Consider the following 281,578-nt stretch of genomic DNA (forward strand, 5'->3'; position numbering starts at 1 on the left):
TGCCCACACACACACACCGTAATGTGATAGGGATGTGTTGATTTTTAGGTGTATATGGATCTGAAAGGAAAAGTAATTCTATTAATTCAAAGTGAATAACAAAGAGTACCAGGCCTTTCCCCATGTTGTTCCATTCATTCAACCTGCTAGTGTTTTGTTCTTCCTTCATAATTATTTCCCAGTCAGATCCACACTGATTTCCTGGAGGACTTGTGTACCTCATACTAACTTATAGAACAACGGAGCTAGGATAATTCACAATATTCCTCTGGGGGTGGTGTTCTCTGTTTTGTCAAGGACATTTTTATTACAAAGCTGATGGAATTTGCATATTAATTCATTTCTTTCCATTTTTAAGATGTAATGTTGTCAACAGGTATCAGTGCAAGGCTTTGACAGAGCTGATGAAATGGGTCAGTGAAGCTTGAACATTTTGGAGTGAAGCAGCCATCTGCAACCTCCGAGCCCCCAGTGCAGAGCGCTCTCTGTCTCTCCTGCAGCTTGATTAAAGACAAGGACTTTGACCGGGGAGGGGCAGCGGGCAGAAAGAAAGAGGGGAAGGCTAAAATAATATGCCAATATCTATCAACTTGCTTTGAGGGCTTTCTTCCAAATTAGAATGCCATTAGGGGCCGTCGATTCATAAAGTGCATTTCCATGTTTGGTTCCCGACATTGACCTTTATAATTCGGTGGCTGAGCCTCTTTCTATTACATGTTGTATGAGTCTTTTAGGTGCATTAATTAGTTTATTAATTAACATACATTTTTTTTCTGTTTTAAGATCAAGACAAATGCGATTTTCCTTTTAATACCTCACTTGTACTTTTTGATATCTAGTATTATCACACCAGTAGACCAACCATCTGCAGCTCAAGCTTTGACCTAGTTATTCTCCTTCTGACTCAGTCATGAGGGGAGTCCAGTCCACTCTCCCGCGTGATTATACATGTTTCCTCAGCAGCAGAACATTGATCAACTTAAATGGCAGGAAATGTGCACACCAGTTTTCAGAACAGTTTTCACAGTCATAAATAAATACAAATCCCTAGCTATCTCTATATTTTTCATCTGCTATAGCCAGTACTGTACTAGACACTACACAGTAAGTAGCATGGCAGCCCTGTCTCTGTTTATCGTCCCCTGTTCATTAGTTGTGACTGGGGTCTCTGTCTTGACAAGTGTTATTGCTGTTCCGTCTTGTACGCCTACTCTGTCTGAGCCAGTACAATCTCCCTCCACCTCCCTGTGATCTAGCCCGGCATCCAAACTGATTTCACGATGTTTCACTGTTGAACCGGCGTTCAGTCTGGTTAAACCAGGCTACCTGTGATTAGCAGCGGGCCAGCAACCTCGTAACATGCAGCCATGACAGGACACGCTCAACCATCACCATCTCCACCACCTCCCCCTGCACTGTGATGTCACACTCAGGGTGGGCTGTTATGATGAAGGAATCTTATCCAGGAATAAGAGATAACCGAGATAACAGAGATTAGAAGAAAAAACACACACACACCTGCATTTACTCTGTCTAGCTTTGTACCTGACACCCCCCACCTCAACCTCATCTCAGCGTCTCTCTTTCATTTCAAATCACGTAAGCAGAAAAGTCAGAAGAGAATAACAGAACAGAACTGTCAACTCTGCTCCTCTCCTGGGTGGGTGAGATCACCTCTGTGTCCCAAATGACAACATATTCTGATAGGGCTCTGGTAAAAAGTAGGGAATAGTGTGCCCTTTGGGACTCAAACTACCTCTCAGCGTGGACATGGGGCCACAGTGACCTGCAGCTGATAACAACTGGCCTGCCGTGTCACCGCGTCACCCCCATTACCATATTAATAATGGATGGGCCCGGGCTGGGGATGTCTAGGGGAACATGGGCTTAGCTGACCACTGGGTATGGCAGTGTGTAAACACTGGGACAGGAAGGAGCTCTCTTGGAGAACACTGTCTGAGTCATCATTTGCAGGCCTTGTCTTGAATGTCCAAAAAAAATGAATCTTATCTTAACTTGTCTAGATGAACATCTTTAGGTTTGGGATAACTCGAATCAATGTATGGAGGGTCTTCATAATATCACAAGTCAAGTCTGATATTTTCAACAGCCAGCAGGTGTGGTCTGGGTATCTAAAAACTTTCATCTTCAGTTTTTTGAATGACCAAACTCTTCCAGCAAGCTTCTTATTTAGCTTTTTTACATTTGAATAGACTCTTGTAAAAAAGCGTAGTTAGTAAGTCAACAACAAGACCCCTGGTCTTTTTTCATTCACGTTGACTATATGGCAGCCACCATAGCTCCCTGATTAGAATAATACATTCATTTGAAAAGACATAATTGATCTGCTGCATTCATTGTTATTACATTATTTGCCTGTAAGCACGCCTCACGTTGCCTTCATCTAGAGCTTCTGCTGGATGCAGCTTGACATGCTGACTGCTGACGTGCTGACTGCTGACATGTTGACTGCTGACTGCTGACATGTTGACTGCTGACATGTTGACTGCTGACATGCTGACTGCTGACATGCTGACTGCTGACTGCTGACATGCTGACTGCTGACTGCTGACTGCTGACATGCTGACTGCTGACGTGCTGACTGCTGACTGCTGACGTGCTGACTGCTGACATGCTGACTGCTGACATGTTGACTGCTAACATGCTGACTGCTGACATGTTGACTGCTGACATGTTGACTGCTGACTGCTGACTGCTGACTGCTGACATGTTGACTGCTGACATGTTGACTGCTGACTGTTGACTGCTGACGTGCTGACTGCTGACTGCTGACTGCTGACGTGCTGACTGCTGACTGCTGACTGCTGACTGTTGACATGCTGACTGCTGACGTGCTGACTGCTAACATGCTGACTGCTGACATGTTGACTGCTAACATGCTGACTGCTGACATGTTGACTGCTGACATGTTGACTGCTGACTGCTGACATGTTGACTGCTGACATGCTGACTGTTGGCATGCTGACGTGCTGACTGTTGACATGCTGACAGCTGACATGCTGACTGCTAACTTCTGGTATGTTGAGCAGTCAGCAAACTTTTAAAAATGTTATTCCACCTTTATTTAACCAGGTAGGCTAGTTGAGAACAAGTTCTCATTTGCAACTGGGACCTGGTCAAGATAAAGCAAAGCAATTCGACACATTCAACAACACAGAATTACACATGGAATAAACAAAACATAGTCAATAATACAGTAGAACAAAAGAAAACAAAAAGTCTATATACAGTGAGTGCAAATGAGGTAAGATAAGGGAGTTAAGGCAATAAATAGGCCATGGTGGCAAAGTAATTACAATATAGCAATTAAACACTGGAATGGTAGATGTGCAGAAGATGAATGTGCAAGTAGAGATACTGGGGTGCAAAGGAGCAAGATAAATAAATAAATACAGTATGGGGATGAGGTAGGTAGATAGATGGGCTGTTTACAAATGGGCTATGTACAAGTGCAGTGATCGGTGAGCTGCTCTGACAGCTGGTGCTTAAAGCTAGTGAGGGAGAAATTAGTCTCCAGCTTCAGAGATTTTTGCAGTTCGTTCCAGTCGTTGGCAGCAGAGAACTGGAAGGAAAGACAACCAAAGGAGGAATTGGCTTTGGGGATGACCAGTGAGATATTCCTGCTGGAGCGCCTGCTACGAGTGGGTGCTGCTATGGTGACCAGTGAGCTGAGATAAGGTGGGGCTTTACCTAGCAGAGGCTTGTAGATAACCTGTAGCCAGTGGGTTTGGCGACGAGTATGAAGTGAGGGCCAACCAACGAGAGCGTACAGGTCGCAATGGTGGGCAGTGTATGGGGCTTTGGTGACAAAACGGATGGCACTGTGATAGACTGCATCCAGTTTGTTGAGTAGAGTGTTGGAGGCAATTTTATAGATGACATCACCGAAGTCCCATATCGGTAGGATGGTCAGACTGCTGACATACTGACTGCTGACATACTGACTGCTGACATACTGTCTGCTGACATGCTGACATACTGACTGCTGACATACTGACTGCTGACATACTGACTGCTGACATACTGACTGCTGACATACTGACTGCTGACATACTGTCTGCTGACATACTGACTGCTGACATACTGACTGCTGACATACTGACTGCTGACATACTGACTGCTGACATACTGTCTGCTGACATACTGACTGCTGACATACTGACTGCTGACATACTGACTGCTGACATGCTGACTGCTGACATACTGACTGCTGACATACTGTCTGCTGACATACTGACTGCTGACATACTGACTGCTGACATGCTGACTGCTGACATACTGACTGCTGACATGCTGACTGCTGACATACTGACTGCTGACATGCTGACTGCTGACATACTGACATGCTGACATACTGACTGCTGACATGCTGACATACTGACTGCTGACATACTGACTGCTGACATACTGACTGCTGACATACTGACTGCTGACATACTGTCTGCTGACATACTGACTGCTGACATACTGACTGCTGACATGCTGACTGCTGACATGCTGACTGCTGACATACTGACTGCTGACATGCTGACTGCTGACATGCTGACTGCTGACATGCTGACATGCTGACTGCTGACATGCTGACTGCTGACATGCTGACTGCTGACATGCTGACTCAGGTGTGTCTCCAGATTAGATACATATGTCATCTCTTAAACAGAGAGTAGGGTTAGAGAATGTTTTAGGGAAAACCATTAGAAGTTTAGTTTTCTAAGAAAATATAAACAGGCCAGTATATAAAGGATATATTTACGAATATACCCTGAATTTATTCTCATGTTTTGTCATGCTGTTGGTGTCACATTGGCACTACAGAGAGGAGGGTTTGGAGAATGTTTTAGGGAAAACCGGTGGAAGTTTAGTTTTCAAACAGACCACTATATTAAAGGATTTTTCCTTGTTCCTGATTTAGTCATGTTGTGTTACTTCAGCGTATAGTATTCAGGGTATATCATATAGAAATCACTCTGGTACAAAAGTATTGTTCTGGTACAAAGTTATTGTTTTGTATGCTCTCCTATTTCTAGATAAAAAATAATGTTGTGTTTTCAACCAAGGTATATGACCACACAATTTAACTATATTAGAGGTGGTCCATATTGAGATTTTTTTTTAAATCATAAATTAACTTAATCTATTGGTTTAGAATAAAAATATTTGAACATATTTGCTTCTATTTATCTTAATTTATCTTTACAGATGTATTGTGAAATCAGCAAAGTGGCCTGCCACACACAATGATGGAGAGAGAAATTGATTTTCATGGAAACGCAGATAATATATTATTGTAATATTGTATTAGATGCTAAGAGGTGCCAATTGAAATGTCTCAGGGGGGTCCTGTAGGGAGAGCACAGCTCTACAACATGTATGATACATATATATATATTTTTTTTTACATTATTACATTGTTCCTCATTTAGCAGACGCTCTTATCCAGAGCGACTTACAGTAATGAGTGCATTCTATACTTTTCTTTTCTTCATGCATGTTACATTCCACTATCTGTCTCTGTAGCATTAAATTATGATGAATGGCATCTATTGGCCACCGTTTAAAGGGATAGTGCAAGATTTTGGCAAGTAAGCCCATGCTAGCTGTAGCTGTAAACCTCTAGTCATTGCATTAACATTAGTTAGCAGTGGTTTGTGAGACTACCTACAACTTCCTTCAAACTGCACACACATTATCCATGAGTTCATCTGACTCACACTATTCTTTTAAGCATGATTTTGACCATGATACAACAACAAAACATGAAATTCTCCACTGTCACCCTCCCCCCAATTATTAGTTGATATCTTGTTGAATTTGCCATACAGGAACATTTAGAAATGATTACATTATTATTTATTTATTATTTATTTTATTTTCACTCTGCCTGAAATTATGTATGTTTTTAAGTCATTTATAGTATCTCCTGGGAGTGTGGGCTACAGAGAGACTGGTGAGGGGAGAGAGGGGAGGGGAGACAGGCACACGTGACAGTGCCTGATGGCATTTTTCCTGTCACCCTGTAATGATTAAAGCTGCCAATGCAATACAATCCCTCTCTGTATGTTTCACATCCCACTCACACTTATATATACACACACACACACGCGCTCTCACAAACACACTCTCTCTCTCACACACACACACTATCTCTCCCACACAGACGGGCAAGCTGTATTGAAAAATCACCCTCTACCTCTCAATATGGAGACAGCCAGCAGTGCCTTCCAATTAGTACAGGGCCTGGTGCATTATCTGTCATTACTAATGTACAGAGACGCACTCATTCATCAGAGCAGGGCCAGACAAGGACCTCCCAGTGTCTGGAGATGGAGAACAGAACCGCTGAGCCATGGGTCATACACTTTATCTTGATTTATCTGTACGTTAAACGCTTGACTTTTTGAATTGGTACTAATATTTATATAAATGTATTAGGAATATTAGCGGGCGGAGTAGGGGAGCCTCACTTAGGCCTATAAGTCATATAAGCATGTAGCTTGTAGCAGTGTCTTGCTTTGTAGGAGCTTCCTCCTTTGAGTTGTCCCTGGTGTGTAGAAATGGTATGGTGATGGTGACGGGGGTTGTCAGGGGGAGGAGTGGGGCGATGGGGGGCTAAATGATGATGGTCAACACTCACCATCATAGCACAGAAAGTAATACTTTTAAAATCTCATCACTTACACACAGAGATGGCTCATTAATCGAGCCCGGAGACCCCTGCCAAACCATAAATAATACTCACAAATGTTTATTAATTTTCCTTTTAAATAATTATTCTAAAAGGTGTCATTTTTCTATGAGATCCAGGGCTAGTTTCACATTTTACTACAAAGTACCCTGGCACTTGATGTTTGGTTTGACTGGTACTCTACATTTAAATGAGGTTGGCTACATTCACTTCCTCTCACGCTGTAGGCCTTTCCCTCTTTGTACTATCAACATAAACATGCATAGATCGCAATACTGTGGGCGTCCTAACCACACTGTTAGGTGGTAATCGCTCTATATTTTTTACATGTTAACACGGTGTTCCATGTATTATAACCCTATAACAGATACATGCTGTATATTAATATTCTCCTATGTGGTGTCAAAAGCATTCATTGGTCTCTGTGTCCCAAATGGCACCCTATCCCCTATAAAGAACACAGAGTATCCATGATAATTCTCCCACTCTGCACTCTAATACCCAGAGTAATGCTCCAACAGAGCTCATATTAGTATTAGTTTGATGAAGAAAGTATTGCAATGGCGTCCGACGTGTCTGACTCGTAAATTGTCCAGTCTGTAATTCACATTCACATCATAACTGCTAACTAACAGAAGCCCACTAGTGGTGAAACACACCACCATCCCCCAACCCCTCACAAATTAACCTGATTGGCTGCTTTAGTTAGACGTCAGTAGGGTGAAAATAGATTCCTGTGCTTTTAAGGCCAGGCGGTTGGTTGGCTCGTGCCTTCCCTTATGAAAATGCTCAGTTCTCAGAGGGTCTGATCTTGTGTTTTAGTAAAATAAAACTATACAGCTGACTGGCAGCTCTGATCTATAGCATTTAAGTGTAAGTTTTGATCTCTCTGCCTTTGATTAAAACTAATGAGCTCATTTAATTCAAAATGGGAATCTGTGATAAGAGAAATAAGGTTGATGTGATTGGATTAGAGAGGCAAATTAAACTCTTAGAGCTGCTACTGCTTCTGCTACTTATGCAGTGTATTAAAACACTGTTGGTGTATTCTGCTGTGTTAGATGATGAGAAAAATGTCATAGTAATTCATATTTAATCAGAAGAAATGAAATGACTAAATATAACACGGCTCTGGCTTCTCCCCAGTGATAAAGGACTGGTTATATTTTAAATGACATTTAATTCCTCAGTAAAGAAGAATAAAAGATCATGTCAGCAGCCGCCACCACCACGCCCTCCCACCAGCCTCCTCGCTGTCACCCTACCCTCCTCCCTCATACTGATCATGTTGTTTCCAGTTCTAGAACGCCTTACTGCAGCCTTGTTGTCAGCGATTGGGTGCAGAGATGTAGCGGAGTCAGGCGCAGGACACAGGTTTGAGCAACACCACTGAGTTTACTCACAAAAATTCAAGCAATATTCCAAACAGGAAAATGCATACAAACTAACACCTACAACAACCACTAAGACACCAACAATCACGGACAGAACAGAAATGTATGCCAGAGGGTTAAATAAGGAAGATGATATGGGAATTGAAACCAGGTGTGTGTAATACTGACAAAACAAAACGAAAATAAAACATGGATCGGTGGTGACTAGAGAGCCGGTGATGTCGACCTCCGAACACCACCCGAACAAGGAGAGGGGCCGACTTTTGCGGAAGTCGTGACAGTACGCCCCCTTTGACGCGCGGCTCTAGCAGCGCGCCGACACCGGCCTCGGGGACGGCCCAGAGGACGGGACGCAGGGCGATCCGGGTGGAGACGGTGGAACTCCTGTAACAATGAAGGCTCTAGGATGTCCTCCAGCGGTACCCAGCATCTCTCCTCCGGACCTTACCCCTCCCACTCCACGAGGTACTGAAGGCCCCTCGCCCGACGCCTTGAGTCCATGATGGCTTGCACAGTATACGCCGGGACCCCCTCGATGTCCAGAGGGGGCGGAGGAACCTCCCGCACCTCAGACTCCTGGAGCGGACCAGCCACCATCGGCCTGAGGAGAGACACATGGAACGAGGGGTTAATACGATAATCAGGGGGGAGTTGTAACCTACAGCGGGGCAAAAAAGTATTTAGTCAGCCACCAATTGTGCAAGTTCTCCCACTTAAAAAGATGAGAGAGGCCTGTAATTTTCATCATAGGTACACTTCAACTATGACAGACAAAATTAGAAAAAAAATCCAGAAAATCACATTGTAGGATTTTTAATGAATTTATTTGCAAATGATGGTGGAAACTAAGTAGCAGGAGCCTCGATCTGGCTCTGATGCCATGGTTCCAGGACCGGCTGATAACCCAGCACACACTGAAACTGTGATAGGTTGCTAAAGGAGTGGCGGAGGGAGTTTTGGGCCATCTTCGCCCAGGGGATGTAAACCGCCCACTCCCCCGGCCGGTCCTGGCAATAGGACCGCAGAAACCTACCCACATCCTGGTTGACTCTTTCCACTTGCCCGTTACTCTCGGGGTGGAAACCTGAGGTAAGGCTGACCGAGACCCCCAGGCTCTAGACGTGAATTGAGGACCCCGATCAGAAACTATATCCTCAGGCACCCCGTAGTGCCGGAATACGTGGGTGAACAGGGCCTCCGCAGTTTGTAGAGCCATAGGGAAACCGGGCAAAGGAAGGAGGCGGCAGGACTTAGGAAACCAATCCACAACGACCAGGATTGTGGTGTTACCCCGCGATGGGGGAGGATCCGTCACGAAATCCACCGATAGGTGTGACCACGGTTGTTGTGGAACGGGAAGGGGTTGTAATTTCCCTCTGGGCAGATGTCTAGGTGCCTTGCACTGTGCGCATACCGAACAGGAGGAAACATAAACCCCCACATCCTTAGCTAAAGTGGGCCACCAGTACTTCCCAGCAAGGCAGCGCACCGTCCGACCGATACCAGGATGACCAGAGGAGGGTGACGTGTGAGCCCAACAGATCAAATGATCGTGGACATCAAACGGAACGTACAGACGCCCAGCTGGACACTCAGGGGGAGTGGGCTCTGTACGTGACGCCCGCTCGATGTCCGCGTCCACCGGTGCCACCAGGAGAGAGGCTGGAATTATGGGAGTGGGATCCGTGGACCGCTCCTCTGTTTCATAAAGCCGGGACAGTGCGTCTGCCTTAACGTTCTGGGAACCTGGTCTGTAGGAGAGGGTGAAAACAAAGCGCGTGAAAAACATGGCCCACCTTGCCTGGCGAGGGTTCATTCTCCTCGCCGCCCGGATGTACTCCAGATTGCGGTGGTCAGTCCAAATGAGGAAAGGGTGTTTAGCCCCCTCAAGCCAATGCATCCACTCCTTCAGAGCCTTGACAACAGCCAACAGCTCCCGGTCCCCCACATCATAGTTTCGCTCCGCCGGGCTGAGCTTCTTTGAAAAGAAAGCACAGGGGCGGAGCTTCTGTGGCGTACTCGAGCGCTGAGACAGCACAGCTCCTATCCCAGCCTCGGACGCGTCCACCTCTACTATGAACGCTAAGGAGGGATCTGTTTACCTCGGCTCCAGTACGGGAGCCGAGGTAAACAGAGCCTTCAGGTGACCAAAAGCTCTGTCCGCCCCAGCTGACCACTGCAGTCTCACCGGTCCCCCCTTCAGCAAGGAGGTAATGGGAGCCGCTACCTGACCAAAACCCTGGATAAACCTCCGGTAGTAGTTGGCAAACCCTAAGAACCGCTGCACCTCCTTTACCGTGGTTGGAGTCGGCCAATTACGGACGGCTGAAATGCGGTCACTCTCCATCTCCACCCCTGACGTGGAAAAGCGGTACCCTAGGAAGGAGACGGACTGTTGGAAGGACAGGCATTTCTCCGCCTTGACGTGTAAGTCATGTTCCAACAGTCGACCTAGCACCCTGCGCACAAGGGACACATGCAGTGGAGTATATTAGAATGTCATCTATATACACCACTACACCCTGTCCGTGCAAGTCCCTGAAAATCTCATCCACAAAGGATTGGAAGACTGATGGAGTATTCATTAACCCATATGTCATGACGAGGTACTCATAGTGCCCAGAAGTGGTTCTAAATGCCGTCTTCATTTATCGCACAATGCCCCTGTCGATGGGGTGGTAATTGAGTCGCCTTCTTTTTACAGAAGGCAAGTGCCAAATCGGCATATTCGTGGGGAATGTGCATGGTGGAAACCTGGTTTGGACTTTCCACCATAGTGGCACCTAAGGAAACACCTACACACCTCCCTGAACACTGACAGGACCATCCCTTGAGAGCCCTCTGTTGCCGCAAAATAATAGGATCATGAGAGGCCAACCAGGGAAGGCCCAACACAACAGGAAACGCAGGGGAGTCGATCAGGAAGATACTAATTCTCTCCTCATGACCCCCTGTGTTCTCATAGCAATGGGAGCTGTGACCTCCCTAATTAGCCCCGACCCCAAAGGACGACTAAGGCATGTACGGGAAGGGAACATCAACAGGAACAATAGGGATCCCTAATCTATGTGCTAAGGAACGGTCAATAAAGTTCCCAGCTGCGCCTGAATCTACTGGCGCCTTATGCTGGGAATGTGGGGAGAACTCAGGAAATTCTATAGGTAACCACATGTGTGCAACAGGGGGCTCTGGGTGAGTTGTGTGCATACTCACCTGGGATGACTCACCAGTGCTCCGCCTGCTACCTCGACTTCCTGGAGAACCACCCCAGCACCGACCAGCAGTGTGCCCTCTGCGGCCACAGCTGGTGCAGGGAATGGTCCCCCCTCCGGCCCCCCTCATAGCAGCCCCTCCCAACTCCATCGGTGTTGGAGCCAAGGTACTGGGAAATGGAACAGACGGACCCCGATCCGGACGTCCGCGTCAGGCCAACAGGTTATCCAGCCGGATAGACAAGTCCACCAGCTGGTCCAGGTTGAGAGTGGTGTCCCTGCAGGCTAGCTCCCTACGAACGTCCTCTCGTAAACTACACCTGTAGTGGTCGATCAGGGCCCGCTCATTCCATCCCACACCAGCTGCCAGAGTTCTGAAGTCCAGTGCGAACTCTTGAGCGCTCCTCATCCCCTGTCTCAGATGGAACAATCGCTCTCCCGCCGCTCTCCCTTCAGGTGGGAGAAGTCCTCGTAGTCATCCATAGTCGGGCCTTTCCTTCCCCAGATGGTGTTGGCCCACTCCAGGGCTTTTCCAGTCAGGCAGGAGATGAGGGCGCTCACTCTCTCGCATCCCGAAGGGGCCGGCTAAACAGCTGCCAGGTAGAGCTCCAGCTGGAGTAGGAACCCCTGGCACCCGGCAGCTGTTCCGTCATACACTCCCGGGAGCGAGAGCCGAATCCCACTGGGTCCTGACAACGGAGGGGTGGACATCGGTGTAGGTTGAGGTGTGGGCGGAGGTGATGATGTTGTATTTACAGGAAAGCCTCCTCTCTCCCATCTGTCCATTGTTTGCATCACGCGATCCATGGCTGTCCCTAGACTTTGTAACATGTTCGCATGCTGCTGGACGCACTCCTCTACTGGGAGAGAAGGGCTGGCTGCACCTGCTGACTCCACCTGCTGACTCCATTTGAACAGGTCCGTGATTCTGTCAGCGATTGGGTGCAGAGATGTAGCGGAGTCGGTGGAAGTCATGACATTTGTTATAAGGAGAGTAGCAGAAAAATTGATTTTCCAGGTGTGCTGTTTTAGTAATCCCATTTCAATGTGATCTCCTAGCCTGGTCCATGGCTGAGATGCCTGTGAGCTGGGTGTTGTCATATCACTGTCTGTCTGTCTGTCTGTCTGTCTGTCTGTCTGTCTGTCTGTCTGTGTCTGTCTCTGTCTGTCTATATCTAATGTCCTATATCTAATGTCCTGTCTAACCCAGGGGACAGAGAGAGTCTGGGAGACACACACCACACACACACACACACACACACACACACACACACATACACTTTAAATACTAAAATGTACAAAAATAGGATCCAAACATTTCAAAGGTCCCTGTATGCGTGGCACTCAAGGGTACAGAAAGCACCTCTTCTCCAAACTACTAGGTTGCCCACGACAGCTGAAACAGCCGTACTAGCCAAATGCTTTGCCCTCGTTTTTGTCAGGCCCCACAATCTGGATGTGGGCCTGTGAACGTGGCCGAGACGGCCTCCACCCGAGGCTGTCCCAGCGACACCAGGGGCTGGTACTGAAGCAGATTCTCAGCAAACGCCTGCTCCATGTAGCCGTCCAATGAGCAGCCCACTTCCAAAATGAGCACCTCTCCCCTGGCCTCCCCCCACAACAACATCTGGTGTATTTGGCACACAGGAAAACACATCATCATCAACATCAAACCAGCTTCCTACTACACAACAATGTTTATACATGTGTGCTGTTGGTGAGACTACTTGTCGAAGCTCACTGGCGATCAGGTCAAAAAGGCGGTCATGTCTAGCAATGTACAAATCATTGTATGCAATTCACAACATGGGCAATGGACTTGTTGGTAGAACTTGCAGCATCACCTTAACAGTTAAGGTGAGAATGTCCTCACCAACAGCAGCATTCTGGTGCATGGAATGGGAGACAGAGTAGTGAGTTTCCCCCTGCAGCCTCAGGCCAGTCCAGTGTTGCAGTAGCTGCATCCGTCTGATACCAAGGAGTGTTGTCCTGGATGTAGGATGAGATGTTCCATCATGGGTGACAGAAGCCTCCACAACAACACCGTGATCTGCCACAACTGTATTAGTTTCCATATCAGTCCGTGTCCACCTGAGCTCCACTCCAGTCCAGTTGCACAGGTTGTTGATGTCCAGACAGTCCCCCCCCCCCCTTTTTACTCCCCAATTTTGTGGTATCCAACTGTTGTTAGTAATTACTATCTTGTCTCATCGCTACAACTCCCGTACGGGCTCGGGAGAGACGAAGGTCGAAAGCCATGCGTCCTCCAAAACACAACCCAACCAAGCCGCACTGCTTCTTAACACAGCACGCATCCAACCCGGAAGCCAGCTGCACCAATGTGTCGGAGGAAACACTGTGCACCTGGCTACCTTGGTTAGCGTGCACTGCGCCCGGCTCGCCACAGGAGTCGCTGGTGCGCGATAAGACAAGGATATCCCTACCGGCCAAGCCCTCCCTAACCCGGATGACGCTAGGCCAATTGTGCGTCGCCCCTCGGACCTCCCGGTCACGGCCAGCTGCGACAGAGCCTGGGCACGAACCCAGGGTTTCTGGTGGCACAGCTAGCGCTGCAATGCAGTGCTATAGACCACTGCGCCACCCGGGAGGCCATGTCCGGACAGTTTGACCAGACTTCAAAACCCGCAGCACGAGTGTTCAATTTTCCATTGGCCTTCCTCCTGAAGCCCAGGAAGTTGTCCTCAGTGTCCCTGGCCAGTGTAACCTTCCACCTTCGTAGGTCCAGAAGGAGGGAGGCTCTGGCTAACTCCTTAACTGTCACATCGTCCCTGTTGAGCATGTTCAACAGGTGAATCAGTCTTGTAGCAGTGTAAAGCCACTCAATATTGGGGACACCTAAACCCCCTTCTCTTTGGCTCAGGAAGACAACGTCACGTGTGGTGTGTGTGTTTAAGCAGAGACACTTTGTCACCACCTGAACAGCTTTGTTATTCACTCTCCTTAGATCCTTCTGTGGGACATGCACATTTGCAAGCAGATGTTGAATCTTTGCTAGGGCCACCCCTCTCACAGCTTCTAGCTTCATGACCACAGGCAAAGGGGAAATGTCAATCATCACACACACAGCCAGGGAGACCAGCATGTCTACATCTACAGTACATTATCTCCTCTGATGGATTGAATATTTTGAATATGCATTTGATTATTAAGCCTTGATCAGGAGCAGTGACAAATGGACCGTTTCACCTTTACCTAATAGGTACCCTTGTTGTGTTCTGTTGAAGAGACTGACTGACCTCATTAGTTATGGGGTTTTAATGTGATGATCTATGTTTTGTTGAACTTTGTTGAAGCAAGGATGAATATCTTTGTTTACAATTAGATTAACTCTACATACAGTATAAAATAAAATACGCTTGAGTTAACTCTAATAGGTATTCCATTACATGAAATTGCAATATTGTACTTGGAAAATGAATACTACACTACAATGAAGTGAAACGTGCGGTTGACTTTTAAACTGCCGCTGAGCTTCCAATAAAATGTTTTCACCGATTATGGTGTTAGACCTAACAGAGGTTGTACGCTATTACAGAACATACTGTAATTAAAACATGGTTTACTGCTAATGTGTTGTTTTTATTTAGGCGTGCTTTTTCCATTACGGTTACCTGGGAGATGATAGAAACTCAATGGAAAGTTATTACAGCTAGCCTGTCTTACCAGCTGGGGTTTTTAATATCACCCCACCTCTCTTGGGCTTTACTACAAAACACACATATTTATTGGCCAAGTAATGTTAAGTAATTGTGTGTGTGTGTGTGTGTGTTTGTGTGTGTGTGTGTGTGTGTGTGTGTGTGTGTGTGTGTGTGTGTGTGTGTGTGTGTGTGTGAGTGCGTGCGTGCGTGCGTGCGTGCGTGTGCGTGCGTGTTTGCCTCCACAGTCGAGTCGACCAGCCCCACCCTGCTTCCCCCAGACAACATTCTAGAACGCTCCTTCTTCGTCCGTATGAAGTCCACACTGACCAAGAGAGGTGTCCACATCAAGTCTTCAGGCTATAAGGTAAGACCCAGAGGCACGGTAGCCGAGCCACAGAGATCCTAGAATTCACAACCCCACAGCCGTATGTTGTTATATATGTAGTTCTACGGCCCTGTAGTAAGAGCAGGGTTATAGACTCTCATAAGGAACTAGTCTGGAATCCTAACTGAATATGGCTCTGTTTTACTATTGTTTTAGAGTGATATTCAGTTTGCATTCCAGGCTTTTTCTAGTATGTAAATATTGTTTTGTATTTCAGTTTGAGTTGTGAAAAAGAGAGAATCGCCATAACTACCATGACTACCATGACTATCATATTCAGCATGAGATAAAAATGTTAGCTGTCGGTGTTAACATACTGTATGTATAGAAAAAGAGTCACGCAGGCTCAATATTAAGTTGATACGATGTATGGCTTGTGGGGGCTTTGGGACAGAGAGATGTGATTAAGGCTGATTCTTTGAGCAGTGAGGACACACAGGGACGAGCCCAGCCTCATCTTGATGCCCCTCTCTCTCTCCAAGCATCTCCATATCATCTCTGTCTCTCTGTCAGTGTCTCCGGCCTCATTCTGGCTTCGTCACACCCTAATGCACTTTGTGTTCTCAAGGGTGGATCCAACAGCAGTGGTGTGGGTTTGGATATATCTCTTCAATCTCTTTATTATATTGTGTTTCATTGGTCTTGGACTGTGAGGGAAAAAAACATTTTAATATTTATTTATTATAAGAAATGGAAGGTAATGGCTGCCTATGGTTTCAACTAAGGCTGTGAGAGAGAGAGTTTCAGTCCAAAAGCAGTAATAGAGAACCTTAAACACAAAATAGCGAGGGTGGAGGTGAGGACAAATGTTTTGAAGGTCCTAATTATGGCTAGAGATAAATGTTGTTTGGCATGTCGGTGATCTGCTCCTCCACCCGGGACCGCGAGGCACGGTGGCGTTGGCGGCACGTATCACGGCTGCTTTTATCCCCACTCCACTCTGGAGGTCAAATCAAAGCTCCAGCATTAAACCCATGTTTTTTTAACACATCTCAGCCCCCCATCTCATTTAATGCACTCATGTAAAGGTCCTCCTTTATTATTGGTGCTGTATCACATTTCAAAAGCACTCCAGAGAATCCCCAGGAACAGATGAATCTTATTTCTTATGTATACCTCTTCTATATTCACCGGTGGAGAGAGAGAGTGTATACATTGTGTGCTGAACCATGAATTATAAAAATGGATCCCTTTATTTTGTTGGCTTGTATTAAGTTGAGAAATGCTATTCGAATTGCCTCTCACTGCCGCTGTTGTGAACACTCTACGTGTCAGTTTGCATTTAACTGCCTGAGCATATTTAATGTTCTGGTCAATAGCACTCCTGTAGCAGTCTAGCTGCCCACCATTCACTTCAAAAGTTGTCTTATTCAAACTAACTTTTTTGATGCTTCTGGGTTTGGGCTTCCGAAGAAATCATTTAAATTCTATATGTTTTTTAAACATTTGTATTCATTAGAGTGGAGCAGAGAGGTGTGTATTTTATGATTTTATGTGATGTCTTCCTCTGCACTGGTCTCATTGTGTTGATGTGATGTCTTCCTCTGCCCTGGTCTCATTGTGTTGATGTGATGTCTTCCTCTGCCCTGGTCTCATTGTGCTGATGTGATGTCTTCCTCTGCACTGGTCTCATTGTGTTGATGTGATGTCTTCCTCTGCACTGGTCTCATTGTGCTGATGTGATGTCTTCCTCTGCCCTGGTCTCATTGTGTTGATGTGATGTCTTCCTCTGCACTGGTCTCATTGTGCTGATGTGATGTCTTCCTCTGCCCTGGTCTCATTGTGTTGATGTGATGTCTTCCTCTGCACTGGTCTCATTGTGCTGATGTGATGTCTTCCTCTGCCCTGGTCTCATTGTGCTGATGTGATGTCTTCCTCTGCACTGGTCTCATTGTGCTGATGTGATGTCTTCCTCTGCCCTGGTCTCATTGTGTTGATGTGATGTCTTCCTCTGCCCTGGTCTCATTGTGCTGATGTGATGTCTTCCTCTGCCCTGGTCTCATTGTGCTGATGTGATGTCTTCCTCTGCCCTGGTCTCATTGTGTTGATGTGATGTCTTCCTCTGCCCTGGTCTCATTGTGCTGATGTGATGTCTTCCTCTGCCCTGGTCTCATTGTGTTGATGTGATGTCTTCCTCTGCCCTGGTCTCATTGTGTTGATGTGATGTCTTCCTCTGCACTGGTCTCATTGTGCTGATGTGATGTCTTCCTCTGCCCTGGTCTCATTGTGTTGATGTGATGTCTTCCTCTGCCCTGGTCTCATTGTGCTGATGTGATGTCTTCCTCTGCCCTGGTCTCATTGTGTTGATGTGATGTCTTCCTCTGCACTGGTCTCATTGTGCTGATGTGATGTCTTCCTCTGCCCTGGTCTCATTGTGTTGATGTGATGTCTTCCTCTGCCCTGGTCTCATTGTGCTGATGTGATGTCTTCCTCTGCCCTGGTCTCATTGTGCTGATGTGATGTCTTCCTCTGCCCTGGTCTCATTGTGCTTATGTGATGTCTTTTTGAAGCCTGACAACCAACAACCAACAGTCAAGTGTGTGTCAGAACCTACCTTGCTGTCAATCTGTGGTCTGATCAAGATAAACAGCATATTGTCTGTCTAATGTGTGAAGCTGATCAGTTTACTGTCTGTCTGATGTGTGAAGCTGATCAGCATACTGTACCATACCTGGGTTCAAGTACTATTTAAAATAATTTTAAATACTACATCTGGGCTTGATTTAGCTTCCCTGGCACACTGGAATGAATAGAATAATTGAAGAAGAGCAAAACCCTGCCCATCCGGCATTGCAGGCAGGCTTAAGCAAACGCTAAAAATATTTGGAAGATTTCAAATAGTGTTTGAACCCAGGTGTGAGTGTGAGGAGGCGGATTTGCTGTAGGGAACTCTCATATGCATTCAACAAAGTAATTCTGGGTGGATCAACCAGACTTTGTTTACATGATTCAATAATACATACATGATGTAAAATCTTACAGAAATGAGTGTAATTACAGAATATCAGGGACATATATATCACATATGTAACATATATAATATATCTAAAACAGGAAATATATCTAACACATATTCTGCACAGTAGATGTTACAGAAATGACTGTAACTGCAAAATCCTGGGAATATATCTAACAGAATATAATCTGGATGGAAAGCCGATGGAGAGTACCTTTAGCTGTTCCTATTCTTCACGGTCTTTCCCCTGGTGACCTGGTGAACAAGGTCTCACTGCACTCTTCAACTTTAAAAAGACAGCAAAGTATTCTCCCTCCTCTTCTCTCTCTTAGAGCAGCATGACTTCAAGCACTAGACTGGCTACACTCCTCGGACCCAAAATGCCTCTCCTAGCATTCTGTTTGATGTGTTTTAGCCGGACTTCTCTCATACTCACTTTAAAATAAACACTGTTCAATCTTGCCATTGGATGTGCTATACAGCGTTGTAGTTTAGTTGTATTCAAAATGGGTTTGAAACTATCCTGAACAGTTCTTCTTTGTCTTTAGAAACTCCAGGGAAAAGGAGTCAGTATCATTTAACTGTGGAGACTGTTGACGGTTTCTAGGATGTCACAAGCACTGATGGTTTCCCTTTGAAAAGGAGACATCATACACCATCAGAACCATTTTCCTCCTGGGCCGACTGTCTGACAGGGCTGTTGTAACATGTCACTGTTCTGTTAGCTTTCTAATGCAATGCCTGGAATAGGGCTGTTCTTTTTTTGTTGTTGTGTCTCTCTGTGTCTCTCTTCTGAATTGGAATTTAATGTCTGGTTCCCATTGTTGAGGGTTGCTTATCCCTGGTGGAGCAGGAGATGGTTTAAGGCTTTGAATGAGTTTAGGGAGCAGGAACTGTCTGTGTGAATGATAATAATCACGTCTCACCAATCTCAGAGGTGTGCCACTGAGAGGCCAGTGTCAGTAGTTTAAAGACTACAAAACAATTCCCCCTGGGTTTAACCTGGCAATGATTAAAATGGATGGATCTGAAAGTGTAGTTTGCATATCTAGTCAGTTCCTCCTCTAGGGCAGAATAGAGCTACAAAGACTTTAAAGCTAGCGATAATTAGGACCTTCAAAACGTTTGTCCTCACCTCCACCCTCGCTATTTTGTGTTTGGAATTCTCCATTACTGCTTTTGAACTGAAACTCTCTCTCTCTCTCTCTCTCTCTCTCTCTCTCTCTCTCTCGCTCTTGCTCTCTTTCTCGCTCTTGCTCTCCCTCTCTCCTCTCGCTCTCTCTCACGCGCTCTCTCTCGCTCTCTCTTTTTCTCTCTCTCTCTCGCTCTCTCTTCCTCTCTCTCTCTTGCTCTCTCTCCTCGCTCTCTCTCTCTCTCGCTCGCTCGCTCTACTCTCTCTCTTGCTCTCTTTCTCACTCACTCGCTCTATTTCTTTCTCTCTCTCTCTTTCTCTCTCGATCTCTCTCTTTATCTCTATCTCTCTGTGTCTCTATCTCTCTCTTTCTCTGTGTTTCCCCCTCTCTCCCTCCTCCTATAGGTGATCCATGTTACAGGCAGGCTGAGGATCCGTATGGCATTGACCCACAGTCGGTTGGTACCCATTCAGATCATGGGCATGGTGGTGGTAGCCCACGCCCTCCCCCCCCCCACCATCAACGAGGTGCGCATAGACTGCCAGATGTTTGTCACCAGGGTCCACATGGACCTCAACATTGTCTACTGTGAGAATAGGTAAGGCTTGGCTGTATTTTACTGCAGCCACATGGCAGTGATACACATAACTGAAATGCAAGGGGTAAGGTTTGAAAACGTCTGAAACCCTACCTCTTCAAAGAGTATCTTAAATAATCCCACAGCACCGCTTGGCATTACGTTGCTCTTATAGTTGTGTAGGTAGTTCCACTCTAATCGCTAGGGTTTGTAATTTCATCACATTAGGCCTATATACTGTACAACTCATCATGAACATTCTATTTATTTGCTACCTGTCCTCATCTCTGTGGGATTGAGATCACTGAGATAGTTTTGTTTTTACCTCTGTCTGCCAGACAGTCAGTTATTTATGGGGAAATCACATCTGGACAGTCAGTTTTACAGTGAGATAGCCTCAGCCTTTCTGGGAAATGAAATGGGAAACTGATCAGAACTACTTTCATCTGTTTCATAGGGTGTTTGGGGAGACTAGAAATATCAGAAATAACCACACAATATGTAAGACAGATAGTAGACAGGTTGCTTTTGGGTGAACAAAAAAAGAATGGATAGATTATATTCAATACTAAGCGATAGGCATTTTATCATGTGAAATGGGAAGACTGAATGTTCCATTCTATCCATTTGTCCCTGAATGTGTGTGTAATACTTACTGTATCTTTGTCAAAGGCATTAGTCTGACATATCAGGATGAATATGGTCTATCTGGTTAAGCTGGAATGACATTGTGTTTTTCCGTTTCTGTTGGTGCTTCTTCTCTTGCCGTCATCACGCGCTGAATCCTTTTCAAATCCCTGTTGTAGAATTAGCGACTACATGGACCTGATGCCAGTGGACATCGTAGGGAAGAGGTGCTACCAGTTTATTCACGCAGAGGATGTGGAGGGCATCCGGCACAGCCATTTAGACTGTGAGTATTATACCTATACTTTAAGGGTTACCACATCATTTCAGTATGTTACCACATCATTTCAGTATGTTACCACATCATTTCAGTATGTTACCACATCATTTTCATATGTTACCACATCATTTCAGTATGTTACCACATCATTTCAGTATGTTACCACATCATTTCAGTATGTTACCACATCATTTCAGTATGTTACCACATCATTTCAGTATGTTACCACATCATTTCAGTATGTTACCACATTATTTCAGTATGTTACCACATCATTTACGTATGTTACCACATCATTTTAGTATGTTACCACATCATTTCAGTATGTTACCACATCATTTCAGTATGTTACCACATAATTTCAGTATGTTACCACATCATTTCAGTATGTTACCACATCATTTATGTATGTTACCACATCATTTCAGTATGTTACCACATCATTTACGTATGTTACCACATCATTTACGTATGTTACCACATCATTTCAGTATGTTACCACATCATTTACGTATGTTACCACATCATTTCAGTATGTTACCACATCATTTCAGTATGTTACCACATCATTTCAGTATGTTACCACATCATTTACGTATGTTACCACATCATTTACGTATGTTACCACATCATTTACGTATGTTACCACATCATTTACGTATGTTACCACATCATTTCAGTATGTTACCACATCATTTCAGTATGTTACCACATAATTTACGTATGTTACCACATCATTTACGTATGTTACCACATCATTTACGTATGTTACCACATCATTTCAGTATGTTACCACATCATTTCAGTATGTTACCACATCATTTCAGTATGTTACCACATCATTTCAGTATGTTACCACATCATTTACGTATGTTACCACATCATTTCAGTATGTTACCACATCATTTCAGTATGTTACCACATCATTTCAGTATGTTACCACATCATTTACGTATGTTACCACATCATTTACGTATGTTACCACATCATTTACGTATGTTACCACATCATTTCAGTATGTTACCACATCATTTACGTATGTTACCACATCATTTCAGTATGTTACCACATCATTTCAGTATGTTACCACATCATTTCAGTATGTTACCACATCATTTACGTATGTTACCACATCATTTCAGTATGTTACCACATCATTTACGTATGTTACCACATAATTTCAGTACACAACTTATTATGAACACATTATTGCAGAACAAATTTTGTTATGGGAAATGATCCATCACAACTATCTCCTCTCCACCCAAACACCAAAGTCATCGGTCATTGTTGTTCTGATTTTATCAGCGTACAGAATAGGTGTCAACGACTTGTAGAGAGACAACATCTAGATGATGATCCACGTTATCTGCCTCTGTGACCTTCTAGGGTTTGAACACGGGTCTCCTACATGCCACAAGACCTGGTTAGCCCACATTGAGCTTAACCCTGAGTCAGGGTAATAGGCCTGTAGAGAGACCACATCTAGATGATCCACGTGATCTGCCTCTGTAACTTACTTACCTTGGATGGGGGAAATATTTTTGTGTTGCAATGTCATGACTCAGGGGTAGAAATATATGCCATTGGTCTTCAGACCCCAGGGAGGGAGAATGGAAACCAAGACCCCCACGCAAGTTCACTCCCAATGTTTCAAATGAAATGGCTGCATGCCTTCTTTGTTTGTTTGCATTCAACATTGAGCTCAGTTTACTTTTAGAGTAACGGTCATCTTTGCAAAGGTGTCTTTGCATCTCTACTCCACCAGAGCAGTTTTTATAGCCCGTGGCAGGAAGTACTCTCCGCTTGCTTTACTTCTTAATTCCAAAACGTGCCATGATTTGATATGTTTCGCCAATGAAAGCTTTACTGTGGCTGGTTAAACACTGAGGAGGCATTGTGGGGGCAGTGCACCATTTGATTGGGCTTTGCAACATGGATAGGCAGACTGCCATTATTGGAGATCTGTGGGCTGAGCTGCTCCCTGAACCCTTTCTTCGTGCTGGGTGCTGGATTGTAACTGTAAAGGGTGTACATTCCCTTGCTTTATTAGATGGGAGGACGAGTGTCCTTGGGGTTGCCTCCTCGGCCGGGGAACTTGGAGCCGTCTGATTAGATATTGTGAGTTCAACTGAATTAGAGCGCAATTACTGCTGCATTGCACTGTCCCTGTGCCTTAAAAATGCACCAGATTGGGTTCATTAGCGGCTGATTTGAAACCCAGCAGAGGGAAAGTAGAGAGCGAGGGCTGCCCATGGATCACATTGATAAGAGAGGCTAATGCAGGCAAATTGAGGCAGAAGGCAGATTGAGGCGGTAGGCAGATTGAGGCGGCAGGCAGATTGAGGGGGCATGCAGATTGAGGGTAAAGCAGGCCGTTTGATACTAAGGCAGGCAGATTGAGGGGGCATGCAGATTGAGGGTAAAGCAGACCGTTTGATGCTAAGGCAGGCAGGTTGAGGGGGCATGCAGATTGAGGGTAAAGCAGGCCGTTTGATACTAAGGCAGGCAGATTGAGGGGGCATGCAGATTGAGGGTAAAGCAGGCCGTTTGATACTAAGGCAGGCAGATTGAGGGGGCATGCAGATTGAGGGTAAAGCAGGCCGTTTGATACTAAGGCAGGCAGATTGAGGGGGCATGCAGATTGAGGGTAAAGCAGGCAGTTTGATACTAAGGCAGGCAGGTTGAGGGGGCATGCAGATTGAGAGTAAAGCAGGCCGTTTGATACTAAGGCAGGCAGGTTGAGGGGGCATGCAGATTGAGGGTAAAGCAGGCCGTTTGATACTAAGGCAGGCAGATTGAGGGGGCATGCAGATTGAGGGTAAAGCAGACCGTTTGATGCTAAGGCAGGCAGGTTGAGGGGGCATGCAGATTGAGGGTAAAGCAGGCCGTTTGATACTAAGGCAGGCAGATTGAGGGGGCATGCAGATTGAGGGTAAAGCAGGCCGTTTGATACTAAGGCAGGCAGATTGAGGGGGCATGCAGATTGAGGGTAAAGCAGGCCGTTTGATGCTAAGGCAGGCAGGTTGAGGGGGCATGCAAATTGAGGGTAAAGCAGGCCGTTTGATACTAAGGCAGGCAGATTGAGGGGGCATGCAGATTGAGGGTAAAGCAGGCCGTTTGATACTAAGGCAGGCAGATTGAGGGGGCATGCAGATTGAGGGTAAAGCAGGCCGTTTGATGCTAAGGCAGGCAGGTTGAGGGGGCATGCAGATTGAGGGTAAAGCAGGCCGTTTGATGCTAAGGCAGGCAGGTTGAGGGGGCATGCAGATTGAGGGTAAAGCAGGCCGTTTGATGCTAAGGCAGGCAGGTTGAGGGGGCAGGCAGATTGAGGTGGCAGACCGTTTGATGCTAAGGCAGGCAGGTTGAGGGGGCATGCAGATTGAGGTGGCAGGCTAGGCAGTAGCAGCAAACAGTGGCACTGTTGCATACCTCCAGTTACCCCTGGCTGTCTCCTATCTAATACGCTCCACCCAGGCTTTAGTCAACTTACAGTCAGTGCATGAGCCGGGAAATTGGTTGAGTGTTCAGTGCTGCTAAATAGTTAGTTCATGTATTTATTTGTTAATTTAATCATTTTTTGAGTTACGGAAAGATACAATTAAAACATTGACACCCTGAATGAACAAGATTGAACAAGATTCAGATGTATTGCAGCATTGTGTCTCTTCGTGGATTTGATGTTGATTTCATCTGGGTATACTAAACAGTTAGCCTGTGTACCTGTCTCTCTAGCTGTCATACCACTCCTTTCCACTCTCTGTCATGCTAAACAAATGACACAGATTACAAGGTCTGGAATGTAGTAGTTGAACAGAGACTGGCAACCAGGCTACTATACAGTATTTACAGTTAGAGAACAAAGCCATGGGAATTATTCGATGAGCAATTCAGATTGGGATAACTAAGGTCTGTTAATTCCCCTTCACTAAATAAAGACTTTGCTATATTCCTAGCTAGTTCAGTTGATAGTTTCATCTCCACATTTACACTTGTGGGAATTGGCCTATATGGATAGGACTACATTGAAATATTTCTTACAGAAGAAATATGAAATGCATAAGAATGGTAGCAACTGAAAGAGCAGTTGAAAGGGAACAGTTTGGAGATTATGGGAAAATTATTAGACCAAAGTTGAGGACATAACATTTCACCTGACACAAGACTGAATCCAAACATTAGACTGTTGATTGTATGTACATTTTACATTTCCTGTACTTTTCGCCACATTTGTTGATAACGAAATCTGAAAATACTGTGGATACATTCAGTAACATGATAAGAATATTCCTGGAAAATGTGGGGGAGGTGCAACATCAGACAAAAAATGACAAGGGTTTTTTGAGAGCAGAATAACTGGTGTCTCCAAGTGGTCACACATCTCTCTAAAGTTATTTCAATGCACTTTTATGACTTAAAGAAGAGTCTTCAACTGAAAGATGCTTTTTTTGAGCTCTCCTAGCTGTGCTGTTGAGGAACTAGAGCAAGCACACTTGTAGTTGTTTTGTTTGGAACACAACTGTGCATCCCCGCCATCACACAATTACTGCTGTTGTTTACGCAATTCAAAAAACTGCCGTTTTAAATTGCAATCTGGGTCAGGTGGGCTTCACTTGAAGCTTGTTCTATTGCTAACATGACTTGCTAAGTTATAAAATAGGATCTTACAGTGTAAGGCTTTTCACAAGGCAACTCAGGGAAACAGATCATCATTTTGGTGTGCATAGAAAGGAATGATGAGAGTGTGAGCTTTAAAATAGACAAACAAACATTCTGTTCAGATCAACCCAGGGTAGGACGTCATGTCATCTTGGAACTGTACATCACACATAGTGATCATAAACGTTGACACTGTATATGACATGAGTTTGATGATATGGAAATGTGAAGTGCACATTTGGACTCACGGGTGTTTGGCTTGTATGACATCAAATCAGTATTTATTATAATCCTCAACGTCTCATCTTTCAAAATACATTGAGTCCTCTCAATTTACAGCATTTCCCTCACTCAGACAATAAAACATTTGCAAAAGTTGCCCAATTAGTGGGAGGGATGGGAGCAACTTGTTGTCCCACGCTGTGCTCAAGTTCAGAACGGCTGTCAGTCAGAACCCATACAGCGCTGTGAAGCGCAGAGTCAGAGCTCTGACGTCATGTATAGCATGCTACTGTACAACCACTACGTTCCAATTTAGATGCTTACCAGTGCCCAAATCTGTCATTTTCAACCTGTCTACGGGTACAAGTGTAAAGGGTTAATGCCCATGACATATACCCATCATTATCATCATCGGTCACATTATCACCACATATGTGATGATCATTTGGCCTTTGTGATGATAAATAACTGATCAAATGTAGTTATAGATGGATATGAGCAGTTATTTACAGCTAGCTAAGTCATGTATTGGGCATAGCTCATAAGGCATCATATGTGTGCTGATAATGCATTATGAAGAGGGTATTCAGAGGAAGCGTTACCAAAAATGTTCTGACATACTGTGGAGGTTTGGTGTGAATAGCAGCAATCAGCTGGTGAGGCAGGGTGACAAGGTCACTGGATCTGAAGGAAATGTATTATTCCACTTAGCCAACTCTCTAGACGCGAGGTCAGAAGTGAACCATCAGACTTGAGAAGGTGTTTAAATGAATTGGCTTTTGTCCAAGCTTTATAATATGGCCATTTAGTTGCTCAACTTTTTATTCATAGCGTATCCTAGGACTGTGAAAAGATCACATAGACTCCATTTCATATAGACCAAATCTATATAGACCAAATCAATACTGTGTGTTTGTACATCACTACGGTTCATACTTCACTCATCAACGCATGTGCTATGACTGGAAAGGTTATTTTTAATTCATTCCAGAAGGATACATGTTAAGCCAAGACATGCGTTAGTCTGACGATCTGATAACTGAACTGTAGCATACACAGTAGGGACAAATGGTTTTGAGTGACTGTTATATCAGACTGGCGAAAAGAGATGGTTTTCATGAGATGGAGAGAGATACTGTAGCTCACTGAAAGAACTTACATCTCTGAGGACTTAAGCCATCTGCCTCCAGGCATACTACCAGAACCTGTCTCCTGAGACTAGTTCAGACTGACTCTAATAAAAACCAACTCAGCTCACTTGTTAGGACACTACAGATACTGGAAAATACAGCTGAAATGTTGAATGTTGACGACACAGGCAAAGTTGCTGTAAATTCAAAGCTTTGAAAAACAGTAACTTTGGGCTTCAACAATAGAGTGTACCTCAGAAAAACATGAAGAAAACCACTCGCCACAATACAGGCAGAATGTTCTTGTGAAGCCAGACAAAAATGTCAAACCCGGTAGAGAAGAGAACATTCCTTTCTGTCTCCTCCCTCATTCATAAAATGTTTGCCTTTACAATAATACCCTGATGGACTGCAAAGACTTTTCATAAAGCAATTTCACGGTGTAAATGACTTACTTTTATATGACGGTGACACCACAGGTGTTGGTAGCACCTTAATTGGGGAGGACGGGCTCACAGTAATGGCTGGAACGGAATCAATGGAATGCTTTCAAACACATCAAACAAGTGGTTTCCATGTGTTTGATACCATTCCACTGTCCTCCCTTCAGCAGCCTCCTGTGGGTGACACCCCTTGTCGCAAGCCAGGGCCACTTGAGGTAAAGGGTATCTGAAAGGTAGTCACCGTTATGGAAAGGATCCAAGTGATTAAAACAAACTGAAGGACAGGAGGAGAAGAGAGGAGAGGAGCGAGAGAGAAGAGGCTCACAGCGAGAGAGAGAGAGTAGGAGAGAGTGGAGCCATCCTACAGGCATGCCTGGGGCTGCAGGAGAAAGAGACAGATTAAAGGCCCGTATTCCTTTTAATGCCTTCAATAGCTAGTGGACGACTCTGGCACCGTAAAACGGCACTGTAAGTGGACAAGGTAAATAAAAAAAATAAGACTCACCTGCAAAGACATTGTGCCAGTTAAGCCAGGGGTGGAGTGTATTGGGTATGCAGGTAGTCTAGCGGTTGCGTGTGTTGGGCCAGTAAACAAAAGGTCTCTGGTTTGACTCACAGAGCCGACTAGGTGAAAAATCTGTCGATTTGCATTTAACAATAATTGCTCTGGATAAGAACATCTACTAAAATGTAAATGTAATGACGCTAATACTGATGAGAGAGCTCTGACGTTCAAAGGCAGAGAGATATGGAGGTCCAGGTTTGGTGCCTTCATAGATATACAGTACACTTGCTATACTGTAGAATGTGTAACCTTTATTTAACTAGGCAAGTCAGTTAAGAACAAATTCTTATTTGCAAGGACGGTCTGAGATTAGAATATGGCTGTGGAATTTTGAGTTTGTTGTGTATACTTGATTTGTCAAGTTATTTACCAAGATTAGAGTTAGGATTTGGAAATGTTTATTTTTTACCTGAAATAATTATGGTAATAAATACATCCTAAAACAACAAATGAGTCATGACTACCAATATTATGACTCAATATCCTCACAGCAGATACAGTATAATGATTGAGTATATGAATTCTTAATTATTTCCCAAAATATTAGAACCATCACATTTACAGTTCCCAAATATTGTAGATGCAGTTTGAATCCAATATATGGATATTTGGATAATCATGAATGACTATTCAACTGAAAATAATCAAAATAATGTTTATATCTTTCCCTTTTCAAATTGGATATATTGTGTATATCCTATCATTGTTAACTCCTAGTATAACAAATCGAGGTTTATACTAGGAGTTAATAATTGACTTTTTAGCAGTGGGGTGGCAGGTAGCCTAGAGGTTAGAGCGCTGGGCCAGTAACTGAAAGTTTGGTGGATCGAATCCCCGAGCTGACAAGGTAAAAATCTGTTGTTCGGAACAAGGCAGTTAACCCACTGTTCCTAGGCTGTCATTGTAAATATGAATTTGTTCTTAACTGACTTGCCTAGTTAAAAAAAACATTAATTACATTTTAGAGTTAATTTCCTGCAATTCTATACATTTTGCCATGTGGCTTCTAAAGCATTTTGCAGTTTTAAAGCAAGTTTGCTGTAAATCTACACATGAGAAATCATTTAGCAATTTTATAACTAATTTCATGTAATTCTACCCATTTTGCCATGGGGCGGAGAGAATATTTTGCAGTTTTACAGCACATTTTCTGAAATTCTACACATTTTGCCATGGGGCGGAGAGAACATTTTGCAGTTTTTCAGCACATCTTCTGCAATTCTACACATTTTGCCATAGGGTGCCATAGAGAGAAATGTTTGCAGTGGTAATTCAACCATGATTACTACAAGTTTAGATAGTTGGCCATTTTACTAATTTACAATAAGTTATTTTTAATGCTGACATGGGCTAATTGAGTGACTGTCAGTGACAGTTCACAACCACATTTTTGGAAATTGCAACTTGTGTATTCTATTATTCTAACTCTCAACAGTAAGTTGAGACCCCCAAATTAGTTTAAAAAAATACATACATATTTTTGTCTTTGGAAATGTACCCACGGGCCACCAGTTGCCCATCCCTGCACTACAGTATACTACACCTCCTCAGTAGTAAACAAGTCATTTCTTTCAATTTTCTCTTTCTTTTCTTTTCTTTTCATTCTATATGTATAGGACAAGAAAGCAGTCAGTGATCTAAAGTCAATTAGTAGAACCCTTGGTGTCACGCCCTGACCATAGTTTACTTTGTATTTTCTATGTTTTGATTGGTCAGGGTGTGATCTGAGTGGGCATTCTATGTTTCATGTCTTGTTTGTCTATTTCTATGTTCAGCCTGATATGGTTCTCAGTCAGAGGCAGGTGTTCGTCATTGTCTCTGATTGGGAACCATATTTAGGTAGCCTGGGTTTCACTGTGTGTTTGTGGGTGATTGTTCCTGTCTATGTGTTTTTCACCAGATAGGCTGTTTTAGGTTTTCGTTACGTTCATCACGTTCTTTATTTTGTAGTGTTTGCTTTGATTCGTGTTTTACGTTTGTTCATTAAAACATGGATCGCAATCTACACGCTGCATTTTGGTCCGACTCTCCTTCTCAAACGGAAAACCGTTACACTTGGGAAGGTTTATAAACAATGCGATTAGTTCCTAATACTTTTTCATTACTGGCATTCTTTTTATATACAGTTGAAGTCGGAAATTTACATACACCTTAGTCAAATACATTTTAACTTAGTAATTCACAATTCCTGACATTTAATCCTAGTAAGAATTCCATGTCTTAAGTCAGTTAGGATAACCACTTTATTTTAAGAATGTGAAATGTCAGAATAATAGTAGAGAGAATTATTTATTTCAGCTTTTATTTCTTTCATCACATTCCCAGTGGGTCAGAAGTTGACATACACTCAATTAGTATTTGGTAGCATTGCCTTTAAATTGTTTCTCTTGGGTCAAACGTTTCGGATAGCCTTCCACAAGCTTCCCACAATAAGTTGGGTGCATTTTGGCCCATTCCTCCTGACAGAGCTGGAGTAACTGAGTCAGGTTTGTAGGCCTCCTTGCTCGCACACGCTTTTTCAGTTCTGCCCACAAATGTTCTATAGGATTGCGGTCAGGGATTTGTGATGGCCTCTCCAATACCTTGACTTTGTTGTCCTTAAGCCATTTTGCCACAACTTTGGAAGTATGCTTGGGGTCATTGTCCATTTGGAAGACCCATTTGCGACCAAGCTTTAACTTCCTGACTGAGATGTTGAGATGTTACTTCAATATATCCACATAATTTTCCTGCCTGATGATGCCATCTATTTTGCGAAGTGCACCAGTCCCTCCTGCAGCAAAGCACCCCCACAACATGATGCTGCCACCCCGTGCTTCACGGTTGGGATGGTGTTCTTTGGCTTGCAAGCCTCACCCTTTTTCCTTCAAACATAACGATGGTCATTATGGCCAAACAGTTAGATTTTTGTTTCATCAGACCAGAGGACAGACCAAAAAGTACGATCTTTGTCCCCATGTGCAGTTGAAAACCGTTGTCTGCATTTTTTATGACAGTTTTGGAGCAGTGGTTTCTTCCTTGCTGATCGTCCTTTCAAGTTATGTCGATATAGGACTCGTTTTACTGTGGATATAGATACTTTTGTACCTGTTTCCTCCAGCATCTTCACAAGGTCTTATGCTGTTGTTCTGGGATTGATTTGCACTTTTCGCACCAAAGTACGTTCATCTCTCGGAGACAGAATGTGACTCCTTCCTGAGTAGTATGACGGCTGCGTGGTCCCATGGTGTTCATACTTGTGTACTATTGTTTGTACAGATGAATGTGGTACCTTCAAGCGTTTGGAAATTGCTCCCAAGGATGAACCAGACTCGTGGAGGTCTACAAAAGAAAATCTGAGGTCTGGCTGAAATCTGGCTGATTTCTTTTGATTTTCCCATGATGTCAAGCAAAGAGGCACTGAGTTTGAAGTTAGTCCTTGAAATTCATCCGTGGGCACACCTCCAATTGACTCAAATTATGTAAATCGACCTATCAGAAGCTTCTAAAGCCATGACATAATTTTCTGGAATTTTCCAAGCTGTTTAAAAGCACAGTCAACTTAGTGTATGTAAACTTCTGACCCACTGGAATTGCGATACAGTGAATTATAAGGGAAAGAATCTGTCTGTAATAACTATTGGGGAAAAAACAAAGTAGATGTCCTAACCGACTTGCCAAAACTATAGTTTGTTAACAAGAAATGTGTGGAGTGCTTTAAAAACTAGTTTTAATGACTCCAACCTAAGTGTGTGTAAACTTCCGACTTCAACTGTAAATCCTCCCCCCTCGTGGAAGTATTTTTATGGTAGAGGCTATTTGTAGCTGCAATTAAAATAACAATATGCATTTACTACCTTGCTCAGATTCTGACTGTTTCTGTTTTAGAGCGCCATGATTAATGCAAATACATATTGATTGAGATCATTGAGCGGTTAATTTAGCCTGATGTATTGCGACTGCCAGAGCATCTTCACTTATGCAAAGGCAGACAAGACAAGGACACAACCAGCAGAGTGTAGTTTAGTGTAGTGTGATGTAATGTAATGTAGTGTGGTGTAGTTAGTAGCTGATACAGACTCACAGTGCCACCAGGTGGTGGGAGAGGCTCATTGCAGCCAGCCTCAAAGCAGACAGACATAGTGATGCTCTATTTTTTTAATCAGAAAACAATCTGATTTTAAGCATCTACCCTATAATTACACCCCTTGCCTATCCCTAACCAGGAAATCAAGACCCATAAATTCAAATTCAATCTCTCTATCTAACTAACAAACTAGTCATACACTGTACAACGTTTGTGTGTTCTGTTTGTGTGTTCTGTTTCTATCCTGAAATCACACACCTACAGAGTTATATCTTTACCATTGTTACAACTGGTGTATACTGGTCCCGATTGACTCTCATTCATTCCATATTATGTATGTATTGTTCCCTCGTCGTTGGTTTCCAGATCAGCACACACACTGTCCTCTGAGGTATTTAATAGTGTACCCTGTGCAGCATCCCCATTCCTGTTTTAGCCAGTCAGAGAACTTGATTAATGAAGGTAGCTAGAGCAGAGAGCAGCACAGCCCCTCACACAGCTGTTGGATGCCACCTGATGGTCTTTCTCCTTTCTTTCTTTCTTTCCTCCCCTGTATCCCTCTTACTGTATCTATTGTCCTCTTCTCCTCTCTTCTCTTTGCTCACTCACCTCCTCTTTCCTCTCTCCTCTGTCCTCCCCCCTCCCTCCTCTCCCCTTCTCTCTACTCTCTTCTCTCTCCACCCCAGTGATAAACAAGGGCCAGTGTGTGACCAAGTACTACCGCTGGATCCAGAAGAACGGTGGGTACATCTGGATCCAGTCCAGTGCCACCATCGCCATCAATGCCAAGAATGGCAATGAAAAGAACATAATCTGGGTCAACTACGTACTCAGGTAAGGCTGGGCCCCATCTGTGAACCACCCAACACATGACAGCCAGCCAGTGCCCAAAAACAGTCTGCTTCCAAAATGGCACCCTTTTCCCTGTGTAGTACACTTATTTTGACCAGGGCCCATAGGGTTCTGGTCAAAAGTAATGCACTATACTGTATAGGAAATGGGATGCCGTTTGGTAAAGTACACACAGAGTCAGCTACACCAGGAAGCAAACACAAGCGAACACAAGATTGGTCATTCATTTTCATTAAATATGCTATTTTTATTTTTACCATTTCAGTATTTTAACAAGGTGTACATTCTTCTTGTCAATACAATTTTCATCAAATGGTTTACGCATAGTTGTAGTACCTATTCTATAGCAACTTCTTTGTCAGAATAGGATAATGGCATACAGTACCAGTCAAGAGTTTGGACACCCTTACTCATTCCAGGGTTTTTATTTTACTACTTCATTGCAGAATAATAGTGAAGACATCAAAACTATGAAATAACTAATGGAATCATGTAGTAACCAAAAAGGTGTTAAACAAATCTAGTAGCCACCCTTTACCTTGATGACAGCTTTGCACACTCTTGGCATTCTCTCAACCAGCTTCATGAGGTAGTCACCTGGAATATATTTCAATGAACAGGTGTGCCTTGTTAAAAGTTAATTTGTGGAATTTCTTTCCTTTTTAATGTGTTTGGGCCAATCAGTTGTGTTGTGAGGGGTGTAGGGGTGGTCTACAGACGATAGCCCTATTTGGTAAAATACCAAGTTCATATTATGGCAAGAACAGCTCAAATAAGCAAAGAGAAATTACAGTTTAAGACATGATTTCAAAAAACACCAGGCGCTATGATGAAACTGGCTCTCATGATGACCACCACAGGAAAGGAAGACCCAGAGTTACCTCTGCTGCAGAGGATAAGTTCAGTAGAGTTACCAGCCTCAGAAATTGCAGCCCAAATAAATGCTTCACGGAGTTCAAGTAACAGACACATCTCAACATCTCAACATCAACTGTTCAGTGGAGACTGTGTGAAACTGCCATCATGGTCGAATTGCTGCGAAGAAACCACTATTAAAGGGCACCTGACTTCTGTGAAGTCTCCAGAAGATGAGACTTGCTTGGGCCATGAAACACAAGAAATGGACATTATAGACAGGTGGAAATCTGTCCTTTGGTCTGATGAGTCCAAATTTTAGATTTTTGCTTCTAACCGCCGTGTCTTTGTGAGACGCAGAGTAGGCGCACAGATGATCTCCGCATGTGTGGTTTTCCACTGTGAAGCATGGAGGAGGAGGTGTGATGGTGTGGGTGTTCTTTGCTGGTGACACTATCAATGATTTATTTAGAGTTGATTTATTTAGAGGCACACTTGCGCTTAGTAGGGCTATTGTTTGTTTTTCAACAGGACAATGACCTAAAACACACCTCCAGGCGGTTTAAGGGCTATTTGACCGAGTAATGGAGTGCTGCATCAGATGACCTGGCCTCCACAATCACCCGACCTCAACCCAATTGAGATGGTTTGGGATGAGTTGGACCGCAGAGTGAAGGAAAAGCAGCCAACAAGTCCTCAGCATTTGTGGGAAGTCCTTTAAGACTGTTGTAAAATCATTCCTCATGAAGCTGGTTGTGAGAATGCCACGAGTGTGCAAAGCTGTAATCAAGGCAAAGGGTGGCTACTTTGAAGAATCTCAAATCTAAAATATATTTTTATTTGTTTAACACTTTTGTGGTTACTACATGATTCCATATGTGTTATTTCATAGTTTTGATGTTTTCACTATTATTCTACAATGTATAAAATAGAACAAATAAAGAAAAATCCTTGAATGAGTTGGTGTGTTGAAACTTTTAACTGGTACTGTATACAGTTAAAGTCAGAAGTTTACAAACTCGTTTTTCAACCACTCCACAAATGTCTTGTTAACAAACTATAGTTTTGGCAAGTCAGTTAGCATGTCTACTTTGTGCATGACACAAGTAATTTTTCCAACAATTGTGTACAGACAGATTATTTCACTTATAATTCACTATATCACAATTCCAGTGGGTCAGAAGTTTGCATACACTAAGTTGACTGTGCCTTTAAACAGCGTGGAAAATTCCAGAAAATGATGGCTTTAGAAGATTCTGATAGGCTAATTGACATAATTTGAGTCATTTGGAGGTGTACCTGGGGATGTATTTCAAGGCCTACCTTCAAACTCAGTGCCTCTGTGCTTGACATCATGGGAAAATCAAAAGAAATCAGCCAAGACCTCAGAAAAAAAATGTAGACCTCCACAAGTCTTGTTCATCCTTGGGAGCAATTTCCAAATGCCTGAAGGTACCACATTCATCTGTACACCATGGGACCACGCAGTCGTCATACCACTCAGGAAGGAGACGCGTTCTGTCTCCGAGAGATGAACGCACTTTGGTGCGAAAAGTGCAAATCAATCCCAGAACAACAGCAAAGGACCTTGTGAAGATGCTGGAGGAAACAGGTACAAAAGTATCTATATCCACAGTAAAACGAGTCCTATATCGACATAACCTGAAAGGCCCCTCAGCAAGGAAGAAGCCACTGCTCCAAAACCGCCATAACAAAGCCAGACTAAAGTTTGCAACTGTCCTCTGGTCTGATGAAACAAAAATAGACCTCTTGGCCATAATGACCATTGTTATGTTTGGAGGAAAAAGGGGGAGGCTTGCAAGCCGAAGAACACCATCCCAACCGTGAAGCACAGGGGTGGCAGCATCATGTTTTGGGGGTGCTTTGCTGCAGGGGGGACTGGTGCACTTCCCAAAATAGATGGCTTCATGAAGAAGGACAATTATGTGGATATATTGAAGAAACATCTCAAGACATCAGTCAGGAAGTTAAAGCTTGGTCGCAAATGGGTCTTCCAAATGGACAATGACCCCAAGCATACTTCCAAAGTTGTGGCAAAATGGCTTAAGGACAACAAAGTCAAGGTATTGGAGTGGCCATCACAAAGCCCTGACCTCAATCCTGTAGAAAATTTGTGGGCAGAACTGAAAAAGCGTGTGTGAGCAAGGAGGCCTATAAACCTGACTCAGTTACACCAGCTCTGTCAGGAGGAATGGGACAAAATTCACCCAACTTATTGTGGGAAGCTTGTGGAAGGCGACCCGAAATGTTTGACCCAAGTGAAGCAATTTAAAGGCAATGCTACCAAATACTAATTGAGTGTATGTAAACTTCTGACCCACAGGGAATGTGATGAAAGAAATAATAGCTGAAATATATAATTCTCTCTACTATTATTCTGACAATTCACATTCTTAAAATAAAGTGGTGATCCTAACTGACCTACGACATGGAATTGTTACTAGGATTAAATGTCAGGAATGGTGAAAAACTGAGTTTAAATGTATTTGGCTAAGGTGTATGTAAACTTCTGACTTTGACGGTATCTGACAGTATTAGTTTACTCTAAGGCACTGTTAATGAAATGTGTTTTTGCCATTGGCACCATGGAATTGAATTATCTCTGCATCCTAAAGTGATTGAGATGTTATTGTAATTGCCAGCACAAGACGGAACCCTTCTCTCCTCAACTGTAATAGATATATCTTCTCAATATCCTTCCAAATTTCTTCTCACCTCTGAGGGCCCATAGAGCAGCTGTGAGAGCCAAAGAGTTAGGAGCTTTGCTTTAGGGACAGCTGGATCAATCAGAACACTAGGACAATGTCAAATGCTGTGTTCTCTGCAATCCCTGGCAGCGAAATGCTCTAAATGATTATCTTTTGGCAAAGAAAGTGATAAATGCAGAAAATTGCCAAGCAAAATAAACATTCTACCACAGTGAACATGTTGTTTTTAGGAAGCATATTTGTTTCTGAGTTCAGACATATAAAGTTTGTATGTTTGTATTTGTTTCTGAGTTCAGACATATAAAGTTTGTATGTTTGTATTTGTTTCTGAGTTCAGACATATAAAGTTTGTATGTTTGTATTTGTTTCTGAGTTCAGACATATAAAGTTTGTATGTTTGTATTTGTTTCTGAGTTCAGACATATAAAGTTTGTATGTTTGTATTTGTTTCTGAGTTCAGACATATAAAGTTTATATGTGAAAACGACTTGTAAGACGCACACATTGTTGTTCCGAACTTCACTCGCGCTAAAGAGGGAGGCTCACTCGGCTGTTGCTAGCACATATACAGATCAAATACACCGCTGGAATGACAATTAAGGTGTTTACATGTCTTAATAATTCAACACATTGCTCTGAAAAGCAGGTGTTTTAATCGGCGTATGCTTAATTCAATTTTGACCTTGCACCGATTAAGATTTTACCTTTATTTAACTAGGCAAGTCAGTTACGAACAAATTCTTATTTACAATGACAGCCTTGGAACAGTGGGTTAACTGCCTTGTTCAGGCTCAGAACGACAGAATTTATACCTTGTCAGCTCGGGGATTTGATCTTGCAACCTTGACAGTTTTGAGTTCAACGCTCTAACCACTAGGCTACCTGCCGCTGAGTTAAATTAAGTGTTTACATGACTATTGCATAATCTGCCAAATGCCATAATCCATTTAATATCTAATTATTAGTGTGTATTTCAACACACTCACTGACTTTCTCTTCCTCTGGTTGTCTCTTTTGTCTTTTCCTGCATTTTTCCAGATTATAAAGACCTCTGGTTGTCTGTTCCTGCAGTAATCCAGATTATAAAGACCTCTGGTTGTCTGTTCCTGCAGTAATCCAGATTATAAAGACCTCTGGTTGTCTCTATTGTCTGTTCCTGCAGTAATCCAGATTATAAAGACCTCTGGTTGTCTCTATTGTCTTTTCCTGCAGTTTTCCAGATTATAAATACCTCTGTGTTGTCTGTTCCTGCAGTAATCCAGATTATAAAGACCTCTGGTTGTCTCTATTGTCTTTCCCTGCAGTTTTCCAGATTATAAATATCTCTGTGTTGTCTGTTCCTGCAGTAATCCAGATTATAAAGACCTCTGGTTGTCTCTATTGTCTTTTCCTGCAGTTTTCCAGATTATAAAGACCTATGTGTTGTCTGTTCCTGCAGTAATCCAGATTATAAAGACCTATGTGTTGTCTGTTCCTGCATTAATCCAGATTATAAAGACCTATGTGTTGTCTGTTCCTGCATTAATCCAGATTATAAAGACCTATGTGTTGTCTGTTCCTGCATTAATCCAGATTATAAAGACCTATGTGTTGTCTGTTCCTGCATTAATCCAGATTATAAAGACCTATGTGTTGTCTGTTCCTGCATTAATCCAGATTATAAATACCTCTGGTTGTCTCTATTGTCTGTTCCTGCATTAATCAAGATTATAAAGACCTCTGGTTGTCTCTATTGTCTTTTCCTGCCGTATTCCAGATTATAAATACCTCTGTGTTGCCTGTTCCTGCATTAATCCAGATTATAAAGACCTCTGGTTGTCTCTATTGTCTGTTCCTTCAGTAATCCAGAGTACAAGGACACGCCCATGGACATCGCCCAGCTACCCAACCTTCCAGAGAAAGCCTCAGAGTCTTCAGAGACATCCGACTCTGAGTCCGAGTCCAAGGACAACTCTGGTACGGTACCATCAATCAATCAATAAATCATTATAAGGGTATTGATAAAACCCTTTTTACATCAACAGCTGTCACAAAGCTCTTTACAGTATAACCTGGCCTAAACTCCCTAAGAGAAAGAATAGCTTGTATTATACTGTGGCCATCCATGGAGAAATAGGAGAAAAGCCCTCATCATTAGTTTGAGGAAAAATTTTAATTAAACATATTCAATGGAGTACCGCCAAGGGGCAGGAGGGGAGAGGAGAGGATGATTTTGGGTGACAGTCTGAGGAAAGAGCCAGCATATTGGCCATTGGCACCAGGCCTCCCTCAGTGCCCCCTATGCCAGCGGGCATGGTGAGGGTTGTGGCCCTGGCCAGCTGCTGCTGGGTAGAGTTGTCCTCCTCACTCTGACAGTATGGTTGGAGAGCTCCACTGCTCCAGTATCCAGGGGGTGATCGGTGCCAAGCCAACACACCAGGCACCAGACAGACAGACGTTATTATAACTGCAGTAGAACACAGTGGTGGAGTAAATAAGTCAAATATTCTAATTGAGTGGTAAAGGGAATAGTCCATATATTTCTCTATAGCAAAATACTGAACATTAATAAGATCTTAATGTTAATGAAGGGCATGAAAGATTATTTCATTTGTAGTGGTTATTTTGGACAGATATTTATACAGTATACATGGATTTTTTTGAGTGCTGTTGAAGTCTGTATACTAAATGGAACATTTCTCTCAGACGACAACGAGAACTCCAAGTGGGACAGGAAGGGGAACCAGACTGAGAACACAGAGGACCCGGAAACAGACAGTAAAAAGCAGCAGCAGGGCCAGTCGTCCTCAGAGCAGGAGATGAGGCGTCAGGAGGAGGGAGACAGCTCCTCCAACCCAGAGAGCCAGGAGAGCGAGGACGATCTGGAGCCCAGCGACTGTGAGGTGGAGACCAAGGAGGGCAGACTGGGCCGGCTGGAGGACCTGCACATCAAGGTGGAGCACTACGGAGATGGAAACGGAGGGGTGGAGCTGCACGACTCGCCTTCCTCTGAAGAAGAGGAAGATGATGATGACGATGAGGAAGATGACGACAGCTTTAAAGACTGTGACAGCGCCACCGAGACTCTCGCCACCCCCGCTGCCAGTAAGCAGCAGAAGCGTAAGAAGAGGAGGAAAAAGCAGAAATGGGACGGTAGTCGTCCTAAACGTATGTGCCTCTCCTCTGCCACCCCCAGCTCTAACACCTTTGTTGGGGCTGTCCCCCTCCTGCCGCCCCCCTCCCCTGCCAGTGCCTCTGTGCTCAAGATCAAAACGGAAATGTCCGAGCCTATCAACTTCGACAATGACAGCATCATCTGGAACTACCCACCCAACAGAGAGATCTCCAGGAACGAGTCTCCCTACAGCATGACGAAGCCCGTCCCAGCCCACGATACCTTCCCCTCCCCACAGCCTGGTAGTCTGCAGGCCTCCATCCCAGACTCAGTGCTCACTCCCCCAGGAACAGAGGGGGGCAGTGGGGGCGCAGGTACCAGGAAGGGCGTACCCCCCTCTTTCAGCGGTTATAGCAGCGCCCCCTCCTCAGCCTCCAGCGCCGCCAGCCTGGCCCCTCCCTCTGGCTCTGGGTCATCCTCCGACCCCCTGTCCCCGCCCCTCTCGGCCTCGCCGCGCGACAACCAGCAATGTCAGAGCACCCCCACCACGTCCGGCTCCTCCCTGCTGTACACCGGCGACTTGGAGTCCCTGCAGAGGCTGCAGGCCGGGAACGTGGCGCTTCCGCTGGTCCAACGTGTCACCGGCACCCTCGCCACGACCAGCACTGCTGCCTCACGGGTCTACACCACTGGCACCATCCGCTACGCCCCCGCCGACGTCACTCTGGCCATGCAGGCAGGCGCCAACCTGCTGCCCAACAATGTGGCCCACGCTATGAACTTTGTGGATGTCAACGGTAGCCCCAGCTTTGGCATCGACCCCAAGACACCCATGGAGATGCTGTATCATCATGTCCACCGGCTCAACATGGCTGGCCCTTTTGGGGGTACCATGTCCGGCGCCAGTCTCACCCAGATGCCAGCAGCCAATGTATTCACCACGGCAGAGGGACTGTTCTCTACTCTTCCATTCCCTGTCTACAGTAACGGGATACACACCACACAAACTCTGGAGCGCAAAGAAGATTAGAGCAAAACGCCAAGACCATATTACTGTGTTCAACTGTCAAAGACTCTTTGAGGTATAAGACTGTGTTTCAAGTGGAAAATAAATATATTCTAGCATTTTGAATTTGAGCAATTGAGCTTGAGTACTAGAAATTAATGGCTCCTTGTCTTTCTATCCTTTTCTCTCTCTCTATTGACTCCCATTCTATCAATCTCTCGTCCTCTTCCTACTCCTCTTACAGTACTATCAATTATATTTTCTCTGATCAAACTAAACTGACTATTGTTAATTGTAAAGAATTCATTTTTGCCTACAGAGAATTCATATTACCGTTGGTCTCCTACTGGAGTCTGGGGTAAACTACTTTTTATTTGAGTTGATTATGTTGCATCTTTATGAAGATGTCTAGTGTATTTAAAGAGTGATGGTGGAAGATATATTTCTATGGAAAGAAACCCTTGGATGGTTTTGCTTCATATCTTGATGTGATCAAGGTTGACTATGACAAAGGGATGTTACTCTGTTTGACATTGTCATAGAAATAACCTTAAGAAATACGTTTTAAGGTTGGATCATAATAAGGGTATAGTAGTTTATTTTATCATTCATTTTGTTTATTTTTTATAGAACAGATTTAACTTTCAAATCAAGCATTAAAAAGCAATTTTAGCAGGGTATTATCCTGTGAATAGAATGTTATAAATCCCAGGACTTTGGAACAAGTACAGGTCGGTGTGAGAAACAAGTATTCCCCCGGTTCCATTTCCTTGGTTATGTCTCAAATGGCACCCTGTTCCCTATTTATTGCATTACTTTTGACCAGGGCCCATAGGGCTCTGGTCAAAAGTAGTGCACTATTTAGGGAATAGGATGCCATTTGGAATGCACTCATCATCTGCAGATCCATGGTGCTACTGTTCCATCAAGTTACTACCCTCCTTCAGGCTGATGTAGGTTCTTCTGTTCCACAGCTCTCTCACAGAGATGAGTGATTGAGTGACAGCTGGGGAGTCAAACCTCTAATCAACATAGTTTCGTGTTCATTACTACTCCCCTCAGTCAAGTTCAAGGGCTCAATCAGATTGGGCCTGAAGCAGGTTATGGAGCAGGTTGATTTTGTTTGTATTTTTTGAAAACTAGATCACTTTCTAGTCTCAGTGTAACAGAGGCTAATTTGCATCATTAACTTGAAAAATGAATGTTTAACTTTGACTGGCTTCTGTCAGTTGTTTTTTCTACTCTACCCTTCCTCTTTCTTTTACATCCTAAACCTCACTACTATCAACGTCAGTCTCCCAAATCCGTTCTTCCATCAGCCATTGTCCGATTCCTGAAATCACATATCAAGGAGATTGTAATAAAGACATGTGTTTCAATCAAAATGGAATATGTTTTTGGAAAAATCACATTCCCTAATTTTTCTCTGTTGCCAAAAAAGTTATCTCACAGTTTGGTGTTAAGAACACTGTGATTGCTGTTTAAAAAAATGTAATAAAATGGAAAAACTGTCACTTCATCTTTTGACAGCCGTCCATCAAGTAATCTATTACTAAGCGTGATAACCGTAAACGTGTACAATGTGTAAGTGTCACTGGCTGTCAGTCTCCATAGCGATTTCAGTGTGTGTTACTATATGCAGTGTTACTGAGCTGATGTAACTGTTTTGTCCTTTGTCTTCTCTGTGCTTTATCTGTAGTCTGGGGTTGGACAGGGAACGTGTGTAACCCTCTCCTTCTCCTCTGCAGTCTTAGTGGACCCGTGGAGGTTAGTGGATTTCGTGTGGTGGCCTTCCAATGTAGCGTCACCTTTTGCTGCTTCCTTCTGTCTGTATTTCTTTCTGTTTCTGCTGTTGCTTTGCTGTTGTGTAGTCTACAGACCTCTCTTTCTCTCAGAGATAAAAGACTCTTAACTAGCTCAAAGGTTTAAGGAGCCATTTTTTGCCATTGAGGAATTCTGGGTTTACAGTTTCCAGCTTGCATTTACCTACCCTATGAAAAATTACGACAAAAAGCTAAAGTAGCATTTAGATGTATCTTCTAGACTGGAACCATAAAAGCCTCAGTTGTGAAACATTCCCAGAGTCCCTTGTGCTTCTTGTATGCATTGGGTGTATTTCATTGGTTTCCACCAAACCTGTTGACTTCAAGGACCATGCAACTCACAGGACAAAAAGATGATGGTAGTATTTCAGGACAATAAACAATTTTAAAGATTTCTAAAGAAATGAAAATAAAAAATATTTCGCACTATAAATCTATTTTTATAGATGTTTTGGAAATGCATGTTTACTAAGTTGATTGTTAGTTTACTTGATTTCATTCGGTCCAGCAGCTTTGTCTCAACGTTCAGTGTTTTTTAGTCTGTCCAACAAAGGGAGGGGGAGCCTTTGTCTTTTGAACTGAATCAGGCTACTCCCCTACATCAGGAAACAGTGTCTGTAGTTTCTGTGTAGATGTGTTGTTAATCAAATCCAGGTCATGAAATAAATGTAAGAAAAATAATAAACAATGAACGTTTGGGGTTGGTTGATTGGAATGCTGGAATGGTTGCAGGGGACCTTGGTGTCACCACTTGAGATTGATTCTATCCTAGATGTTAGTGTTTTCTAAGATGAAGCGAAGCGGGATGAGACTGTCGGGTCGGGGGCACAGCTCACTTAAAACAGACACTGTGGACGGACCAGGAAATACACCCATATGTTACAACAGAACAGCAGGATGAGCTGTTTTAATGTCTCTGTGTTGTGTCTAAATGAATTGCTGGTGATTTCAACTTAAACTAATCTCAGCTACTGTCGGATACATAGTGTTTAAAGTTTAAATATGAAAAATGACTTCATTACCTGTGAAGACTGTGTCTGTGTTTTTAACAATTTCTTGTACAATTATACAGATTATTTTAAGAGAAACCAAGTAGATGAATACTACAGGAGAAGGGGATTCTCTTAGTATCAATGTTAACAGTGTTATAAATTCTAAATACAAACAAATTAAAATATTAAAAAGAGAACTATGGTACATTTATTATTTAATTAGTTTTATTTTTTATTTTTGAAGAAAAACAACAACTAACTGAAGCTAACTTTGAGTGCCTGGCTTATTTTGTATATATTTTTTTTTTAAACATTTTTATTTCCATTTTTTAATAATGCTGCAATTTCAGAAATGTACATACTTCATTTTACAACAGGGTTATTTTATACTTTTGTAGGTTTCCATTTGTTCAAATAAACCTGTCATCATCATCCATGGTTGTTTTCTGTCTGTAACACTTTTTTTTACCATCTAACAGGTGCCATATTCATAATAAACTTCTCAAAGATTTGTTAATATCTGGCATACTTTATTTAATGTTCAGCCATGTCAATGAAGGCTCCACACCTCAGTAAGCTGCCTCAGTTTTTCTTTCTTTCTGCCTTTCTTTTCTGATCTTGCTTGAAAAAAGTGATACTGGTCTAATGCTTTTCCTAGTTGGAATCTGTGTACATTGCTGGGACATCCATTCAGGTACTGTATGTTCACACTTAACAATCCTGCCATAATGGTAGCTATGTCAGACCACAGTCTGGGTTCATTCCCCTCCAATCAGAATACTTTGGTCATTATTTAATGTAGTCTGATTGGTCACATCATTAATCAGAGGGCAGCTAGTACTGGTTGTTAGAGTACAGTGATTTAACTCACATTGTCACTTAGATAAAAGCACACACAGTATTATGTTAGCTCACCCATGGATAAAATAACATTACTGTGATCATGTGTGAAATACTTTAACAGGATAAATTAACCGACTATCATCACATGGAACAACACTCACACACGCATCATCTTGGACGGACAATCTTACGATCTTGTCAATATCATTGTGGTATAATACCAGTTTAAAGCGGAAACTGTCTTTCAAACTATGCCCTCTACAATGTTTTGTCTCTCATTTTGTTTGCCCAGTATCATGCATAGAGAGACGTCTAGTGTAAATGCATCGAAAACAATGAGGTCTTAAGAAATGACATAGTTATCTGCAGATACGTTTGATTTGAGTAATGAGTCAACCATTAGACTAAGGCACCAAGCAGAAGAAAATGTGTAAAAAAAAAATGTGAACACTTTCCCCAGATATTGCAGACAAGGCCTGTCTAGAAAAAGGATGCCCAAGCCATCAAATGTCTCTCTATTGGTGTTTTTTTAATGAGCATAATCTGTTAATATAATTTATCATAATGTGATAAATGACTAACTACATCTGTAATAAATGCAGTAAATGATATGATCATTTTGAGTGATTTTCTTCTTTTTTCTTTTAACTCAACTGTTGTTTAGAAAATCTGGTAACTTTCATGTTTCGGAACCTGGTAATAACTATTTTTTAGGTGTTACACCTGGTAAATGAAATGGCCCCCTATGAGAACAGCAAGTCTGACGTTGGTTCCATGATCATTTGAATGCAGGGCCGGCTCCAGGCATAAGCAACATACTTTTTGCGGGGGACTCAGTTTGGATCTCAACCGTAGAGATCCTATTACATTACTAGAGGGGCTATGTCATAAACCATGAGTTCCATAATGGGGCAAAAATGGCAGCCATCTTGGTCAGAGAGAAATCCAAAACCAGTCTAATTGGAATATATTGCAGTAGAGGCATAGGTGATACATTTCCTGCATTTACTTATGCAGGAAAATGAGAGTAAGGCATGTGATGTATCAGAAATTGTGTAATGGAATTATAGTCAATGTAAACATGTCACATAATTATAAATACAGTTTATATGTGTTTTATACGTAAAAAAAATATACAATTGCCTCTAAAATATATGTAAACAGACTATAAATGTCTCAGATTTTGTTTCCTTAGAAAGCTGTGTGTGCTATTATATGATACAATATCAGTACATTTACAACTTGTCTAAGTCATGTCATCAACTGGTTTCAACCAGTGTACGGCTGTGGATTGACTGCATTGCTTGAATGGAATGTTGACATATTGGCAGTTAATTTGAAAAAGTAATTGGCTGGGGTCTAACTCAGATATCATTAACATGGCATAAGTCACGGCAAAATGTGTAGAATTGCAGGAAATTAGCTTTAAAACTAAAAAAAATAATAATCTCCACCCCATGCCAAAATGTGTAGAACTGCAGAAAACATGCTTTAAAACTGCAAACATTTCTCTCCGCCCCATGGCAGAATTAGTAGAATTGCATGGAATTTGTTACAAAATTGCAAAAATGTCTCTGCACCCCTTGGCAGAGTGGGTAGAATTGCAGGAAATGTGCTTTAAAACTGCAAACATTTCTCTCTGCCCCATTGCAAAATGAGTAGAATTGCATGAAATTGTACACAAAAAAATCTCCGTCCATCACAAAATTGGCAGAACTGCAGAAAACTTGCTTTAAAACAACAAAAAGTTATTACTGGGCCAATTAAAACATTTGTCGAATTACATACAATTTGTTATAAAATTTTCAAAATATCTCTCTTCTTCATGACAAAATGTGTAGAACTGCAAAAATGTATCTCTGCCCCATGGCAAAATGAGTAGAATTGCATGAAATGTAACAGCTTTCTTCCTGGGAAGGAGAGGCGGACCAAAACGCAGCGTGGTTAGGGTTAAACATAAAGACAAATACCGAGAAAACACTACAAATATACAAAACAATAAATGTGAAAACCGAAAACAGTCCTGTGTGGTGAAACAAACACAGACACGGAAATAACCACCCACAAATCTCAAAACAGGCTACCTAAATATGGTTCTCAATCGGAGACAATGACTAACATCTGCCTCTGATTGAGAACCATATCAGGCCAAACATAGAAATAGACAAACCAGACACACAACATAGAATGCCCACCCAGCTCATGTCCTGACCAACACTAAAACAAGGAAAACACACAAGAACTATGGTCAGAACGTGACAAATGTGTTATAAAATTGCTAAATGTTCTCTCAAAATGTGTAGAACTACAGAAAACTTGCTTTAAATCCGCAACATTTTCTCTACGCCTATTGGCAAAATGTGTAGAATTGCAGGAAATGTCAAATTAAATCTTCTCGCGGTTGTCAAGGGGGGGCCACAAAAACATTTTGCCCGCTTGGTGGGGGCCCCCAACCAAATCTTGCTTAGGGCCGCCAAAAGGCTGGAGCTGGCTCAATTCGAATGTGAGACCCCTGACTTAAACGCTGTTTAATATTGAACCCGTTTTGATATGCATGATCAGAGAGCTATATCCATCCTGCTCTGCCTTTCTAAAGTCTTCGAAAGCCAAGTGAACAAACAGATCACTGACCATTTCGAATCCCACCGTACCTTCTCCGCTATGCAATCTGGTCACGGGTGCACCTTAGCCATGCTCAAGGCCTAAACGATATCATAACCACCATCGATAAAAGACAGTACTGTGCAACTGTCGACCTGGCCAATGCTTTCGACTCTGTCAATCCCTGTATTCTTATCGGCAGACTCAACAGCCTTGGTTTCTCTAATGACTGCCTCGCCTGATTCACTAACTACTCCTGTTGTCCAGACCTCTGGCAGTCTCTATGGGGGTGCCACAGGGTTCAATTTTCCGGCCGACTTTTCTCTGTATATATCAATGATGTCGCTCTTGCTACGGGTGATTCTTTGATCCACCTCTATGCAGACGACACCATTCTGTACACATCTGGCCCTTCTTTGGACACTGTGTTAACAAACCTCCAAACGAGCTTCAACGCCATACAACACTCCTTCCGTGGCCTCCAACTGCTCTTGAATGCTAGTAAAACAAAATGCATGCTCGCCCAACTAGCATCACTACTCTGGACGGTTCTGACAACTATAAATAACTAGGTGTCTGGCTAGACTGTAAACTCTCCTTCCAGACTCACATTAAGCATCTCCAATCCAAAGTTAAATTTAAAATCGTATTCCTTTTTCTCAACAAAGCCTCCTTCACTCATGCTGCCAAACATACCCTCGTAAAACTGACTATCCTACCGATCCTTGACTTTGGCAATACCATTTACAAAATAGCCTCCAACACTACTCAACAAATTGGTATCAGTCTATCACAGCGCCATCCATTTTGTCACCAGAGCCCCATATACTACCCACCGCTGCGACCTGTATGCTCTCGTTGGCTGGTCCTCACTACATATTAGTCGCCAAACCCACTGGCTCCAGGTCATTGATAAGTCTATGCTAGGTAAAGCTCCGCCTTATCTCAGCTCACTGGTCACCATAGCAACACCCACCCGTAGCACGCGCTCCAGCAGGTATATTTCACTGGTCACCCCCAAAGCCAACACCTCCTTTGGCCGCCTTTCCTTCCAGTTCTCTGCTGCCAATGACTGGAACGAATTGCAAAATCAATGAAGTTGGAGACTTATATCTTCCTCACAAACTTTAAGCGTCAGCTGTCAGAGCAGCCTACCAATCGCTGCAGCTGTACACAGCCCTTCTGTAAATAGCCCATCCAACCAACTACCTACCTCATCCCCATATTTGTTTTTGTTTTTCTGCTCTTTTGCACACCAGTATTTCTACTTGCACATCCTCATCTGCACATATATCACTCCAGTGTAAATTGCTAAATTGTAATCACTTCGCCACTATTGGCCTATTTATTGTCTTACCTCCTTACTTCATTTGCACACACTGTATACAGCTTTTTCTATTGTGGTATTTACTACGTTTGTTTATCCCATGTGTAACTGTGTTGTTGTTTTTGTCACACTGCTTTGCTTTATCTCGGCCAGGTCGCAGTTGTAAATGACAACTTGTTCTCAACTGGCCTACCTGGTTAAATAAAGGTGAAATAAAAAATAAAATCAATATCGGATCACTGTAAATATATTTGTTGAATCAATCAATGGACAGACAGATAACTTGATTAGCACCATGTTGCATAACTATATAGACAACACTGACTATGTCAAGCTACTCTCTAAGATGTTTGTCTTTGTGTCCAACTCCAACTGTTGACCATCTGTCAATCTTCCTGCCATGATTTCAGACAGCAGTGAGGAGAGGTCATATCATAGCAGAAGCGCGTTAAGGCTATCCAGACTAGTTTAAATATTTTACACTATTTGAAATGAGGGTTATGAAAGATCACAGGGCAGAGAGAAACTATGAATCTGAAGCTTCTCTAATGCCCTCAAGCTGTCCATCTCAGAACTCATCCAACCAGACCAACCTTCTGATTCAGATTTAGAATTTCACAGTAATCTGTTTGTACACTAGAATAATGGGTGAGCTTTCTAGTGTACATCTGATTAGACTGATATATCCACCGTTTTAATCAGCAGAGAAAAATCACTACACAAACAGGAGAGCTTAAAATGAAGTTAGTTTTCATTAGTTTCATTGCAATTTAATTGCTTTGTCCGTGGTTACATTTTTATATTTCGGTCAAAGTTATGAAGCTCTTCTTGCATTATTCACAATCATCAAGGAAAATTGTACATACACATAAAACATAAACCCTAACTATAAGGTGAAAACATGCATCAAATCATTTTAATTTGATTTATGAAAGGAATAGAAATGCTAAAACACTGTTGTATGCTTCCCGAATTTAAAATGAATTTGATTTTAAAACTTTGGTGGCACTTTAGAGTTCAAACCCCTGAGCTGACAAGGTACAAATCTGTCGTTCTGCCCTTGAACAGGCAGTTAACCCACTGTTCCTAGGCCGTCATTGAAAATAAGAATTTGTTGTTAAATAAAGGTAGAAATACAGTTTTGTCCCTAATTTATTTACATGGTAGTTACCCTAGATTTATTTTAGAATCATTTTTAGACCACTCAGTTATCTCATTTTTGTTTAAGATTAGTAAGATTAGCAAATCTTTAGAAATGTACAGGTATAAGAGGACCATCACTAGACACTATTCAATCAATATTGGTAATACATGGATAATTCATACAGGCTATTACAGTAGATTCAGGGAGAATGTTTGAATTAATACAAGCCTACTGTTGAGTTTATTTGTATTGTATTCTTTCAGTGCACCTAGTTACAGGGATTGGTTGAAAAGGGTTTCATGAATTCCCTCCCCTTCTTACTGCATGACATCTCCCCAAAGCGGTGTAACCACCTTTTATGGGAAAAGAAGCTACACAAGGTGCAAGTGGGACATCTAGTGGGCAAATACATAAGTGCATAACAGACACAGTAAATTATCAATTATAAACTGGGTGGTTCGAGCCCTGAATGCTGATTGGCTGAAAGCTGTGGTACATCAGACCGTAATACCACGGGTATGAAAAAGTATATGTTTTTAATCTTCTAATTAGTTTATTATAACAATACGTTTGTGGTATATGTGGTCTATAGCCACAAACTAATTTTGTCTTGTATTTCCTCGTCAAAATATGCACAAGATAGTCCTCTATTTCATATGGAATATGGCTAGGGATCAAATCAAATTGTATTGGTCACATAAACATATTTAGCAGATGTTATTGCAGGTGAATCAAAATGCTTGTGTTCCTAGCTCCAACCGTGCAGTAATATCTAACAATTCACAACAATACACACAAATCTAAAAATAAAATAATGGAATTAAGAAATATATAAATATTAGGATGAGCAATATCGGAGTGGCATTGATTAAAATACAGTAGAATACGGTATATACATATGAAATGAGTACAGCCTCTAAGGTGCAGGGTTGAAACATGCATAAGAGCACCAAATGTTCCGGAAGACTGTGTGAGCACGCTCTCGGCAGCCGATGTAAGACCTTTAGACAGGTCAACATTCACAAGGCCGCAGGGCCAGATGGATTACCAGGACGTGTACTGCGAGCATGCTCTGACCAACTGGCAAGTGTCTTCACTGACATTTTCAACCTCTCCCTGCCCGAGTCTGTAATACCAACATGTTTTAAATCAAATCAAATCAAATCAAATTTATTTATATAGCCCTTCGTACATCAGCTGATATCTCAAAGTGCTGTTCGGAAACTCAGCCTAAAACCCCAAACAGCAAGCAATGCAGGTGTAGAAGCACGGTGGCTAGGAAAAACTCCAGAGAAAGGCCAAAACCTAGGAAGAAACCTAGAGAGGAACCAGGCTATGAGGTGTGGCCAGTCCTCTTCTGGCTGTGCCGGGTGGAGATTATAACAGAACATGGCCAAGATGTTCAAATGTTCATAAATGACCAGCATGGTCAAATAATAATAATCACAGTAGTTGTCGAGGGTGCAGCAAGTCAGCACCTCAGGAGTAAATGTCAGTTGGCTTTTCATAGCCGATCACTAAGAGTATCTCAACCACTCCTGCTGTCTCCAGAGAGTTGAAAACAGCAGGTCTGGGACAGGTAGCACGTGCGGTAAACAGGACGTGCTACCTGTCCCAGACCTGCTGTTTTCAACTCTCTAGAGACAGCAGGAGCGGTAGAGATACTCTTAATGATCGGCTATGAAAAGCCGCAGGCAGAACAGTTGAAACTGGAGCAGCAGCAAGGCCAGGTGGACTGGGGACAGCAAGGAATCATCATGCCAGGTAGTCCTGAGGCATGGTCCTAGGGCTCAGGTCCTCCGAGAGTAGAAAGAAAGAGAGAAAGAGAGAATTAGAGAGAGCATACTTAAATTCACACAGGACACCGGATAAGACAGGAGAAGTACTCCAGATATAACAAACTGACCCTATACATAAACTACTGCAGCATAAATACTGAAGGCTGAGACAGGAGGGATCAGGAGACACTGTGGCCCCATCCGATGATACCCCCGGACAGGGCCAAACAGGAAGGATATAACCCCACCCACTTTGCCAAAGCACAGCCCCCACACCACTAGAGGGATATCTTCAACCACCAACTTACCATCCTGAGACAAGGCCGAGTATAGCCCACAAAGATCTCAGCTACGGCACAACCCAAGGGGGGGCGCCAACCCAGACAGGAAGATCACGTCAGTGACTCAGCCCACTCAAGTGACGCACCCCTCCTAGGGACGGCATGAAAGAGCACCAGTAAGCCAGTGACTCAGCCCCTGTAATAGGGTTAGAGGCAGAGAATCCCAGTGGAGAGAGGGGAACCGGCCAGGCAGAGGCAGCAAGGGTGGTTTGTTGCTCCAGAGCCTTTCCGTTCACCTTCACACTCCTGGGCCAGACTAGACTCAATCATATGACCCACTGAAGAGAAGAGTCTTCAGTAAAGACTTAAAGATTGAGACCGAGTCTGCGTCTCTCACATTGGGTAGACTATTCCATGAAAATGGAGCTCTATAGGAGAAAGCCCTATAGGAGAAAGCCCTGCCACCAGCTGTTTGCATTGACATTCTAGGGACAATTAGGAGGCCTGCGTCTTGTGAACGTAGCGTATGTGTAGGTATGTACGGTATTACCAAATCAGAAAGATAGGTAGGAGCAAGCCCATGTAATGCTTTGTAGGTTAGCAGTAAAACCTTGAAATGAGCCCTTGCCTTAACAGGAAGCCAGTGTGGAAGCCAGTCTAGCAGCCGTATTTAGCACTAACTGAAGTATATTTAGTGCTTTATCCGGGTAGCCGGAAAGTAAAGCATTGCAGTATTCTAACCTAGAAGTAACAAAAGCATGGACACATTTTTCTGCCTCATTTTTGGACAGACAGTTTCTGATTTTTGCAATGTTACGCAGATGGAAAAAAGCTGTCCTTGAAACAGTCTTCATATGTTAGTCAAAAGAGAAATTAGGGTCCAGAGTAACGCTGAGGTCCTTCACAGTTTTATTTGAACCATTAAGATTAATTGTCAGATTCAACAGAATATCTCTTTGTTTCTTGGGACCTCAAACAAGCATCTCTGTTTTGTCCGAGTTTAAAAGTAGAAAGTTTGCAGCCATCCACTTCCTTATGTCTGAAACACAGGCTTCTAGCGAGGGCAATTTTGGGGCTTCACCATGTTTCATTGAAATGTACAGCTGTGTGTCATCCGCATAGCAGTGAAAGTTAACATTATGTTTTCGAATGACATCCCCAAGAGGTAAAATATATAGTGAAAACAATAGTGGTCCTAAAACAGAACCTTGAGGAACACCGAAATGTACAGTTGATTTGTCAGAGGACAAACCATTCACAGAGACAAACTGATATCTTTCCGACAGATAAGATCTAAACCAGGCCAGAACTTGTCCATGTAGACCAATTTGGGTTTCCAATCTCACCAAAAGAATGTGGTGATCGATGGTTTTAAAAGCAGCACTAAGGTCTAGGAGCACGAGGACAGATGCAGAGCCTCGGTCTGACGCCATTAAAAGGTAATTTACCACCTTCACAAGTGCAGTCTCAGTGCTATGATGGGGTCTAAAACCAGACCGAAGCATTTCGTATACATTGTTTGTCTTCAGGAAGGCAGTGAGTTGCTGCGCAACAGCCTTTTGTAAAAATGTTGAGAGGAATGGAAGATTCGATATAGGCCGATAGTTGTTTAAGGTTAGAGGCCATGATTATTTTCATCAATGTGTCAAGAGATATAGTACTAAAACACTTAAGTGTCTCTCTTGATCCTAGGTCCTGGCAGACTCAGGACAACTGAGCTTTGGAGGAATATGCAGATTTAAAGAGGCAGACCACCATAGTCCCTGTGCCCAAGAACACAAAGGTAACCTGCCTAAATGACTATATGACTAGTGCCCTCAAAGCTCATCACTAAGCTAAGGACCCTGGGACTAAACACCTCCCTCGCAAACTGGATCCTGGACTTCCTGATGTGCCGCCCCCAGGTGGTAAGGGTAGGTAAAAACACATCCGCCACGCTGATCCTCAACACAGTGGCCCCTCAGGGGTGCGTGCTCACTCCCCTCCTGTACTCCCTGTTCACTCATGACTGCATGGCCAGGTATGACTACAACACCATCATTAAGTTTGCCGATGACACAACAGTGGAAGGCCTGATCACCGACAACGACAAAAACGACGAGACAGCCTATAAGGAGATCAGAGACATGGCAGTGTGCTTGCCAGGACAACAACCTTTCTCTCAACGTGATCAAGACAAAGGAGATGATTGTGGACTACAGGAAAAAGAGGACCGAGCACGCCCCCATTCTCATCGATGGGGCTGCAGTGGAGCAGGTTGAGAACATCAAGTTCCTTGGGGTCCACATCACCAACAAACTAACATGGACCAAGCACACCAAGACAGTCATGAAGAGAGCATGACAAAACCTATTCCCCCTGAGGAGACTGAAAATATTTGACATTGGTCCTCAGATCCTCAAAAGGTTCTACAGCTGCACCATTGAGAGCATCCTGGTTGAATCACTGCCTGGTAAAGCAACTGCTCGGCCACGAGCAAGAGGCTTCTAAACAGCTTCTACCTCCTAGCCATAAGACTCCTGAACATCTAGTCAAATGGCTACCCAGACTATTTGCAGTGCCACCTGTAATGCAGGTGTAATGCAGATAATTTGATGCACCTGTAATGACCTCGCCTTCTGGATGAAAGCGGGTTGAACAGGCCGTGGCTCGGGTGGTTGATGTCCTTGATGATCCTGTTTGTGACATCGGGTGGTGTAGTTGTGCTGAAGGGTAGGCAGTGTGCCCCCGGTGTTGCTTTGGGCAGATCGCACCACCCTCTGGAGAGCCCTGCGGTTGTGGGAGGTGCAGTTGCCGTACCAGGCGGCAATTGTACATCTGTAAAAGTTTGTTAAGTTATAGGTGACAAGTCAAATTTCTTCAGCCTCCTGAGGCTGAGGTTGAAGAGGCGCTGTTGCGCCTTCTTCACCACACTGTCTGTGTGGGTGGACTATTTCAGATTGTCATTGATGTGTACGCCGAGGACCCTGCGGTCCGTCCATGTGAATAGGGGCGTGCTCTCTCTGTTGTCTCCTTAAGTCCACGATCAACTCCTTCATTTTGTTGATGTAGAGGGAGAGGTTATTTTCCTGGCACCACTCCACCAGGGCTCTCACCTCCTCCCTGTAGGCCGTCTTGTCATTGTTGGTAATCAGGCCTGCTACTGTTGTGTCGTCTGCCAACTTCATGATTGAGTTGGAGGCATTAGTGGCCATACAGTCATGAGTGAACAGGGAGTACAGGAGGGGGCTGAGCACGAACCCTTGTGGGGCCCCTGTGTTGAGGATCAGGATAGTGGAGGTGTTGTTTCCTACCTTTACCAGCTGGGTGTGGCCAGTCAGGAGGTCCAGGAGCCAGTTGCACAGTGAGGGGCTCAGACCCAGGGCCCCGACCTTAATGATGAGCTTGGAGGGTAGTATGGTGTTGAAGGCTGAGCTATAGTCAATGAACAGCATTCTTACATAGGTATTCCTCTTGTCCAGGTGGGATGGGGCAGCGTGCAGTGCAATGGCAGTATGCGAATTGAAGTGGGTCTAGGGTGTCAGGTAAGGTGGAGGTGATATGATGCTTAACTAGCCTCTAGGTTGAACTAGGTTGAACCGGGGTATGGACATGAAGTTAGGGTTAGGGTCAGGGTTTGGTTTAGGGTTAGGCTTAGGGTTGGGTTTATGGCTAGACTAAGGGTTGAACTGGGGTGTGGACATGAAGCTAGGGTAAGCTAGGGTTAGCTTCATGTCCCTAACCCTAACCGAAACCAGACCCTAACTCTAACCCTAGCTTCATGACCACAACCCAGTTCAACCCTAACTCTAACCAAATGTTTAACCCTCAACCTAACCCTTTTTATGATACAAATGTAGTACAAACTGTGACAATATTCAGGTGGAAAATAATTGTATTTGTCTTGAATATAAGTAACAAACATTAACAAAACCACATGATTCACTATACTATAAACTGTATCCACCAGCTTGGCTGACCAGCATGCAAGCTGATTTTAAGCACAAAAATCCATTACAGATAACAACCACACATAGAGTGCTGTATATCCACAATGAACAGTTTTTCATTCACCACCTCTGTAAACAGTTGAATGTTGCATCAACAATTGATTTTTTTTCTCACAAGGCGTATATACAGAAGCTGATCTGGTGTAAAGTAGTGCACCACATAGAAAAATAGGGGCGCCATTTTGGATTGGCCCTTGAGTGCCCCAGATTGCATTACCAACTTAAAACAAGTCAGACGATTCAGAACAAGCGTTAACCGGTGATAGCTCACACCTGTTTTGGATGTTTTGGTGGTGATGGAGGGGGAACGGCGTTAGCGCTGTCAAATCAACAAGCGGCACCTGGCACATACCTAAAGTGGACATTGCCATCGGCCTCATGGAGTCGCATTAAGAGAAATCCCATGCAGCCTTGTTTACAAGTTGGAATACTGGAATGTAAGATGTAATCTACACCTCGAGTAGGCTGATAGAAATCCTCATCCGTTTGTTTAATGATTTTCAGCTTGAGCGTCATTATTTCTATATAGTCTATACTTTCTCATTCTGAACTTCTAACGGAAGTGTGACGGCTGTGGCTTCCTGACAATGATCAAGAGCAGCTGCGATTTGACATCTCCAATGCTGTTCCACCTCCAACAGCGCCAAAACATCAGCTATGCAGGTGTCAGCTATCGTCAGTTAACGCTTGATCTGATTGAATCTAGGCCTTAGTGATTTTCATCATAACATTGTCACCTCAATTCATCTTTACTGTTCAAGATTTACATGCAAACATTTTAATTATAGATGAGCCAAATTGTATAATACACACGTGAGCATGCACACACCCCACCCTCTCTCTCTCTCTCTCTCTCTCTCTCTCTCTCTCGCTCTCTCTCTCTCTCTCGCTCTCTCTCTCTCAAACAGAACTATACAAACCGGCATGCATGAACTGGTAATCAATTATTTTAGAACAGCAGTAGTTAAAGGAGAAAATTCAGTTATTTTAACCCAAATACATTCTTTAACTATATTATATAAAGACATTTCAGGAAGTAGTACAGTATTATTTGGGTTGATTCATTTAACTACAATGACGAGAATCGCTGTTATTGAAAGGAGCAGAAAATCATTTTATTTCTAAATATATGCACAAAGCCATTAACGTCTCTTCTTATCATCTACCACAACCACACATCTTTGTAGCTTTCAACATCTTTGTAGCGTTTAGAAGAGGTACCACAGCACAGTCCAAACAGTGATTAGACCAAAGCATGACAACTCTGTCAGCACAAAGGATTAGGGATCCAGTGTTGTATTGTGTCACACAGGATGGAGTCTCTTATGAGGTCAAAGTTCAGGGAGTACTGCTTCCGTCCGGGTCTTGGGTGGAGGCTGAAATAGATTAATGCCATTAAAGTTAGAATCCTTCATTTAAATAATAACAAAGTGGTCGCCCCCCTTTGCTTTGGTAAAAGGCTGGGAGATGGGCCTGGAGAAATGGAACCACTCTAAAATTCATAGACAGAGTTGTGGATGCAAGGACTTAAAACTACTGTATAAATGATAGTTTTAGGGCTCTATTCAATATGACTTGCAGAATTTCAGCTTTACAGCGTGTTTGAAATTTAAAGGCAATGTTCCCGTTGTAGCTGAGACTGCATTCACGGTAAATGCTGCATATGTCGGCTCAATCAAAAATCACCTTTACATTTGTATCGTGGAATCTGTAACACTTCAGCTTTCCAGACTGAACAGAGCCCTCGAGCCCTTAAACATGTTTTGAGGCTATACAGTGTGTGTTTACATTTAAATTGGTTACAAACATTGTAGTGAAGCAAGCTTATATTTTGGGTTCTGATGGGGTACGACAGTTGAACTAAATTAATGAGGCATTTATATGTTAAACTTTTCAAGAATCAATGGGTGTATATGATTAATCTATAAATCTGAAAATGGATGTAGCGACTAAGTAAAGGATTAGGTTACATTAGGATACATGGTGTAACCTGATGCCAGTTAACCTGACTGTAGTAACTACAATGTTACTATGCAGGAATAAGAGCTACTTCATGTAAAGTGTTAACAAATGTTTTTCTTTACACATAGAAGTAAGTAAAATAATCCAATGGAGAAATGTACCTGTTAAGTCTCTAAACCGTCTCTTTGCCTCTGCCCTTTCTTCTGAATCGAAATACCACACGGTTATAGCATATCTGGAACAAAGCAATATTCTGAATTATTAGTATTATTACATAATTACATTACATCTTCTTTAGCATTTTATGAAAATCTAACAGTGTCAAGAAAATTAACTGAGAAATGTCTTCTGTATAATAATCACAGTATGATACATTCAACCGCAGATTCAGACATTTTTGCATATGAATAATTATCAGTATAATAATAACAGTATGATGCATCAAACAGACCTTGTTGCATATGAAGGCTGCACCTCATGTGGATTCCTTCTATCTGACCAAAAGAACAGCAGTCTGTCAAACAGGGGCTCAACATCTGCAACGTAGGATTTGCCTTCGGGAAAAATGCGAAGAATTCCTCCATGCTCCTGCCAAAATAACAAAGACACATTGTTCATTTCAGCTTTACAGAATAGCAAGTTGAGCCGTAAGAGGCTTGCTCTGCAATTTACAAAGATCCTAAATCGGAGGGGGTTATCCAACAAACAGTGGACGGCAATATCTAACATTTTCATTGTCTCTAAATATAAACCATAAATATGACAAGAATCCTGATGTTATAAAGGGAACCGAACAATTAAACTGACAGTACAGTGACTGTCTTGAAAACCAAACTGTAATCTGAAAGGACTGTGGGTGTCTCCCATAGTAAAAAACATATAAAACGTCATAAGAATATGTACGAAATTAAATAAAAAATTGGACAGCAAACGCTTAGTTTTATGAGACAAGTTTAAAAGCTAGACGTTTCGGCCTTCAAATACCTTCTGCAGAAGACCATTGAAGGCCAAAACATACATTTTTTCAACTTGTCAAAATAAAACAAATATGTTTTTTTATGGTGAGCCAGTGATCCGCATTTTCCTGTCCAATGATCTCTATACATTTTTAGGTTCCACCTCTACTCGCGTTGGTTAAGCATCATCTACTTTTTTCCCGAAATTAAATATATGCAATAATATGTCATAAATATGTTATAAATCTGCAGCTCACCTGGGGGTTCCAGTTTTTGTTGAGGTAGTAGATACAGGTGATGCAGCGACCGTCAGCATTGGGATTGTCCACATGTTTCACATATCCTGTCCCTTTCCCTGGATAACACGCCACCATCGCCTGAAACAGACAAAACAAACCACAAAACATTAGTTCTCAGTCTGATACACATTATCATTTGTATAATCGCTGATCATGTGACATATGTAACATGATAACTGTAGTGTACACCATTACAGAAGCCTTTTTTGTGAGAAAATATTTGTGGAAATGCCTTGACTATATTCTAAGAATACAGAAATAGTTTCTGCAAATCAGAGATAAAAAACATAACATGAAGACATTTATGGGTTAATATCTTGGTTGCAGAACATTTCCTGTAAGCGTTGTTTGGGGAGGGAGCGTTGTGGTTTCAGCAGAACTGGCCTACGTGCATTCAGTCAGCATCCAAGGAAGCACAATTAACCAAACTGTGGTAATCTATCTTGTGATAAGAAAGCCAAGAAAAGCCCTCAAAGCAATGCAGATGAAGACGCGTGTGGTTACGACCAGGGGTGGGCACATTGGGTCAGATAGAGGGTTTACTAGAGGCCAAGTGACATTCTGTCATGTAACATTTCATTTGGGCATCAGATATGGATCACAAGTTAAGGCTAGTAGGTGTAGACACGAAGGAACGTAATCGGACAAGGATTTATTTGTTTAATAGATGTACAGTGCCTTTGAATTAGTCCATCTTTTGTTTTGTTACAGCTTGAATTTAAAATGGATTAAAAAATAATAATTCTCACCCATCTACACATAATACCCAATAATGACAAAGTGGAAAAATGTTTTTAGAAATTGGAGAAAATGTATTGTGTGTAAAATGTATAAATACAGAAATATCTCATTTACATAAGTATTAACACCCCTGAGTCAATACTTTGTAGAAGGGCGGTACACCTGTCAAACGGTAACGCAGGAGTCCTAAGCCGAGCTCAGGGAGGACAGAAACCCCCTGTGGAGCAGAATGGCAAAAGCTCTCTTGATCTTGATTTTCATGATCTTCTGAGATCTTCTGTTGAATCTGACAATTAATCTTAATGGTTGTACAGCTGTCTCAAATAAAACTGTGAAGGACCTCGGCGTTACTCTGGACCCTGATTTCTCTTTTGACGAACATATCAAGACTGTTTCAAAGACAGCTTTTTTCCATCTACATAACATTGCAAAAATCAGAAACTTTCTGTCCAAAAATGATGCAGAAAAATGTATCCATGCTTTTGTTACTTCTAGGTTAGACTACTGCAATGCTCTACTTTCCGGCTACCCGGATAAAGCACTAAATAAACTTCAGTTAGTGCTAAATACGGCTGCTAGAATCCTGACTAGAACCAAAGCATTTGATCATATTACTCCAGTGCTAGCCTGTCACTCCCTGGCCTTAGTTATCTTTGTTTTCTTTATTATTTTAGTTAGGCCAGGGTGTGATATGGGTGATTTATGTGTTCTGTCTTGTCTAGGGGTTTTTGTAGATTTATGGGGTTGTGTTCAGTTTAGGTATCTAGGTAAGTCTATGGTTGCCTAGATTGGTTCTCAATCAGAGGCAGGTGTTTATTGTTGTCTCTGATTGGGAACCATATTTAGGCAGCCACATTCTTTGGGTATTTTGTGGGTGATTGTTTCCTGTCTTTGTGTTTGCTGCACCAGATAGGGCTGTTTCGGTTTTCCGTTTATTGTTTTGTAGTTTGTTAATGTTTGAGTTTTCTTAATAAAGAACCATGAACTATAACCACGCTGCGTTTTGGTCCGCCTCTCCTTCCCAGGAAGAAAACCATGACAGAATCACCCACCACAACAGGACCAAGCGGCGTGGTGAAAAGCAGCAGCAGCAACAGCAGGAGAGGCAGCGGCAGCAGGAGAAGCAGCCAGCATCACAAGACTCATGGACATGGGAGGACGAGTTGGACGGAAAAGGACCCTGGGCAGAGCCGGGGGAATATCGCCGCCCCAAAGCAGAGCTGGAGGCAGCGAAAGCAGAGAGGCGGCATTACGAGGAGCAGGAGAGGCAGCGATGTCAGGATTTCGGGACATGGAAGCAGAATCTGGACTATACAACTTGGGAAGAGATAGACAGGTGGGCGGTCGACCCAGGGAGAGTGCCGGAGCCCGCCTGGGATTCGATGGAGCAGTGCGAGGAAGGTTACAGGAGAATGGAGTTGGAGAAACGAGCACGGCGGCGTGGTAGGAAGCCCGAGAGTCAGCTCCTAAAATTTCTTGGGGGGGGGCACACAGGAAGTATGGCGAAGCCAGGTAGGACACCTGCGCCAACTTCCTGTGCTTACCGGGGGGCTAGAGAGACCGGGCAGGCACCGTGTTATGCTGTGGAGCGCACGGTGTCTCCAGTGCGGGTGCATAGCTCGGTGCGGTAGAGTGGGCATCGAGTCAGGTAAGGTTGGGCAGGCTCGGTGCTCAAGAGCTCCAGTGCGCCTGCACTGTCCAGTGCCACCTACACGCACCAGCCCTCCGGTGGCAGCCTCCCGCACCATGCTTCCTATGTGTGTCCAGAGCCCAGTACTCCCTGTTCCTCCTCCCCGCACTCGCCCTGAGGTGCGTGTCCTCGGCCCAGTAACACCAACGCCGGCACCACGCACCAGGCCTACAGTGCGCCTTGTCTGTCCAGCGCTGCTAGAGTCTCCCGTCTGTCCAGAGCTGCTAGAGTCTCCCGTCTGTCCAGAGCTGCTAGAGTCTCCCGTCTGTCCAGAGCCGCCAGAGTCTCCCGTCTGTCCAGAGCCGCCAGAGTCTCCCGTCTGTCCAGAGCCGCCAGAGTCTCCCGTCTGTCCAGAGCCGCCAGAGTCTCCCGTCTGTCCAGAGCCGCCAGAGTCTCCCGTCTGTCCAGAGCCGCCAGAGTCTCCCGTCTGTCCAGAGCCGCCAGAGTCTCCCGTCTGTCCAGAGCCGCCAGAGTCTCCCGTCTGTCCAGAGCCGCCAGAGTCTCCCGTCTGTCCAGAGCCGCCAGAGTCTCCCGTCTGTCCAGAGCCGCCAGAGTCTCCCGTCTGTCCAGAGCCGCCAGAGTCTCCCGTCTGTCCAGAGCCGCCAGAGTCTCCAGTCTGCAGGGAGCCGCCAGAGCCGGCAGTCTGCCAGGATCCGCCAGAGCCGCCAGTCTGCCAGGACCCGCCAGAGCCGCCAGTCTGCCAGGACCCGCCAGAGCCGCCAGTCAGCCAGGATCCGCCAGAGCCGCCATTCAGCCAGGATCTGCCAGAGCCGTCAACCTGCCTGAGCTACCTCTTAGTCCTGAGCTACCCCTCGGTCCTGAGCTTCCTCAGTAATGAGGCACCCCTTAGTCCAGGTGGGCCCTTTGTTACGGTTACTAGGCCAAGGTCGGCGGCGAGGGTCGCCACTCAAAGGACGCTAAAAAAGCAGACTAAGACCATGGTGGAGTGGGGTCCACGTCCTGCGCCAGAGCCGCCACCGTGGACAGACGCCCACCCAAACCCTCCCCGATGGGTTTAGGTGTGCGGCCGGGAGTCCGCACGTTGAGGGGGGGTACTGTCACGCCCTGGCCTTAGTTATCTTTATCTGTAGCAAGATGCATATATACCATTAATAGCTATAGGCAGGACTAGTGTGGGAGAGAAGTGTGTGTGTGTTTGTGACGTTCAATTGCACCCAGATACTGGTCTGGAGGGAACCACCCCTGTGGTATTTCTGACGAAAGCCAGTGTGTAGGGGAGGTCTACTGAATGCTACGAGCTAGGGCATAAGTACCAGCCGATGCAGGCATTCTGAAGATAATACTAGTTGGGCCCAATTTAGGGTTATTTCTGTCGATCGCTTTCAGGAGCGACCTGACTCGGTCATAAGCAATTCCTAGAGCAGAGGACATATGAGCCAGCCATTGGTGTGGTACGAACTCATTGGTGAGACCCGGGTCCGTGCAGATTCACGGACTATACGACGTTCAGAACGAGATGGTAGAGGTAACTGGTAAATTAGCGACTGTTGTAAAATCGATATTCTGATATTCTTTGAGTTAATTTGGGAAATAGAAACCAAATAAAAACTAGTTTTCTCAAGTTAATGAGTTAATAATTGCTTGATCCAGTTAATCACGTAATTAGAAACTTTAATCATTCGATGAGCAACAGTAGTCACATTAACTAATACAAAGTCACGACACCTCCCTCTCGGTCTCAACCTTTAAGTCTTTACTGAAGACTCTTCTCTTCAGTGGGTCATATGATTAAGTCTAGTCTGGCCCAGGAGTGTGAAGGTCAACGGAAAGGCTCTGGAGCAACGAACCGCCCTTGCTGTCTCTGCCTGGCCGGTTCCCCTCTTTCCACTGTGATTCTCTGCTTCTAACCCTATTACAGGGGCTTAGTCACTGGCTTACTGGTGCTCTTTCATGCCGTCCCTAGGAGGGGTGCGTCACTTGAGTGGGTTGAGTCACTGTTGTGATCTTCCTGTCTGGGTTGGCGCCCACCCCTTGGGTTGTGCCATGGCAGAGATCTTTGTGGGCTATACTCGGCCTTGTCTCAGGATGGTAAGTTGGTGGTTGAAGATATCCCTCTAGTGGTGTGGGGGCTGTGCTTTGGCAAAGTGGGTGGGGTTATATCCTTCCTGTTTGGCCCTGTCCGGGGGTATCATCGGATGGGGCCACAGTGTCTCCTGACCCCTCCTGTCTCAGCCTCCAGTATTTATGCTGCAGTAGTTTATGTATCGGGGGGGCTAGGGTCAGTTTGTTATATCTGGAGTACTTATCCTGTCTTATCCGGTGTCCTGTGTGAATTTAAGTATGCTCTCTCTAACTCTCTCTTTCTCTCTTTCTTTCTCACTCTCGGAGGACCTGAGCCCTAGGACCATGCCTCAGGACTACCTGGCATTATGACTCCTTGCTGTCCCCAGTCCACCTGGCCATGCTGTTGCTCCAGTTTCAAGCAAACATTGCTTGCTGTTTGGGGGTTTAGGCTGCACTCCTGTAGGTTTTAACTCTAACCTTTTTAACTCTAAAACCTACAGGAGTGTAGCTCTCCAGGAACAGGGTTAGAGTTAAGACCTACAGGAGTGTAGCTCTCCAGGAACAGGGTTAGAGTTAAAACCTACAGGACGGTAGCTCTCCAGGAACAGGGTTAGAGTTAAAACCTATAGGACGGTAGCTCTACAGGAACAGGGTTAGAGTTAAAACCTATAGGACGGTAGCTCTACGGGAACAGGGTTAGAGTTAAAACCTATAAGACGGTAGCTCTCCAGGAACAGGGTTAGAGTTAAAACCTATAGGACGGTAGCTCTACAGGAACAGGGTTAGAGTTAAAACCTATAGGACGGTAGCTCTACGGGAACAGGGTTAGAGTTAAAACCTATAAGACGGTAGCTCTCCAGGAACAGGGTTAGAGTTAAAACCTACAGGACGGTAGCTCTACAGGAACAGGGTTAGAGTTAAAACCTATAGGATGGTAGCTCTCCAGGAACAGGGTTAGAGTTAAAACCTATAGGACGGTATCTCTCCAGGAACAGGGTTAGAGTTAAAACCTATAGGATGGTAGCTCTCCAGGAACAGGGTTAGAGTTAAAACCTATAGGACGGTATCTCTCCAGGAACAGGGTTAGAGTTAAAACCTATGGGATGGTATCTCTCCAGGAACAGGGTTAGAGTTAAAACCTATAGGACGGTAGCTCTACAGGAACAGGGTTAGAGTTAAAACCTATAGGACGGTAGCTCTCCAGGAACAGGGTTAGAGTTAAAACCTATAGGACGGTAGCTCTACAGGAACAGGGTTAGAGTTAAAACCTATAGGACGGTATCTCTCCAGGAACAGGGTTAGAGTTAAAACCTACAGGACGGTAGCTCTCCAGGAACAGGGTTAGAGTTAAAACCTATAGGACGGTAGCTCTCCAGGAACAGGGTTAGAGTTCAAATCTATAGGACGGTATCTCTCCAGGAACACGGTTAGAGTTAAAACCTACAGGACGGTAGCTCTCCAGGAACAGGGTTGGAGTTCAAATCTATAGGACGGTAGCTCTCCAGGAACACGGTTAGAGTTAAAACCTACAGGACGGTAGCTCTCCAGGAACAGGGTTGGAGAGCCCTGATATATGGTGACATTTGGGACAAAGCCTAGCTCTAATCAAACACTGTAGCGTGAGGCTATATTTATGATGGGTTGAATTTAAATGGTAGATATACAGGATATGAACATTCCATTCCAGCTAAACATTGGAAATACAATATAGCGTTTTGCAACAAAACCCATTTTAATACACATCTAAAAATCTATGAATAAAAAATCTGAGAACAGTAATATTTACACACACATAAAGGTACCCATAAGCATTCATTTCTGATGGAAAAAACACAAGTGAAAAATTGGTGGATATAGCATTTTGGAAATAAACCATCTTATCCTGCGATTTTCAGTTTCTCCAGGAAGAGTCCATATTAGGTTCCTTAAAGAAGAATATCCCCAGACACGAAAACAAAAGGATAATATAATGACCATAAAAATAGCATTGGAATCGTGTCATGCCAGCAACCTAACAATTTCACAGCAACCTTTAGACTATTCCTTCAACAATCTCTCTCCTTTGATTGTTGAACGATTACTATTATGCACACACCCATATAATAAAGCTGTAATAAAATACCTCTTCTGGAGCAACATCACAACGGTCTTATCTGATAAAGTGATCCTTTAGTTTATTTGCACCGCAGCATATTTCCTGTCGGCACATACTGAGGAAAGGAGTATTATGACGCACACAGTGTTTACTGTCTACAGTGGGGGCACGTATGCACGTACACACAGTGTTGTCAAAGAAGAGCGAAAACATATGAAGCAAGAGAAAGGAGGAGTGGGAAGAGGGGGAAGTCCACACAGAGCAGAGCTGGCAGGCTGCCAGGATGTTGAAGGTTTAATGACAGTGCTACGTGTCCAGCATGAGCCAGCAGACGCAACATAGCACAGCTAGGTCTACAGGCCTCTCTCCCGCTCTTCCATCTCTCTCCCTCTTCCTCCCTCTCTCCTTTTCCCTATCTCTCTCCATGTCCCTCTATATCCCGCTCTTGTTCTCTCTCTCCCCCTCCAACAGTCAATGACTCCTCAATCAGTCCAGACAACAGACAAATGAACAGGCTGGGTGTCAACCAGCTAAAATACTATTTTGACATGGTTTCAGGTTTGTCACCTTTTCTTTGTAATGATATCTTATGAGGAAAGTTGTGTCTTTAGAATCCACTGACATTTGTTATGTTTGATCAAAACTGCTTCCAAATGTCAACAAATAAAACATCTCCACAGAGCAGTCAAATCAATTAAAATGAGTGTTATCAAATAAACAAGTGACAAAGATACTGCAGCACTCAACCGTCTATAAATCCTTCTTTAACATGAATAAATGACACATGATCATTTGCTGCTGTTTTTGACACATTATCATCTGATAAATGGTTTGTCCACATAAGGCTGGGAGCAGGGTCCAGTGATGTGAGAAAGGGAGAAGGGTGTTGGTCTGTGGGTGGTGGTGGGATGTGCAGTACTGGCTGACACTATGGCCAAGTCTGGTGTGTTGCAATGTAGTATCATGTTCACACGCTATTTCCTGCTTGAAACTCTGATTTTCTGAGAGTACAAACAGCTATAGGCAGTGTGAGGAGTCACGTACCACCCATAACTTCCACTGCAATCAACACAACATACGTGTGTTCGCATTCCCTGTTGACTGCATATAAGATCAAAGTTACTGTGAATAGATTGTGGGATTGCCATGGCTCTATGCAACAATGCTTTACAAAGCCCTGCAAAATATTTAATGAAGTATGTTTACAGTATGGAAGCAATTGGTCCAACTGTAAGCCTACACTTTGAGGCTCACAATTATTACAAATATATGATGGTAAAAAGGGGAGTATTAAATACACAAAATGGTGGCAATCCAAAGTTCACTAACAACATTTTAAAAAGTTGACTGATATGCATTAAAAAAGTATATAATTCAGAATGCATAGGCTAACCCTTAAATGAATAGAATAGAATCAAATATTAGGACATAAAAATCCATATAGCCCAATAGTTGTGTTTTACATTGACAGGGGTGCAGTGGAGCGGGTCGAGAGGTTCCTCGGTGTCCAAATCACCAAGGACTTAAAATGGTCCACACACGCACACTGTCATGGAGACCTCGTGGGACATCAAATCCTCAAAAAGTTATACAGCTGTACCATTGAGAGCATCTTGACAGGCTGAAGACATCCCAGGACATCACCGGGGCCGAGCTCCCTGCCATCCAGGACCTCTATATCAGGCGGGTTGAAAGGAAGGCCCAAAAATCGTTGAAGACTCCAGCCACCCTAGCCAAGTGTCGGCTGGAGTGGTGTAAAGCTCGTCGCCATTGGACTCTGGAGCAGTGGAAACACGTTCTCTGGAGTGATGAATCACGCTTCACTATCTGGCAGTACGACAGACAAATCTGGGTTTGGCAGATGCCAGAAGAGATGCTACCAGCCCCAATGCATAGTGCCAACTGTAAAGTTTGGTGGAGGAGGAATAATGTCTGGGCTGTTTTTCATGGTTCGGGCTAGGCCACTTAGTTCCAGTGAAGGAAAATCTTAACGCTACAGCATACAATGACATTCTAGATTATTCTGTGCTTCCAACTTTGTGGCAATAGTTTGGGGAAGGCCCTTTCCTGTTTCAGCATGACAATGCCCCCGTGCGTGCACAAATGAGGTCAATCCAGAAATGGTTTGTCATGATCGGTGTGGAATAACTTGACTGGCATGCACAGAGCCCTGATCTCAACCCCATCGAACACCTCTAGGATGAATTGGAACGCCGACTGTGAGCCAGGCCTAATAGCCCAACATCAGTACTCGACTTCACTAATGCTCTTCTGGCTGAACGGAAATAAGTCCCCACAGCAATGTTCCAACATCTAGTGGAAAGCCTTCCCAGAAGAGTGGAGGCTGTTATAGCAGCAAACGGTGGACCAACTCCATATTAATGCCCATGATTTTGGAATGAGATGTTTAACGAGCAGGTGTCCACATACTTTTGGACATGTAGTGTTTGTACCTCTTTCACTCCAGTATCCCTGCACATTGTGAATATAGTATTGGAACTGACCCTGTATACAGTATAGCTTACTTACTTCTCATGTTCTTCTTATTTTTATTTATTGTGTGTTTTTGTTCTACCTTATGTTATTTTTACTACTACATTGATAATGATTACTGATTATTGTTGGGTTTAGTGCTTGCAAGAAAGGCATTTCACTGTATTTGTGCACATGACATTAAAAGTTTACATTTTACTTGTTTTAACCCCTTATATATAAACAGTGCATTTGTAAGAACATCATATAGACATAGGCCAGACTATAACATGTTATATAAAGTTTAGGTCATATAATAACAATATACATATTTCTTCCATCAATAATACGTTTAGAGGTGTGTCCACAACTGTAGCGTTTATAGTAATGTAGTACTGTACAGGCCTACTAAATTAGCTCTGTCGTCAAAACAGTGACCCCCTTCAAACACCATCGACACGCTCAAAACTGTCGCACAACTTACCTTCGATCTTTCTCGAATTATACTTTTCCCAAGTCGACCGATGCAAAGAGAAACCAACTTATCGATTAATGTCAGAAGGAGGTGAATAGCCTCGCACCTCTTTTCACCTCCATTGACCCAGGCTATCTTATCTCCTCTAATGTTCCTTTTGGAGACCCCAAAAGGGCCAGGACCAGCCAGCTGTCCATCCTGCAGAACTCCAGAGTAGTGCATCTCTTTCACTTGGTTCAAAACAAAGTGCCCAACCAATTCTCCTAGAAAGTTGTCTACGTAAAAGAATCCTTGGTCCAGTAGAGATGGGACAATATGGTCCATGGCTAACCGCTCCAACTCTGTGTCCATTACATGTTGCAGAAGAGGCATTTTGACGATTTATGAGGAATTTAATGCAGCTTAAATCAGCTCCTAAAGTTGTTACTGCAACTGCATGGTAATGTCAGTGCATCAGGGTATGGTTCACTGATAAATATTTATCAACAATGCTCTCAGAAACGACTAGATTAAATTCTTAAGAAATGAAATGTCACAGAAGAGTTATGTTCTGCAGCAACTCTAAACTTCAAACTATAAACAAGCAGCGAATAAGGCACCTGGATATAACTACAGAACGTGCAAGATGTGTTGTAGCACTAGAGGGGCGGAGGGAAGCAAGGACCTTCATTCATTCTATTGAACTGACTCAGAACGCCTACGCACGATCACATACAATTAGAACTACATTTACGCTTATAAATGCATATTATTCTAAATGCACAATTACAAATAAGTACGGATAAACGATGAATATCCCTAATTTTAAATTTGGGCGTAAAATTAAAGTGATCGTTTAAAATTGCGTTTTTCATTGGGCTAATGATAAAATACAGACGTTTATAAGTAGATACAACTTTGTGTAATTGACCTTTGCACAAACATCTCCAATGCAATTTATATATAAAAAAATAATATATATATATATATATATATATATATATATTATATATATATGTGTGTGTTTATTTCTGTGCGCGTGCGTTAGGAGTGTCCCCCGCCATTGAGGATTCCACCAGGCGCATGTAGCCCTCTTGAAGCCGCTCGCTGCACGTCCTCTCCACTAAGGTAAACATGACAATGGCAAAGTGCCACAAACCCCGACTTTTGCATCCCCATGAAAAGTGTCTGGGTATAATAATAATAACAATAATAAATACAAAATATAAATAATTTATTGAAGTATTTACTATTACTCAGTAATTGTGTATAATTATAGAATGGTGTCAATGTCTAGGCTAAGAACTATCAATATGAGCACAAAGACAGAACAGGTCAATTGAATCAAATATGAATAGACAGTTTTTTCCACATGTTGCCCTAAGGAATAGGCTAAACATCATAAACTAACACATGCAGATTGTGCATTAGTGATTGTGCATTAATACCAGTCAGTCCTGATTGAGTAAAATACTACTAACCTTATGCCTCCCTTTAATTTTGTAGCTTCCCAGTTTACCGTCGGCATAGGTGATGAGTTTATCCATCCTTGTCAATAGAAAGCCAAGGTTTTCACAACCTGTTTCAGTCCCTTCCACCCACGCAATTTTATCACCTCGAATGGAGTTATTTTTGCCAAAGTTTCCACCTGCAAGTTCCCCGTCTTGCATCTTTCCACCTTGGTGAATGTGTCGGACTTCTTGTAGAACGCGCTCTCCAATTTTGTTTCCGAGAAAATTGTCCACAATGCACAGACCATATGAATTCATACATGGCACAATATATTGCAAAACTAATTTGTGAGGGTTAAGCCTTTTATGATCTTTAGATTTTGGCCTGTAACTGCGGGGTTTTCTGAGGCCACTCGGCAAGACCCCCTCCCTCGACTTGTCTTCAACATTATTAACAGTGATTTTACCCTTTGAGGACACTTCCAAACTGTGGTCATCCCCCTCCACTGCAATATTGTTCATTTTGAGGGCTTTTCTTTGAAGACAAGTCCCCGCTAATTGTTTTTCTCCTAAAGTAGTCCAATATCTTCCGACTGAGCCGTTTGAAAGGCCTACTTGTCGCGTCAGTATACTCAATTGATAGTGGGCTCGTTTGAGTGGTAAGGCTGAAGTAACCGACTGCAGTCGAAAGTCGAGGAGTGAAGTCAGGGGAGGTGCATCTGCGACACCCGAAAGTCTGGCGCTAATGTGGTTTTCCAACAGCAAGACTCAGATCAACATGACAGTGTTGTCATTGTTAATACACGTGCATCTTTATAATGTTGAAATAAACATCCCTCCTACAGCCATATCACACACAAACTGAACACAAATGTGTGAGAGAGTCTCAAATATCACATTCATTTGTAGACACTAGTCTACATGAACAGCCTGTTCTCATAGACTAGAAGTAACATAGTAAACGAAAATCCGGGACTCTCAAATTAATATGCTGTGTTATGTTTGGTAATGTTACATAAAACAGGTTACTTAAGGCAAAAACGGAAGGAGGGTGGTTGGTCGAGGTGAATGGGTGGGCATATAACACAAACATCTTAGCAACCCAAAGAGTGTGTGTTTGAATCTCACCACGGACAACTTTAGGATTTTACCTAAATAGCAACTTTGCAACTACTTACTACTTTTTAGGGACTTTTTTGCAACTACTTAACATGTTACCTAACCTTTCCCCTAACCCTAACCTTAACCCTTTAACCTAACTCCTAACCTTAACCCTGAACCCCTAGCTAATGTTAGCCACCAAGATAACGTTAGTGTTAACCACCTAGCTAACATTAGCCACAACAAATTTGAATTTTTACATATAACACATATTGCAAATTTGTAACATTGTATGAATTGCAATTCATAACCAGTGGTGTGTATTTATGGATGCCAAGGGAAGCCAGGTTTCCCCCAAAACGTACCAAATTTACAAGAGGCTGAATGTATCTTACCGGAGAAAGCATCCGAGCGTATGTGTAGCCCATCTATCTGATGCTGTCTGGTCAAAAAGAGTATTACATTGTTGCCGCCCGTAGCATTGAATGCAACGGAAGCCAGCGAGCATTTGGACTCCCTTGGTAAAAATAAATAAATAATAATAATAGCCAATCAGTGTTAAACTAATCTGAGTGAGCTCAACTGTGAATGGTCCTGGTGGACAACAAAAAAAGTGTCAAGGGAAGCCAGTTTGGATTTGTCTTCACACCAATCACATCAAAAGCAAAACGTCATTGACAGAATAAACTTGAATTGTTGCATCTCGTTTTGTTGTTGTCCTTGGTGGCTAGCTAGCTAAAATGGTCCCTTTCCTAAATTAGCCATGGATGGAGGTAGGGATTTGTACTTGTGGTTTTACTTAATTCTCTGTACTGGCCAATGATTATAACGGTGATTCTTATTCAACCATAAAGACATACATTTGGCTACCAAATATGCGCAGGGAGAGAGACAATAGCCTATGTGAACTTTGATTTTATAATCTTAATTGTAAAGCAGATTTAATTTCACCTCCCTAATCATAAGAGCCATTTAAAGAACAATGCACATGATCATGGATTAATAACATAACTCTTATCAGAAGTGATTTTGGACCTGAACTGCCTTGGTTCTAAAAATGTGTTTAATTTCTTATATTCAGATGTGATAAATGTACTCCTCATTAAAGCTCACAATATAGAATTATGTATAAATTGTAAGAGGCCTTATAAATGCAATATTATATTTGGAGGCTATTTATACAATAAAACAACTAAATAGAAAACTTGAAAAAGACTGAGGATGATTTGACAAACTCTCATAACATATTTTCATTCCTGAACATTTGTTTTAAACTGCAGTGCTATGGATGAAATCTCTGTTTCTTAAGTTTTGCATTCAATCACTATATAAATTAAAAATGTACAACCATCCGAAACCTGATGTAGATAATAAACATATATACGTTTGACAGACAGGCCAACAGATCCCCTACATTTTTCTGAGCAGACAGAAAGAATACTGTCTGTGATTTCTGAGAAATGCATGCCTAGCCTACGTGAGACTACCCACTGCAGAGAGTTACAAGAGTCCTGCTTTATAAACTTGATTTGGCAAGCTGGTACTTCTTGCTGGGTGTTGTGTCACCGAGTATTAAACAGTGAAATATTTTCAAAAGATATATTAACTTCATTTGTCGTCATTGTAGACCTATGGAAGGAATATAGATTTAGGTCTTAGTTTGTCTCTCAGATTTCATATGATAAACAGTCAACAAGCAAAATAAAGTGGAGGAAACATCCAACAGATAATTGATAACAGAATGAATGGAGCATAGGTCATTTGGGCACTTAGAATAGAATAATATTTTGTACATATCCATAGCCTACTGTAGCCTACATGACTAAGACAGTCTGAGCACAACCTTATAGGATACATACACACTTTAAGGCTCTGGCCAATAATTGAAAGTTGAAAGAAAGTCAGGATGGATTCTTCTGAGAAGGAACTGAACAGGGTTGTGCCCAGTAGGGCACACCATAGCAAAACGTTTCACAACAGAACACAAAAAGCTGTGTTCTTATTGTACAAGTTCAGGCAGTACCTCTCGGTTTCGAAATCGTTTTCTCCCTATACTGAACACGACCCAAGAGAGTGATGTGAAGGGTGAACAGGTTTTGTTTTCCACAAGTCTCCCTCCCTCACCAACAGCTGAACTGTTGCTTCAGCTCACAGGGAGCTTAATTCTAGTTGCAACGCTGGCGGGCTGAGCACTTTATTTACACTAGACCTGAGAGGAGCAGTACAAACTCCAGGCAACGTGCAGAGTGTGTACGTGAGAACATCATCACCCCCAAGCTTAAAAAGTAACCAGCTGCTATTTTAATTTCGAGCCTGTGCCAGTCAGTGTGTTGAATTTGGCCATTGGTTATTCCTTATTACAGCCACTCCCACCGACCTTTTGATTGACAACTGAGTGGCAAGCTAGGCATGAGGAAATATTTTAAATAGTTATGTCATTGCCTTCACATCATTCATGATGTTATCTTTCACACAAACCAGATAAGATTTTTATGTGACACAACACTAAATCTTTATTTAAACAATATATTGACTTTTAAGATGAAGATCACTTTAATGGTCAAATCCACACATGGACTAACTGAAATTTGACTTCCCCTTTTAACCCCTCCAAAAGACACACATACATGTTTTGGAGAGGTCCGGGGGGGCTGCCACACTGGGAGCTGTTGTTGTTGTGGGGGGGTTAAGTGCCTTACTCAAGGGCACAACAGCAGGCAATGGCATCTAGGATTATATATCAGCAACCCTCTGGTTGCTAGCTCACTTCCCTTCCAATGTTTCCCGTCCGGTTGCTGGCTCGCCTCTCTAACCGCAAAGCTACCTTCTGCCCTTACCACCTGCTTCTTCCAAAGCAGAGTAACAGAGTAACAAGTACTGTATTCCATTTCTTAGGATGTTAATTAACTATACTCATTTCTTACTCAAGACCTTTCTAGATGTACAGGAAATGACAAAACAAGTTGGAGCCTCAAAATTCTCCACACGAAAGAGATTTATTTTAGAGCATGTGTCAACAGCAATGACACTTCAGAAACATTAACGTTTAAAATAAAAAAAAATGTTTGAGATTTAGAATACAGACATTTGGTCATTTTTGTTACATATATTAAAGAAAAGATAATGTCACAGTTAGCTTCAGCAATGCCCCCAAAACGTGGCTTTCCATCCTGAGACTGCTCAGTTAGTTTCATAACAAATATAACATTTTTGCTAACCAACATATCAAATCGAAAGTTTTACAGATATGTATACAATCGTATATACGAATATGTGATAAAATATGCCACCCCGGGAAAAAAAATTCTAATAACAATTGCAGGAGGGATTTAGAATGTCATAAAAAGCGATTTCTAAAAAGGTACAGTGAATAATAACTGTGTATATCTGTGCAATAGGAAACAACAAAACCGTTACATTTGCTGTGCAAACTGCAAAGCAACTCAGTAAGACAACAATGGTTTAATGTCCTAGAACATCAGACGTGCCAGTGGACTCCTCTCTGTACTCCCCCCCCACCCTGTCCAAGAACACTGTTCATGTTTCCATGATGACAAGCACAGAAAAAAATAGTTCCAGGAAATGGAATGAGATCCTCGTTCTCTCTCTCCCCGTCTGTCCTCCAGGTCCAGGTGACAGCCATAAAATTAAAATGAGAATTCATTCTAATTCCATGGTGACAGCAGTCACAGGCACACCCAGGCTTGGGTACAACTCGTGTCATTGAACCATCTCAAAGTACTGTAGTATGGCCATGATGTGCTGAGGCATGAACACGTAGCCAGTGTACACAGCCATCCCTGCTACAGATATCAGGATGGAGTCTGAGAGAGAGGTTAAGGAAATGTACCAATACTTATAACTATTATTGACTAGGGCATTCCAAACAGCCCTCAAATTAAGTGGACCTGACTGTTTTTTCAGTCATGGAACCACCGGTAGCTGTTGTGTGTGCTTTATATGTGCTACAGTCAATTATGATTGCATTTCATATCTTGGCTAGAAGACAACGCATCCGAAGACATCGAATACTAGCCATCCGACTATATCAGGTATATTGGAAATAACAATGTATAAGTGTGATGTCAGGGAAAGTTCTATGGGCAAGCTAACGTTTCCAAAAGCCAACCAAACAAAAAAAAAATGACTTTTATGATACGTGTTTGAGCCGTCATGTGCATTAGTAGCACAATTTTTAACTTATTTACATTTGTTTTTACTTATGTTGACTTCTCCATATTAATGTTGGTTTTAAGCTTTGGCTGACTTTTCTTAGCAGATGTACAATCATCCCAAATTGAATTATGGGGTATTTCAGGTCCCGGAGTGAACATAATTGTACACTCGCAAACTCAATCAAAAATGAGGGCTGAGGGGCTTATGTTGCCAACTTCCCTTGCTTGGCCAATCATTTGGACCGGCGACAAAGATGGCCACGGGGTTCTCCCAAGGGCGTAAGGTGAGGGAGGGTAAGTGGAGGAGGGTGTCTTTTATGTGTTTGAAACGCAGCCTAGACCTTTAGTAAAAGACAGCAAGCCACAGGTAAGCTAAATATGGTACACCTTCCTAATATTGAGTTGCACCTCCTTCTGCCCTCAGAACAGCCTCAATTCGTTCGGGCATGGACTATACAAGGTGTTGAAAGTGTTCCACAGGGATGCTGGTCCATGTTGACTCCAATGCGTCCTACAGTTGTGCCAAGTTGGCTGGATGTCCTTTGGGTGGTGGATCATTCTTGTTACAAACGGGAAACTGTTGAGAGTGAAAAACCCAGCAGTGTTGCAGTTCTTGACACACTCAAGCTGGTGCAACATACCCTGTTCAAAGGCACGCTTGTCTTGCCCATTCACCCTCTGAATGGCACCCATACACAATCCATGTCTCAAATGTCTCAGGGCTTGAAAATCCTTATTTAACCTGTCTCCTCCCCTTCATCTACACTGAGTGAAGTGGATTTTCAGCATCTCCATGTGAAATGATCAGATTTATATTTATTATTTAACTAGGCAAGCCAGTTAAGAACAAATTCTTAATTACAATGACGGCCTAACCCGGAAGACGCTGGGCCAATTGTGCACTGCCCTATGGGACTCCCAATCACGGCCGGTTGTGATACAGCCTGGAATCGAATCAGGGTCTGTAGTGACACCTCTAGCACTGAGATGCAGTGCCTTAGACCGCTGCGCCACTCGGGAGCCCCAAATATGCCTGGCAAATATTCTTATACTTGCCGGTGTAACCTAAACATTATCTCAGTTTGATATGGTGCTCGTGTATTAATGCTCATTTTTTCATTCCTATATCTGCTACAAATATGTCATGTTTTGGTAATGGAGAAAAAAGCACATGGCTAGCTTCAGTCGCCTGTAATCACTAGTTATTACTTCTAACCCAAAAACATTTTGGTGGAGATTTTAATAAGACTACAATGTTGTTTGGTTTATTGTTTGAACAGTCACTTAGATTATATTTGCTTATCGATGCAAAATAGGGTACTTTGACGCATAGCCTATAGATCAAGCTTCATTGCCTACACAACACTGCCCCCACGGCTATGGATGGGACGATACAGTGAGTTCCAATTTTCATGTGGCACGGAAGTACTCGACTGTCGGAGCGCATTACAAGGAGCCGCCCCTTTTGTGAGGAAAAATACATTGCGACACTGTGCTATGCTCCGTCGGCTCCGTTTGTGTTTTCTGTTTAGACCCCTATAGGCGGATGCTGTGCATTGAGACACAGCCTATGCAACAAAAAAACATATCTCTAGTTTAAACTGACGGATTTTGATGGGGATTTTTTGATTACATTTCTTAGATTGGGTGCATCAATGGATTTAAGGATTAACAAGCGACATCAATAAGGGATCATAGCTTTCATCTGGATTCACCTGGTTAGTCTTTCATGGAAAGAGCAGGTGTTCCTAATGTTTTGTACACTCAGTGTACATTTCATTTCAGTCTTACAACTAGGACCAATACAAATGGGTAGGCACTGGCAGGCTAATGTATAATTCTTCAGTCATCAGATAATTTACTAGTGTGATGTCTTCACAAATTTTTGGATAGTCATATCTTGCCTTTAAAAAAAAATGTATACCAGTTTCCAACTTACTTGATATAACTATCAGTCTACACACAGATAGAACAATGACACTGATATTTCACGGGATGTATAAGTGTGAAGAATCTGGTTGACGTTTCCACTCACTACCAAATATGCAGAGAGGAAGCCCAATGGCCGGTGTTGTGCCAAAAAGCTCCCCCCTGACAGAATTCCACCCCCCTTCACGTAAACTCGTACCCACTCATTGCTGCAACTTGCTTGCTAGTTGAGATTTCTGTTCAAGCTGCGTTTGATTTGATTTATTATGTCAGTTTGATCACGGGGAGGCACTAGTAATGTCTGCAGTTTTCAGTTTGGCTATTTGTTTCAAGTGTATTAGTATATAAATAAATCTCTTTGCCAAAATGCATCATCTCTCCCATGTTTTATTCGACTAGTAGTTGTTCTGAAATGTTTATTGCTTGCCTACATTTTACTCCCTCCTCTTGTGTTTAATATAACACACAAATTAATTATTAATTTCAGTTGCCTATCCTGATGTGAAGTTTGTTCTATTGTTCTATAGAAAGTATTTGACTCTGATGTGTGCCACAGAAAGTACTTGACTCTAGCTACAAAATTAAGGAAATTAGGGGGGGTTCGGCAAGGCTATCTTGCCTGCCAAAATCTTTTTTTATCTTGGGACAGCAAGGCCTGGCACACTTTTGGGTCATTTTGGTAGCTCATGTTGACCAGTAGTGTGTGCCACAGAAAGTATTTGACTCTAGCCACAAAATTAAGGGGGTGGGGGGATTTCGGCAAGGCTATTTTCTGGCCTGATGAAACCCCCCCCCCCTTCTTAATTTTGTGGCTAAAGGAAATTAGGAAATTTGAGGGGTGGATTTCCCTTAATTTTGTGGCTTGAGTCAAATACTTTCTGTGGCACACACACTACTGGTTATTGCACACGCGCACTTCAGCCGTTCCATAAAGAAAATATGTAAATACATGCAAATAACTCATTGGTTGTTTTGCCTACTATGATTAATTTGTTGATATTGGAAACGACAAGCTGCGGTCTATCGTGGGTTAGTTATAAAAAATATTTGGTCAACACATTCACGTCTTATGCCAGATAAAGCAAATGGAATTAATATTTGAAATACAGATGGAGACCAGAGTTCCACATTTCGCGAGAGTTGCGCAAACACGCTTTTTACAGGTGCGACAAGGCCCTACTACCTGGCTGTAAAAATTCGACAAATTTCACCACACTACACTGTCCTAGGGCGGACTAGTACGGTTGTCCATCAGCAGTAATTGTTTATTACTTTGTAACGACTCGAAATTATAGCGCAAGGTGTAGCCGACTAAACGCTAAGATTTACCATACTAGTTAGTCCCCGCTCAACTACATTGCAAAACGTTGAGTTCAGTCGACTACATAAGGTAATGAACTACAACACCGTGCCTATCTCAAGCTAAGATACCCAGGTAGACGAGTTATTTTCGAACCATTCTCGACCCAAAAAGGATACTGAAGATTGCTCTCTCCCAAGGTTCCAACATGTATAAAGCCGTGACGAGAATATACTGGTAATACAACCAGGAGATTTTCTTCCAGACATCTTCAAACGCCATAACTTTACGTCGTATTCTCTCTTCTTTTTAATGATCGCCGATTAGTTCCTGGTGACAATGACGTTTAATCACACGTTTTTCTTTGTCAACCAATCACGAATTCCATGAAAAACGACACGTAAAGGGGAGTTCCCACTTCCTTTCCTGTACTGACACCTCGGATTTCAAAAGAAAAGCTTATTCTATAAAATACACTGCTACCAAAGAAATGGAGATGGAAAGTACAATCTTTGGTGCTAATTTAAACCCACTGGGGACCAGTAATGTCCCCATGCGGTGGCCCCTTCATATTTGGTCCCTCCTTGCTTTTGGATAAAACTTTTAGGATAAATCTGAACCAAATCTCTTTCTGCCAAATCATATGCTACAACTAAGATCTAGTTTACATGATTCAATGACATTGGGTTGAAATATTCCCTTTACATTTTTGCTCATTGCAATAAACTCAAATGTATGTTTTGTTTTCTTATTATTTCTAGTAATACAATCAGAGGAAAGTTAAGTAAGAGAGTTTAACTACAAAATATTAAAAACATTTTATTTTGATATGTACTAATGACCAAATATCTATGGTAGCCAGGTCCAACTTCAGAAAAACAAAATAAGTAGATTTGTTGCACACACACACAAAAAAATATCAAGAAAAATACAATAAATACCATAGGGGTAAACTTAATATAACGTTGGAAGACCGTGGCTGTACAGCATACCTTTACAAAATACACACCGGTCTTATAACAGAAAAATATGTTGGCATGTGCCTTCAGGCAATTATAACACAAAAATATGTTGCCATGTACATTCAGGTAACAAATGTTTTAACAGAGATATCAAAGGTCACAGCAACAGTCATTTTAGCAGTGGCTGGCGAGGATGTTAAAAAAGTGGTAGACCTCGTCCTTATCGAGCACTGCCACCTCAGTGGAGCACTCTGTGCACTGGACAGGATGGTAGATCTCTCCACCCACCACCACTCCTGAATCTGTGGCTTCAATTGCCGTTGTTGGCTCTGGTTGACGCCCTTTCCTCTTTCTGTTCCTCAGATTGTTCTCGTTGAGTGTTTTGTACCGTAAAATCTCCTCTTTGTTTACTGTGCAGTTCATGACAAACATGGCTCTGTATTGGGTCCTGTATTTGTGATGCCTGTGGACAAAAAAAAAACTCAGACAAATTAAATGTTTCTTCTATTTCGACAATATTCACGGCCAAATTAATCTACAAGTCTTAATTTCTTACCTTTGGCAGTCGAGGCACAGCATGGTCATGCATGCTGGGCAGTTAAGGACAGCATCGCTGCTTGGAAGCCCCTGGGACTGCCCTCTTCTGTTCTGTGAAGATGGCAATCTTCTCTTTTCATTGTACCTGATCAAACAGGGGAACATAATTGACATCTGTGACCAAAACAAACCCTACTCATGAACTGAAAAGCACGTTCAAAGGAGATTCTCCAAGCATGCTTTCCTAATCTGGGTTCGGGAAACCGACCCTAAATATTTAGATTTTCTTTAAACCTTCACCTGGTTATTTTTTATTTTTATGTCACATGCACAAGTACAGTGAAATGACTCTCTTACAAACTCAAAGCCCAATAATTCAATAAACCAAAAATGTTTTACTAGAAAAAAATAAAAGAAACACAAGAAATACACAATAAAGTAAGCAAGTATACTATATAGGGTTGCAAAGGGTTGGAATTTTTCCAGAAATGTTCCATGCTTAAATTCATCAAAAACAGTTAGCTTATAACAGTGAACCCTCTGCATGAACAGTGCATTCTTCCATCACGTGTGCAGTGCACTCTTCCATCACATGTACAGCTGATTCTCAAGATATTGCACACTAATGAGACGCTATTGAGCCCACACTACTACAATGTCTGAGCCAAGGACCACATCCTTTCTGGTAAATTTTGATTACAATACTGGACGGGGTAAATATATTTTATATGACATACATGATTTTTTGTTAACTAGTAAATAGTAGCCTACAGCAAAGTGTGTGTAAATCATTTCTAACTCGTTAACAATTTATGCTAGTTTGTTTTTGCTACCATGTGGGTTTTAGCTTGCTTGAGCCTGCTAACTGAGTATTATTAATTCACCCGTTTCCATACATGATTCATTTTAAAACATTTATCCAAAGGAGTTGTTTAATCTAACTGCTTAACTATTTATCTGTACATGGAACTGTATTTGTTTTTAAAAAACTAATTTATTTCTAATCTTTACTAATGTAGAAGGAAAAGCTGTGTACATTTGCAACTACTGTGCCAAATCATATGTGAAGAATGCAACAAAGATGCAGAATCATCTGGCCAAGTGCAAAAAGTTCACTCAGCGCTCACAACAAGCAACCTCTGACAAAAGTCCCTCTACTTCTATTCGAGGTGAAAATGATTAATCAGACACCTTATCAATAGCAACAGCTCATGGTCCTCCTGGAATCAGAAGATTTTATTACTCAATGGAGGAACATAGAGAAATGCTGATGAATGTCTTGCATACAAAGCTCGGGCAACTGCTTCACCTCCGATGCTCACAGGCAATTTGTATTGGAAAAGATTTCTGAATGTTCTTCGCCCAGCATACACCCCTCCAACCAGACATGCTTTATCTACTCATTTGCTGGACGCAGACTTCAACAGAGTTCAAGTGAAGGTCAAGCACATCATAGAGAAAACAGACATCTCTGATGGGTGGTCGAATGTTCGTGGGCAAGGAATAATTAACTATATCATCTCCACCCCTCAACCAGTATTCTACAAGAGCACAGACACAAGGGACAACAGACACACGGGCCCTACATTGCAGATGAGCTGAAGGCAGTCATCAATGGCCTTGGACCACAGAAGGTACTGGTGACAGACAATGCTGTGAACATGTAGGCTGCTTGGTCTAAAGAGGAGGAGTCCTACCCTCACATCACCCCCATTGGCTGTGCTGCTCATGCTTTGAATCTGCTCCTCAAGGACATCATGGATACACTCTACAAGTGAGCCAAGGAAATGGTTGGGTATGTGAAGGGTCATCAAGTTATAGCAGCAATCTACCTCACCAAGCAAAGTGAGAAGAATAAGAGCACCACATTGAAGCTGCCCAGCAACACCTGTTAAGGTGGTGTTGTCATCATGTTTGACAGTCTCCTGGAGGGGAAGGAGTCTCTCCAAGAAATGGCCATATCAGTCTGCCGATATGACCAGCCCCATAAAGAGGATCCTCCTGGATGATGTATTTTGGGAGAGAGTGGTAAGCAGCCTGAAACCTATAGCAGTAGCCATTGCACGGATTGAGGGTGACAATGCCATTGTCTGACTGATGAAGAAATCTGTACTGCCCTTCCCACTTCACTGTTGCTCCAAGCAGAGGAAACTGCAGTTCTGAAATGCATGAAAAAGCGAGAAGACTTCTGCCTGAAGCCCATACACGCCACAGCATCCTGTCTGGTACAGAGATCAACAAGGCCTATAGTGTCATCACTACCGTGTCTTGCCACCTTGGCCTGGATAAAGGCAAGGTTCTTGGCAGTCTGGCTAAGTACACTTCCAAGCAAGGGCTTTGGGATGGAGATGCAATATGGCAGTCGTGCCAACATATCTCATCAGCCACCTGGTGGAAGGGACTTTGTGGATTCGAGGCTCTTTCCCCTGTTGCCTCCATCATCCTCCAAATCCCACAAACATCGGCCGCCTCAGAGCGCAACTGGTCCTTGTTTGGGAAGACACACACCAAAGCACGCAACAGGCTGACCAATACAAGGGTTGAAAAGTTGGTGACCACCCGGGCAAATTTGAGGCTTTTTAAGCCTGACAACGAGCCATCCTCAACAAGGTTGGAAGGTGACAGTGAAGATGAGGCCTCATGTGCAACCCTAACCCTAATACAGGAAATATATAGTATGCTCAGTTCCAATACCATATTTACATGTGCAGGGATACTGGAGTGATGGAGGTAAATATGTATAGGGGTAAGGTGACTAGGCAACAGGATATAAGATAAACAGAGTAGCAGCAGCTTGCATGTGCAGAGTCAGTATAAATGTGTGTTTTTTTTTTATTGTTTCTCTCCCACACCTTTATTTAACCAGGTAGGCTAGTTGAGAACAAGTTGTCATTTACAACTGCGACCTGGCCAAGATAAAGCAAAGCAGTGTGACAAACAACAACACAGAGTTAAACATGGAATAAAAAATATACAGTCAATAACACAATAGAAAAAGTCTGTATACAGTGTGTGCAAATGAGGTAAGGCAATAAATGGGCCATAATGGTGAAATAATTACAATTTAGCAATTAAACACTGGAGTGAAAGATGTGCAGAAGATGAATATGCAAGTACAGATACTGGGGTGCAAAGGAGCAAGATAAATAAAATAACAGTATGGGGGGATGAGGTAGTTGGATGGGCTTTTTACAGATGAGCTATGCACAGGTGCAATGATCTGTGAGCTGCTCTGACAGCTGGTGCCTAAAGTTAGTGAGGGAGATATGAGTCTCCAGCTTCACTGATTTTTGCAATTCGTTCCAGTCATTGGCTGCAGAGAACTTGAAGGAAAGACAGCCAAAGGAGGAATTGGCTTTGGGGGTGACGAATGAAATATACCTGCTGGAGCGCGTGCTACAGGTGGGTGCTGCTATGGTGACCAGTGAGCTGAGATAAGGCGGGGCTTTACCTAGCAAAGACTTAGATGACCTGTGGGTTTGTCAACGAATATGAAGCGAGGGCCAGCCAACTAGAGCATACGCAGTGGTGGGTAGTATATGGAGCTTTTGTGACAAAAAGGATGGAACTGTGACAGACTGCATCCAATTTGCTGAGTAGAGGCTATTTTGTAAATGACATCGCCAAAGTCGAGGATCGGCAGGATAGTCAGTTTACGATGGTATGTTTGGCAGCATGAGTGAAGGATGCTTTGTTGCGAAATAGGAAGCCAATACTAGATTTAATTTTGGATTGGAGATGCTTAATGTGAGTCTGGAAGGAGAGTTTACAGTCTAACCAAACACTTAGGTATTTGTAGTTGTCCACATATTCCTAGTCAGAACCGTCCAGAGTAGTGATGCTGAACGGGTGGGCAGCGATCGGTTAAAGAGCATGCATTTAGTTTTAACAGAATTTAAGAGCAGTTGGAGGCCACGGAAGGAGAGTTGTATGGCATTGAAGCTCATCTAGGGGTTAGTTAACAGTGTCCAAAGAAGGGCCAGAAGTATACAGAATGGTGTTGTCTGCGTAGAGGTAGATCAGAGAATCACCAGCAACAAGATACATCATTGATGTATACCAAGAAAAGAGTCGGCCCGAGAATTGAACCCCGTGGCACCCCCATAGAGACTGCCAGAGATCCGGACAACAGGCCCTCCGATTTGACACACTGAACTCTGTCTGAGAAGTAGTTGGTGAACCAGGCGAAGCAGTCATTTGAGAAACCAAGGCTGTTGAGTCTGCCGATAAGAATGTGGTGATTGACAGAGTCAAAAGCCTTTGCCAGGTCGATGAATACAGCTGCACAGTATTGTCTCTTATCGATGGCGGTTATGATTAGAGGTCGACCGATTATGATTTTTCAACGCCGATACCGATTATTGGAGGACAAAAAAACAAACAAAAAAAACGATACCGATTAATCGGCCGATTTTAAAAAAATGTATTTATAATAATGACAATTACAACAATACTGAATGAACACTTATTTGAACTTAATATAATACATCAATCAAAACAATTTAGCCTCAAATAGATAATGAAACATGTTCAATTTGGTTTAAATAATGCAAAAACAAAGTGTTGGAGAAGAAAGTAAAAGTACAATATGTGCCATGTAAGAAAGCTAACATTTAAGTTCCTTGCTCAGAACATGAGAACATATGAAAGCTGGTGGCTCCTTTAAACATGAGTCTTCAATATTCCCAGGTAAGAAGTTTTAGGTTGTAGTTAATATAGGAATTATAGGACTATTTCTCTCTATACCATTTGTATTTCATTAACCTTTGACAATTGGATGTTCTTATAGGCACTTTAGTATTGCCAGTGTAACAGTATAGCTTCCGTCCCACTCCTCACTCCTACCTGGGCTCGAACCAGGAACACAACGACAACAGCCACCCTCGAAGCAGCGTTACCCATCGCTCCACAAAAGCCGCGGCCCTTGCAGAGCAAGGGGAACAACCACTCCAAGTCTCAGAGCGAGTGACATTTGAAACGCTATTAGCGCGCACCCCGCTAACTAGCTAGCCATTTCATATCGGTTACACGAGCCTAATCTCGGGAGTTGATAGGCTTGAAGTTATAAACAGCTGCTGGCAAACGCACAAAAGTGCTGTTTGAATTAATGCTCACGAGCCTGCTGCTGCCTACCACCGCTCAGTCAGACTGCTCTATCAAATCATAGACTTAATTATAACATGATAACACACAGATATTATGTCATTAATATCTAAAAAACAAGACGTTTATTCTTTCAGTGAAATATGGAACCGTTCCGTACTTTATCTAACGGGTGGCATCCATAAGTCTAAATATTCCTGTTACATTGCACAACCTCTAGTTATGATATTGCTTAGGACCTTGAGCGTTGCTGAGGTGCACCCATGATCAGCTCGGAAACCAGATTGCATAGCGGACAAGGTACGGTGGGATTCTAAATGGTCGGTGATCTGTTGGTTAACTTGGCTTTCAAAGACTTTAGAAAGGCAGGGTAGGATAGATATAGGTCTGTAGCAGTTTGGGTCTAGAGTGTCTCCCCCTTAGAAGAGTGGAATGACCGCGGCAGCTTTCCAATCTTTGGGGAGCTCAGACGATACGAAAGAGGTTGAACAACAATTTCGGCTGATCATTTTTGAACGAGAGGGTCCAGATTGTCTAGCCCGGCTGATTTGTACGGGTCCAGATTTTGCAGCTCTTTCAGAATATCAGCTATCTGGATTTGGGTGAAGGAGAAATGGGGGAGGCTTGGGCAAGTTGCTGTGAGGGGTGCATGGCTGTTGACCGGGGTAGGGGTAGCCAGGTGGAAAGCATAGCCAGCCGTAGAAAAAGACATTGAAATTCTCAATTATCGTGGATTTATCTTTGGTGACAGTGTTTCCTAGCCTCAGTGCAGTGGGCAGTTGGGAGGAGGTGCTCTTATTCTCCATGGACTTTACAGTGTCCCAGAACTTTTTGGAGTTTGTGCTACAGGATGCACATTTCTGTTTGAAAAAGCTAGCCTTTTCTTTCTTAACTGCCTGTGTATATTGTTTCCTAACTTCCCTGAAAAGTTGCATATCGCGGGTGCTATTCAATGCTAATGCAGTACGCCACAGGATGTTTTTGTGCTGGTCAAGGGCAGTCAGTTCTGGAGTGAACCAAGGGCTATATCTGTTCCTGGTTAAAAAAAACTGGAATGGGGCATGCTTATTTAAGATGGTAAGGAAAGAACATTTAAAGAATAACCAGGCATCCTCTACTGACAGAATGAGGTCAATATCCTTCCAGGATACCCGGGTCGATTAGAAAGAACTGCTCGCTGAAGTGTTTTAGGGAGCGTTTGACAGTGATGAGGGGTGGTCATTTGACCGCAGACCCATTACGGACGCAGGCAATGAGGCAGTGATCGCTGAGATCCTGGTTGAAGACAGAAGAAGTGTATTTGGAGGGCAGGTTGGTTAGGATGATATCTATGAGGGTGCCCGTGTTAACAGATTTGGGGTTGTACCTGGTAGGTCCATTGATAATTTGTGTGAGATTGAGGGCATCAAGCTTAGACTGTAGGATGGCCGGGGTGTTAAGCATGTCCCAGTTTAGGTCACCTAACAGCACAACCTCTGAAGATAGATGGGGGGAAATCAATTCACATATGGTGTCCAGGGCACAGCTGTGGGCAGAAGGTGGTCTATAGCAAGCGGCAATGGTGAGAGACTTGTTTCTGGAAAGGTGGATTTTTAAAAGTAGAAGCTTGAATTGTTTGGGCACAGACCAGGATAGTAAGACAGAACTCTGCAGGCTAACTCCGCCCCCTTTGGCAGTTTTATATTGTCGGAAAATGTTATAGTTAGGGATGGAAATTTCAGGGTTTTTGGTGGCCTTCCTAAGCCAGGATTCAGACATGGCTAGGACATCCAGGTTGGCTGAGTGTGCCAAAGCAGTGAATGTTAACGTGCATAAAACCAAGGTTTTGACGGTTACAGAAGTAAAAAAATGAGAGCGCCTCGGGAATGGGAGTGGAGCTAGGCACTGCAGGGCCTGAATTAACCTCTACATCACCAGAGGAACAAAGGAGGAGTAGGATAAGGGTACGGCTAACGGCTATAAGAACTGGTCGTCTAGTACGTTCGGAACAGAGAGTAAAAGGAGCAGGTTTCAGGGTACGGTAGAATAGATTCAAGGCATAATGTACAGACAAAGGTGTGAGTGAGGATATGATGGAGTGAGTGTTTGTTGGACTGTGTGTGTGTGTAGGGCCCTGTGAGTGTGCAGAGACAGTGCCAATACTGAAATATAGATACAAGGTAAACTCGGTCCGTGTAGATATTTTGTTAGCTATTTATCAGTCGTATTGCTTGGGGATAGAAGCTGGTCAAGAGCCTGTTGGTGTCAGACTTGATGCACTGGTACCTCTTACATAGCAAAACACTTTTGTAACAGTTTGTTTTATGTGGATACAGTGCCTTGCGAAAGTATTCGGCCCCCTTGAACTTTGCAACCTTTTGCCACATTTCAGGCTTCAAACATAAAGATATAAAACTGTATTTTTTTGTGAAGAATCAACAACAAGTGGGATACAATCATGAAGTGGAACGACATTTATTGGATATTTCAAACTTTTTTAACAAATCAAAAACTGAAAAATTGGGCGTGCAAAATTATTCAGCCCCCTTAAGTTAATACTTTGTAGCGCCACCTTTTGCTGCGATTACAGCTGTAAGTCGCTTGGGGTATGTCTCTATCAGTTTTGCACATCGAGAGACTGACATTTTTTCCCATTCCTCCTTGCAAAACAGCTCGAGCTCAGTGAGGTTGAATGGAGAGCATTTGTGAACAGCAGTTTTCAGTTCTTTCCACAGATTCTCGATTTGATTCAGGTCTGGACTTTGACTTGGCCATTCTAACAACTGGATATGTTTATTTTTGAACCATTCCATTGTAGATTTTGCTTTATGTTTTGGATCATTGTCTTGTTGGAAGACAAATCTCCGTCCCAGTCTCAGGTCTTTTGCAGACTCCATCAGGTTTTCTTCCAGAATGGTCCTGTATTTGGCTCCATCCATCTTCCCATCAATTTTAACCATCTTCCCTGTCCCTGCTGAAGAAAAGCAGGCCCAAACCATGATGCTGCCACCACCATGTTTGACAGTGGGGATGGTGTGTTCAGCTATGTTGCTTTTACGCCAAACATAACATTTTGCATTGTTGCCAAAAAGTTCAATTTTGGTTTCATCTGACCAGAGCACCTTCTTCCACATGTTTGGTGTGTCTCCCAGGTGGCTTGTGGCAAACTTTAAACAACACTTTTTATGGATATCTTTAAGAAATGGCTTTCTTCTTGCCACTCTTCCATGAAGGCCAGATTTGTGCAATATATGACTGATTGTTGTCCTATGGACAGAGTCTCCCACCTCAGCTGTAGATCTCTGCAGTTCATCCAGAGTGATCATGGGTCTCTTGGCTGCATCTCTGATCAGTCTTCTCCTTGTATGAGCTGAAAGTTTAGAGGGACGGCCAGGTCTTGGTAGATTTGCAGTGGTCTGATACTCCTTCCATTTCAATATTATCGCTTGCACAGTGCTCCTTGGGATGTTTAAAGCTTGGGAAATATTTTTGTATCCAAATCCGGCTTTAAACTTCTTCACAACAGTATCTCGGACCTGCCTGGTGTGTTCCTTGTTCTTCATGATGCTCTCTGCGCTTTTAACGGACCTCTGAGACTATCACAGTGCAGGTGCATTTATACGGAGACTTGATTACACACAGGTGGATTGTATTTATCATCATTAGTCATTTAGGTCAACATTGGATCATTCAGAGATCCTCACTGAACTTCTGGAGAGAGTTTGCTGCACTGAAAGTAAAGGGGCTGAATAATTTTGCACGCCCAATTTTTCAGTTTTTGATTTGTTAAAAAAGTTTGAAATATCCAATAAATGTCATTCCACTTCATGATTGTGTCCCACTTGTTGTTGATTCTTCACAAAAAAATACAGTTTTATATCTTTATGTTTGAAGCCTGAAATGTGGCAAAAGGTCACAAAGTGCAAGGGGGCCGAATACTTTCGCAAGGCACTGTACATTGCTTACCTCTTCCTCTTGGTGTCCACCCATGCCTGATCCCGGTCATCCTCATCAGGGTCGTACAGTAGTTCATCGTTGGTGGGGATGGATCGCTGTTTCCTGCATCTCTTACCCAACGAACTACCTGCAGAAGAGGATCAAATTATTGTTTTTTATTGCAGTATCTGTACAACACAATAAGACTGTCGTGAACTTAAAAACATGCTGGATGGAGAATCTCCATTGAAATTGCTTTTTAGTCCAGGGCTAAGCTTAATCTGCGTCCAGGAAACCGTCCCTCTGTGTCACAGAGCTTGGTTTACCAATGAATCCGAGCTACACACTTACTTGGAGCCGTTTCCTCCTCTTCTGAATCGGAGTCAAAATAAACATTGTCATAAAGCTCTGGCAACCCAGGTGTTGAAGCATTATCACTGGTACCCGAAGTCTCCCCTGGGATGGACAGATGGACACTCATCAATGAGTACAGCGGTACAATGTTATTGAGATAAAATGGCCAACAAATTCAGTAAATGCAGCTGAAGTGTTATTACTATTCATAACAGAACGCTGTGCATAGGTAGGCATACTAATTGGACAAGTATCCCCCACAAAAATAACAAATAATGCTAGAAGGAAATTCCACCTGCTGATGCTGTAAGGGGCAACCATTTGCACTCCATAGTTTTAATGGTGGTGCAGAGCTCTGCCTCCATCTCTTTCTCAAACTCATCCCCACTGGAGGACTCACTCTCCCCAGTGAGGTATTCTCGGATGAGTTTCTTCTTCTGATCCGGGGTCCCGTTCAAGAGCACTTCCAGCTCATCCTCAGAGCTGGAAATACAGCAATAACATAGGGATGTCTTGATGATGTACAGTTTTAAATTGGTCATATCCTGTTTGAACAACACTCACAACTTTTGCGCCCCAACAATAAAGTACTTATGGAGGACTGAGATCATTGATTTCAATTGGCACTTTTTGAAATGGAATTGACCCCAACCCTGCATCACAGATTTGTCCAAGTAGTCTTAGATTTTAAGGGCCTAAAAGCAAATCAAGGTAACATAATGTTAACACAATACCCAAACCATTAACATTGACACGTTAGCCTACTAGTAGCATCACTAGCGACCATGCTTGCATTGAACCACCCACCAGCTTACGTTAAGTCTCCTAGCCATCTAGCCAAATGCTTACGCCAAAACATGTAACCTGTCTTCAGCTCTTTCTTCATCACTTGGCTCCTCTATCTCATATGAATCATCCTCTACGTGTCTGTTCATTTGGTATTTTGAGAATTCTAACAATCTAACCAACGAAAACGGTTAAAGAGGTAGCTAAAGATAAACAGAGGAAACTTTTTGAGACGCACGCCAGAATCTTGTAGCTAACTTCTTGATTACTTCCGGTTTGCGCTTTTCAAAGTTAAAGTTTGGTGTGTGAGATAGTGAGATTCATCAGTAGAAACGAAATTGTTGAAGTAGCGGACAGTTTTCAATTAATTCGTGTAATGTCTGTTTCTTCCTTGTAATGACTGGAGTAAAAGGGAATTGCTCAAACACCCCCTTCTATTTATGAAATGCCCCCCTAATACACTACACACTTCCAGGGTGAAAGAAGCCTATTACAAGCGGTTTGAAAAGTGGCCATCTTTTTTTTATTCAACCTTAATATGAACAGTTGATACCGAGTTTAATATGATATTGAAGGACATTTTCCATTGGCTTCCCCTGGCTTTTCTTCCATGTTTCTCAGGGTCATAAACGCTACAGAACTGAAAGGATTACAACTAGACAGATAAACAGAGTCTACTCAAAACATTGGATGGAATTATGTTCACAAGGGTTCTAAGGTAAATAGTATCATTTATTACTATTTTCATTTTTTTTAATCATAATTATCAGTATTACTGTTTGTTTCAGCATTTCTCCATCTACATAAATGGAAGCTTTGGTCACAGAGTGAAAAAAACATTCATATACAGAGCACTTTAAAGAAATCTGGGGAAAAACAAAAACAACCTTATCCATTAATGGTCTTTTTTTCTTTCTTTTTTTTTCTTTCTTTTTTACAATACTTGATAGGATTAATCTACATTAAGGCAAACATATTGAAGCATTACTTGTCTGGAATGAAAAATAACAGGATTTGTATAAAATAACAAAACAAAAGTATTAGTAAAGATCGTTTTGATCATTAGCAGTACAGTAAGAACTAATACAACATTTACAAGGCTTTTAGTGACAATACATTTTAATAATAGTAACAATCAGCTCATCTTGAACAAAGTAACTGAGCAGCATCACAGAAAAGTTTTACTGAAACTATTGCCCTCAACGATTACTCTAAGTAAAATAATAACAAATAATAAATCTGGACAGACATGATATAGATTGGGAGAAGATTCCCATCGAGAACGATGATTGTTAACAATTAAAAAGTTTACGTGATTAAACAAAGTTATAGATTCATGTGCTGTGTGGATTTTGCAGGTATTCCACACTGGCTTCCTCACGCTTTTAGTGTGGGTTGTGGAGGGAGTTTGGTGTCTCTGGTAGTAGTGATGACTACGAACAGGCATCCTGAAAACAAACTGACCCCAGATATACTCTTTCTTCCATCTTCACAGTGAAGATCAGGCCAAAGCGGGGAAAGCCCTGTACAGTGAACCTTCAGCAAAGACCTAAGTGTCTCCTTTGAGGACTCCGAGACAGCTTTGCAATAATTGTAAATTACCCTGTGGAGAAAGAGAGAAAGAGGTTCAGCCTTTTACTAAGCACAGGCACCAGTTTAGGCTGTCTTAATAGACAACCATGTGTAATGCAAAATGACCTTAGCATGTTTGAGTTCCAGTTCAGCAAGTTCCACCAAGTTCTTTCTGAAGGCTGCTACTCGTCTTGTCTTGAAGTCTATGAGCTCTGTACTCCGGAATAAAGAGAACGTTATCAGATTAACTTCTCTACATCCATGAATCTGGTTTAGCTTCTCTTATATGCAAAACCTGGGACTCTGATTTAATTTTCAACAGGGAGGAATAATTTTTGGAAAAGTATTAAATGTATTGTTAATACTCTTAAACAAGTATAAAAATATATAAATGCGAGTGGATAAAGTACCTTGCTTTGCAGACTCTGAGATTTTCTCAAACTTCTGACAGCACACTTGCTGGCTGGTCTCTGCCTGAAGCACATCTTTGTTCTTTGCCCTGGCTCTGTCCAGAGCTTTGTTTGCGTTCTCGTAATCAACCAGGGCCCTCCCTCGTCTGTACAACAGATCCTTAAGAAAGAAACAGCAGATTCCATTTTGCACATTAATAATAATAAACACCACACTGTCTGATGGAAAATCCATCAATACCAACAAATGCAAACATATGGAGATTGAGGAGACGTTTCTTCAGGAAATGCGCAGATACTACCTCTGATAACAGACCAGCGTATCTGATCATAATTGTTTGATGATTAAAAAAAGCAGGGTCAAGTTAGATATTGTACCTTAGCAGCTTGCGACTCCCTGAGGTAATACTTCAGTAAGTCTGCAAGTTTCAGGTCCTCATCCGCAGCCACTCGAGCCTCTATTTTCTGTAGAGGAAGGACACCAACAGAAATGTGAGACTTCAGACAAAACTAATTTTGTCATTGATGCGAATCTGCATTGCAGCTGATAGATGAAGCTACTTGACATGTAGTGAATATAGGCCTAGTTATTAACTTCAGTGAACATTGCTAGTACACAACAATTGTGTGATACATAGAATCAAAAGACCAGGCAAAAAAAACATACCCGTGTTTTCTCAAACAGTTCAGAGACTTTCAAGAAAAATCTGGAAAACAGTGGGTTGCATTTGAGTTACAGTTGGATCAAAGCTTTTTGGCAGCAAACAATATATGGGGAGAAAAGGACAAATAATTTAGTCCCATACTTGCACACATCTGTGGAGTCCTGGGTTCCTAAAGTGTACAGTGTGGAGGCAATTCTATTGATATCATCTGCAGCACCTGCAACATAAGAACACAACTTTAGATTACATAACACCCTAAACCCCCGTACTCAAACACAGACGGTCTGTCAATCATGTACAAAATGCATTGAACAAAATGCAAGCATAAATCTTTTAGAAAATAATATCTGCAGCTGGACATGATCAAATTCGCAGTGAGTCACTTTTCTAATATAGTATTCCGTTTTAATGTTGTGGAAATGAAGTATATTACAATACATAAAAGTTCTTACCGGACTTTAAGACATGACAGATGTACTGTCTGATCCATGGGAATGACAGACGACTATATATTTATGAGTGAAATTTTATCCTGAAGCTTTGCCAAACTTTTAATTCGCGAAACTAAAGACATGACTCTTACCTGTTAGGATATATACAAGATATTGTCCTCATCATTTAAATATATATATATTTTTTTACAAATGGAACATGACAAAGTTTCGAAATGAGTCGGCTGTCATCCCCAATACTTTAAGACTGACTGACCCAACTACAAATAAACATACAACTTACCCATTTCCATATTTGTCAGCAAATTAATATAAAACAAAAAAATAGACGTAAAATACAATGTACAGCACATGGACAAACAGACAGGCTGGTTTCCACAAACATTAAAACATAATACCAAAGTGACTCAGTCCCACTCACAGTTCACCAAAAAAAAATGCATTTCAACACTTCCAATTGGAATTACTCAAATCAATCTCATTCTCAGTAACTGATTCAAATCCATGTATATAGCAAAAAGCTTACCTAGCACGTGGAGATTATGCGACAGAGGAGACTTACTTTTGTGAGACCTGATCATTCTATCAGATTTGGCGGAGGCATCTTTGACACGATTATGGTACTCTAAAAGGAATGTCTTCTCATGCTCAAAGAAATCATCTACATCCTGAAATCCAAAAGACAATCACATCAAACTTTATACAAGTAATAACTGTTAGAAATAATACAAATCGGAAGAAATGCATTTGTCAAATTTGTTTACACAAATGTGAGCGCCATTCATGATGTGAACAATGTTTTTTAAACATTGTTTAAGTAGTGAAATGCTTATGTTGTGCCTTATAATATACAACTCAAAGCAAGTTCAATACCCATTTGCTTGGCTGAATGGATTTACATAGAAGAGTGGACGAATGGTTTACATAGAAAAGCGAACCAACTCACCTTCACCCCTGCCACTAACACACCGTCTGCAGACTTCACCACATTCTTGAAGAAATCTTCCATCTTCTCCCTCTTGTTTTTGCCTCGTACACTTAGCTAAGAACAAAAGGTAAGGACAAAATGACAATGATAAAACTAAGACATGGTAAGGGAATGACATATTCTAATGTTTCCAGGCATATCCAACTAACCTTTTGAGTTATCTAAAGTTCATGAAAACGAGAGAGAGCTTGTCTAAGAACATCTCCACAGCAACAATCGTCTCCAAAATCCTAACTTGGTCATTATGACCCGACTTACATCTTGGTTGTACTCTAAAAACACATGGAAGTTCAAGTCTTTCCTCAAAACAGGATGCGCAGCCACACGGCAAAGAAACACTTCATGCATCGCCACTGTCTTCTTGAAGATAGCCAAGTATTCGCTGAAACACACAGACATAGCCTAGATATTACCAATAGTATTCATAACACCAAATTATCCCAACCAAACCACTGTACTGAAACACAAAAACAATGTCAGAGCAACATGGGTCATGTTCAGTTTGAACAAAATTGAAGAAAACACTAAAACATTGTAGTACTATCTGAACTTGTCAAATAAGAAACACAATGTGCCCTAATGAACCCGTCCATGAACTCTAAATCACTCACGCTTCAAGTTCCTGTTTCATTTTGGTGAACTCTTCCTTGGTCATGGAACCTTCACCTTCCCCTAGTTTCTGTAACTTCTCTCTGGAGGCATCAAAGTCAGGTCTTGGAGGGGCTGGGGGAATCTATGGGGAATCAACACTTGAATCAGTACAGTGTTTGAAATTTAACATCTTGCTAAGTTCATTACTGCATGGAACCAAGGAGTTTGAATAAGAAAGGGGATTGACAATTCATAATTACATTGTTTTACAAAACACTAAGTTTATGTACTTATCCTGAAAGCCAAAACATCCCAAAATGGCACCCTATTCCCTATATAGTGCACTACTTTATAGGGTGCCATTTGGGACTCAACCACAGAGTATATCTGATGGGGCTCAGTACTTACAATGTAGCCAGCATACTCCTCATTTTCCACAAAGGAGTCATGAAGCCAGATGAACTCCTCATGCTGCCGCACCACTGAAAACTCATTCTGCTTGAAGTTAGGAAGAGTGCTCTGGGAAACAAAACAGTAGAAATCAGATGTCACTAACATTTTTTTAGTTTTTTTGTGCACTGAGCAAATTTCAGGTCTGCTGAGCACAAACTTGACCGTTGTGAAAATTCTGTGCAATTTCCGGCACGCGTTTACTGTGAACAGAGGGTGTACCTGCTTTAAGTAACAGTTTTACTGTGAACAGAGGGTGTACCCGCTTTAAGTAACAGTATTAACAGTGGCCAAGTAGGCTACTGTGGCTATTTGATCATAATATAGGCCTACCAGAGTGGCCTACCATCAAAGACAATGGAGAAAAACACATCCCATAACATTTTAACATGGAAATAGCTGTTCTCTCATTCAGCCTATAGTAGCAGCCAATGTGTGGTCTACAATGCCTACAGTCCATGAGACTCTGAAAAAAAAACACAAAAAAAAAACATGCAGGGCTTGATATTAACCTATTTATCCACTTGTCCTTCAGACAAGGAGGTGACTGAAAATGTGTGATGCAAGAAACCACTTTACAAAATAATATTCATTATTATTCCCAGGCAATTATTACAGAGAATCAGACAAAGTATAGTATGGACCTGAGCCGTGCCTGTCAATGCTCCTACTCCAATGCGCTCTACCTACAAGAAAATCTCTTGCAGTTAGTTTTGCAAACTAAATCTTGCATAGTTTGTTTTGTTTAGCTATATTACATTGAAAGTGGCTAATATTGCGTATATTCAATCATAGTTCCCACAGTAGAATGAAACGATGATAGTATTAACTGAAGGGGAAAACTGTAGAAAGTTGAATCTTGTGCTTCTCTGCACAGGCTCATATTTCTTCTGCGCAGCAGTCCAAGGGGAATTGGTCACTAGTGGAACAAATTCTACTGAAAATCATAGCCGAATAGAGTATGGCATATCTATGGCTCTTCCAAAAATATCTTTCTGCCAATTAGAATGTGCAGCTCAATAAAAGGGGAAAGCCAGACGATCTGGATCAGAATGATCTGAAGTGTCAAGGCAAAGGTTAACCCCCTTCAATCATGATTGAATTCCTTCCTTCACAAGAGTCCTTGCAACATGATCAAAGTTGCCGTAAAAACATAAACCCATGACATTATGAGGTTAGTGTAAGGTAATGACTACTGGAATTCTCTCTGCATTGAAAATGGAGTGGAATGTGATCATGCACAGATCTTAATTTGCATTCCATGACTTCAACAAAGCATATTTTGCATACACACTAGGATTCAGAAGACAAAATTAATGTGGCGATAACACAACTGCTGGGGAGGAACATATTTGCAAGTCATGTGACATCTGTCTCAATTCAGACAGCCAGAGAAACGCACATTATTGCCAAGATTTGTATAACTAAACCAAGAGACCACAGCCTGTCGTTTCTAATGGGAACAAGCGAGATCCTATTGGTGCGTTCCAGCATGCATCTGCATGTTTCCGTTAGGGAACGCCTACTCTTTGCAGTGTGTGTGTGAAATAACCCCATTCGCTATCGCACTCCTTCTAAACAACGCAATTTTTTAAACTTTTGCAACGGGTAAAGTCTACATAACTTGGTGCACTCTGTTCATAACAGATTCCAGTTTTGGGAACAGAAAACTGAATTGAGATCAAATGTTTCATCGATGAGAAAATTATCAAAATGTAGTCCAAAATCCATCTCGTTCCATCTTCTCCCACTGTCGGCCAAGCGGATGCTTCACATTATACATCCAGTGAAATGTCTGTCTCATTGTTTTATCTGTGTTATTGACATTTTATGTGCCAAGTGTCAGGGCAAACAGGAAGAAATATTGACAAATGGGCAAACTCTCTTACCTTAGTATGGACAGTAAACTTAACCTTGTCCCGCTCACTTAATGCATCAGAAATGTCCACTTGGAGTGTTGCATCAGTTTGGAGGTCAACATTGACTGCCCTAGGCTGTAAAATATTGTAATAGATATTGTATTTAGTGACAAGCCAATGACAAAAATCACCATTCCCCACAACTAAAGCTGGCTACATTCCACAGAAGAGATGATAGATATAGCAAGACTCTACTGTTTGCTTTTCCCCTTTTGGAGGAGAGGGATATACCAAAATACAAATGAGACAGTATGTGAATCTTTAAACGAATGTTGACAGTAGTCTTCCTCATTTGTTTGCCTACTAAGGTAAGTCATGTTGTTGTTATCCAATTATACTAGCAAGCTAGCACAATATTGCTCAGCATTCTGAATGAATGAACAGAATGGCAATCATGCAATGCCTGCTAGTTACATAGCTAATGCTCCAACAGGACACAACAATTACATAACGGCTAGTTAGCTCTGTCAAATGATGGCTGTGTACTTCCTAGCTTAGCTTGCAAACTAGCCAGCAAAACAATAGCAGAAAGCTAATACATGTGCATAGTTAGATGGGTGTGCTACTAGTTAGCAATGGCAATACACTTCTTATTTGAGAAGTTAAAATAAGGTTACGTATGTTCACAATTAACAAGAGGGCGCTACCTACTGGATTGTAACAGTTGCTGGCCAGCTAGGAAGTCAACTGACTTCTGATGTGGTCAAACTGACTACTGTAGCTAACTTAGCCTAACGTTAGCTATTCAACCAATTTGACGTCAGTTGTCACCTGTCTAACAGCTGATCAGATCATGCAATAAGTAATTACTGCAGAATACAAATAAAGCAAATAGCTAATCTAGTTAACTGTTACGACCAGAGACAAATAAGGTAAATATTTTTTTAAATCTAAGAAGAAGAAAAAAACTTACTCCTCTGTCCTCCTCCGAGAGGAAATCGGGACCATCGTCCAGCCCTTCTTGCTAGGTAACGTTAAACAGAAGACGACGGCACAAGACAACATGCGTTAGCCACATTACCGTAAGCATCGTTTACTGATGAATGTGTCTGTGTCAGATGACTGCACACATAAAACAATAAGGTTAGCTAGCTAGAGTAAATTGTGAATAACACCTACCATCATGGCTGCTGCGGGTGGAGTAGTGAGGAAGTCGTGTGACGTCACGTGACGAGGCCGCAGTGGGGATGATAAAACGTGGAGCTTTCAATCCAAACCTCCAAGTGGGGCCAAGAGTAGCCACTTGACTGGTACTAATAGGCCCTTACAAATATTTTCACTCTTACAATTTCATCCCACCACATTCACAAAACTATTTTAAAGGTTTAAACATTGATTAGGCAGGTCTATAGATAGATCCAACTGAGCAAAAGGTTTTCCATCATTCTTAGCATTTCATGACTTTTTCCCTAATTCATTTGTGGTTTTGTGTGTGTACGCGTGCATATGTGTGCAATAGCTACCATAGCTACCATAGCTACATCAAAATCAATTAAACTAATATTTTGTAAGAATATAGTGGAATAGAATATCTTCTGGCTACTGATCTGCTTCTCTACCTAACACTTGGCAGAATATGTATTTTTAAATATGATGGTTATAAACGACAATCTGACAGTCCACAACAGCTGACCTCAAATTATATTAGTTCTGTTGTCTTTGTAATTGCATTAGCTGGGTGTGAAAGGGGGAAACAGAAGGAAAAAATATACTGGACAGCATTAAGCACAGGGGGTAAGAGGCGAGTCTACAACTTGTCTTGGAGGCACCGTTGTGGTATGAACTTTGTTCTGTGTGCTGACTACAATTTGTTGACATACATAAAGCTTTGGCATGTATATATTATAACAACCACTAGATGGCACAAAACTCACACGGTGATAAACAGTCCGCGAGTGTTGGTATGATGCCATGTTATTACCATGTAATAAACTTCATTAAATCTTTCCGTTTTCTTACCTTGAAAGTAATATCTTAAATATTTATTATATTAACTACAAAACATGTATTGTGTATTTCTGTGATTTGATGCAAGTATACAAAACACGCACAAACAATGTAATGGATCGCTTCAATTCTAGACGTGAGTGTAACTTTATCACAGCATCAACAAGGCTTGTTGTTGTTCTATTTTGCAATCCTTATAAATTGAGAAACATGTTTTGACATGGTGCAGAACTGTAACAACACCTTATTGCTTCATAACGATACATTGCCGTTTGATCCACACAACTAGATACTGTAGTATGTATGCCCTTTCATCATTACATCGCTGATGTTTTGTTTCACTTCTAGGTTTGACTACAGTCACCTCCAAAATGATTGGTAGCCTTGATAAAGATGAGCAAAAAACTGTATAAAATAAAAATTACAAATACTGAGCTACATTGTAGGCTAAAATAAATGTGGAAATTATATTACTTTACACTACTACAATTGCTTAGAGAAATATATTTTGTTTAACAAGTAATACAAAAGAATACAACAAATATTAGGTGTCAAAATTATTGGCACCCTTAAGATTGTTATAAATAAAATAAAACAAAATAAAATCTGCATTAACATTCTACATTCTTAAGTTCATCTGAGCTTAATGAACTGTATTGGGGCCTGCCATGATTTCCTACTTCTGTATGGAGGAATGAATCCCTCCCAATGTGTTCTCCAATCCCATAAAACATTGAAAAGGGCTCAGTGCTGTTATCCTAGCAAGGGAAGGGTGCACAAAGTATGACAAATGGGGTGGCAATAATTGTGACGCCTACACTACCGTTCAAAAGTTTGTGGTCACTTAGAAATGTCCTTGTTTTTGAAGGAAAAGCACATTTTTTGTCCATTAAAATAAAATCAGATTGATCAGAAATACAGTGTAGAGAGACATTGTTAATGTCACGACCTGACCTTAGTTATCTTTGTTTTCTTTATTATGTTGGTTAGGTCAGGGTGTGACGAGGGTGGTATGTGTGTTTTTAGCCTGTCTAGGGTTTTTTGTATATCTATGGGGTTTTGGTTTGTCTAGGGAAATGTAGGTCTATGGTGGCCTGAATTGGTTCCCAATCAGAGGCAGCTGTTTATCGTTGTCCCTGATTGGGGATCCTATTTAGGTTGCCATTTTCCATTTTGGTTTTTGTGGGTTATTGTCTATGTGTAGTTGCATGTCAGCACTCTTGTTTATTCCAGCTCCGCGCATTTGCCGGGCTAGAATGGGCATCCAGCCAGGACGTATTGAGACAGCTCTATGTTCTGGATGTCCAATGCGTCTCCACGGTCCAGTGTATCCTGTGCCTCCTCCCCGCACTCGCCCTGAGGTGCGTGTCACCAGCCCGGTACCACCAATACCGGCACCACGCATCAGGCCTCCAGTGCGCCTCCAGGGTCCAGTACGCCCTGTTCTTCCTCCCCGCACTCGCCCTGAGGTGCGTGTCACCAGCCCGGTACCACCAGAACCGGCACCACGCACCAGGCCTACAGTGCGCCTCGGCAGTCCAGAGCGTCCGGCGACAGTACCCAGTCCAGAGCGTTCGGCGACAGTACCCAGTCCAGACCTTCTGGCAACAGAAGCCTCCCCCTACCGATCCTCGACTTCGGCGATGTCATCTACAAAATAGCTTCCAATACTCTACTCAGCAAATTGGATGTAGTCTATCACAGTGCCATCCGTTTTGTTACCAAAGCGCCTTATACCACCCACCACTGCGACCTGTATGCTCTAGTCGGCTGGCCCTCGCTACATATTCGTCGCCAGACCCACTGACTCCAGGTCATCTATAAGTCTATGCTAGGTAAAGCTCCGCCTTATCTCAGCTCACTGGTCACGATAACAACACCCACCCGTAGCATGCGCTCCAGCAGGTATATCTCACTGATCAACACCTATCTTTGGTCGCCATTCCTTCCAGTTCTCTGCTGCCAGTGACTAGAACGAATTGCTTTTTTCTATTGTGTTATTGACTGTATGCTTGTTTAGTCCATGTGTAACTCTGTGTTGTTGTTTCTGTCACACTGCTTTGCTTTATCTTGGCCAGGTCACAGTTGTAAATGAGAACATGTTCTCAACTAGGTTACCTGGTTAAATAAAGGTGAAATATATATATATTTTTAAACTGAGCAAGAGGACAGAACACTAGTGTGTCTAGTTTGAGAAACAGACACCTCACAAGTCCTCAACTGGCAGCTTCATTAAATAGAACCCTCAAAACCCCCGTCTCAACGACAACAGTGAAGAGGCAACTCCAGGATGCTGGCTTTTTAGCTAGAGTTCCTCTGTCCAATTTTCGTATGGAATAGCCTTCATTTCACAGAAAACAAAACTAGACTAACGAGTTTCAGAAGAAAGTTCTTTGTTTCTGGCCATTTTGAGCCTGTAATCGAACCCACAAACACTGATGCTCCAGATACGGTTAGAGAGTGGTTAGAGCATTGGAATAGTAACCGAAAGGTTGCAAGTTTAAATCCCCAAGCTGACAAGGTACAAATCTGTCATCCTGCCCCTGAACAGGCAGTTAACCGACTGTTCCTAGGCCATCATTGAAAATAAGAATTTGTTCTTAACTGACTTGCCTAGTTAAATAAAAGTTATTATTATTTTTTTTTATTTTTTTTTTTATAAATAAATACTCAACTCATCTAAAGAAGGCCAGTTTTATTGTTTCTTTAATCCGCATGACAGTTGTCAGCTGTGCTAACATAATTGCAAAAGAGTTTTCTAATGATCAATTAGCCTTTTAAAATTATAAACTTGGGTTAGCTAACACAACGTGCCATTGGAACACAGTAGTGATGTTTTCTGATAATGGGCCTCTGTATGCCTATGTAGATATCCCATTACAAATCAGCCATTTTCAGCTACAATAGTCATTTACAACATTAAGACAGGGAATTTTTACAAGGATTTAATGTCAAGAGTTGTTAAACTGAGTTTAAATGTATTTGGCTAAGGTGTATGTAAACTTCCGAATTCAACTGTACATATTTTAAACAAAGTGCTTTCATGACAACTCAGAAAATATGTCAGGACAAGTGAGCTGAAAATAAAAAAGTGGCCTCTCCTTGCTCTCAACAAAGATTGTCCATGCAAACAGGATGAGCACAGCCAGTCAGCACAGATTGTCATTCAGAATTATGATCATAGTTATATACATCATACACACTTAGTCACCTCCAACATTTTTGGCATCCTTGATATAGATGAGCAAAAAAGACTATAAAATAAATAATACAAATAATTAGCTATATTGTATGCAAAAAAAGGGGGAGAGTTATATTGTTTTATGCTAATACTTTTTCTCAGAGAAAGAGATTTTGTTTCAAAAGTAAAATTTTGTTTTCTCAAAAAGATACACTACCATTCAAAAGTTTGGGGTCTCTTAGAAATGTCCTTGTTTTTGAAAGAAAAGCACATTTTTTTGTCCATTAAAATAACAATCAAAAAATAAAAGAAAATAACATCAAATTGATCAGAAATACAGTGTAGACATTGTTAAGTCAGTTAGGATCACCACTTCATTTTAAGAATGTGAAATGTCAGAATAATAGTAGAGATAATTATTTCTTTCAGCTTTTATTTCTTTCATCACATTCCCAGTGGGTCAGAAGTTTACATCCACTCAATTAGTATTTGGTAGCATCGCCTTTAAATTGCTTCAATTGGGTCAAATGTTTCAGGTAGCCTTCCACAAGATTCCCACCATAAGTTAGGTGAATTTTGGCCCATTCCTCCTGACAGAGCTAGTGTAACTGAGTCAGGTTTGTAGGCCTCCTTGCTCGCACATGCTTTTTCAGATCTGCCCACAAATGTTCTATAGGGTTGAGGTCAGGGCTTTGTGATGACCATTCCGATACCTTGACTTTGTTGTCCTTAGGCCATTTTGCCACAACTTTGGAAGTATGCTTGGGATCATTATCCATTTGGAAGACCCATGTGCGACCAAGCTTTATCTTCTAGACTGATGTCTTGATGTTGATTCAATATATCCACATAATTTTTCCTGCCTCATGATGCCATCTATTTTGTGAAGTGCACCAATCCCTCCTGCAGCAAAGCACCCCCACAACATGATGCTGCCACCCCTGTGCTTCACGGTTGGGATGGTGTTCTTCGGCTTGCAAGCCTCCCCCTTTTTCCTCCAAACATAACAATAGTCATTGTGGCCAAACAGTTCTATTTTTGTTTCATCAGACCAGAGGACATTTCTCCATGTGCAGTTGCAAACCGTAGTCTGGCTTTTTTATGGCGGTTTTGGAGCAGTGGCTTCTTCCTTACTGAGCGGCCTTTCAGGTTATGTCGATATAAGACTCGTTTTACTGATACTTTTGTACCTCTTTCCTCCAGCATCTTCACAAGGTCCTTTGCTGTTGTTCTGGGATTGATTTGCACTTTTTGCACCAAAGTACGTTCATCTCTAGGAGACACATCTCTAGGATTCCTGAGCGGTATGATGGCTGCTTGGTCCCATGGTGTTTATGTGTGTACTATTGTTTGTACAGATGAACGTGGTACCTTCAGGCATTTGGAAATTGCTCCCAAGGATGAACCAGACTTGTGAAGGTCTACAATTTTTTTCTGAGGTCTTGGCTGATTTCTTTTGATTTTCCCATGATGTCAAGCACAGAGGCACTGAGTTTGAAGGTAGGCCTTGAAATATATCCACAGGTACACCTCCAATTGACTCAAATTATGTCAATTAGCCTATCAGAAGCTTCTAAAGCATCATTTTCTGGAATTTTCCACACTGTTTAAAGGCACAGTCAATTTAGTGTATGTAAACTTCTGACCCACTGGAATTGTGATACAGTGAATTATAAGTGAAATAATCTGTCTGTAAACAATTGTTGGAAAAATAACTTGTGTCATGCACAAAGTAATGTCCTAACCGACTTGCCAAAACTATAGTTAACTAGAAATTTGTGAAAACTGAGTTTTAATGACTCCAACCTAAGTGTATGTAAACTTCCGACTTCAACTGTATATAGTTCTCATAAACAGGGGTTACATCTTATAATACTTCAAGGATTTTTTCAATGTTTTTCCATTCCTTTCTTTCCTTTCCTATTCTGTTCCTTGAGTGTGAAATGCATTCTTGGTAGGGGCAGTGGGCGTGTGTACTCTAACTGCCTGCTCTCCTCCTCTAACAGGGCTTCCCTTTCGTTGCTCTTTGGAAACTTGTCCGTTTTGCCATTTGTGGACAACGACGACAAGACACAAAAGCATGTGTTGGCCATAAATAGCTCTGACCAGCAGAGGATTGCTCACTGCCTGCAGATCAAATTCTCCACAGGGAACAAGCAGCAGGCCTGGCCCCCAGCCCAGTTGCAGTAGAAGACACTGCTGCTCTCTCTCCTAGAAACACTCGGCCCTGCTCAAATGAAGGGACAGGGAACAACTGGACTGGCTGTTCGTTGAAACTTAGAGCTTAGAGCTTACATTCATTTGGGAAGCTGCAGTACTATTAGTGTTAAGGTTGAAAGATCGCTGTATAAAATAAATTACAAATATGAGTTAATCTATAGATGTTCAAATTACAGTCGGCTCCAGAGTGGCACAGCAGTCTAAGGCCCTGCATCTAAGTGCTAGAGGCGTCACTAGAGACCCTGGTTCAATTCCGGGCTGTATCACAACCGGCCATGATTGGGAGTCCCATAGGGCGGCGCACAATTTTCCCAGCACTGTCCGGGTTGGGGAGGGTTTGTCCGGGGTAAGCCATCATTGTAAAATAAGAATTTGTTCTTAATTGACTAGCTGGTCAGTTAAACAATATTTGTTGGTCTGATGTGATTAATGAGGAGCATCCAGACTCTGCAATTGATGAATTTATGAAATTGCTTCTTGCAATTATTGATAAACATGCACCTGTTAAGAAACTGACTGTTAGAACTGTTAAGGCTCCATGTATTGATGAGGAATTGAAAAACTGTATGGTTGAAAGAGATGGGGGAGGGGGGGCAAAAGGAGTGGCTAATAAGTCTGGCTGTACATCTGACTGGCTTATTTACTGCAAATTGAGAAATTATGTGACTAAACTCAACAAAAAGAAGAAGAAACTATTTTGAAGCCAAGATCAATGATATAAAGAAGGATGTAAAAAAACTTTGGAGTACTTTCAATGAAATTATGGGCAGAAAGACATATTCAACTCCATCTTTCATCGAATCAGATGGCTTATTCATCAAAAAAACATTTAATGTTGCCAATTATTTTAATGATTATTTCATTGGCAAAGTGGGCAAACTTATTATATTCATGCATAAAAAACAAATAATGAAAGAAAGGCAGTGTAAGTTAGAATTTTGTAAAGTTAGTGTGGGAGAGGTGGAAAAATAGTTAACAATCAATAATGACAAACCTCCTGGCATTGACAACTTAGATGGAAAGCTACTGAGGATGGTGGCTGACTATACAGCCACTCCTATCTGTCATATTTTTAATCTGGGCCTAGAGGAGTCTTTGTCCTCAGGTCTGGAGGGAAGACAACGTAATTCGGTCTCCAAGAGTGGTAAAGCAGCCTTTACTGGTTCTAACAGCAGACCTGTAAGCTTGCTGTCAGCTCTTAGCAAACTGTTGGAAAAAATTGTGTTTGACCAAATACAATGCTATTTCTCTGTAAACAAATTAACAAAAGATGTTCAGCATGCTTATAGAGAAGGGCATGTACTGCACTGCACAAATGATGTCAGTGTAGTTCAATCAATGATGATTGGTTGAAAGAAATTGATAATAAGAAGATTGTGGGAGCTGTGCTGTTATATTTCAGTGCAACCTTTGATATTATTGACCATAACCTGTTGTTGAAAAGACTTAAGTGCTATGGCTTTTCAACCTCTGCCATATCGTGGATTCAGAGCTATCTATCTAATAGAACTCAAAGGGTTTCTTTAATGGAAGTGTCTCTAATGTCAAACATGTAAAGTGTGGTGTACTGCAAGGCAGCTCTCTAGGCCCTCTACACTTTTCTATTTTTACCAATGACCTGCCACTGGCATTAAACAAAGAATGTGTGTCCATGTATGCTGATGATTCAACCATATATGCATCAGCAACCTCAGCTAATGAAGTCACTGAAACCCTTAAAGAGTTGCAGTCTGTTTTGGAATGGGTGGCCAGTAATAAACTGGTCCTGAACATCTCTAAAACTAAGAGCATTGTATTAGGTACAAATCATTCCTTAAGTTCTAGACCTCAGCTGAATCTGGTAATGAATGTTGTGGCTGTTGAACAAGTTGAGGAGACTACATTACTTGGCATTACCTTAGATTGTAAACTGTCATGGTCAAAACATATAGATTCAATGGTTGCAAAGGTCTAGCTGTAATAAAGAGATGCTCTGTTTTTTTGACACCACACTCCAAAAAGTAAGTTCTGCAGGCTCTAGTTTTGTTGAATCTTGATTATTGTCCAGTCGTGTAGTCCAGTGCGGCAAGGAAAGACCTAGTTAAGCTGCAGCTGGCCCAGAACAGAGCGGCACGTTTTGCTCTTCATTGTAATGAGGGCTGATGTAAATGCTATGCATGCCAGTCTTTCTTGGCTAAGAGTTGAGAGACTGATTGCATCACTTCTTTTTATAAGAAACATTGGGTTGAAAATCCCAAATAGTTTGCATAGTCAACTTACAGACAGCTCTGACACACACACATCCCACCAGACTTCTTTTCATAGTCCCCAAATCCAGAACAAATTCAATAAAACGTACAGTATTATATAAAGCCCTTATTGCATGGAACTTCCTACCATCTCATATTGCTCTAATAAACAGCAAACCAGATTTCAAAAAACATAAAGTAACACCTCGCGGCACCACACCTCTTCCTATTTGACCGAGATTGTTTGTGTGTATACATTGATATGTAGGCTACGTGTGGCATTTAAAACATTTATGTAGTTCTGTCCTTGTCTAATGATGTTCTGTCTTATGTTTCATATTTTGTGTGGACCCCAGGAAGAGTAGCTGCTGCTTTTGCAATAATAAAATACCAAATGCCTAGTTAAAAAAAAATTTAAAAGTTGACAGTACTCCAATTCACCATGACATACAGTATGATCGGTCATGAATGGTTTACTGTACTCCTACAGAAATAGCCTTACTAGCTTGGCTTCCCTTATAAGACTGTAGACATTACATATAAAAAGCATCAGAGAAACCACCTTATACAGAAATTATAGAACTGAAATGATTCCCTCTTCTACACAACAAAGAATGCTATCTATTCTAAACAATATATTTCTGAATTTTCCGTAACATTGTACTGTTCTGAACTGAGCCAAGAAAATCGTCACCCCCTGCATCCGGTTTAATTGAATAAAACATTAACCAATACACAGCATGTAGACCAGATCTTTTCTATTTCCTGTTAGAGGAAATCAGTCACGTATCTCTTTATTGTTGCCCAGCCCTCCTGATGAACAGATGCACACAGACAGACAACACAGAACAAAAGACACATATTTCTGTTATCTGCCACAAGGTTTTATTGTAAAGTGGCAACCTCCTCACCCAATCTCAAAAACAATGTTCCACTTAAGGCTCCAAATGCACATATTGCCATCTTTATTGATATATTTGAAATATCTTTATTTTAGTGTTAAAAAAAACTGCAAGCACCAACCCCCCTTTTTACTGTGGTGTCCTGTACATTCAAATGAAAGCAAGGCGGCAATTGAACAGTCAAATACTGATCTGTTCTTGTCCATATGCATAAAAGGAATGAAAACTGGTAACATCTCTATCTAGTTAACATAAATACAGATATTCTTTAGTTATTCTTGACCTTTTTGCCTCAACTTTTGTAGTGTATAAACAAAGTGCTTAGTATATGCATAGTCTATTACGTGTTTTGCCATGTCAAATAACATATTGGATAAAATAGAACATTGTAAATAAATAAGTCAGTCATATGAAAACCTCATGAGTGCAAAATACTTGCCATTAGCTGTAACCTAGGCAGTGAATATGACTGTCAAGGCATTATAGAAAGCATTCACATTTCCCTATGCTACTGAGCATTTAGTCATCATTGTTTAAGTGGCCAAGAACGCAAAAACAGTGCTAATCTTAATGTTTTTATTGTGGGAGTGTTATTAATCTCAGGTAGTGTGGCGTTGCTGTTCATATTTGTTTTGGAAAAACCTGTGATGTGTGATCATTCCTTGAAGGTAAAAAAAAAAAAAAAAAAAAAGAAGTTGAAGTTTTCTGGCAAAATAACTTGTAGGCTTTCGCATATGTTAATGAGATCTCCATCCATCTCTTCCATTGTGTGGAAAAAATACAGACCAAAAAAGCCTAAAGCTATTCCTTTAGATTCAAATGCTATAGATACAGCTGCTAAGATGAAAGCGTCTGGAATCCAGATGGCACGTAGTATTTTCCATTTACAATGGTAACCCTTCGAGTGATACCACCACGTTTCCACCCAACTTGTCTGCCAGGGTGGCGCGGTCCTGGATGTCGTCTAATCCGTTGACTTGCCATTCGTGTTTGATACCTGAAAAACAAAGGCGAGTATATCAAGTTAATTCCCATCTGTTTTATACTGTTGTGTTGAATACTAAAGGAAGCACTATCAAAAATGACAGGGGTGTCTGGGGGAATTTTGTTTGATCCCACACATTCTTCTCTAAACTTTCAATGGATCAATGGGGTAGAAATTAAATGGTATTTTGAAAAATTTGAAACGCCAACACTGACATTCATGACACTTTCATAGAACATGAATACGAAAAGAAAATAACTTGTAGTTATTAATACTTGATAGTTTTGATAAGATAGCCTAGTTTTTACTATGCAAATTCTGACATCACCCGAATAAATTACTGAACCACACGATCATTGAATATCAGGTCAAACAGAACAGAAATAGTGATTGTATATAGCAATTTTCACTTACCTGTGAACTTCTTTTTAATGGCATCTTTAGAGCTAGCATAGATCATCTTGCTTTTCAAGGGCGCACCCTCAGGTGCCCTGGAATGAGGTGGGAAACACTGACTTAATAACGGCTTTATTCCATAGTAATCCATACAACACAAATGAAAGCAGCAGCAATGTTTCTGTTTCTCAAACTTTTTATAGCAGGGACCACCAAGCTATGGTCCTCCAGCACAACACTTAATATGAATTGACTAATTCGGTGTCAGATCCCAGCGATTGAACCAGTGGTTGACACAGCCACTGATCTAGGGTACCTACCAAATGACACCCCAGCCAAGCTAGGGAATATAGGCTTTTAAGAAACATTATTGACAGCAGCTTTGCACCTTTCAAACTAACAAAAGGCAATGTACAAACTTACCAAAATATGAATACCAGGTCTTCTTTCTTGGATTCTTTTGTTTCGTATGTGGCATCGTATAGGCCATATCTGCAATCGTTGAGCGGTAGAAGCTTGACGAAACATGCGTATGGATCGTCCACCGACTCCCCAATGTCACCAACGAGGATCCACTTGCCCTCCTCTACGATGATCTTCTTCTTGTCATCGCTGAGGCAAAACAGCACAGCCTTTTTACGCTTTTTTACATCTTCGGTAGAGGATGACTTCCTGACCTTCATGTCATTGAAGACCTTGATGACTTCATCGTTGACAGTGACACCCGAGGCCTGTGGAAAGAGGGGAGGATGATATACAAGGTTCATTCAAGGTGTGATTTAGAACTCAAATGTGAACCAGATGATATAGCAGCCTAGATTATTGTGAATGGCGTTCAGCCAATTAGCTTGCAGCAGTCAGTTGTTAACTCTGGCTGAAAGCAGGGCGCAACATCAGGATGTAACATTAGCATGGTGGTGGAAATGGTGTTTCATAAAGTACACATATTTAACAGTCTTGTCGCCAGTAAATGTAGTTGAGGAAATCGAAGACTTGTCAGCCTGAATGGAGAACGTTTTAGGTACGGAGGGGTATAGGAGTGTATTACCGACTGCATACAAATGCGTTTGGATCAACAATATCGCCATCTACCGGCCTTTGGGCTACATACGCTGCTATGTTAGTTGGCCAAAGTGTTCTCTCTATTAAAGATGACAATCGGACCAGAAAGCCAAGCTGTGGCAATATTAAGACATTCCAACAGTGGTGACTGCTGATTAGCCACCCTCAATCTATCAAAAGAGTGCACGAAACTCGCTGACCAGTGACTAGTTAGTGACCACCACACTGTCAACCGTCAGTGAATGAGACAGGTAACTCGCTTGGTGTATAGCAACATGTGCATGTGTCAAAGCCCACGGTATCCGATTAAACTCAACTCAACGAGTTGTGTTGAGGTGCGATCAGTATGGGCAGACTGGAGCTACGACGTCACAAAATGACGTTTTCAAAAACGACTGATTTGAGCACGCAAAGCATAGCCTGCAATTGTAGACTTGTCTTTTGGGTCCTGAAATAATTGTGTGTGACTTTGGCGCTCCAGTGCGCACACACTAGTCGCCACTCAACTATATTGTAAATAGTGGAGTTTAGTCGGTTAGGCCCACTACAGTAAACCAGTACCTATGGGAACAATATTAGCTTGCAAATGCTTGCTAGTTTCCACTGTCAAACAAGCGTGGAAATCCGCATGGGCGTATTGGCTTGAGTGCAATCAAACAAAACAGGAGGCAGGCAAGACCATTACAAGTTGACGTTAGATAGTCCCAATCATTAAAGGTAGCTTGTCGTGTAGAAAACATAATTGCTATCAGGTAGCTAGCTATGTTATTAGCTAGCAAGCCAACTTGGCTAAACTTTCAGATCATGAAGGTAACTGTCAGTGGTAGAGTGAGAAACGTTAGTTAGATAGCGGACTGCGCTATAATTAGGTTAAAATGGCCGCCTGGGGATGCAGGCCCTGTAACAATCCTAAATTGGAACTGATTTTACAAACGAAATCACATATATATATATATATATATATATATAAAACAAACATTGTAGCTATAGCGCACCACTGCGGAATGTAGAACTGTAACCAGCAATCAAAACGTTGGTGCGTAAGCAAGCAAGCCAATGTCGAACACTGCCCAATGTTGCAACAAAGTTACAAAAAGTTAAAATCATCACTCAACTAGAAACTACGAGTAGTTTCAGCACTCAACTAGAAGAGTAAATTATCCTACCATGTTGTAAGATCGTCGGTCCTGTGAGATTTGCTATTATGTGGGGAAATCTTTAGGGGTAAAGAGATATGGGAATGAACGTCCTGACGGGGTGGGGGTACGGGGCGCGCGAGTATGAGCCACTGCACTTGCGGCGGGCGGGATCAGCAGTGGGATTCGAAGGGATAAGGGGAATTTGTCTTGTGACTTACGGTTAACAATAAAGCTAAATTCACTTGCGGATTTCTACACTTCACTGCGGACACCAACTTCCCCGCCAGGAAATTTAAGTTCTCTCTAACCCTACAAAATATTGAGCCCATTTTATCTCAGTGAGGTGTAGAAAAAATATTAACCTAAAATATAGACGCCATTAATATATTCAGGAACTTCATATTTATGAATCAGAGATTGGCAACACAAGTGAGAGCTGACCAAGAAATATTAAAACAGTGAATTTATTTTTACATATAGAAAATATACACGATAGCAAATACAAAAGCAGAGGTGAGAAAGTTAGGGGGACAAAACTCAGTATTTAAACCCTACCACAAAACAGTTTTCTATAGTTTGAACTAAAACCTATGCCAATAATTCTTTACAAAAACAAACATGTTCTATAAAAATATAATTTAAAGCAAGTTCTTAGCTTAACTAAAATAAATAACCAATGAATTATAGGAAATAAGGAACAGTAAATCAGATTCCAGTGTAGTGTTTCCCTGAAAGATGGGAACCTGAAACAGTCCATGCAAAATTAGTTTACTGTTCAGTACTGTGAAACGAACAAATGCAAAACTGTCCATATTAAAGTTAATACTTAAGTCATCTAAATGAACTGAAATGGTCAAAGAAAATTACGTGCACAAAGAAAGTCTAGAAATCCTCACAAGATACAAAATATAAAAATGCACTGTTAAAAACACTTCTTTCCAACCACAATTCATTTTCCCTGAGTGAATACGAATAGAAAAGAGTTGTTTTCAAATATTGAGTGCAAATACTTTCACAGCGAGTTAGTTGTTCCTGCATTATCTTGAGGGAATGATATTACACTGCACAATGCTTTGGGAATGTTCAGACTTTCCAATGAATTATGGTATTCACTAGAGAAAAAAATGGATGAAAACAAAAGCGAAACAGGAAGGGACTACCTGAATTTGTCCAAGAAGAAATTGTTTTTTGTTGAAAAACATCCAGGTAAAAAACAAATTGCTACGGTGTGCATTAATGAATACGACCAAGTAGTTTCAGCCAGTCGGCTTTACATCCGGGACCGCTTCAGTGGAGGAGTGGTCCGGTCCGCCAGCCCCAGGTTAAAGATCTCTGAGTTGAAGAAGGCTTGGAGCCTTGTTCCTGCTTTAGCTTCATTTGTGTGCTGAGGGTTGTATTGTAAACAGTTGGCGAACATAAGCTCCACGTCCTCAACGTAAGCAGCTGTGAGAAAAACATATATAAAATGTCCCATCTGGTGAAGTACAGAAACATGACGGCATAAACATGTTTTAGTTAACACAAAAAAGCAAAATCTCAACTTACTGGCTGTTTTATATGCACAGTTGTTAACCTTTTCTCGGATAGTGCTCAGCGCAATGGGCTTTTTGATAATGTCAAAGTAGTCTGGAACCTGCAGAAGTGAGGAGACAAAATCAGGTCATTTAAAAAGACAAAACAATCCACAAATCTCAAAGCAATACAACAAGTTAGTATTGAGGTTGACTAGTGAAGTAATTAAAACCTCTACAGGATTGGTGTCTCCCCCCCCCCCCGCGGGACGGTTGAGCTAATGTGCGCTAATGTGATTAGCATGAGGTTGTAAGTAACAAGAACATTTCACAGGACAGACATATCTGATATGGGCAGAAAGCTTAAATTCTTGTTAATCTAACTGTACTGTCCGATTTACAGTAGCTATTACAGTGAAATAATACCATGCTATCGTTTGAGGAGAGTGCAGTTATGAACTTAAATGTATTAATAAACCAATTAGGCACATTTTGGCAGACTTGATACAACAATGGGTCATTGGATCAGTCAAAACTTTGAACATACACTGCCATCTAGGCCAAAGTGGCTTACCAATAAGACAGTGAAGGTTCCTGAGTGGCAGAGTTACAAGCTGACTTAAATTTACAGCAAGACCTGAAAATGGTTGTCTAGCAATGATCAACCACCAATTTGACAGAGCTTGCAGAATTTTGAAAATAATAATGGGTAAATGTTGCACAATCCAGGTGTGGAATGCTCTTAGAGACTTACCCAGAAAGACTCACAGCTGTAATCACTGCCAAATGTGCTTTTACAAAAGTATTTACTCTCAGAGGTGTGAATTCTTATGTAAATAAGATATTTCTGGATTTCATTTTCAGTAAACGTGCAAACATTTCAAAAAACATGTTTCACTTTATCATTATGTGGCAGATGGGTGAGAAACAAATACATTTAATCCATTTTAAATTCAGGCTGTAACAACAAAATGTGGAATAAGTCAAGGGGTATATGCATACTTTCTGAAGGCACTGTATGTGTGTCACTAGTGACGTAGCTAGTTATGTAATAGTATAGGAAAACGTATTCATAGAAGTGCTTGCATGTGTGTGTGCGCTGTTTTTTTAAACGCATGCACGTCGCTCTGCGTGCCTCTCATATCAGCCTTTAAATAAAGTCAGGTATTACCTGTGTCCTAGACACCAGTTTCATGAAGGGCCAGCTGTCTTCATGTCTGACTAGCTCTACAGTCAGCTGCTCGCAGGCAGACAGCTCATGGACTCCTAGGTTCCTCCCTGAGCTGCGACGATTGGAAGAAGAACCTGAGACTGAGGGAGTCAGGACCAGCTTGGGTTTGTGGGAGACCTCTGCTGGAGAAACAGCGGAAGGAGAATATAAATGCAAAGATGAGCACAGTGAGTGAGAAAGCCTAGAAACTAGAGGGAAATTGTGTAATTGATACATGAGAAAATTAAACATTCAACACTTTTATACAGACATACTTTTTTTTTGCATTACATCTTCAGCAATATAAAGACCCTGGCACATCATGTTAACGCACTACTTTATAAGAACACAATTTTGTATTTTTAATCACCTAACACAACCCTCTTCCATCTCCCCTCCCACTGTCTTAACTGGTCTTACCTGAGATTGGTCTTTTACGGGAGTCTGCCAGAGACAGAGATGGAGTGAGCTGGCTGCCTGGCCTGCTGGAGGTACCGTTGGTTGCCAATATCTCATGACTGAGCCGGGAGCTGACTCTGCTGCCTGGCCGTGGTGGAGGTCTGCCGTTGGAGACTGGGGTGGGCTTATTGGAGACTGGGGTGGGCTTATTGGAGACTGGGGTGGGCTTATTCCCTGAGGACCTGGAAGCAGCTCCCTTCCCAGCTGAGGGGGCCTGTTTGGGGGTGGTCTGCTGGCTCCGGGGGGTGGAATGACTTGAGTTGGTCCTGCTCGACCGACTTCCTTTGGTAGTAGGCACAGCAGGTTTCACAGCAGTCCGGACCTTTTTAGCGGCACTAAAGGAGAAGAGGGAGACAGAATTGTGGGAGGGAAACTTCAGATATCTGACTAAACTAAATGTGTTGGGTTGTTTATTGTTTTAAAGTATTCAATTTAATATAAACTACGGCTGTACAACAACAAAAAATCTTGATTGACCGAGAGTCGTTTGTTCTTTCGACCAATCGATATAGACACCACCTATGCACTGAGCTTTTCTGATGCTTTAAGCACACTGTTTGATGAAATAATTACACACAAATGGCTCAAAAGCAAACATAAAAAAATACAGCAAGTGTCTGTCTGGTGCATGTGGTCTCGCTCCTCCCTGCTGCATCTGACAGGCAGCACAGCATGTGTTTATCTCGCCGTCCGTGCTGAAGCTGCAACATAATTACAGCCATTTAGTTTGTCATTTCTGGGCTGAAAAGTTCTGTTACCGAAATCAATAATTTATTTAGGAAAAACATTCCCTATTCCCTCAACTTTTGCTTGAAAGGGTGTGTATTGCATGCTAGTGACCAATAAGGCCTGACCTATAGCCTATCATAATCGCATCAATAAATTGGTTATTAACTCTATACGTGACAGCAAAATTGATGCAGTGGACATGAAAAATAAACTCGAAACAGGGGAATGTTTACTGGTTACTCAGGAGGGAAGTCAGATCTGTGTAAGACATTTTACTTAATTGTGGAAAGGAGGTTATAGGAGCAAGCGCATGTGTAAGACATTTTACTTAATTGTGGAAAGGAGGATATAGGAGCAAGCGCAGTCAAATTACAATAAAGTGCTGTCAGATAACATTTTTTTTTAAATCTGACCATTTGGAAGTGTAAACACAAAAATGATAAGTACCATAGACTGTCCTAATTATATTTTTTATGAAGGCTTTATTACAGCAAAGACAACAAAAACATTTATTGTTTAGGCTAATTATTCAAGGCTCCCTTTGTTATTACATTTTAAAACTAAAATGCTTGATTGCATTTCAAAGCATGTATGCTGCGTGATTACATGAAGGAATAATTGATAGATACAGGAGCCTATATTGAAATAGGCGTAAATTAAAGTATTAAGTCTAAACCGGACTCGCTCTTAGTGTCACGACTTCAGCCGAAGTTGGTCCCTCTCCTTGTTCGGGCGGCGTTCGGCGGTCGACGTCACCGGCTTTCTTGTCACCACCGATCCACTTTTCATTTTAGTTTTGTCTTCATTATACACACCTGGTTTCCATTCCATAATCAATGTTCCTTATTTAACCCTCTGGCTTCCTTTTTTGTTTTGTGAGTGATTGTCATTGTCATGTGGGTTTGTTCTTTGTGCTCCGGATATTTGTATTTTTCCTTGTTGGAACATTGCTTACATTTTGAGTAAATTCAGATTAATACTCATACCTGTGTCCTGCGCCTGACTCCGCTTCTCCATTCACCTAATCGCTGACACTTAGGCATACAGATTATAATTATTGTAATAACAATAAGGAGATTAAGAAAAAGGATTGTATAGGAGGAGCAAGAGCTGCATGCATATTATTCATTATTATGTGCAGTTAGATGACAATGTTATTTTTCTGACTACTTGAAACAGTGTAAACACTAAATCAATTATAATACCAGAGTTTGTTAAATTATTATATATATTTTTAAAGCCTTTATTACAGCATAGCTAAGATATGACAAAACAGCCACATTTGTGAAATTGCTTTATCTGACATGTGGTTGTGAGGCTTGGTGCTCGCAGAATAAGTAGACTATTAAACAAACACAAAACAGGATACACCTTATTTCTGTAGATACAGTTGAAGTCGGAAGTTTACATACACTTAGGGGTTGGAGTCATTAAAACTCGTTTTTCAACCACCCCATAAATGTATTTTTAACAAACTTTAGTTTAGATAAGACGGTTAAGACATCTACTTTGTGCATGACAAGTCATTTTTCCAACAATTGTTTACAGACAGATTATTTCACTGTACCACAATTCCAGTGAGTCAGAAGTTTACATACACTAAGTTGAATGTGCCTGTAAAACAACTCGGAAAATTCCAGAAAATGTCATGGCGTTAGAAGCTTCTGATAGGCTAATTGACATCATTTGAGTCAATTGGAGGTGTACCTGTGGATGTATTTCAAGGCCTACCTTAAAACACAGTGCCTCTTTGCTTGACATTATTGGAAAAGCCAATGAAAATCAGCAAAGATCTCAGATAAAAAAAAAACATTGTAGACCTCCACAAGTCTGCTTCATCCTTGGGAGCAATTTCCAAACACCTGATGGTACCACGTTCATCTGTACAAACAATAGTACGCAAGTATAAACACCATACAGTCAGACCACGCAGCAGTCATACCGCTCAGGAAGGAGACGCTTTCTGTCTCCTAGAGATGAACGTACTTTGGTGCGAAAAGTGCAAATCAATCCCAGAACAACAGCAAAGGACCTTGTAAAGATGCTGGAGGAAACAGGTACAAAGGTATCTATATCCACAGTAAAACGAGTCCTAAATCAACAAAACTTGAAAGGCCACATAGCAAGGAAGAAGCCACTGCTCCAAAACCGCCATAAAAAAGCCAGACTATGGTTTGCAACTGCACATGGGTACAAAGATCGTACTTTTTTGAGAAATGTCACCTGGTCTGATGAAACAAAAATAGAACTGTTTGGTCATAATGACCATCATTATGTTTGGAGGAAAAAGGGGGATGCTTGCAAGCCAAAAAACACCATCTCAACCGTGAAGCACAGGGGTGGCAGCATCATGTTGTGGGGGTGCTTTGCTGCAGGAAGGACTGGTGCACTTCACAAAATAGATGGCATCATAAGGCAGGAAAAATTATGTGGATAAATGATTCATGAGTAGAGGGATTTCATGATTGTGTCCCACTTGTTGTTGATTCTTCACAAAAAAAATACAGTTTTATATCTTTATGTTTGAAGCCTGAAATGTGGCAAAAGGTCGCAAAGTTCAAGGGGGCCGAATACTTTAGCAAGGCACTGTATTGAAGCAACATCAAGACATCAGTCAGGAAGTTAAAGCTTGGTCGCAAATGGTTCTTCCAAATGGACCATTTTTTAAATGTATTTTTTATTTAACCTTTATTTAACCAGGTAGGCTAGTTGAGAACAAGTTCTCATTTTCAACTGTGACCTGGCCAAGATAAAGCATAGCAATTCGACACATTCAACAACACAGAGTTACACATGGAGTAAACAAAACATAGTCAATAATACAGTAGAACAAAATAAAACAAAAAGTCGATATACAGTGAGTGCAAATTAGGTAAGATAAGGGAGTTAAGGCATTAGGCCATGGTGGCAAAGTAATTACAATATAGATAAATATTGTATGGGGATGAGGTAGGTAGATAAATGGGCTGTTTACAGATGGGCTATGTACAGGTGCAGTGATCGGTGAGCTGCTCTGACAGCTGGTGCTTAAAGCTAGTGAAGGAGATGAGTCTCCAGCTTCAGAGATTTTTGCAGTTCGTTCCAGTCATTGGCAGCAGAGAACTGGAATTAAGACGACCAAAGGAGGAATTGGCTTTGGGGATGACTAGTGAGATATACCTGCTGGAGTGCTACGAGTGGGTGCTGCTATGGTGACCAGTGAGCTGAGATAAGGTGGGGCTTTACCTAGCAAAGACCTATAGATTACCTGTAGCCAGTGGGTTTGGCGACGAGTATGATGCGAGGGCCAACCAACGAGAGCGTACAGGTCGCAATGGTGGGTAGTGTATGGGGCTTTGGTGACAAAACGGATGGCACTGTGATAGACTGCATCTAGTTTTCTGAGTAGAGTGTTGGAGGCTAGTTTATAGATGACATCACCGAAGTCGAGGATCGGTAGGATGGTCAGTTTTAGTATGTTTGGCAGCATGAGTGAAGGATGCTTTGTTGCGATATAGGAAGCCATTTCTAGATTTAATTTTGGATTGGAGATGCTTAATGTGAATCTGGAAGGAGAGTTTACAGTCTAACCAGACACCTAGGTATTTGTAGTTGTCCACGGGCGAGCAGGTGCGGGCAGTGATCGGTTGAATAGCATGCATTTAGTTTTACTTGCGTTTAAGAGCAGTTGGAGGCCACGGAAGGAGAGTTGTATGACAATGACCCCAAGCATACTTCCAAAGTTGGGGCAAAATGGCTTAAGGACAACAAAGTCAAGGAATAGGAGTGGCCATCACAAAGCCCTGACCTCAATCCTATAGAAAATTTGTGGGCAGAACTGAAAAAGTGTGCGCGAGCAAGGAGGCCTACAAACCTGACTCAGTTACACCAGCTCTGTCAGGAGGAATGGGCCAAAATTCATCCAACTTATGTGGGGAGCTTGTGGAAGGCTACCTGAAACAATTGACCCAAGTGAAACCATTTAAAGGCAATGCTACCAAATACTAATTGAGTGTATGTAAACTTTGGGAATGTAATGAAAGAAATAAAAGCTGAAATAAATCCCTCTATTATTATCCTGACATTTCACATTCTTAAAAAAAAAGTGGTGATCCTAACTGCCCTAAGACAGGGAACTTTTATTAGGATTCAATGTCAGGAATTGTGAAACACCGTAGCCAAATACATTTAAACTCAGTTTATGTAAACTTCAGACTTCAACTGTGTATATGGATTTATAAAGCCAGACAAATTAAACAGTTAGGCTATTGGATTATAGACCTAATTAAATTGGGGTTTCCTCTCCTAAATTTTCTTAGACAATTAAGGCAAGGCCCATTTCCTCACTTCATTACTGCCACGCCGTATTGTTCTCAACACCGATACGCTGGTTAACTTCGCTAGTATGCACATAGCAACATATAGGGAAAGGCGCCAATTTAACGGCACACTGAAGATTACATTTCAGAACCGTGGACTGCGACCATCAACGCAGGAGAAAGCGCATTTGTTATAGAATAAATATTTTGTATTTGTGTTGCACCATTGTTCTTATGTAATATCAACATATACAACTTCAGTAGCACGTCTTGGAGTGATGGACTGTGCCATCCCCACGGCCTCCACAATGGATTAGTCCACTGAGAAAGGCGCAAATTAGACAGGTGTTTTGTACCACAAAAATCTATATAATTTGTGACTAGTTGACTAAAGAAGTCTCGGTCGACCAACAGCCTATGGACTAAATGGGGTCTGCCTACTTTCAACCCAATGAAGTACAGTAACGCTCAGAACACACCTCTTCTCCTCCGTCGTCTCCTCCCCAGAGTCTTCTTCCTCCAATTCCTCAGAGTTGACAGAGGACCGTTGGCGGGAGGGGAGGCGGTTGGCTCGCTGTTTGGGACGGCACTCCGGGCAGAACCAGTCCCCTTCTGGGACGGCCTGGACACAACACAGAGCAAAGAATAGGTTTAGATTACACCGGTACAGTAGACAGCAGAGTTACAGGTGACGGGGAACTACACTCTTTCATCAGGTTACTTTTCAAGACAACAGGGTCCTCAAATGAACCTCGAAAAGGTTTCATACCAACATTATCGATCGAGTTCCAATTATTTTAGGGAGGGGGGGACAGAATGTGCTTGCCCGCCATTAAAATTGTAGGGGAAACACAGGGTATCCATAGGCCATGTGTGAAGAAAAGCATCATCCATCCTACCTTGAGTTTGGGGCGGACACAGTGGATGTGGTGTCCTCGGTCGCAGCAGTCACACAGCAGCATGTTCTCTGCATCTCCCTTCCTACGACAGACCTTACAGCGGGCGTTGAGCAGGGACTTGGCCCAAATGACACTGCGCTCCAGGGTGGAGAGGTGGAGGAAGACCTGGGACATGCTGGAACAACCCAGCAGAGACTCCCTCCAACGCTCCTGGACCGTCTTCACCAACCGACCACTGTCACTACCGTCTGGTCAGAGAGAGAAGAGACATACAGTCAGACATTATTACAGTAGTATTCACCACCCCGTCACTACTGTCTGGTCAGAGAGAGAAGAGACATACAGTCAGACATTACAGTAGTATTCACCACCCCGTCACTACTGTCTGGTCAGAGAGAGAAGAGACATACAGTCAGACATTACAGTAGCATTCACCACCCCGTCACTACTGTCTGGTCAGAGAGAGAAGAGACATACAGTCAGACATTATTACAGTAGTATTCACCACCCCGTCACTACCGTCTGGTCAGAGAGAGAAGAGACATACAGTCAGACATTATTACAGTAGTATTCACCACCCCGTCACTACTGTCTGGTCAGAGAGAGAAGAGACATACAGTCAGACATTATTACAGTAGTATTCACCACCCCGTCACTACTGTCTGGTCAGAGAGAGAAGAGACATACAGTCAGACATTATTACAGTAGTATTCACCACCCCGTCACTACCGTCTGGTCAGAGAGAGAAGAGACATACAGTCAGACATTATTACAGTAGTATTCACCACCCCGTCACTACTGTCTGGTCAGAGAGAGAAGAGACATACAGTCAGACATTATTACAGTAGTATTCACCACCCCGTCACTACTGTCTGGTCAGAGAGAGAAGAGACATACAGTCAGACATTATTACAGTATTCACCACCCCGTCACTACTGTCTGGTCAGAGAGAGAAGAGACATACAGTCAGACATTATTACAGTAGTATTCACCACCCCGTCACTACTGTCTGGTCAGATAGAGAAGAGACATACAGTCAGACATTATTACAGTAGTATTCACCACCCCGTCACTACTGTCTGGTCAGAGAGAGAAGAGACATACAGCCAGACATTATTACAGTAGTATTCACCACCCCGTCACTACTGTCTGGTCAGAGAGAGAAGAGACATACAGTCAGACATTACAGTAGTATTCACCACCCCGTCACTACTGTCTGGTCAGAGAGAGAAGAGACATACAGTCAGACATTATTACAGTAGTATTCACCACCCCGTCACTACTGTCTGGTCAGAGAGAGAAGAGACATACAGTCAGACATTATTACAGTAGTATTCACCACCCCGTCACTACTGTCTGGTCAGAGAGAGAAGAGACATACAGTCAGACATTACAGTAGTATTCACCACCCCGTCACTACCGTCTGGTCAGAGAGAGAAGAGACATACAGCCAGACATTATTACAGTAGTATTCACCACCCCGTCACTACTGTCTGGTCAGAGAGAGAAGAGACATACAGTCAGACATTACAGTAGTATTCACCACCCCGTCACTACTGTCTGGTCAGAGAGAGAAGAGACATACAGTCAGACATTATTACAGTATTCACCACCCCGTCACTACTGTCTGGTCAGAGAGAGAAGAGACATACAGTCAGACATTATTACAGTAGTATTCACCACCCCGTCACTACTGTCTGGTCAGAGAGAGAAGAGACATACAGTCAGACATTATTACAGTAGTATTCACCACCCCGTCACTACTGTCTGGTCAGAGAGAGAAGAGACATACAGTCAGACATTATTACAGTAGTATTCACCACCCCGTCACTACTGTCTGGTCAGAGAGAGAAGAGACATACAGTCAGACATTATTACAGTATTCACCACCCCGTCACTACCGTCTGGTCAGAGAGAAGAGACATACAGTCAGACATTACAGTAGTATTCACCACCCCGTCACTACTGTCTGGTCAGAGAGAGAAGAGACATACAGTCAGACATTATTACAGTAGTATTCACCACCCCGTCACTACCGTCTGGTCAGAGAGAGAAGAGACATACAGTCAGACATTATTACAGTATTCACCACCCCGTCACTACTGTCTGGTCAGAGAGAGAAGAGACATACAGTCAGACATTATTACAGTATTCACCACCCCGTCACTACTGTCTGGTCAGAGAGAGAAGAGACATACAGTCAGACATTATTACAGTATTCACCACCCCGTCACTACTGTCTGGTCAGAGAGAGAAGAGACATACAGCCAGACATTATTACAGTAGTATTCACCACCCCGTCACTACTGTCTGGTCAGAGAGAGAAGAGACATACAGCCAGACATTATTACAGTAGTATTCACCACCCCGTCACTACTGTCTGGTCAGAGAGAGAAGAGACATACAGTCAGACATTACAGTAGTATTCACCACCCCGTCACTACTGTCTGGTCAGAGAGAGAAGAGACATACAGTCAGACATTATTACAGTAGTATTCACCACCCCGTCACTACCGTCTGGTCAGAGAGAGAAGAGACATACAGTCAGACATTATTACAGTATTCACCACCCCGTCACTACTGTCTGGTCAGAGAGAGAAGAGACATACAGTCAGACATTATTACAGTATTCACCACCCCGTCACTACTGTCTGGTCAGAGAGAGAAGAGACATACAGTCAGACATTATTACAGTATTCACCACCCCGTCACTACCGTCTGGTCAGAGAGAGAAGAGACATACAGTCAGACATTATTACAGTATTCACCACCCCGTCACTACTGTCTGGTCAGAGAGAGAAGAGACATACAGTCAGACATTATTACAGTAGTATTCACCACCCCGTCACTACCGTCTGGTCAGAGAGAGAAGAGACATACAGTCAGACATTATTACAGTATTCACCACCCCGTCACTACTGTCTGGTCAGAGAGAGAAGAGACATACAGTCAGACATTACAGTAGTATTCACCACCCCGTCACTACTGTCTGGTCAGAGAGAGAAGAGACATACAGTCAGACATTATTACAGTATTCACCACCCCGTCACTACTGTCTGGTCAGAGAGAGAAGAGACATACAGTCAGACATTACAGTAGTATTCACCACCCCGTCACTACTGTCTGGTCAGAGAGAGAAGAGACATACAGTCAGACATTATTACAGTATTCACCACCCCGTCACTACTGTCTGGTCAGAGAGAGAAGAGACATACAGTCAGACATTATTACAGTATTCACCACCCCGTCACTACTGTCTGGTCAGAGAGAGAAGAGACATACAGTCAGACATTATTACAGTAGTATTCACCACCCCGTCACTACTGTCTGGTCAGAGAGAGAAGAGACATACAGTCAGACATTATTACAGTATTCACCACCCCGTCACTACTGTCTGGTCAGAGAGAAGAGACATACAGTCAGACATTATTACAGTATTCACCACCCCGTCACTACTGTCTGGTCAGAGAGAGAAGAGACATACAGCCAGACATTATTACAGTAGTATTCACCACCCCGTCACTACTGTCTGGTCAGAGAGAGAAGAGACATACAGTCAGACATTATTACAGTATTCACCACCCCGTCACTACTGTCTGGTCAGAGAGAGAAGAGACATACAGTCAGACATTATTACAGTAGTATTCACCACCCCGTCACTACTGTCTGGTCAGAGAGAGAAGAGACATACAGTCAGACATTATTACAGTATTCACCACCCCGTCACTACTGTCTGGTCAGAGAGAGAAGAGACATACAGTCAGACATTATTACAGTAGTATTCACCACCCCGTCACTACTGTCTGGTCAGAGAGAGAAGAGACATACAGTCAGACATTACAGTAGTATTCACCACCCCGTCACTACTGTCTGGTCAGAGAGAGAAGAGACATACAGTCAGACATTATTACAGTAGTATTCACCACCCCGTCACTACTGTCTGGTCAGAGAGAGAAGAGACATACAGTCAGACATTATTACAGTAGTATTCACCACCCCGTCACTACTGTCTGGTCAGAGAGAAGAGACATACAGTCAGACATTATTACAGTATTCACCACCCCGTCACTACTGTCTGGTCAGAGAGAGAAGAGACATACAGTCAGACATTATTACAGTAGTATTCACCACCCCGTCACTACTGTCTGGTCAGAGAGAGAAGAGACATACAGTCAGACATTATTACAGTATTCACCACCCCGTCACTACTGTCTGGTCAGAGAGAGAAGAGACATACAGCCAGACATTACAGTAGTATTCACCACCCCGTCACTACTGTCTGGTCAGAGAGAGAAGAGACATACAGTCAGACATTATTACAGTATTCACCACCCCGTCACTACTGTCTGGTCAGAGAGAGAAGAGACATACAGTCAGACATTATAACAGTAGTATTCACCACCCCGTCACTACTGTCTGGTCAGAGAGAGAAGAGACATACAGCCAGACATTATTACAGTATTCACCACCCCGTCACTACTGTCTGGTCAGAGAGAGAAGAGACATACAGTCAGACATTATTACAGTAGTATTCACCACCCCGTCACTACCGTCTGGTCAGAGAGAAGAGACATACAGTCAGACATTACAGTAGTATTCACCACCCCGTCACTACTGTCTGGTCAGAGAGAGAAGAGACATACAGTCAGACATTATTACAGTAGTATTCACCACCCCGTCACTACTGTCTGGTCAGAGAGAGAAGAGACATACAGTCAGACATTATTACAGTAGTATTCACCACCCCGTCACTACTGTCTGGCCAGAGAGAGAAGAGACATACAGTCAGACATTATTACAGTAGTATTCACCACCCCGTCACTACTGTCTGGTCAGAGAGAGAAGAGACATACAGTCAGACATTATTACAGTAGTATTCACCACCCCGTCACTACTGTCTGGTCAGAGAGAGAAGAGACATACAGTCAGACATTATTACAGTAGTATTCACCACCCCGTCACTACTGTCTGGTCAGAGAGAGAAGAGACATACAGTCAGACATTATTACAGTATTCACCACCCCGTCACTACTGTCTGGTCAGAGAGAGAAGAGACATACAGCCAGACATTATTACAGTATTCACCACCCCGTCACTACTGTCTGGTCAGAGAGAGAAGAGACATAGTCAGACATTATTACAGTAGTATTCACCACCCCGTCACTACTGTCTGGTCAGAGAGAGAAGAGACATACAGTCAGACATTATTACAGTAGTATTCACCACCCCGTCACTACTGTCTGGTCAGAGAGAGAAGAGACATACAGTCAGACATTATTACAGTAGTATTCACCACCCCGTCACTACTGTCTGGTCAGAGAGAGAAGAGACATACAGTCAGACATTATTACAGTATTCACCACCCCGTCACTACTGTCTGGTCAGAGAGAGAAGAGACATACAGTCAGACATTATTACAGTAGTATTCACCACCCCGTCACTACTGTCTGGTCAGAGAGAGAAGAGACATACAGTCAGACATTATTACAGTATTCACCACCCCGTCACTACTGTCTGGTCAGAGAGAAGAGACATACAGTCAGACATTATTACAGTATTCACCACCCCGTCACTACTGTCTGGTCAGAGAGAGAAGAGACATACAGTCAGACATTATTACAGTAGTATTCACCACCCCGTCACTACTGTCTGGTCAGAGAGAGAAGAGACATACAGTCAGACATTATTACAGTATTCACCACCCCGTCACTACTGTCTGGTCAGAGAGAGAAGAGACATACAGTCAGACATTATTACAGTAGTATTCACCACCCCGTCACTACTGTCTGGTCAGAGAGAGAAGAGACATACAGTCAGACATTACAGTAGTATTCACCACCCCGTCACTACTGTCTGGTCAGAGAGAGAAGAGACATACAGTCAGACATTATTACAGTAGTATTCACCACCCCGTCACTACTGTCTGGTCAGAGAGAGAAGAGACATACAGTCAGACATTATTACAGTAGTATTCACCACCCCGTCACTACTGTCTGGTCAGAGAGAAGAGACATACAGTCAGACATTATTACAGTATTCACCACCCCGTCACTACTGTCTGGTCAGAGAGAGAAGAGACATACAGTCAGACATTATTACAGTAGTATTCACCACCCCGTCACTACTGTCTGGTCAGAGAGAGAAGAGACATACAGTCAGACATTATTACAGTATTCACCACCCCGTCACTACTGTCTGGTCAGAGAGAGAAGAGACATACAGCCAGACATTACAGTAGTATTCACCACCCCGTCACTACTGTCTGGTCAGAGAGAGAAGAGACATACAGTCAGACATTATTACAGTATTCACCACCCCGTCACTACTGTCTGGTCAGAGAGAGAAGAGACATACAGTCAGACATTATTACAGTAGTATTCACCACCCCGTCACTACTGTCTGGTCAGAGAGAGAAGAGACATACAGCCAGACATTATTACAGTATTCACCACCCCGTCACTACTGTCTGGTCAGAGAGAGAAGAGACATACAGTCAGACATTATTACAGTAGTATTCACCACCCCGTCACTACCGTCTGGTCAGAGAGAAGAGACATACAGTCAGACATTACAGTAGTATTCACCACCCCGTCACTACTGTCTGGTCAGAGAGAGAAGAGACATACAGTCAGACATTATTACAGTAGTATTCACCACCCCGTCACTACTGTCTGGTCAGAGAGAGAAGAGACATACAGTCAGACATTATTACAGTAGTATTCACCACCCCGTCACTACTGTCTGGCCAGAGAGAGAAGAGACATACAGTCAGACATTATTACAGTAGTATTCACCACCCCGTCACTACTGTCTGGTCAGAGAGAGAAGAGACATACAGTCAGACATTATTACAGTAGTATTCACCACCCCGTCACTACTGTCTGGTCAGAGAGAGAAGAGACATACAGTCAGACATTATTACAGTAGTATTCACCACCCCGTCACTACTGTCTGGTCAGAGAGAGAAGAGACATACAGTCAGACATTATTACAGTATTCACCACCCCGTCACTACTGTCTGGTCAGAGAGAGAAGAGACATACAGCCAGACATTATTACAGTATTCACCACCCCGTCACTACTGTCTGGTCAGAGAGAGAAGAGACATAGTCAGACATTATTACAGTAGTATTCACCACCCCGTCACTACTGTCTGGTCAGAGAGAGAAGAGACATACAGTCAGACATTATTACAGTAGTATTCACCACCCCGTCACTACTGTCTGGTCAGAGAGAGAAGAGACATACAGTCAGACATTATTACAGTAGTATTCACCACCCCGTCACTACTGTCTGGTCAGAGAGAGAAGAGACATACAGTCAGACATTATTACAGTATTCACCACCCCGTCACTACTGTCTGGTCAGAGAGAGAAGAGACATACAGTCAGACATTATTACAGTAGTATTCACCACCCCGTCACTACTGTCTGGTCAGAGAGAGAAGAGACATACAGTCAGACATTATTACAGTATTCACCACCCCGTCACTACTGTCTGGTCAGAGAGAAGAGACATACAGTCAGACATTATTACAGTAGTATTCACCACCCCGTCACTACTGTCTGGTCAGAGAGAGAAGAGACATACAGTCAGACATTATTACAGTAGTATTCACCACCCCGTCACTACTGTCTGGTCAGAGAGAGAAGAGACATACAGCCAGACATTATTACAGTATTCACCACCCCGTCACTACTGTCTGGTCAGAGAGAGAAGAGACATACAGTCAGACATTATTACAGTAGTATTCACCACCCCGTCACTACTGTCTGGTCAGAGAGAGAAGAGACATACAGTCAGACATTATTACAGTATTCACCACCCCGTCACTACTGTCTGGTCAGAGAGAGAAGAGACATACAGTCAGACATTATTACAGTATTCACCACCCCGTCACTACTGTCTGGTCAGAGAGAGAAGAGACATACAGTCAGACATTATTACAGTAGTATTCACCACCCCGTCACTACTGTCTGGTCAGAGAGAGAAGAGACATACAGTCAGACATTATTACAGTATTCACCACCCCGTCACTACTGTCTGGTCAGAGAGAGAAGAGACATACAGTCAGACATTATTACAGTAGTATTCACCACCCCGTCACTACTGTCTGGTCAGAGAGAGAAGAGACATACAGTCAGACATTATTACAGTATTCACCACCCCGTCACTACTGTCTGGTCAGAGAGAGAAGAGACATACAGTCAGACATTATTACAGTATTCACCACCCCGTCACTACTGTCTGGTCAGAGAGAGAAGAGACATACAGTCAGACATTACAGTATTCACCACCCCGTCACTACTGTCTGGTCAGAGAGAGAAGAGACATACAGTCAGACATTATTACAGTATTCACCACCCCGTCACTACTGTCTGGTCAGAGAGAGAAGAGACATACAGTCAGACATTACAGTAGTATTCACCACCCCGTCACTACTGTCTGGTCAGAGAGAGAAGAGACATACAGTCAGACATTATTACAGTATTCACCACCCCGTCACTACTGTCTGGTCAGAGAGAGAAGAGACATACAGTCAGACATTATTACAGTAGTATTCACCACCCCGTCACTACTGTCTGGTCAGAGAGAAGAGACATACAGCCAGACATTATTACAGTAGTATTCACCACCCCGTCACTACTGTCTGGTCAGAGAGAGAAGAGACATACAGTCAGACATTATTACAGTAGTATTCACCACCCCGTCACTACTGTCTGGTCAGAGAGAGAAGAGACATACAGTCAGACATTACAGTAGTATTCACCACCCCGTCACTACTGTCTGGTCAGAGAGAGAAGAGACATACAGCCAGACATTATTACAGTAGTATTCACCACCCCGTCACTACTGTCTGGTCAGAGAGAGAAGAGACATACAGTCAGACATTACAGTAGTATTCACCACCCCGTCACTACTGTCTGGTCAGAGAGAGAAGAGACATACAGTCAGACATTATTACAGTAGTATTCACCACCCCGTCACTACTGTCTGGTCAGAGAGAGAAGAGACATACAGCCAGACATTATTACAGTAGTATTCACCACCCCGTCACTACCGTCTGGTCAGAGAGAGAAGAGACATACAGTCAGACATTATTACAGTATTCACCACCCCGTCACTACTGTCTGGTCAGAGAGAGAAGAGACATACAGCCAGACATTATTACAGTAGTATTCACCACCCCGTCACTACTGTCTGGTCAGAGAGAGAAGAGACATACAGTCAGACATTATTACAGTAGTATTCACCACCCCGTCACTACTGTCTGGTCAGAGAGAGAAGAGACATACAGTCAGACATTATTACAGTAGTATTCACCACCCCGTCACTACTGTCTGGTCAGAGAGAGAAGAGACATACAGTCAGACATTATTACAGTATTCACCACCCCGTCACTACCGTCTGGTCAGAGAGAGAAGAGACATACAGCCAGACATTATTACAGTAGTATTCACCACCCCGTCACTACTGTCTGGTCAGAGAGAGAAGAGACATACAGTCAGACATTACAGTAGTATTCACCACCCCGTCACTACTGTCTGGTCAGAGAGAGAAGAGACATACAGTCAGACATTATTACAGTATTCACCACCCCGTCACTACTGTCTGGTCAGAGAGAGAAGAGACATACAGCCAGACATTATTACAGTAGTATTCACCACCCCGTCACTACTGTCTGGTCAGAGAGAGAAGAGACATACAGTCAGACATTATTACAGTATTCACCACCCCGTCACTACTGTCTGGTCAGAGAGAGAAGAGACATACAGTCAGACATTATTACAGTATTCACCACCCCGTCACTACTGTCTGGTCAGAGAGAGAAGAGACATACAGTCAGACATTACAGTAGTATTCACCACCCCGTCACTACTGTCTGGTCAGAGAGAGAAGAGACATACAGTCAGACATTATTACAGTAGTATTCACCACCCCGTCACTACTGTCTGGTCAGAGAGAGAAGAGACATACAGTCAGACATTATTACAGTATTCACCACCCCGTCACTACTGTCTGGTCAGAGAGAGAAGAGACATACAGTCAGACATTACAGTATTCACCACCCCGTCACTACTGTCTGGTCAGAGAGAGAAGAGACATACAGTCAGACATTATTACAGTATTCACCACCCCGTCACTACTGTCTGGTCAGAGAGAGAAGAGACATACAGTCAGACATTACAGTAGTATTCACCACCCCGTCACTACTGTCTGGTCAGAGAGAGAAGAGACATACAGTCAGACATTATTACAGTAGTATTCACCACCCCGTCACTACTGTCTGGTCAGAGAGAAGAGACATACAGCCAGACATTATTACAGTAGTATTCACCACCCCGTCACTACTGTCTGGTCAGAGAGAGAAGAGACATACAGTCAGACATTATTACAGTAGTATTCACCACCCCGTCACTACTGTCTGGTCAGAGAGAGAAGAGACATACAGTCAGACATTACAGTAGTATTCACCACCCCGTCACTACTGTCTGGTCAGAGAGAGAAGAGACATACAGCCAGACATTATTACAGTAGTATTCACCACCCCGTCACTACTGTCTGGTCAGAGAGAGAAGAGACATACAGTCAGACATTACAGTAGTATTCACCACCCCGTCACTACTGTCTGGTCAGAGAGAGAAGAGACATACAGTCAGACATTATTACAGTAGTATTCACCACCCCGTCACTACTGTCTGGTCAGAGAGAGAAGAGACATACAGCCAGACATTATTACAGTAGTATTCACCACCCCGTCACTACCGTCTGGTCAGAGAGAGAAGAGACATACAGTCAGACATTATTACAGTAGTATTCACCACCCCGTCACTACTGTCTGGTCAGAGAGAGAAGAGACATACAGTCAGACATTATTACAGTATTCACCACCCCGTCACTACCGTCTGGTCAGAGAGAGAAGAGACATACAGCCAGACATTATTACAGTAGTATTCACCACCCCGTCACTACTGTCTGGTCAGAGAGAGAAGAGACATACAGTCAGACATTACAGTAGTATTCACCACCCCGTCACTACTGTCTGGTCAGAGAGAGAAGAGACATACAGTCAGACATTATTACAGTATTCACCACCCCGTCACTACTGTCTGGTCAGAGAGAGAAGAGACATACAGCCAGACATTATTACAGTAGTATTCACCACCCCGTCACTACTGTCTGGTCAGAGAGAGAAGAGACATACAGTCAGACATTATTACAGTATTCACCACCCCGTCACTACTGTCTGGTCAGAGAGAGAAGAGACATACAGTCAGACATTATTACAGTATTCACCACCCCGTCACTACTGTCTGGTCAGAGAGAGAAGAGACATACAGCCAGACATTACAGTAGTATTCACCACCCCGTCACTACTGTCTGGTCAGAGAGAGAAGAGACATACAGTCAGACATTATTACAGTAGTATTCACCACCCCGTCACTACTGTCTGGTCAGATAGAGAAGAGACATACAGTCAGACATTACAGTAGTATTCACCACCCCGTCACTACTGTCTGGTCAGAGAGAGAAGAGACATACAGTCAGACATTATTACAGTATTCACCACCCCGTCACTACTGTCTGGTCAGAGAGAGAAGAGACATACAGTCAGACATTATTACAGTAGTATTCACCACCCCGTCACTACTGTCTGGTCAGAGAGAGAAGAGACATACAGTCAGACATTATTACAGTATTCACCACCCCGTCACTACTGTCTGGTCAGAGAGAGAAGAGACATACAGTCAGACATTATTACAGTATTCACCACCCCGTCACTACTGTCTGGTCAGAGAGAGAAGAGACATACAGTCAGACATTATTACAGTAGTATTCACCACCCCGTCACTACTGTCTGGTCAGAGAGAGAAGAGACATACAGTCAGACATTATTACAGTATTCACCACCCCGTCACTACTGTCTGGTCAGAGAGAGAAGAGACATACAGTCAGACATTATTACAGTAGTATTCACCACCCCGTCACTACTGTCTGGTCAGAGAGAGAAGAGACATACAGTCAGACATTACAGTAGTATTCACCACCCCGTCACTACCATCTGGTCAGAGAGAGAAGAGACATACAGTCAGACATTATTACAGTATTCACCACCCCGTCACTACTGTCTGGTCAGAGAGAGAAGAGACATACAGTCAGACATTATTACAGTATTCACCACCCCGTCACTACCGTCTGGTCAGAGAGAGAAGAGACATACAGTCAGACATTATTACAGTAGTATTCACCACCCCGTCACTACTGTCTGGTCAGAGAGAGAAGAGACATACAGTCAGACATTATTACAGTATTCACCACCCCGTCACTACTGTCTGGTCAGAGAGAGAAGAGACATACAGTCAGACATTATTACAGTAGTATTCACCACCCCGTCACTACTGTCTGGTCAGAGAGAGAAGAGACATACAGTCAGACATTACAGTAGTATTCACCACCCCGTCACTACTGTCTGGTCAGAGAGAGAAGAGACATACAGTCAGACATTATTACAGTAGTATTCACCACCCCGTCACTACTGTCTGGTCAGAGAGAGAAGAGACATACAGTCAGACATTATTACAGTAGTATTCACCACCCCGTCACTACTGTCTGGTCAGAGAGAGAAGAGACATACAGTCAGACATTACAGTAGTATTCACCACCCCGTCACTACTGTCTGGTCAGAGAGAGAAGAGACATACAGTCAGACATTATTACAGTATTCACCACCCCGTCACTACTGTCTGGTCAGAGAGAGAAGAGACATACAGTCAGACATTACAGTAGTATTCACCACCCCGTCACTACTGTCTGGTCAGAGAGAGAAGAGACATACAGTCAGACATTATTACAGTAGTATTCACCACCCCGTCACTACTGTCTGGTCAGAGAGAGAAGAGACATACAGTCAGACATTATTACAGTATTCACCACCCCGTCACTACTGTCTGGTCAGAGAGAGAAGAGACATACAGTCAGACATTACAGTAGTATTCACCACCCCGTCACTACTGTCTGGTCAGAGAGAGAAGAGACATACAGTCAGACATTATTACAGTAGTATTCACCACCCCGTCACTACTGTCTGGTCAGAGAGAGAAGAGACATACAGTCAGACATTATTACAGTAGTATTCACCACCCCGTCACTACTGTCTGGTCAGAGAGAGAAGAGACATACAGTCAGACATTATTACAGTAGTATTCACCACCCCGTCACTACTGTCTGGTCAGAGAGAGAAGAGACATACAGTCAGACATTATTACAGTATTCACCACCCCGTCACTACTGTCTGGTCAGAGAGAGAAGAGACATACAGTCAGACATTATTACAGTATTCACCACCCCGTCACTACTGTCTGGTCAGAGAGAGAAGAGACATACAGTCAGACATTATTACAGTAGTATTCACCACCCCGTCACTACTGTCTGGTCAGAGAGAAGAGACATACAGTCAGACATTATTACAGTATTCACCACCCCGTCACTACTGTCTGGTCAGAGAGAGAAGAGACATACAGTCAGACATTATTACAGTATTCACCACCCCGTCACTACTGTCTGGTCAGAGAGAGAAGAGACATACAGCCAGACATTATTACAGTAGTATTCACCACCCCGTCACTACCGTCTGGTCAGAGAGAGAAGAGACATACAGTCAGACATTATTACAGTATTCACCACCCCGTCACTACTGTCTGGTCAGAGAGAGAAGAGACATACAGTCAGACATTATTACAGTAGTATTCACCACCCCGTCACTACCGTCTGGTCAGAGAGAGAAGAGACATACAGTCAGACATTATTACAGTAGTATTCACCACCCCGTCACTACTGTCTGGTCAGAGAGAGAAGAGACATACAGTCAGACATTATTACAGTATTCACCACCCCGTCACTACTGTCTGGTCAGAGAGAGAAGAGACATACAGTCAGACATTATTACAGTAGTATTCACCACCCCGTCACTACTGTCTGGTCAGAGAGAGAAGAGACATACAGTCAGACATTACAGTAGTATTCACCACCCCGTCACTACTGTCTGGTCAGAGAGAGAAGAGACATACAGTCAGACATTATTACAGTAGTATTCACCACCCCGTCACTACTGTCTGGTCAGAGAGAGAAGAGACATACAGTCAGACATTATTACAGTAGTATTCACCACCCCGTCACTACTGTCTGGTCAGAGAGAGAAGAGACATACAGTCAGACATTATTACAGTAGTATTCACCACCCCGTCACTACTGTCTGGTCAGAGAGAGAAGAGACATACAGTCAGACATTATTACAGTAGTATTCACCACCCCGTCACTACTGTCTGGTCAGAGAGAGAAGAGACATACAGTCAGACATTATTACAGTATTCACCACCCCGTCACTACTGTCTGGTCAGAGAGAGAAGAGACATACAGTCAGACATTATTACAGTATTCACCACCCCGTCACTACTGTCTGGTCAGAGAGAGAAGAGACATACAGTCAGACATTATTACAGTAGTATTCACCACCCCGTCACTACTGTCTGGTCAGATAGAGAAGAGACATACAGTCAGACATTATTACAGTAGTATTCACCACCCCGTCACTACTGTCTGGTCAGAGAGAGAAGAGACATACAGTCAGACATTATTACAGTATTCACCACCCCGTCACTACTGTCTGGTCAGAGAGAGAAGAGACATACAGTCAGACATTATTACAGTATTCACCACCCCGTCACTACTGTCTGGTCAGAGAGAGAAGAGACATACAGTCAGACATTATTACAGTATTCACCACCCCGTCACTACTGTCTGGTCAGAGAGAGAAGAGACATACAGTCAGACATTATTACAGTATTCACCACCCCGTCACTACTGTCTGGTCAGAGAGAGAAGAGACATACAGTCAGACATTATTACAGTAGTATTCACCACCCCGTCACTACTGTCTGGTCAGAGAGAGAAGAGACATACAGCCAGACATTATTACAGTAGTATTCACCACCCCGTCACTACTGTCTGGTCAGAGAGAGAAGAGACATACAGCCAGACATTATTACAGTAGTATTCACCACCCCGTCACTACTGTCTGGTCAGAGAGAGAAGAGACATACAGCCAGACATTATTACAGTAGTATTCACCACCCCGTCACTACTGTCTGGTCAGAGAGAGAAGAGACATACAGTCAGACATTATTACAGTATTCACCACCCCGTCACTACTGTCTGGTCAGAGAGAGAAGAGACATACAGTCAGACATTATTACAGTATTCACCACCCCGTCACTACTGTCTGGTCAGAGAGAGAAGAGACATACAGTCAGACATTACAGTAGTATTCACCACCCCGTCACTACTGTCTGGTCAGAGAGAGAAGAGACATACAGTCAGACATTATTACAGTAGTATTCACCACCCCGTCACTACTGTCTGGTCAGAGAGAGAAGAGACATACAGTCAGACATTATTACAGTATTCACCACCCCGTCACTACCGTCTGGTCAGAGAGAGAAGAGACATACAGTCAGACATTACAGTAGTATTCACCACCCCGTCACTACTGTCTGGTCAGAGAGAGAAGAGACATACAGTCAGACATTATTACAGTATTCACCACCCCGTCACTACTGTCTGGTCAGAGAGAGAAGAGACATACAGTCAGACATTATTACAGTATTCACCACCCCGTCACTACTGTCTGGTCAGAGAGAGAAGAGACATACAGTCAGACATTATTACAGTAGTATTCACCACCCCGTCACTACTGTCTGGTCAGAGAGAGAAGAGACATACAGTCAGACATTATTACAGTAGTATTCACCACCCCGTCACTACTGTCTGGTCAGAGAGAAGAGACATACAGTCAGACATTACAGTAGTATTCACCACCCCGTCACTACTGTCTGGTCAGAGAGAGAAGAGACATACAGTCAGACATTATTACAGTAGTATTCACCACCCCGTCACTACTGTCTGGTCAGAGAGAGAAGAGACATACAGCCAGACATTATTACAGTAGTATTCACCACCCCGTCACTACCGTCTGGTCAGAGAGAGAAGAGACATACAGCCAGACATTATTACAGTAGTATTCACCACCCCGTCACTACCGTCTGGTCAGAGAGAGAAGAGACATACAGTCAGACATTATTACAGTATTCACCACCCCGTCACTACTGTCTGGTCAGAGAGAGAAGAGACATACAGTCAGACATTATTACAGTATTCACCACCCCGTCACTACCGTCTGGTCAGAGAGAGAAGAGACATACAGTCAGACATTATTACAGTAGTATTCACCACCCCGTCACTACTGTCTGGTCAGAGAGAGAAGAGACATACAGTCAGACATTATTACAGTATTCACCACCCCGTCACTACCGTCTGGTCAGAGAGAGAAGAGACATACAGTCAGACATTATTACAGTATTCACCACCCCGTCACTACTGTCTGGTCAGAGAGAGAAGAGACATACAGTCAGACATTATTACAGTAGTATTCACCACCCCGTCACTACTGTCTGGTCAGAGAGAGAAGAGACATACAGCCAGACATTATTACAGTATTCACCACCCCGTCACTACTGTCTGGTCAGAGAGAGAAGAGACATACAGTCAGACATTATTACAGTATTCACCACCCCGTCACTACTGTCTGGTCATTGAGAGAAGAGACATACAGTCAGACATTATTACAGTATTCACCACCCCGTCACTACCGTCTGGTCAGAGAGAGAAGAGACATACAGTCAGACATTATTACAGTATTCACCACCCCGTCACTACCGTCTGGTCAGAGAGAGAAGAGACATACAGTCAGACATTATTACAGTATTCACCACCCCGTCACTACTGTCTGGTCAGAGAGAGAAGAGACATACAGTCAGACATTATTACAGTATTCACCACCCCGTCACTACTGTCTGGTCAGAGAGAGAAGAGACATACAGTCAGACATTATTACAGTATTCACCACCCCGTCACTACCGTCTGGTCAGAGAGAGAAGAGACATACAGTCAGACATTATTACAGTATTCACCACCCCGTCACTACTGTCTGGTCAGAGAGAGAAGAGACATACAGTCAGACATTATTACAGTAGTATTCACCACCCCGTCACTACTGTCTGGTCAGAGAGAGAAGAGACATACAGTCAGACATTATTACAGTATTCACCACCCCGTCACTACCGTCTGGTCAGAGAGAGAAGAGACATACAGTCAGACATTATTACAGTATTCACCACCCCGTCACTACTGTCTGGTCAGAGAGAGAAGAGACATACAGTCAGACATTATTACAGTATTCACCACCCCGTCACTACCGTCTGGTCAGAGAGAGAAGAGACATACAGTCAGACATTATTACAGTAGTATTCACCACCCCGTCACTACTGTCTGGTCAGAGAGAGAAGAGACATACAGTCAGACATTACAGTAGTATTCACCACCCCGTCACTACTGTCTGGTCAGAGAGAGAAGAGACATACAGTCAGACATTATTACAGTAGTATTCACCACCCCGTCACTACTGTCTGGTCAGAGAGAGAAGAGACATACAGTCAGACATTACAGTAGTATTCACCACCCCGTCACTACTGTCTGGTCAGAGAGAGAAGAGACATACAGTCAGACATTATTACAGTAGTATTCACCACCCCGTCACTACCGTCTGGTCAGAGAGAGAAGAGACATACAGTCAGACATTACAGTAGTATTCACCACCCCGTCACTACTGTCTGGTCAGAGAGAAGAGACATACAGTCAGACATTATTACAGTAGTATTCACCACCCCGTCACTACTGTCTGGTCAGAGAGAGAAGAGACATACAGTCAGACATTATTACAGTATTCACCACCCCGTCACTACTGTCTGGTCAGAGAGAGAAGAGACATACAGTCAGACATTATTACAGTAGTATTCACCACCCCGTCACTACTGTCTGGTCAGAGAGAGAAGAGACATACAGTCAGACATTACAGTAGTATTCACCACCCCGTCACTACTGTCTGGTCAGAGAGAGAAGAGACATACAGTCAGACATTACAGTAGTATTCACCACCCCGTCACTACTGTCTGGTCAGAGAGAGAAGAGACATACAGCCAGACATTATTACAGTAGTATTCACCACCCCGTCACTACTGTCTGGTCAGAGAGAGAAGAGACATACAGTCAGACATTACAGTAGTATTCACCACCCCGTCACTACTGTCTGGTCAGAGAGAGAAGAGACATACAGTCAGACATTATTACAGTATTCACCACCCCGTCACTACTGTCTGGTCAGAGAGAGAAGAGACATACAGTCAGACATTATTACAGTATTCACCACCCCGTCACTACTGTCTGGTCAGAGAGAGAAGAGACATACAGTCAGACATTATTACAGTAGTATTCACCACCCCGTCACTACTGTCTGGTCAGAGAGAGAAGAGACATACAGTCAGACATTATTACAGTATTCACCACCCCGTCACTACTGTCTGGTCAGAGAGAGAAGAGACATACAGTCAGACATTATTACAGTAGTATTCACCACCCCGTCACTACTGTCTGGTCAGAGAGAGAAGAGACATACAGTCAGACATTATTACAGTAGTATTCACCACCCCGTCACTACTGTCTGGTCAGAGAGAGAAGAGACATACAGTCAGACATTATTACAGTAGTATTCACCACCCCGTCACTACTGTCTGGTCAGAGAGAGAAGAGACATACAGTCAGACATTATTACAGTAGTATTCACCACCCCGTCACTACTGTCTGGTCAGAGAGAGAAGAGACATACAGTCAGACATTATTACAGTAGTATTCACCACCCCGTCACTACTGTCTGGTCAGAGAGAGAAGAGACATACAGTCAGACATTATTACAGTATTCACCACCCCGTCACTACTGTCTGGTCAGAGAGAGAAGAGACATACAGTCAGACATTATTACAGTAGTATTCACCACCCCGTCACTACTGTCTGGTCAGAGAGAGAAGAGACATACAGTCAGACATTATTACAGTATTCACCACCCCGTCACTACTGTCTGGTCAGAGAGAGAAGAGACATACAGTCAGACATTATTACAGTATTCACCACCCCGTCACTACTGTCTGGTCAGAGAGAGAAGAGACATACAGTCAGACATTATTACAGTAGTATTCACCACCCCGTCACTACTGTCTGGTCAGAGAGAGAAGAGACATACAGTCAGACATTATTACAGTAGTATTCACCACCCCGTCACTACTGTCTGGTCAGAGAGAGAAGAGACATACAGTCAGACATTATTACAGTAGTATTCACCACCCCGTCACTACTGTCTGGTCAGAGAGAGAAGAGACATACAGTCAGACATTATTACAGTAGTATTCACCACCCCGTCACTACTGTCTGGTCAGAGAGAGAAGAGACATACAGTCAGACATTATTACAGTAGTATTCACCACCCCGTCACTACTGTCTGGTCAGAGAGAGAAGAGACATACAGCCAGACATTATTACAGTATTCACCACCCCGTCACTACTGTCTGGTCAGAGAGAGAAGAGACATACAGTCAGACATTATTACAGTATTCACCACCCCGTCACTACTGTCTGGTCAGAGAGAAGAGACATACAGCCAGACATTATTACAGTAGTATTCACCACCCCGTCACTACTGTCTGGTCAGAGAGAGAAGAGACATACAGTCAGACATTATTACAGTATTCACCACCCCGTCACTACTGTCTGGTCAGAGAGAGAAGAGACATACAGTCAGACATTATTACAGTAGTATTCACCACCCCGTCACTACTGTCTGGTCAGAGAGAGAAGAGACATACAGTCAGACATTACAGTAGTATTCACCACCCCGTCACTACTGTCTGGTCAGAGAGAGAAGAGACATACAGCCAGACATTATTACAGTATTCACCACCCCGTCACTACTGTCTGGTCAGAGAGAGAAGAGACATACAGTCAGACATTATTACAGTATTCACCACCCCGTCACTACTGTCTGGTCAGAGAGAGAAGAGACATACAGTCAGACATTATTACAGTATTCACCACCCCGTCACTACTGTCTGGTCAGAGAGAAGAGACATACAGTCAGACATTACAGTAGTATTCACCACCCCGTCACTACTGTCTGGTCAGAGAGAGAAGAGACATACAGTCAGACATTACAGTAGTATTCACCACCCCGTCACTACTGTCTGGTCAGAGAGAGAAGAGACATACAGTCAGACATTATTACAGTATTCACCACCCCGTCACTACTGTCTGGTCAGAGAGAAGAGACATACAGTCAGACATTACAGTAGTATTCACCACCCCGTCACTACTGTCTGGTCAGAGAGAAGAGACATACAGTCAGACATTATTACAGTAGTATTCACCACCCCGTCACTACTGTCTGGTCAGAGAGAGAAGAGACATACAGTCAGACATTACAGTAGTATTCACCACCCCGTCACTACTGTCTGGTCAGAGAGAGAAGAGACATACAGTCAGACATTATTACAGTAGTATTCACCACCCCGTCACTACCGTCTGGTCAGAGAGAGAAGAGACATACAGTCAGACATTATTACAGTAGTATTCACCACCCCGTCACTACTGTCTGGTCAGAGAGAGAAGAGACATACAGCCAGACATTATTACAGTATTCACCACCCCGTCACTACTGTCTGGTCAGAGAGAGAAGAGACATACAGCCAGACATTATTACAGTATTCACCACCCCGTCACTACTGTCTGGTCAGAGAGAGAAGAGACATACAGCCAGACATTATTACAGTAGTATTCACCACCCCGTCACTACTGTCTGGTCAGAGAGAGAAGAGACATACAGTCAGACATTATTACAGTATTCACCACCCCGTCACTACTGTCTGGTCAGAGAGAGAAGAGACATACAGCCAGACATTATTACAGTAGTATTCACCACCCCGTCACTACTGTCTGGTCAGAGAGAGAAGAGACATACAGTCAGACATTATTACAGTAGTATTCACCACCCCGTCACTACTGTCTGGTCAGAGAGAGAAGAGACATACAGTCAGACATTATTACAGTATTCACCACCCCGTCACTACTGTCTGGTCAGAGAGAGAAGAGACATACAGTCAGACATTATTACAGTATTCACCACCCCGTCACTACTGTCTGGTCAGAGAGAGAAGAGACATACAGTCAGACATTATTACAGTATTCACCACCCCGTCACTACCGTCTGGTCAGAGAGAGAAGAGACATACAGTCAGACATTATTACAGTATTCACCACCCCGTCACTACTGTCTGGTCAGAGAGAGAAGAGACATACAGTCAGACATTACAGTATTCACCACCCCGTCACTACTGTCTGGTCAGAGAGAGAAGAGACATACAGTCAGACATTATTACAGTATTCACCACCCCGTCACTACTGTCTGGTCAGAGAGAGAAGAGACATACAGTCAGACATTACAGTAGTATTCACCACCCCGTCACTACTGTCTGGTCAGAGAGAGAAGAGACATACAGTCAGACATTATTACAGTAGTATTCACCACCCCGTCACTACTGTCTGGTCAGAGAGAGAAGAGACATACAGTCAGACATTATTACAGTATTCACCACCCCGTCACTACCGTCTGGTCAGAGAGAGAAGAGACATACAGTCAGACATTATTACAGTAGTATTCACCACCCCGTCACTACTGTCTGGTCAGAGAGAGAAGAGACATACAGTCAGACATTACAGTAGTATTCACCACCCCGTCACTACTGTCTGGTCAGAGAGAGAAGAGACATACAGTCAGACATTATTACAGTAGTATTCACCACCCCGTCACTACTGTCTGGTCAGAGAGAGAAGAGACATACAGTCAGACATTACAGTAGTATTCACCACCCCGTCACTACTGTCTGGTCAGAGAGAGAAGAGACATACAGTCAGACATTATTACAGTAGTATTCACCACCCCGTCACTACCGTCTGGTCAGAGAGAGAAGAGACATACAGTCAGACATTACAGTAGTATTCACCACCCCGTCACTACTGTCTGGTCAGAGAGAAGAGACATACAGTCAGACATTATTACAGTAGTATTCACCACCCCGTCACTACTGTCTGGTCAGAGAGAGAAGAGACATACAGTCAGACATTATTACAGTATTCACCACCCCGTCACTACTGTCTGGTCAGAGAGAGAAGAGACATACAGTCAGACATTATTACAGTAGTATTCACCACCCCGTCACTACTGTCTGGTCAGAGAGAGAAGAGACATACAGTCAGACATTATTACAGTAGTATTCACCACCCCGTCACTACTGTCTGGTCAGAGAGAGAAGAGACATACAGTCAGACATTACAGTAGTATTCACCACCCCGTCACTACTGTCTGGTCAGAGAGAGAAGAGACATACAGTCAGACATTATTACAGTATTCACCACCCCGTCACTACTGTCTGGTCAGAGAGAGAAGAGACATACAGTCAGACATTACAGTAGTATTCACCACCCCGTCACTACTGTCTGGTCAGAGAGAGAAGAGACATACAGCCAGACATTATTACAGTAGTATTCACCACCCCGTCACTACTGTCTGGTCAGAGAGAGAAGAGACATACAGTCAGACATTACAGTAGTATTCACCACCCCGTCACTACTGTCTGGTCAGAGAGAGAAGAGACATACAGTCAGACATTATTACAGTATTCACCACCCCGTCACTACTGTCTGGTCAGAGAGAGAAGAGACATACAGTCAGACATTATTACAGTATTCACCACCCCGTCACTACTGTCTGGTCAGAGAGAGAAGAGACATACAGTCAGACATTATTACAGTAGTATTCACCACCCCGTCACTACTGTCTGGTCAGAGAGAGAAGAGACATACAGTCAGACATTATTACAGTATTCACCACCCCGTCACTACTGTCTGGTCAGAGAGAGAAGAGACATACAGTCAGACATTATTACAGTAGTATTCACCACCCCGTCACTACTGTCTGGTCAGAGAGAGAAGAGACATACAGTCAGACATTATTACAGTAGTATTCACCACCCCGTCACTACTGTCTGGTCAGAGAGAGAAGAGACATACAGTCAGACATTATTACAGTAGTATTCACCACCCCGTCACTACTGTCTGGTCAGAGAGAGAAGAGACATACAGTCAGACATTATTACAGTAGTATTCACCACCCCGTCACTACTGTCTGGTCAGAGAGAGAAGAGACATACAGTCAGACATTATTACAGTAGTATTCACCACCCCGTCACTACTGTCTGGTCAGAGAGAGAAGAGACATACAGTCAGACATTATTACAGTATTCACCACCCCGTCACTACTGTCTGGTCAGAGAGAGAAGAGACATACAGTCAGACATTATTACAGTAGTATTCACCACCCCGTCACTACTGTCTGGTCAGAGAGAGAAGAGACATACAGTCAGACATTATTACAGTATTCACCACCCCGTCACTACTGTCTGGTCAGAGAGAGAAGAGACATACAGTCAGACATTATTACAGTATTCACCACCCCGTCACTACTGTCTGGTCAGAGAGAGAAGAGACATACAGTCAGACATTATTACAGTAGTATTCACCACCCCGTCACTACTGTCTGGTCAGAGAGAGAAGAGACATACAGTCAGACATTATTACAGTAGTATTCACCACCCCGTCACTACTGTCTGGTCAGAGAGAGAAGAGACATACAGTCAGACATTATTACAGTAGTATTCACCACCCCGTCACTACTGTCTGGTCAGAGAGAGAAGAGACATACAGTCAGACATTATTACAGTAGTATTCACCACCCCGTCACTACTGTCTGGTCAGAGAGAGAAGAGACATACAGTCAGACATTATTACAGTAGTATTCACCACCCCGTCACTACTGTCTGGTCAGAGAGAGAAGAGACATACAGCCAGACATTATTACAGTATTCACCACCCCGTCACTACTGTCTGGTCAGAGAGAGAAGAGACATACAGTCAGACATTATTACAGTATTCACCACCCCGTCACTACTGTCTGGTCAGAGAGAAGAGACATACAGCCAGACATTATTACAGTAGTATTCACCACCCCGTCACTACTGTCTGGTCAGAGAGAGAAGAGACATACAGTCAGACATTATTACAGTATTCACCACCCCGTCACTACTGTCTGGTCAGAGAGAGAAGAGACATACAGTCAGACATTATTACAGTAGTATTCACCACCCCGTCACTACTGTCTGGTCAGAGAGAGAAGAGACATACAGTCAGACATTACAGTAGTATTCACCACCCCGTCACTACTGTCTGGTCAGAGAGAGAAGAGACATACAGCCAGACATTATTACAGTATTCACCACCCCGTCACTACTGTCTGGTCAGAGAGAGAAGAGACATACAGTCAGACATTATTACAGTATTCACCACCCCGTCACTACTGTCTGGTCAGAGAGAGAAGAGACATACAGTCAGACATTATTACAGTATTCACCACCCCGTCACTACTGTCTGGTCAGAGAGAGAAGAGACATACAGTCAGACATTATTACAGTATTCACCACCCCGTCACTACTGTCTGGTCAGAGAGAAGAGACATACAGTCAGACATTACAGTAGTATTCACCACCCCGTCACTACTGTCTGGTCAGAGAGAGAAGAGACATACAGTCAGACATTACAGTAGTATTCACCACCCCGTCACTACTGTCTGGTCAGAGAGAGAAGAGACATACAGTCAGACATTATTACAGTAGTATTCACCACCCCGTCACTACTGTCTGGTCAGAGAGAGAAGAGACATACAGTCAGACATTATTACAGTATTCACCACCCCGTCACTACTGTCTGGTCAGAGAGAGAAGAGACATACAGTCAGACATTACAGTAGTATTCACCACCCCGTCACTACTGTCTGGTCAGAGAGAGAAGAGACATACAGTCAGACATTATTACAGTAGTATTCACCACCCCGTCACTACCGTCTGGTCAGAGAGAGAAGAGACATACAGTCAGACATTATTACAGTATTCACCACCCCGTCACTACTGTCTGGTCAGAGAGAAGAGACATACAGTCAGACATTACAGTAGTATTCACCACCCCGTCACTACTGTCTGGTCAGAGAGAAGAGACATACAGTCAGACATTACAGTAGTATTCACCACCCCGTCACTACTGTCTGGTCAGAGAGAAGAGACATACAGTCAGACATTATTACAGTAGTATTCACCACCCCGTCACTACTGTCTGGTCAGAGAGAGAAGAGACATACAGTCAGACATTACAGTAGTATTCACCACCCCGTCACTACTGTCTGGTCAGAGAGAGAAGAGACATACAGTCAGACATTATTACAGTAGTATTCACCACCCCGTCACTACCGTCTGGTCAGAGAGAGAAGAGACATACAGTCAGACATTATTACAGTAGTATTCACCACCCCGTCACTACTGTCTGGTCAGAGAGAGAAGAGACATACAGCCAGACATTATTACAGTATTCACCACCCCGTCACTACTGTCTGGTCAGAGAGAGAAGAGACATACAGCCAGACATTATTACAGTATTCACCACCCCGTCACTACTGTCTGGTCAGAGAGAGAAGAGACATACAGCCAGACATTATTACAGTAGTATTCACCACCCCGTCACTACTGTCTGGTCAGAGAGAGAAGAGACATACAGTCAGACATTATTACAGTATTCACCACCCCGTCACTACTGTCTGGTCAGAGAGAGAAGAGACATACAGCCAGACATTATTACAGTAGTATTCACCACCCCGTCACTACTGTCTGGTCAGAGAGAGAAGAGACATACAGTCAGACATTATTACAGTAGTATTCACCACCCCGTCACTACTGTCTGGTCAGAGAGAGAAGAGACATACAGTCAGACATTATTACAGTATTCACCACCCCGTCACTACTGTCTGGTCAGAGAGAGAAGAGACATACAGTCAGACATTATTACAGTATTCACCACCCCGTCACTACTGTCTGGTCAGAGAGAGAAGAGACATACAGTCAGACATTATTACAGTAGTATTCACCACCCCGTCACTACTGTCTGGTCAGAGAGAGAAGAGACATACAGCCAGACATTATTACAGTATTCACCACCCCGTCACTACTGTCTGGTCAGAGAGAGAAGAGACATACAGCCAGACATTATTACAGTAGTATTCACCACCCCGTCACTACTGTCTGGTCAGAGAGAGAAGAGACATACAGTCAGACATTATTACAGTATTCACCACCCCGTCACTACCGTCTGGTCAGAGAGAGAAGAGACATACAGTCAGACATTATTACAGTATTCACCACCCCGTCACTACTGTCTGGTCAGAGAGAGAAGAGACATACAGTCAGACATTACAGTATTCACCACCCCGTCACTACTGTCTGGTCAGAGAGAGAAGAGACATACAGTCAGACATTATTACAGTATTCACCACCCCGTCACTACTGTCTGGTCAGAGAGAGAAGAGACATACAGTCAGACATTACAGTAGTATTCACCACCCCGTCACTACTGTCTGGTCAGAGAGAGAAGAGACATACAGTCAGACATTATTACAGTAGTATTCACCACCCCGTCACTACTGTCTGGTCAGAGAGAGAAGAGACATACAGTCAGACATTACAGTAGTATTCACCACCCCGTCACTACTGTCTGGTCAGAGAGAGAAGAGACATACAGTCAGACATTATTACAGTAGTATTCACCACCCCGTCACTACTGTCTGGTCAGAGAGAGAAGAGACATACAGTCAGACATTATTACAGTATTCACCACCCCGTCACTACTGTCTGGTCAGAGAGAGAAGAGACATACAGTCAGACATTATTACAGTATTCACCACCCCGTCACTACTGTCTGGTCAGAGAGAGAAGAGACATACAGTCAGACATTATTACAGTAGTATTCACCACCCCGTCACTACTGTCTGGTCAGAGAGAGAAGAGACATACAGTCAGACATTATTACAGTATTCACCACCCCGTCACTACTGTCTGGTCAGAGAGAGAAGAGACATACAGTCAGACATTATTACAGTAGTATTCACCACCCCGTCACTACTGTCTGGTCAGAGAGAGAAGAGACATACAGTCAGACATTATTACAGTATTCACCACCCCGTCACTACTGTCTGGTCAGAGAGAGAAGAGACATACAGCCAGACATTATTACAGTATTCACCACCCCGTCACTACCGTCTGGTCAGAGAGAGAAGAGACATACAGTCAGACATTATTACAGTAGTATTCACCACCCCGTCACTACTGTCTGGTCAGAGAGAGAAGAGACATACAGTCAGACATTATTACAGTAGTATTCACCACCCCGTCACTACTGTCTGGTCAGAGAGAGAAGAGACATACAGTCAGACATTATTACAGTAGTATTCACCACCCCGTCACTACTGTCTGGTCAGAGAGAGAAGAGACATACAGTCAGACATTACAGTAGTATTCACCACCCCGTCACTACTGTCTGGTCAGAGAGAGAAGAGACATACAGCCAGACATTATTACAGTATTCACCACCCCGTCACTACTGTCTGGTCAGAGAGAGAAGAGACATACAGTCAGACATTATTACAGTAGTATTCACCACCCCGTCACTACTGTCTGGTCAGAGAGAGAAGAGACATACAGTCAGACATTATTACAGTAGTATTCACCACCCCGTCACTACCGTCTGGTCAGAGAGAGAAGAGACATACAGTCAGACATTACAGTAGTATTCACCACCCCGTCACTACTGTCTGGTCAGAGAGAGAAGAGACATACAGTCAGACATTATTACAGTATTCACCACCCCGTCACTACTGTCTGGTCAGAGAGAGAAGAGACATACAGTCAGACATTATTACAGTAGTATTCACCACCCCGTCACTACCGTCTGGTCAGAGAGAAGAGACATACAGTCAGACATTATTACAGTAGTATTCACCACCCCGTCACTACCGTCTGGTCAGAGAGAAGAGACATACAGTCAGACATTATTACAGTAGTATTCACCACCCCGTCACTACTGTCTGGTCAGAGAGAGAAGAGACATACAGTCAGACATTATTACAGTAGTATTCACCACCCCGTCACTACTGTCTGGTCAGAGAGAGAAGAGACATACAGTCAGACATTATTACAGTATTCACCACCCCGTCACTACTGTCTGGTCAGAGAGAGAAGAGACATACAGCCAGACATTATTACAGTATTCACCACCCCGTCACTACCGTCTGGTCAGAGAGAGAAGAGACATACAGTCAGACATTATTACAGTAGTATTCACCACCCCGTCACTACTGTCTGGTCAGAGAGAGAAGAGACATACAGTCAGACATTATTACAGTAGTATTCACCACCCCGTCACTACTGTCTGGTCAGAGAGAGAAGAGACATACAGTCAGACATTATTACAGTATTCACCACCCCGTCACTACTGTCTGGTCAGAGAGAGAAGAGACATACAGTCAGACATTATTACAGTAGTATTCACCACCCCGTCACTACTGTCTGGTCAGAGAGAGAAGAGACATACAGTCAGACATTATTACAGTAGTATTCACCACCCCGTCACTACTGTCTGGTCAGAGAGAGAAGAGACATACAGTCAGACATTACAGTAGTATTCACCACCCCGTCACTACTGTCTGGTCAGAGAGAGAAGAGACATACAGTCAGACATTATTACAGTATTCACCACCCCGTCACTACTGTCTGGTCAGAGAGAGAAGAGACATACAGTCAGACATTATTACAGTATTCACCACCCCGTCACTACTGTCTGGTCAGAGAGAGAAGAGACATACAGTCAGACATTATTACAGTAGTATTCACCACCCCGTCACTACTGTCTGGTCAGAGAGAGAAGAGACATACAGTCAGACATTATTACAGTATTCACCACCCCGTCACTACTGTCTGGTCAGAGAGAGAAGAGACATACAGTCAGACATTATTACAGTATTCACCACCCCGTCACTACTGTCTGGTCAGAGAGAGAAGAGACATACAGTCAGACATTATTACAGTATTCACCACCCCGTCACTACTGTCTGGTCAGAGAGAGAAGAGACATACAGTCAGACATTATTACAGTAGTATTCACCACCCCGTCACTACTGTCTGGTCAGAGAGAGAAGAGACATACAGCCAGACATTATTACAGTATTCACCACCCCGTCACTACTGTCTGGTCAGAGAGAGAAGAGACATACAGTCAGACATTATTACAGTAGTATTCACCACCCCGTCACTACTGTCTGGTCAGAGAGAGAAGAGACATACAGTCAGACATTATTACAGTAGTATTCACCACCCCGTCACTACCGTCTGGTCAGAGAGAGAAGAGACATACAGTCAGACATTATTACAGTATTCACCACCCCGTCACTACTGTCTGGTCAGAGAGAGAAGAGACATACAGTCAGACATTATTACAGTATTCACCACCCCGTCACTACTGTCTGGTCAGAGAGAGAAGAGACATACAGTCAGACATTATTACAGTAGTATTCACCACCCCGTCACTACTGTCTGGTCAGAGAGAGAAGAGACATACAGTCAGACATTATTACAGTATTCACCACCCCGTCACTACTGTCTGGTCAGAGAGAGAAGAGACATACAGTCAGACATTATTACAGTATTCACCACCCCGTCACTACTGTCTGGTCAGAGAGAGAAGAGACATACAGTCAGACATTACAGTAGTATTCACCACCCCGTCACTACTGTCTGGTCAGAGAGAGAAGAGACATACAGTCAGACATTATTACAGTATTCACCACCCCGTCACTACTGTCTGGTCAGAGAGAGAAGAGACATACAGCCAGACATTACAGTAGTATTCACCACCCCGTCACTACTGTCTGGTCAGAGAGAGAAGAGACATACAGTCAGACATTATTACAGTATTCACCACCCCGTCACTACTGTCTGGTCAGAGAGAGAAGAGACATACAGTCAGACATTACAGTAGTATTCACCACCCCGTCACTACTGTCTGGTCAGAGAGAGAAGAGACATACAGTCAGACATTATTACAGTATTCACCACCCCGTCACTACTGTCTGGTCAGAGAGAGAAGAGACATACAGTCAGACATTATTACAGTAGTATTCACCACCCCGTCACTACTGTCTGGTCAGAGAGAGAAGAGACATACAGTCAGACATTATTACAGTATTCACCACCCCGTCACTACTGTCTGGTCAGAGAGAGAAGAGACATACAGTCAGACATTATTACAGTAGTATTCACCACCCCGTCACTACTGTCTGGTCAGAGAGAGAAGAGACATACAGTCAGACATTATTACAGTATTCACCACCCCGTCACTACTGTCTGGTCAGAGAGAAGAGACATACAGTCAGACATTACAGTAGTATTCACCACCCCGTCACTACTGTCTGGTCAGAGAGAGAAGAGACATACAGCCAGACATTATTACAGTATTCACCACCCCGTCACTACTGTCTGGTCAGAGAGAGAAGAGACATACAGTCAGACATTATTACAGTAGTATTCACCACCCCGTCACTACTGTCTGGTCAGAGAGAGAAGAGACATACAGTCAGACATTACAGTAGTATTCACCACCCCGTCACTACTGTCTGGTCAGAGAGAGAAGAGACATACAGCCAGACATTATTACAGTAGTATTCACCACCCCGTCACTACTGTCTGGTCAGAGAGAGAAGAGACATACAGTCAGACATTACAGTAGTATTCACCACCCCGTCACTACTGTCTGGTCAGAGAGAAGAGACATACAGCCAGACATTATTACAGTAGTATTCACCACCCCGTCACTACTGTCTGGTCAGAGAGAGAAGAGACATACAGTCAGACATTATTACAGTATTCACCACCCCGTCACTACCGTCTGGTCAGAGAGAGAAGAGACATACAGTCAGACATTATTACAGTATTCACCACCCCGTCACTACCGTCTGGTCAGAGAGAGAAGAGACATACAGTCAGACATTATTACAGTAGTATTCACCACCCCGTCACTACCGTCTGGTCAGAGAGAGAAGAGACATACAGTCAGACATTATTACAGTATTCACCACCCCGTCACTACTGTCTGGTCAGAGAGAGAAGAGACATACAGTCAGACATTATTACAGTAGTATTCACCACCCCGTCACTACTGTCTGGTCAGAGAGAGAAGAGACATACAGTCAGACATTATTACAGTAGTATTCACCACCCCGTCACTACTGTCTGGTCAGAGAGAGAAGAGACATACAGTCAGACATTACAGTAGTATTCACCACCCCGTCACTACTGTCTGGTCAGAGAGAGAAGAGACATACAGCCAGACATTATTACAGTAGTATTCACCACCCCGTCACTACTGTCTGGTCAGAGAGAGAAGAGACATACAGTCAGACATTATTACAGTATTCACCACCCCGTCACTACTGTCTGGTCAGAGAGAGAAGAGACATACAGTCAGACATTATTACAGTATTCACCACCCCGTCACTACTGTCTGGTCAGAGAGAGAAGAGACATACAGTCAGACATTATTACAGTATTCACCACCCCGTCACTACTGTCTGGTCAGAGAGAGAAGAGACATACAGTCAGACATTACAGTAGTATTCACCACCCCGTCACTACTGTCTGGTCAGAGAGAGAAGAGACATACAGTCAGACATTATTACAGTATTCACCACCCCGTCACTACTGTCTGGTCAGAGAGAGAAGAGACATACAGTCAGACATTACAGTAGTATTCACCACCCCGTCACTACTGTCTGGTCAGAGAGAGAAGAGACATACAGTCAGACATTATTACAGTAGTATTCACCACCCCGTCACTACTGTCTGGTCAGAGAGAGAAGAGACATACAGTCAGACATTATTACAGTATTCACCACCCCGTCACTACTGTCTGGTCAGAGAGAGAAGAGACATACAGTCAGACATTATTACAGTATTCACCACCCCGTCACTACTGTCTGGTCAGAGAGAAGAGACATACAGTCAGACATTACAGTAGTATTCACCACCCCGTCACTACTGTCTGGTCAGAGAGAGAAGAGACATACAGTCAGACATTACAGTAGTATTCACCACCCCGTCACTACTGTCTGGTCAGAGAGAGAAGAGACATACAGTCAGACATTATTACAGTAGTATTCACCACCCCGTCACTACTGTCTGGTCAGAGAGAGAAGAGACATACAGTCAGACATTATTACAGTAGTATTCACCACCCCGTCACTACTGTCTGGTCAGAGAGAGAAGAGACATACAGTCAGACATTATTACAGTAGTATTCACCACCCCGTCACTACTGTCTGGTCAGAGAGAGAAGAGACATACAGTCAGACATTATTACAGTATTCACCACCCCGTCACTACTGTCTGGTCAGAGAGAGAAGAGACATACAGCCAGACATTATTACAGTATTCACCACCCCGTCACTACTGTCTGGTCAGAGAGAAGAGACATACAGTCAGACATTATTACAGTATTCACCACCCAAGGATGGGCATTTAAGATGTCAACTTCTTTCAGATATCCGGATAGTCGAAATACATGCGTTTAAAAGAAACAACTTTTCCTACTGCAATGGGGTCTTGCTCGTGCAGAGGTGCACTTGTTTCAGCACAGATGGTGGAGAGGGGAGCGAGATGAGCAGAGGCCAGTGTGTCTGACACGGAAAGAGAGAGAAAGTAGCCAAACCTATTTGAGCAAGTTAGACAAACTTGTTGCTGCGCTAGGTTAAAGAAGCTAGCTAACTACACTAGCCAGTTAAGTTAGTTAATTAGCCTTGCTAGCTGGCTAAGGCGATTTTGCTGCACTCCTCACATCCATTCATATTAAACAACAGCCTACCTGTTGGTTGATCATTTAGCCAACTTCATTCCGTCATTTTTTCCCCTTTTTGCATCGATTAGAAATCTCCCACTTCACAAGGAGCCTCTGAGTAGCGCTGCTTTGATCGTCCGACAAGCTACATGCACGAAAAGTGTGTTGTCTACCAGTACATCTTTCTTTATTGGGGCGCACTCAAAAAAACCTGTCAACTCGTTATATTGAAATGTCTAATGTCATGATCTATCCTTATATGTAGCACTGTCACGTCAATAATGACATTTTCTTAAAAATAGGCCTCTTATTAAAAATGTTTTTTTTTTTTTAATGTTTTTTAAGTATACTCTCACAAGTAATCAAACACTAAAGTCCATTTGGATATTCAAATATCCGTGCCTATCCCTAGACCCGACCACCGTCCCTACCGTCTGAGGTTCAGAGAGAGAAGAGAGACAGACAGTCTGGAAGGCCCAGAAAATCCAGCCACCCAAGTCATAGACTGTCCTCTCTGCTTCCGCATGGCTGGCGGTACATCAAGTCTGACACCAAGAGAGTCCTGAACAGCTTCTATCCCCAAGCCATAAGACTGCTAAATAACTACACTGACTGAGTTGACACAACCATGTATTTTATTGTTACACACGACTCACACACGCCACTGCTACTGTTTATCATAAATTCTGATGCCTAGTCACCTTACATATCTATCGCCAACACTCCAGTATCCCTGCATATAGCGTCTTAACTTCCCATGTGTTTTTGTTCGACCTTGTTATTTTTAGTGCTACATTGATTACTACATTATTGGGTTTAGAGTTTGCAAGAAAGGCATTTCACTTTTCTTGTGCATATGACAAAAAAACTTGAAACATGTCACAGAATGCAACACTCCTCTCCATCATCTACAATATAATTACCTTCACTGTGTTGATCCTCATCTTTCTTCTCCTTCTTCTTTGCCTTCTGGTCCCTTTTAGAGTCTTCATCGCCTGTTGGGAGGGGGAATAAGGTGAGGCACTGTTTTGCCATGAAAGTCAAAATATATCAATTTGAACGTCAAACATAATCAAAAGCCCTAAACCCTAAAAGATCATACTGTTCGAATGACCAGTTTAGAGTGTGAAAAATACAGGTTACAGCAGACATTAAAACACAGGTAGCACTCATTCCCTGTCTGGCTGGCAGTTAAGGTCTGTTGAAAGTAGTGCTGAGAGATTAACAAAAGTGTCTTATTTTTCAGTTTTTAAAACTGACTGACATCGATTCAATGATTTGAATTCCATTTTTGTCTGTGAGCTCAATGAGCGCATTCTCTAAAGATGAATCAGATCCAGAAGGGAGTTGTAGTTTCCAACAGGCCAATATTCTTTATTTTATGAGCTAAACTACCTACAATGACCATAAGTCATTGTGCAGCTACTTGTCCGGTCTGTGTTTCTTTTATGCCTGGTATGGAAGAGGAAGAAGAATTCGTGATCGTGAGGGGATAGAGAGAGCAGCTGTTGCTTCGTGAGATATCTCTCCATGAAAATACATGATCTAAGTGACTGATAGTTGGCATTCAGTCATAAAAGTATGCCTTATTTACTTTGAAGTACTACAAAAGAGTGATTGTCAGACAGCATAGGAAGCAGCTCTATAGAGATGACTAGTAATTAAATTAAGTCAAATAAAATAAATGTAATACACAAAAATATTGTAAAGTAATGCGAATAAATGGTTAATCAGTGATAAGCAGTAATTGGCAGTCACTACCATCACAGGACTTATATGAATTGTTTTATTGTTACAGAATTCAACCCAAACAATGAAAGTCAGTGATTATTTAAATAAATCAAGCTGACATCAAGTAAGCACTTACTACTCAGCCCTAGTTAAAATATGCTCGGATAAAGGCCTCTGACCATGTTCCCTCCAATTTTTTCCAGCACGGAACAAATTTCAGGTCTACTGAGTGCAGACTTGAACGTTGTGAAAATTCTGTCCAACTTCCAGCGTACATTTACTTTGAACACTGAGGCTGTACCCACTTTAAGTTAGTTATAACAGTGGCCAAGTTGGCTACTGTGGCTATTTGATCATAATGTAGGCCTACCAGAGTGGCCTACCATCAAAAACAATGGAGAAAAAGCCTTCATTAACATTTTAACATGGAAATAGCTGTTCAGCCTACAGTAGCAGCCAATGTGAAGTGCTCAATGTAGGTCTACATTCCATGAGACTATTGAAAAAAAAAACATGCAGGGCTTGACATGAACCTGTTCATCCACTTGTCCTTCAGACAAGGATGTGACTGAAAATGGGGTTGTGTTGTTTGACACAAGAAACCACTTTACAAAATTAAAAACGCACTATTATTCCCATACCATTATTACAAAGAATCAGACAAATTATGCTACCCTCTGCCGACTTAGCTTATTCAAGCCTGTCTCAAAATACAACACTGTCCCTTTAAGAATAATAAAATAATAAATAATAACTTTTCTAGACATCTTTGAAAAGTCAGTCAGGTAACGTACACATTTTGTGCTCTTGTAGGAAGCAATCACTCCCCCATTCCTGACAACAAATGATCTATAACTTGGCTAATAACGCACTAACTAGCAAAGGATATGAACACAATGGGCACATGTGGCTACATGCAGCCTCCGCTATGATCTCAAAACAAGCGCATCTACTCACGACTGCTCATGCTGTAAACACAGTCCAGTTCAAAGTAAATGGCACAGATCCATATGGCAATGGTCTATTTGCATATAGGCCTACTGCAGGTCTGATAGTTTATGCAACACTAGTCTATATAAAGTACAGGCTGAGTCATGTGTGTCATTGCAATAGAATCCTACTCTGATGCGTTCTGCCTACAACAAAATCTCTTGCATATTTTGTTTTATTCGATATGTTGCATTAAAAAGTGGCTAATATTGCGTTGATTCAATCACAATTGCCACAGTAAATGGAAACGTTGATAAGGTTAACAGGGAAAACTTCAGAAAAGGTTGGCGACCACTCTTCTGAATCAAGATAACCTTAGTCAAAATGCAAGCCGAGATCTATGACTTAAAAAACGTAAGCCATGCAACATTAACCAATTAAAAACAGTACTGTGGCAATGAGGTTTGTGCAGTAAGCTGTAGGCCCAAAACATTACCACATATTGACTTTGCTTGAAATTGCCCTGCCAATGAATGCATTGTTGTTCAGGCCATTTAAAAATATATATTTTCTAAAATTTGAGGTATGCTATATGATCACACCGGTAATATATCCATTGTTATATTACTTGTGAAGTACAGCTAAGTGAGCATACATTTTAAATAATTAGCTTTTTATTTTACTGGGTGGATGGTGCCTGGACATGATGATAAGCTTTAGTGGAGGGAGAGCGCAGCAGACTGAGGGTCTGCTTCTCAACATCACTCCACTATCCCTTTCCTCCACTGACCAAAAAAACAGACACCATCTTCCAGCTGATGGTGAAACTCGAGTCTCACCGCATTATTTCTGCTTCATGCACAAATTCATGTTGTTACTCCTATGAACAGACAAAGTGAAATATTGACGTTAAAAAAATACCCAAGACTATCGATACACTCCGCCAACCCTGATGTCCTAGCTGTGTCTGAATCCTGGCTAAGGAAAGCCACCAAAAATTCTGACATGTCCATCCCAAACTACAACATTTTCCAACAAGATAGAACTGCCAGGGGGAGGAGTTGCAATCTACTGCAGCGATAGCCTGCAGAGTTCTGTCATACTATCCAGGTCTGTGCCCAAACAATTCAAGCTTCTACTTTTACAAATCCAGCTTTCCAGAAACAAGTCTCTCACCGTTGTCACTTGTTATAGACCCCCCTCAGCCCCCAGCTGTGCCCTGGACACCATATGTGAATTGATTGAAGATGTTTGGTGACCTAAACTGGGATATGCTTCACACCCCGGCCGTCCTACAATCTAAATTAGATGCCCTCAATCTCACACAAATTATCGAGGAACCTACCAGGTACAACCCTAAATCTGTAAACACGGGCACCCTAATAGATATAATCCTGATCAACTTGCCCTCTAAATACACCTCTACTGTCTTCAACAAGGACCTCAGCGATCACTGCCTCATTGCCTGTCCATAATGGGGCCGCGGTCAAACGACCATCACTGTCATACGCTCCCTAAAACACTTCAGCGAGCAGGCCTTTCTAATCGCCCTGGCCCAGGTATCCTGGAAGGATATTGACCTCATCCCGTTAGTAGAGGATGCCTGGTTGCTCTTTAAAAGTACTTTCCTCACCATTGTAAATAAGCATGTCCCATTCAAAAAAAGTATATAAAAAAATAACAGATATAGCCCTTGGTTCACCCCAGACCTGTCTGCCCTTGACCAGCACAAAAATATCCTGTGGCGTTCTGCATTAGCATCAAATAGCCCCCACGATATGCAACTTTTCAGGGAAAGTTAGGAACCAATATACACAGTCACTTAGGAAAGCTTAGGCTGGCTTTTTCAAACAGAAATTTGCATCCTGTAGCACTAATTCCAAAAAGTTCTGGGATACTAAAGTCCATGGAGAATAAAAGCACCTCCTCCCAGCTGCCCACTGCACTAGGAGAGGCTAGGAAACACCGTAACCACCGATAAATCTACAATAATCGAGAACTTCAATAAGCATTTCTCTACAGCTGGCCATGCTTTCCACCTGGCTACCTCTACCAACAGCTCTGTACCCCCCGCTTCTCCTTCACCCAAATCCAGACAGAGGATGTTCTGAAAGAGCGGCAAAATCTGGATCCCTACAAATCAGCTGGGATAGAATCATCTGGACCCTCTAAAATTATCTGCCAAAATTGTTGCAACCCCTACTACTAGCCCGTTTAACCTCTCTTTCGTATCGTCTAAGATCCCCAAAGATCTGACGCGCTCATCCCACACTCATCCCCCTCTTCAAAGGGGAGACACTCTAGACCCAAACTGTTATAGACCTATATCCACCCTGCCTTTCTAAAATCTTCAAAAGCCAAGTTAACAAAATCACAGACCATTTTGAATTCTCCCGTACCTTCTCCACTATGCAATTTGGTTTCCGAGCTGGTCATGGGTGCACCTCAGCCACGCTCAAGGTCCTAAACGATATCATAACCGCCATTGATAAGAGACAATACTGTGCAGCTGTATTCATCGACCTGGCCAAGGCTTTCGACACGGTCAATCACCGTTCTCTTATCGGCAGACTCAACAGCCTTGGTTTCACTAATGATTGCCTTGCCTGGTTCACTAACTACTTCTCAAATAGAGTTCAGTGTGTCAAATCGGAGGGCCTGTTGTCCAGACCTCTGGCAGTCTCTATTGGGGTACCACAGGGTTCAAATCTCGGGCCGACTCTTTTCAATCTATCTATGCGTCTAGGCGTCTATGCGTGTGTGCGTGCGTGCATGCATGCATGCATGTCGATGTCGCTCTTGCTGCTGGTGATTCTCTGATCCACCTCTACGCAGACGACACCATTCTGTATACATCTGGTCCTTCTTTGAACACTTAACACACCTCCAAACGAGCTTCAATGCCATACAACACTCCTTCCGTGGCCTCCTGCTTTTAAATGCATATAAAACTAAATGCATGCTCTTCAACCGATCGCTGCCCGCACGACGAGCATCACTACTCTGGACGGTTTGGACTTAGAATATGTGGACAACTACAAATACCTAGGTATCTGGTTTATCTCTAAACTCTCCTTCCAGACTCACATTAAGCATCTCCAATCCAAAATTAAATCTAGAATCAGCTTCCTATATCACAACAAAGCATCCTTCACTCATGCTGCAAACATACCTTCGTAAAACTGACCATCCTACCGATCCTTGACTTCGGCGACGTCAACTATAAAAGAGCCTCCAACACTCTACTCAACAAATTGTATGCAGTCTATCACAGTGCCATCCGTTGTGTCACCAAAGCCCCATATACTACCCACCACTGCGACCTGTATGCTCTCGTTGGTTGGCCCTCGCTACATATTCGTCGTCTATAGGTCTTTGCTAGGTAAAGCCTGCCTTTTCTCAGCTCACTGGTCACCATAGCAACACCCACCCGTAGCACACACTCCAGCAGGTATATTTCACTTGTCATCCCCAAAGCCAACACTCATTTAGCTGCCTTTCCTTCCAGTTCTCTACTGCCAGTGACTGGAACGAATTGCTAAAGTCTCTGAAGCTGGAGACCTATATCTCCCTCTCTAACTTTAAGAATCAGCTGTCAGAGCAGCTTTCCGATCACTGTACCTGTACACAGCCCATCTGTAAATAGCACACCCAACTCATCCCCATATTGTTATTTATTTTGCTCTTTTGCACCCCACCTTCTCTACTTGCACATCAATCACTCCAATGTTAATGCTAAATTGTAATTACTTCACCTCTATGGCAGATTTATTGCCTTACCTCCCTTATCTTACTACATTTGCACACACTGTACATATATTTTTCTATTGTGTTATTGACTGTACGTTTGATTATCCCATGTGTAACTCTGTGCTGTTGTCACACTGCTTTGCTTTATCTTGGCCAGGTCACAGTTGTAAATGATAACTTATTCTCAACTGGCCTACCTGGTTAAATAAAGGTGAAATATATATATATATATATATATATATATATATATATATATATATATATATATATATATATATATATATATATATATATATATATATATATATATATATATATATATTTTTTTTTTAAACCTTCCTACTCATTCATTACTGCTGCAGTGCTTGTTGTAGCGTTTATAACTTAAACAAGAACTCACTCAACAACAGCAGCTCTTTGCTCTATTCATTGATAGTCTCTCTAGTCATGGTTTTAAACATTTTGAAATCTCACAGTATCAACTTAGCTGGAGCTTTCTTTTATGCCTGCTACGTTACTGCAGACAAGGTCATCTAAGCCATCTAAGTGGCTAGCGGTAGGCCTCCCTGGGCCCGCCGGGAAGGCAGATTTTGTACCTTCTGACACATGAAATGGTTCAAAATGGCAACAGTTGGCCTACCCGGTGCGCAGGGCAGCTGAAGCGGGTGCACCTACCGTCAACAGCCCATGATGAATACAAAAAAAATAAAAAATGGGAACGCAAGGCTTTATCATTGGGGTTTTTACAGAAATGTTTGGTGATGGACTAAGAATGCCTTGGAGATCACCGAGTTGGTGACCACTGCTCTAGAAAGTTGAGTAAAGAAGTTAAATCTCGTGCTTCTCTCGGTGGGCTGATATTTCTGCACAGCAGTCCCCCGGGGAGCTGCAGCTTAGCGGGAACATCGTCTGTAACTAGAAGCTTGGCCTAAAAAGCATTTCAAGAGATTCTCAATTACAATTTTTTAAATCCAGGAAAAGTCTCAAAATTACTACAATTAGCATTATCTAAGTGTGCACACTGTCATGATGTTGCCCTCTGAGTACAGCGAGCACCATCCCCCACTCTCTGCTTCTACAACCAGACTGCTGTGGGCAGAGTGAGGTCATAAATTCCTAAGGAAGACCCTGCCTCATGGACACACAGTATTAGAGAGAGGGTAAACTTTCACAGAGGACAAAGGAAATCCTTCCACCTCACAGAACTTGAGGTACGAACACATTTAATGTTCCAGAGAAAGTGTAAAAGATTGGTGAAGAATCCAGCTACAAACTGGTGCGTTTGTCACAACTTGGGAAGCTCATGAGAGACGGTGTGGCCACATTAGCCTAACTAGACCATATGGATATAAAGGCTTGTGGCCACATAACGCTGTTTATATAATAGCCTCAGATATGAGGTTTATATCTAATTGTTGTTTAAGATGACTGAGTGAGGATGATACTGTTTGTACAATGATGTAATATGATTGTGGACTGTTTAATGAAGAAAAATATAATTCCCTTTTTATTTGAACTAAATCAGAGGACCGCCCCTGAGCCCAGTTAGGGTCAGACATCCTGGGACAGCCCTCTTCTGCCATTCTGAATAAAAACCCAACTTTGAGAAATTATCACCAGACCATGTTTTTCTCCATTAGGGGAGGACTAAGGTTGAGACCAAGCTTACCTCAATTACGAGAGGGCTAAAGGTATAGACCATTGCTGAATCTTTTTAACCATACGTGATTAAACTCTGAGATCTTTGATACAAATTACTAGTCTGCAGCTAGGAATTCGGCATCATTGAATGTGAAGAACGACAACCGCCGAAACATCCATTCTATAACGAATGTCACTTTGAACTATCCCCTCTAACCAAGACAGAGAGAGAGAGAGAGAGGGAGACAGACAATTCTGCAAAATAAATACTTTTCACCAGCGATCAAGACGACACACTGAGCGTAAATATATATATTGATTGCAATTGTTCCCGAATGAGTGAGCGTTCATGTGTAAGGGATTAGCATTTTAATTGTTATAATTAACTCTGTAGGGACTTTAGTCGACCCCCCCATTGCCCCTTTGTCTAACAAGCTGTCATGCCGGTTCAGCCCACTAGGGCACATTCTATCATTTCATGTAACCATATTTACTGTTTGTTTATGCATTTCTGTGAATTACTTAGTTAGTGATAAATAAATTATTTAAGACAATTGATGTATGGATGACTCATAGTGAAGACTGGATTTGTGCAGATAACCAACAATTTACAACGTTTGGAATGAGACTAACGTGAGGTAAAATAAATAAATCATTAATCAGAAGACTATGGATCAGATATGAAAATATCTGAAAGGTTATATTGGGAAATTATAACTTTGTAATCTGAATACTTTCCTTGGTGCCCCAACTTCCTAGTTAATTACAGTTACATGATTATTCAGTTTAAATTGAGTAACTAATTACAGAGAATCTTTGATAAAAAAGAAGTCTTCAGTTTAAATGATAGTAAAGACACGACAACACTGTGCATCCCAAATGGCACCCTATTCCCTATGAGCCCTAGTCACAGTAGTGCACTATAAAATATATTAGGGTGCCAATTGGGACAATTCCTCTTCTTTGCAGGAAGGCGTTATGATGTGAGGGGGAGTTTTGCTGGCCTACCTAGTGGAGCCTTGAGGAACTTTCTCTCAATTCCCTGTTGAATGTGGGCCAGGGCCTGAGCCAGGTAGTGGACAGTGTTGTTGACCATCTGAGGGGTGTTGGGGCTGGTGGACGTTGTGCTCATACTATCCCCCTTCAGTTCCTGTAGCCTGAACAATGACACCTGTAACCTGAACAACATGGACAAGACCGAGAGAGATTGTGTTAAACTTTGACTCCTGGGGAAGCACAGTCTAAGATACTGTGGGGATACAAAAAACAGGAAGGTATGTGGAATGTATGACTTATTGTACCAGATGTTGCTTGTTCTTGGGGTCATGAGTTTCCCCATTACAAACACTGACAAAAAGAGTTCCACACCACATTTTTACAAGTCTGTTACCTATAGTTAGCTAACACACTTTTGTACATTGCACTGTAACTTACAGTTTACCTTATTTTAGCACCCCAAAAAACATAATACTTCCAGGTCAACTGTAATATGAATACTATTATAAACCACAACTTCTCCCCTTTCCATAAAATCAATGACGAGACCTTCATGCTGCACCTCTCCGCATGATTTGAAGGCAGAGCTCCGTCGGGTCTTAAAAAAAAAAAAATGTTGGGTGCTTATATCACTGTCCAATTCATCACCTCTAAAATGTAAGTAAAACACTATAAAAGAGTTTATATGTGTCATTAAATACCTATTTGAAGGCTTGTGTCGAATTTGAGTCAGGTTTTTAGGGCGGCGCTAAAGTTATCTTCAGAAGTAAACAGCGGCTGTCACGGCTTTTGAGAGTCATGATGGCTTGCAGTGATGACGCAAAAAAATAATATTCAGTTAATTGACTAGGTATCTGTCCTTACCCTGTCCCTTTCCTGTTTTTAAATCTGTGAGAGAAGAGCTTCACCTGGTGGAGAGAGGCTGTACGACATCACAATTTAACGTACAGTGTCAGAGAGGTCCGTTTTTTCCTTACTTTTCTCCAATACTATTGAGCCATTACAATGTCAATCAATGCTTGAATGACAACACAGTCGCTACAGTCCCATTAGTTTTCATTGCAGCCTCGTTTGAAAGCCGCGGTTGCGCAAATTTGTATGGACTGGGGTTAGTCAACAGAATGCTTTTTCTCAACTAACTCACACTGTAACCATATATCTAGCTAACCTCTTGGTCTCAGCCTTCAGCTCCTGTAACCTGACCAGTGAAACCTGTAACATGGAGAGAAAAAATAAAAAAGAAAAATGCTTTTTACTGATCGATCCTGTGCAGTCTCAGCTCAGGGCGTCAATAAAGAAACACTGGGAATCATTTTTTAAAACTTATTTAAGTGTCTGGTGGCTATGCCTTTTTCTCAGACGTAACCATAATTGATCTCAATGTAACAATATTAGGGATGTGACAAATGGACAACTTTTCTGAGCGTTTAAACCGCCATTTTATGGGTTTTTGGTCAACTTAAAAAAAAGATATATAATCATACAATTTTATGTCAATATTGACATGATTGATTGACGGTAGGTGGGGGCAGGAGGTGCTGTATAAACAAACTCACTTCCTTGATAACTTCCTCACACAACAGCTCTGCCAAGCCCAAGAAGTATGAATGCCCTGCCTTCTCCAGAGGCCGTATCGCAGTAAATGCTGTACGGCCACTGCAGAGATTGGATTGACCATGCAGAGCCTTTAATGGTCCAATTACATTCGTATGACCACTAGGGCCGGGCAATGAAGTTCTCTCCCGCGAACCTTTAAAAACATAGAACGCAGCTACAGTAACATGTCGGTAATGTATAACCTTCCAGACACTTCAAAGTGCTGCATCAGAAGCGTCAGTACCTTTGCAGTCAGTAAAATTCTGTGCCGGCATATAAATGTTATATTGTTTCCCTGACAACAATAAACGTCGCTGATTGATGTCCTGCTGTGTTGTTTTTTCATGGTAGGGTAGCTAGATGTGCTTTCAGTCTACTAAATGTCTTGGTAAGCCGATGATTAAAACACTTTAAAGTACTTTAAGGAAAGAGCAGTCCGCGCGCAAGGCAGCAGGCATGCTAGGATTGACAGTTCTGGTTGCCTAGTGATGGAAGTGAGTCCCGCTTTAGAAGCAGCGTTACTTTACAGACAAGTAAAATACCGTTCATATAAGATAAGGTTTCGTGTCGACGTTTAGAAGCCGTAGTGTAGCCTAAAAGACATGCCGTAGCACTTTCAAAGGGCCACATACCATTCTATCTGAAAAGGGTAGGCCTAATCGATACAGGCTATACCGGTAGCCTACGGTCATGTCATATAATGAGGCAAACACACCCCCACCCACTCAACAACAAAGATTAGCCAACCCCGTGCTCAAAAGACTGGCCTGAAGATACTGTACCTCCATCTCGGTCCCATGAATAGCCTAAGCTAGGACATTCTACATGCAGCATACCAACGACTGAACACTCATCAGTAGCAAAGAGAAAGAGCAGGCAGGGCAGTGCGAGAGAGGCGGGGCAGGCATGAGCATGTGTCTTGGTAATCTACATCTCGCAATTGTCTTGCAAATTCACCTTGTTACCTAAAGGTCCTCTTCCTCTGGTTTTATTTAAATTACACAACTTTCCCCAAGCCTTTATAACCAAATGGTCTAGTTAGGCTATAACACAGAAAATAATGCTGTGACAAAGGCACTGATTTTAATTGTGGGGGGAGGGTTCAGTTCGGTTCCCAACTTTGTTTTAACGTTTACACCCCTAAACCATATTGATTATAGCTAGCTAATGTCAGTGCACAAGATGACAGACTGGACTTTGATGTGGTGAGTGTACAGTACTTACCTGTCTTTTTTCAAGTAATGTATTTCCATGTTCTCCACGTCACAGTTCTCTCTTTTAGTGACACCATTCTCCTTCAGCTCAGGGGTCAGTAGTTCATAGTGGCCTTCCTCCAGTGCTTTCCTCCATACACTCCTCTCCATCACCTACCATACAAGATATCAGACAATAAGCACCCATGTTTTTACTCACTGAAATTTACATTTGTATTTAAAGTTTGTTTTTTTTTGCACTCAGAAGCAATTCATGACTCAACATACAGCACTTCTGCATACCAGCTCATTCCTCATCTTACCCAAGTGTAATTACCTAATCATTACTATAAGAATGAACTGATTTACACTAATGGAAGTCCCTCTGGATAAGATGGTATGCTAAATTACTAAAATGTAAAGCGGTTGCATCTCAACTTTTTTTACTATGTGAAATAAAACAAATTATTAATCAGAAAGAGCTATTGCCCAACCAAAGCCTCGACTTGCCGCTGTGTACCCTGGCAGATGTAGTTTAACCTCGACTATTCCCAGCGTACCCTGGCAGATGTAGTCTAACCTCGACTATTCCCAGCGTACCCTGGCAGATGTAGTCTAACCTCGACTTGCCCCAGTGAACCCTGGCAAATGTAGTCTAACCTCGACTATTCCCAGTGTACCCTGGCAGATGTAGTCTAACCTCGACTTGCCCCTGTGTACCCTGGCAGATGTAGTCTAACCTCGACTATTCCCAGTGTACCCTGGCAGATGTAGTCTAACCTCGACTATTCCCAGTGTACCCTGGTAGATGTAGTCTAACCTCGACTATTCCCAGTGTACCCTGGCAGATGTAGTCTAACCTCGACTATTCCCAGTGTACCCTGGCAGATGTAGTCTAACCTCGACTATTCCCAGTGTACCCTGGCAGATGTAGTCTAACCTCGACTATTCCCAGTGTACCCTGGCAGATGTAGTCTAACCTCGACTATTCCCAGTGTACCCTGGCAGATGTAGTCTAACCTCGACTATTCCCAGTGTACCCTGGCAGATGTAGTCTAACCTCGACTATTCCCAGTGTACCCTGGCAGATGTAGTCTAACCTCGACTATCCCCAGTGTACCCTGGCAGATGTAGTCTAACCTCGACTATTCCCAGTGTACCCTGGCAGATGTAGTCTAACCTCGACTTGCCCCTGTGAACCCTGGCAGATGTAGTTTAACCTCGACTTGCCCAGTGTACCCTGGCAGATGTAGTCTAACCTCGACTATTCCCAGTGTACCCTGGCAGATGTAGTCTAACCTCGACTATTCCCAGTGTACCCTGGCAGATGTAGTCTAACCTCGACTATTCCCAGTGTACCCTGGCAGATGTAGTCTAACCTCGACTATTCCCAGTGTACCCTGGCAGATGTAGTCTAACCTCGACTATTCCCAGTGTACCCTGGCAGATGTAGTCTAACCTCGACTTGCCCCTGTGAACCCTGGCAGATGTAGTCTAACCTCGACTATTCCCAGTGTACCCTGGCAGATGTAGTCTAACCTCGACTATTCCCAGTGTACCCTGGCAGATGTAGTCTAACCTCGACTTGCCCCTGTGAACCCTGGCAGATGTAGTCTAACCTCGACTTGCCCCTGTGAACCCTGGCAGATGTAGTCTAACCTCGACTTGCCCCTGTGAACCCTGGCAGATGTAGTCTAACCTCGACTATTCCCAGTGTACCCTGGCAGATGTAGTCTAACCTCGACTATTCCCAGTGTACCCTGGCAGATGTAGTCTAACCTCGACTATTCCCAGTGAACCCTGGCAGATGTAGTCTAACCTCGACTATTCCCAGTGTACCCTGGCAGATGTAGTCTAACCTCGACTATTCCCAGTGTACCCTGGCAGATGTAGTCTAACCTCGACTTGCCCCTGTGTACCCTGGCAGATGTAGTCTAACCTCGACTTGCCCCTGTGTACCCTGGCAGATGTAGTCTAACCTCGACTATTCCCAGTGTACCCTGGCAGATGTAGTCTAACCTCGACTATTCCCAGTGTACCCTGGCAGATGTAGTCTAACCTCGACTATTCCCAGTGTACCCTGGCAGATGTAGTCTAACCTCGACTATTCCCAGTGTACCCTGGCAGATGTAGTCTAACCTCGACTATTCCCAGTGTACCCTGGCAGATGTAGTCTAACCTCGACTATTCCCAGTGTACCCTGGCAGATGTAGTCTAACCTCGACTATTCCCAGTGTACCCTGGCAGATGTAGTCTAACCTCGACTATTCCCAGTGTACCCTGGCAGATGTAGTCTAACCTCGACTATTCCCAGTGTACCCTGGCAGATGTAGTCTAACCTCGACTATTCCCAGTGTACCCTGGCAGATGTAGTCTAACCTCGACTTGCCCCTGTGTACCCTGGCAGATGTAGTCTAACCTCGACTATTCCCAGTGTACCCTGGCAGATGTAGTCTAACCTCGACTATTCCCAGTGTACCCTGGCAGATGTAGTCTAACCTCGACTATTCCCAGTGTACCCTGGTAGATGTAGTCTAATCTCGACTTGTCCCAGTGTACCCTGGTAGATGTAGTCTAACCTCGACTATTCCCAGTGTACCCTGGTAGATGTAGTCTAATCTCGACTTGTCCCAGTGTACCCTGGTAGATGTAGTCTAACCTCGACTATTCCCAGTGTACCCTGGCAGATGTAGTCTAACCTCGACTATTCCCAGTGTACCCTGGTAGATGTAGTCTAATCTCGACTTGTCCCAGTGTACCCTGGTAGATGTAGTCTAACCTCGACTATTCCCAGTGTACCCTGGCAGATGTAGTCTAACCTCGACTATTCCCAGTGTACCCTGGTAGATGTAGTCTAACCTTGACTTGTCCCAGTGTACCCTGGTAGATGCGGTCCTCTATATCTAGCAGCAGATCTCTCAGCCTGTTGCCCATGAAGTCCTCAGCAGGAGCCGCTGTGCCCTCTGGGAGAAGAGCAGAAGCAGCCTTGGACTTGGCTGAGACAGCTTTGTTAACACCAGCCTCTGGTTTAATATCTGGAGAGAAAAAAAAGACAGGCAAAACAGTGAGTATCCCAAACGTCCATTCAGTCAATCATTCACTCCTGAAGCGATTGTCAGCTGAAGTGCAGTGAGACAAACCAACATAGCCGACTTGATGACAATTGATGTAAAATAATAAAAATGATTAATAAATACATTTGATTGATTTGCCATTTGGATCAGGTTGCTCTAGTCTAGCAGAGGCCTCTCCTAGTCAGTACCTGTCTGGTGGTAGCGGTCAGCGGTTGCTGTACAGAAGAGCTGTGCAATACGTTCCTTCTCCTGCACCAGGACCTCCTTCAGGGTGCTCTCCCTGTGACCCCGTGGATTCAGGGCCTCGATCAGTGCCTCCACCTCCTGGGGACTGCTGTAGAAGGCCCAGTGGTTAGGACGATTCACTGGGGGAGCAGAGCTGCTCTGGACGGGGGCTGGGATGATGGGTTTGGAGTCAGGGACTGGGGTAGAGCCTGTCTGGGAGAGGTCCTCTGGTTGTCCGGCCTCGTTCTGAGACACCTCCATCTCCTCAGCCGTGGCTGGCTCCTGTTCAGAGGTCGGTTCCTGGGGATCCAGCATGTCCTCAGTCAGGCCGAAATAGTCCTCTTCCACAAAGAGGGCAGATGTGGAGGGGAAGAGCCAGTAACGACGGTATAGACGGTCACGCCCCAGGGGGAGGATATAAGTGCAGGCTGCAACCTTCTGGATGCGCTCCAGGAGATCCTTCTCTCTCGGCTGCTGCTCAGCGCTCACCTCTTTAGGCTGCTTCTCCTGGAGATTGCTGCCCATCACTAAGGGTGAAATCAAAGGATTGTGTTAGAATGGCAATATGGTACTAACCAGAAGTGAAAATATTTGACAATGCATATAGAACTGGACTACAGAATATAGAACATTTCCAATGCAAATGTGCATTCTAGTGTTATGCGCAACAATTGATCGAGTCACACTATGTGAACACTTTCTATGATTGCTAGCAGTATGCCAAGAGGACTGAAGGCTATTACTCTTCCTAGTCCTGTTGATCGTCTGCTCCTCCTCATCTTCAGTCTGATGTTCCTCCTTCAGGCTCTCAGTGCTGGTGTTCATCTCTTCAGTTTTCATGTCGCCATTTCTTCCTTCCATCAGCTTTCCATGTTTCTCTTTCAGCTCTTTCAATTTCATCTCCTGTTCTTTTAACTTCTCCTCCTTCCTCTTCCGTACTCTGATTGCAGCCTCTTCCCTCTCTCTGCGGTGCTGCTCAGCCTTCAGTTCCCTGAGCTCCTGCTTGGCCTGTCTCTGCTCGTCAGCACTGTCCTCTATGAAGTCCCTGGTAGACACTAGAGTCAGCAGCTTACCACACAACGCATGGAGGATCTTCAGCTTCTCACCTGGGACAGAACACCAGACAAATTACACTCAATTCGATAAACAGTACTTATTCCCAAGCATGGCTCAGAAGTGTGACAATTTTGGAGTGAGAACTGGAATTCTCATAAAAGCCAGATATGTTGTAATGATTAAGCGTCGCTCTACCGTCGTTTCCAGGAACCCTAGAGAGAGAAAAAAAAGCTTGCATAGTCGTTAACTCCGTGGCTGTACCATTACTACAGCTTAAATGGTGTGTTTCTAGACCAAACAGTTCACCAGATACGACCCATATTACTGGGAAACTTGTTTTCTTCCTGAGTCTGATTGACAGGCCTGATAACTTTACTAGTAGCCTACATCCGAACACTTGGGGGCACAGAAAGAAAAATAGCTTCTTCAGTTCTGCTTCTTTTCTTAAGCAATAACTTGAAGAGGCTGTCTGTGTGTGTGTGTGTGTTACCTGGCAGCAGGTCGTAGACAGCAGTGCAGGACAGCCTCTTGAGCAACCCAGGGTTGGCCAGCCTTAGCTCAACACAGGGGTCGTCTGTAGAGCCGAATCCTCCACGTTTCTGGTAGCGGAACTTGGCGTTGGCAGAGTTGCAGTCGGCCCCCGATGCCAGGATGTGCAGCCTCAGGATCTCTGACAGAGTACAGCTGTCCAGGTCCAACTGCTTCAGACTGCAGCCTACAGAGACATGCACTGAAAAGTCAGGCTCTCAGTACAAAATAAACAAATATGCGAGTAGTTGTATATGAACATTGACTATATTAAAGATTGTAGTCCTTCTCTCACCTTGGTAGAGCTGAGGCCAGGCAGCAGCCAGGGAAGCCACAGCACTGATGGCAGACTGGGTGGGGTCCGCATCATCATCCAGAGCCTCACTCAGATCTGACAACAAGGAAGATTCACACACTGACAAACTAATAGATTTTTCAATATGCTAAACTTTGTAATTAGTCAGTCAATCCTACAGCCTGGGTGAAATGTCACCATTGATAACTTTGTATTGCTCACTACCAAAGTATATTTGGTGACCAATCACGATCGGTTAAGTAGACTAAACAGGGTGTTGACAGTAAACAAGCGTTGTCGAGGCCCGTTTCTGTCCCTACCTTTGGCGTCAACCTCAGCCACCTGGTCGCGGGCCACCTCCTCCTGCTCCTCAGCCAGGGCCTGGAAGATGGCCGACAGGAAGAAGAAGAGCAGCTCACAAAGTGGCCCCTCGGGGTCCGACCCCACCAGGGCCTCCTCCAGAACCTCTGGAACACACAGACAAGGCCCAACAGTCAGAAAACTACTGACAACACACACTAAACCAGACTGTCACTGTACTTTCACACAATTAACTATATTCTAATATCAAACATGGGTGATAAACCTAAAGTTGTAGAACCAGTGATTGTATTTTTCCAATGTTTTGCCAGTGTTTCTCACCGAGTGTGAGGCCTTCTGGGAACTCGTCCTTGAGGTCAAAGAGCTCTCCGAAGGCTTTGAGGAACTCCAGCACCATGAGAGCATCTCCGAACAGCTCTGCAGGCAGACGGGTCTCCACCGGCACTGGGGCTGGGAGATCCTGGACATGATTCCATAGAGGAGAGTCAGAGGCCTAAACATGCTAACTTTACTTACCAACTTAGAGATCCCATTTAGGACAATGTTTCACAACGGTTGTGTCTTAAAACACAAAAGGCTAACATGGACGCAGATGAGTTTCCGCTGTATAGCCAACTCATATCGAACACAGAAGTTGCCTATACAGCACCAACTTTCTTGTATCAATGAGAAAAAGTAAGCGTTTCAATTACGGAGGATGAGGCCAAACAAAAACTAGCTAAGGTTGGGGCTGCTTACCTTCAGGTCGTCACACTCCATGTCTTCTCTGGGTTTGCTCCAGATCTTTAGTCTCTCTGCATATTTCTTCTTCTCCTCCTTCAGCTTCTCTCTCTCCTGCAATATAGTATTACGATCCATACAGTGTAATCTATATTAAGTGATCTGAGACGTTGTATGGTGTACAAATGTAAATTAAAAACCCAGTGATATCGATCAAAAATAATGTTAATCGTAACGTACTTTTTCCTTTTCCACTTTCATACGTTCTTTCTCGTCTTTCCTCCTCTGCTTCTCCTCTTCAAACATCTTTTTCATCTCTTCCCTCTTCTTTTCTTTGTCCTCCTTCTCTTTCTTTTTGGCCCCCAGGTCATCTTCCCTCTCCCGATTGGCCTTTTCATGTGCTGAACATGACAGATTCATTAAAACACATTGTCACCATTTTTGATATATAGATTAAATGTGGCAGCCAAACCATGGGATCATTCATACATCTTTTGGCAGACTCATTAGCACTTACATGCTAACACTGCACTACTTTTTGCACTTACATGATAACATGCTAAGAATTATCTACTAATATCCAACTAATCTACTGGACTCACCCATAGCTATCATCTCCTCTTTCTGCTGCATCAGACGAAGCTTTTCCTCTGCTGCCTACAGTAAAGGAAATAAATAATCAAAACGCAATCGTCTCTTAAAATTTCGTCACAAGTCGTACTGAGCAAATTCATGGTGGAAGTCAAACAAAAAGTTAGCATTTACAATATAATAAGATTGTTATGATTACTCAGCGAATATGTTATAACAAAGGGTGTACATATGGTATGTGTCCAAAATGGCAGCCTATTCCCTATACAGTGTACGACTTGACCAGGACCTGTAGAGTCATATGGGACAAGTACATTGCCAATCCTCACCTCTCGAGGAGAAGAATCATTCTTGGGCCTGCTCCGCCCTTTAGGAGGAGGACTGAAGACAAACACAGGCGGCTGGTCAGGGAAAAACTGGGAGAAGTGCTGTTCTGCCAACTTGTACTTAGCAACAGTTGATGCCTAAGCATGAAACACAAATAAGAAACTGTTGGCAACAACACTAGCGCAAAATGACAGTTCCTTGATTCTAGGGCTGACCCAAATTAGTCGACAGATTTTTTTTGTCGTCAAGCAGTAGCACACACACACTTCGGGAAGTATTCAGACCTAGACTTTTTCCACATTGTTACATTACAGCCTTATTCTAAAATAGATGGGTTTTTTATTCCCCTCAAACACACAACCCATAATGACAAAGCAAAAACATGGTAAGAAATGTTTGCAAATGTATTAAAAATAAACTGAAATATCACATTTACATAAGTATTCAGACCTTTCCCCCAGTACTTTGTTGAAGCATCTTTGGCAGTGATTACAACCTGGAGTCTTCTTGGGTAACCGCTACAAGCTTGGCACACCTGTATTTGGAGAGTTTCTCCCATTCTTCTCTGCAGAGACTCTCAAGCTTTGTCAGGTTGGATGGGAAGCGTCGCAGCACAACTATTTTTCAGGTCTCGCCAGATGTTCGATCAGGTTCAAGTCCAGGCTCTGGCTGGGCCACTTAAGGACATTGAGTCTTTTCCCGAAGCCAGTCCTGCAGTGTCTTGGCTGTCTGCTTAGGGTCATTGTCCTGTTAACCTGCTCAGGGCCTCCGACTGGACTTCAGCAAGGATCTCTCTGTACTTCATGCCGTTCATCTTTGCCTCAATCGCTCAGTCCCTGCCACTGAAAAATATCCCCACAGCATGATGCTGCCACCACGATCCCCATAGGGCTGGTGTCAGGTTTCCTCCAGATGTGATGTTTGGCATTCAGTCCAAGGAGTTCAATATTGGTTTCATCAGACCAGAGGACTTTGTTTCTCATGGTCAGAGTCCTTTAGGTGCCTTTTGGAAGACTCCAAGCAGGCTGTCATGTGCCTTTTACTGAAGAGTGACTTCCATCTTGCAACTCTACCATTGGTGGAGTGCTGCAGAGAGATGGTTGTCCTTCTGGAAGGTTCTCCCATCTCCACAGATGAACTCTGGAGCTCAGTCAGAGTGACCATCAGGTTCTTGGTCACCTCCCTGACCAAGGCCCTTCTCCCCCGATTGCTCAGTTTGGCCGGGCGGCCAGCTCTAGGTGGTTCCAAACTTCTTCCATTTAAGAATGACGGAGGCCATTGTGTTCTTGGGGACCTTCACTGCTGCAGAAATGTTTTATTACCCTTCCCCAGATCTTTACCTCGACACAATCCTGTCTCGGAGCTCTACGGACAATTCCTTCGACCTCAGCTTGGTTTTTGCTCTGACATGCACTGTCAACTGTGGGACCTTATACAGACAGGTGTGTGCCTTTCCAAATCATGTCCAATCAACTGAATTTACCACAGGTGGACTCCAATCAAGTTGTAGAAACAGGATGTACCGGAGCTTAATTTCAAGTCTCATATCAAAGGGTCTGAATACAGCCAACAGCTGTGTCTGTCCCAAGCTCACTGGTGCAGGAAACTTGATACAATGTTGCAAGTTCACTAGCACCTGCTTCAGGCCTGAGCCAAGTTAATAGTTGATACAATGTTTCCAGTTCATTGCAGACAGGCCATGCGTAGACAAATGCGATTTAATGTTTAATTTGCTAGATTTAAGTAGGCTATTTTTTACATAGTTGGCCATATTTATTCATTTATTTTATTGAACCTTTATTTATTTTTTTACCTTTATTTAACTAGGCAAGTCAGTTAAGAACAAATTCTTATTTTCAATGACGGCCTAGTGGGTTCAGGAGCAGAACGACAGATTTGTACCTTGTCAGCTCGGGGATTTGAACTTGCAACCTTCCGGTTACTAGTCCAACGCTCTAACCACTAGGCTTCTTATTTACAATGACAGCCTGCCAAGAGGCAAAAGATGTCCTGCGGCGACAGGGGCTGGGATTAAATAGATGTTAAACCTAAAAAGTATAATTTTCTTTATTAATCACATGACAATGATTGAGATATGAAGACTTATTATAAATGAAACTGTTCCACAAAAATGTTGATATGAAAAACATAACTGGCACGCAGATTGGTAGAATTGGTAAGAAATTGGCATTCCACATGAGAAAGGTTGCCGACTCCTCGTGTAGCCTATTGTGAGCAACTTCAGGAGAGTAAAAGCCAGCAGGAGTTTGAAGAGAATGGTTGGGTCTGGTTGGTTGGGTCTGGTTGAGTTCTAGATCTCTGGCTCATTCGAGTCATTTGCGTGTTATTTCATCGAACAGTAAGCTTAAAGCATCAGATAAGCTCAATGCATACAGTGGATTTTATTTTAAAAAACGCATAGGGTCTGTCTATATGGAAAAATACACATTTACAAATCGATTGGTCGAAAGAAGAGACACATTTTGGTTGACCAAGGTTCTGTAGTCGGGGACGGCCCTACTTGATTCAAATGGCCACAAGATCCTTAAGAGTTTTTGCTTAAAAAGGAACACACACCAACGGGCATATTTCATAATATTTTCAAGTTCAATCTTAATACCTTGATCATAACGACTCCGTTCTGTGGTTCACAATGCTGTTTGAGCAGCAGCTTTAGTCTGTCTCGTGAAAACGTGTTCTTCTTACGGCTAAAATAAGCGAGCAAGAGACAGGAATAACGGTTAGTGGTTCCATTTAAAAAGTCAGAGGGGATTAACTGTTGAATAAGAACAATACAAGCTACCAGAACATTGTTAGTCAGTAGGTTAGTCTCACCTCATCTGACCAGCCTTGGTGAATATGGGAACACTGCCTTCCTTGATGGGCTGTACTTTGTACTTGAACACAGACGGGTTGACAGATTTCTTTGTCTTGCTTTAAACATGACGGGGGGGGCAAAAAGGTATTAATCCATGCTAACAAAGAAACTAAAAACAGGGGCAAAGACTTGGTGTGCATGTGCAATGGCACCCTAGTCCCTATAAAGTGCACTACTTTTGACCATAGGGATTAGGATGCATATTCAGATGCAGCTCTGAATAGCTTGGCTTACAGACTGACCCATTGGCCTTTGATTTGGGGCTTTTAGGAGAGTCCTCCTCACTGTCACTGATGATGATGAAGTCCCCCTCCATCTGAAGTTTGGCATGCCCATTGACCGGCCCGTTGGAATGGTGGGGAGACTGCACATCCAAGATTTCACATAGCTGCCTGTAGGAAATATTCAAAACACATTTCAATTGATTGAAAAACACAGCTGCATGGTCAATCCGATGCATGTAAAACACACACACAGATGGCAAAAACAAATACACAGATGAAGTAGGAAGTTTACATACACCTTAGCCAAATACATTCCAACTCAGTTTCACAATTCCTGACATTTAATCCTTGTAAAAATTCCCCGTCTTAGGTCAGTTAGGATCACTACTTTAAGAATGTGAAATGTCAGAATAGAGAGAATTATTTCAGCTTTTATTTCTTTCATCACATTCCCAGTGGGTCAGAAGTTTACATACACTCAATTAGTATTGGGAAGCAATGCCTTTAAATTGCTTCACTTGGGTCAAACGTTTCAGGTAGCCTTCCACAAGCTCCCCACAATAAGTTGGGTGAATTTTGGCCCATTCCTCATGACAGAGCTAGTGTAACTGAGTCAGGTTTGTAGGCCTCCTTGCTCGCATACGTTTTCAGTTATGCCCACAAATTTTCTATGGGATTGAGGTCAGGGCTTTGTGATGGCCACTCCAATTCCTTGACTGTTGTCCTTAAGCCATTTTGCCACAACTTTGGAAGTATGCTTGGGGTCATTGTCCATTTGGAAAACCCATTTGCGACCAAGCTTTAAACTTCCTGTCTGATGTCTTGAGATGTCGCTTCAATATATCCACATAATTTGTCCTTCCTCATGATGCCATCTATTTTGTGAAGTGCACCAGTCCCTCCTGCAGCAAAGCACTCCCACAACATGATGCTGCCATCCCAGTGCTTCACGGTTGGGATGGTGTTCTTCGGCTTGCAATCGGGCCATTTTTCCTACAAAAATAACAATGGGCATTATGGCCAAACAGTTCTATTTTTGTCTCATCAGACCAGAGGACGTTTCTCCAAAAGTACAATATTGTCCCCATGTGCAGTTGCAAACCGTAGTCTGTCTTTTATAGGGTAGTTTTAGAGCAGTGGCTTCTTCCTCGCTAAGCGGCCTTTAAGGTTATGTCGATATAGGACTCGTTTTACTGTGGATATAGATACCTTTGTACCCGTTTCCTCCAGCATCTTCACAAGATCCTTTGCTGTTGTTCTGGGATTGATTTGCACTTTTTGCACCAAAGTACATTCATCTCTAGGAGATAGAAAGCGTCTCCTTCCTGAGCGGTATGACGGCAGCGTGGTCCCATGGTGTTCATGCTTGCGTACTATTGTTTGTACAGATGAACGTGGTACCTTCAGGCTTGTGGAAATTGCTCCCAAGGATAAACCAGACTGGTGGAGGTCTATAGAGTTTGAAGGTAGGCCTTGAAATACATCCACAGGTACACCTCCAATTGACTCAAATTATGTCAATTGGCCTATCAGAAGCTTCTAAAGCCTCAACATCATTTTCTGGAATGAACCAAGCGGTTTATAAGGCACAGTCAACTTAGTGTATGTAAACTTCCGACCCACTGGAATTGTGATACAGTGAATTATAAGTGAAATAATCTGTCTGTAAACAATTGTTGGAAAAATGACTTGTGTCATGCAAAGTAGATGTCCTAACCGACTTGCCAAAACTATAGTTTGTTAACAAGACATTAGTGGAGTGGTTGAAAAACGAGTTTATGACTCCAACCTAAGTATGTAAACTTCCGACTTCAACTGTGTGTGTGTAATATATCTCTTGAATGAAAGTGTTTGTTTTGTTGCCCAATACAAGGAGATAGCAAATAGGAAACAAAGCTAAATCACTGAAAACCCCTGTATTACAAGTCCATGGGGCTTCTAAGGTCCAGTTAGAGCTCTGCTACCCCACCCCGGTAGGTCTCAACATTGTACAGTGGGTTAGGGCCGGGTAGGGCCTGTTTTTCTATCAATAACTAAGGAACAGCTAGTACTCATGTATCATTAACATTCTGAAGCTGAGCCATTTGCTTGTGCTCTGCTGCGTAGTACATATTCCATGTACATATAGCGTCAGAAGTGCTTCAACCTCTTTAAATAAGACTAAAACATTGTCTGACTCCACAGGAGAGATTATTTTACTGAAAATAAAATGTTCCTTGAGTTGAGTGACGAAAAGTAGCTGGTTCACAGCCAACTGCTCTCAGTCTCGTCACCAAGCAGAGGTGTTGCTATGGATACTCACAAGTCATGCACAGAGTGTATGCAGCGCAAGACAGACGAGCAGCTAATGGAAGTTATTTCTGATTTAGGGCAGGACCAGGGCTTAAATTTCACATTAGAAAATTGGGCCTAGGTAGGGTAGGGTCTAAACGTCACGAGCATAGATGGGGCTTAAAATTCATTCAGTGAAAGGCTCTAGGTCTAGTTCATTAACATGTTTAAAATTAGATGAAATCTGCTCAATAACTGTACTTGTAACAATAGTCATAGTAGCAGAATTGAAATGGTCATTGTTGAGGCCCAGACTTAAGAATATTTGTAACAATACATGCTCACACTAATACCTAAACCACTGGCCTACTCCCCCTTCCCTCTGCCCCCCCTGCTGTGGGTGCATGTTGCTTCTTGTCTGGCATTCTCTCACTCAGCTACCTACTGCTAAGCTGTGATAATGTAATGTCTGGGACAACTCCTTTTGCTGGCTCAGCCAATCACAGAGCCTGCCTTAGGTCCATCCACTCAGTCCCTCCCGTTGTGTTATTTTCAAAGTTCAGTTTATGATGGCTGACCGATGTCCTCTTGGAATGAAGAGGGCTCATTTATTTAGATCCATATGCCCAGTGGCTTCTATAATCTAGTAGCCACAGGATAAGGACGGTCAGGAGACAGCCTACAGAGGGGAGGTCTGAGACTCAGTGTGGTCCCAGGACAACAACCTCTCCTTCAACGTCAATAAAACCAAGGAGCTGATCGTGGACGACAGGAGTAAGAGCACACTCCCATCCATCCCCACAATGGAGCGCGACATCCACACTGCTCAAATCAAAAGGCCAAAGCATATTTCTTGTTGCCTAATAATGTTGGCAGAAGACTACCCTTAGTAGGACTGGTAACTATAGACTTAATGTTATGGGTACCTGGCTGCTCTACAGTAGCTAACAAGAAATACATTTAAAAATGTACAATCAGGGCTCTCCCTAGGATTTTCTGAGATGGTTGTGCTGATGTAGGCCTAAATGTTAGGTAGGGGTAAGGTCCAGAAGGAGTCAGTCAACTTCCCACTCAGGAAGTTGAAGACATTATATACAGTACCAGTCAAAAGTTTGGACACACTCATTCAACGATTTCTTTAGTCATCAAAACTATGAAATAACAAATAAGGAATTATGTAGTAACCAACAACAACAAAAAAGTGTTTGATTCTTCAAAGTAGCCACCCATTGCCTGGAAGACAGCTTTGGCCATTCTTGGCAATCTCTCAACCAGCTTCATGAGGTAGTCACCTGGAATATATTTCAATTAACAGGTGTGCCTTGTTTAAAGTTAATGTGGCATTTCTTTCCTTCTTAATGCATTTGAGCCAATCAGTTGTGTTGTGACAAGCTAGTGGTGGTATACAGAAGACAACCCTATTTGGTAAAAGAACAAGTACATATTATGGCAAGAACAGCACAAGTAAGCAAAGAGAAACGAAAGTCCATAATTACTTTAAGACATGAAGGTCAGTCAATGTGGAAAATTAAGAACTTTGAACATTTCTTCAAGTGCAGTCACAGAAACCATCATGAGCTATGATGAAACTGGCTCTCATGAGAACCGCCACAGGAAAGGAAGACCCAGAGTTACCTCTGCTGCAGAGGATAAGTTTATTAGAGTTACCAGCCTCAAAGATTGCAGCCCTAATAAAGGTCACAGACACATAAATAACTGCTCGGCGAAGACCGCGTGAAATCAGGCCTTCATCGTCAATTTGCTGCAAAGACACCACTATTAAAAGGACACCAATAATAAGAAGAGAAGCCATTGTGTTTGAAGATGGCGCCGGAGGGGATAGCTGCAGTCTTATCGGCTCTTAACCAACCATGATATTTTGTTTGTTTTTTTCACGTTGTTCGTAACTTGTTTTGTACATAATGTTGCCGCTTCCTTCTCTTATGACCGAAAAGAGCTTCTGGACTTCAGAACTGCGATTACTCACCTCAAACTGGACAAAGAGTTCCTCAATAAGTTGAACGGGAGGGAGATACTACTGACACCCGACCAGACCCAGATCCCCGGCATTCGCTGGAGAAGGAAATTGAGATTTCGCAGCAAAAGATCAGGGTGCCTTGTGAGGATCAGGCGACGAGTGGCTAATCTGCATTTGCCTTCCGTCCTGCTAGGTAACATTCAATCGCTGGAAAATAGATGGGACGAACTGAAAGCATGTATATCCTACCAACGGGACATTAACTGTAATATCTTATGTTTCACGAGTCGTGGCTGAACGACGACATTAAGAACATAGAGCTGGCGGGTTATACACTACATCAGTAGGACAGAACAGCAGCCTCTGGTAAGACACAGGGCGGGGGTCGATGCATACATGTTAACAACAGCTGGTGCACGGTATCTAAAGGAAGTCTCGAGATTTTGCTCGCTTGAGGTAGAGGATCTAATGATAAGCTGTAGACCACACAATCTACCCTATAGACCACATAATCTACATGCCACCAGACTGATGCTGGCACTAAAACTGCACTCAATGAGCTGTATACCTCCATAAGCAAACAGGAAAACACTCATCCAGAGGCAGTGCTCCTAACGGCCGGGGACGTTAATGCAGGGAAACTTAAATCAGTTTTACCTCATTTCTATCAGCATGTTAAATATGCAACCACAACTTCTAGACCACCTTTACTCCACACACTCAGAGTGAAAAGTACAAAGCTCTCCCTCGCCCTCCATTTGCCAAATCTGACCATAATCCTCAAAAAGGTTCTACAGCTGCACCATCGAGAGCATCTTGACGGGTTGCATCACTGCCTGGTATGACAACTGCTCGGGCTCTGACCACAAGCCACTACAGAGGGTAGTGTGTATGGCTCAGTACAGAGGTCAAGCTTCCTGCCATCCAGGATCTCTATACCAGGAGGTGTCAGAGGAAGGAAGGCCCTAAAAATTGTCAAGGACTCCAACCACCCTAGTCATAGACTGTTCTCTCTGCTCCCGCACGGCAAGCGGTACCGGAACGCCAAGTCTAGGTCCAAGAGGCTTCTAAACAGCTTCTACCCCCAAGCCATAAGACTCCTGAACAGCTAATCAAAACGGCAACCCAGACTATTTGCATTGCGACCCCCCACCTACGCTGCTACTCTTATCTATGCATAGTCACTTTAATAACTCTACCTACATATACATACTACCTCAACTAACCGGTTCCCCCCCCATATTGACTCTGTACCGTTAGCGCATGTATACCGCCCTGCTATTGTTATTTAGTGCTGCTCTTTAATGATTTGTTTCTCTTCTATTTTATTGTTATTTTTAACTGCATTGTTGGTTAAGGGCTTGTAAGTAAGCACTTCACTGTAAGGTGAAATGTGACACAATTTGATTTGAGACTTGTCTGGGCCAAGAAACAGGATCAATGGGCATTAGACTGAGATTTTTGGTTCCAATCGCCATGTCTTCATGAGACGCAGAGAAGATGAACAGACGACCTCTGTGTGCAGTTCCCACCATGAAGCATGGAGATGGTGCTTTGCTGGTGGCACAGATTTATTTAGAATTCAAGGCACACTTAACCTGCATGGCTACCACAGCATTCTACAGTGACAAGCCATCCCATCTGGTTTGCACTTAGTGGTACTATCTTTGTTTTTCAACAGGAAAATGACCCAACACACCTCCAGGCTGTGTAAGGGCTATTTGACCAAGAAGGAGAGTGATGAGTGCTGCATCAGATGACCTGGCCTCCACAATCACTTGACCTCAACCCAATTGAGATGGTTTGGGATGAGTTGGACTACATAGTGAAGGACAAGCAGCCAACAAGTGCAAAGCTGTCAAGGCAAAGGGTGGCAACTTTGAAGAATCTCAAATATAAAAATATATTGATTTGTTTAACACTTTTTTGGTTATTACATGATTCCGTGTGTTATTTCGTAGTTGACGTCTTCACTATTACTCTACAATGTAGAAAATAGTAAAAATAAAGAAATCCTTGAATGAGTGTCCAAACTTTTGACTGGTACTGTACATATTACCTCAACTAACCTGTACCCCCTGCATATAGCCTCATTATTGTTATTAATGCTAGTTTATTTTTTTACTTTGTAAGTAAGAATTTCACAGTAAGGTTCGGCGCATTGTGACAAATACAATTCTATATTAGAGCTCCTCTGGTGCCCCTCTCCAAACAGGTCATAGCCAACTCTCAACCACATTGACAAAAATCCATGTATCGGTTTACTACAGAGAACATGATTTCACTGTCAAAGAGCTGGGCTCTACATTCACCAAGGTAATGCTAGTGAACATAAATAAACAAGACATTGGATGAATACTCCTTTGGCTAAATACAGGAACTATCAAAGCACCGAGACTCATAGGGAGAGAACGTAAAATGCATTGTAGTCCTTCAGGAAGCTGGTATAAAACCAAATGATATCAGACCCCTGGTTAGAAGTGAAACTGATGACACTAGATGAGGTCATATGTATAAAATAAAGTGAAACTGATGACTGTCGGGGAGGTCATCATATGGATAAAACCAACACATTACCCGACACTGGTGCGGCTCAGAACACCCAGATTACAGTAAAGTTGAGTACAACTGATGATGCTTGGTGAGGTCATGTGGTTAAATTAACACTTTACCTGGTACCGGAGCGGGTCACAACGTCCACAATCTCCCCAGGGAAGAACCTCTCCTTGACGTAAGAATACACATCATCACAGATCTCATGGAGCCGGGTACGGTATGTGAGGGCTGTGAGGTGCAGCAGGGGGACCACCAGGGCTGAGGGGAAGCTCTGGAGGCTCTGACGACCTCTCTTCTCACAGTCCAGAGCTTCCAGGTAGGTCAGGCCAGGCTTGCCCGTCACCGCACAGCTCCACACTAGGCTGTTGCATAGGATGGTCCTCTCAAAGAAGTCACTTGTTGGGAGACGGGGTGATTCTAGTCAGTACAGATAATTGCATATCCCCTATAGTGTAACATCACTACTTTTGACAAGGGCCCTAATGTTTAAGGGCATGAAATTGCTCACTAATTTTGCATGTTGGGCTGGACATATGCAAAATATTGCTGCCCACATATTCATAGGAGGAAACAAAAACCAATGCTCACCCCAAATCAGCGTTAAAAACATAACACAACCTAACTTGCACAAAATATACCTTGCTCATCTGTGTACACTGTAAATATTGAAATGCTTTTCCAGTTTCTGCATCGATAGGACCTCAAAGTCATGTTGATCAGTCGGTCACACATGCTGACTAAATACAATTCCAAAGAAATTATACCTTAAGCAAAACCACAAATATAAAACAGTATCTTCAAAATAGTGATAAAATAATTAACAGAATTAAAAGATGTCTGTCACTGTCCCTCTACTAAATGTACAGTAACATGGGAACGTGCAGTCTATCTGGACTGAGGGCCAGGGTGAAAATTGTTTACCTTTCAAGAACCCCTTGAAATAAGTCAGTATTATTCGTAGGCAAGTCCGAATTAAAAAGTTTGTCTAGGCTATGGGTTACAAATTGCTAAAATATGTCACTATACACACTAGTTAACATGTTGCTTCCTAGTTAGCTAGCTATAAACAATCCCACAACAATGAGCCTGCCCACGTTCCACACGCGAACTGAGGCAAGACGAGTTGTGATGAGCGCGAACGGCTCTGCTCTCATTTTAGGACTATGTAAAAGTATCTAAGAGAGCATCCGATAACTTCTAAGACTGGTTAGATTAACCAACCAGTTACTCGATGGATATGACAGTAAATTACGGCAATAATTATAGTCAAATAAAGTTGACTCAAGTTGGATATTTTGCAACGCTAGCTTCAAGCTGGCTAGCAGGCCCAAATACTTGGTTAACACGGCTACGTTAAATGGTAGTCGCTCCAACACTACTAGCTAGCTATAGTAGCCGCTAAACTAGCGGTGATCAAGCTGGCTACACCTGCCAAATAAAGTTGGACAACTGAATAGAAATAACGGTTCTGACCCATTTCATCTGATGACTAGCTAAATAGGTGTCAACCAGACAATACATTATTAATGATTTACCAACTAGTTTATAATAAGTAGTACTTTGTCCATCTTCCAGCACCGCAGTGGATTTTAGCTTCTTAGCAAGCTAGCTAATGTTTGCTGTCACTATGGTTAAACTTTCCTAATTTGAGTTGAGACAAAATTGGATGCTCATTTAATAGTTAATAACTAACATTGATCATTATTTAATGTCAATGAATTTATCAATTTGGTCTTCACGTACTCGTATGTCCTGAAGATTTCATGTGTGACTTTGCAAAGAAACACTTCTTCATCTGGTTTGAGGTCCGCTGGGGGCTTCTGTCTGACAAACGGCTTTCTGTGGAGAAGCGGCATCTTTCTTTATCTTCGTCTCCGATTTGTCCTCTTTGAGACTCAAAAAGGAGGGAAAAGAAAGCCAGAAACCATGTAATTACAAAGTTTTAAATCAATATTCATCGGCAATAAACTCAGACATGAGGACAGTGACCCAAATTTTTTTTTTAAATGGTCGTGATAAACTACGACAATTTTAAGAGGAAATCCAGCCTTTGTTAATGGCACACGCTTCCAGTAACACACAAAAGTGACGCTTTTCCAACCAACTCACATGAAAATGTGCTCAATGAATGGGAACCTGTCTGATATTAGCAATTAAAAAGCTCGATGTTTAAACCACCCGAGAACATTTTCGCATACTAGAGGAAGAATTCAAGAGATTTACCGGATCGGTTATGTAACATTAAAACAATAATCCGCGGGAGAAAAATACAAAAAGTCAACGGACTGCCCCACTTCACCAGCAGACCGACTGCGTGTTGACTATAAATTTGATCCGCTCTATTTCACAGATGAGAAGCGCATAGAAGGGCGTAGCTTGAGTGAAGACTATATGATCTCCATTGGTTGTTTATCCCGCCAATCGCATCATCACCTCCAATCATGTTTATCTTCGTTGAACATCAGAGGAGTGGAGAAGCAATATGGGATTTGTTACTACTTGATTCAGAGCATCATACAAATTAATAGTAAAACATAGCATATCTGTTCTGGTAAAACATACTTTTTCAACTGATACACAACCTTTGTACAGGTTTAAGTGAGTGATCATAATCATAGCGCCTATACATATTATAGCGCCTAACATTTTCCACATGCATCCAACTTCCCGTCTGTCCGCCATGTGGGCTTTGAATCACCAATATGTACGTGCTTTGTTCTTATGCTGCGTTTACTCAGGCAGCCTTATTCTGATATTTTGACCAATTATTTGCAAAAGAGCTTATCTGATTTGTAAAACAAAGGTCAGCTTGTGTAAACGCAGCTTGTGTCATATTTCAATAAACAGACTGAAAAAGTGACTGAAGGCCAATGTTCAACAATGGTGTCATGTTTACTATAACATGACTGCATTTTTTATTTGACCTTTATTTAACTAGGCAAGTCAGTTAACAGTTAAGAACAAATTCTTATTTTCAATGACAGCCTAGTGGGTTAACTGTTCAGAGGCAGATTTGTACCTTGTCAGCTCAGGGGGTTTGAACTTGCAACCTTCCGGTTACTAGTCCAAAGCTCTAACCACAAGGCTACCCTGCCGCCCCGTATGCATGATGCCTGTCTGGTGTAGTTAGAGAGCCTCATAACTAAGGTGCAAAATCCATCAAAGAGATTGTAATTACAATTGCCACAGAGTCCAAAATGAAACACTATTAAAGCGCTGCAAAAGAGATGTGATGCCATGCTGTTGGTAAAGAAGGCAACACAGAAGTTCCTCAGAGCTGGTGCCATTTAATAGCCACTTTCTGCTGTAATTATGCTACCCTCCCATGCTTCCTGTTTCAGAGGGGAACATACAAGAACCATCAGGCAAATGTTTTAACTACTCATTTACTACAGTATTTCAGACATTGGTCAAACATTTTCTGTAAAAAGGCTGACAAATCATTCACTGAACTGCAAAGTACATAACATTATCAGAGTGATATTTGGGATTTCTTATCACAGATCACTCAGTCATCTTTATAGATTGTTATACCTTGAACATGATATGGTAGGGCACAGTCCTATAAGATAATCCATCTGTAATTGCAGCAGAAAGTCAATATCCAAGGGACAGAAAGTCTGAGCAGATGTTTGGTCTTCACTCAGGGTCACAGTACCCTATACAGGTGTATATTTTTGAATGCGTCCAGGTCACCGTCCTTCCCCAGATAGACGTTGTAATCCAGAGGTAGTTCCTCTACCCACTTGCTGAGGTTGATCCCTCCCTGAAGGAGGAGCACAGTACAGCAAGAGAGGTGTGCATTATGCTTGAAGTTACACATCATAGAAACATTCAATTCTCAATGTGTGGAAAACAGAAAGTTTTTACAGGCATTTTCAGTACTTACCTGATGTGAAGAAAGTGCTTCCTGGAGGCTTGGAACGGTAACCAATAGAGCACCTTTCTTGCGGAAATTGTGAACGATAAAATACCAGGCTCTACAAAAGCACGAGGATAGAGACATTAGAGCAGGGTTTCCCAAAGTCCGTCCTCGGGACCCCAAGAGGTGCACATGTTGGTTTTTGTCCTGGTACTACACAGCATCATTACCAGATACAATATATGAGGAAGATCTCAATTGCATCCTTACCCCTCTCTCCTCATCAAAACCCATTGGAGGAGGTCAGAGGGGCGGGACCTCTGGCTTTCTCATCCAATTGGTTTTGAGAAGGAGACAGGACATGAGGAGTATGCAATTGAAATCTTCCAATGACCACTTACTGCATCCTATATTGCAGCGTTTCCCAAACTTGGCCCTTGGGAGCCCAAGGGGTGCACGTGTTGGTTTTTGTCCTGGTACTACACAGCTGATTCAGATAATCATCAAGCTTTGATCATTTGAATAAGCTGTGTAGTGTTAGGGCAAAAAACAAAATGTGCACCCCTTGGGTTCCTGAGGACCGAGTTTGGGAAACGCTGCATTATAGGATAATGATATTTTCTGTTGGAAAACTTTTTGAAACGATATGTCCTAATGAATACACCCCTGGTGTGGTGTCCAAGGTTTACCTACTTAATTTGGTCATTGGGCTGTAGAAAGTACTCAAACACATTGTTCATGATGAGAACATCTGCATTCTGTAACAGGGAATCCTGAGTACTGATATCTCCATGGATGACCTGCAGAAATGTGAGACAATGAGAGAAAGCTGTGGCAATTACATTCTTTAAAAACATAAAACAAAGATCAAGATAAATAAATGTAAAATTATACTAATGATCGCTTTACCTGTATTCGGTCACTGAAGCCATACTTCTCCACAGCCATATTCTGAAGCCTGACAAACTCTGCACTGATCTCTACCCCAACAAGCCGAATTGCAGAGCTGTACAGGTACCCCTGAAGCACAACAGATGACTGGAAGAGTAAATACTTTTTTGCCAAAGAATTCATGACATTTTCCAGCAATATTTTCACATAACCTTTAACAATACATCTCAATGCCATAAATGGTTTCCCTTTCATTCCAAACCAAACTGTAATTTACCCCATAGAGTACTGCCCCTAGCCTGGAACCCACATCCACCACTAGTCTCCCAGTCAGGTCTGGTAGGACATGCTGGAAAAGGAACTGGAGCTCCAATATCGAGAAGGAGTGAGAGATGAACTCTGAGAAAATAAACATTAAAATAAACATTAATTTGACACAATGCTGCCACATGAGGGTTATAAACCCACCCTTATCTTACACATCTATGCTGAACTAAAATATGAACGCAACTAGCAACAATTTTAAAGATTTTAGTGAGTTACAGTTCATAAGGAAATCAGTACATTTACAGTGCCTTGCGGAAGTATTCGGCCCCCTTGAACTTTGCGACCGTTTGCCACATTTCAGGCTTCAAACATAAAGATATAAAACTGTATTTTTTTGTGAAGAATCAACAACAAGTGGGACACAATCATGAAGTGGAACGACATTTATTGGATATTTCAAACTTTTTTAACAAATCAAAAACTGAAAAATTGGGCGTGCAAAATTATTCAGCCCCTTTACTTTCAGTGCAGCAAACTCTCTCCAGAAGTTCAGTGAGGATCTCTGAATGATCCAATGTTGACCTAAATGACTAATGATGATAAATACAATCCACCTGTGTGTAATCAAGTCTGGCGCTACAAAGTATTAACTTTATGGGGCTGAATAATTTTGCACGCCCAATTTTTCAGTTTTTGATTTGTTAAAAAAGTTTGAAATATCCAGTAAATGTCGTTCCACTTCATGATTGTGTCCCACTTGTTGTTGATTCTTCACAAAAAAATACAGTTTTATATCTTTATGTTTGAAGCCTGAAATGTGGCAAACGGTCGCAAAGTTCAAGGGGGCCGAATACTTTCGCAAGGCACTGTAAATAAATAAATTAGGCCCTAATCTACAGATTTCACTTGACTGGGAATAAAGATATGCAACTGTTGGTCATAAATACCTTTAAAAATAATAATAATCTGGCCATTTTCTCCTTCACATGATCAAGCTGTTGATTGTGGCATGTGGAATGTTGTCTTACTCATCTTCAATGGCTGTGCAAAGTTGTTGGATACTGTCGGGATGTGGAACACTGTCGGGAAGTGAAACACGTCCACCCAGGGCATCCCAAACATGCTCAATGGGTGACATGCCTGGTGAGTATGCAAGCCATGGAATAACTGGGACATTTTCAGCATTAGGAATTGTGTACAGATCCTTGTGACATGGGGCAGTGCATTTTCATGCTGAAACATGAGATGATGGTGGCGGATGAATGGCACGCTAATGGGCCTCAGGATCTCATCACGGTATCTCTCTGCATTCAAATTGCCATCCATAAAATGCAATTGTGTTCATTGTCCAAAGCTTATGCCTACCCACACCATAACCCCACCACCCCCATGGGGCACTGTTCAGAACATTAACATCATCAAACCGCTCAACTAACACAACATCATACATGAGGTAGAGGTTGTGAGGCCGGTTGGACATACTTCCAAATTCTCTAAAACTACGTTGGAGGCGGTTTATGATAGAAATATGAACATTCAATTCTCTGGCAAAAGCTCTGGTGGACATTTCTGTATTAAGCATGTCAATTGCATGCTCTCAAAATGTGCGACATCTGTGGCATTGTGTTGTGTGATAAAACTGCACATTTTAGAGTGGCCTATTATTGTCCCAGCACAAGATGCACCTGTGTAATGATTATGCTGTTTAATACGCTTCCTGATATGCCACACCTGTCATGTTGATGGATTATCTTGGCAAAGGAGAAATGCTCACTAACAGGGATGTAAACACATTTGTGCATAATATTTGGGATAAATAATATTTTTGTGCTTATGGAACATTTATGGGATATTTTATTTCAGCTCATGAAACATGGGACCAATACTTTACATGCTGCGCTTATATTTTTGTTCAGTATGATTATTGATGGGCTTTGGGTAATTGGATTGTTGGTGAGATGGCATGATCCTTCAGAACATGTACAATGATTAACCAGGCAAGGCAAACCTTTTTTTCTTCTACTTTTTACACCTTTTTCTCCCCAATTTCGTGATATCCAATTGGTAGTTACAGTCTTGTCCTATCGCTGCAACTCCCGTACTGACTCGGGAGAGGCGAAGGTTGAGAGCCATGTATCCTCCGAAATACGACCCTGCCAAACCTCCCTGCTTCTTGACACACTGCTTGCTTAACCAAGAAGCCAGCCGCACCAACGTGTCGGAGGAAACACCGTAAAACTAGCGACCTAAGTCAGCGTGCATGTGCCTGGCCCACCACAAGGAGTCTCTAGAGCGCGGTGGGAAAAGGACATCCTGGCCGGCCAAACCCTCCCCTAACCCAGACGACGCTGGGCCAATTGTGCGCCGCCTCATGGGTCTCCGCTGGCTTCGACACTGCCTGGGATCAAACCCGGGTCTGTAGTTACGCCTGAAGCACTGCTTTGCTGTGCCATAGAGCACTGCGTCACTCGGGAGGCCCATGCTAGGCAAACCTACCCAGGGGAGCTGTTCTGTGAGTGCCACAGTTCAGGCAGTAGTTGCGGCTCATCTTGCCCTCCTCACAGAGTGTATCCACGGTGTCCTCGTCATACAGGAAAGCATCCACATGCAGTGTGGGCTGGGGTTTCTGTTGGGTCTGAATAATCAATTGATGATGAACATAATTAGTTCATTTGTGACAGTCAAAGCGATAGTACACCGAAATTACAAAATTACACTGGTTACTTACACTGTAAGCAGTCTCTGGACAAGGTATGACAGCAATCCATGCTTTGGTTTAGTTTCCCTGGACACAGTTTCCACATGCTAACATTTTAGCATTTGTGGCACAAATCCCATTCAAGCCATGGGACCGATAATACATTTTTCACACGTGTTCAAATCATCTGTGACTTTGTTCAGCTTCACAAGTTTAGATACTTTTGGATTATTTGGAGATGTGTGAAAAACAGTCCCATGACTTGATTGGGATTTGTACCACACACGTTAGCATGTGGAAACAGTTCAAGGGAAACTAAACCAAAGCATGGATTGTTGTCATACCTTGTCCATAGACTGCTTAGAGCGTAAGGAAACCAACGTAATTTTGTAATTTGGGTGAAATACCCATTTAATTACATAAAAGTCTAATTTTAAGTGTGAGTGTTTTTTTATTTTTATTCCTCTCTGAAAATAAAATACACACACCTTGCACCAAATACAAGCACTCAGCAAGTAAATTTGGCCCGGAGTAAAGATGTTGAGGAATGAAAGCAATTACAGTAACCCACCTTCTGAATAGCCAAGGACTCGGAGGAGAGCACAGCCTCCAAAGGAAGACATGCCCTAAGATCCTCAGAAATACTTTGAAGTATAACCTTTTGATTGTCAATCAATCCATCATCCACTTCATCTGCAAGAAACACAATGACTAGCTAACGTAATACAGTTAAAACATCATAATCCAACATGAACATGGGATGGTTGGTTTAGTCTTAACATAGCTAATGCCAGGGTTATTAAATACCAGAGTTTTTCATCCAGTCAATTAAACGTGGCAGGTCCTTTGAATTTACTCTGGAGAGTAATCGTACGATTTCTTTTTTTCCGTCTGAAAAGTTCATTTCAACAAATATTTTGCCACATACGATTGCTCATGCTTGAATGTATTGAACGCATGTGTAGAAAATACCGGATACGTATTTGAGATTTAAGGAGGCGCGATAATTGGAGCCCTATTAACAGTAGTGGTGAAATGGAGAGAATTTAGAATATATTATTACATTTAAAGTAACTGATATTGTAGAAATATATTGAATATTGATTTTGGCAAATTAAATGGACACGTGTTGTATGAAATTAGCGTTTACTCTAAGTAGAAAACATGACATTTCAGACGACCTTAAAATACAGGGGCTGCAAAGAAGTAAACATAACCCCGGAACTAGATAGGCATTCTGGGATATCTGGTATTGAGATGACGTTCGTTTGGTTGCTTTTCTCAAGCCAGTTGGCAAACTTTAGGTAACGATCTTCTTAATAATTATAATAATGGTAATTGAGTAGCTAGCTACTGTTTTGTAAATGTCGTAATGTTAGCACGATATCGATCCATCCATCGAATGAAATGATGATGCTGTCTTTATACGTATCATATTCTCGGAGAGCCACGGCCTCACTCGAGTTTGTCGATGCTAACGTTAACTAGCTAGAAATTTAGCTAGCGAGATAGTTTTATAAGCTGTGTGGATGCAGTCGGGTCAAAATTATCTATTATTTATGTTGTATTAGTTAACTACGGTATTTTTCTAGCTAATTCATGTCGAAAATTTATTGAAGAATTTCTGTCATGTTGTCCTGACTATATGCTAAACTAATCTCTAGATTTCACTCATTATTTTCGTTCATTGCTCAGTTAAGGAAGTCAACAACGGACGTTTGATCACCAATAAGTGTCAGTGAAAGGTGTGGAGACAAGGGGGTTCCCTCAACATTGAAGCCGAAGAGGCCTTATTTCTCAACTGATTTTGTAATTCACTTTCCATAACATTATTATCCAGCATTTAAGTGGTATAGTAGTTGGCAGTGGCTGTATAACCAAATTTGTCAATCTAAATATTTTTTATAGGTTCAACAAGACCTGCCAACATGGTGTTAGCCGATTTGGGAAGAAAAATAACCTCGGCATTGCGATCACTGAGCAATGCCACCATCATCAATGAGGAGGTATATCTAGTACCAAATCAGACTTCTTATTTTTGTACAACTTTTGGCAAAGTGTGGTTGTTAACTAAATAATAGTTACATATGTTGCCAGGTTTCAATCAAGCAAGACCATATGATATTTCTCATAGATAATGCCTTCTCTTTCTCTAGGTATTAAATGCCATGCTGAAAGAAGTGTGTGCTGCCCTCCTGGAAGCTGATGTCAACATCAAGTTGGTAAAGCAGCTCAGAGAAAATGTAAAGTAAGTAGCATTATTCAGGAACACATTGTACTGTAGTAGACAAGCTGAATTCTGTATCCTACTAATGTAATATTTTTTTGACCACAGATCATCCATTGACCTGGAGGAGATGGCCTCTGGGCTGAACAAGAGGAGAATGATCCAGCATTCTGTGTTCAAGGAGCTTGTCAAGGTCAGTGTCGGACTATTCTTATACTAGAGGTTGACCGATTAATCGGAATGACTGATTAATTAGGGCCGATTTCAAGTTTTCATAACAATCGGATATCGGTATTTATATATATATATCATTTTTAAACCTGCATATTTAGCTAAAAGAAATCCAGGTTAGCAGGCAATATTAACCAGGTGAAATTGTGTCACTTCTCTTGCGTTCATTGCACGTAGAGTCAGGGTATATGCAACAGTTTGGGCCGCCTGGCTCTTGGCGAACTAATTCGCCAGAATTCTACGTAATTATGACATAACATTGAAGGTTGTGCAATGTAACAGCAATATTTAGACGTAGGGATGCCACCCGTTAGATAAAATACAGAATGGTTCCGTATTTCACTGAAAGAATAAACGTTTTGTTTTCGAAATTATCGTTTCCGGATTCGACCATATTAATGACCTAAGGCTTGTATTTCTGTGTGTTATGTTATAATTAAGTCTATGATTTGATAGAGCAGTCTGACTGAGCGATGGTAGGCACCAGCAGGCTCGTAAGCATTCATTCAAACAGCACTTTTGTGCGTTTTGCCAGCAGCTCTTCGCAATGCTTCAAGCATTGCGCTGTTTATGACTTCAAGCCTATCAACTCCAGAGATTAGGCTTGTGTAACCGATGTGAAACGGCTAGCTAGTTAGTGGGGTGCGCGCTAATAGCGTTTCAAACGTCACTCACTCTGAGACTTGGCGTAGTTGTTCCTCTTGCTCCTCTTGCTCTGCATGGGTAACGCTGCTTCGAGGGTGGCTGTTGTCGATGTGTTCCTGGTTCGAGCACAGGTAGGAGCGAGGAGAGGGATGGAAGCTATACTGTTACACTGGCAATACTAAAGTGCCTATAAGAACATCCAATAGTCAAAGGTATATGAAATACAAATGGTATAGAGAGAAATAGTCCTATAATAACTACAACCTAAAACTTCTTACCTGGGAATATTGAAGACTCATGTTAAAAGGAACCACCAGCTTTCATATGTTCTCATGTTCTGAGCAAGGAACTTAAAACTAAAACTTTAGCTTTCTTACATGGCACATATTGCACTTTTACTTCTCCAACACTTTGTTTTTGCATTATTTAAACCAAATTGAACATGTTTCATTTATTTGAGGCTAAATTGATTTGATTGATGTATTATATTAAGTTAAAATAAGTGTTCATTCAGTATTGTTGTAATTGTCATTATTACAAATACATTTTAAAAATCGGCCAAGTAATCGGTATCGCCTTTTTTTGTTCCTCAAATAATCTGTATCTATTATAGTCGTAATCGGAAAATCATAAGCGGTCGACCTCTAATTCTTACTTCATTGTTTGTTAGTCAGTTGTTGTGGCGTGAAACTGAACGTATTGTAATACCTCCATACATTAGTATTAGTTTAATGATGGTCCAGTGTAAAGTAACTGAAGGAGTTCATTTTTGATTGAAAACTTGGGTAGATGATTGACAGTTGTTGGTGGGATTTCCTGGTTATTTTTATATTAGTGGTTTTCAAAAGTCATTTGGTCTATTGATATTCCACCGTGTTTTGTAAACTGTTTCGGCAATGTACTATACCATCAAAAGTCATTCCCCTCAAAAATTACCTTAATTGAAATAAGGGATCCAGTAGCTGTAGTCTACCTGTATTTAAAGGTTTTGATTGCTCAGCTCAATACATAATTAGTTTCACATTAGAAGGCATACCCTCGGACATGGATAATCAGCTGATCAGTTTAGATTTCATGCGGGGAGAAGACTTTCCAAGTACTTTCAGATTTCTTGTTTACACATTAAAAAAGCTTGTGTGGTTTGGAGAGGCCTGTCCCTATGTTCTCACTTCACATATCTTACAAAGATGCAATGTTTCTGTGTTTGTTGCATTTGATGCGATGGGAGTGTGTCTAAGATTTAATGTTGTGGTTGTCTCTCAGCTGGTGGATCCAGGGGTCAAGGCTTGGACACCCACAAAGGGAAAGAACAATGTCATCATGTTTGTGGGTCTTCAGGGCAGTGGGAAAACCACAACCTGTTCCAAGGTGAGCCATTCCTGGCTTTCAGCCTAAAGATATGCACATTCAGGTGGTCATTTGTCCAAAATATATTATGCCATCACTAATGTTCTGTATTGAAAACCTTTTCCACAGCTGGCGTACTACTACCAAAGAAAAGGGTGGAAAACCTGTTTGATTTGCGCTGACACTTTCAGAGCTGGTAGTTTAATTTTCAAAATGTATCTGTTTGATATTCCTTCTCAAAAGAAAGAAAATGACCTAAAAGAAAATTAAGTCAACAACATATTTTTGTGTGTGTGCAGGTGCCTTCGATCAGTTGAAGCAAAATGCAACAAAAGCCAGAATTCCATTCTATGGAAGGTATGTATGCTTTGCATTTGGTTGCTTCTCATCTGTATGTGATGCATCTCAAGTTATTTTTTTTGCTAATGTATATGGTAAGGAACCTTGATGTACAAGTACACCCCCTAGAAAGGACGCAAGTCTATTACAGGGCCTTTGCTGCATACAGTACACTAACGTTGTTAAATCCAGTTACACAGAGATGGACCCTGTCGTCATAGCTGCGGAAGGTGTGGAAAAGTTCAAAAATGAGAGCTTTGAAATAATCATTGTTGATACCAGTGGCCGACACAAGCAAGAAGATTCCCTTTTTGAGGAGATGTTGCAGGTTTCCAATGCAGTGGTAAGTAGTATTTTTGCACCACTGTGATCATCTCTCTGTCAGTCTGAGCTTTTGTATCATCATTATAAAATGTGCTTTCGGAAAGTATTCAGACCCTCTGACCGTTACAGCCTTGTTCTCAAATATATTTTTTCCCCACATCAGTCTACACACAATAGCCCATAATGACAAAGAGAAAAGTTATTTTGGGTTGGTTTGCAAAATTATTACAAATAAAAGCGGAAGTATCATATTTACATAAGTATTCAGGCCCTTTGCTATGAGACTCAAAATTGAGCTTAGGTGCATCCTGTTTCCATTGCTCATCCTTGAGATGTTTCTACAACTTGATTAGAGTCCACCTGTGGTAAATTAAATTGATTGGACATGATTTGGTAAGGCACACACCTGTCTAAGTAAGGTCCCACGGTTGACAGTGGGTGTCAGAGCAAAAACCAAGCTATGAGGTCAATGGATTTGTCCTTAGCGCTCCGAGGCACAGATCTGGGGAATGGTACCAAAACATTTATGCAGCATTGAAGGTCACCAAGAACACAGCGGCCTCCGTCATTCTTAATTGGAAGATGTTTGGAACCATCAAGGCTCTTCCTAGAGCTGGCAGCCAGGCCAAACTGAGCAGTCGAGGGAGAAGGGCCTTGGTCAGGGAGGTGACCAATAACCCGATCACTCTAGAGTTCCTCTGTGGTGGGAGAACCTTCCAGAAGGACAACCATCTCTGCAGCACTCCACCAATCAGGCCTTTATGTTGGAGTGATCAGATGGAAGCCACTGCTCTTAAAGGGGACTGACCATGAGAAACCAGATTCTCTCGTCTGATGAAACAAAAATGTAACTATTTGGCCTGAATGCCAAGCGCCGTGTCTGGAGTAAACCTGGCACCATTCCTACGGTGAAGCATGGTGATGGCAGCATGCTGTGAGGATGTTTTTCAGCTGCATTTACTGAGAGACTAGTCAAGATCGAGGAAAAGATGAACGGAGCAAAGTACAGAGATCCTTGATGAAAAAACAGGACAATGACCATAAGCACACAGCCAAGACAACACAGGAGTGGCTTCGGGACATGTCTCTGAATGTCCTTGAGTGGCCCAGCCAGAGACTGGTCTTGAACCAGATCGAACTTCTCTGGAGAGAACTGAAAATAGCTGTGCAGCAATGCTCCCCATCCAACCTGACAGAGCTTGATATGATCTACATTGAAGAGTGGGATAAACTCCCCAACTACAGGTGTGCCAAGCTTGTAGCGTCATACCCAAGAATATTCGAGGCTGTAATCGTTGCAAAAGGTGCTTCAACAAGGTACTGAGGAAAGGGTCTGTATACTTTTGTAAATGTGATATTTTATTTATGAAAACCTGTTTTTGCTTTGTCATTATGGGGTATTGGGTGTAGATTGATTGGGGGGACGGGCGACAACTTAATACATTTTAGAAAGACTAACGTTACAAAATGTGGAAAAAGTCAAGTGGCCTGAATACTTCCCGAATGCACTGTATTGCTTTAGAGAAAATGCATCAATGCATGCATGGTCTTACCCCAAGCATGTTTCTATTTCCTCCAGCAACCTGACAACATTGTGTACGTAATGGATGCCTCCATTGGCCAAGCTTGTGAAGCCCAGGCGAAGGCCTTCAAAGACAAAGTAGAAGTTGCGTCCGTCATAGTGACAAAGCTGGATGGTCATGCCAAAGGTGGTGGTGCTCTCAGTGCGTAAGTACATGTCACTCTTTGTTTTGACAGTTTATCCAAGTTATTGTCAACTGAGTTTCCTTACTACTGCAGAATTCATTAACTTCATGATAATCCTGATGGTTAGGTAATGTTTCATACTCCTGTTGCCTTTTTATAGAGTGGCTGCTACTAAGAGTCCCATCATTTTCATTGGTACTGGAGAACACATTGATGACTTAGAGCCATTTAAGACACAACCCTTCATCAGCAAGCTACTGGGTAAACTGTTTTCCCTTTTGAATAATGGATCATCATAACACGTTTTACGTTATGTACAACCTGTATTGATTGAGTTGTGTGTATTTTGTCCTCAGGCATGGGAGACATTGAAGGTTTGATAGACAAAGTCAATGAACTCAAGCTGGATGACAACGAGGAGTTAATTGACAAGCTGAAACATGGTGAGAATGAGATCATCAGCTAACATACTTGTAAAACCAGCCCCATATCATAACTGACATGCAGTATGCATATGCTCTACAGTCTATAACATAGATATGCGGTATGGTTTAAGTTTATTCTAATCACCATTTGCACCACAGGTCAGTTCACTCTTCGTGACATGTACGAGCAGTTTCAAAACATCATGAAGATGGGACCTTTCGGACAGATCATGGTAAGTAAGCGGCAACCAGAATACCCAATAGGGGAAAAATCTAAGTCCCCATAGTCCCACATTCTATAGATGAAACAAGCAGATGGTCAACGTTTCAGCACAAAGACCTTTCGAAAACAATCTCAACTGTATACCCTTCCCCCTTGGTAAATAATGAATACCTAAGAATAGTTTATATTCTTCTGGTCATGTGTGGGATACATTTAAAGATGACAATGCTAATCTGACTTCTGTTAATGTCACAAGGGTATGATCCCAGGTTTCGGAACAGACTTCATGAGCAAAGGCAACGAGCAGGAGTCCATGGCTAGGTTGAAGAAACTCATGACAATTATGGACAGCATGAACGACCAAGGTAAAGATGCAATCCACTTTCATCAATAAACAACAGTAAGGGATAGAAACAAAAGGGTTATACAAAATGCGTACATGTTTTCTTCACTGGTTTCTTTCTTTGGTTTTTGCAGAACTTGACAACAAAGACGGTGCAAAGCTCTTCAGCAAGGGGCCGAACCGAATCGCCAGAGTGGCACGCGGTTCAGGGGTTGCCACCAGGGACGTCCAGGAGCTGCTCACCCAGTACACCAAGTTTGCCCAGATGGTGAAGAAGATGGGTGGCATCAAGGGCCTGTTCAAAGGTATTAACTTTTTGCCTTTTGAAACATTACTAGTTGTCATTCTTGCTTCCTCTGTCCATGTTTCCTCCATTTCCCTCTCTCAAATCGCATAGTAGGAGGTCTGAGGGAAGGACCTTGGAGCCTCTCCTTCAATGCACTCTGTGGGGGGAGGAAACAAGGACAGGGGAAGCAAGGATTTCATGACTAGTCACGTTTCAGACACGTTTCAGCCCGGAAACAGAAGCACTGATCCAATTACACAATTTTGCACTTTTACATGTTTGCAGGTGGTGATATGTCCAAGAATGTCAACCCCTCTCAGATGGCTAAGTTGAACCAACAGATGGCAAAGATGATGGACCCAAGGGTTCTCCACCATATGGGTAGGCTTGACTTTTACAATAAGTCATTTCACATTACCCAAACTTACTTTGTTACTTTGAGCATGGTCGGTCCAAACGTAATGACATAGATGTGATATAGACTGCAGAATCGCTGATCTACAAATCACCTTGCAACCCAAATAACCTTTATTTGATCATGTTTAGCGACTCTGCCTCTCTGCCTTGCTCTAGAGTTTAACTGATCCCCCTGAAACACTCTGATTATCATTTGTCTCTTCAGGTGGAATGTCTGGTCTCCAGTCCATGATGAGACAGTTCCAACAGGGTGCAGCTGGCAACGCGAAAGGAATGATGGGATTCAACAATATGTGAACCACTGAGCCTTAACCCGGTTAAATAAAAGGTTGTCATTTGGATTTAGCAAGAAGGAGATGCAAGTTATTTTGCCTCTAATATAATTAATTACAATGTTTGTGTATAAAATTATGCAGAGGCTTATTTACTTATCAGGATAAATCAAAAGAAGTTCTGTGATTTTTACACTAATTGTAAAATAGGCACAAAAGATGCATAAATGATGGGATTATGAAGCTTGTCCTCAGTTATGTTCATTAGGCACCAAACAGAAGAAAATAGACTTCAATCCGGAGTCACTATTGGACTTGTCCAATAAGATACCCTAATTTGTGTTTTTAATTGCAAAACAACTTAAAATGTTTTCCGGTGTACCCTAATGAACCCAACCAAGATTTGGAGATGTTGTAAAGGATATGCTGAAATTAGTTGGACATTTTTTGTTGTTGTCATAATGTAATAAAATTTGTATTGCAATGTTTTAAAAAGCCAGTGTCTCCTTTTCTCTGTTTGGTTGATCAATGATTGTCGTAGTTGTCAATCATATGTGTTATCGCTCTAGCAATGAAACTCTTGCCATAAAGATTAGACCACATCCTCAAAGGTGGGTGAGGGGCTATGATTGGACACCTCTTGACGTGGCATTACTCCTCGCAGCCATGTTGTTTGCTACGTTGTCAGCCAACGTTGTGCTTGGCGCTGTTCACTGTCACTACAGTACGTAGCAGAGTCAACCAGTCTGAGGACATCAGGTAAATATTCAAATGTGCTACTATTTGCTGTAATTATTGACTAAGACATATGTTTGGGATATGTGTATTACGTAATGCATTTTGGATGTAATACTTAAGTTACAGTTGTGTAGCGGTTTAGCGAGCTGAGCAGAGTGAATAATTATTTTTTATTTTTTTACGTTTCATTCGCCGGTCGATCCGCTAACTGAAGCTAAATTAGATAGCCAACGTTAGCTGGTTGTTAACATGGTGAATGCAATTTATTCTATTTAGCTAGCTTGTCTACTTTTTGGGTTGGCTATCTTTTTTTGTGATGTGATTTTCTCTCCTGAAATCTATTTAACAATTGTAATTGTTTTTGGCGTGCCCTTGTTAGCTACTGTATCTAGCTAATGTTGTTGTTGTACAGAGACTGGTTGTTCATTCAATCAAAATAGCTTTGCTGGTAATCCAGCATCCGTTTGTAAAGCCTTTTGATTGAGTCACCATTTGTATTTATTAGGGATCCCCATTACAGTTGTTCCTGCCAAGGCAACAACTACTAGGTTCAAACACATTAAGGCACATAACACAAAAGATAAAACAGTACATGATAACACTACACTACATATCTACAATACAAAATGTGTAACGCCACCATACAATAATATTACAATGTACGTGTGTGTAGAGTATTTGATTCAGGTCAGATACTTAACTAGCTAGATAAAAGCCCAATACAGTGAGTGTTTCCATTTTGAAAGACCTTTTAACTATTAAGGAATTGTGAACATTTGCATATCTGATAGAATCTCATCAGGTCAAATATTGTGACTTCAGGAGACCGCAAAGGTTAGTGATAGTTCAATACAATGAACTTACTACTAGCTGGCACCACTATGCATTCACTAGCATTGAATGAGCTGTATTCCGCCATAAGCGAACAAGAAAACGCTCACCCAGACGCGGGGCTCCAAGTACCCGGGGACTTTAATTCAGGGAAACTTAAATCAGTTTTATCAAATTTCTATCAGCATGTTAAATGTGCACCCAGAGGGAAAATAACTCTGGACCACCTATACTCCACACACAGAGATGCATACAAAGCTCTCCCTCATCCCTCCATTTGGCAAATCTGACCATAATTCCATCATCCAGATTCCTGCTTACAAGGAAAAATTCAAGCAGGAAGCACTAGTGACTAGATCAATAAAAAAGTGGTCAGATGAAGCAGATGCTAAGCTACAGGACTGTTTTGCTAGCACAGACTGGAATATGTTCCGGGATTCCTTTAATGGCATTGAGGAGAACACCATATCTGTCATTGGCTTCATCAATAAGTGCATCAATGACATCGTCCCCACAGTGACTGTACGTACATACCCCAACCAGAAGCCATGGATTACAGGCAGCATCCGCACTGAGCTAAAGGCTAGAGCCACAGTGGCTAAAGGCCACAGCCGATGTGAGTAAGACCTTTAAACAGGTCAACATTCACAAGGCCACAGAGCCAGACTGATTACCAGGACGTGTACTGCGAGCATGCGCTGACCAACTGGCAAGTGTCTTCACCGACATTTTCAACCTCTCCCTGTCGGAGTCTATAATACCAACATGTTTTAAGCAGACCACCATAGTGCCTGTGCCCAAGAACACTAAGATAACCTGCCTAAATGACTACCGACCCGTAGCACTCACATCTGAAGCCATGAAGTGCTTTGAAAGGCTGGTCATGGACCACATAAACACCATCATTCCAGAAACCCTAGACCCACTCCAATTCGCATACCGCCCCAACATATCCACAGATGATGCAGTCTCTATTGCTCTCCACATTGCCCTTTCCTACCTGGACAAAAGGAACACCTATGTGAGAATGCTATTCATTGACCACAGCTCAGCGTTCAACACCATAGTGCCCTCATAGCTCATCAATAAGCTAAGGACCCTGGGACTAAACACCTCCCTCTGCAACTGGATCCTGCACTTCCTGACGGCCACCCCCAGGTGGTAAGGGTAGGTAACAACACATCCGCCACGCTGATCATCAACACAGGGGCCCATCACCCATCAGGGGTGCGTGCTCAGCCCCCTCCTGTACTCCCTGTTTAATCAGGACTGCACGGCCAGGCACGACTCCAACACCATCATTAAATTTGCAGATGACAACAGTGGTAGGCCTGATCACCGACAACAACGAGACAGTATATAGGTAGGAGGTCAGAGACCTTGCCGTGTGGTGCCAGGACAACAACCTCTCCCTCAACGTGATCAAGAGAAAGGAGATGATTGTGGACTACAGGAAAAAGAGGACCGGGCACGCCCCCATTCTCATCGACGGGGCCTGCAGTGGAGCAGGTTGAGAGCTTCAAGTTCCTTGGTGTCCACATCACCAGCAAACTAACATGGTCTAAGCACACCATGACAGTCGTGAAGTGGGCACGACAAAACCTATTCCCCCTCAGGAGACTGAAAGTATTTGGCATGGGTCCTCAGATCCTCAAAAGGTTCTACAGCTGCACCATCGAGAGCATCCTAACTGGTTGCATCACTGCCTGGTATGGCAACTGTTCGGGCTCCGACCACAAGGCACTGCAATGGGTAGTGCGAACGTCCCAGTACATCACTAGGGCCAAGCTTCCTGCCATCCAGGACCCCCATACCAGGTGGTGTCCGAGGAAGGCCCTAAAAATTGTCAGACTCCAGCCACTGTAGTCATAGACTGTTCTCTCTGCTACCACAAGGCAAGCGGTACCGGAGCGCCAAGTCTAGGTCCAAGCAGCTTCCAATTAAGTTTCTAGCCCCAAGCCATAAGTCTCCTGAACATCTAGTCAAATGGCTACCCAGAGTATTCGTATTGCCCCCCCTCCACTCTCCATACCACTGCCACTCTCTGTTGTCATCTGTGCAATAGTCACTTTAATGAACTCTACCTACATGTACATACTACCCCAACTAACCGGTACCCCCGCACATTGACTCTGTACCGGCACCCCCCTGTATATATATATATATATATTTTTTTTTTTTACCGCTGCTCTTTAATTACTTGTTACTTTTATTTCTTATTCTTATCCGTATTTTTTGAAACTGCACTGTCGGTTCACTGTAAGGTCTACACCTGTTGATTGGACTTCTATTCAGATTCAGTGTGTTTTCAAAGTAAATTATTTTGAACATTTGATCAGACAGTGGGTGAAGAAGTGGGTCACAGTCAGGATCACATTCTGTACCTTAGCCAGGTTCTAGTCATGACTTTTAGAGCCATTTTTTTGCCCTATTTAGAAGTAAGCCAGAATTTCCCATAGCATAGGTTACATCATATTTGACTGCATTTCCACTACCAGTATATATGACACATTCAAATTGGAAGTAAACATGCTGGAGTGTAACATTATGCTCAAAGTCCAAAAGGGTATCTCAGGACACTGCAATGGTAAAAAGTCAGGCAATTATAAAAAGATAATATTATGAGACTCCTTGCAGTGCAGTGGACTATTATATAATTAATGCTATGTTGAAATATCAAATGGAATCATTACCATAAATGTATAGCCTATATTTCTATAACACGCCTTTCTCTCCTTCTCAGTCTGTAGGGTGGAATGGCGACCTTCCCAGAGTTTATCGCCCAGAATGAGGAGCGTGATGGGGTGCGTTTCAGCTGGAACGTCTGGCCCTCCAGTCGTCTGGAGGCCACCCGCATGGTGGTCCCCGTGGCCTCTTTGTTCACCCCCCTGAAGGAGCGCCCAGACTTGCCCCCCATCCAGTATGAGCCTGTGCTGTGTAGCAGGGCGACCTGCCGCGCTGTCCTTAACCCGCTCTGGTGAGACAACGATACTTTTTCACTTTTGTATTTTTCACGTTTCAAATAAAGCAGATATACACTACACTCGGTGGCCCATTTATTAGGCACACCCATCTCGTACTGTGTCGGACCCCCCCTTTGCCTACAGGACAGCCTGAATTATTTGGGACATGGAAACGCTGCTCAACTGGTATCAAGGGATCTAACGTGTGGCAGGAAAACATTCCCCACACCATCCCACCAGCCTGTACCTTTGACACAAGGCATGAGTGGCCATGGACTTATGATGCTTATGCTAAATCCTGGCTGCCATCAGCATGACACAATATGAACCGGGATTCGTCCGACCAGGCAATATTTTTCCACTCATCAATTGTCAAGTTTTGGTGATTTCCTGCCCACTGTAGCCAATTATTCTTGTTTTAGCTGATTGGAGTGGAACCTGTTCTGATCGTCTCCTGCAATAGCTCATCCGTGACAAGGACCGACTAGTTGTGCGTTCTGAGATGCCGTTCCCCTGTTGTACTGCGCTGTTTGTGGCCTGCCTGTTAGCTTGCACAATTCTTGCCATTCTCCTTCGACCTCTCTCATCAACGAGCTGTTTTCGCCCACAGGACTTCCGCTGAATGGAAGTTTTTTGTTTGTTGCACCATTCTCGGTAAACCCTAGAGACTGTTGTGCGTAAAAAGCCCAGGAGGCCGGCCATTTCTGAGATACTGGAACCGGCATGCCTGGTATTGACAATCATTCCACGCCCAGTCGCTTAGGTCACTCGTTTTGCCCATTCTAACGTTCACTCAAACACTAACTGGATGCCTGTCTGCTTTATATAGCTTGGCCACGTGACTCACTGTCTGTAGGAGTGAACCATTTTTGTGATCAGGGTGGTTTACCTAATAAACTGGCCACTGAGTGTATAAATGCCTGGTACATTTTGATAATTGTGCTCCAAATCTTTTTTATTTTTCACTGGAACAAAGGAGCATTCCCTATTCCAGGGGTCAATTGCGAGCTACCAGTAGCTTGCCGACCACCTATGTGTAGCTCGCAAAACAATTCTGAAAGTACATGCAATTTTCATGTGTTCCACCTCTAACTGTCATAAACAAATCTACCTTGTATCAGACACTGGAAACTCCCAGCTGCTATCTAACCAACGCAACATTGACATTATCCCACCCCTGGTTATGTAACAGTTTAACTTTAGTCCGTCCCCTCGCCCCTAACCGGCCTTCTGCACACAGACAACTGACACCCACAAAGCATCGTTACCCATCACGCCACAAAAGCCGCAGCCCTTGCAGAGCAAGGGGAACAACTACTTCAGGTCTCAGAGCGAGTGACGTCACCGACTGACACGCTATTAGCGCGCACTACCGCTAACTAGCTAGCCATTTCACATCGGTTACAGTTAGACACTACTGGCTTATAAAGCCAATATCTGCCAATTAATTTCCAGAAATATTGCCCATTTCTGTCTGTGTAGTGCAGGCGTTTGTCTAGCACTCCTTGTGTAGTCAGTTGTGATGGGTCGTTCGCAAACAAATGGCTCTTTTTGAACGGCTCTTTTTGGTGAAGTCGGTAACCGAATCGCAAATGTAATTTGGCTCCCTGATTTTCATGCTGTTTCTATTGCTTTTTGAGCTGCATATGTCGATTATTAAAACAATACGTCCCGAGGGGGTGTGGTATATGGCCAATATACCACGGCAAAGGGCTGTTTTTATGCACGACGCATCACGGAGTGATGGTATATTGGCCGTATACCACAAACCCCCAAGGTGCCTTATTGCTATTATAAACTGATTACCAATGTAATTAGAACAGTACAAATACATGTTTTGTACTCGTGGTATACGGTCTGATACAAAAGCTGAACATACACACATCCAGGTACTTTCCGCAGGTGCTGGAGTTGTAGGAAAACCCATGGAAAACAGAAAGGAAAACGCCGCACACTGCTGCTCATGCAGGTGATATTTATTTACATCACCCTTAGGTCTTCATCAGGCATCCATATCCCAGATGGGGGTGGAAGGTCCTATAAATAGGGGCAATACTCCGTGACAACACTTTCTGAAACAGGAGGTAAAAAAAAATGTATAACAGTTTCACAGTATCAAAATATATCATCATACACAGGGAAAGTGATCAATATTTACAGTAATATACAGTTGAAGTCGGAAGATTACATACACTTTTGGTTGAAGTCATTAAAACTTGTTTTTCAACCACTCCACAAATTTCTTGTTAACAAACTATAGTTTTGGCAAGCCGGTTAGGACATCTACTTTGTGCATGACAGTTGTCAAACAGTTGTTTACAGACAGATTATTTCACTTATAATTCACTGTATCACAATTCCAGTGGGTCAGAGGTTTACATACACTAAGTTGACTGTGCCTTTAAACAGCTTGGAAAATTATGTCATGGCTAATTGACATCATTTGAATCAATTGGAGGTGGACCCGTGGATGTATTTCAAGGCCTACTTTCAAACTCCGTGCCTCTTTGCTTGACATCATGGGAAAATCAAAAGAAATCAGCCAAGACCTCAGAAAAACAATTGTAGACCTCCACAAGTCTGGTTCATCCTTGGGAGCAATTTCCAAACGCCTGAAGGTACCACGTTCATCTGTGCAAACAATAGTACGCAAGTATAAACACCATGGGACCAAGCAGCCGTCATACCGCTCAGGAATCCTAGAGATGAATGTACTTTGGTGCGAAAAGTGCAAATCAATCCCAGAACAAAAGCAAAGGACAGTGTGAAGATGCTGGAGGAAACAGGTACAAAAGTATCTATATCCACAGTAAAACTAATCCTATATCGACATAACCTGAAAGGCCGCTCAGCAAGGAAGAAGCCATTAGTCATCTGGTCCACACTAATTTCTTTAGTGGTCAGGTAAACATTTATTTCAACTCACATTTCACGATCAGAGATAATGATAGGCAATGTTTTAGTCTTTAATTTAAAGATGTACTATTTTTTTCATGGTTTTAGTTCAATTTCTAAGATTTACTGAACGAAGAGCCATTTGGGAGCCAAATGAACAGCTATTTTAGGTAAATGGAGCCAAAATATCCAGCTCACAGAAAATACTTAGAATGCCCATCACTAGCAGTTGATGTGATAACTGTCTTGTTGAGATCGACCGATTAATCGGAATGGCCGATTAATTGGGTCCGATTTAATTAGGGCCGATTTCAGGTTTACACAACAATCGGTAATCAGCATTTTTGGACACCGATCATAGCCGATTACATTGCACTCCATGAGGAGACTGCGTGGCAGGCTGACTACCTGTTATGCGAGTGCAGCAAGGAGCCAAGGTGCTAGCTAGCATTAAACATATCTTATAAAAAACAATCAATCTTAACACAATCACTAGTAAACTACACATGGTTGATGATATTACTAGTTTATCTAGCTTGTTCTGCGTTGCATATAATCGATGCGGTGCCTGTTAATTTATCATAATTTATCACCGTGAAAAAAGCACTGTTGTTGCACCAATGTGTACCTAAGCATAAACATCAACACCTTTCTTAAAATCAATACACAAGTATATATTTTTAAACCTGCATATTTAGTTAATATTGCCTGCTAACATGAATTTCTTTTAACTAGGGAAATTGTATCACTTCTCTTGTGTTCTGTGCAACAGAGTCAGGGTATATGCAGCAGTTTGGGCTGCCTGGCTCATTGCGAACTGGGAAGACTATTTCTTCCTAACAAAGACAGCCAACTTCGCCAAACGGGGGATGATTTATCGAAAGCGCATTTGCGAAAAAAGCATAATCGTTGCACGAATGTACCTAACCATAAACATCAATGCCTTTCTTAAAATCAATACACAGAAGTATATATTTTTAAACCTGCATATTTACTTAAAAGAAATTCATGTTAGCAGGCAATATTAAACTAGGGAAATTGTGTCACTTTTCTTGCGTTCATTACACGCAGAGTCAGGGTATATGCAACAGCTTGAGCTGCCTGGCTCATTACAAACTAATTTGCCAGAATTTTACGTAATTATGACATAACATTGAAGGTTGTGCAATGTAACAGCAATATTTAGACTTATGGATGCCACCCGTTAGATAAAATACGGAACGGTTCCGTATTTCACTGAAAGAATAAACGTTTTATTTTCGAAATTATAGTTTCCGGATTCAACCATATTAATGACCTAAGGCTCGTATTTCTGTGTGTTATTATGTTAAAATTAAGTCTATGATTTGATATTTGATAGAGCAGTCTGACTGAGCAGTGGTATGCAGTAGCAGGCTCGTAAGCATTCATTCAAACAGCACTTTTGTGCGTTTGCCAGCATTGCGCTGTTTATGACTTCAAGCCTATCAACTCCCGAGATTTGGCTGGTGTAACCGATGTGAAATGGCTAGCTAGTTAGCGGGGTGCGTTCTAATAGCGTTTCAAAAGTCACATTTGCTCTGAGACTTGGAGTAGTTGTTCCCCTTGCAGAGGGGCTTTTGTGGAGCGATGGGTAACGATGCTTCGAGGGTGGCTGTTGTCGATGTGTTACTGGTTCGAGCCCAGGTAGGGGCGAGGAGAGGGACGGAAGCTATACTGTTACACTGGCAATACTAAAGTGCCTATAAGAACATCCAATAGTCAAAGGTACATGAAATACAAATGGTATAGAGAGAAATAGTCCTATAATTCCTATAATAACCTCAACCTAAAACTTCTTACCTGGGAATATTGAAGACTCTTGTTAAAAGGAACCACCAGCTTTCATATGTTCTCATGTTCTGAGCAAGGAACTTAAACATTAGCTTTTTTATTTGGCACATATTGCACTTTTACTTTCTTCTCCAACACTTTGTTTTTGCATTCTTTAAACCAAATTGAACATGTTTCATTATTTATTTGAGGCTAAATTGATTTCATTGATGTATTATATTAAGTTAAAATAAGTGTTAATTCAGTATTGTTATTATTATAAATGAATTAAAATCTGCCGATTTAATCGGTATCGGCTTTTTTTGGTCCTCCAATTATCGGTATCGGCGTTGAAAAATCATAAATCGGTCAACCTCTACCGTCTTGTGAGTTGACAGAAATACTTTCCCCAAAACCTTCTCAATTAAATGTTAACTGCGCAGTAGGCTTACCTGGCAAAAGTATATTATTTGTATCTATTTGAAAACTTTGCCATGAAATGAGCAGCAGCAGTACAGAATCATCGCTAGACTGGCACATTAGATCACATTGCACACTAGATGTGCAATTGAAGGTCCCGATGCGCAATTAAAGGGGAATTACACAAATCTACATTTGTTACTTTTTTTTCTGTACCTCCCCCCCAAAAATGGTCTTCTGATGTGATTTAAACATTGACATCGACTCGGAACATCCAATTTCGTTGTTTCTCTATGAACCATTGTCATTTTTAGTGTGAAATTAATTAAAAGCAGGAAAAATAAAACTAGGAACATAATTTTGGAAAATATTAAACAATTTGGGGAGAAAAAAACAGATTTTATAGGGCCCCTTTAGAGATTTTTTTATTAACCATTATTTTCCCAGGTATCTTGATGGAAAAACAGTGCATGTCTTTCTCTTTTACCCTAAGGACCTGGAGCTGAGGTGCGTTGCAGCGGAGAGGAGAAGAATGTGCCTTTTTTTTAAAGAAAAAACATCAGTAGCTCACAATGTTTCATTTTGGAGACCCCTGCCCTATTATCTCCCTCCCTCATTCATGACTATTCCTCCATGTGTAGCCTAACTGTAAACAGGTGATTTACACATCCTCAGTCTTCAGAAGGTTCACATGTACTGTTTAAATAGTTGTAGTCTGGGAGCATTTCCATGTAAAAGGACAAATGACCACCAACATTTGAAGTTCATAGGAGCATGTCAAATTGAGTGTCAAATGAAAGCTAAGTGTCTATATGTTTGAGAAATTAAGGCATATAAAACATTTGGAGTAAGTAAAGGCTTTGGTTTCTGGTCAAACAGATGGAAAAGGGGTCTTGTGACTTTCTGGTAGATGTTTTCTAAAAGAGAATGATATACATATCCATAATGATGAATTTCTGTATAGTACAGATCAGGGAACCGTGATGTTATTCTGTTACCGTTATTCTGTTACCGGATTCTGTCTCCTACTGTATTTGAATAACCAAAATACTGTATATATATTTTTTCAAACTCAATGTGTCATGCCACATCTTTGAATTGTAATTCAGAGCAGATTTTTAAGAGCTTTTGGAAAATGTGGTTGCATAAAAAACTGAGACATTTTACCGTAGTTCTGTTACCAAACTTTGCATCTGCACATTCTTCCAGTAAATGTGTATGTGAATTGTACATTATCTTCGTAATCCTTGTGCATAGAGTTGTATTGTTTACAACTAAACTGTGTGGTCATTCTCTCTCAGATTTTTACCACAATCATTTTGTCTCTCAACCTAGCCAAGTGGATTACGGAGCCAAACTGTGGGCTTGCAACTTCTGCTATCAGAGAAATCAGTTTCCACCTACCTATGCTGGGATATCAGAAGTGAACCAGCCAGCTGAGCTGCTGCCACAGTTCTCCACCATTGAATATGTTGTCCAGGTAATGTTTTTATTTGATCGATGCTGGATTCTCGAATTGTAATACAGTATTTTTTTTCCCCAAATCAAAATATTTTGATTTATCTCAATTTGATCCGTTTTATAATAGTTTTTAACAGCATTCAGATAAGATCTCATCTTTCCTACACGTATGTTATTTCATTTTCATCTAGTACATTAAAACAAGGCCTGTGTTGGACCTCTCATACATCTTGATAATGTTACTTGAAAACCATTTTGTCATTGTTTTTATTAGTCCACCTTAAAATTAGTTTGCTGTCCCCCTGGCCCCCACAGAAAATTAAACTATCAGTCATCTGTTGGATTCTAGCATCCTTTCACTGTTTTATGCAATAGGATAGTTGACCAGGTTCTCTCTCTTTACCCCACAGAGAGGTCCCCAGATGCCTCTGGTCTTCCTGTACGTGGTGGACACCTGCATGGAGGATGAAGACCTGCAGGCTCTGAAGGAGTCCTTACAGATGTCCCTGTCGCTGCTGCCTCCTACAGCCCTGGTTGGCCTCATCACCTTCGGACGCATGATCCAGGTCCACGAACTGGGCTGCGATGGCATCTCAAAGAGCTACGTCTTCAGGGGAACTAAAGACCTTAACGCCAAGCAGCTGCAGGAGATGCTGGGCTTGACCAAACCCACTGCTGCACAGGCAGGACGGGGACCACAAGCTCCACAGCCCCCCCTCTCCAACAGGTAAACCACGCTACAGTCTACAGCCTTGTTTTGACATTGTATACTGAACAAAAATATAAATGCACCATCTAAAGTGTTGGTCCCATGTTTCATGAGCTGAAATAAAAGATCCCAGGCATTTTTCAGACCACAAAAAAGTTCTTCTCTCACATTTTTTTACATCCCTGTTAGTGAGCATTTCTCCTTTGCAAAGATAATCCATCCACCTGACGGGAGTGGCATATCAAGAAGCTGATTAAACAGCATAATCATTACACAGGTGCACCTTGTGTAAAAGGCCACTCTAAAATGTGCAGTTATGTCAACCAACACAATGCCACAAATGTCTCATGTTTTGACGGAGCATGCAATTGGCATGCTGACTGCAGGAATGTCCACCAGAGCTGCTGCCAGATAATTTAATGTTAATATTTCTACCATAAGCCGCCTCCAACGCTGTTTTAGAGAATTTGGCAGTACGTCCAATCGGCCTCAACCTCAGACCATATGTAACCACGCCAGCCCAGGGACTCCACATCCGGCTTCTTCACCTGTGGGATCGTTTGAGACCAGCTACCTGGATAGCTGATGAAACTGAGGAGTATTTCTGTCTGTAATAAATAAATAAAAACTCGTTCTGATTGGCTGGACCTGGCTCGCCAGTGGGTGGGCCTGGCTCCCAAGTGGGTGGGCCAATGACATCCCATGCCCACCCATGGCTGCACCCCTGCCCAGTCATGTGAAATCAATAGATGAAGGCCTAATTAATTCATTTTAACTGACTTATTTCCTTATATAAACTCAGTAAAATCGTTGAAATTGTTACATTTTGCATTTATATTTTTGTTCAGTATAGTACCTTTTTTATTGTGGTCTGTAGATTGGTTGAATTGACTGATTTTATTGATTTATTGAATGTATAAGAAAAATACACATACAGCCACACACCAATGCCATGGCAGTACATACAGTACCTGGCAAAAGTTTGGACACTCAGGGGTTTTTCTTTATTTTTACTATTTTCTACATTGTAAAATAATAGTGAAGACATCAAACCTATTAAATATGCGTCATCAAGGCAAAGGGTGGCTACTTTGAAGAATATATTTTGATTTGTTTAACACTTTTTTTGGTTACTATGTAATTCCATATGTGTTATTTCATTGTTTTCTACATTGTAGAAATAAAGAGACTCTGGAATGAGTTGGTGTGTCCAAACATTTGACTGGTACTGTACATTAAAATAATTTAGCATGACACAAAATTAGACTAATCTTAGGACTTATTTTCTTTTTCCTAGATTCCTCCAGCCTGTCCAGAAGATTGACATGAACCTGACAGACCTGCTTGGAGAGCTCCAGAGGGATCCCTGGCCTGTCACTCAGGGAAAACGGCCCCTCCGCTCGTTAGGGTCGGCCATGTCCATCGCTGTTGGCTTGCTGGAGGTTAGACCTAGACAGAAATATAAACTGCCTCAATGCAGTCCTGGGTTCAAATAGTATTTAAAATATTTAAAATACTTTGGTTTGATAGATTTTTCCTGACCTAACGGCACCAATACAATAGTTATCTGGCATCTCAGGCAGACTGAAGCAATTGTTTTCAAAGTGTTTGAAAGATTTTAAATAATATTAAAATCCAGGTCTGTTCATATTTGTCATTGGAATGGTACATATTTCAATGACACCATTTTCAATATTACCATTTTAGTCTGATCAGCCCCCGCACACTACTTCAAATTCATATTTCCCTGTGTTCCTCTGTATGAAGTAGGATTTGTAAGATGTATAAACCTATTATGCCGTGGGAATTGACCAGGATTACTAGCTTTAGTCTGTGTTTGGTTGCATTGTTTAGTCCGCTTCATAGAAATGTTTTGTAATAAAATGTCCCTTTTTTCCACCATCCAGTGCACCTTCCCGAACACTGGGGCACGCATCATGACCTTCATCGGTGGACCAGCCACTCAGGGTCCAGGCATGGTGGTAGGAGATGAGCTAAAGACCCCTATTCGCTCCTGGCACGACATTGAGAAGGACAACGCCAAGTTCATGAAAAAGGGGACCAAAGTAAGTTTTGGCTCAACCTTTGACGGTTCACTTTTCCTGTTATTTAGATGAGTTTACCATGATCTGAACTTTTTTTCAGGTCCGTTGCCACTGTCTGTGAATGATGAAGTTGTGTGTTACACCACATTAAAGTGAGACAATCAGTTAAATGGCTAGATGTGTTTTAGCATAAGTTAAACAGGTATTACCTTTTTCTGTATATTATATTATGGGATATTTCTGCCATGGAAATCCTTGGGCGGGCCTCCTAAGTGTTTTTTCAGCCACCTAAATGTTTTAATGTATTTTTATAATATTTGAGAACTAACAATCACCATAAAAGTTAGGTAGAATAGAAAATTCCCATTTCAGTTGTGGCAGATCAGAGGGTTTGGTCAAGACGTATACCAATATCAGACACAGACAGAGAAGGATCAAGGGTGTATATTTAAATAATAGATCAAAAAGAAAATGGGATTCCATCTCCTGGCGGTATCCTGTCGGGCACAAAACTGAACTCTCTCTTCTTACCTCTGCAACTGTCAACCATACCACGGGAGTCCTTTCTTCCCCCATTCCTCCTGGCAGCTTTATGGGCCTTGCACAGCTGGTGAGCAATCTGCCCTTGATTACTCACCAGCTCCCAATCAGCCCCAATTAGTCCTGGCTGGAGAGCCCATCGAGACCTGGCATGTCCAGCAGATGGAGTCATCGCCTCATGATGTATACTCCATCTGTTACCAGGCCTCGATGAGTCTCCCCCTGTTGGCTGACCTGCTGTAGGCCACACAGTATAGATTTGATTATGTTTGAGCAAAATAACATAGCATTAGAATTGCAGGAAATTAGCTTTAAAACTGATTGCTATCTCAGCTCCATGGCAGAATATGTAGATTTGATGTAAAGTAGCTTTAAAACATTTTCTTTCAGATCCATGGCAAATGTGTAGAATTGCAGGAAATGTCCTTTACAGTTTTAAACATTTCTCTCAGCTCTATGAAGAAATGTGTAGAATTACTGGAATTTGACTTAATAATGCAAAAACATCTCTACACCACCAAGATGGGAGGCCTCTAAAATGTTCTCTGAAATTCAACCACGCCCAGTGAGCGTAGTGCCACGCCCTCTGCCACGCCCACCACCCCCTTTTTGATCCAGAAAACAACCTGATATTGGATCCTCTTTTTATCCTGTATGAAGTTAGGGTTTTACCCCTTTTCTTCATTTTCAGCATTACGAGGCATTGGCGAGCCGTGCCTCCATCAACGGCCACATCATAGACATCTATGCCTGTGCTCTGGACCAGACCGGACTGCTGGAGATGAAGTGTTGTTCCAATCACACCGGGTGAGGACACTCTGTCTGGTGAACACACAGGCTGAGTCCAAAATGGCTCCCTATATAGTTCACTACTTTTGACCAGGGCTTACAGGGCCCTGTCAAAAGTAGTGCGCTATATAGGGAATATAGTGCCATTTGATACGCTGAACACACACAAATATGTCAATAACACTGGCTCCTCCCATAGTAAGAGGAGAGTTTGTCCTCTGTTCTTCTTCTCAAATGCTCTCGTCTGATGCTTTGAGGAAGAGGAGGAGAGAGGAGAGGAGGCGGCGAAGAGAGACTTCTGAGATTCACCCTATGTATAGTTGAACTCCTATGAGTATATCTGTTTTGCAGAGGCTACATGGTGATGGCAGACTCTTTCAACACCTCACTATTCAAACAAACCTTCCAGAGGGTCTTTACCAAAGATGTGGCTGGAGCCTTCAAGATGGCCTTCGCTGGTACTCTGGAGATAAAGGTAGAGCCATTGCACAGACTGGCGGTGTCTGAAATGGTACCGTTTTACCTAATATAGTGTACTAGTAGTGCACTTTTAAGGAATAGGGTGTCATTTTAGAACACAGCCACTGTTCCAATATCTACGCATACTCAATACATTGCTTCTACGTAGTGTGGATATTGGAACAGAGCGACATGCTCTCTTGGATAGGTGATTCTATCCATAAAACTCTATGGGAAATATAGATTTCTTGACTTTGTAGTTTACCAAATAGAATTGTGCGCAAACTGCTAATATCTTCTAATATCATCTGTCCTTCTTCATTTCAGACGTCTCGAGAGATCAAGATTTCAGGAGCCATCGGGCCATGTGTGTCATTAAATGCCAAAGGGCCGTGTGTGTCTGAAAATGTGAGTCCATGTCAAATACATAGAACAGTGACCGAATACTCTACATCATCGATCAGCTGATATGCAGAACAGACTTGTACTTTTGACCGGTCAACACTTTTGTAACTGTAGTTGTTAATCCAGAATATTGTGTGTCCTGAATCTCTGCCGAAGGAGATGTATCAACGTTGCTCTGTTTCTGGTCCCTTGTAGAACAATGTCGTTTTGATACTGATCCCTTCTGTTTGTTTCCTTAAAGGAAATTGGAACAGGGGGCACATCTCAATGGAAGATATGTGGTCTTGACCATAACACCACTCTGGCAGTGTACTTTGAGGTGGTCAATCAGGTATGCCTTCATATTACACACTCTGGATTGTGATCACTAAGCTACTTTTGGCAATAACTGCCATATTTTGTGTAATGTTACCATATTTTGTGTTAAAAGCTTTTTATTGGCAAGGTTTCTGAGTAGTCGTTTTTATATCACAGTAATCTGAGATTAGGTGATCCACAGAGCAATGTTCCACTTGTGCCAAAGACTCAGTGAATTTGATTGCACCACCATAGAGGGTTCTAGCTGTTCCATAATGATCTCTTCCACTGCTGTACTGGGCTGGTCAGAGGTACCGGATAGAGGTGCAACAGCATCACTATGCCACCAGACGGTATGCTCATATATTAAACCACTATGGCCTCTTTATGAAACATACAGTAGTATAAGATGGATCTATAAATGTAATTGAGATGATCACATTCATTTTAATCCAATACATCCAGTTATGATAAACTGAAAGATTACATTTCAATGATTTTAGATAGGCAGTGTTGCCATAGGTATATTTATTGAGGAAGAACACATTTGGACAGACAGTAATGTTTGTATATGTACAGTTTAGTACAGTTTGCAATCTAGTTCAAACATTGTAGTTCAACATTGTAGTTCAAACAGACAATGGTCCAATGTCCCTGATTGACTGTACAATGTGCATTGTAAGCTAACCTTTTTAGTTAGAAACAGAACAGATAAGATCGCTGGTATGGCAGTCTTCGTGTATAGATCCACTTAAGACACAAGTGTCACAATCCCATTGGTCATACTAGAGACTGTCAGTCTGTTGCATCCTGTCACCACAATGATCCTTCATATGGTCCTTCTCTGGTGTTTAGTCCCAACCTGTATTGTATTTCATTTCATTCATTCATTTTGTTCACTCAGTAACAATTGCCACTTTTTTTTCAGGGAGTCCCGGGATTCATAAAATTAAGTCTGTAGTTGGTCTGTATTTTAGTCTGTAGTCAGGCTAGTTTTTCAGATGGCTCCACAGTGACAGAGTCTTGTCCTAGTGTAGTGTCCATAGTGTCTTTACCATCCTCCATAGTCACCTTTGACATGAATTTGGCCTCTGGTGACCCTGTTTTGGAGTTGGCTTCTGACAAGAGTGATGGGTTGGAGATGTTGTGATGGTGGCGATCTTGGCTCACTATCTCAAGTTGGATGGCGGTGCTCTGTGGGCAGGAGTTCTTCAGAGGGCGCTGGAACAGCCGTCGTATTTTATTCAGGCTTTTCCGCAGAGCCGCTCTGTAGCGCCTGAGAGGGAGAGGGAGGGAGAAAGAGATGGGAGGGGGAGTGAGTGAGTGAGATTGAATTTAGAGAGAGAGGGGTATAGAAAATAACCAACAATGCAGTGCAGCCAGCTGCTCGGCCTCATCGGCTCTACAGCTCTGCTCCAACACTGAGAAGCTCATTTCATAATCTCAAGTGCTCAGCTTTTCCCCCTCATAACAGTCGTCATTTAGAAATGTTCTGGAGCTAGCAGTTTCTATGGAGATTTAAATAGAAAGACTATTTTTTTGGATAGTTTTGTGTGTGTGTGTGTATGTATGTGTATATATGTATATATATATATGTGTGTGTATGTATGTATGTATGTATGTATGTATGTATGTACAGTGCCTTGCGAAAGTATTCGGCCCCCTTGAACTTTGCGACCTTTTGCCAAACATAAAGATATAAAACTGTATTTTTTTGTGAAGAATCAACAACAAGTGGGACACAATCATGAAGTGGAACGACATTTATTGGATATTTCAAACTTTTTTAACAAATCAAAAACTGAAAAATTGGGCGTGCAAAATTATTCAGCCCCCTTAAGTTAATACTTTGTAGCGCCACCTTTTGCTGCGATTACAGCTGTAAGTCGCTTGGGGTATGTCTCTATCAGTTTTACACATCGAGAGACTGACATTTTTTCCCATTCCTCCTTGCAAAACAGCTCAAGCTCAGTGAGGTTGGATGGAGAGCATTTGTGAACGGCAGTTTTCAGTTCTTTCCACAGATTCTCGATTGGATTCATGTCTGGACTTTGACTTGGCCATTCTAGCACCTGGATATGTTTATTTTTGAACCATTCCATTGTAGATTTTGCTTTATGTTTTGGATCATTGTCTTGTTGGAAGACAAATCTCCGTCCCAGTCTCAGGTCTTTTGCAGACTCCATCAGGTTTTCTTCCAGAATGGTCCTGTATTTGGCTCCATCCATCTTCCCATCAATTTTAACCATCTTCCCTGTCCCTGCTGAAGAAAAGCAGGCCCAAACCATGATGCTGCCACCACCATGTTTGACAGTGGGGATGGTGTGTTCAGGGTGATGAGTTGTGTTGCTTTTACGCCAAACATAACGTTTTGCATTGTTGCCAAAAAGTTCAATTTTGGTTTCATCTGACCAGAGCACCTTCTTCCACATGTTTGGTGTGTCTCCCAGGTGGCTTGTGGCAAACTTTAAACAACACTTTTTATGGATATCTTTAAGAAATGGCTTTCTTCTTGCCACTCTTCCATAAAGGCCAGATTTGTGCAATATACGACTGATTGTTGTCCTATGGACAGAGTCTCCCACCTCAGCTGTAGATCTCTGCAGTTCATCCAGAGTGATCATGGGAAAGTTTAGAGGGACGGCCAGGTCTTGGTAGATTTGCAGTGGTCTGATACTCCTTCCATTTCAATATTATCGCTTGCACAGTGCTCCTTGGGATGTTTAAAGCTTGGGAAATCTTTTTGTATCCAAATCCGGCTTTAAACTTCTTCACAACAGTATCTCGGACCTGCCTGGTGTGTTCCTTGTTCTTCATGATGCTCTCTGCGCTTTTAACGGACCTCTGAGACTATCACAGTGCAGGTGCATTTATACGGAGACTTGATTACACACAGGTGGATTGTATTTATCATCATTAGTCATTTAGGTCAACATTTGATCATTCAGAGATCCTCACTGAACTTCTGGAGAGAGTTTGCTGCACTGAAAGTAAAGGGGCTGAATAATTTTGCACGCCCAATTTTTCAGTTTTTGATTTGTTAAAAAGGTTAGAAATATCCAATAAATGTTGTTCCACTCCATGATTGTGTCCCACTTGTTGTTGATTCTTCACAAAAAAATACAGTTTTATATCTTTATGTTTGAAGCCTGAAATGTGGCAAAAGGTCGCAAAGTTCAAGGGGGCCGAATACTATATATATGTGTATATATATATATGTATGTATATATATACTATATGTATATATATATGTATGTATATATATGTATATATATATGTACACACACACACACACACACACACACACAAAACTATCCAAAAAAAGAGTCTTTCTATCTAAATCTCCATAGAAACTGCCCCTCTCAACGTGATTGACTGAGGTTAGAGGAATAGAAACCCATGGATTTGGAGATGAAAATGAGGAGGGTATCAAGTTGATTTTGATTGGAAGTGTTTCCGTGCTTTGGACCAAATGTTACCACCTCCCAATACTAAAATATGGAAGAGATACAACAAAGAGCTTTGCGATCTAAACTAGCAGTGGTCACACCAAATGTTCTTATTTCATCAACACGGTTAAGTACAAGCATATTAAGTGTTGTAGAGAACAATCTGATGATTTATTTTATGTGATTCATAATGACATCGGCTAAAGAAAGCCTCATTTAGTAGCACCTCTTGAATTGACCTGTATTTCACTACATTCTAGAGCGTGAGTGAACGCCCTACAACATGTTTGGAACATCAAATCACAATAAAGTCGCAGTATCGAATCGCAATACATATTGTATTGGCACCTAAATATCTTGATATTATTGTGAGGTCCCAGCCCTATTGCTTATCCCTTACGTCTGAATCAAGATCATTTCTCAATTCCCTCTGATTTTGGTTTCATGTGGCCATTGATGGACAACAAGGATATTGAGTGGCTTTATATTGAGGTATAACATCTTCATAAGATTGAGCCTTATTCTTCCTGAGACGCAGCATTGAAATGACTTTATATTGTCTGAGTGACTGTTTGTTTGGGGCTATTAAGGGGAAGTTGAAAGGGGATACCTAGTCAGTTGGACAACTGAATGCATTCAATTGAAATGTTTCTTCCGCATTTAACCCAACCCCTCTGAATCAGAGAGGTGCAAGGGGCTGCCTCAATCGACGTCCAGCGAGCAGTTGTTGGCTATTGCTTACGTCTGCGTCATGGAGTTGATCCATGGGTTGAGAGCGGAGGTGAGGAGGATGAGCCAGGTAGCCACGGCTGAGGCTGCTGCTGGCGGGTCATGGCCACTGAACGTCTCATAGAAACAGGTGGTGATGTAAGGCAGCCAGCACACTAGCAGGCACACTTACAAGGGAGAGAATTAAGTCAGGAGATTATCAGAGTAATTACGTTAGAAAAGTATATTTATGGAGAAATGCAGACAGGCAGTTATTTGACTAATTACGGGAACGTTATAAGAATTCTATTTGGTATATTTATGGAATCTCGCAAATATATAACAATGAGCCTCATTGTTATGTGTGTAATGTTATTGTAGCACATTAATATGAACAAATTCAAGAAGACTGAATTTCACCATCTATAAATGTAGCCAACAGAAAAATGTGAATAACAGCCACTGATGGACCTTGACACTTTGTTCCTTACATAAAAGGCTTTTATTATGTGTCTGTGCTCAGTGCTCAGAGTACATCAAAGGGTTATAATCAAAGGCTTATGCCTGGCTTTGTTGGAAATAAATGGCATCAACAAATCAATAGCTTCACTGTACTATTCACAAGGTTAAGTACCAATGAGACTCACCCACAGTTGCCACCATCACTAAGGAGCTCCTGAAGTAGTTATTAGCAGGGACATAAAAACAGTGCTGGTCATTGCAAACAAATGTCCCTCGCCGCACCTGTTTCCTCACAATATACACAATGTACGCATACATGGAGCACATGATGAGTATGGGTGCTATGATCCCGACCACGATGAAGAGCAGACTGAAGCCCCTGTAGTCTGGCTGGAAGCTGGGGGCACACAGGAACCTGGTGCTGCTGTAGCTGTAGCGGCCGAAGCCCAGCAGTGGCAAGGCTGCGTTGATCAGGCCGTAGAGCCACACCAGGACCAGCACCACCCTGGTCCTCCTGGACGTGCAGATGGTGCTGTAGCTCAGGGCGAAACAGATCTCTGTAAACTTGTCAATGGTGGCCCAGGTCAGGGAGTGGATGGAGGCCAGCTGAAGAAGCAGGTAGAGGAAGGCGCTGCCCTGGCAGAGGGGCCCGTCGCTGGGGTAGCCCTGCGTTCTGAACAGGCTGTTGTGGACTCCGAAGGGAATGATGGAGAGACCCAGGGCGAGGTCACTCAGGCAGAAGCTCAGGGTCAGGGCCCAGGTTTCGGTGTGGAGCTCCTTGTTAAGAAGAACCACCAGTAATAAAACCACATTACCACACACAGAGAACAGACTGGAGACCACCATCAGAGCTGCATAGACCTGGGCTACCGGCATCCTCACGGCCTCCCTGGGTTGGCTGGCTGCTAACTCTCCTCTCGCCTGGTTCAGTCCATGAGCACTGACTGGCTGACTGGCTGACTTGACTGACTTGCCTGGCTGACTGACTGGTGGACAGAGTCTGACGTGTAAAGTCACGTTATCCTGTGTGTGTCGATCCTCTGGGGCTCCAGGGAACCGGTTGCTGTTGTGATGTGTCAGTCTCCTGCTGTTCTCCAAGTCATCAAGCTATCCTCCTATTCTCTGGCCTGTGGAGTTCAGTACAAGGGCTTAGCTTGTTCCTTACTATACACTATCTATTAGAGTGTGGAAGGGAAAGAAAAACAGACCAGAACAACTTACTTTCAAGCACTAGATTTTTGAGGAGTGAGAGAGGGAGAGAGATGCTCTCTGTGTAAACAGAAGCTTGAGATCCAATATCCTCTCCTCCACTCTAATGGCTGCAGCACAGTTAATGAGCCATTTGGCTCTGGAGTGTTTTGGGGGTTATTGGTAAGGAGCTTGCCTCTAATTCGATCTAAGCTCCCAATCATGAATTATTAATGAATTATTATGAATTATTAAGCCCCCTCATATCACCCAATTATTTCAGTTGTTCTGAAAGTTGTCCAGAAGGCAGTAGCAGTTATGTGTGTTTGTACAGGGAAAACCATTTGAATAAAACTCACAGGCACCACCCACTTATATTAGCCTAGTTAGATGGGTCATTTACATTTATCATATCTTGGCGTTGTTTTATAACATGTGCATGTGTACATTTATAATCAGATAACTTGTTCTCAATTGTTTTCGAATGATCCTACCAACCGTTCTTGTCTCCTCTACACAGCATAATGCACCTATACCCCAGGGGGGCCGAGGCGCGGTCCAGTACGTCACCCAGTACCAACACTCCAGTGGACAGAAACGCATCCGAGTCACCACCACGGCCAGAAAGTAAATACACACACACACATGCACACACACACACACACACACACACACACACACACACACACACACACACACACAGATTGCGTATTTAACTCACTTCAAAACATAAAACTTATAAAAACACACAAACATATGAATCTGGATTTGATTCTTCATTCACATCTTCTTTTCAAAGTAACTACAGACTTTAAGGTTTATCTACCACTTTTTATTCCACTATGGAACTGCATCTGGAAATGCATCTTGTTTCCATAGCAACGCGGTAGGGAAGAGGGCAAAGTGTGTTTGTTGTCTTGTGATCAGAGGAGGAGATTATCTTGGTTGTTACTGTTAAATGTGTATTTATGTAGATACTAACTGAGCTGTGATGTAACTCTCAGTATGGCGTTTGATCAATGTTGACATTCATGTTAGTTATTGTATTTTATTGTATTTTACCTTATGAGATCTGTGTTTATACAATGCTCAACATGTGACAGGGCAGTGGCAAGTGGAAATTTGTATAAATAAGCAGAGTTCCAGACTGTTTTTAAAACATCAGTTCAATTTACTCATGGACTTACTCATTTAAAGGGCTTATTATGCTTAAAGGCTTTTCAATGTCAAAGCAACCTGAACAAAACATCTGACATCATATCCCTTATTATTTTATTTATTTATTTGTATTATATATTTGTTTTACCTCCTTTTTCTCCCCAATTTCATGGTATCCAATTGTTACTAGTTACTGTCTTGTCTCATCGCTACAAATCCCGTACGGGCTTGGGAGAGACGAAGGTCGGGAGCCATGTGTCCTCCGATACACAACCCAACCAAGCCGCACTGCTTCTTAACACAGCGCGCATCCAACCCGGAAGCCATCCGCACCATTGTGTCGGAGGAAACACCATACACCTAGCGATCTGGTCAGCGCGCACTGCGCCCATCCCGCCACAGGAGTCGCTAGTGCGCAATGAGACAAGGATATCCCTACCGGCCTAACCCGGACGACGCTAGGCCAATTGTGCGTCGCCCCATGGACCTTCCGGTCACGGCCACCTGCGACAGAGCCTGGGCTCAAACCCAGAGTCACTGGTGGCACAGCTAGCACTGCAATGCAGTGACTTAGACCACTGCGCCACCCGGGAGGCCTTCATATCCCTTATTTACCTCATGTAACCATACTAACTATAGTAGAGATTCGTGTTGGTAGTATCACTTATAAAGGAGAACCTTACAACTGAAATAAACAAAAGTGTTTACGTCAAATGATATGCAATGCTTATGTAGGTTGTTTCTCTCTCTGTCTCTGCCTCTCTCAGCTGGGCAGATGCAGGGACCCAGATCCAGAGCATTGCAGCATCATTTGACCAGGAGGCCTCAGCCATCCTGATGGCCAGACTGGCTGTGTATCGCGCTGAGACGGAGGAGGGTCCCGACGTGCTACGCTGGCTGGATAGACAGCTCATCCGACTGGTAAGACAGTATTCTCACTACTATTCTTAGTGTCTGCATCCCAAATGACACCCCATTCCCTTTATAGTGCACCACTTTTGGCCATAGCCTTATATCTAAGACAGAGCAACACATGACATGGAAGATTGGCAGGGGTCAAGGCAGAGGGCTGCTTTATTTTCCCCTCCACAGAGCCTTCATAAATGGACCAGGTTTTAAAAAAAAAAAGGAGATGTTGAAATGTAACAATATCATTATTTCCTACTGCAACCAGTGAAAGTAGCTATTTCCAGGCTATCAGGCATGCTCAAGTAGTGTGATGAAGTGTGAAGTCGCATTTTATTTTTAAGTGTAGACTCTGGAAGGACTTTCTGGTAGGTCTCCTGTTTCATTGCCTTTTTCTCTCTCCTTTCCAGTGTCAGAAGTTTGGAGATTATCATAAGGATGATCCCAACTCCTTCCGCTTCTCAGAAACCTTTTCTCTCTATCCCCAGGTAATTGAACATGTGCTGAATGACTGATTGGCTCTTTAGTAGAACAACACAGTTATAGCTAGTACACAGATGTGTTATAAATAGCTTAACGGTAAAAATATATTTTTTAAAGTAATGTTTCAGTCTTTGTATAAAAATGATTTTAAAATGCACATTATAGCTTTGGCAGCATGATGGAATGCATTTTAAAACCTGCTTCTCCTGCGTCCCTCAGTTTATGTTCCATCTGAGAAGGTCTCCCTTTCTGCAAGTGTTCAACAACAGTCCAGATGAGAGCTCGTACTACAGACACCAGTTCATGCGTCAGGACCTGACCCAGTCTCTCATCATGATACAACCCATTCTCTATGCCTACTCCTTCAACGGGCCCCCAGAGGTAAGACCGACACACACAGACACAGACATGCACAAGCAGACACACACACAGACACTCACACACGTATTTTTCCACTGAAAAATGTGCTTTACTTCTTCTTTCTAAACGTAAATCATGGATGCCTTATGAAGACCTCAATCTCTCTGACTCTCCCACCTCCCTCCCACTCACATTCTGCAAGCCTAGCTGTGTTGCTCAGGTCAACAGAGAGAGAGTGCACAGATACCCCGGTCCTTTTATAACAGATTACCTTGTGGTTAATTAGTGTAGTGTGTGTGAGTACAGTAATGTGTTCCAGACAAGCGGTTTTTTTCAGTGCAGATATCAACAGTGTGATTTTTAACACCTTACAGACAGACAGCGTAGTACACACCTCTCTGAAAAGGGTAAGTTATTTAACAGTGGTTGCGTCATAAATGGCTCCTTATTCCCTACATAGTGCACTACGGGGTTCTAGTCAAAAATAGTGCACTATGTTGAAAATGGGGTGCCATTTGGGACTTACATACTGACCAAACCGGATGCGTGCGTGCACCTGCCTGCGCCTGTTGATTTTGTACCCTCACACGAGACACAATCACAACACGCAGGTTGAAATAACAAAAACTCTGAACCAATCTTAATTTGTGGACAGGTCGAAAAGCATTAAACATGTATGGCAATTTAGCTAGCTAGCTTACTGTTGCTAGCTAATTTATCCTGGGATATAAACATTGGTTGTTATTTTACCTGAAATGCACAAGGTCCACTACTGCGCAAGGTCCTCGACAATTAATCCACACATAAAAGGGTAAACCAAATTCCTTTCTCGTCATCTCTCCTTCTTCCTCTGGCATCTTTTTTACTTCTTTGGACTTTATATGGCGGTTGGTAACCAACTTTACGGTGCATTACTACAACTGACTGGAGTGTGAATGTCAGTTAATCTTTCAATCACTCACGTGGGTATATGCTCCTAAAAACCAATGAGGAGATGGGAGAGGCCGGACTTGCAGCGCGTTGAGCGTCACAAATAGAACCTATTTCTATTTTAGAGCCTGGCCAAGCAGATGCTCGCTGAGGCGCGCAGGCAGTGTGGGTGCAATGATTGAATAACATGTATGTGTGAATTTATTTTGCAACGCGAGCGGTGTGGTCAGCATGTTAGTCTTAGTCATTCAGGTGTTCCTTTTTTTTTTTTTTTGATTAGCAGAGACCTAGGCTACCTTTCAAATGACACCCTATTCCCTATATAGTGCACTAGTTTTGACCTTAGTCCACTATATAGGGGATAGGGTGCCATTTGGGATGCGGATGTAATGTTTCCACTGGCTCTGACTTTATATTCTGTCTACTCCTGCCTGTTGAACATTGAAAGAGTAATCTTCTTATCTCCGTGCTCCTTGTCAAACAGATGGCATCACGTATAAACAGAACCACTCTATCTGCGCTGTTTGTGTCCTTTAAAACGCCAACACACTATACAAGATATAGTACTTTTGTACCTGAGATGGGAGTTGGTGTGTTGTGACATTTGTTTTGGAAAACGCCGATATTGTGACATTGCTATCGGTGTCTGGGATTAACCCCCCCATACCTCAACCAACCTGGTTTAGTCATTAAACAGTATTATTGTTTGGAGCTGCATTAGAAGGATGACATTTCATTTAGAGGGCAGTGGTTTAAGATGGTGTCATGTTTCTCTCCTCGTAGCCTGTGTTCAGTATCCTGCTATTAGTATTGTTTACATGTGGTTTAAATGTAGAACTTTTCCTTCTCCTAGCCTGTGTTGCTGGACAGTAGCAGTATCCTTCCTGATCGCATCCTTCTCATGGACACCTTCTTCCAGATCCTCATCTACCATGGCGAGGTATGTTCATCAGTCATCCAATCATAATCAACATACCTATTAACAGACTACATCAAATATGATATATGTTTGGGCTTCTTGCGGTCAATTTGCAGTCTACAAGTTATTTTGTATTATGTTCCAGCCCCTCACCATCCACTCAAGAAAAAATCGGCACGCGGCTGTATCAAGTTGATGATCCCTGTTCTATCGTACACTAGACTGATTTCATTTCAGGTTGCAGCCAGATACTATTGTCCTTATTTGACATTTGTGAATAGATGAGGGAGCAGTGGGGACTGTAATGCCAGTGTTGCAGTAGTGCAGGGATCATCAACTAGATTCAGCCGCAGTGGATTGTCAGGTTGCCCGAATATAATTACACATAATTTGTAGACTGCAAATTTGACTGCAATATTTGACTAAAACATAATCATTTCAATCCTTGCTTACATTTGTATATCTCTCTATTATGCATCAGCATACTTTGGGACAGATTTCCACAATTAAAAATCACTTGATTTGCTGGTGTTTTTACAGTCTTTTATGCCCCCCCAATAAAAAATATATATGTATATATACAGTACCGGTCATAAGTTTGGACACACCTACTCATTCAAGGTTTTTTCTTTATTTTTACTATTTTCTACATTATAGAATAGTAGTAAAGACATCAAAACTATGAAATAACACATGAAATCATGTAGTAACCAAAACAGTTTTAAACAAATCAAAATATATTTGAGATTCTTCACAGTAGCCACCCTTTACCATGATGACAGCTTTGTACACTCTTGGCATTCTCTCAACCAGCTTCATGAGGAATGCTTTTCCAAAGGTCTTGAAGGAGTTCCCACATATGCTGATCACTTGTTCGCTGCTTGTCTGTCACTCTGCGGTTAAACTCATCGCAAACCATGTCAATTGGGTTGAAGTCAGGGGATTGTCGAGGCCAGGTCATCTGATGCAGCACTCCATCACTCTCCTTCTTGGTCAACTAGCCCTTGCACAGCCTGGAGATGTGTTGGGACATTGACCTGTTGAAAAACATATGTAAATGTAAAAAATTAACACCATTACAAATGTAGACATAAAAGACAGAAAAGCATCTGGGATATGTGGGACGGTAGCGTCCTACCTCGCCAACAGGCAGTGAAAGTGCAGGGCGCCAAATTCAAAACAACAGAAGTCCCATAATTAAAATTCCTCAAACATACAAGTATTTTACACCATTTTAAAGATAAACTTGTTGTAATCCAACCACCGTGTCCGATTTCAAATAGGCTTTACAGCGAAAGCACACCAAACAATTATGGTATGTCAGCACCTAGTCACAGAAAACCATACAGCCATTTTCCAGCCAAGGAGAGGGCTCACAAAAATCAGAAATAGCGATTAAATTAATCACTAACCTTTGATCTTCATCAGGTGACACTCATGGGACTTCATGTTACACAATACATGTATGTTTTGTTCGATAAAGTTCATATTTATATCAAAAAATCTCACTTTACATTGGCGCATTATGTTCAGTAGTTCCAAAACATCCGGTGATTTTGCAGAGAGCCACATCAATTTACAGAAATAATCATAATAAATATTGATAAAAGATACAACTGTTATGCATGGAATTTTAGATCCACTTCTCCTTAATGCAACCGCTGTGTCAGATTTAAAATAAACTTTATGGAAAAAGCACACCATGCAATAATCTGAGTACAGCGCTCAGACACAAAAACAAGCCATACAGATACCCGCCATGTTGTGGAGTCAACAGAAGTCAGAAATAGCATTATAAATATTAACTTACCTTTGATGATCTTCATCAGATTGCACTCCCAGGAATCCCAGTTCCACAATAAATGTTTGTTTTGTTCGATAAAGTCCATCATTTATGTCCAAATACCTCCTTTTTGTTCGCACGTTTAGCCCACTAATCCAAATTCATGAGGCGCGAGTACTAGGTCCAGACGAAAAGTCAAAAAGTTCCGTTACAGTTCGTAGAAACATGTCAAACGAATTATAGAATCAATCTTTAGGATGTTTTTAACATAAATCTTCAATAATGTTCCAACCGGAGAATTCCTTTGTCTTTAGAAATGAAAAGGAACGCAGCTAACTCTCACGGGAGTGCGCAAGACTGAGCTCATGGCACTCTGCCAGACACCTGGTTGAAACAGCTCTCATTCCCTCCTCCTTCATAGTAGAAGCCTCAAACAAGGTTCTAAAGACTGTTGACATCTAGTGGAAGCCTTAGGAAGTGCAATATGACCCCATAGACACTATATTCAATAGGCAATTACTTGAAAAACTACAAACCTCAGATTTCCCACTTCCCGGTTGGATTTTTTCTCAGGTTCTTGCATTCCATGTGAGTTCTGTTATACTCACAGACATCAGTCAAACAATTTTAGAAACTTCAGTGTTTTCTAACCAAATCTACTAATTATATGCATATTCTAGCTTATAGGCCTGAGTAGCAGGCAGTTTACTCTGGGCACCTTTTTATCCAAGCTACTCAATACTGCCCCCCAGTCCCAAAGAAGTTAATGTGTACATTAGGGGAATGATAATCTCATTCTCTGCACAAGTTCAATCTGATTTAAAACATTTAAATATAAGAAAAATAAATTACTATTTTAGAAAAAGCCCATAAAAATATCTTGAACTTAAGCAGGAATATGATATTTTACTTTGAAGAGAGCCAACAACTACAGGTGAAACTCAAATAAAGCATACTACTTAATGGGAAATAAACCTGGTAAACATCTCGAAGCCCTCACAAACGGATATATGCCAATCCAGTTATAATTTAAAAAGATAAAGATACAAATGTTAATTAGAAACAACATAATTCAAAGCTTCTATGAAAATCTATATAAATCGGAATTAAACTAAAATTGGACTGATCCTACACCCTTCTTAAGGCGTCTGCATGCTTCCCAGCCAAAAGAGGTTGGGAAGAGTTTGTGCATATATTATGACAATGTTTAGTGGCGTTTTTGTTTGTTTTGGACTTCGTTTTTTTTCGGTTGTTCAGGCACACAAGCTGAAATCGGTAGCTGAAGCTTCTTTGGTGATTGGTCAACAGTAGGGATTCTTCAATAAAGTCTTTGTTGTTATTCCACAAGAGACAACTTGTTTTCATGGGAATTTTTTCATTAATTAGATGTAAAATTGTGCGACTAAGATCTCTTCGGCAAAAACGTCAAAATCAATGACAACTCAATAAATCTATCTTATTATTCATTTGGACTATTTTTGGAAGTGTATACTGGCTACAGTCTCTCTAAATGGACAAACAGTACTATTGTCACTTTTCTAGTTTTTTCAAGCTAAATGTATTTTAAGGGACCATGCGAGCACACTAGTTCGGTTCGCCTAGCTGACTTGGCTTCCCCATAATTGTATTTAACATTTTGGGATAAAGTAGCCCCCCCTATTTACAGAAATGACAACATGCGTCATTCAATTCAGTGCTTCCTAGTTCCATGTATCGAACAGTTATTTCAGTTATATTAAAACCAGGAGCATCTGGAGTGTCTCCTGCTGATTACAGACCCATAAGTTTTAATAAAATGTGAAAATAAAATAATTACAAAGCTCATCAGCAATAGAATGGCAGAATTCTTACCAGACTTGATACATATCAATCAAACAGTGTTTTTAAAAACTAGACACTTAAACTGAAACATGTTCATGTATTTCTTTCTAATACAATACGCTAAAAAACAAGATATACACTGAGTGTACAAAATATTAAGAACAACTTCCTAATATTGAGTTACACCCCGTTTTTTGTTCAGAACAGCCTTAGTTATTTGGGGCATGGACTCCACAAGATGTCAAAAGCCTTCCACGGGAATTTTTCCCACAGTTGTGTCAAGTTGGCTGGATGTCCTTTGGGTGGTGGACCATTCTTGATACACACAGGAAACCTAGCAGTCTTGTAGTTCTTGACACACTCAAATTGGTGTGCCTGGCACCTACTACCATACCCCGTTCAAAGGCACTTAAATATTTTGTCTTGCCCATTCACCCTCTGAATGGCACACATACACAATCTGTGTCTCAATTATCTCAAGGCTTACAAATCCTTCTTTAACCTGTCTCCTCCCGTTCATCTACACCAGTGGTCACCAACCTTTTCTGAGTCAAGCTCACTTACTCCGTAAAAATGCAAGCCAAGATCTACCGCTCAGATTTTCTTTTACATTACTTAAAAAACATAAGCCTATTATGCAACATGAACCTATTACAACCAGTTCTGTAGCAATGAGGTTTGTGCAGTAGGCTATAGTCCCAATACATTAAAACTGCATATTGGCTACACTTGAATTGCCCTGCCATTGTTCTTCTCATAACATTTGGAAATTATATTTTCCAAATTTTAGCTATATGATCACACTGGTAATATATAATTTGTTTTATTACTTGTGAGGCTGCTGATCACCCGACTCACCGTCCCTCCTCTCTCCACTGAGAAAAAGAGACAAGTTTTGCCATCAGTTGGAAGACTAAGTCGCATTGCATTATTTCTGCCTCATGCAGCAATTCATGTTACTTCTATGACCAGAGAAAGTAATGTATTCCTTGATACAAAAAAAAAACAAGCCGCAAATAATAACAATGCGGGCTTATCGAAACGCAATAAAAGAGCTATACTCTTTTATTGCAGCTGAAGTGCTGGTTGTAGCGTGAGTGGAAGTATAGAGAACACGCATTTAACCTTTTGCATGTAGGGGGCAGTATTTTCGTTTTTGGCTAAAAAACGTACAATTTGAAACTGCCTATTTCAGATTAGTTTCCAAAACTGTCAAAATATTGTCTTTGAGTATAACAGAACTGATATTGCAGGCAAAAACCTGAGGAAAATCCAATCAGGAAGTGCCTCTTATTTTGAAACCTCTCTGTTCCTATGCATGCCTATCCTCCATTTAAAGGGATATCAACCAGATTCATTTTTCTATGGCTTCCCTAAGGTGTCAACAGTCTTTAGACATAGTTTCAGGCTTTTATTTTGAAAAATGAGTGAGAAAGATCACATTGCGTAAGTGGATAGGTGGGGGCTCTCAGAGTGAGTTTTGCATAACAGAGTAAAGTGGCCATTGTTTCTCCCGGTCCTATTGAAAAACCTACACTCACGGTTGATATATTATCGAATATATATTTTAAAAACAACCTGAGGATTGATTATAAAAAAACATTTGACATGTTTTGACAGAACAAACAGAGGTATTTGGATATAAAAATAATCTTTATGGAACAAAAGGAACATTTGTTGTGTAACTGGGAGTCTTGTGAGTGAAAACATCCGAAGATCATCAAAGGTAAACGATTAATTTGATTGCTTTTCTGATTTCCGTTACCTAGCTACTTAATGCTTAGTGTACATAATGTTTTGCCGTACTATCGATAAACTTACACAAACACTTGAATTGCTTTCGCTGTAAAGCATAATTTCAAAATCTGAGATGACAGGTGGATTAACAAAAGGCTAAGCTGTGTTTTGCAATATTGCACTTGTGATTTCATGAATATGAATATTTTTTAGTAATATTATTTGACTGTGAGCTATGCTATTCAGCGGTTGCTGATGACAATTATCCCGCTTAAGGGATGGGTAGCGTCAAGAAGTTAATGGCTTATAAAACTGTTGAACAAAGTGTTGACGGTGCTGAATAACAACTTTAAATTAACTTACTCATAAAAACAGCAGGTCTTTGCTGTATTAGTTGAGTCTCTCTCTAGTTATGGTTTTAAAAGTTTTGAAATGTCACATTATCAACTTTTCTGTGCGTTAGAGGCTTCCTTTTACAGTCTATGGCGTGTGGAAACTGTGGAGAAAGATGCTGTCTGATTTGCCAGCAGTAGGCCTTTAGGTGCCCTTGATTTGATCTCTGGGCCTGCCGAGTAGGAGGAGTTCAAACTTCAGACCTGAAATGATTCAAAATGAGAACACTTTACCTTCCCGGCACTAGGGCTGCAGAATCAAGTGCACCTACCGCCAACAATGCAAAACAAATACAAAAATTAGGAACACAAGGCTTTATTGTTGGGGTTTTTTCAGAAATGTTTGGTGAACGACTAAGAATGGCTTGGAGATCGACCAGTCGATCGCAAATGACCGGTTGGTGACCACTGATTGAAGTATATTTAAGATTTAATGTGACATCAATAAGGGATCATAGCTTTCACTTGGATTCACCTGGTCAGTCTGTCATGGAAAGAGTAAGTATTCCTAGTGTTTTGCACACTCACTTTATCAATAATGGCTGTTGATACTAAAAGGCTTTCGACCATCTTGAATGGTCATTTCTATTCAAATCTTTTGAAGCTTTCAACTTTCCAACTGAAATAATACATGTAAATCAAATATAATATAAATTACCTTAAGAAAAAATATACAGAAATAATATACTGAACAAAAATATATAAATGCAACATGTAAACTGTTGGTCCCATGTTTCATGAGCTGAAATAAAAGATCCCAGACATGTTTCAAATGCACAAAAAGCTTATTTCTCTCAAATTTGGTGAACAAATTTGTTTACATCCCTGTTAGTGAGGCTTTATCCTTTGCCAAGATATTCCATCCACATGACAGGTGGCTGTGTTTTTCTGTGACTAGGTACTGACCTAACATAATCGTTTGGTGTACTTTCGTCGTAAACCCTTTTTGAAATCGGACACTGTGGCTGGATTTTCAACAAGTTTATCTTTAAAATGGTGTAAAATAGTTATATGTTTGAGGAATTTTAATTATGGGATTTCTGTTGTTTTGAATTTGGCGCCCTGCAATTTCACTGGCTGTTGGCGAGGTCGGACGCTACCGTCCCACATATCCCAGAGAGGTTTAAGTACAACAAAGTCAAGGTATTAGAGTGGCCATCACAATGCCGTGACCTCAATCCTATAGTAAATTTGTGGGCAGAACTGAAAAAGCGTGTTTGAGCAAGGAGGCCTACAAACCTGACTCAGTTACACACTGTCAGGAGGAATGGGCCAAAATTCACCTAAATTATTGTGGGAAGCTTATGGAAGGCTACCTGAAACGTTTGACCCAAGTTAAACAATTTAAAGGCAATGCTACCAAATACTAATTGAGTGTATGTAAACTTCTGACCCACTGGGAATGTGATGAAAGAAATAAAAGCTGAAATAAATAATTCTCTCTCCTATTATTCTGACATTTCACATTCTTAAAATAAAGTGGTGATCCTAACTGACCTAAAACAGGGAATGTTTACTAGGATTAAATGTCTAGAATTGTGAAAAACTGAGTTTTAATGTATTTGGCTAAGGTGTATGTAAACTTCCGACTACAACTGTATATACAGATGACTTAACTAATCCCATTACTTACCAATATGAAAGCAAATCTTACAGGTAGAATAAACCTCTTCAAAATGGCATGGCTCCCAAATATTTAATATTTACAGTGCCTTGCGAAAGTATTCGGCCCCTTTGAACTTTGCGACCTTTTGCCACATTTCAGGCTTCAAACATAAAGATATAAAACTGTATTTTTTTGTGAAGAATCAACAACAAGTGGGACAAATCAAAAACTGAAAAATTGGGCGTGCAAAACTATTCAGCCCCTTTACTTTCAGTGCAGCAAACTCTCTCCAGAAGTTCAGTGAGGATCTCTGAATGATCCAATGTTGACCTAAATGACTAATGATGATAAATACAATCCACCTGTGTGTAATCAAGTCTCCGTATAAATGCACCTGCACTGTGATAGTCTCAGAGGTCCGTTAAAAGCGCAGAGAGCATCATGAAGAACAAGGAACACACCAGGCAGGTCCGAGATACTGTTGTGAAGAAGTGTAAAGCCCGGATTTGGATACAAAAATATTTCCCAAGCTTTAAACATCCCAAGGAGCACTGTGCAAGCGATAATATTGAAATGGAAGGAGTATCAGACCACTGCAAATCTACCAAGACCTGGCCGTCCCTCTAAACTTTCAGCTCATACAAGGAGAAGACTGATCAGATCACTCTGGATGAACTGCAGAGATCTACAGCTGAGGTGGGAGACTCTGTCCATAGGACAACAATCAGTCGTATATTGCACAAATCTGGCCTTTATGGAAGAGTGGCAAGAAGAAAGCCATTTCTTAAAGATATCCATAAAAAGTGTCGTTTAAAGTTTGCCACAAGCCACCTGGGAGACACACCAAACATGTGGAAGAAGGTGCTCTGGTCAGATGAAACCAAAATTGAACTTTTTGGCAACAATGCAAACGTTATGTTTGGCGTAAAAGCAACACAGCTGAACACACCATCCCCACTGTCAAACATGGTGGTGGCAGCATCATGGTTTGGGCCTGCTTTTCTTCAGCAGGGACAGGCAAGATGGTTAAAATTGATGGAAAGATGGATGGAGCCAAATACAGGACCATTCTGGAAGAAAACCTGATGGAGTCTGCAAAAGACCTGAGACTGGGACGGAGATGTGTCTTCCAACAAGACAATGATCCAAAACATAAAGCAAAATTTACAATGGAATGGTTCAAAAATAAGCATATCCAGGTGTTAGAATGGCCAAGTCAAAGTCCAGACCTGAATCCAATCGAGAATCTGTGGAAAGAACTGAAAACTGCTGTTCACAAATGCTCTCCATCCAACCTCACTGAGCTCGAGCCGTTTTGCAAGGAGGAATGGGAAAAAATGTCAGTCTCTCGATGTGCAAAACTGATAGAGACATGCCCCAAGTGACTTACAGCTGTAATCGCAGCAAAAGGTGGCGCTACAAAGTATTAACTTAAGGGGGCTGAATAATTTTGCACGCCCAATTTTTCAGTTTTTGATTTGTTAAAAAAGTTTGAAATATCCAATAAATGTCGTTCCACTTCATGATTGTGTCCCACTTGTTGTTGATTCTTCACAAAAAAATACAGTTTTATATCTTTATGTTTGAAGCCTAAAATGTGGCAAAAGGTCGCAAAGTTCAAGGGGGCCGAATACTTTCGCAAGGCACTGTATTCTCGATCATTCTAATTACCCACCAAATACATTCTTTAAAAAACTATACTCCTTCATAACATACTTTTTTATGGGCAAATAACGCTCATAGAAATAAAAATGTAAGTTTTAGATTTTCCTAAGTCTGAGGGGGGTTTTAACCTTCTAGACTTGGAATTGTACCAACTCGCCACCCAGGGCTTTTTACTTGCGACATATAGTTAAGTGCACTAAAGAGGAACAAAGTGTACATATTGAAGATGCGCATATGCATCCCCAAAATCTTTTCACTTGTCTATTTTCAAAGGATTAAGCGAAGAACATTAACTTCATAGTTAAGAACACTATAACAATATTGATGAAAATTATACGTATTCTACCAGAACTATTATCACTCCACAAAAACACAACCCTATGGAACAATCCTTGGATAGCTTTTCATAATTCACCGATAATATGGTCCACTAAAGGCATATAAACCATAAATGACTTGGTAATGGGAAATATATTTATTTCTTTGACAAAATTAAAAAGCAATTTTGGACTGACCAATCTAGATATTTTCAAATACATGCAACTTAATTATGTTTGATTTGAAATCTCTTGGTCATCAGAGCAATCTTGAGGGAATCCTATTTAAGTCAGAAAAGGATGTTCATATGATAGGTAAGCTATACAGAACCTTGCAGAGAGCATATCCAACTGACAACCTCTTAGAAAAAATATAAACTATTGGAACCAAGACTTATATTAGCACAAGATGGAGGGAATGTTGGAGCATAACTAACAAAATGAGTTAACGAAAATGTACTCTTAATATTATACAAGAGTCTTGTCTTAAGTGTAAAACTAACAATGACTCAATTATCCATGCCTTCTGGTAATGCTATAAAATCCAGACGTTATGGGTGGAGTTAGAAAGTTAGCTGTCAGAAGTATTACATTGTAAATGTACTTTTAATCTGTTTGCATATTTCAAGATATGGCATATGAGGGGTGCATAGAGATATACTTTTCTCAGCAATCATCTTTCAAAACTGTATACTTAAATTGGAAATCAACCAATACTCCATCGTTAACACAATGGAGATGTCAGATGCTTTATTATCTAAATATTGAAAATACGAGGATGACGGAGACAAACAAAATGGTGCAGTTTGAGGCCATATGCGGCGCTGGAGATGGGGGGGTGAGGTTGTTGATATTTGTATGTGTATGTTTTGTATTGTTTGAAAAAAAGAAATACATTATATCCAGTGTCATTGATTGCTATTGAAATAATGTCAATCAAAACCAATCTGCTCCTAAACAGACTTCTCTCAATTTCTCAGATCTGTAAACGTCTACATGTAATTATTCATGTCTTCAGGACATCTCTAACTGGCCTCTCTCTAACCCTTTTTCTCTGTCTATCCATCAGACTGTGTCTCAGTGGCGTAAGGCAGGCTACCAGGAGATGCCCGAGTACGAGAACTTTCGCCACCTGCTGCAGGCTCCAGCGGACGACGCCCAGGAGATCCTGCACAGCCGCTTCCCTATGCCCCGCTACATAGACACAGAGTTTGGCGGATCACAGGTACATACACACACTCGCTAAAATGTATATGAATGTCAACTGTCAAGTCTATTCAACTTCCTGTATTGATGTTCTTGTTGTTTTCTAGGCTCGTTTCCTGCTATCTAAAGTTAACCCATCACAAACCCACAACAACATGTATGCATGGGGCCAGGTAAGACTTCTACTGATTCTTATTTTTTATTTTTTACCCAGGAACTAGAGAAGATACTATTAATAAAAAGTACATACTGCTAAGGATGGTGTTTTTAGTATTTTATTTTGTAAAGGATAAGCACGTTGTCTCTTTCTGAATGGCATGTCTGTGCAATAATGACTGTTGATCCTGGAGGAGCATAGGGTCCACTGTGGTTCAGCCTGACTCAGCTTAATGTTGTATTGAAAGTCATCATGTAGCTGGAGAGAGAGTCCCAACTCTTACTTGTTGTCCGTTTCCTTTACACAAGCAGGTAAAGTCTACACAAATTAGTGTAGTGATCTTACATTTTTAGTGGATAATGAAGGTGTAACTTAGTGGCTGTCGGTGCCATTTAAGATGAGGGAGGATACTCATTTTTTTCATGAGCATGGCCTTATTTCTATTACAGCATATTGGATGACTGTCAGTCACAATCCATTCACCCAGCTCAATGTAACATCGATAGGTTTAGGCTACTACGTGATACTCAGATTTTTCCTATACCGAATGATCATGAGGTTGCTACAATCTTGTTTATGAATGAATGTTTACAACTTAAGTGCACAGGTCGAGAGAACATTTTGAGTAATCAAGGTGACAGACAGTGGCACATTCAATACCGCCTTGCACACTATTGCCTGCAGCTAGTTGGTCTAGGATGTAACCATTAGTCCAACAGTTGCAAACAAGAGTTTATATTGGACAAATTCAGGTATGTTTATCCCTGTTTCATTCAACAGAATCGGTGGAATGAATACACCTCTGATCATGTGAAAACACAATTTACTTTCATAGCTGCCACATTCAAACATCACTTAGCGCGTTGTATAATTCCTACTTATACACTCACTCTCCTTCTCTCACCTTTTCCCTTCGCTTGTGGACTTCAGTGTACAACATATCAACTCTCTGTGACCATGCAAAAAAAAATTCCAAGCCAAACCTTCATATCATTACCGCTAATCGCTACAAACAGCATGCATCTTTGCAACCATATTAGCTAACGTCATAGTCAACATAGCTACTAGAACTAACGCATTAGTAAACCCGCTAGCTACTATCATGCAGTACAGTCAGCAAGCAGTTTAGCAGTTACACTGGTGGGCCCCAGTGGTAATACATTGACAAAGCCACCAGCTTAACCTTGACTTGGAAGAGTTACCGTGTTGGATAGCCATAGCCAGCTAGCTAACATAGCATCCCTCTCTGTTTGAGCCGGGTGTTTGAGTAGGCTAAACTAGCTAGCTGCATTCATTAGATAAGTAAGTGAAAGTTAATAAAATACAACGAAATATTGCTCTCTCTTTCTCTCTAGCCTCCTTCATTTTTGAAGAAATTAGTTTGTTCAAAACTGTTCAAATATTGTCTTTCTCTCTCTGTGTCAACTACTCACTACATTTTATGCACTGCAATGCTAGCTAGATGTAGCTTATTCTTTCAGTACTATTTATTCTCTGATCCTTTGATTGGGTGGACAACATGTCAGTTCATCCTACAAGAGCTCTGGTAAGTTGGAGGACGTCCTCCGGAAATTGTCATAATTACTGTGTAAGTCTATGGAAGGGGGTGAGAACCGGTCCTCCTGCTACACCATGGTGCTACCCTACGGAGATACTGTAGACCTTTGTGTTTTTTAATACATTATTTGGTGACGTGAATAGTTTTATTTAAAAATGATCACTTTTTTTCATGTTTAATTATTTTTATGAAATTCTCTGAGGATGGTCCTCCCTTTCCTCCTCTGAGGAGCCTCCAGGGTGTAACTACTTTCCCAGATTATATAACTGAATTCCACTCTCGTCCTCTCTGTGTGTAGGAGTCAGGAGCCCCAATCTTGACAGATGACGTCAGTCTACAGGTATTCATGGACCACCTGAAGAAGCTGGCTGTGTCCAGCGCTGCCTGAGACTGAGACAGATCCCATAGTAACCACTGAACGTCAGCATCACAGACCATGGTTCCACCTCATCATCCACTCAACAGCAGACCTGGGTGCAGATTGTATTTGTTTTCTTTCAAGTACTTAATCTGTGCTTGATTGAGCTTGTCTGGCGCAATAAAGCCAATGGAATAGACCCAAAAGCAAACCCCTCCCATCTGGCACTCAAGACCGGCTCAAACACTTAAAGTATTTGGAAGAAAACAAATACTATATGAACCCAGGATTGCTCAACAGCAGTCAACTCATACTATACTTGGGAAAGTCAACAACCAGAAGAGGATATGTCTTCCTCTTTCTCCTTTTTAATATTGAAAATGGCTATGTACAGGAAAGTGACAAAATACAGACAATGATCTGCAGGACAGCCTTTTTATGTGACTAGTCGGTGGTCAATGATTGTAAAAAGAACAAACAAAAGAAAACATCAGTTGGTGACTGCTAGCTTAAATGTTTGGTCCCGGATCAGTATATGAATCGTAAGATGAGTCTGATATTTATGTAGATGTACTTTCCCCTCAGAACACTAACTCACCCAACATCCAGTTGGAGACATTTTATTGGATGTTTTATTTTGATGCTTCAATGGCAATACGTCTAGTTTATCTAGAACAATACAGCATCCAGACTTACTTTATATTACATTTTCTGTCTGTGTTTCTATAAAAAAAAATATATCAAACAGAGAAATGTATAATACTATCGTCCAGTCAATCAGAGCTGTCATAGCTGCAGGCTTACAGAAAGAGAAACGGTGGGTGTTGTATCGTCAGTTGGTAAAGCTTGGGGAATCCAATACAACTTAATTGAATTTGTTTTCTGTTCTCCCTGCGTACGCCACAGAATAATAGGTTATTTTCAGACCTTTAGTGTGTGCTATCTAATTAATGTTCGTCATTCATATCAAAAACTCATTGTGGTACAAAACCCTGCCTAGTATAGATGTTGGATCGTAATTTGATCACCTTGTTGTGGAATAACTTTCCTGCAATGCATTATATTTAACAGTTGCAGTGTATTTTAGGTTTAAAAAGGATTCGGAAGTTTGTAATGTCAGACTTTTCCTTTACAAAAAATGTAACAACCCCGAGAAAAATGGCCATTAATTATAATCCACATAATTTACATTTTCTATTTCTGCAAGATTATTTATCCTGCTGTAGCAAACTGGTTCAAATGAAGATCCTACATCTGTACTATACAGACAGTGGTACTAACATGCTCCACGATACAGACAGATTTGCAGAGTATTAAACCTGCCCTTGCTATTCTCCGGATCTCATATCATATCTGCCTTGTTACTAACAGTGTTAATTTAGACTTATCTAATAAAATACCTCACTGTAAAAATCATTTTTGTTGATTATTAACACTTTCTATTTGATTTAGTTTGAGTGATGCTGTTTTCAACTAGATGTTTTATCAGATTTTATGAACTTTTACAGCTAACTTCAAAATAAAGTAAACTAGGGCTGTCAACGATGGTTACCTGCAAGGAAACACTTGCCATCATCATTGCTTTGCACAAAAAGGGCTTCACAGGCAAGGATATTGCTGTCAGTAAGATTGCACCTAAATCAACCATTTATCGGATCATCAAGAACTTCAAGGAGAGCGGTTAAATTGTTGTGAAGAAGGCTTCAGGGCTCCAAGAAAGTCCAGTAAGCGCCAGGACCGTCTCCTAAAGTTGATTCGGCTGCGGGATCAGGGCACCACCAGTACAGAGCTTGCTCGGGAATGGCAGCAGGCAGGTGTGAGTGCATCTGCACGCACAGTGAGGCGAAGACTTTTGGAGCATGGCCTGGTGTCAAGAAGGGTAGCAAAGAAGCCACTTCTCTCCAGGAAAAACATCAGGGACAGACTGATATTCTGCAAAAGGTACAGGGATTGGACTGCTGAGGACTGGGGTAAAATCATTTTCTCTGATGAATCCCCTTTCAGATTGTTTGGGGCATCCGGAAAAAAGCTTGTCCGGAGAAGACAAGGTGAGCGCTACCATCAGTCCTGTGTCATGCCAACAGTAAAGCATCCTGAGACCATTCATGTGTGGGGTTGCTTCTCAGGGCAACTTCTCCCAATCATCCAGGATAGTTTGGTGACGAATAATGCCTTTTCCAGCATGATGGAGCACCTTTCCATAAGGCAAAAGTGATAACTAAGTGGCTCGGGGAACAAAACATCCATATTTTGGGTCCATGGCCAGGAAACTTCCCAGACTTTAGTCCCATTTGAGAATTTGTGGTCAATCCTCAAGAGACGGGTGGACAAACAAAACCCCACAAATTCTGACAAACTCCAAGCATTGATTATGCAAGAATGGGTTGCTATCAGTCAGGATGTGGCCCAGAAGTTACAGCATACCAGGGCGGATTGCAGAGGTCTTGAAAAAGAACGGTCAACACTGCAAATATTGACTCTTTGTATCAACTTCATGTAATTATCAATAAAAGCCTAGACTTGTCATCGTGTGGCAGCACGTGCGGTAGCAGAGAGAACAGTGATTGACTAGGGTGGCGGGAGTCTTTGACCATTTTTAGGGCCTTCCTCTGACACCGCCTGGTATAGAGGTCCTGGATGGCAGGAAGCTTGGCCCCAGTGATGTACTGGACCATTCGCACTACCCCCTGCAGTGCCTTGCGGTCGGAGGCCGAGCAGTTGGTATACCAGGCAGTGATGCTCTCGCTGGTGCAGCTGTAGAACCTTTTGAGGACCCATGCCAAATCTTTTCAGTCTCCTGAGGGGGAATAGGTTTTCTCGTGCCCTCTTCATGACGGTCTTGGTGTGCTTGGACCATGTTAGTTGTGGACACCAAAGAACTTGAAGCTCTCAACCTGCTCCACTGCAGCCATGTCGATGAGAATGGGGGCATGCTCAGTTTTCTTTTTCCTGTAGTCCACAAACATCTCCTTTGTCTTGATCACGTTGAGGGAGAGGTTGTTGTCCTGGCACCACATGGCCAGGTCTCTGACCTCCTCCCTATAGGCTGTCTCGTCGTTGTCGGTGATCAGGCCTACCACTGTTGTGTCAACTGCAAATGTAATGATGGTGTTGGAGTCGTGCCTGGCCATGCAGTCATGACTGAACAGGGAGTACAGGAGGAAGTGAGCACGCACCCCTGAGGGGCCCCTGTGTTGAGGATCAAATGAGTGCCAAATGTGTTGTTACCTACCCTTACCACCTGGGGGCGGCCCGTCAGGAAGTCCGAGGTCCAGTTGCAGAGGGAGGTGTTTAGTCCCAGGGTCCTTAGCTTATTGATGAGCTTTGAGGGCACTATGGTGTTGAACGCTGAGCTGTAGTCAATGAATAGCATTTTCACATAGGTGTTCCTTTTGTCCAGGTGGGAAAAGGCAGTGTGGAGTGAAATAGAGACTGCATCATCTGTGGATCTGTTGGGGCGGTATGCAAATTGGAGTAGGTCTAGAGTTTCTGGGATAATGGTGATGTGAGCCATGGCCAGCCTTTCAAAGCACTTCATGGCTACAGTAGTGAGTGTTATGGGTCAGTAGTCATTTAGGCAGGTTATCTTAATGTTCTTGGGCACAGACACTATGGTGTTCTGCTTGAAACATATTGGTATTACAGACTCGGACAGGGAGAGGTGGAAAATGTCAGTGAAGACACTTGCCAGTTGGTCAGCGCATGTTCGCAGTACACGTCCTGGTAATCCATCTGGCCCCACAGCCTTGTGCATCAACTGAATGTTAAATGTGTTTCCTGTTAGGTATTTTAATTGTCTACTTGTTGAATGTTTGTGAAGTCTTGATTTGTAATTGTTTGTAAAGTCTTATTAATTGGTGTTGGACCCCAGTAAGATTAGCTAACGTCACGGCGTTAGCTAATGGGGATCCTAATACAAATGACAAATTACAGCATAGCAAAGATTAAAAACAGTCGAATTTGTAAAATAGTTTACTTGACATGTCATTGAGTGAGGCTTGGTGCTTGCGGAATCAGTAGGCTATTATTAAACAAAAACTCAAACAGGCAATAGAATCAGGATCTGTCTTATTTCTGTAGATATATTCATTATTTATAAAACCAGGCACATTTATTAGTTAGGTTATTGATTATAGATCTAATTAAGTTGAGGTTTGCTCTCTCATCACTTTTCTTAGACAATAAGGCAAGGCCTGATTTCTCATCTCATTCTGCTGCTGCCTCCCCCACATTGTTCTTAACACCAATATGCTGGTTAACTTTGCTATTATGCACATAACAACATGGTCTAGGAAAAGGCACCAATTCAACAGCTCACTGATGTGCTTCTGAACCCCGGACCCCACCCACTATCCAACGCGGGAGAAAGCACATTTGTTATAAATATAATTTTTATTAGTGTTGCACCATTGTTCTTATGTAATTTAACCATATACAACTTCAGTAGCACATATTAGACTGATGGACTGTGCCATCCCCATGGCCTCCACAATGGATTAGTCCACTCAGACAGGTGCCAATCACACCATGATTTTAAGCAAAAATCTATATCTTTTGCTACTACTCAACTAAAGAAATCTCAGTCGACCAACAACCTAACGACCAAACAATCGACCAGTCGACTAAATGGGGTCAGCACTAAAAGAAACACCAACATAAAGTGTCTTAATAGGGCGTTGGGCCACCACGAGCCGCCAGAACAGCTTCAATGCACCTTGGCATAGATTATCCAAGTGTCTGGAACTCTTTTGGAGGAATGCGACACCATTGACCCATGAAAAATTCCAAATTCCAATTTGGTGTATTGTTGATGGTGGTGAAAAACTCTGTCTCAGGCGCTGTTCCAGAATCTCCCATAAGTGTTCAATTGGGTTGAGATCTGGTGACTGTCTCACACACACACACACACACACACACACACACACACACACACACACTTTAAACCCCCTATGCTCCTTTGAGACCCCTCTTTCAAAGTCACTGAGATCTCGTCTAGCCAGGGTAGCCAAAATAATGGACATTTGGGCATTTTTATACATGACCCTGAGCATGATGGGATGTTAATTGCTTAATTAACTCAGGAACCACACCTGTGTGGAAGCACCTGCTTTCAATATACTTTGTATCCCTCATTTCTCAGTTGTTTCCTTTATTTTGGCAGTTACCTGTATGTTCCTACATGCTGCCCTTCTCCTTGAAGTTGTAAGGCACAATCACATCCTGAACTGAAGAGAACCAGAGCAGTTTACTGAATTGGCACAAATGTTTTTTATTTAAAAGATATGTCGGTTTGAAAGTCAGGCATTCAAAGAAAGCACGAAAGAACATCCATAGCACTGCAATGGATACAAAGCTATTCTCTGACATTCAGTACACACAATACCCAATAACGACAAAGCGAAAACTGTTTTTTGAGATTTTTCCAAATGTAAAATAGAAAATAAAAAATAAATACCTTATTTACATAATTATTCAGACCCTTTTTCTATGAGACTCGAAATTGAGCCCAAGTACATCCTGTTTTCATTGATCATGCTTGAGATGTTTCTACAACTTGGAGTCAACCTGTGGTAAATTCAATTGATTGGACATGATTTGGAAAGGCACACACCTGTCTATATAATGTCCCACAGTTGACAGTGCATGTCAGAGCAAAAACCAAGCTATGAGATCAAAGGAATTGTCCTTATACCTCCGAGACAGGATTGTGTCAAGGCACAGATCTGGGGAAGGGTACCAAAACATTTCTGCAGCATTGAAGGTCCCCAAGAACACAGTGGTCTCCATCATTCTTACATGGAAGAAGTTTGGAACCACCAAGACTCTTCCTAGAGCTGGCCGCCCGACCAAACTGAGCAATCGGGGGAACCCGATAGTTACTCTGACAGAGCTCCAGAGTTTCTCTGTGATGGGAGAACCTTCCAGAAGGACAACCATCTTTGCAGCATTCCACCAATCAGGTCTTTATGGTAGTGGCCAAAAGAAAGCCACTCCTCAGTAAAAGGCACATGTCAGCCAGCTTAGAGCTTGCCAAAAGGCACCTAAAGGAGACTCAGACCATGAGAAACAACATTTCTGGTCTGAAAAAACTAAGATTGAACTCTTTGGCTTGAATGCCAAGCGTCACATCTAGAGGAAACCTGGCACCATCCCTACGTTGAAGCATGGTGGTGACAGCATCATGCCCTTGGGGAATATTTTTCAGCGGCAGGGACTGGGAGACTAGTCAGGATCGAGGGAAAGATGAACGGAGCAAAGTACAGAGAGATCCTTGATGAAAACCTGCTTCAGAGAGCTCTGGACCTCAGACTTGGGCGAAGGTTCACCTTCCATCAGGACAACGACCCTAAGTACACAGCCAAGACAACGCAGGAGTGGCTTTGGGATAAGTCTCTGAATGTCCTTGAGTGGCCCATCCAGAACCCGGATTTGAACCTGATCGAACATCTATGGAGAGACCTGAAAATAGCTGTGCAGCTGACAGAGCTTGAGAGGATATGCAGAGAAGAATGGGAGAAACTCCCCAAATACAGGTGTGCCAAGCTTGTAGCGTCATACCCAAGAAGACTCGAGGCTGTAATTGCTGCCAAAGGTGCTTCAACAAAGTACTGAGTAAAGGGTTTGAATACTTATGCAAATGTGATACCTGGCCGTGCTGCTGCTCCAGTTTCAACTGTTCTGCCTTATTATTATTGGACCATGCTGGTCATTTATGAACATTTGAACATCTTGGCCATGTTCTGTTATAATCTCCACCCGGCACAGCCAGAAGAGGACTGGCCACCCCACATGGGCCTGGTTCCTCTCTAGGTTTCTTCCTAGGTTTTGGCCTTTCTAGGGAGTTTTTCCTAGCCACCGTGCTTCTACACCTGCATTGCTTGCTGTTTGGGGTTTTAGGCTCGGTTTCTGTACAGCACTTTGAGATATCAGCTGATGTACGAAGGGCTATATAAATAAATTTGATTTGATTTGATATTTAATTTTTTTAAATTAGCAAAAATGTCTAAACCTGTTTTTGCTTTGTCATTATGGGGTATTGTTTGTAGATTGATGAGGAAAAAATTGTGGAAAAAGTCAAGGGGTCTGAATACTTTCCAAATGCACTGTATACCAGCAGAGCGCAGCAGATCTCACTGAACTCTGAGGTTATCCATTTCCAGTGAGAACGTTCACTGTGTGGCATTTCAGTTGTAGAATAGCACCACAGCCATTGTGCAAGCAGCTTTTCACTGGATCAGACCTCAAAATGTATCTATTGTTATTGTTACGTTTACATTTTTAAAATGTGACCTTTATTTAACTAGGAACAAATTCTTATTTACATTGACTGGGCCAATTGTGCGCCACCCGATAGGACTCCCGATCAGGGCTCAAAATTACACAACCTGAAATTACATTTGAAGAGAGATGAGTCAACTTTTGCATTTAGCAGCACATTGCCTTACGTGAGGCATTGTTGGTCACATGTTACAGGTTACATGCAAATGACTCATCGTTCCCTAATAAGCTCTACTATTTGTTCAAAGTAAGCAAAGCACCATTTTTTTCATGTCAGCCACTGATATAGTGTTATGAGCAAATGACAAGAGCATACGAGAAAAGATACACGAAAAGATGCAAGAGCATACAATTTGGTATTTTATTAGGATCCCCATTAGCTGTTGCAGAAGAAGCAGCTACTCTTCCTGGGGTCGGCTCAAAACATGAACACATGACAAAATGCATAACACCAATAGGCAAGATCAGCCACACAAATACTGTATATATGTTAAATGTATATATAATACAAGAAAATAACAGAATAGACTAACAACAGCAGAGAGAATGGGTAGTCTGTTGATGAAAAAGACACTGAAATAGACTAATCAAAGTGTTGTATGTATGTTGCCCTGGAAACCAAGTGAGCAGACATTCTAAGTAAGGACCCTAGTCCAATTTGGATTTATTATGGATCCCCATTAGCTCTTCCTGAGGTCCAGCAAATTAAGGCAGTTATACAATTTAAAAAACATGACAATACATTTACAACAGATTTCACAACACACTAAGTGTGTGCCCTCAGGCCCCTACTCCACTATCACATATCTACAACACAAAATCCATGTGACGTGTGTGTATGTTGCGTATGACAAGTAAAACTAAATGCATGCTCTTCAACCGATCGCTACCTGCACCTACCCTCCTGTCCAACATCACTACTCTGGACGGCTCTGACTTAGAATACGTGGACAACTACAAATGGCTTTAGAAGCTTCTGATAGGATAATTGGCATCCTTTGAGTCAATTGGAGGTGTAAATGTGGATGTATTTCAAGGCCTACCTTCAAACTCAGTGCCTCTTTTCTTGACATCATGGGAAAATCAAAAAAAATCAGCCAAGACCTCCACAAGTTTGGTGGTCTACAATTTCCACAAGTCTGGTTCATCCTTGGGAGCAAATATAAACACCATGGGATCACGCAGCCATCATACAACTGGGACACTGTAAAGTCCATGGAGAATAAGAACACCTCCTCCCAGCTGCCCACTGCACTGAAGATAGGAAACACTGTCACCACTGGTAAATCCACTATAATTGAGAATTTCAATTAGCATTTTTCTACGGCTGGCCATGCTTTCCACCTGGCTACCCCTACAACAGCACTGTACCCCCCACAGAAACTCGCCCAAGCCTTCCCCATTTCTCCTTCTCCAAAATCCAGTCAGCTGATGTTCTGAAAGAGCTGCAAAATATGGACCCCTACAAATCAGCCGGGCTAGACAATCTGGACCCTTTCTTTCTAAAATTATCTGCCGAAATTGTTGCCACCCCTATTACTAGCTTGTTCAACCTCTCTTTCGTGTCGTCTGAGATTCCCAAAGATTGGAAAGCAGCTGCGGTCATCCCCCTCTTCAAAGGGGTGGACACTCTTGACCCAAACTGCTAGAGACCTATATCTATCCTACCCTGCCTTTCTAAGGTCTTCGAAAGCCAAGTCAACAAACAGATTACCGACCATTTCGAATCTCACCATACCCCCTCTGCTATGCAATCTGGTTTCAAAGCTGGTCATGGGTGCACCTCAGCCACGCTCAAGGTCCTAAACGATATCTTAACCGGCATCGATAAGAAACATTTCTGTGCAGCCGTATTCATTGATCTGGCCAAGGCTTTCGACTCTGTCAGTCACCACATCCTCATCGGCAGACTCGACATCCTTGGTTTCTCAAATGATTGCCTCACCTGGTTCACCAACTACTTCTCTGATAGAGTTCAGTGTGTCAAATCGGAGGGTCTGCTGTCCGGACCTCTGGCAGTCTCTATGGGGGTACCACAGGGTTCAATTCTTGGACCGACTCTCTTCCCTCTATACATCAATGATGTCGCTCTTGCTGCTGGTGAGTCTCTGATCCACCTCTACGCTGTTTGGCCATAATGACCATCATTATGTTTGGAGGAAAAAGGGGGAGGATTGCAAGCCGAAGAATGCTATCCCAACCGTGAAGCACAGGGGTGGCAGCATCATGTGGTGGGGGTGCTTTGCTGCAGGAGGGACTGGTGCACTTCATAAAATGGATGGCATCATGAGGGAGAAAATTAAGTGGATATATTTAAACAACATCTTAAGACATCAGTAAGGAAGTTAAATCTTGGTCGCAAATGGGTCTTCCAGATGGACAATGACCCCAAGCATACTTCCAAAGTTGTGGCAAAATTGCTTAAGGACAACAACGTCAAGGTATTGGAGGGGCCATCACAAAGCCATGACCGCAATCCTATAGAAAATATGTGGGCAGAACTGAAAAACATGTGCGAGCAAGGAGGCCTACAAACCTGACTCCGTTACACCAGCAGTGTTTGAAGGAATGGGACAAAATTCACCCAACTTATTGTGGGAAGCTTGTGGAAGGCTACCCAAAACGTTAGACATATTTATTTCAGTTAGCTGAAATAAATATTTCTCTCTACAATTATTCAGACAGTTCACATTCTTAAAATAAAGTGGTGATCCTAACTGACAGGGATGTTTTACTAGGATTACATGTCAGGAATTGTGAAAACTGAGTTTAAATGTATTTGGCTAAGGTGTATGTAAACTTCCGACTTCAACTGTATATAGAGCCTTGCAGCAGAGAATTTCAAGTTTGGTTGAATGTACCAGTAATGTAAATTCATTTCAGTTTTTCCTACAACCTGTTTAGTAATTATGTGACCAATTTTACAGTATCTGTTTTTTTTATTCAACCATGCACAGGTTATTGGGGAGGAAATACAATGCATTTCTATACAGCTGTAGAGCTGGACTGATCAGAGAGACATGGCAAGGTGTAGGCATATCTATGTGTAGTTGTATTAGTGCCAACATAAATTTAATCTGGATTGAATCTTTTTGAATCTGCTGGCACTAATTTCACTCCAAGTTCCTGAGGGTATGTCTGGAGGTGGAGGACAGATTTCACTAATCATCTATGGCTTCTGTACGGTGAGACAAGGAATGTTCTCAGATTTGGTCCAATTTACCCAAATGTCCAATGGAAATGTCTGTTTTATCAATTTCTGCCGTGTTCCTTCAAATAGGACCATCTCTGAGGCTTTTAGGGCTCTGTTCAGTCTGGAAAGCTGAAGCGTTACAGATTCCACGATATAAATTTTCGATTGAGCCGACATATGTAGCATTTACCGTGAATGCAGTCTCAGCTACAACGGGAACATTGCCTGTTAAATTTCAATCACAGTGTAAAGCAGAAGGTCATTTTTGATTCACTCTCCAACCTTAAACCTCCACCCTGTCTCACATAGAAGACACGCTGTAATGTAATATATGGAGACAAACAACCCTCCAGAGAGCTAGATAGGCGGCAACATCATTAGAGTTCAGCAGAGGCAGATTGGCACACCAATAAAAAATACATGTAATAAGCAGCTCCGGGCTGACTGACAATATATTCATTGTGCTGAACATGTATTTATGGTACAGCACTTGAAACCATATATTCAGATGAGAGAACACATATCTGCCCTATGACACATCCATGATGCATGAAGCGTGACATCTGAGTTTGTTTTCATTTGATCTGGTCAGTGAAAGAGAACATGAAGTTATAAAGGCTTTTATACATCATGAATACATGAAGGGACCAATATAGTGATATAAATTGCAGTTGAGTTTCCATGGCAACTTTGGCTTGAATGAACATTTCACACATACGTATTTTATTTCAATGAATGGCTATTGATTGAACTAAAGCCTATATAGAGGTTTTAAGGTTATATGGCGGTCGGCGGTACGCTGTGCTGAAGAGTCAATCAAACTCCATACATCATCACGTGATAATATCGTGCATGCACTCATCGTGAGTTTAATTGCTATTCAAGCAGGCGGCACACTTGTTTATTGATGATAGTAATACCAAGAGACTGTGACTAGATTTATGAGGCAATGCTGAACTTATCTCATCATCTGACTATACATAATGAATGAGCCATTCACTAACATTCATCACAACCTACTCAATATTTTTGAAATATATATTTTATTTTCATACTAATTTGTCCCTGTTAGCTCATCACAGCAGGCTGGGGGTATGTCCAGAGTTTGGGTGAAACAACACACCACTGATGTATGAATTGGCCATAGCAGTTAAATGACGTGTAGACTGAATCAAAGTATTTACCTTCTGTTGTTAGAGAAATCTCTGACCATTTAGCGGCCTCACAACCCGCCAGCCCAGGACCTCCACATCTGGCATCCTCCCCCGCGGGATCGTCTGAGACCAGTCACCCTGACAGCTGATGAAACTGAGGAGTATTTCTGTCTGTAATAAAGCCCTTCTGAGGGCTAAAAGTCATTTTGATCGGCTGGACCTGGCTCCCAAGTGGGATTTCCAGTCATGTGAAATCCATAAATTAGGGCCTAATGAAGTTATGTCAATTGACTGATTTCCTTATATGAACTGTAACAGTAAAATCTTAGAAATTATTGCATCTTGCATTTACATTTTTGTTCAGTATAAAAAAAATACATTTTGTGGAATTACAAAGAAAAGTTATGTAAAAAGAAAAGTTAACTCATTCCACTTTCAGAGAGTAAAAATATACTGTGTGAGTACACTGTGAGAGAGTGAGTACATCAAGTCATACAGGGAATATTATGCATGAGTTAGATCTATCATATTTTGTACTAATATGCACCCTCCAGTTCTCCAGTTTTATCTCAGGGCCATTTGGTCTCTATGGTAACGGCTGTGCATTCTAAGATACCTTTGACACCTTGAGTAATGAGCACTAACTGCACAAAACAAAGGCTATGTTTAATGATCACATCGATGAAAGCACACTGGTGATTTTACACAAAAGCTGCTTGCCCATATCACCTACTGACACAATGTCTAACCAAACAACAAGGCAGCCATTCTCCAGTTAACATACTGACGCTTCTAAACTCAGCAAAATAAGAAACGTCCTCTCACTGTCAACTGCGTTTATTTTCAGCAAACTTAACATGTGTAAATATTTGTATGAACATAAGATTCAACAACTGAGACATAAACTGAACAAGTTCCACAGACTTGTGACTAACAGAAATGGAATAATGTGTCCCTGAACAAAGGGGTGGGGTCAAAATCAAAAGTAACAGTCAGTATCTGGTGTGGTCACCAGCTGCATTAAGTACTGCAGTGCATCTCCTCATGGACTGCACCAGATTTGTCAGTTCTTGCTGTGAGATGTTACCCCACTCTTCCACCAAGGCACCTGCAAGTTCCCGGACATTTCTGGGTGGAATGGCCCTAGCCCTCACCCTCTGATCCAACAGGTCCCAGATGTGCTCAATTGGATTGAGATCCAGGCTCTTCGCTGGCCATGGCAGAACACTGACGTTCCTGTCTTGCAGGAAATCACGCACAGAATGAGCAGTATGGCTGGTGGCATTGTCATGCTGGAGATTCATGTCAGGATGAGCCTGCAGGAAGGGTACCACATGAGGGGGGAGGATGTCTTCCCTGTAACGCACAGCGTTGAGATTGCCTGCAATGACAACAAGCTCAGTCCGATGATGCTGTGACACACCGCCCCAGACCATGACCGACCCTCCACCTCCAAATCGATCCTGCAGGCCTCGGTGTAACGCTCATTCTTTCGATGATAAATGTGAATCCGACCATCACCCCTGGTGAGACAAAAGCGCGACTCGTCAGTGAGGAGCACTTTTTGCCAGTCCTGTCTGGTCCAGCGACGGTGAGTTTGTGCTCTTAGTTGTTGCCGGTGATGTCTGGTGAGGACCTGCCTTACAACAGGCTTACAAGCCCACAGTCCAGCCTTTCTCAGCCTATTGTGGACAGTCTGAGCACTGATGGAGGGATTGAGCGTTCCTGGGGTAACTTGGGAAGTTGTTGTTGCCATCCTGTACCTGTCCCACAGGTGTGATGTTTGTATGTACTGATTCTGTGCAGGTGTTTTTACACGTGGTCTGCCACTGCGAGGACGATCAGCTGTCCGTCCTGTCTCCCTGTAGCGCTGTCTTAAGCGTCTCACAGTACAGACATTGCAATTTATTGCCCTGGCCACATCTGCAGTCCTCATGCCTCCTTGCAGCATGCCAAATGCACTTTCACGCAGATGAGCAGGGACTCTGGGCATCTTTCTTTTGGTTTTTTCAGGGTCAGTAGAAAGGCCTCTTTAGTGCCCTAAGTTTTAATAACTGTGACCTTAATATTCTCGGGCTTCATTGATTACGATGCATGTTTATGGCGTACACGTGGACACACATCTATGCACAAGAACTACAACTGATTAGACAGACACCTGAAAACAGAACTACAATAATTACAGACAGACACCTGAAAATTGAACTACAACTGATTAGACAGACATCTGAAAACAGAACATCTCAAATCACTGCATAGGAAAATGGTGTGCCACTGTCACATCTTTAGAGTTGTGCTGCATTTCGTTTACATTGAGTTAACACGGACTCTTCAACATATTACTGTTACTCAGTTTAGTCCTGACTGTTGCTGTAAAGGGTGCGTGTTGGTGGCAGGGACATCAGGTGCAGGAGAACAAACTTGGTAAAAATGGAGTCGTTTAATAAGTGCTAACAAAACTCCAAAAAACAAAATATACCAAATAACAAAAGTGGGAACAAAACCCGTCGCACACCAACACATAACTAGCACATCACATACAATCAAACAATCTCTGACAAGGACATGAGGGGAAACAGAGGGCTAAATACACAACATGTAATTGATGGGATTGGAACCAGGTGTGAAGGAAGACAAGACAAAACCAATGGAAAATGAAAAATGGATCGGTGATGGCTAGACCGCCGAACACCGCCCGAACAAGGAAAGGGACCGACTTCGGCAGAAGTCGTGACAGTACCCCCCCGACGCGCGTCGGCACCAACCTCGGGGACGACCCGGAGGGAGAAGCACTGGAGGATCTGGATGGAGACGGTGGAAATATCACAGCATAGAAGGATCCAACACGTCCTCCACCGGAAGCCAGCATCTCTCCTCCGTACCATACCCCTCCCTGTCCACGAGGTACTGAAGGCCCCTCGCCCGACGTCTCGAATCCAATATGGAACGAACGGAGTACGCCGGTGCCCCCTCGATGTCCAGAGGGGGCGGAGGAACCTCCCGCACCTCAGACTCCTGAAGCAGGCCAGCCACCACTGGCCTGAGGACAGACACATGGAACGAGGGGTTAATGCGGTAATCGGGGGGAAGCTGTAACCTGTAACATACCTCGTTCACTCTCCTCAGGACTTTAAATGGCCCCACAAACCGCGGACTCAGCTTCTGACAGGGCAGGCGGAGGGGCAGGTTTAGGGTCGAGAGCCAGACCTGGTCCGGGGCCTCACTGCAGTGACGGTCTGCACCAGCTTTCTGGCGCAGCGCGACGCGCTGAAGGTGGACATGTGCGGCCTCCCATGTTTCCTCCGTGCGCCGAACCAGTCGCCCATCGCAGGAGCCTCGGTCTGACTCTGATGCCAAGGAGCCAGAACCGGCTGATACCCCAATACACACGGGAAGGGAGAAAGGTTAGTGGAGGAGTGGCGGAGTGAATTCTGGGCCATCTCTGCCCAGGGCACTAACGCTGCCCACTCCCCCGGCCAGTCCTGGCAATAAGACCTCAGAAACCTACCCACATCCTGATTTACTCTCTCCACCTGCCCGTTACTCTCGGGGTGAAAACTTGAGGTAAGGTTGACCGAGACACCCAGACGTTCCATGAACGTCCTCCAGACCCTCGACGTGAACTGGGGACCCGGATCAGACACTATATCCAAGACGTGTGCAAATAGAGCCTCCGCAGTCTGTAGGGCCGTAGGGAGACCGGGCAACGGGAGGAGACGACAGGACTTAGAAAAACGATCCACAACGACCAGGATCGTGGTTACCCTGTGAAGGAGGAAGATCAGTCAGGAATTCCACCGACAGGTGTGACCATGGCCGTTGTGGAATGGGTAAGGGTTGTAACTTACCTCTGGGCAGGTGTCTAGGAGCCTTGCACTGGGCGCACACCGAGCAGGAGGAAACATAAACCCTCACGTCCTTAGCTAAAGTGGACCACCAGAACTTCCCAATAAGACAGCGCACCGTCCGACCGATACCAGGATGATCAGAGGAGGGTGACATATGGGCCCAATAGATCAGCCGGTCGCGGACAGCAGACGGAACGTACAGACGCCCAGCCGGACACTGAAGGGGAGCGGGCTCTGTACGCAACGCCTGCTCAATGTCCGCATCTAGGCTCCACACTACCGGCGCCACCAGGCAAGAGGCTGTGAGAATGGGAGTGGGATCCATGGGCCGCTCCTCTGTGTCATACAGCCGGGACAATGCATCTGCCTTAACATTCTGAGAGCCTGGTCTGTAGGAAAGGGTAAACACAAAATGGGTGAAAAACACGGCCCACCTTGCCTGGCGAGGGTTCAGTCTCCTCGACGCCCGGATGACCTCCAGATTGCGGTGGTCAGTCCAGATGAGAAAAGGGTGTTTAGCCCCCTCAAGCCAATGTCTCCACACCTTCAAGGCCTTGATGACAGCCAACAGCTCCCGGTCCCCCACATCATAGTTTCGCTCCGCCGGGCTGAGCTTCTTTGAGAAGAAGGCACAGGGGCTGAGCTTAGGTGGCGTACCCGAGTGCTGAGAGAGTACCGCTCCTATCCCAGCCTTGGACGTGTCCACCTCCACTATGAACGCCAAAGAGGGATCCGGATGGGCCAACACGGGAGCCGAGGTAAACAGAGCCCTCAGGTGACTAAAAGCCCTGTCCGCCTCAGCTGACCACTGCAAGCGCACCGGGCCCCCCTTCAGCAGTGAGATAATGGGAGCTGCCACCTGACCAAACGCCTGGATAAACCTCCGGTAGTAGTTGGAAAACCCTAAGAACCGCTGCACCTCCTTTACCGTGGTGGGAGTCGGCCAATTACACACGGCTGCAATGCGGTCACTCTTCATCGCCAAGGCATTTCTCAGCCTTGACGTACAGGTCATGCTCCAACAGGCGACCAAGCACTCTGCGCACCAGGGACACATGCTCAGCGCGTGTAGCGGAGTATTTCAAGATGTCATCAATAAACACCACTACACCCTGCCCGTGCAGGTCCCTGAAAATCTCGTCTACAAAGGCTTGGAAGACTGATGGCGCATTCATCAACCCGTACGGCATGACGAGGTGCTGAAAGCCGTCTTCCACTGGTCTGCCTCTTGGATACGCACCAGGTTGTAAGCGCACCTGAGATCTAGTTTAGTGAAGAAGTGCACCCTGTGCATTGACTATATCGCTGTGGCTATGAGCGGTAGCGGGTAGCTATACCTCACAGTGATCTGATTCCGACCCCGATAGTCAATGCACGGGCGTAGACCTCCCTCCTTCTTCTTCACAAAAAATAAACTTGAGGAGGCGGGTGAAGTGGAGGACCGAATGTACCCCTGATGCAGGGATTCAGAGACATATGTTTCCATAGCCTCCGTCTCCGCCTGTGAGAGGGGATACACGTGACTCCTGGGAAGTGCAGCGTCTACCAGGAGATCTATCGCACAATTGCCCCGTCGATGAGGTGGTAATAGAGTTGCCTTCTCAAAAGAGAGCCAAATTGTCATATTCAGCGGGAATGCACACGGTGGAGACCTGGTCTGGACTTTCCACCGTAGTAGCACCAACGGAAACCCATAAACACCTACCTGAGCACTCTTGCGACCACCCCGTGAGGGCAGGCCCAGCACCACTGGAAATGCAGGAGAATCAATAAGGAAGAGACTAATTCTCTGCGCATGACCCCCCTGCGTCACCATGCATAAAGGTGCGGTGACCTCCCTAATTAACCCTGACCCTATTGGTCGACTATCTAAGGCGTGAACGGGGAAGGGCACATCCACGGGAACAATAGGGATCCCTAAACTATAGGCTAAAGCACTATCAATAAAATTCCCAGCCGCGAATTAATCGACGATCGCCCTATGCTGGGAATGAGGGGAAAATTCAGGGAACGTAACAGACACAAACATATGTGCAACAGAGGGCTCTGGGTGAGAATGGTGCCGGCTCACCTGGGGTGACGCCAGAGCGCCCTGCCTGCTGCCTTGATTCCCAAAGGAACCAACCCGGCACCGACCAGCAGTGTGACCTCTGCGGCCCCAGATGGTGCACAAGCGGGAACCGCTTCCGGTATCCCTGCGCACTGCCCCTCCCAGCTCCATGGGTATCGGAGAGGAGGTGCGGGAGGATGGAACCACCAGACCCCGATCTGAACGTCCGCGAGTAGCCAGCAGGTTGTCCAGACGGATGGACAGGTCCACCAGCTGGTCAAATGTGTGGGTGGTGTCTCCCGAAGGACGTCCTCGCGCAGACTGCAGCGGTAATGGTCTATCAGGGCCCTGTTGTTGCATCCCGCGCCAGCAGCCAGGGTCCTAAACTCTTGTGTTTGATGATGATACCAACTGCTGTGTAAACTGACATTGGGGTTGTCTTGATGGCTTTCATACAAAGACACCCCCCATCCTAAGCTGATGTGCATATGAAACAGTAATCACAATTCCTTTACATTCCTCATTAGTAACAGGTACACTATGGGTGAATATGTATCCACACTAGATACCCTGGGGACCTTTTACTTTAATATTTTATCTGCAATCGTCCTTTCATGCCAGCCTGTGAGCCAGCGAAATCACTGGCCCCTGAAGGACATTTATGATAAATAGTATGAGGTGCTTCAAATGGGAAACGCAGGCAGTAATAAAGCTTTATCAGAGCAAATGGGTCCTAAATAGACAATGAGGCCCGAGCTGATGATGCGATACATAGTGATGAATCTCTCTCTCTGCTGCCTGCCCAGCATTTGGCTTCTGACTTTGCCTTCTGTCTATCCTCTAGAATGACCTTGTACAGGTGGATGGTCGGCTGCTGCCACTGTAGTTTGTAGTCACTGAAACTTTGTCCCAAATAGCACCCTATTCCCTATATAGTGCACTACTTTTGACCGGAGCCCGATGGGAGCCTTACGGGAGCCCTATGGGCCCTGATCAAAAGTAGTGACTCAGGGCTGTGAAGTTAAAGGCGCCTTCCGGTATCTTAAGCACAAATTGGATTTGTAACGTATCATACAAATTGCAAAAAACAAAACGTGCAGGGTCACTTTAATTGAGTATAACAGGGCACAGGTAGCCAGGCTTGGATGGCAGCTGCATGCTGAGTCTGTCATCATTAATGCTGACCTTGGGCCACAGGACACAGAGACGGCTGAGAGGGCTTTGACTGACTGAGAGAGGAGGAAGCACTGGGGAAGGCAGAGGCTGCGTCCCAAATGGCTCCCTATTCCAAAGGACCTGGTCAAAAGTAGCCCATTATATAGGGAATTAGTGCACTATATAGGGAATAGGGTGCCATTTGGGTTAAACCCATAGTGTGAGGGGAATAGACTATTCTTTAAATGCTTTATAATAGTATTTTCTGTACTTCTGGAGGAAAGGGTGATGAAGGCTATAATGAGTGTGAGGGGAATAGACTTCATGATAGACTTTAATTCTGGAGGAAAGGGTGACGACATAAGGGTGTTGTTCATCATTGTGAGTATGAATAGCAATGATGTGAACTGAAAATATAATCTAGGCCATTTAGCAGATGCTTTTTTCCAAATTGATTACAGTGATGTGGGCATACATTTTACATCTGGGTGGCCCCAGGAATCAAACCCACAACCCTGACGGTGCAAGCACCTTGCTCTACCAACTGAGCTACAGAGTCCTCCAGATGGGGATGTGCATTACCACCAACAGCAACATTGCTCCTTCTTCCTTCCTGTGGAATAATATGACCCATGGGTCTTGTTTTTGTTATTTGGATAAATGTTTTATATTATATGTGTATGAAATCCAAAACTTGAATTGCGTTATTTATTAATGTTGATGTTATTAATTTTGTAACTGCCTTTCTCTTTGACGTTACAACTGTTTTAGTGTATGACAAGCGTTCATGTGCTTAGTGTGACACTGAATATGTGGGAGATCGACCAGCCAACCACACATGCAAACACTGATTTCAATCAAATGTGATTATGCCAATGAGTGTGATATTAATCCATGTAATAGTGAATTTTCTCTTGGAAGACAAGGACGTGTGCGTGTGTGTGAGAGAGAGAAAGATCATTCATCGTTCTTTCTGCTGTACTCTATAACCCACATGGATGAGTTATACAGGAAGTAGGCATTCAGTGACTTTATTCACATGCTTTATACGGTATATAGCTATTGTGAAAAGTGATTTCTTTCAGTTGAAGTATGAGGAGCAGGTGAGGACAGAATCATTCACTCTCAGAAAGATTTTGAACTTTCCTATGATTCACTCTCTTTCTGAGAGTGGATGATTCTGTCCTCATCTGCTCCTCATACTGAAAGAAATTATTCAAATTGCGCCAAAATATGTCAAATCAGGATTGTTATCAAGAAAACCCACAGAAATCAAACCCCAAACATGGTATGAAATACAATCCAACTCGGATGGTTTGTTGATTTCGTTTTTGACCCCCTTTCGAACACATTGCTCAATAAGACAGATATGCAATTAGGCTTTGATGCGAACCCAATTAGCCAGCGAACATTACTTTATGACTGTCAGTCGGTGCTGAACCATTACACTTCAAATATAGTAGCAGGTTAATGGATTAAAGACAGCCCTACCAGCTAATGGACACTTTGGCAGTGTGTCCCAAAATTCATCATATTGTTTATATAATGTACCATAGAGGGCCCATAGAGCTTTGGTCAAAAGTAGTGCACTACAAACAAGCAAAACAAACAAGAACCATCACAGTAACCAGGGTCACTATACTTAGGATCATGTCAGTTATATTTTGTATGCATTGTTACAAGCATATCAAACAGCCATGTCACTTTAGAAACATTATGCATAATGTACATTTCCATTGAGCAGGCAAGCAACAGTACATTATAAAAAAAAACATTCTCTAGTGAGTAGTAATTTAAAGAGAAATTTCACACATTTTCAACTTCATATTCATCGTCTGTGCATCCCTTCATGGCAGCAATGTCTCCATCTGCGAATTGATTTTTTCAGCTGGCTAATGTTATAAGTACAGGATTGTCCAGAAATGGTTCCACAAACGTGACGAGGAATTTAGTTTACTGCAGTGGCTTGCCCAGTCACCAAGATCTTAATCTAATTGAGCATCTGTGGGACGAGATGGAACGAGCTATTTGGAGTAGAGATCCACTACCAGCCAACTTGACACAGCTGTGGGAAGCATTGGAGTCAACATGGGCCAGCATCCCTGTGGAATGCTTTTGACACCTTAGTAGAGTCCATGCCCCGACGAATTGAGCCTGTTCTGAGGGCAAAAGGGGGTGCAACTCAATATTAGGAAGGTGTTCTTAAACTGACAGCGTTTAAACTACTTTGCAGATATGAAACAAACAGAATCATAACATCAGTAAAAAATATCAAATTCCCAGTTTATGCTACAAAAACAACTTTATAAAAGGTTTTAAAAATGGGTTCTAACTCACCAAAAATAGAAACGTCTTCTCACTGTCAACTGCGTTTATTTTCAGCAAACTTGACGTGTAAATATTTGTGTGAACATAACAAGATTCAACAACTGAGACATAAACTGAACAAGTTCCACAGACTTGTGACTAACAGAAATGGAATAATGTGTCCCTGAACAAAGGGGGGGGGGGGGGGGGGTCTAAATCAAAAGTAACAGTCAGTATCTGGTGTGGTCACCAGCTGCATTAAGTACTGCAGTGCATCTCCTCCTCATGGACTGCACCAGATTTGCCAGTTCTTGCTGTAAGATGTTACTGCAATCTTCCACCAAGGCACCTGCAAGTTCCCGGACATTTCTGGGGGGAATGGCCCTAACCCTCACCCTCCGATCCAACAGGTCCCAGATGTGCTCAATTGGATTGAGATCCGGGCTCTTCACTGGCCAAGGCAGAACACTAACGCTCCTGTCTTGCAGGAAATCACGCACAGAACGAGCAGTATGGCTGGAGGGTCATGTCAGGAAGGGTACCACATGAGGGGGGAGGATGCCTTCCCTGCAACGCACAGCATTGAGTTTGCCTGCAATGACAATAAGCTCAGTCCGATGATGCCGCCCCAGACCATGACTGACCCTCCACCTCCAAATCGATCTCGCTCCAGAGTACAGGCCTCAGTGCAACGCTCATTCCTTCGACGATAAACGCGAATCCGACCATCACCCCTGGTGAGACAAAACCGTGACTCGTCAGAGATGAACACTTTCTGCCCATAGTTGTTGCCGGTGATGTGAGGACCTGCCTTACAACTGGCTTACAAGCCCTCAGTCCAGCCTCTCTCAGCCTATTGCGGACAGTCTGAGCACTGATGGAGGGATTGTGCGTTCGTGGTGTAACTCGGGCAGTTGTTGTTGCCATCCTGTACCTGTCCCACAGGTGTAATGTTTGGATGTACCGATCCTGTGCAGGTGTTTTTACACGTGGTCTGCCACTGCGAGGACGATCAGCTGTCCGTCCTGTCTCCCTGTAGCGCTGTCTTAGGCGTCTCAAAGCATTGCAATTTATTTCCCTGGCCACATCTGCAGTCCTCATGCCTCCTTGCTGCATGCCAAAGGCACGTTCACGCAGATGAACAGGGGCCCTGGGCATCTTTCTTTTGGTGTTTTTCAGAATCAGTAGAAAGGCCTCTTTAGTGTCCTAAGTTTGAATAACTGTGACCTTAATTGCCTACCATCTGTAAGCTGTTAGTGTCTTAACAACCATTCCACAGCTTCATGTTCATTAATTGTTTATGGTTCATTGAACAAGCATGGGAAACCGTGTTTAAACACTTTACAATGAAGATCTGTGAAGTTATTAGGATTTTTATGGATTATCTTTGAAAGACAGGGTCCTGAAAAAGGGATGTTTCTTTTTTTGCTGAGTTTATTTGACTCAACATTCCATGATGAATACTAAGGCATTGCCTGCAGAATAGATGGATGCAGTTTAATGATCTAATATAATTCACCAATACATTTCTTGGTAGTCCAGAAAATAAATATTGCTTTCAGGTTGTAAATCACAGCTGGCCTGTTACATTGTTTGCTGCCTCCAATTGAAATGACTCAATATTTTGAACAAAAACGGACAAGTGTAACTAAGGCTGGGGATGTCAATTCAATCAAAAGTCAGTCATAACATGGCTAATAGGCTAGCATGCCTATTTTTGTAGCAAGCTAAAATCACAGAGCCTGACGTTAGTTAGATAGCTAGCTACCTTTTCATGTTTTTTTTTTATCAATAGGAGAGTACTGTTCCCAAATGTAAGAGGACTCCTGTGGTATTGACATATTTGCAGAAATCCAGGTGTATTTTGTGGCTTTTGGCGAATGCGTTCTAATGTTCTAAAGTTGTGCTGTTGCAACTGCATGTAAACACACAGTCCAGTTCAAAGTGAATGATGGCAGGGCCCAACTGCCTGTAAACACACAGTCCAGTTCAAAGTGAATGATGGCAGGGCCCAACTGCCTGTAAACACACAGTCCAGTTCAAAGTGAATGATGGCAGGCCCAACTGCCTGTAAACACACAGTCCAGTTCAAAGTGAATGATGGCAGGCCCAACTGCCTGTAAACACACAGTCCAGTTCATAGTAAATGATGGCAGGGCCCAACTGCCTGTAAACACACAGTCCAGTTCAAAGTGAATGATGGCAGGCCCAACTGCCTGTAAACACACAGTCCAGTTCAAAGTGAATGATGGCAGGGCCCAACTGCCTGTAAACACACAGTCCAGTTCAAAGTGAATGATGGCAGGCCCAACTGCCTGTAAACACACAGTCCAGTTCAAAGTGAGTGATGGCAGGCCGAACTGCCTGTAAACACACAGTCCAGTTCATAGTGAATGATGGCAGGCCCAACTGCCTGTAAACACACAGTCCAGTTCAAAGTGAATGATGGCAGGCCCAACTGCCTGTAAACACACAGTCCAGTTCATAGTGAATGATGGCAGGCCCAACTGCCTGTAAACACACAGTCCAGTTCATAGTGAATGATGGCAGGCCCAACTGCCTGTAAACACACAGTCCAGTTCATAGTGAGTGATGGCAGGCCCAACTGCCTGTAAACACACAGTCCAGTTCAAAGTGAATGATGGCAGGCCCAACTGCCTGTAAACACACAGTCCAGTTCAAAGTGAATGATGGCAGGCCTGTGTGGCAAATGGCTTGCTTGCATAAAGGCATACTGTAGCTCTGATTTGGCTATGGTGCACCGTTCTGGGTAAACTCTTGGACGGGACAGATGTTTGTATTAGGTTTTATTTACTGCAGTGTTTCTTAATTGTCTGGACCCATGGCGGCTTTCCCACTCTATATTGCTATAGAATTTTCAAAAATCCCTTAGTATACATACAGTGGATTCGGAAAGTATTCAGACCCCCTTTTCCACATTTTATTACGTTACAACCTTATTCTAAACAATTGTTTTTTTTAAATGCCCTCATTCATCTACAGACAATACCCCATAATGACAATGCCAAAACAGGTTTTTAGAAATGTTAACTAATTTATTAAAACTAAAAAACATAAGATACCTTACTTACATTTACATAAGTATTCAACCACAAAACGAAAACAGGTTTTGAGATTTTTGCGAATGTAAAATAGAAAAGAAAACATAAATACCTTATTTACATAAATATTCAGACCCTTTTTCTATGAGATTCTAAATTGAGCCCAGGTGCATCCTGTTTCCATTGATCATGCTTGAGATGTTTCTACAACTTGATTAGATTCCACCTGTGGTAAATTCAATTGATTGGACATGATTTGGAAAGGCACACACCTGTCTATATAAGGTCCCACAGTTGACAGTGCATGTCAGAGCAAATACCAAGCCATGAGATTGAAGGAATTGTCCGTAGAGCTCCGAGACAGGATTGTGTCGAGGCACAGATCTGGGGAAGGGTACCAAAAAATGTCTGCAGCAGTGAAGGTCCCCAAGAACACCGTTGCCTCCATCATTCTAAAATGGAAGAAGTTTGGAACCACCAAGACTCTTCCTAGAGCTGGCCACCCAGACAAACTGAGCAATGGGGGAGAAGGGCATTGGTCAGGGAGATGACCAAGAACCCAATGGTCACTCTGACAGTGCTCCAGAGTTCCTCTGTGGAGATGGGAGAACCTTCCAGAAGGACAACCATCTCTCTGCAGCACTCCACCAATCAGGCCTTTATGGTAGAGTGGCCAAACGGAAGCCACTCCTCAGTAAAAGGCATATGACAGCCTGCTTGTAGTTTGCCAAAAGGCACCTAAAGGACTCTCAGACCATGAGAAACAAGACTCTCTGGTCTGATGAAACCAAGATTGAACTCCTTGGACTGAATGCCAAGCGTCACATCTGGAGAAAACCTGGCATCATCCCTACAGTGAAGCGTGGTGGTGGCAGCATCATGCTGTGGGGATGTTTTTCAGTGGCAAGACTGGGAGACTAGTCAGGGGCAATGCTAAGATGTACAGAGCAAAGTACAGAGAGATCCTTGATGAAAACCATCTCCAGAGCACTCAGGACCTCAGACTGGGGTGAAGGTTCACCTTCCAACAGGACAACAACCATAAGCACACAGCCAAGACAATGCAGGAGTGGCTTCGGGACAAGTCTTCGGGACAAGTGAACCTGATCAAACATCTCTGGAGAGACCTGAAAATAGCTGTGCAGCGATGCTACCCATCCAACCTGACAGAGCTTGAGAGGATCTATAGAGAAGAATGGGAGAAACTCCCCAAATACAGGTGTGCCAAGCTTGTAGCGGCATACCCAAGAAGACTCGAGGCTGTAATTGCTGCCAATTTTTCTTCAACAAAGTACTGAGTAAAGGGTCTGAATACTTATGTAAATGTTATATTTCAGTTTTTATTTATATATAAATTTGCAAAAAAAAAAAAAAAATCCTGTTTTTGCTTTGTCATTTTGGGGTATTGAGTGTAGATTGATGAGGGAATTTAAAAAAAAATCCATTTTAGAATATGGCTGTAACATAACAAAATGTGTAAAAAGTCAAGGGGTCTGAATATTTTCTGAATGCATTGTAATTCCCAAACATTCTAAGAATGTATGAAAATGAAAATGACCAAGTCTAAGCGCTCGCTTGTCAGAAATGTTTTAAAAATGTGTAATTCTTCCTGGGGGTGTATATGAACAGATTTGAATACGATTTTATGTTGCTAAAATGCTGTCAGTTCCACTTTAATGTTTTGTACTATCAGTGTAGGATGCTATTGTGTGGCCCTCAAATTTGTCCTCTAACAGTTTATCTGCACGGTGCAATAGCTTTCTGGCAGATCAGAGAGAGAGAGATGCTTTGAATATGGGATAACTTTTGGCTCGTCGGCCAACAAATCCCATATGCATTGTGCCAATGGCAATTAACACAAAACCTGGCAAGACCCAGTCAATTAATCAAATGGCTGGTGGTAGTCAAAAAGCCATAAATCCGATCCTGCTGACTGCATTGTCTGATGACACAACATACTCTCTTAGACAGTCAGGCCTAGCTTAAATCAGCATAGCTGACATCCACATGATACACAATTACATGTATTGCCACTGCAATAATGGACTGTATGGCATTCTGTCATGGATTACTGGCACAAAAGGGCCAAGAGTTTTATATATAAGGACATGGATAAATGGCAATGGAATAGTGGTTATGTCCTCAATGGCACCCTCGTCCCTACATAGTGCAGGTATGTTGAGAAGAGCCCTATGGGTGCCATTGGGGATACCATTGGGGACACACAGGTGTCTTTCCTTGCTCCAGCAGGCTCTGAGAAGTGGTCACTAGCAAGGTCCATCATGGTTGCGACCCCAATAGCATCCAATTCCCTATATAGTGCACTACTTTGGACAAGGACCCGGGGTCTATAGGGCTCTGGTCAAAAGTAGTGCACTATATAGGGAATAGGGTGCCATTCGGGACAAAGGCATATTTACAAAGTACGTTCCCTTCCTCTTGCAACCTACAAGGTCTCATTCATAAATAGGCATAAATATTCATGAGATGTCATCTTTTGATTTAACGTCTGAACACCAAAAAACTAGAAAACCAAATGCAAGGCAGCTGTGACCCCTCAGACTGGATGTCAGGTGTGTTTATGAAGGGGCCATGTTGATAATGAGGCCAAGGCAGGGGTCAACCCCAATTAAACAGTGCAGGATGGAGAGTTACGGTTTGTCACTACACTGTGGTTTGATAAGGCCAATTGGACAAACCTAGCCTCGGAAGCGCAAGCTTTGAGTCAACAAGACAAGAAGGATGGTCCTGCAAGACTAATGCACATCCATAGCAATTTTGTGCTTCTCAAGAGAGACACTCCTATTGCTATGATATATGTACAGTTGAAGTCGGAAGTTTACATACACCTTAGCCAAATACATTTAAACTCGGTTGTCTTGAGGTGTTGCTTCAATATATCCACACAATTTTCCTCTAAACATAACGATTGTCATTATGGCCAAACAGTTCTATTTTTGTTTCATCAGACCAGAGGATATTTCTCCAAAAAGTATGATCTTTGTCCCATGTGCAGTTGCAAAACGTTGTCTGGCTTTTTTATGTCGGTTTTGGAGCAGTGGCTTTTTCCTTGCTGAGCGGCCTTTCAGGTTATGTCGATACAGGACTCGTTTTACTGTTCATATAGATACTTTTGTACATGTTTCCTCCAGCATCTTCAGGAGGTCCTTTGCTGTTGTTCTGGGATTGATTTGCACTTTTCGCAGAGGGGGAACATTATCAGAACGGAAGTGAAATCAGACCTGCTTTCATATACTTTATGTGCAGAATCTATTATTTAAAGATAACGGCCTTGAACCATCCCTTATACAGCAGTATTGATAAATCAACACACACATCATGTCACACCCTGATCTGTTTCACCTGTTCCTGTTATTGTCTCCACCCCCTCCAGGTGTCGCTTATTTTCCCTGGTGTATTTATCCCTGTGTTTCCTGTCGCTCTGTGCCAGTTTGTCTGGTATGTTTAGTCAAGTCAACCAGCGTGTTTTTCCCATACTGCTTTTTCTATTCTCCTTTTTCTAGTCCTCTTGGTTTTGACCCTTGCCTGTTTCTGGACTATGTACCTGCCTACCTGACCATTCTGCCTGCCTTGACCACGAGCCTGTCTGCCACTCTGTACCTCCTGGACTCTGAACTGGTTTTGGCCTTTTACCTGTCCATGACCATTCTCTTGCCTACCCCTTTGGATGAAAAAACATTGTAAGACTCCAACCATCTGCCTCCTGTGTCTGCATCTGGGTCTTGCCTTGTGCCTTGCTACATCATCAATAGTTAAATCATAAATATTTGACATTTCTGCTGTAGCCTTGTATTGATGCCTTAATAAGAAATTTCATCAGGTCCTCCTGATTAAAGCAACAGGTTCTTTAAGCTACTTTTGTTCATACCACTACTAAGACTGCTGCACTTAGCTCTAGAAGTGCACTCTAGACAAAGAAGATACCAAGAAAGATAATATGCTATTGGATTCAATGCTTTTTGAGTTGTTTACAAGAAAAAAACACTTTGGAGGGGCCACCAAGGGCATTAGCGGTGACAGATCAATACGTTTTCTGAGTAGGCCTACAGATAGAAGCTGACAAGGTAAAAATCTGTCGTTCTGCCTCTGAGCAAGGCAGTTAACCCACTGTTCCCCAGTAGGCAGTCATTGTAAATAAGAATTTGTTCTTAACTGACTTGCCTAGTTAAATAAATAAATATTTTTTTTATAAATACAGGATGTTAATTTGATCACCCCATTGCAGGAGAACTTTCCTGCGATGCAGGAAATGTAAAATGTGTAGGGTATTTGAGATTTAAAAGGGCTTCTGAAGGTTGTAGTTTCCATTTTGAAATGTCAGACTTAATTTTCCCCGACAAAAAAGGAATTAACCCTTACAAAAATGTCCATTAATTACATTCCACACAATAATTAAACATGTCCAATTGCTGCAGGATAATTTCCTTGCTGTAGCAAACTGGCTGAAATTAAGATCCTACTTCTATACAGGGACAATTACAACTACTTTGGTACTTTTAGAAGACCATAGTGAACTATTATGGGACAGATTGTTAGATTGACTGTTGACAGTAGAACATTATTTTCAATCATTGAGATAACTGTGCACAGTTTTCCAACAGTATTCAGGTTCAAGGAAAAATATAGAAAATAATGTACCAGTCAACAATTTGTAACAATCCCAGGAGTTTGGGTAGAACGTGCTCGCGGCAATGACTGGAATTGATGGGATGACATCCTAATACATCAACCAGTTTTACCCGTCTCAAGACCCACTGGTTGATGTTATTTATAAAACTCTCTTAGGCCTCACACCCCCCTGTCTGAGATATCTACTGCAGCCCTCATCCTCCACATACAACACCTGTTCTGCCAGTCACATTCTGTCCCCAAAGCACACACATCTCTGGGTCGCTCCTGTTTTCAGTTCGCTGCAGCTAGCGACTGGAACAAGCTGCAACAAACACTCAAACTGGACCGTTTTATTTCAATCTCTTCATTCAAAGACTCAATCATGGACACTCTTACTGACAGTTGTGGCTGCTTTGCATGATGTATTGTTGTCTCTAACGTCTTGCCCTTTGTGCTGTTGTCTGTGCCCAATCATTTTTGTACCATGTTTTGTGCTGCTACCATGTTATGTTGCTACCATGTTGTTGTCATGTTGTGTTGCTGCCTTTCTATGTTATCTTAGGTCTCTCTTTATGTAGTGTTGTGTTGTCTATCTTGCCGTGATGTGTGTTTGTCCTATTTTTTTGTTTAATGTATTTTTAATCCCAGCCCCCGTCCCCGCAGGAGGTGTTTTGCCTTTTGGTAGGCCGTCATTGTAAATAAAAATTTGTTCTTAACTGACTTGCCTAGTTAAAGGTTAATACATTTTAAAAAATATGTGTTTGATGTCATTCCATTTGTGTCGTTCCAGCCATTATTATGAGCCTTTCTCCCCTCCCCAGCCTCCTGTGATAACAATTTAACAGCATAACAATTTCTCCTGTAGGGTGTTTTTCCTCTTGTTATCTACCATTTTGTAAATCCAGGAAAAAAAGATTTGTTGAAAACACTTCCAGTCAAGGATCAATTTAATTTTGCTGAAAAGCACCAGAGGACATCAGAAAGAGAGTCATTTTTCCACATGTATCAACTCTCAATGAAAACCACCTGACTGCCTTAAGCTTTCTACAAATTAAACTATTGCTCTTTATGGCTCATTCAAACCTGCATTCCTTTGAAATACATAGTCACTAACAACAGGCAAGTGGTGAAATGTCTTTGACACAAGTTGTATCATATAATTTGTGTAGATGTATTGTCTTGCCATGCTACGCTGTATCAACCCATAATGTCAGTAATGGTATAGGCAGGCACGTGCACCGATAGAGGTCTACCAGTGCCCGAGCACCTGCCCCTTTGGCCAATGGTATAAATGACAAATTAACAATTTGGTATACTATGTTTTTTTGTTGTTGTCATTGTTGTTCAGAACCCACAGCCCGCAAATGTTGCACCTACCCCTGTCTGTACACAGCAGTGGGTATAGGGAGCAAAGCACCAACATCTCCTCTGCTGCTGATGGGGATTGTGATTTCTCAGTGTTGATATTGACCTACAAAGAAATTATTGTTTGAGTTGTATCCAAGATGTATCAGATCTGGGATTTCAATTAAATTCAAGCCCTTTTCAAGATGATAGGGGGGGAAACCACGTGACATCAAACTCCATCATAGTCTAGGAAATGACCTTGAGAAATGTGTACCTGTCATTTACCTGTTATTTACGTCATCCAGTCCGCTGTGCTGTCAAATCTCACTAGCTTTGGTTTACACAATTGTGCGACTGTCTACCAGAGAAACGGTTACACATGGGGACTAAAAAAGGCTTCTCTACAAATGTAGTACATTTTACATATCGCTTTTGAAGCCCTGTAATACTGTATGGCCATGCATCCTTGCCTTTCTTTGTGTTTTCCATGTACCCTTTCAAAGCTCTAGTGTTTGTCTGGCTGTTCACCCGCATACAGTATTGATATTGAATCACTGGAGAATTCCACGTCTGATAGTAATCTTCACTTTGGCGATGATCCAGCAAAACCGCTTAGGCAGAATACTCTCCAGGACAGTGGTCGTAGAAGCCCACAGGAGGTGCTGGCTTTTGTTCTTGCGTAGCACTAATACATGATTTTTGGTTAGTTGAATCAGGTGTGTTAGTACAAAGTTTCCAGGACCAGAATTGAAGAACATATGTTCTTAGAGCTAACATTATACAGGTCTTTAACCTCTCTAAATACCTTACTTTCATACACAAGTAATTAGCATATGCCTGTCAAATGAGAGGGGAAGCGAATAACTCAAGTTTATTCTCAGCTACGTATTCAATATTGCATCTCTGACATTCATTTCCCGTTTGAATGGTTTCCTAAAGATGAAATAAAAATATATTTTCCTCTTGGATAAATTGCTCCCTCTTGTTAATCAAAGTAAATATCAGGATCCTCTGTGCTGATGATAATGGTTTATAGTTCTGCCTCTCTTTCTCCCCACTCCCTCTCTGTTCTCTCTCACCTTCCCCTCTCTCTCTCTCTCTTGCTCTCTCTGTCTCTCGCTGTCTCACTCTACTTTCTCTCTCTCACTCTCTTTTCTCGCTCTCTCTCTTTTCTCTCACTGCCCCACAAACCACATAGCTGCTAGTGAGTAAGAGGACAACAGGGAGAGGCGGTAAACTGTAATGAAATATCCAGGGCTAATCCGTATGGGATTGATGTGCTACACCTATAAATAGTCCTCCTGCCGCCTAGAAATTATGGTAAAATGTTGCTGTCGGCCTGAGTGGGGGATGGCCAGGGTTTGACAGGCTGTGGTCTGTGTTAATGGTATTAATGGTATTAACACAGACCACAGCCTGTCAAACCCTGGCCATCCCCCATCCTTCCCCCTCGGGGACCAGCCCAGGGAGACTCCTGGGACAATATGAAACATTTCCTCTTCTCCCAAAAATGTAATGATGTGGCTTTATTGAGAGAGGAGCAGAGAGAGGGGTCCTGTTGTCATTTCCTTTACAATTACAGACATGATGAAAAGAGGGCTAAGGGGCTATGATCAAACCCTACATCCCAACCCGATTACTCCGTTCTGCCACCTCTGGTCTCTGGGCCCTCCCATCCGCTCAGGCCAGTCAAAACTCTTCTCTGTACTGGCACCCCAATGGTGGAACTAGCTTTCCCCTAAAACCAGGACAGTGGAGTCCCTTCCCATCTTTAAAAAATGTCTGAAACCCTACCTCTTTGAAAAGTATCTTAAATAACTCTCATGGCACTCAGACTTAGAAAGTTGGCTGTCAGAAGTTTAACAATGAAAGTTTACTTTAATTAGTCTATCTGCATATTCAAGACATGGCATACAAGAGTGTGCTGAGATACCCAATGTGACCATACTATATATACTGTATATATATTGAACAACCTTGTGTTACAGAGAGAAACAAAAAAGTGCAATTTGAAGCCTTATGGCATTAAGTTGTCTATTGTATACGTATATTTGTGTATTGTCTAAAAAACAAAATAAAATTAGAATAATGATAAAAAAGTGGCTCTGGATAAGAGTGTCTACTAAATGACTCAAATGTGAAAGTAAAATGTAGAGAAAAGAGAAAGGAGTTTCAAACGGTCTGGCCTTCGGGTCTGTCTGACTACCAGCTGCAGCCGGGGTCAGTTCATTTCCTGCACATTGTATTCGCCAAGAATCACTCCGTTCAAGTACTTTGTCGAGAACAAAGGGTGAATATGTGCCTCAGCTTGAAAGCATTTCCCACAGCACTTACCTGTATTGGATAAATGTGGTTCGACAGAGCTCGCAGGTCATCCCCAGATCAGAGGCAAAAGCAAAGCACTGTGTTCTAACAAACAGAATGTTGTTTGCACTACATGGATATGAACAGTCATTCAGCAGTCAGAAGGTAACTTGCCATGTCCAATTAAGTTGAAAGAGGTTACTTTTTTAAAGTTATGCCAATTTTCTTGTCGATATCTGTTGTCATCCTCGGGTCATATTGTGGATAATACAGTGGTTTTTTTTTTAAGCGTTCTGATGCACTGAATGCTGTTTGCGCAGTTCCTACAGATACATGTGAATGACATTCATTGTAAAGTACAAGGGACATGTTCTACTGCCTTCTGAAACTGAAACACATATTATAGCAGGCCATTTACTGGTTTATAGAGCTGTCAACTAACAAAAGTAGCTATATTAATGAGTGAACAACACTATTATATATATAAAGGCATTGTCAGTAAGCACAGTTGCAGTCACTTCTGAACATCATTCCTCATTAAGTCAATGTTAGCAGATCTGTTAACCCACAGGAATGATTGCCATTGTGTGTTGATTAATGTGTTGAGAGGCTGAATAACCGTCAGTGTTTCGTCCAATTAGAAGGTTACACTTTTAATTGCATCCAGGAGATACAGGACTCTGTCTTTAACCCCACGTACCCAGTGGTCACCCTTCATTCAGGGCAGGTAGTAACCAAAGAAGTGTTGAAGATTCTTCAAAGTAGCCCCCCTTTGCCTTGATGACAGCTTTGTACACTCTTAGCATTGTCTCAACCAGCTTCATGAGGTAGTCACCTAGAATGCATTTCAATTAACAGGTGTGCCTTGTTAAAAGTTCATTTGTGGACCTTGTGAATATGCTTGAGGAAACAGGTGCAAAAGTATCTATATCCACAGGAAAACTAGTTCTATATTGACATAATCTGAAAGGCCGCTCAGCAGGGAAGAAGACCCTGCTCCAAAACCACCATAAAAAAGCCAGACTACAGTTTGCAACTGCACATGGGGACAAAGATCGTACTTTTTGGAGAAATGTCCTCTGGTCGGATGAAACACAAATATAACTGTTTGGCCATAATGACCATCGTTATGTTTGGAGGAAAAAGGGGGAGGATTGCAAGCCGAAGAACACCATCCCAACCGTGATGCACAGGGGTGGCAGCATCATGTTGTGGGGGTGATTTGCTGCAGGATGGATTGGTGCACTTCACAAAATGGATGGCATCATGAGGCAGGGAAATGTATGTGGATATATTGTAGCAACATCTCAAGACATCAGTCAGGAAGTTAAAGCTTGGTCGCAAATGGGTCTTCCAAATGGACAATGACCCCAAGCATACTTCCAAAGTTGTGGCAAAATGGCTTAAGGACAACGTCTAGGTATTAGAGCAGCCATAACAAAGCCCTGACCTCAATCCTATAGAAAATGTGTGGGTAGAACGGAAAAAGCGTGTGTGAGCAAGGAGGCCTACAAACCTGACTCAGTTACACCAGCTCTGTCAGGAGGAATGGGACAAAATTCACCCAACTTATTGTGGGAAGCTTGAGGAAGGCTACATGAAACGTTTGACCCAAGTTAAACAATTTAAAGGCAATGCTACCAAATACTAATTGAGTGTATGTAAACTTCTGACCCACTGGGAATGTGATGAAAGAAATAAAGCTGAAATAAATCATTCTCTCTCCTATTATTCTGACATTTCACATTCTTAAAATAAAGTGGTGATCCTAACTGACCTAAAACAGGAAATTTTGACTAGGATTAAATGTCAGGAATTGTGAAAAACTGAGTTAAAATGTATTTGGCTAAGTTGTATGTAAACTTCCAACTTCAACTTTACATTCTAAAATCGCCACTGCATGTACCAATAGACAGCCCTCGTCTCAGCTTTCACACACACACGTACACACAAGTACGCACGTATCCGTGAACGCACGCATGTACATGTAACCAATGTGAAATGGCTAGCTAGTTAGCAGTGGTGCACGCTAATAGAGTTTCAAACGGTGACGAGTATTTATTCCTCTTGCTCTGCAAGGGCCGAGGCTTTTGTGGAGCGATGGGTAACGATGCTTCGAGGGTGACTGTTGTCTGTGTGCAGAGGGTCCCTGGTTAGAGGCGAGGAGAGGGACGGAAGCTATACTGTTACATACACACACATCAAACCATGTCATCATGTTCATAAAGAGTACATTATTTATCTCTTCCATTTGTATGGAATATTTCATATTTGCAGTGACTTATTCAGAGTAAATGTCAGGGACTTATTGAGAGTAAATGTCAGGGACTTATTGAGAGTAAATGTCAGGGACTTATTGAGAGTAAATGTCAGGGACTTATTGAGAGTAAATGTCAGGGACTTATTGAGAGTAAATGTCAGGGACTTATTGTGAGTAAATGTCAGGGACTTATTGAGAGTAAATGTCAGGGACTTATTGAGAGTAAATGTCAGGGAATTATTGAGAGTAAATATCAGGGACTTATTGTGAGTAAATGTCAGGGACTTATTGAGAGTAAATGTCAGGGACTTATTGAGAGTAAATGTCAGGGACTTATTGAGAGTAAATGTCAGGGAATTATTGAGAGTAAATATCAGGGACTTATTGTGAGTAAATGTCAGGGACTTATTGAGAGTAAATGTCAGGGACTTATTGAGAGTAAATGTCAGGGACTTATTGAGAGTAAATGTCAGGGATCTTGGGACCACAAGGTATTGATGGGATCAGTGTGAATTCATCCCTACAGTGCCTTCAGAAAGTATTCATACCCCTTGATTTATTCTACATTTTGTTGTGTTACAGCCTGAATTCAAAATGGATTAAAAGCTTAAAGTGTAAGATAATATACATAATTGTTTTAAGATGGTCATACCATGGATATTTTAGCTATTTGATTTGGAATTTTAGGACCACTTTAGGTATCCCCTAAAAATATTAAAATATTATTTGATAAAATATTGAATTTGGCCTTTACTACTATAGCCTATTGAAACACATTGAATAACACATTCATAAAAAATAAATAATCGGGAAAAACGTTTTGAAGTGTCTGCCCCAAAATCTAGGAGATATATAAGAAAGCTAAGGAAATACTTGTGTTTTTTGGACACATAATTAACCGCTTATTTTTGTTGTCACAAAACTACCGTTCCTCCAAACTTCCATTAATTTGAATGGGTTACCTTCAGACGAGTCCCGTGACACTTCTGTAGATCGTTGAGAAAAATAGGGAACAACATGGTGTTTGTGAGAGTCTCCCCTTTCCACATATTAGTTTATAGCCCAAACGGTTCGGACACTAGAGACAGAAGTTGGCACATCAGCGTTATAGATTTTCGGGATATCTCTAGCTGAAACTGATGGATTTTGATGGGGATTTTTTCATTATGTTACTTAGATTGACGCAAGGGTTAACCAACTTGTTTTCAGGTTGTTTATGCTTCTTTATTTTTACCCATCCACCAACAGGTGCTCTTCTTTGCGAGGCATTGGAAAACCTCCCTGGTCTTTGTGGTTGAATCTGTGTTTTTGAAATTCACTGCTGAACTGAGGGACCTTTGATAATAGTATGTGTGGGGTACAGAGATGAGGTAGTCATACAAAAATAATGTTAAGCACTATTATCACACACAGAGTGAGTCCATGCAACTTATTATGTGACTTGTTAAGCACATTTTTACTCCTGAACTTATTTATGCTTGCTATAACAAAGGGAATACTTATTGGCTCAAGACATTTTAGCTTTTCATTTTTAATTCATTTGTAAAATGTCTAAAACATAATTCCACTTTCACATTATGGGGTATTGTGTGTAGGCCAGTGACCAAAAATTTTAAGTTTAATTCAATTTAAATTCAGGCTATAACACAAGAAAATGTGGACAAGGTAAAGGGGTGTGAATACTTTCTGAAGGCTCTGTATGTATACTGACTGGGCTGCCTCCCACCCTCCCACACAATATATCCATCTCCATGTATCACTGGAGATCTATTCACACTTAGAGAGGTCCTGCAGGACCTCACCACAATCAGCCTTCACACAGCCGACTGTCAGGCTGTCCTACTATAGACTCAAATCTTATTTGAAAGGTTCAGTTGAACGTGAAATTAATTCATTGCTGTATGTTTGGCAGATGTCATAATACTTCATATTCATTCTGAATAGAAAGCTGTTTTTGATGGACATTGACATTAAAAGCTTATGTTCCGTCAAAAGAATGTTGTCAATATATTAGTTTTTCGACAGGTAGCTTAGAATCACTGAATAAATATTTTTTTTGTAATTTCACATCCCGTTTGTATCAGTCAGGGCGGTTTGTGGGAGAGATACATGAAGCCTCCATCTTGGTACACACCACCCACCCAGCACATCACAGCAAAGTTTCACTGTGTTACATGAGGAGAGTTATGCCTGACTGACTGAGCAAAACAGTTCATTTACAATTCAGGACATGCAGAGGGGTGATTCAAATTGAAAAAGGCACCGTGGCAACAATGTTATGACTGTCATCAGGCCCTAATACAGTGGGGCAAAAAAGTATTTAGTCAGCCACCAATTATGCAAGTTCTCCCACTTAAAAAGATGAGAGAGGCCTGTAATTTTCATCATAGGTACACTTCAACTATGACAGACAAAAAGAGAATAAAGATCCAGAAAATCACATTGTAGGATTTTTTATGAATTTATTTGCCAATTATGGTGGAAAATAAGTATTTGGTCAATAACAAAAGTTTAGCTCAATACTTTGTTATATAACCTTTGTTGGCAATGACAGAGGTCAAACGTTTTCTGTGAGTCTTCACAAGGTTTTCACACACTGTTGCATGTATTTTGTCCCATTCCTCCATGCAGATCTCCTCTAGAGCAGTGATGTTTTGGGGCTGTTGCTGGGCAACACAGACTTTCAACTCCCTCCAAAGATTTTCTATGGGGTTGAGATCTGGAGACTGGCTAGGCCACTCCAGGACCTTGAAATGCTTCTTACGAAGCCACTCCTTCGTTGCCCGGGCGGTGTGTTTGGGATCATTGTCATGCTGAAAGACCCAGCCACGTTTCATCTTCAATGCCCTTGCTGATGGAAGGAGGTTTTCACTCAAAATCTCACGATACATGGCCCCATTCATTCTTTCCTTTACACGGATCAGTCGTCCTGGTCCCTTTGCAGAAAAACAGCCCCAAAGCATGATGTTTCCACCCCCATGCTTCACAGTAGGTATGGTGTTCTTTGGATGCAACTCAGCATTCTTTGTCCTCCAAACACGACGAGTTGAGTTTTTACCAAAAAGTTATATTTTGGTTTCATCTGACCATATGACATTCTCCCAATCTTCTTCTGGATCATCCAAATGGTCTCTAGCAAACTTCAGTCGGGCCTGGACATGTACTGGCTTAAGCAGGGGGACACGTTTGGCACTGCAGGATTTGAGTCCCTGGCGGCATAGTGTGTTACTGATGGTACGCTTTGTTACTTTGGTCCCAGCTCTCTGCAGGTCATTCACTAGGTCCCCCCGTGTGGTTCTGGGATTTTTGCTCACCGTTCTTGTGATCATTTTGACCCCACGGGGTGAGATCTTGCATGGAGCCCCAGATCGAGGGAGATTATCAGTGGTCTTGTATGTCTTCCATTTCCTAATAATTGCTCCCACAGTTGATTTCTTCAAACCAAGCTGCTTCCCTATTGCAGATTCAGTCTTCCCAGCCTGGTGCAGGCCTACAATTTTGTTTCTGGTGTCCTTTGACAGCTCTTTGGTCTTGGCCATAGTGGAGTTTGGAGTGTGACTGTTTGAGGTTGTGGACAGGTGTCTTTTATACTGATAACAAGTTCAAACAGGTGCCATTAATACAGGTAACGAGTGGAGGACAGAGGAGCCTCTTAAAGAAGAAGTTACAGGTCTGTGAGAGCCAGAAATCTTGCTTGTTTATAGGTGACCAAATACTTATTTTCCACCATAATTTGCAAATAAATTCATTCAAAATCATACAATGTGATTTTCTGGATTTTTTTTCTAATTTTGTCTGTCATAGTTGAAGTGTACCTATGATGAAAATTACAGGCCTCTCTCATCTTTTTAAGTGGGAGAAATTGCACAATTGGTGGCTGACTAAATACTTTTTTACCCCACTGTATATCATTAGAAATCATAGCAAAGGAAAATGGATGACAGGGTAGAGGAAATAAGTTAGTGCATCGAGAACGGTTGTGTTTACATTGATGAGGTACGACAGGAAACTGAAGGGAGAGGCACCGTAGATTAAGAACAAACTAAACTGAGGAGTAGAACAAGCAGTCTAAATCTTTAACAGTGTTCATGGGGGGAAAATATAAAAAATATAAAAAATAGGTGGACAGTTTGGAGCAACCATGTTTTCTTGAATAAACATTGAAAAATGTAAAAACCTGAAAACAAATTGGTACTGTGGTACTGAATAATTCAACCACTCTTTGTATTGCTACATGAATCGGTGTTCACAAAAAAATTGCATCAATAGTATTCAGAAGCGTTGTGTAGGTAGCATTCATTACTTTAATATCATAATTCGACTTTTGGCGTCATGACTCCCACTAAGTAAAACCATAGAAATAGTCCTCAAGTACAATAGTGTTAAAGGCCCTGCGTCAATCTGATGTCTGACGTGCCCGTACAGCATTTACTGTGATGCAACCTCTGCAGACTTCAGGGTTTTCATACTTCTTGCGAAGTCAGTTTGTGTTTATACAGAACCTCCCGCCCCCACCTACCGTCAACCAATCATGTTAATGGTGAGCTTTAAGGAGCCTTCCGCATTGTTGCAACATTTGAGAGGTGCACAGAAATGCGGTAAGGAGCTTGATTTGTCCTCTGCATGCCTCTGGAGGCACCGAAATTGCGCCACACTCTCCACACAGCCTCCGTCCACATTTCCAGATCAAGCATAAATTAGCTTTTAGGATGATAAGATGAAGCACATTGCACTGACACTCAATACTCCAAAGGTTGTTATTGGTTTTGTACAAAAGTGCTCAGTGGCGCAGCATACTGCTGAGATGGAACTTGTTGACTACCTGTTGACTCTATCAATGGCACAAACTTGTCACTAATTATCCGGACTGCCCAGATACGCTCATTCACACCTTTTGTATTTAAATCCTGGCAAGAAATTCCTACATTTCTTTCCTGTTGTGTGCGTTCAAGTTAAGAGTAAGTTTGTTTCCTATTTTCCATGTTTATTGTAGTTACCTAACAATGTAATTTTCATCGTTTGAGATATGTTTTAATAGCTTTGTCCTTATCAACATTACCTTTTATGTTATGCAACCTGACATGATGCCTCTCCTTTGTTGCAGAATCACACACCTTTACCATATCCAACCACCAGTCCTCTCTGTCTTCTGCTTGCTCTCTGACCGGAGCTGAGTACACCTGGTGACATCTATCCAACCAGTTAAATATCTTGGTTTCCTTTTTCCATCCACCACGGCAAACAGTTGCCTCCTCACCTGAAGGACTGTGTGGTTGGTCACTGTAGGGAGTGGAAATGCAAATGATGATACAAATCCTCTACCCACAATCCTTTGCAATCACACTGAAACCATACAGTCTGGGGTACAAGACAGGGTTGTTTATTTTTTCTGTCTTAAATGGAAAGCATTAATTAAACCCTGACTGGAGTTCACATACATTTTCACAGTAAGTAGACAAAAGGAAGTGTGACTTCACTCCCTTGTTCCTTTGTTCTCTGATGGCTTTTGGGGGAGACTCCTTTTCCTGTGCACTTAGAATTCCATTTCCTTTGGTTCCCCCACACCGGACCCTTCCCTCTGTGTCCCTTGGAATGCTCCTGTCTGAGATGTGCTGTGGACAAGGTCCTCTCCTGTCTGAGATGTGCTGTGGACAAGGTCCTCTCCTGTCTGAGATGTGCTGTGGACAAGGTCCTCTCCTGCCTGAGATGTGCTGTGGACAAGGTCCTCTCCTGTCTGAGATGTGTTTTGGACAAGGTCCTCTCCTGTCTGAGATGTGCTGTGGATAAGGTCCTCTCCTGTCTGAGATGTGCTGTGGATAAGGTCCTCTCCTGTCTGAGATGTGCTGTGGACAAGGTCCTCTCCTGTCTGAGATGTGCTGTGGATAAGGTCCTCTCCTGTCTGAGATGTGCTGTGGATAAGGTCCTCTCCTATCTGAGTTGTAGAAATGCACTCCACCTCAGCCTCTCTTCCTGCCATTCTCTGGCACTTCCCCAGGAAGCATCTGCTTTTCTCTGACAAAGAAACACTGCCGCAGAACCTAAATAATAGTAATTTACTTAGTAGACAATGAATACTCTGTATATCCCAAGTGGGGTCCCCCCTGAACGCCTCACTAAGTCAAGTTGCTATACAATGACACAATGACTTTCTGAGTTTCGTGTTTTAGGGTTGATAAAAATCAAAGCACACATTAGCGAGGGTCTATTTCCTGAGGGAATGAATCATACTTCTGCTTTTTATCATCACATCCTGATACCAGGACAGTATCAGCAGGCTGGCATATCCTCTCACAAGTTTCAAGTTGGATCTCAGCACCCATTTGTGACACTGGTTATTTTCTTTATTATGCAAACCTTTTCTGTGAAGGAAAACTTCCTGCATTTCCCACAACAGAAAGTGAAGCTCGCCTGGTGATCTCATGGGGAAATATTATCAAAGAGCTAAATCATTGAAATTACTGGAGTTATTATGCTGATATGACCTAGAGTACATTAGTGTACTGCCAGGCCTTGAATCTTAGGCTGCTGTATACTTTTATAACAACAATAATTTGTTTAAAAGTTGCTAATGTTTGGATATGCCACCACCCCCTCTGCAGAGGAAGTGGATGGCTGTATCAAGTCTAAGCACACTTCCTGTGTTTGTTGTCTTGGGAGGGCCTCTCAGGGTAGGCTAAGAAAGTAGCAAGAATATTTGCATCGTCAGCCAGTCCATTACAGGGGAGGCTAGCAGGAGGACCATCATCAGTCTGACTGAGCACCACTGTCATCAGATCGATTGGTGCAAGCGGGGAGAATGGAGTACTACTGGATATGCCTGTGGAGCGTCTTGGGGGTGGGTCTGTGTGTTCCTGATGATGAACACTATACTCTTCATCAGAGTCCTCTCAACTTCGACAAAGCTTTAGAAGCCTGTCTGCCTGCCAGTTTCCTAACTAAAGTGGCCAGTATGGAGGAAGCCACGAAGATTTTGAAAGTCATCGCGAACATGTCATCCACAGAAGGTAGATTTGAGTTTTGGGTGGGTTTGAGGAAAGAAAAGTTGGATTGTGTGAACAATGACACACCTCTGAAAGGTTTTAAATGGACAGTGGATAGCAGCAGTGACACAAAACTGGATCAGTGGAAGTCTTTGCCCAAACCAACCTGCACGGTTATACACTGTGTATTTCTCTCAGGTGAGTTTAATGGAACTGAAATAGTGAACTGGGGGTTTGTTCCCAGTACCTGTAAGACAAATCGTCCATTCATTTGTAAACAACGTGATGAAGAGATTCCTTTCATGGACCAGTGTCTTACCCCACACATACTGGAGGCCCGATCAATAAGGCCAGACCCAAATAATCCTCATAAACTGGATCTAGAATGTTTGTCTGGGCAATTGTTTAAACTGACTTGCTCTGCAACAACTCTGAAATGGAAATGTGATGATGGATCGGCTATAGATGGCATTTGTGCTTCGTGCAAAGCAGGTTATGTGAGAGATGAGTCTGGAAACTGTGTGGACAATGATGAATGCAGAGATCAGCCCTGCAAAGGCCTGTGTGTCAACACAGAGGGTTCTTACCTCTGTAAATGCCGTGATAAAAATGGAAATTTTCAAGACGAGGGCTCAGTGTCATGCAATGAACTACCAGTAGCTACTTTTACTCCTGAAGGAAGTGACAACTATTTGGTCCAAGACCACACTCCCACTCCCAAGCCAACAATTACCATCTTTCTGCCGGACCAACCCACTCCCACTTCCCCTACGGATGACATTGAGATAGTGGACAAGAGTGGAGAACAAGCCAAAATCGTCATACCTGTGGTGATAGCAGTGATGACCTTGGTCGTTCTGGTGGTCGTGGTGTTGGCTACTGTGAAGTGCTGTCTCAGGAGGCGATCGCAGAAACTGGCCATGAAAACTGCAGAGAAAATGGCAATAAAGAGGGCAGAGGCCTCGGAGGAAAAATACTCCCTGGAAAACACAAATGAGAAGGAGGCAACTTAAGCAGAAGTGTGAACGGAGGTCACAGCAGACTCAGACAACCTGAAGATTTAAAATGACAATATATGACTTATTTCAGTTCTTAAAGTTAATTGTCAATAAGCACTTGAATAACATTTCTTAATAGAAAGGATTGACCACTACTTAGACAATACAATGTTAATTTTCACTGCAGTAGTGAAAATGAAAGCTTTGGATATTATTTTATTTTGAGGATTTGTATGTGGGCTCACATTTCTTCATAGTATTTGCTAGGCCTATGTTTATTTACGTACTTAACTGTTGTACTGTTGTATATACTGTATAGGGTTTGTGTGTATATATATAAGGCATCATGTAACATAGGAAGATGAATTTGATGCTTCAGTATTTTGGAAGTTTCTAGTCCTGATATAAAGGATCACAGTCTCTGCCCATGGCTTAAAATGTTGAGCCCATATTAACCTAGTTCTTTCTCAGTTCAAAAGAAAGACCCTATCTTGTCAATAGATCAACTGATTTTAAAAGCAATGATTTTATTATAATTGAAAATAAAGGTTGAATGAATTATGAGCAAACAGACACTGTGGGTAGGTTTATCTTCTAGCCTACAGAGGCCCGAGTAAATATGCACCAAAGAGGAGAGAGAGGACAGCTGATAAGAGATGGCTTGGCTGCTCTATCCGGACCAGGATGTGGTCGTTTTGCCAAATGGTAAAAATGTTTTCCTGTTGCTGTCTGCCTGAGAGATGTTAAAGCAAAAATCACTGCTGCTGTTTTAACTTGAACTTACACAATGAATAATGAATCATAGAGACTGAGCATAAATCTGAACTTAAACTCTGCATCAATCTCCTTTTACTCTTCAAGAATTCTGGAATAAATGAATCATAGGCAGCAGGGTTCAACACTTTTTTTGTATGTGCTCACACCAGAGGTGGGACCAAGTCACTATTATTCAAGTCACAAGCAAGTCTCAAGTCACAAGGTCCGAGTTTCAAATAGAATGGGTCAAGTCTCGAATCATGTCCAAGTCATACATTTTAAAAGCAAGTCACAAGTTCAAGTCAAGTGAAAAAAATCGATACATGCAACTACAAATCGAGACCTTGTCAAAAATGAGTTAGTCAGATATAATACATCTTTAGATGGTTCTTCATATGTCTGTGAAATTAGAAGTACATTTTAAGTGAAATAAATGAAAAACTAGATAGTTATATCTGCATTAACCCATTAGAACTTGGCACTATAAAGTTATATCTGCAATCCAATCACAAGCCTGAACAAATCCAGACGGACCCGGACCAAACACAAGACATTTCTTTGCCATCTCACTCTAAGTATGGTCTAGGCCAATGGTTCCCAACCTTTTTCCACTTACTGTGCCACCAACTCAATTTTGCTCTGCCCGGAGTACCCCAAAAGGACCCCCTCATGCGTCTTTTACCAGTTGGCTTACTGTCTCATGA

At 42.5% G+C, this 281,578-nt stretch overlaps 11 protein-coding genes across 22 annotated transcripts in view; 4 read left to right on the forward strand and 7 right to left on the reverse strand.

Annotated features, from left to right (window-relative positions):
• Positions 1–44,825, forward strand: part of LOC110505776 (neuronal PAS domain-containing protein 3-like) — a 510,145-nt gene extending 465,320 nt beyond the window's left edge. For all 3 annotated transcript variants that reach the window (XM_036963003.1, XM_036963005.1, XM_036963004.1), the window contains 6 exons: positions 15,217–15,335; positions 19,850–20,043; positions 20,829–20,935; positions 32,701–32,848; positions 38,291–38,406; positions 39,136–44,825. In XM_036963003.1, the coding sequence (XP_036818898.1) occupies positions 15,217–15,335; positions 19,850–20,043; positions 20,829–20,935; positions 32,701–32,848; positions 38,291–38,406; positions 39,136–40,574 (2,123 nt within the window). In that variant the 3' untranslated portion in view covers positions 40,575–44,825. The remainder of the gene's footprint in view (positions 1–15,216; positions 15,336–19,849; positions 20,044–20,828; positions 20,936–32,700; positions 32,849–38,290; positions 38,407–39,135) is intronic.
• A 10,370-nt stretch (positions 44,826–55,195) lies between these two features.
• Positions 55,196–70,169, reverse strand: LOC110505778 (prolyl hydroxylase EGLN3). 2 transcript variants are annotated; one of them, XM_021585210.2, is made up of 5 exons: positions 69,504–70,169; positions 58,504–58,623; positions 57,742–57,878; positions 57,452–57,525; positions 55,196–56,704 (listed from the first exon to the last, which is right to left on the reverse strand). In XM_021585210.2, exons 1-5 carry the CDS (start codon positions 69,993–69,995, stop codon positions 56,667–56,669), a joined length of 861 nt encoding a protein of 286 aa, XP_021440885.2. In that variant the 5' UTR covers positions 69,996–70,169; the 3' UTR covers positions 55,196–56,666. The 2 variants fall into 2 exon arrangements, with proteins under 2 accessions (XP_021440885.2, XP_021440886.1); XM_021585211.2 differs by lacking the exon at positions 69,504–70,169 and adding an exon at positions 68,053–68,669.
• Positions 70,170–73,539: 3,370 nt separating this feature from the next.
• Positions 73,540–78,299, reverse strand: sptssa (serine palmitoyltransferase, small subunit A). The gene is given in 2 exon segments (NM_001165152.2): positions 73,540–74,398; positions 78,158–78,299. Coding segments are annotated over 2 exon segments (207 nt in total). The 5' UTR covers positions 78,261–78,299; the 3' UTR covers positions 73,540–74,294.
• Positions 78,300–78,779: 480 nt separating this feature from the next.
• On the reverse strand, positions 78,780–90,004 carry LOC110505780 (E2F-associated phosphoprotein). Of its 3 annotated transcripts, none has more exons than XM_021585215.2 (6): positions 89,665–90,004; positions 89,145–89,332; positions 88,847–88,951; positions 88,526–88,643; positions 79,497–79,622; positions 78,780–79,403 (listed from the first exon to the last, which is right to left on the reverse strand). In XM_021585215.2, exons 1-6 carry the CDS (start codon positions 89,733–89,735, stop codon positions 79,115–79,117), a joined length of 897 nt encoding a protein of 298 aa, XP_021440890.2. In that variant the 5' UTR covers positions 89,736–90,004; the 3' UTR covers positions 78,780–79,114. The 3 variants fall into 3 exon arrangements, with proteins under 3 accessions (XP_021440890.2, XP_021440891.2, XP_021440889.2); XM_021585216.2 differs by having other exon boundaries at positions 89,657–90,000; XM_021585214.2 differs by having other exon boundaries at positions 89,699–89,990.
• A 131-nt stretch (positions 90,005–90,135) lies between these two features.
• LOC110505779 (sorting nexin-6) lies at positions 90,136–97,900 on the reverse strand. Its single transcript, XM_021585212.2, has 14 exons — positions 97,802–97,900; positions 97,596–97,646; positions 96,653–96,757; positions 94,722–94,832; positions 94,334–94,455; positions 93,981–94,104; positions 93,681–93,776; positions 93,297–93,402; positions 92,424–92,499; positions 92,285–92,324; positions 91,996–92,082; positions 91,618–91,777; positions 91,334–91,419; positions 90,136–91,238 (listed from the first exon to the last, which is right to left on the reverse strand). The coding sequence occupies exons 1-14, from the start codon at positions 97,805–97,807 to the stop codon at positions 91,185–91,187; spliced, it is 1,224 nt and encodes a 407-aa protein (XP_021440887.1). The 5' UTR covers positions 97,808–97,900; the 3' UTR covers positions 90,136–91,184.
• A 9,220-nt stretch (positions 97,901–107,120) lies between these two features.
• On the reverse strand, positions 107,121–110,939 carry LOC110505781 (cofilin-2). The gene is made up of 4 exons (XM_021585217.2): positions 110,770–110,939; positions 108,965–109,272; positions 108,560–108,636; positions 107,121–108,157 (listed from the first exon to the last, which is right to left on the reverse strand). The coding sequence occupies exons 1-4, from the start codon at positions 110,770–110,772 to the stop codon at positions 108,045–108,047; spliced, it is 501 nt and encodes a 166-aa protein (XP_021440892.2). The 5' UTR covers positions 110,773–110,939; the 3' UTR covers positions 107,121–108,044.
• Positions 110,940–111,187: 248 nt separating this feature from the next.
• LOC110505782 (bromodomain adjacent to zinc finger domain protein 1A) lies at positions 111,188–183,910 on the reverse strand. 6 transcript variants are annotated; one of them, XM_036962347.1, is made up of 26 exons: positions 183,764–183,910; positions 183,284–183,434; positions 181,657–181,935; positions 174,754–174,903; positions 174,469–174,567; positions 174,254–174,341; positions 171,636–171,770; positions 171,318–171,372; positions 170,956–171,116; positions 170,734–170,829; positions 170,317–170,455; positions 169,995–170,141; positions 169,675–169,770; positions 169,342–169,566; positions 168,539–168,901; positions 167,759–168,322; positions 167,356–167,531; positions 164,528–164,670; positions 161,720–161,889; positions 153,583–153,654; positions 119,849–120,096; positions 119,429–119,571; positions 113,884–114,257; positions 113,425–113,603; positions 112,288–112,375; positions 111,188–112,185 (listed from the first exon to the last, which is right to left on the reverse strand). In XM_036962347.1, the coding sequence occupies exons 2-26, from the start codon at positions 183,394–183,396 to the stop codon at positions 112,013–112,015; spliced, it is 4,476 nt and encodes a 1,491-aa protein (XP_036818242.1). In that variant the 5' UTR covers positions 183,397–183,434; positions 183,764–183,910; the 3' UTR covers positions 111,188–112,012. The 6 variants fall into 6 exon arrangements, with proteins under 6 accessions (XP_036818242.1, XP_036818238.1, XP_036818240.1 ...); XM_036962343.1 differs by having other exon boundaries at positions 113,425–113,606; XM_036962345.1 differs by having other exon boundaries at positions 113,425–113,606; positions 183,284–183,426; positions 183,764–183,906.
• Positions 183,911–184,910: 1,000 nt separating this feature from the next.
• LOC110505783 (class I SAM-dependent methyltransferase) lies at positions 184,911–190,235 on the reverse strand. Its single transcript, XM_021585219.2, has 8 exons — positions 190,066–190,235; positions 189,830–189,951; positions 189,057–189,195; positions 186,571–186,692; positions 186,312–186,422; positions 186,096–186,202; positions 185,430–185,520; positions 184,911–185,306 (listed from the first exon to the last, which is right to left on the reverse strand). Exons 1-8 carry the CDS (start codon positions 190,160–190,162, stop codon positions 185,190–185,192), a joined length of 906 nt encoding a protein of 301 aa, XP_021440894.1. The 5' UTR covers positions 190,163–190,235; the 3' UTR covers positions 184,911–185,189.
• A 209-nt stretch (positions 190,236–190,444) lies between these two features.
• LOC110505785 (signal recognition particle 54 kDa protein) lies at positions 190,445–198,539 on the forward strand. 2 transcript variants are annotated; one of them, XM_021585221.2, is made up of 17 exons: positions 190,445–190,562; positions 190,954–191,067; positions 191,167–191,264; positions 191,415–191,506; positions 191,594–191,678; positions 193,625–193,729; positions 193,838–193,904; positions 194,008–194,065; positions 194,240–194,390; positions 195,951–196,099; positions 196,239–196,339; positions 196,435–196,521; positions 196,663–196,736; positions 196,983–197,091; positions 197,204–197,374; positions 197,641–197,736; positions 197,978–198,539. In XM_021585221.2, exons 3-17 carry the CDS (start codon positions 191,187–191,189, stop codon positions 198,067–198,069), a joined length of 1,515 nt encoding a protein of 504 aa, XP_021440896.1. In that variant the 5' UTR covers positions 190,445–190,562; positions 190,954–191,067; positions 191,167–191,186; the 3' UTR covers positions 198,070–198,539. The 2 variants fall into 2 exon arrangements, with proteins under 2 accessions (XP_021440896.1, XP_036818903.1); XM_036963008.1 differs by having other exon boundaries at positions 190,458–190,562; positions 190,954–191,003.
• A 122-nt stretch (positions 198,540–198,661) lies between these two features.
• On the forward strand, positions 198,662–238,966 carry LOC110505784 (protein transport protein Sec23A). Its single transcript, XM_021585220.2, has 18 exons — positions 198,662–198,803; positions 202,357–202,590; positions 209,018–209,162; positions 209,554–209,870; positions 211,150–211,294; positions 211,760–211,918; positions 213,129–213,244; positions 213,578–213,701; positions 214,013–214,093; positions 214,332–214,421; positions 220,715–220,821; positions 222,120–222,273; positions 222,669–222,746; positions 222,961–223,122; positions 224,885–224,971; positions 235,341–235,496; positions 235,585–235,650; positions 237,491–238,966. The coding sequence occupies exons 2-18, from the start codon at positions 202,370–202,372 to the stop codon at positions 237,578–237,580; spliced, it is 2,298 nt and encodes a 765-aa protein (XP_021440895.1). The 5' UTR covers positions 198,662–198,803; positions 202,357–202,369; the 3' UTR covers positions 237,581–238,966.
• A 39,858-nt stretch (positions 238,967–278,824) lies between these two features.
• Positions 278,825–280,687, forward strand: LOC118944303 (complement component C1q receptor-like). The gene has a single exon (XM_036962802.1). The coding sequence runs from the start codon at positions 278,937–278,939 to the stop codon at positions 280,131–280,133; it is 1,197 nt and encodes a 398-aa protein (XP_036818697.1). The 5' UTR covers positions 278,825–278,936; the 3' UTR covers positions 280,134–280,687.
• Positions 280,688–281,578: the final 891 nt, after the last annotated feature.

The sequence above is a fragment of the Oncorhynchus mykiss genome, chromosome 25 (genome assembly GCF_013265735.2).
Source record: "Oncorhynchus mykiss isolate Arlee chromosome 25, USDA_OmykA_1.1, whole genome shotgun sequence".
Taxonomy (NCBI): domain Eukaryota; kingdom Metazoa; phylum Chordata; class Actinopteri; order Salmoniformes; family Salmonidae; genus Oncorhynchus; species Oncorhynchus mykiss.

Coding starts and splice junctions, on each gene's coding strand:
- LOC110505778 (XM_021585210.2), bottom strand. CDS start 69,995: ATGAACAATATTGCAGTGGAGGGGGATGACCACAGTTTGGAAGTGTCC. Junction 57,879..58,503: donor ACAAAAACTGGAACCCCCAG/GTGAGCTGCAGA, acceptor TTATTTTGGCAG/GAGCATGGAGGAATTCTTCG. Junction 56,705..57,451: donor ACGGTTTAGAGACTTAACAG/GTACATTTCTCC, acceptor AATCTATTTCAG/CCTCCACCCAAGACCCGGAC.
- LOC110505780 (XM_021585214.2), bottom strand. CDS start 89,784: ATGAACAGACACGTAGAGGATGATTCATATGAGATAGAGGAGCCAAGT. Junction 88,952..89,144: donor GCCCCTTACAGCATCAGCAG/GTGGAATTTCCT, acceptor TGTCCATCCCAG/GGGAGACTTCGGGTACCAGT. Junction 79,404..79,496: donor CTGTGCCTCGACTGCCAAAG/GTAAGAAATTAA, acceptor TTTTGTCCACAG/GCATCACAAATACAGGACCC.
- LOC110505779 (XM_021585212.2), bottom strand. Junction 96,758..97,595: donor TCTCGGAGGAGGACAGAGGA/GTAAGTTTTTTT, acceptor AATATTTTACAG/CCTAGGGCAGTCAATGTTGA. Junction 94,105..94,333: donor ATGAAACAGGAACTTGAAGC/GTGAGTGATTTA, acceptor TGTGTGTTTCAG/CGAATACTTGGCTATCTTCA.
- LOC110505781 (XM_021585217.2), bottom strand. Junction 108,637..108,964: donor GACCTGGTATTCATATTTTG/GTAAGTTTGTAC, acceptor ACCTCATTCCAG/GGCACCTGAGGGTGCGCCCT. Junction 108,158..108,559: donor CATTAAAAAGAAGTTCACAG/GTAAGTGAAAAT, acceptor TTTGTTTTTCAG/GTATCAAACACGAATGGCAA.
- LOC110505782 (XM_036962343.1), bottom strand. CDS start 183,396: ATGCCGCTTCTCCACAGAAAGCCGTTTGTCAGACAGAAGCCCCCAGCG. Junction 174,904..181,656: donor GTGACCCGCTCCGGTACCAG/GTAAAGTGTTAA, acceptor TATTTCCTACAG/GCAGCTATGTGAAATCTTGG. Junction 119,572..119,848: donor GTGTCCGCCCCAAACTCAAG/GTAGGATGGATG, acceptor TGTTGTGTCCAG/GCCGTCCCAGAAGGGGACTG.
- LOC110505783 (XM_021585219.2), bottom strand. CDS start 190,162: ATGAACTTTTCAGACGGAAAAAAAGAAATCGTACGATTACTCTCCAGA. Junction 189,952..190,065: donor TGACTGGATGAAAAACTCTG/GTATTTAATAAC, acceptor TGTTTCTTGCAG/ATGAAGTGGATGATGGATTG. Junction 186,423..186,570: donor TAGGGGCAGTACTCTATGGG/GTAAATTACAGT, acceptor GTTGTGCTTCAG/GGGTACCTGTACAGCTCTGC.
- LOC110505785 (XM_021585221.2), top strand. CDS start 191,187: ATGGTGTTAGCCGATTTGGGAAGAAAAATAACCTCGGCATTGCGATCA. Junction 193,730..193,837: donor AAACCACAACCTGTTCCAAG/GTGAGCCATTCC, acceptor CCTTTTCCACAG/CTGGCGTACTACTACCAAAG. Junction 197,737..197,977: donor AAGGGTTCTCCACCATATGG/GTAGGCTTGACT, acceptor TTGTCTCTTCAG/GTGGAATGTCTGGTCTCCAG.
- LOC110505784 (XM_021585220.2), top strand. CDS start 202,370: ATGGCGACCTTCCCAGAGTTTATCGCCCAGAATGAGGAGCGTGATGGG. Junction 211,295..211,759: donor TCGCTGTTGGCTTGCTGGAG/GTTAGACCTAGA, acceptor TCCACCATCCAG/TGCACCTTCCCGAACACTGG. Junction 222,747..222,960: donor CCTTTTCTCTCTATCCCCAG/GTAATTGAACAT, acceptor TGCGTCCCTCAG/TTTATGTTCCATCTGAGAAG.
- LOC118944303 (XM_036962802.1), top strand. CDS start 278,937: ATGGAGTACTACTGGATATGCCTGTGGAGCGTCTTGGGGGTGGGTCTG.